General features: G+C 27.6%; 5 protein-coding genes and 2 long non-coding RNA genes across 12 annotated transcripts; 2 read left to right on the plus strand and 5 right to left on the minus strand.

Annotated features, from left to right (window-relative positions):
* The first annotated feature begins 2,993 nt into the window (after positions 1-2,993).
* On the plus strand, positions 2,994-48,362 carry LOC136981354 (peptidase inhibitor 15-like). Its single transcript, XM_067277679.1, has 10 exons — positions 2,994-3,083; positions 40,047-40,316; positions 43,198-43,425; positions 43,504-43,598; positions 44,708-44,802; positions 47,157-47,195; positions 47,393-47,485; positions 47,709-47,813; positions 47,928-48,050; positions 48,190-48,362. The coding sequence occupies exons 2-10, from the start codon at positions 40,098-40,100 to the stop codon at positions 48,273-48,275; spliced, it is 1,083 nt and encodes a 360-aa protein (XP_067133780.1). The 5' UTR covers positions 2,994-3,083; positions 40,047-40,097; the 3' UTR covers positions 48,276-48,362.
* Positions 13,864-21,321, minus strand: LOC136981351 (tubulin monoglutamylase TTLL4-like). 3 transcript variants are annotated; one of them, XM_067277672.1, is made up of 3 exons: positions 21,247-21,321; positions 15,984-16,054; positions 13,864-15,905 (listed from the first exon to the last, which is right to left on the minus strand). In XM_067277672.1, the coding sequence occupies exon 3, from the start codon at positions 15,880-15,882 to the stop codon at positions 14,212-14,214; it is 1,671 nt and encodes a 556-aa protein (XP_067133773.1). In that variant the 5' UTR covers positions 15,883-15,905; positions 15,984-16,054; positions 21,247-21,321; the 3' UTR covers positions 13,864-14,211. The 3 variants fall into 3 exon arrangements, with proteins under 3 accessions (XP_067133773.1, XP_067133772.1, XP_067133771.1); XM_067277671.1 differs by lacking the exon at positions 21,247-21,321 and adding an exon at positions 18,612-18,663; XM_067277670.1 differs by lacking the exon at positions 21,247-21,321 and having other exon boundaries at positions 13,865-15,905; positions 15,984-16,071.
* LOC136981333 (cysteine-rich venom protein-like) lies at positions 21,495-30,468 on the minus strand. Of its 2 annotated transcripts, none has more exons than XM_067277651.1 (9): positions 30,240-30,468; positions 28,199-28,292; positions 28,062-28,104; positions 24,066-24,163; positions 23,942-23,983; positions 22,524-22,616; positions 22,336-22,431; positions 21,802-21,921; positions 21,495-21,697 (listed from the first exon to the last, which is right to left on the minus strand). In XM_067277651.1, exons 1-9 carry the CDS (start codon positions 30,459-30,461, stop codon positions 21,552-21,554), a joined length of 954 nt encoding a protein of 317 aa, XP_067133752.1. In that variant the 5' UTR covers positions 30,462-30,468; the 3' UTR covers positions 21,495-21,551. The 2 variants fall into 2 exon arrangements, with proteins under 2 accessions (XP_067133752.1, XP_067133751.1); XM_067277650.1 differs by adding an exon at positions 27,883-27,977 and having other exon boundaries at positions 28,062-28,292.
* Positions 48,363-50,940: 2,578 nt separating the features above from the next.
* Positions 50,941-59,611, minus strand: LOC136981335 (cysteine-rich secretory protein 2-like). 2 transcript variants are annotated; one of them, XM_067277652.1, is made up of 9 exons: positions 59,358-59,611; positions 58,878-59,108; positions 58,687-58,787; positions 58,432-58,526; positions 52,593-52,631; positions 51,945-52,037; positions 51,761-51,856; positions 51,527-51,643; positions 50,941-51,044 (listed from the first exon to the last, which is right to left on the minus strand). In XM_067277652.1, exons 1-9 carry the CDS (start codon positions 59,574-59,576, stop codon positions 50,962-50,964), a joined length of 1,074 nt encoding a protein of 357 aa, XP_067133753.1. In that variant the 5' UTR covers positions 59,577-59,611; the 3' UTR covers positions 50,941-50,961. The 2 variants fall into 2 exon arrangements, with proteins under 2 accessions (XP_067133753.1, XP_067133754.1); XM_067277653.1 differs by lacking the exon at positions 51,761-51,856.
* A 10,615-nt stretch (positions 59,612-70,226) lies between these two features.
* On the minus strand, positions 70,227-224,808 carry MESR6 (misexpression suppressor of ras 6). 2 transcript variants are annotated; one of them, XM_067277660.1, is made up of 7 exons: positions 224,711-224,808; positions 190,703-190,848; positions 188,505-188,651; positions 152,286-152,889; positions 147,568-147,677; positions 80,118-80,324; positions 70,227-71,644 (listed from the first exon to the last, which is right to left on the minus strand). In XM_067277660.1, exons 1-7 carry the CDS (start codon positions 224,801-224,803, stop codon positions 71,482-71,484), a joined length of 1,470 nt encoding a protein of 489 aa, XP_067133761.1. In that variant the 5' UTR covers positions 224,804-224,808; the 3' UTR covers positions 70,227-71,481. The 2 variants fall into 2 exon arrangements, 1 of the variants encoding a protein (XP_067133761.1); XR_010881690.1 differs by lacking the exons at positions 80,118-80,324; positions 147,568-147,677; positions 152,286-152,889; ... (1 more) ...; positions 190,703-190,848; positions 224,711-224,808 and adding an exon at positions 76,598-76,742 and having other exon boundaries at positions 71,473-71,644.
* On the plus strand, positions 152,541-162,694 carry LOC136981343 (uncharacterized). The gene is made up of 2 exons (XR_010881691.1): positions 152,541-152,660; positions 162,100-162,694. It is a non-coding gene; the product is annotated as an uncharacterized lncRNA (long non-coding RNA).
* LOC136981358 (uncharacterized) lies at positions 208,940-209,188 on the minus strand. Its single transcript, XR_010881692.1, has 2 exons — positions 209,116-209,188; positions 208,940-209,047 (listed from the first exon to the last, which is right to left on the minus strand). It is a non-coding gene; the product is annotated as an uncharacterized lncRNA (long non-coding RNA).
* Positions 224,809-233,584: the final 8,776 nt, after the last annotated feature.

Genomic DNA, 233,584 nt, shown 5'->3' on the forward strand with positions numbered 1-233,584 from the left:
TCATAACTTTGGTTTTACAGATTTTATCTCAGCACGTTACATGACTCTAGAAATGACGTCAATTTTACTAAGAATTCCTTTTATTGTTTCTTATTATATTTATATAGTATCGTTTAATAAACTTTAAATGCTTAAAAACAATAAATTGTTAAACTATATTCGAAATTTTTTTATTTATTACGTCAAGAAATAGTTTTAGAAATGATAGAATTTACGTTCATGGTTATAGTTACACCCATGCATTTTTCTTCGTTTATACTAAATTAAATCAGTAGGATACAATACAGGGAAGGATTTACACATAAATTAAACAAGCTAAAACTGAGGGCCTCAATCTACGAGTCTACAACTCAGGGCTTCAAGCTTTCGAATTTATTATTTTGTGGAAGGAAAGGGCTCTTATATATATTATGGCTTAAGTCTACAATAAGTCTAAATTCGTTCCTTACGCAATGATTTTACGTTATAATATTTATTATCTGTAACAGTATCGTATACTTAGTCTTATAACTTAAATAATTGAATAAAAAACTGTAGAAATTAATCATTTTTAGCAAGTTATTGTGGCAGTTTTTTCAAGAACACATTTTTTTAATGTTTATAATTAGTGTATATTTTTTTAGATTCGTGACTTGTCAATCCTTTCTTTGATAAAATTTCTATGTTCAAGGATAAACAAGTCATGTAAATGGAATGATAATAAATATCTTATCAAACTTTAATAAGTTATATAAATAAAGTCTGTATATAAATTCTAACTTTCTTAGGATTATTTAATTGATTTGGATTATTCTGTTAATGCCTTTTAAAATATTTTAAAATGCATTTACTTAATAATATTTTTAAAGTTTTTAAGTAAAACGGTTAGTTTTTATCTTATAAATTTAATTTTAACAATAAAAGAAAACAAAGCTATATACATAATAATATTTTTATTAATTATTAATTATGAATAATACACTTTAGTGAGTTTCCTTTTTCTTATTTCCTTACAAATTGTATAACAAAAACATAAGTTAAAATAAAAGAAAATGTAATTATTTAACTTATTTTTAATAATAATTAAGTTAATTTTAATTGTGTAATTTTATTATACATTTACGAAAGCATTTTTGAAATTAAAATCGACAAAATAAATGGAATTAAATGTGTTATTTCCCTATTTGAAAGGAAGTAGAGGAAATAAAATGCTTTAAAGGAAGTTTTGTATAGAATCGTTATATAATAATACGTCAATTGTCATCTGCCACACCTTTTAAGATATAACCTTTCTAAAGTTCTTTCTAAAGTTCATTGAAGGGAATCATATAAAAGCTATGGTTTTTTTAATTTTAAATAAAGGGATAATCTATCTGTATTTAACTGAAATCAATATTAGGGAGGCCCCGGGCCCTCTGGGTCTTTCCCTCGTCACGCTTCCCATATCTATTTACGTTACTCTATTATTTAAATTTAAATAATATAAATGTTAACAAATATTTGTATTACTTCGTAGTCTGACTGTTTATATTTGACGAGAAAATTGATATTTTTGGATTGAGAACGAAAGTGAAAATGAAACAACATTGAATGTTAACAGGAAGTAAAAGTGCAGAGTCTAATCAAGTGAGAAATTTTAAAGGTTTTTTTTAAATAAAAGAGTGAAAATAAATAGAAATTATTTTAAATTCCGAGTATATATAGTCATAAATTAGAGATCCGTTGAACATATGCAATCAGCATGATACATACGCCTACAATGGTGACAAGTGTTTTAAAGAATGTGAAAATAGGTTAAATGAAACCGTTATTAGATGATTTTAAAACGTAACCTGATAGCATTGGCAACAAAGTTTCAGTTTCATAAATTATCATTAGATATTAAACCTAACTCAAAAAGTAGAAAGCAATTATAATATATTATTATATTCAGTAGACTTATGTATTTAAAAAAAAAGGATTATAATAGCCAATAAATAAATGGTGTGTTATAAAATACAACGAGAATGTAAAGAAAAAAATCCTAATTACGAAATATTTTACATGTTTGTATTGATTTATATTATTAAATTTGAATATTTGGTCCATTAGTGAATGGTTAAAACCACTGAACACTGATCGCCTCATCAATGGGCTACCACGTGGAATTTTTTGCATTTTCTTGAAGTATCATTATAGGGGCCAGTCCTGCCGAGAGGCATCCTTTCTTGGTAGATTGCTCATGTGTTGCGTTGCCCAACAACAATTTTGAATATTTTATTGTTTGATAGAAAATTGTGTTCGAAATTAAGTTTCTTTTTTAATAATATTACACATAATACTTGTAAAATGATGATGTCGGATTCATCAGGTCAAAACTCGGAGGTTCGTGTAACAGTAATTGGCAACGCAACTGCACTAAATAAAAGTTGTGGGTTCGAGTGCCACTCCGAATCGATCTTTTCTTCCAGAATATAATTAATTATATTCTAATTATTAAATTTAATACAACATGGCGACTTTTTCATTTTTTTATTCTTTCCTTCCTGTGGGTATTTAAAAGGGCCTTTGAAATCATATCCATTACGGATTCGGCCAGATCCACAACGGAAGCGGCCGGTTGGTGAAGAACGGTGCAGATCATCCGAGGCAGGCCATTTTCCGAAAAATTACTGGGGTTTTTGGACAGCCCGGATCCCAGATCCCCAGAGCAGTAGGTTAACACCTTAACATCCTTTGCAGTCAGATGGCAACTTAATCGCTTATCTTTAGTGCAAATTATTTTATATACTTAATTATCCAAGTTTTGGCCCAATGAATACGGTGTTATAATTTGATTAATTTATAATTTATGGCTTAGTTTTACTATAAAATTAAATATTTTATATATTTTATAAACCGGATTTAACCCTTGATTAATTACACAAGAAATTATAATTCGTTTAATTTCGTTAACATTAAGCTCGATACTTAAAGAAATACGAAACTATCAAGAATTTTTCTTAACACTATAAATACAGATGACGCTGACAGTAGTCATAGATATGGTTTCTAATTGTATATGGAAGACTGTAAGAAAAGTTAGGGATAATGTATTAATTTTTCTTTTATATTATTGAAGGTAAGTCGATACCCTTTCTTTTCTTTTGTTTTTTAATTGTGGATATGTCTATCATTAAATATGTTATATATATATATATATATTATTCTTTATACAACCATTAATAATATTTATTCATTTTGAGTTACATCACTCACATCACAGATAATCTCATATGCATTTAAATTTTTCTATTTTATTCTACGTTTGGATTTATCAAATAGTAAGTGATTTTTCCTATTTCGATTGAATGAGCGTGGCTATTTTTTTGTTATAATTATTTGTTAAAGTTATATACAGTCGAATCCATAAGTATTCAAAGGTGACTAACTTAGAAATTAAGAACATTTGAATAATTAATAAATCATATTTGCTACCATAAATGTTTTTAAAAACCATATTTTGAAGTTTGAACAAATAAATTTTAATTTTTGTATATATGTTTATGTGTATTATGTCAATAGAAAAAGACCTAGAGACTACCGAAGCTTATTCTGTAGCCGTCAAGAGGCTATAAGGTTAGTCTACAAAACCCTGATTATCCGAAGTAATGTGAACTGATACAACCGAAAACTCGGATAATACGGACCGCCATGCTCATTTCGGAATAAAAATTACAAATATAAATGGATTCGGTCAGTCCCCGTTGTGGGCCTGGCCGAATTCATAAATGAACTTCTTAGATCGCCCTGTGGGGCTATCTTAGTGCCCACAGGGCGGAGTTTAAAAACACATAAATGAGAAGTCTCATTGAAGGTAACAGAAAGAAATCATTTTGGAATACATGTTATTTTAAACTTTTATCTCGGATAATATGGACTCGAATAATGGTTAGTCGGGGCCCGAATAATCGGGATTTTGCTATATCTAAATTAAAAATTTTAAATCTTGTTAACATCAAGATAATGTTTAAACATTTAAACGAGTTAACCAGGAAATATTAAATTAATCCGACATTAAGATTCTTAAGTTAAATACTGAATTTAATTTTTTTAGACCAAACTAAGAAATGATATCGTTATTTTTTCATATATAAATACAATTCAACCTTTTAAGTGGAGATTTAAGTTACTATATGCTTATTTTTCTGTATCAATTTATAAAACAAATTACTGTGTTAAAAATATCCAGCAGCGAGTTGTGTAACTTTCCGACATTTAAAATTGTTTGTGGCGCCATCTGTTACGATATTTTATTTTGAAAAAAATTTTTATATTATTAATTAGTATAAAATGGCAAAAGCTTAATTTTCAGAATAAAGTCGAGTTTTATATATATAAAAAAAAAATTGTAAATGCTAATAACGAATAAAATCGTGATTAAGTCTTACCCCACTGAAGTACGACGCATGACTCTCTCTATCTCTCAACCCAATCAACCCAACTACCAAACTTTAATGGCATCAATCCCCCTAATATACAAGCCTCCCTGCAAAATTTCAGAAATTTTTGACAAAAGACACAGGAGTTATTAAGCTTCAAAGTGGGTGAACAAATCGTGCTCCCTACACACATACAAACACAAACATATCCATACATACATTTAAAAAAACTCTAACTTTTTTGTATTTCTCGATGTTTCAAGGTCCCCTGAGTCCAAAACCTGTGTATATTCGTAATTATGTTTTAATATATATTAATTGAACGTTTGTTTAACCTTATTACGTAAGGTTAAATAAACTTAAATCGATTTCAAATAACATCACTATTGCTTTATAGGAATTAATTTGTACAAGGGAGAGTCAAACGAAAACCTTAATTTGTAAATAAATTCTAGTTTATTGATTATAAATGTCATACTAATCTGCAGCGTAGTCTTTATATCCTGCAATTCATACCAACCCTTGGTTACAAAGTCCGCGGATTCCTCTCAAATAGAATTATTTTAGTTGCTTGTAAACCCATGAAATACCTTCTGCATCTCTTCATCTGATGTGAAAATTATGAAACTCAGCACCTATTTAGTTGTTCAAACAAGTGATAATCACTTCAGGTAGAATTTGTAAAACACATCATGTGCAATTTTCCATGAATGTAACTGTCAAATGTGAAATATGTAGTAGCAAAGTTGATTGATGGTGATATATGTAGATTCGCATTGTCTTGTTACAGAAGAACATCATTATGTTCTATTCAGCTATTGCATCCACCATAAAAAGACATGTTTTCCTGTGCGATGCGTTCAACTTCAGCAATTGACTGTGGCGTTACAACTCAGTGAGCCTTTTCCAGTTCCTGATCATCACCCATAGAAGTCGTGTCACCATGAAACTTTCTTCTACGCCACTTGTGCACTAGCTGAAGAAATGTGCATGCACTCCTATACTGAGCCTTTATTTTGCGATAAAGTTTTGCTGTTTTCACCCTTCACTACTACGAAATCTGATAACTAAATGATGCTCGTCTTTGGGACGTGATTCAAGTGCCATCTTAGGACTGCTACTGTGACATCACAGTTGTAGCCAGGTGCGTATTGATTCCTAGTACTCACTTCCCAGATACCTTTCAACAATGTTAAAATTTGAAAAAAATTACATAAGTTTTAGAATTTTTACACACATTTTAAGGTTTTCATTTGATTGATCTGTGTGTGGTATGTCAACTACTCGATATAGTTTGTGCTAACATAAATAATATTAATTTCTTCATATATAATTATTTAATGAGTAACTAAGGAAAAGTAAGTTTATTATTTTTGTAACGAATCAAGATATGTCAAAATTTAATAATTATTTAATGAAATAATAGGGATAGATTCCAGATTCGGGGAGAATTTATTTCTAGAAAATATTTAATTTATGTAATCAAAAACGTGCCATTAAGATCGATCTAATTATTGCTTATTACAAGTGGACCTGATTTAACGTTTTCTCCAGTGAATTTTATCAAAATACACTTTTAGCCTTGCCAAATGTGTATTGGATTGGATAAGGCAAAGCAACACAACGGTAATCTCCAAAGAGGGGGATGATTTCTAATGGAAACTGGCCTCTGTTTACATGTTAAACAGGAAGAAAACTCAGAAAACTCCACATTGCCAGCCTGCTCGTTGAGTGCGAATCCACGACTAACCACTGACGAGCCCTTGCCGTATGTAATTCAATACTTTAAAAACGATACGACAACGAATCGTTTAAACTGTTAATGAATATTTTAAAATGCAATTTCAGTAAAAATAAGTGTACGAAATGTGTTTTCTATATGAGTCGCGACATCGCGACGCCTATATGAACTTTTCTGTCTTTTGTTCTCTTATTTTTAACTTACGTAGTCTAAAGTAGAGAGAGAGAGAGACCAATTCGATACGTCTTCACTTTCTAATTATGCTAAATTTGCGAAAATAAAATGAAAATATCCACCAGAAAATAAATCAATATATCATTTTAATGTTAATATATTCTTTGGCAATATAATTTATTATAAATAAATTTCATATCGAGAAAACTTTTCTTCCATATTGAAAGCAATTATGAAACTTAAACAAAAAGTTAATAAATATGCATTTTTATTAGATTAATTTTAATTCTAAATAAAATATTTAAAAGAATTTATCTATAAATAACCTTTAGCCCTCTTAGCCCCCCCCTATAAATAACCTTTAGCCCACTTTTTTCATAACCATCGTTGCTTCGTCTAGACCCACAATAAGGGCGACCAAGCGGTGAGGGATGGAGCCCGAGGGTTACCCGCCACGAATCGTTCGTGAAAAATTTTTGGGATTATTGGACCGCTCGGATTCGATTCCGGGTCCAATAGAGCGGTAGCTTAGGCCTTAAGCCTTTGAAGAAACCTATTTTCCATGCCACAAATAGGCAAGGTGTAAGGGAGCATAAAGTGTCCACCAGTTCCGTTCCCTGAACACTGATAGTTCTGTCGTGGGTTCGCGCCTTGCCAAGATGGGTTGGCCACGTGGAGTTTTCCGGGTATTCCCCCACGTCTTTAACGCTTAAATATAAGCCAATCACCCTTAAAAATCCTCCCTCTAGGCAGATCGCCCAGGTGTTGCGTTGCCGTAATTAACACAACAAGTAAACAACGGGAGTATAAGCACAAGGCCCAGGAAAAATAGGGCCTCGAAATGGTGGTATCAAAATGTGATTAGTATTATATTTTTATTTTAAAATTTTGTTTCGTGGGAGTCCATTCCGTAACGTTTTTTGGGTAAAGTTAAAAATTAATCGACCATTTCTATCGTATTTATTTATTTATTTATTTCCAAAAACGAGGCTGAAAAATAAAATCTTGCACAGAGAACATGAAAACACCGCTATTTTCTATTTTAAAAAATGATTAATCGCAGCTGTAAAATTTTTAAAATAAAGTAATAACGCTCTAATATTCTTTAAAATCTTTCAAAAATGTCTTAAAATAATATCAATATAAAGAAAAGTGATGAACATTTCTCACTTACAGAAGTTTGTAAAGAGTATTTTTATTATAGCATATTTTTAAAGAATAATTGACAACTTTCACTTTAGTTTTATAATTTATAATATATAAAAATTGAATGTGTTTACTTCCCATGGAAATAAGTTACAACAGTAAGTGTAATATTCCAGCTTCTGTAACAGCCTGCCATAAGAGATGCTTAGAAGTTACTCAAACTTCTGTAAGAGATAGTTAATTGTCAAAGTCCTTTTTAATTTGTTGTGAAACCGCGTTGTATTATTCTAGAAGTGTTGAACACGAGATCGTGTTAGTAACAATCACATGGCTTTTTCCACCTTTATTTAGTCGACTAAATAAAAGTGGAAAAAGCCATGTGATTGTTACTAACACGATCTCGTGTTCAACACTTCTAAAGTTCTTTTTATTGTTTTAGGACATATTTGGAGAAGTTAGAAATATTTTTCTAAGTTTTTAATTTAATTCATTAAATCATTCATTCTATTCAATCGATAACTAAACTTTATTATTAATTTTATTTTTACTTGAAAAATAAATCAGATTTGTTTCGCATTTCGTTTCTAATTGCATTTTATTCTTTATGTTTTTTGACTCAGTGGACCTTGAAATGTTGAGAAATGGAAAAGAAATTCGGATTTTTTTTCTGTATGTATGGATGTTAGTGTGTTGGGGGCACGATTTTGTTCATCCTATTTGAAGCTTAATAACTCCTGTGCTTTTTGTCGGAAATTTATGAAATTTTGCAGGGATGTTTGTGTATTAGGGGGTATTAACGCTGTTGAATTTTGGTGATTAAAGGTCGAGGGGTGAGGAGATAAAAGGGGAACGTGTGTCATATCTCGAGTAGAATCAGACTTAATGACGATTTTATTCGTTATTAGCATTTACAATTTTATTACAAAACTCATCCCTACCCTTAAAATTAAATTTTTTGCTATTTTATAATAATACAAAATATAAAATCTTTTGAAATAAAATATCAAAAAAAATGGTGCCACATGTAGTTTTTTAACTTTCGCCGGGAAAGTTAAACGACACGTTACTGGATTTTTTAAGATATTATTTTAATTTGATTATTAATAATCAATTTTTTCTTTACTATAACGTGATTTTGTGATTTTTCTACGTAATTGTAACTGATGTCTATTGTATAATATATATAATTAATCTATAGAAATCATTGTTATTAAACAATAATTTCTGTGCAACCATAACTAATTTTCTCTCATAAATTATTATTTTTTTTAAACCCTTAACTTTATTTTGAATCTTAACATTAAAGGATAAATTAAATAATTGTAATTTTGAAAATACTTTTTAATTAAAATAATTAAATTTCTTCATCTCACAAAAGTTATTTTTTATATTTTGAAATTATTCAGATCAATTTAAAGAATTATAGATTCAACATAATTCCTGCTTCCTGTGAAAAAGTATACACTCTCCCTATATAACATTAGGTTCTATAAATGAAAATATTGAATTTAAAAATGTATACGATATACTCGTAAACTTAATTGTTTATTGTATAATCAAAATTCATTGTTTGAAATAAAGTTATTTTATAACTCTAACCAGTATAAATATAATTATTTAAATAAATTATGAAAAACAAAAACTCTAGCAACGAGTTACGTAACTTTCCCGGCAATATTTAAAGCTGCGTGTGGCGTCATCTGTTATGAGATGTTGTTTTAAAACTTTGTATATTATGGTGACAATCGAGTGGGTTTCCGACTTATTCGGCACCCTTATAATAATTAATACAGAGAGTAGGGATAGGTTTTATAAAAAATTGTAACTAGTAAAATCGTCATTAAGTCTGACCCTACTGGAGATACACTCGACCCCCATTATCACCCCACCTCATCGATCTTTAACCACCAAAATTTCAGAAATTTTCGACAAATGACACAACAGTTATTAAGCTTTGAAGTGGGTGAGCAAAATCATATCCCCTCACACACACACAACCATATACTGTATATATATATATATACAGAAATACCTCTAAATTGCTTTTGCATTTCTGAACGTTTTAAGATCCTCTGAATCCAAAAATGTAAAAATTTTGGGGGTCATTTTTTGACCTATTGCCATACTTTATGTAAAAAAAAATATCAATACGAAAAAGGGACTTCAAAATCCATATTAATCTAATTAATAACCAAAAGATCATTACCATTTCTTTGCGCCTAATTCTCGATATACAGGTACTCGAATTCGGTTCCGCACGATTGCACGAATGTGACGAAATTTCGTTTTATACGAGTTTAAGTAATTAATACAGGATTTAAAATATCCTTTATTTATTTTAAAATTAAATATTCTCATTTAAAAAATAATGTTTGTAGGACGTTGCACCGATTTTTAACTTACACGTCGAAAGACATGATCTTCATTTTGTAATATGTCATAACATTGGAAGCTGTTAGTTTTTAACTTGATATTGATAAAGGAAAAAAGAAAAAAAAAATTAAAAACTTCCACGAAAGAGAGAAAATAACAAGCGCAAACCTAAAAATGCGTTATACATTGAACTTTGATATCAGGAAATATATAAATAATTAAATATAAATAAAAACAAGCTTGGATAACAGATATTTTTTGAGAGAAGTCCATCAACCTCTTCGGTAAACTAATTAGGGAAAAAACAGGGATTGAAGAAGAAGTAAGGGACGTGACGGAAGATTTTCAATTAAAAAAAAAAAAACATTAAGAAGAAAATTGTTCCTTTGTCATGTGACACAATGAAGCTTCATTTTCGTTAATTTTATAAATGTTAATAAAAAAATAACGGGAACCTTAAATCTTTTACAATTTCCAGATAAATGCTAGTCTTTATCTATACAATTTTGATTTAATATATAACTAATTTACCGTGTAAATCGAGTTAGATGCGTATACGTTTCTCCAGAATCTTTTATTATTGTTTTGTTATATTTATACTGTATTTCTCCTTATATTTTTTTAAAATATTGATAGATAGATAGATATCTTTATTTGGCATAGAAGGCTTTCGCCTGTTACAGGGGCGTTTTGTTTAAACGCATATTTATACACATATAATAGCATCTCAATTTCTCCTTATATTAATTATTGTAATACCATCGTTTTATTATTAATTTAAAATATATTTTTAAATTAATAATATTTTTCTTGGATTTGATAATCATTACTTCCACTTCGAATAAGCTCGATACGTGTAATAAAACAATGCATTTTTATTCCCGAAATATAACTTTTTAAAGATAGTTTTCAATACCAAATGTGAATAATAGCATCATAACGGATGATGAATATAGTATAAAATTTATTATTTATGAGATGGATTTATTAATTAATGTTTTTTCAATTGAGTATTTTATCTTCTATTGCAGATTGTGACAATTGCTTTTGTGTATATCCTGTTAATTTTCGACGGATTGTAATAATTTATAAACTGACGAATGAAGTATTTTTCATCTATATTATAAATTACTCAGCCATGTTTATTTAAACATTACTAAACTTTGCGTTTATTACATTTTCCTTTTATTATACTTTCATTGTTTATAAAGGAAAAACTTCAAAATTTTAGTAATATTTACAATTTTATTTTAAGCAAATTTTTACAGTTTATAATATTTTAATATATTTACAATAAATAATAATAATTTTTTTACAATAGATGTTATAAATATCTGAAAATTAATTAATGTATTTAACTTGGACATTTTTATAAATAAAATATATTCATTAATAGATGAAATACATAGCTTTTGAATTTTTAATTAGCAAATAAAATATTTTAAAAAAAATTTATGGTTTAAAGAGATTTATAATTAAAATTATCAATTGAAATAATATATTTAGGCTTATTACAAAAAAGGTGTGTTATAGTTATATATTGTAAATCTTCATAATAAATTGTATCCTAAGAATAACACCGAAATAAATGTAGAGGTGTTTGTTATGTTTTAAAAAAGTAAACGTTTATTTTATTTTTAACAGAAGTTAATATTTAAGGCATAAATTTTAAAAAATGTTTTACTAAAAACTAATTTTTTTCCCAATATATTTTCCTACTTAAATTAAATCAATATTTATAAATGATATTGACCTTGAAGAAAGTCCTTTCCTAGTAAAAACTTCCAGTTTATTTATTAGACAGAATTTTTTCCTGCGTGAAACAAAATCATGCATTAACTATTGATCTCTACAGACAACTCCATTTTACTTCCGCCGAAGTCCACAAAGATAAAACAATAAACAATAGCGTGTTTGACATTCCTGGGTTACATACATTCGAAATGAGTAGATAAATTGCTTGCATAAAAACTACGTAAGTTCTTTTTTCAATTGTAATTTTTCTGGTGTATACAATTTTGATGGAATGCTAAAGCAAACTAAAACATATTATTACAATACAAAAAGAATTATTTGAGGTAAATAAAGCTAAATATACATATTAGTTTGTTTACTTTTAAGTAAATGAAACCTTTGTGAAGCAATACCAACTAAACAATCTCAGAAAAATACATATAATATTAATACAAAGAAGCAGAATGAAAAGAAATGAAAATATATATTTTTTAAATAAAATTATTATTAAAATATTCAATTATTATTTACAGTAGACTTGCACGGACTATAAAAGTTAGACCCACAAAAGCAGTTCAAAATTCGATTAAAATATATTTCTTAAATGCTTATAATGAATATGAAATAATAAATAATAATACAATTCATCGCATTTGTACACATCTGTCGAGTGTGTTACTAAGCATAACTTAAATTTAATTCTTTCTATCGTCAGTGAATGTGAACCTAATTATGTTAAAGCAGTTACAATCATAATTCATATCTTTAAAATGTGCTGTTGCTTATGCCCGTTCGTTTCTAACATTTATATTCGATATATATTGACTTACAAGTTAGTGGCGAGAGACTGATGAAGTGATATAAATAGAAAACTATGGATAAACAGTACGAAATGTACAAAGTCCTATTAAATACACAGGGTGTTGCTGGATGATTTAACTTGGTGATTTTTAACTTAGTTTTTAGTATATAAAATTTCCGAAAATATCTATCGTTTAATATTAGATTTTTAACGTTTAAATTGGCTTTGTCATATAGATAAAATGCCCTTTTTATCCCATTAGCATGGGTGACCACAGAGGGGGAAATGCGGCACTTGCCCTCCCTGGGATCGAGTAAAAATTCAATTATAATCGTTAAAGTGATTGATATATGTAACTTTACATCCTCGACCATGGGACTTGTACAGTACTTGTGAAAAAGAAAACCTCAAAAATTTATTGAGATAATTATTTGTCACCAAGCTTATCCACCTGAAAAATTTTCTGCGGATGTCTATGATCATTTATATAATAATAAAAAAACGGTTTGTATAATAATAGTATTAATGCATTATCTCTCTCGCTACTTTCTAAGCAGATCGTAAAATGTCTTCTTACGAAATTGCCTTTTGTTTTTTTACTTAGTTCTACATTATTTCAAGCTTTTTATAGCACTTGTCAAATAAAAATTGCGTTAGTTTGTCGATAGGCTATTACGCTATAGCAATAAAGATTATACAATAGCAATAGAGTGCAAACTTGCTAATAAAATTATATATAAGATACAATAGTAACGGATGCGAGCAAACAGCGATCATGAACGGATTACTGGATTGCGGAATAAACTTTTTAAACATACGCTTTTATGATCTGTATGATAAATATTAAATAAGAGTAATGCTTTTTAAACTTTTAACTTCACCATGTTATAATTTTTAAAGAAACTAACTAAAATATAAGTATAACTTTCTAATTGCAAAACAAGTAAATTGACTAAACAAAAAGTAAATTAAAAATGGTAATATAGCAGCCATTATAATTAATTATTATATCCTAAACCATAAGTGATTCAAAAAATTTTCAAGTTACTTCTGCAAAATTCTGTATATTATTAGGCTTAAAATAAAATTATTCTATCAATAAGCTTATTTTAGCAATGTTTTATTGGAGCAATTCTTTACAAAGGAATACCTATTTTACTAATAACTATTTGCTGTCACACAAGTAATTAGTTTTTATTAGTTAGGTAAATGATAACAGTAATCAATTTTTAAAATCTTATTACACGTATGTATAATATAATAATATTTTTTATATTATTTTTTGCATTTTTTACTTCAAATTTCATAATTATTTTTTATGCCTACTTCATCTTCTCCATTCAAAAAATCTCCCAATAATTCATTATTTACATATTAATACTGTAACTCCATAACAAATAGCTAATAAATAATAATCATACTTAAAAAATAATCAAATGATGTTTTAGATAAAATGAAAAAAAAGTAAAAAATCAATGTTAAATTGTTTTCATTTCTATAAATGCAGAGTTTAAAATATTTAGTTTTTTAATATAAACCTTACATAGGTTATGTAAGGACAAAAATATAATTACTCTTACTTTCTGATAATTTTGCCCACTAAACGCAAACGTATTCCCTATTACTTAATATAGTTTATTATTATTATTAAAATAGAAAACTAAATAACCAAACGAATTAATTAAAACACTATATTTTCTATTAAAATACAAACCTATATTAAATATAATAGGAAATATGTTCGTTTATTTTGACTTACTGAAGTTTATTGTCCTTATTTATTTCTCTTGAAGGGTGTGCAAATAATTTAGTAAAAATATAAGGAAACCCAAAACATTAAATAATTCATTTTATTTAATAATTTAAAGTTCTTTCTTATTTAAATCGTTGCATAAAGATAACAGTAATTTAATTCCCTCTTTTCTATTGTAAAAATATTTGTTTTCCCAGGCATCTAACAGCAGGTTATAATACTTAGATTTTTCGAAATATTTTAAATATTTTGACGAACCTTTCGAAGGAAATATTCGTATAAAATTACCGCAACGTGATAATTCGTCTTCACTTTGTATTAAAATCTTAATATCATCAACGGATAATCTATTTAAAATTGTTGATTGTGTCCAATAACCAAGTTCGTGTCGAGTTTGCTTTACTTTTTCTTCTTGTTTCAAATTGCTGGTATAGATATTATTATCAAAGCAACAGAATTTAGTATTCGTGATATTACATTTTGCCAAAAGTTCTTGTTGTTGCTTTACTGAAATTTCTAGACTTGGAATGTGTAGGCCTACGGTATTAAGAACATCTTTAATTAAAGAACATTTAATAAATTTATCTAATTCGGAATTAGAGTGAAGACTCGGAGATATATTTACTTCTAACAGCCAAGGTTTTAAGTTACGATCTAATAAAATATCAAATCCAAAGAGTTCATAACAGGAATATCTATTTTTCGTGTATGATCTTACCAGAGTACCTATAGGATCTTCACAACTTATCATAGTTTTAACGACTACATCCTTGATGCAGGACCATACTTTGTCAGTATCGATATTGTATTGTTGTAAGTATTTCCACAAGGATTTTAAAGTCCATTTATGGCCATTGCAGAGTTTTATGTTGTTATTTACGGTATAAGAAGAATTTTTACAATTAATACTATAATTTGTAAGATGCATAAATTTTTCACCTAAATGCTTCTTCGAATTTGAATACTTAACTGAAGCAAAGCGCACTAGCCCGTTGTTATAAATATATATTTTTAAAGGATAAAAACTAGTAACGAGAACGTAAATTCTCAAATCAAATTTCGTGCCATTCACTAAATATGGCTGGCTTAAATATCTTTGTACTATTACAGGTATATTTTTGGGTATATCTTCCCATCTGTTTATGACGGTTACTCCAGTACCTCTGGCAGAAGCGGGTGGTTTGACAATCCAATTGATTTCTTCTTCTTTCCATATCTCAACAAGGTTTTTCATGTCTTGAGGCAGTATATATGTTTCTGGCATAAAACAAAATTCTTCATCTCGAAATTTTTTATTCATCTTCATGATATTTGACCATAAACGATCTTTTCTACCAATATAAAAACTTCCGGGAAAATGGTTAACTTTTTGATATTCCTTTAATGTTTTAAATTCATTGCATTTCATGTATTTCCCCCAAGTCGAAGTCCAGTTCGACATATGACCAGTAATATTAAAACCAGATCTATTTACTATTTGCAAAACTAATCTTGGAGAAATTGTAGACATTTTCCAGTTGAGTAATTTTTGGATCTCATCTGACAAAATTTCTACTTTTATTCTCTCCGTAAGACATGAAAAATTAATTGTTGGGGGTATATTTGGAAATAAACTTGCTCTTAGTGGACTCAATGCATTCACTTCTTTAATAAGATCAATTTCGTGAAGTTTTTCAGTTATAGCTGAGTCCGTTGAACAACCATTTTCGGATTCGCCGCTCACACACATGGATAAAATTTGCTGGTTCAATATGCCATTATCATCCAACACGTACTCCATATTTAATTTTTACAGTAATATATCTAAAGAAAGATAATAAGGCCAAACAGTTTAATTTTATAGATCAAAACACATGTCTCTTTGAATTCTAGTTAAGTTACTATTAATTTTAATACCTCCGTATAAGATTTTTAAAATGTTGTTATCATTAGCCTACATCAAATGAGGATACCTGGAAATAAAGAAACTGTATTTTATCATAATATAATTTTTTAATTACAGGCTAAGTTTAAAAATAAAAGTAATAATAATAAGAGCTATATAAAAGAATTTTTATTTTTTAACATTTATATAGCCTAATTATTCTATTTTATTAAGATTTTATCACAAAAGGAGACATCAGGGCAAATGGCATACTACTTCCTGTTGTTGTAGTCCATCATTTCATATAATATACCCATTGTAGGTTTGAATAGGCCCAGAATAGAGATGGCCGGGTGGCGAGAGAAAGACCCAAATATATTTCCCTTCCCTCACTACCTATGAAAAAGTCATGAAAATTCGATGCCGATTATTAGGATTTTGAAAAACTTTTAAAAAAATCAATTTATTATTCACTTATATAATTAAAAAATATAAACATCCAACAACAATATCTAATGTGTATCATTAAAACAGTAGCATTTACTCTTAAACGTTTTTATTACGTATGAATACAGTATAATGTGTACAAAACACATCAAGAATAATATAAATTATTACACATTCTACGCACATTCGGTAATGTTAAATTAAAAAGAAAAATATTTATATATTAAAACATTTACTAACTTTTATAATATAGGCATATAGAATAACATAATATATTAGTGTAAGAAGGAACTGAACGGGTAAAAAATAAATGTTATATACAAGATATTAATTTAATTAATTTTTTAATTTACCCCAAATTATTAAGAAACTTTTCTGTTTCAAAATACTATATTTTCAGGATTTGTCAGAATTTTTAATAAATAAACACTGGTAATAAATTTAAAGTTATGATACCAGATGGCGCCACAACTTTAAGTTTAACGCTGTAGTCTGCTGCCATCTTATGATAATTACAAAATTTAAAATGTATTTACTTGATCAAACTTAACAAGTCTATTTTATAGGTAAAATTTACTTAAAACTATATTTAAAAAAAAAGAAGTAAACAGTATATAAATAAAATACGAATTTAAATTTTAAAAAATTAATTTTTGTTAAACGGGTCTCTATAAAATATAGTACAGTGGTATCTCGTATAACGTACGCCTCGAATAACGGACGCTGCGAACAACGGACTTACTGTTTGGCCGTTACGTGACTCGAGCAACGGACTGGCTGCGAACAACAGACTTTCCGGCATAATTGGTGACTGCTTCATGGGTGCGTTCTTTAATAGCGGTGAGGACGCACTCCCGTAGTAGCGGTGAGCAGCGCACTCCCCGCTACTACGGGAGTGCGCTGCTGTTTGTAGGCATTTAGGAACGACAGTGAAAGAAAGAAAGATGGCGGCGCCCGCATTATCGATAGTATCGTGATGGAGGAATCTATAATTCTAAACTATGAGCTTTAAAAAGCAAAAGAAGGGTCCCAATTGTAAAATTTAACCATAAAATGGATTATTTGTTGAAAGAGCATTCAAAATAGCCTCGAAAAAAAATTCGTAAAGACACATCGACGCGTGCTCGCTCGTTAACTCGCGCTTTCAGTTTCTAAATTCTCATTCATAAAACCACATAATGGACCCGGAAACGAAACTATCTGAGCCATGGAGGACGCCATGTTGTTTTCCACCGTAAACTACTGCTACAAGCGGCCGTTTTTGCCGTTCGACGGCGCGCACTCCCACCGGAATTTAGGAACGCGTTCCGCAGGAATTTTTAAACGGATGTCGTTCGCGCAGAGTTACGCGGAGGAATAAAAGAACGCACCCCCTGTTCATTTTTATATGATACAGTACGGTTATTTTATGCTGCGGAACGAATTAGATGTTTTAACATGTATTTCTATGGGAAAATGCGTTTCGTATAACGGACGTTTCACTTAACGGACGTGCACATGGAACGGATTAAGTACGTTATACGAAGTACCCCTGTAATTTCGAGATGATTGTAAGAAATTTTCGTTTATCTCTTCATAAATTTATTAGAAATGTCTTCAGTTTTTGCTCTGAATTTCATCAATGATAAGTGGAGTATCATTTATTATCAAATTATACTATATAGTGCATATAATTAATGTCAATATAATATAACTGCCTAATTATATAATTAATTTAATGCGTATAACTGTCAATATAACTTTAACCTAGCTATGAATAATATAGATATGGAGAGTTCGAATCCTTCGAACTTCCACGTAAGACAAACGGTAGTTATTGGGCACTCAAGGGAATTTTTATTTTAAATATACTAGGGCGTAGCAGAAAGATTAAATTAGGAAATATTATACTTACTGATGAATTCGTTTTCCCTCCTTTTTTATTGCCTATAGATTACCATTACTACTATTACTATTACTATCGATTATTAGACTACTAGCAGATAAGCCCGGCGTTGTTCGGGCAAAAAGTAACGATAACAAAGATTAACCCAACTCGATTATATTATAAGATTAAGGTCAAATTTATGAGAAATTTCGTTTTCACTATTCTATTTATCGAATATCTAATAGCAAAAATGATTAAAATCATTATTGAATTTTAACTGAATAAATCTTTAGTATTTAAAAAAATTTATTATAATGGAGAATTAACTTACTTGATGATAACCTTACCTGAATGAATTAATTTTAAATTCTAAAATTTATAATGTTCCAAATAAGTTTTTTATTTCGAATTTTTCGAATTTGGAACGAATTCAAATATTCGTTCAAATTCGTTTATTTTGGATTTATTGTTTTTGACTTACCCGAAAAGTGGAAATGATTAAAATATTTATTAATTGCCAAAATGTGTACTATTTGCGCCACTATTTATTTTCCTTCCTTATTATTTACACTTTATACTGACTAAAACTAATTCTCTCCTCCTCTTTCCTATGGGGTGAAATTTCTAAAAATCCCTTCTTAACGTGAGTTCCCGTGGTACACCCTACAAAAACGCAGTCAAAAATAAAAAAATCGCATCTAAAATAGCACAGTAGAAGCTGAGTTTTTTAAGATAAGCCTTAATCCTCTCCCTCTCCCCCGCGGGAGAAATTTCGAAAAATCCCTTCTTAGTGTACACTGTACAGTACATTCTCGTGACGTACCCTAACTGTGTACCAAATTTCAACTTTCAATTCCTAACCGTTTGGGCTCTGCGCTTATTATTATTATCAACCCATCTGGATTATATTATAAGATAGGGTTCCGTTTACCGTAAAGTCTAATAATCGATTCATAACATATAATTAAGTCTCGAGTTCAAATCCTAAGATTTAAACTTGTAGCTTAGTTATTAGTTAGTGTCATATTTATCTTTTATTTTTTTCTTGATGAACTATTGAACACTGGTAGTCGTGGGTTAATGCCTGACCAATGGGCTGGCCACGTAGAGTTTTCCATAGAATGTCCCTTGGCAAATCGCCCAAATCATATCTTGCATTACCTCATCTCATCATACCAAACCTTTTCTTGATAGAAAACTGTTACAAATGCAGGAATTAGTGTTGAAATTAATGCATTTTCACTAACTCAGTTAAATATAGATTCATGTTTTAGGTTTTTAGAAAGAATATATTTTCTATTTTCAATGAAGATAGAAAAACGTGGAGAATGAATCTCTTACTATCTATAGTATAGATTCAGACGCAACGTAAAGATGTTGATTAGTTTTGGCATAGATATTCGCTTTTAGACAAAATATAGTAGACAAAATGAGCTAAAAATAAACCATTCAGACGAAACACAGTGTAAATACAACTTGGATTACCGCCACATCACTAATATTTTATATCCAGATACATCACTTTGCTAATAATTTTTCATTTTAATTCTGAAATAACTGTTGTGCATGTATAATTATATAATAAAAATAATATGGTAATTTAAACGTATGTTTGTGAAATGCATACTTGTGCATAGACGGAGCATTATAATTGATTGTTAATAGAAGTAAATAGAAGCTGATTTTTAGATTTAAAAACAACAAAATTCCTTTGCTAGTATATTGTCCTTCTGTCGTTAAATCAATAATGTAACAGGAGGTTTTATAAAACAACTATTATTCATAATTATAATCAACCAATTAATTTTAAAAAGTAATATTTTAAAATCCTGATGTTTAAATATTTTATTTTAAAACTTAATTTTATTATTTATTATTTTAAAATGTAATTTACTTCCAAATATTGTTTAATGTTTGAACTCTATATTATGAAGATATTCATATAAGAATTTCACATTGGAAAATATACAGCAGATATTTTAAACTTTACTTTTATATCTAATTTACGTAGCATGAAGATAAATTTAAAACTTCCTTTAAAGTCTTCTACTTCAGAAGCGTGGGAAGATTATTCTTGCTGAAATAAACTTCCTGACCTATTCATCAACGCAAAGGATTTTAGGTAATTTCAGGTTATTTTCACACGTTAAAATGCCTTATGCTCAGGTTTTACAGTTCCAATTTCTCCCTTTTATATTTCAATTTAATGTATTTTTTTAAATTCAAATTTAACTATCAAAGTGCACACAAAATTATTCTCATAAGATTGCATAAAGACACATATAATTTATAAATAAAAATATAAATAGATAATAAAATGGAGTAAATATATTTCTAACAATTTCAATCTGAGAATTTTGTATGACATTTATGTATTTCATTGCCATGACCAGTTTTAGAACCATTTTCAATTTTTACTTCCCACGACAAGCAGAAGTACTAAATTTATCTTAAAATTTTATTTTTTATTAAAAAAAGGGGGAGGGAATTTGGCAATACTTCCAATCTCGATATATTCTAAATTATAACACTTGTAAATTAAACAGTAATTAATCAATTTTTCAAGATTTTATCTCGGATAATTTCTTGAAAATATCAGCTTTAAGCTCGTTCATCATTGTTAAAATAGTGTCGATTTTCATGTAACAGTTGACAATTTTGGCTCTTCGCCATACTTAACATTGGTTTGTTTAAGAAAAATTCACTTCCTTATCCTTGTTAATTGGATATTTTATTATTTTAAACTATGTTATATTAATGTAAGAAGAGAAATTTGCAGACTATTAATTAATATATTAGAAGTTTACAGAATGTATACATAATTACTTTTCCTGTAACACACGAAGGTAAGAAACCGAAACTTAAAAATATATATAGCAATTTGACAGTATATAAGCATAGAAAAGTAGTTAAATTTAGCAATGATTTACGAAATTAATAGACATTTTTTGGCACGTTTTACTTACCTTAATTCTTATTATTATCTGAAACAAGTAAGTTTTCTTAAGTTAGGAAAGCCGTGAAAACACACTAACCCACATTTGTAGGATGTGAAGATAAAAATATTCTTGTCCTCCAAAGCGACATCTGCGTTTAGAAAATTTTTGAAAAAGAAAAAAGACATAGTCAACATAGTCGAAAAACTGTCATACTTCCACGCAAACATCGATATAAAATCCTTTATTTTGTAATAAAATTACTACATTAATATTTTATAACTGGAATAAAGTTTATTTTTTTTTAATTTTCAAATCATATATTGAAGTTTTAATTATCTAAAAACTTTCATCATACTAGAACTAAATTTATAGATATTTAAATATTTATATTTTATAATGAGAAGGCAAATCACAAACATAAAGACACTAATGAGAACAATGACAGTAATGATAGTTGCAGGTAAAGGAACTGGTTTATCTATAATTATTTAAAAATTGAATTATTAGTAAATATAATAAAAAATATTTTTTTAGCTAAATAAAAAATATTTAATTATTTTTGAATTTTAAAGATAAACTTACCGCATATTGGTCCTGGACACAAAATATCACACGCACATGAGTTAACGTTTAAAATGAATCCATAGGAACAAATTTTTCCATTACAACATGTATTTGTTAGGTTTTTTTCATCTATAGCTTCTATTTTAAAATAAATAATTTAAATTAATATTTTCTAAATTTGATAATAATTTTAATTAAGAGTTTTTGTACTTATTTCATTTTTTAAAGTTTAAAAAATTTGATTCAATTCAACGAATTTATAATGCTAATTATACTAATTTATACAGTTAATTACGGAACCAAGTACTTATTTTTAGATAGTAAAATTTCTACTTAAATAATTTTAAAATTAAAATATATTTTATGAATTGATGCAGGTTACTGGTCATCATCATCTTTCAAACTATAAAATCTAAACAATTCTTAATTATGGATAACAAAGATTTGCATTTTAACAGATGGATAATTTTACTTTATAATGTTAATTATATTTAATTTAAAAGTTTTAAAAGTTTATTTAACTATATATTAATAAAAGAATGCTATACTTACTACATAATTTGCATGTTTTTCTACATGGATTATAATCTTTCTTATAAAGTGAGCACGTATAATCATGGCAGTTTTTATTTTTATCAGCACACGGAACTGTTATTCATTTCAAAATATTAATAAAATACATGCTTAAATTGATATATAATTCAAAAAGTTAATTTAAAAAATATAAAATAAAAGCTTACTCGAACAATCCAGCTCATCCCAACCATCTTTACATTCGCATTTGCAACTTTCTTTTTTAAATATTCCACAATTATGACATTTTAGATTACAAACTTAAAAGTAAATAAAACTTAAAAAATGAATTATTATTATATATATTACAATTTATTATTAATAATAACACTAAATAGAAATTTCATTTGTATTTAAGAAAGCAAGAGAAAGAGTAAATAGACATTAAGTTTTTAGAAAGTTTATATTGATGACTATAATAATACAGGGTCTTCCAGAATGAATACTACCATTTTTAATTACTTTAATTATGATAATTATTATCTGAGAAGGATGCGTTATACACCAATCGATAGAATAACTGTCTAATTTTTTTCTTTTATCTGCATTCAAATATCTTGTTATCTATTACCTTTAGGAAGCACCTTAAAAATGGTGACACCGCAATAGAGAGGGCATTTTGTGTTCTGCAGTTCGCCAAGTCAGAATCATTTATCATTGTGCAACATGAGTAATCAGCAGGAGCTGTAGAATTGTGGCTGCTGTGGAAAGAGTGACAATAGATATGCTGTAGCGAGTGTAGGAAGAATTTGAGTATCGGTTGGATATGTTCCATCTGACACGAGGTGCACCCATTAAAAAACTGTAATGGGCGAATATAATACTTGGACAGTTTTCCAATGTTTTAATGTAGGCCTACATGACAGTGTTCTTAGATAATAATTTAAAATGGTAGCATTCTGTTTTTGGAAGACTCTGTAAATTATCATTACTTAGAATGTACAATGCGGTCCTATTTATTAGAGTAATGCGTTTTTAGAAACTTTGCATAATTTAACACTAATCTTCTCAGAAAAATAAATATGAAGTAGAACGATGCTAATGCATATGTAAGTGGAAATCTATATAAATTTACAGTTACTATATAGTATTTTTTAAACGTGATAATCTAATTAATATCTTCAATTTTATTTTGTTATAATATCATAATCATAATTACAGTATAATTGTAAGCCGACGATTGTGAATGAACAGAAGATGCTGTCCCTATTCACACTAAACTTCTAACCCAAAGTTGTTGATTCGAGAACATAATTTTCACTAATAGCATTAACACTACTACTTAATAAACGTTTGATGACATTATGAGACCCTATTATGGGATATAAAAGAGATTTTAAATTATAATAATGAACATTATATAAATAGTTATTAGCAAAATCGAAATTTATGTTGCATCTAAACAGCGTAGTACATACGATACTGACAGAGAATAGTGAGAATTTCTGTTTACCAACTAAGGAGATGAAACCACGAATAAGACTATAAATACACTTGGTCTGCCGAATTTTTTGAATTTTTTTAAGATTCGCATTCTTTTAAATTTTATATAAAGTACATAATTATGTATATAGGTTTAGCTTACCGCATTCATCCAAATTATGTTTTTTACATTGTTCACGTGTCACTGAAAAATGTATAACGTGAACCTATTAATTTATATTTACAAGTGAATTATACTTACTAAGAATAATTGTAACAATACTCACCACACAATCCTTCTGAGCATAATCCTACATCACTGCTATGTGAACATTTCGAACAAGGTGCTCCTATTTTGTATGGATGTCGTCCAAGAACATTTCCTCTAAAAATGTAAGAAAAGGAAATATTAACTAGCTTATAATTAAACTTTATTTAATTTTAAGAATAAAAAACAACCAAGAATATTAAGAAAACGTGACATTTATTATCTAAATTAATTCAATATTTTTAATTTAAACTCTAGTTTAAATCCTAATTTTATAGAAGGTTGTCTTAAATATCTTATTCATCAAGTGCTGGCTTCTTATATTCCATTTAACAACAACTAAAATTTTCTTTTTTTTTAGTCGAACTGTAAACCAGTCACAAACCCGTAGCTTAAACAGTGATTCTTACATGAAATTAATAAAGAATCATTGTTCTAAGTTCGAGATTTGTAACTATTTCTGCAAACAAAAGAAAGGTTCTAACCTTTCTTTTGTTGTCAAATTGAATATTTAAATACGCTGTAATAACGAAACTTGTGAATTTTATAATGAAATATTGGTCAAATGAACCATTTCATATGCATTAATGCGCACTGAAGCCAGACAAATGCAAGGCAATTGCTCTTCGTCATGAATTTACCATTAAGAATATCGAGAAAATAAATATTCGTTTATTTTCTTACATATTGCAATTTTTACTTAATAAAAATATTTACACGTTCTTGAAGTAAAAAATATTGATTAGTAATATTTCATGTATCGGTAGTTTCATAAGGAAGGGAAAATTTTATCATGCTTTGAAATGAATAATTATTAATATTGAAAGCTAATTTACTATTTAAAATTTTCGAAGAGTTCGAGATTTTATATTTTATAGTAAAAATCGGTTAATTTATATTTATTTTCTATTCGAATATTTTATTAAAATGATTCATTACAAATGTATCAGACTACTTTAAAAAGGATCACACTAGAAGAAGCAAAGCTCTCTTCTAGTGTGATCTTTTTATGACTCTTTCTTACTCAAATAGATAAATATGTAAAAGATTTTTATCTGTTATAACATATGCTTATTATACGTATTTTGGTAATACTTAATAAGAATAATTGTGTAGACTAGGAATTTCCAATAAATCTGCAAGTCTTATTTGTTTCATTACAATTTGATTTCTTTGCTAGCTTCTAAATAAAATTGTTTTTCTTAAATAGAATTTACATATTCAAAGAAGATTTATAAGGAAGATGTATTAAGTTATATGAAGTCATAAATATTAGAAAAAATATTTCTATAAACTTTAGTAGTTTAGTAGTTAATATAAAGGTGACTTCAGTATGAAGTCACCTTTATATTAACTTTCGCCTATATTCTGTCTATACATTTAAGTATTCTTTTATCTACTTACATCAAGGAAGAACAACGATATTACATATTTAACGTTTTATATGCACTTTATAAATATTTATTTATTTCAGAAACTTTTTATAAAATATGAAATATATTTTTCGTAATGTAATTATATACACACAGACTATAACACATTGCAAAGCTTGTTAAACGATTACAAAAGGTGCGGAAAAGAGAAAATATAGAAGTGTATCAATAGTTTTTCATATATTTAAATGGAAAATATAAATATTGATTTAATAATTCTCAAATTTAGTCTTCAGTAAACAATAAAACGGTTGTTTTCACAAAGAAAACGATCAAATTTAAATTCAAACGTTTCCCCCTAAATATAGACCCAAATTGATAGATTTAAAATGGTGTTTGGTAGATTCAATTTAATATTTTAATATAAGATATCGATATATAATAAATTGTGTAACCAACAAATACACCAGTTCTGTGGAAAGTTTTAATTTTGTTCGTTACAAGCATGAATGTATTATAATGGAATTGGGCCATTATGCATCAGGAATGGGGTATGATGGTCCGAATGGGGTTATACGAGAAATAAATACAGTAAGCGTCAAAATCCTCGCAAAGTTCGTACTTACTATAGAAAAATAGCAAAAACTATTCGATATGCGAATGTAAAAGAAAAAGGAAATAAATCAGTTGTAAAATTATTGCAATATTCACATAATGGCAAAAAATTAAAATAATTTTTGCTTCTTAATTAAATATAAATTCTGCTCGTTGCATTGGGAGGGTTTTGACGCATAATTTGTTAATTTGTTATAATATCAACGTTAAACAATGTAATTTCGTGCATATTAGCGCAAATAAGCTGCTGCTTGATATGTGTCGTCATGAAGAAGCTCTCAGTGAGAAGAAACTCCGTATTGTGGACCTGTTGAGAAAAACAGTTCTTCAGCAGTTGAAGCTGGTGTTGGGCGTTCGAGTGTGTCCAGAATAAAAAAATAGTGAGCTACCATATCACGAAAATTTAAGATCTGACAGAAAGAAAACGTTTGATAACGAGTGGACGTTGCAATACATCATCACAAGTAGAGAGGAAATTAAAACAGGAATGGAAATGAATACTTCAACTATCCGCAGATACCAGAAACGTAATAATTTGAAAGCAAGAGTTAGGTCCAAGAAGCCTAAACTTACCAAATTACATAAACAGAAACGTCTTAATTTTGTCAAACGCTATAAAGACTGGACCTGAGAAGATTGGAAGAGGATTGTATGGTCAGATGAATCCAAAATGAATAGAGTTGGTTCAGATAGGCGAAAAAAACATCGATGAAGTTCATAACTGAGCGAGAAATACAAACAACATTGAAATTTGGTGATGGTAGTCTTGTGGTCTGGGCCTGTATTACGTATTTTGGGACAGAAATGCTATGATCTATACCTAATAGAATGGATAGCGGTATTTACACTGATATACTTTGAAATTATTTGTTACAATCTGTTAATTATTACACATTGATAGGAGCTCTTTCATTTATCGACAAGATAATGATCCAAAACATGCATCCGGGAGGGCAATGTCATGTCTTCGGGATCAAAATTAGTCTGCTTGAGTGGCCGCCTCAATCGTCAGATCTCAACTCGATTGAATACATCTGGTCCCTTCTTAAACGTCGCTTGTCTGACTATGCTGCTCCGTCTGAAAGTATTCACTAATTATAGGATGAGTGGAACAAAATAACATTGCATGATTGCAGGAATATTATTAATTCTATGCTTGGTAGCATTAAGAAGGTTTTAAAGGCCTGGAGTGGCTATATTGACTATTGAAGTGTACTTTTTTCACAAATATGATATAGATTTTTGTCTGAATCAAAATCCTCCCAATGGATATGGTTCTTTGTAGGTTACTATTATTAATAAAATAATTACGTTGTTGAGATAATTATATTATAATTATATATGTAAACATATAAATATGCAAATAAATATAAAATTTTTTGTACTAAATGTGCTTTGCAACATTTTCCAGTTCTTTAAAATAGTCTCTTGCGTTCTCTGGCAGTATTTTGACGCTTACTGTATAAATTTACTTTATATACAAATATATAACATTACTCTAAAAACTGAAAAATTACTGATTTTAAAGAGCCAACTCTTGCTAAGAAGCCAATTAAAGCTCTTTTAAAGCTCTTAGTGACAATTTTTTTATAATTATAGCTTTATATTCAGCATTTAGCTTAAAGTGCATTCCATTTTAAACTGTAACGCTAATCTGTCTTGGTTGGATCATAGAAAATATTACATTTAAAAAATTGAAAACTAGGGCTTAAAAAGTATTCAAAAATACATTTTTATGATTTTAAAAATAATTTTTTGTTTATAAAACTATTACAGTTATTATCTATTTAATTTATTTATTACGTTAAATAAAATTTTCAATATTAATTAAAGGCAACTAATATTTACGTAGGATGATAATTGCACGCAACATAATATCTGTACCGATGCTGACAGCCAATCTTTAATCCACATCCAAAAATTCTAGAATTTGCCCAAACCAGCTGTAAAGAATGTGGGCATAGTAAAATATTAAACAATTTTCAGTTGCACAATACAAATATACTTATAGTTTATTTTATACTCACTTGAAGGTAATGTCCACATTGTTTCCCAGATTGACAATAATTACTATAATAATCATAATATTGATATTCTTTAAACCAGAGATTCATGTGAACCAATGGCGAACGACTATAACCCTTATATAAGTTCTGTCCCATACCTCCTTCAAATTTTGGATCTTTAAGGTTTCCATGGTCCCAAATACATTTGTCAGCCCAATCTTGAGCGATTCTTGCTAAATCGTCATTCCATTCCTAAAAATAAATGAAAATAAAACTATTCTAAATTTAATTATTTTGATCCTAATGATAATTAATATGTTAACGGGGTGAGAAAAAAAATGTACGAAAATAAAGCCAACCACTCAAAAGAGTTAGTTATGGAGCATTATTTAGCGGAAGGCCATAGCAAATCAACTCTATATAACATTTTGAAGAAATATAAAATCTCTGGAACATGGAAAAGAAGGCCTGGAACTGGAAGAAAACCGGTTGTTACGAATGCTAAAAATCGAAAAGTATTACGAAAAATGTTTGGCAATAAAGATGCAGTTAGCCAGGTGGAGAAAACTAAAAGATTCGATTGTCATCGAACATACTTAGGCAAGACACTTAAGAAGATGGGCGTGAAGAAAAGGAAGAAAAAAGAGGGGCCCCAGAGTACACTGCTAAAAAAATTGCTGAAATTCAAACGCAATACAGATGGATCGTAAGAAATTTTGGAAACAAAACGACAAGAAGTACTTTTCTCTTTCCTGCATGCAAATGCCACAAAATGAAATTTATTATGAAAGCAACGAAAATCAAGACCTCCCGAAGTGAAGTACAAATTTAAGAAGAAATTTGAAGCGAAAGTCATGATGTATATTGTCATTTCACTAGCAGGTATTTCAAAGCCGATTTTAAGAATTGATCCCTTACAATTGATGCCAACATGTACCAAAACGAATGTGTAAAGAAAATTCTAATTCATTTTCTTAACAAGTATCATCAAAATGACGATTACATCTTTTAGCCTGACAAAGCTTCATCTCACTAGGCAAATTCAACCATTGAGTTTCTCAAAGCCAAAAACATTCCTTTTGTATCCAAAGAACATACATCCAAAGAACATAGAGCGTCGTTAATCGGAACGTCGGTAATCGAAATGGCCGGAAATCGGAACGATTTTCAGTCGGACTGTGTCGTGCTGAATCGAACGTTTTTGATACTAGATTTACTTCTAAAGTATAATTTTCATGTTTTTTATATTCTTCGATATATTTATTTTGTTTGTACAAAATGCAGAAATAATTTTTAACGATACGATAGCCTCGATTATTATTATAAAAATTTTCGTTAGGCTTAAAATCGACGAAAATTCAACACGAAGCGACACGCAACGGAGAAAAATTCAACACGAAGCGACACGCAACGGAGAAAAATTCAACACGAAGCGACACGCAACGGAGAAAAATTCAACACGAAGCGACACGCAACGGAGAAAAATTCAACACGAAGCGACACGCAACGGAGAAAAATTCAACACGAAGCGACACGCAACGGAGAAAAATTTGAACATCGGACAGGTTAATATATTTTTTCGTACAAAGTCGGAAATCGGAACAACCCCAGTCCCTAATTGACTCCAATTTTCGACGCTCTACTGTAATTCGTAAAATCTGCGACAATGACGATCAATTGAAGATTTCTTTGGATATTTGGCCTAAATAGCATTCGAGAAGACTGACGAGCAAAGTAACCCACACAACTGACCCGAATAATCAGACTTTCACTTTAAAAAATTCAGCAACCAGTTGCTTAACTTTCCTGGCGACATTTGGTGGCGCCATCTGTTATCATATTTTATTAAAACGACTTTTTATATTTTAAACTGTTATAAAATGGCAAAAAGCTTAATTTTGAAAGTAGCAATGGGTTTTATAAAAATTGTAAATGCTAATAATAAGTAAAATCGTTATGAAGTCTGACTCTACCGGAAATATATGACCGTGGAATTAATAGACACGATCATATGGCTATATGATCGTGTTCATTAATTCTACACTATTGTAAATAATGTATTTCTTTTAAAATGATATATAATATTTAATAGTTACTTCAAGTTTTTGATAAAATATTACGCTTTAAAAACAATCCAGATTTTTTGTCTCGCCCCGTTATAAGCATAGTAAAAAATAATTGCAGATAAACAAATTTTACCATGAACTGTATATCAGCAGCTGGAGGAGTTAAATTTTGTCTATATTTATTATGAAGAATAATAAATTGTTTTTTCTCGTAGTCGGTAAATCTATATTCTTCCGGAAATCGAATACGTGATATAGGTTTCCGTTCGCTATTCCATGTATTATTTCGGAAATTTAATCCCAAGGCAATAGTTAACACATATACAAGTCCAAAAATATTGAGTAGAAAAATCATATCTCTCCGCTTCGATTCTGTAAACAACTCCTGTATTAGAAACAATATTATAAACGGAAAATGGTTTCTTAAAAACTAATAGAAAATTAATGAATAATTTAATTATTATAATTGTTTTTCCGCTTTCAAAAATACAATGTACCGTACGAATGACTCAGTAAACGCTTTCAATGCAAAAATGAAACAGTAATACCTAATTAAAATCTTTAACTAGTTAATTGAGATGCTGATGGATTCATGATTAAAGGAAATCCGTAATTAGATTGAGTTCTCAGATTTTTCTGTTCTTTCAGACAAAAATCCTATTGTTCTGTAGGACCACCAGCAGCCGAGTGGATAAAACAGCTGGACGTTAATCGTGGGTTTGCGTTTCGACAATGGTTTGCCATGTGGAGTTTTCCGGGTTTCCTTTGCGTTGCTAACATCTAAATAGAGGCCAGTTTCCCTCAGAAAGTCCTAAAAACCTGGAAATCTCCACATTGCCAGCACATAGGAAACATTTTGAATACCCCACGTTGTGTTTTTGAAAGCCAAATTAAAGATTCGGAACACGATTTCAAAGCAACCATAGTTTTTTAATTCATTGGAAGGTATGAATGAGCTAAACATTAGAATAGAAATCTTAATTATCAATCTTATTTCTCTCTCTCAACGTTTAGTCGAGTACGACTCCGGTTATTCTATGGATCATTTTTCTCCACTTAGTCTTAATTTTATTTCGTGCAGCTTCTTTTAATTACGCCATTTTCTTGCCATTATCCTTTTTTGTGGCATTCAGCCAATGCGCTCTCGGTCTACGCTTCTGCCACTTACCACATCCAGCATGATATCCTTTTCCAGAGACACGAGTCTCATAACATGCCAAAATTAAGACAACCTTTACCTAATTATCCTGCTTTCCGAGAAGAATCTTGGCTTCAATTTAGCGATTAAGTTGAATTTGGTATAAAAAATTTATTTTGAAACTAAATTCAATAATTTTACATAATTAATAATCAGCTAGTAAAGTCATTCTAACATGTAACATGTTTATTCGATGCCATCAAAATCAATAAATTTTTGATTTTGAAAATATTTTTGAAGGATTCGATCGCAAATATATAATCTGAAATTAAATGCGGTTATTTAAATACACATTTAATCAATTCTTCTATTTATTAAGATAATAATCAGTAAGCCTTGTTTAACACATGATTAATTTGGCTTTCGGCCATGACAGTGTTGTGTTTAACCAGCCCTTCAGTTTTGAATGTTACTCGAACGGTTTCGTAGTGTAGTATTTTTAGTATTTGAAAGAAAAACAAATTGCATCTTCGTAAAGGTAAAAAAAAGATTGTGTTACTGCGATTAACACACATCGTAAAAGCTCAAAATCTGTTGAAGGCACTAACTGGTAAATGTATTTACATTGTAAAGAACAATTTTATAGTCAATTGCATCGTTGACATATTAAAGCAATGTTTAGATATAATTTAAGAGAAAAATTTATTAAAATTTTTGAAAGAACTAATGAAAATTTTATAGAAAAATCAATTTACACATTGTTAAAAATGTATGTTTATTTATTTGTACACAATATTTTAATATGTGCTTTTTTAACGTATTATATTTTTCTTATTAAAATTAGCATAAAATTAAGTAAAAGTGTAATAAACAATAATATATGAATAAAATTACGACTATATTCTATTTCTGCACAGAACTAATTTTAGGTTACAGGAACTTTGCTGATTTATTATTCGTTTGAATGTATTTTTTCATTCTCTGCTTCCTTGTTTACATTTCTATTTTCGTATGATTAACTAAAGAATGCTGTTCGAATTAGATCATGTGCTCAGTATCTACAGTTCATACTCAAAATCTATTAGAAATAATCACTTTAATTTAGTTTTTCACTTTAAAGAAAATTATATATATATATATATTATTCGTATGTTTGAAGTCAACAGTTTAAATTGCTCGTTACTATTTATAATTCAGAATAGCTATTTTTATATCGAAAGTTCAGACTTCCAATCGAAGTTAAACTGCATTTACTGTTTAGAATTTTGTATTTTGTTCTGGAATATTTTACTGGTATGGTCTTTTATAAATGTATCCGATTCAAAATTAAATAAATTTATGAAGAATCAAACCAGAAACAAAGCGTTACGGCTTTCTTTTTATGTTTTCTTATCACTCTGTCTCATTGAATCAAGTAAATCTTTTTTTTAAAGTTATTAATAACTTTGACAAGAGATGTCCTTTCCACGCATTTCGATAGAAAATAAATTTCTCCCTTACTGCTTTCAATAAGTCATTATTTTGAAGTTAAATATCTTTATTGTAAATTTAAACTGCAGAAATGGATTTATGCTAAAAATATTCCAAATTTCCTAAATTCTATTAAATTAATTTGGAATTATTTTTTATCAAATGATTTATGATTTTTCGGGTTTAGTTTTGGACATCGATGTTAGAAACAGTAAGAAGTAATAACGACTCCATACTGAATGACGTCAAACTTTTTCAAGGAGCCAAAAAATTCTTTACATCAAAACTCGGAAAGTTTTATTCCATCACCAACGAATTAAATTTGTATGTCTTTCACGTTCTAAAGAATATTCAATGTATAACAGAAAATTTTCTACTGTTATAAGTGCATATTGAAATGTAGACATTCGACAGCACAGGTTTTTGACCTCCTGTGCAGTGGAATAGCAACATGTCGAATAGAATTCTGGGGGGTTTTTGGTTGTCTTTCCGGGATATATAGGGCCCGTCCCTCATCATCCGGTCGCCACCATTGTGGGCCGTCAAATTTATCTTTATTTTAATATAAATAAATTTCAAAATAATGTTCACAACACACACTTTTATGAGAACGTAAAATTACATTATAAATATTTAATATAAAATAGTCTTAAACAAATTTTATATCTTAAAAAAAGTGGCAAAATATTTAATAATATAAAAATACATTTGATTATGTTTAAATATAAATATTAAGGAAATAAACTTACAAAATATAAGCCAAAAATCTTACATAATTTATATTTATCGATACATTTAAGAAAACTTTTTCGAACTTTCGAAATTTAACTTTTAGAATGTTTTTAAAGTTAAAATTATAACGTATACTTTTAAATACTTTAATTAATGCTTATTTTTATAATTTTAACCATTTTAAATTATTATTTGTATTTTTAAATTTGAATTTCAAAAAAAATTTTTTAAATTTTGAAATATAAGAAATCGAAAAAATCGTGTAATTTTTAACACTTTCTAAAGTCTGTCCTGTTGTATAATAAGGCACTTTTCAATCGTTACAAATTAAGAAATTTTTTTACAGCTTCTTATTAAATTGATTGTAAATATTATTTTAATAATACTTTGTGTTGTAAAATTATAGACAAAAGTCAAAATATTAAGTATGCGGAAAAAATTACAAAAACGTTTTGCTACAGAATTCTTAAAATATTTTATATCTTCTTATACATGATTATATTATAGAAGAAGCGTTTTAATCATCTCTTGGGCTAACAGTAGAAGCATTTTTAACCATTCTTTCTACATAGTAACATACTCCATTTACCATTTGGCATCTATAGCCAGTGCCATAGCTGCAAATTCTCCCTTTGTCCACGCATCTCCCTCTTACTCTCAATTGGTTATTACTTGGATCGCGAATCGTCTCAAACGTGGTTTGGCAATACGCAACCAAAGTCAAGCCGCTTTGCTGGATTTCGGGCTGAATTGGATGCGAAAATCCATCCATCCGACTACAGACTACAGGACCCGACAAGGATCTCTGCAAATAGTCTAACTGATTCAAATTCATTTTCAATGTCGAAGTATACGCCGTACAAAATGAGCCATCCTCAGAAGCAACCTTCATTCTCATACGAACAGCAAGATTGTCATTTTCTATTACTTCACCAAAAGCCTTATTAAAAACATCGACGATTCTATCAAAAATAAAAATTAATTCAAATATTTTAATTTATATTTAATTCAAAATACAGTAAATCTACTTACTTGTCTTTAGGGGAATTAAATAGGATATGCGAAGAATAAACCAATGAAAGGAAAACTAAAAATGCTAGAGAACTCATCTCTTTGCCTTCGAGTTTTGTCAAGTGAACTTGTTCTTGACAAGATTTGCATCTTTATATATTGTATAATCTGCCTCAAAAATTCTAATGGAAACTCGTCGATATTGAAAAATATACTTGAGAATTTTAGGACAATGCAAAATTTTTTCGATTATTACGATAATTTTTAAAAGAAATTATACTAGTGTAAATTTTTAATAATAAAAACCTACTCATATTTAATCAGACACGTGTTTTATTATCTCTAATATTTAATCAGGAAATACACTGGTAAAAACTATGAAATTTGTATACAATCTTTAATTCAGTCATCTTATCTCATATCAGATATTTGATTATTGAATATATTAATAATTATTTAATCGGTTAAGTGATTTGCCTGTCTTCCAGACTTATCAAACCGATCTTGTAAGCTAATGACAGCCTTATTTCATAGCATAAGTTTTTATTTTCGATATGCATTTCGGGTCCTTTTTTACTTGTACCTCTCTTCAGTCTTACATTATTTTTTCTACAGTGAAAATTATCATAATTACCATCGTATCTACAAACTAAATCAATAATACAACTTACAGCGCTGTTAAAATCACTAATATTATTGAGATTTAAAAAGTACTGTAACGCTAGATCAAACTTAAAATCGTATGTGGAATCATCTATTATGAGATTTTATTAAAATATAAGTTTTGTATTATTAATTGCTATAAAATGACAAAATGCATAATTTTGAGGGTACAGATATGTTTTGTAAAATAAAATATTCATTAAGTCCGATCCACTGGAGATATAACACATGACTACCTCTATCTCTCCACTTTCTGGACCTTTAACCATCAAAATTTAATAGCATCAGTGCCCCTAATATACAAGTTATCATGCCAAATTTCATTTCTGAATCGTTATCTCGTTCTGAGATATTAAATGAAATAGATGCTAACACATCTACACACAAACACACACTAACGCTCACAAGACATGTCCATGGAATTTTTTCCTTGTTTATTTTTTGAGTTTTTTTGAATTCAGATCTCAAAACGTAGAGATTTGGAAATGTGCGAAGGGTCAAATTTGACACAATTCTAGTACTTTCCCGTGTTTTACGTAATCGGGAAAGTAACACATGGGACACCCCACTCTTTTACTTTTTGGTGCATATACCAAGAATACTGTGAATGCTGAGGAAAATTTATTTTTTCTTTAAACTTTTAGTGCCCTTATATGAATAAAAATCCTTTCTATAAATTTTTTGTGGTTTTTTTTATTTCATTCATTTCATTAACAATGATGTCTCCATTAAATTAAATGTAGTAAATAGTATCAATTTGCAAGAAATTGGCTTGTATACTGGCATTAAAGATATGTAAGAATTAGGTTTGTTATGTAATAAATACACTTTTACACTTGTGAAATTTTAAAATATATTAACAAACCGTATAATAAATGTAATTATATTTATCTATCAAAATAATGTAATAAATACTTGGTTACAAACAAGTAAACATATTCAGCTCTTCAGATATAAAAAATAACATTATTAAAATAGTATACTTACATTAAATCTGCTTGCATTAATATACAGTATTATATATTGTAAGAATTGGGTTTATTATACATCTTTAATATCATTATACAGGTCAATTCTTTGCAAATTGATACTTTTATTACAATTAATTTAATGGAGATTAATACATTTTTATTTAATTAGTTACGTTGTTAATGAAATTAATTAAATAAAAAGGCAATATCGCTGTTCACTGATTTGATTTTCAAACTTATTTCAATATTATATTTAATAAATTAAATATCTGATATGAGATAAGATGACTGAATTAAAGATTGTATACAAATTTCATAGTTTTTACCAGTGTATTTCCTGATTAAATATTAGAGATAATAAAACACGTGTCTGATTAAATATGAGTAGGTTTTTATTATTAAAAATTTACACTAGTATAATTTCTTTTAAAAATTATCGTAATAATCGAAAAAATTTTGCATTGTCCTAAAATTCTCAAGTATATTTTTCAATATCGACGAGTTTCCATTAGAATTTTTGAGGCAGATTATACAATATATAAAGATGCAAATCTTGTCAAGAACAAGTTCACTTGACAAAACTCGAAGGCAAAGAGATGAGTTCTCTAGCATTTTTAGTTTTCCTTTCATTGGTTTATTCTTCGCATATCCTATTTAATTCCCCTAAAGACAAGTAAGTAGATTTACTGTATTTTGAATTAAATATAAATTAAAATATTTGAATTAATTTTTATTTTTGATAGAATCGTCGATGTTTTTAATAAGGCTTTTGGTGAAGTAATAGAAAATGACAATCTTGCTGTTCGTATGAGAATGAAGGTTGCTTCTGAGGATGGCTCATTTTGTACGGCGTATACTTCGACATTGAAAATGAATTTGAATCAGTTAGACTATTTGCAGAGATCCTTGTCGGGTCCTGTAGTCTGTAGTCGGATGGATGGATTTTCGCATCCAATTCAGCCCGAAATCCAGCAAAGCGGCTTGACTTTGGTTGCGTATTGCCAAACCACGTTTGAGACGATTCGCGATCCAAGTAATAACCAATTGAGAGTAAGAGGGAGATGCGTGGACAAAGGGAGAATTTGCAGCTATGGCACTGGCTATAGATGCCAAATGGTAAATGGAGTATGTTACTATGTAGAAAGAATGGTTAAAAATGCTTCTACTGTTAGCCCAAGAGATGATTAAAACGCTTCTTCTATAATATAATCATGTATAAGAAGATATAAATACATTTATGAAAAGTTTTTAAAATTAGCATTTTTTGTATGTTTTTAATTTTAATTTTAGATATTAATCAATAAAATTCAAATAAATTTTAAAAAATTTTGTTTTATTTAATTCGATTAATTTTTTGAAATATTTTATCGAAAATCGGAATGGCAACTTAAATTTAAAAAGAACTGTTTATTTTAAAACGCTCTGTCGTTTCTAGTTCGGGAAAGAAGCTATTTTGAGGTGATTACAGATAAGCTGGAATAAACGTTGAGAGAGTTTTACAATGTAGACATTACACAGTATTTCCTCACTTATGGTCGTTCCCAGGATGAAAATGGGGGCAATGTACAGTACATATGCAAAGGAAAATACTTTTATGTTCATTACGTGGCAGAAAGTAAAAACATAGGCCTATACAGAGCATTATATTGTATTAGAAAAATATAAGATATGCTTAAACGGTTCTAATCTGTTTGAAACTTCCGACATTTTTGCATGAAATTTAAGATTATAAAAACTTCATACGACATGTTGTTTGAATTTTCGAATGATTTAGCTAGTGGCGGAGCGGTACACATTCGATACCCAGCTCATTGGGTCCATTTTTAATCTGGGAAATACTATTGAAATCTTTGATAGAAACATAATTCATTCTGTCGTTGACATCTCGATACCGTTGCTCGTAGTATGAAATCAGAGAAACGAAAATGTAGTATTCCAAGATTACTGTTTTTTTTTTTTTTTTTTTTTTCTTCAGTAGTAATTTCTTCAAAATTTGAAAAAATGATGTAGACAGTAATATAAATAGTTTCTTCATGTAACTGTGGGCACTAAGAGGGACTATTTAGTAAGTCCATCATGGCTTCTGTCAGGCTCACAATGGAGCTCCCCGACATATCCGAATGAACTACCTTATGAAAAATTCCTGGGTGTTTCTTATCCCAACCGATCCCGGATCCCCAGAGCGGTAGGCGCTCACCCTAACCATCAGAATATCCGACTGTCCAATTATTATTATTATTGTATTTCCTTCAGAATAAATAACTGTTTTGGTTATAATACTTTCATCCATTTTTAGCAAAAACAAAAAGAAAACAACCTATCATCAAATATATTAAATCCTAAAATATAAATTAATAATAATTGTTCGTATCAATAAATAAATTTTTTAAAACGTTGAAAAGCTTTCTTTCAGGAAAAATAAATAACATTTTTTTAAAATAATTTTGAATCTTAGCTTCTTGCGCCATCTGGCGATATTTTTTGATAATTATTGTATTTTTTGTTACTGTTTAACTTACGTGTAATTGATTCTATTATTTAAAAACGAATAATATTAATAATAATGAAAATATAGTATAATATATATTAAAGCAATTTTATAAGACTCCAATTATTAGAAAATTTGCAGGTTTTTTGACAACATTGGACGCGTTTTGTTCGGTAAAATGGCTAATCAAATCGACATGCCCATTCCATTTGAAATATATTCTGTGATGGTTCGCTTATCCAACTGTATTTATTGGTAGAAAATGTTTACAAATAATATAGATTTTGCCCAGCCTTCTGCAATTTTAAATAAAGAAATAAATTATTATCGTATTTAAAGTCTATGTAAAATTTTTGAATAATTTATATTAAAATAATTAAAGATTTTTACAGTTATTTAATTCATAGTTAAGATTCTATAAGGGTTATTATTAGTTTTTCACGATAAAATTCTTCAATTATTTGATGTTATTGCGACATAAATGTTAATTATTTATTATCTTGTGAGACATAATTGCATTTTCGATAGAATTTTGAAAAATAATTTTTCAATAAATCAATTCAGATAGATCAATTTTTTATTTAAAAACACTAAAAATAAACGGTGTTAGTTTATAAGTTTTTTTCTATTTTTGCATATTTACATCTTTTTTCCAACTCGCCAGTTTCTTATAGAAAACGTAAAATATTAAATTCTACACTAATAAGCTATATACGTAATTATTTTTAATGTTTAAATATTTTAAAATTAATTACTACAACTACATTATTGAAATAAAATATCTATTACAATTAAAATTACTGAAGAACTAAATAATAAAATTACGTATATTTTACGTAATTGTGCAGATAAGCGGTATTATCTGCGATTAAATTAAACCTATTATATTATTTATTTATTTAAAAATATATTATTTTGTAAATGTAGAGGTATTTTTTCATAAATGACAAATTACCTTTTAGAATTTTAATTATTATAAAGTAATTATTTTAACTATTTCTACGCCTTTTATAACAATGGCAATTAATTGTTTTCGCAGAAAAAAATTAAAAATTAATATTAACAACTACAATTCATTCCTGAAATTCATATTTATTATTAAACATGCAGCATATACTCGTTTTGTTATGTCATAATAGCTCTCACCATACGAAAGTATAAAAGTACACTTACTTTAAAGTACTGCATTTTAACTTTATTTTATAATTTTAACGTTGAATATGGATAATTATAATACAGTTACAGTTAATAAATAAATTATTAACTACAATAAAATTAAATTTTAATTATATTACTAATACAAAAATATCAAATTCAAATGCATTGACATCATTAAAATTTTATGTATTTAAAAATCTTTAATAGAATTTATTGTTTGCAAACTTGTTTTAATCTTTTAGAATTCTTATCACTTATTTTTTTTAAAAAAAATATATATAAATTTTTGCATAAATTTATTATAAAAAGGATATCCTCAGGAAGTTGATTCAGAACTGCTGCGACCAACGGAGCTTAGTCATGACCTTGTCACTTGGTTGGTTGGAAATACTTTATATATTGTCCTACACATTAATTATATCCGCGAAAAATATCACTTGGATTAATTTCGAACGGAGAAGCAGATCACATGACCAATATGTATCCAGACTCACTGGAGTGGAGAAAAAATTATACGTTGATCTTCACAACATGTATAGAAGGAAAGTGTCTATTGCAGCATCTAACATGAAATACATGGTAAGCTTTTTTTATTATTATATTTTTTACAGTTGTTATTAATTGTTTCGTATTATTTAAATTAGCTGATTAGCCGAATAAAAATTATTTTAAAGTATTTTATTATAACAAATAATAAAATAATGACTAAATGTGCATGTAAATGATTCATAAATTATAAGAATGTTTATCTTTCTTCTCGAGTGTCATGTCGTGAGAATGTTGAAAAATAAGCACGTGAACAGTTATCGTTACTTATTCCAATGCATTTTCTCCATTTTCTCTTTTTAAATAGTGAATTTAAGCATATAAAAATGATTCATATTTTCGTTTATTGAAATGATTTATCAATCAGGATTTATTTGCGTCACTTTAATTACGATCTAAATGATTTTGAAATAATGTAAGTATGCACTTATGCAATAAAATATTATGAAATTTTATATTTAGTATAAAAGTATAAATTCAAACAAGATGAAACATTTTTTTTTTGTAGTGAAAAAAAGGATATTTAATTTATAGGTAGATAATCAACCATATTAAGTCAGATATGACTTGTAAGATATAATAATATTATAATCTTTTAGTGAAAATCGTACAGTTAAATCTGAATAGCTTTTAATAATAGATCCTAAAACAAATTTTTTAAGAAAAAAACTGGGATGTAGCCTAAGCGGATTTACATATTCATTTTTAAAAAATTTGCCGAGTAATTCTACTTGGTTAGTTAGAAAACAATAAGGAAATAAATTATTCAATTTGAGAAAATTTTTATGATTCTTCGTGTTGGAATTTGTGTAGAATATTGAAATATCAAAGCAAACAGTTGAAACCACAGTCAACAGAAAGAATAATTACAAAAGTCATCACTAAACAACTTTGGCTGCTAAGGCCGCGACTCCACTAGCCGTAAAAGGGCCGTAAAACCCCTCGCCGTAAAAACTTTTAATCACGTGACCATGATATTTTACGACCTGTCGGGCGTAAAATATCATGGTCACGTGTTTAAAAGTTTTTACGGCGAGGGGTTTTACGGCCCTTTTACGGCTAGTGGAGTCGCGGCCTAAGACATTTATTTGCTTACGCACTAACGTTTTCAGCCTGACAAAAATGTTTCAAAATAGAATACAAATAGAATTTAAGCAAATAAACATGTCTTTGCAGCCAAAGTCATGATTTTAGTAACTATCAAAACAAAATTTAAACTTTCAGCTTAATTGTTTACACATTTCAATAAGCAAATAAATTCTGTAAAACTTCTTTACTTTAAGGAATATTAACATGTAAAATCTAAAAAAAAATTTATTAAAAAAATTATTTATATATATAAAGTCTAATTTTCTTTATTTTAAATTTTACTATAGTTTACTTATATAAAAATAAATGAAACACAGTTCGAAAACAATATGTTTAAATGTTTGAATGCTCTGCTCACCATCATCAATTATAGAATTTTTTAAACATTATTGATGGTAGTTTATGAAACTCGGTTATAAAATAATATAAAAAACATTTGATTGATTGATCAATTGATGTGAGACATCATCATATCAAGTCTGTATGATATACTGATATGCCAGAAAGATAGAAACAACAGTGTAATAGCTTACTGCCTCACATTTCTGTTTGATAATTTCATTAACAGGTGTTAGAAGAGTTCACAAGACTTATGGAGATATAGCAATTTACGCTGCATCAATTGAAAACCGTGATTCATCAAAATTAGCTGGAGAAGGGTCTTTCTTTAGAATGGCTGTTTCAACATAATCCCAGTACTGTTCGTTGTACAGTACACTCACACGGAAGTATGAAACAGATAAAATCTGAATTCGTCTGACCTATAACAATCTTCAGTTGTCCAGTAGAAATGTTCTTTATCCGAAGATGTTAATAGGACACGAGTAGGTCAACAAATGCCAAATCTCAAAATGGTTATAGATCTTTGCACAGTGAGTTGACTGCAAATTGCACAGGTCACGAATGTACAGGCATTATTAAAACTTGCTGTGATCTGAGGTAATGTGCTGATAACAATCTGTGAAGCCCACGAAGATCTCAAACATCAACTTAGGGTTTTCATCTACAGATATGTATGCAACAATTTACCCGGATATCGTGTAGTGGCTGTAAAATATTGACACAGTTGTAAAGGAAAACCAAAATGCAGCAGATACTTCAGAGATAGATATAAAACAGATGAGCTATTCTATTATTTGTTCATGATTAAAGTTACTCAAATCATTTTCCTATTATCAAATTAGCATAAATAAATAGTTCAAATAGTTGCAGTGGTAGATGATGCTACTGCTTTTGAAAGATGTTCCTATTTTTCTGGTAGTCTTTTATTTTTATTTTTATTTTAAACTCTCCGCCCTGTGGGCACTAAGAGGACCTCTTTTAGTAGGCCCATTATGGGTTCGGCCAGGCCCACAATGGGGCGACCGGGTGGTGAGGGACGGGGCCCGACATATCCGAACGGACCATCCCCCGAAAAATTTCTGGGGATTATTCGACCCGTTCGGATTCGATCCCGGGTCCTCCAGAGCGGTAGGCTGCCATCAGGCCTGTCTTTTCTGGTAGTCTATCAGTGGTCAAGTGAATAAAAACACTGAACACTGGTAGTTGGTTGTGGGTTCGCGCCTCGCAAACGGGCCTGTCAGGTGAAGTTTTCCAGGTTTCTTTCATGTGCCTAACACCTAAATAAGGGCCAGTTTTCCATAGAAAGTCCTTTCAGGAGGTATCCCTCTTCGGCAGATCGCCGACGTTTCTCGTTGCCGTAAACAAATCAAATCTATTTTTTGGCGTGTCAGACGTGTATATTGAATTAAAACATTTTATAAAATATTGAATTATTAAAACCTTATTCGTATATTTAACATGTTATAATATATATTATTAATAGGAGTGGAATGAAGATTTAGCAGCAATCGCACAAGATTGGGCAAATCAATGTATATGGGATCATGGAAATTTAGAACACTCCAAGTTCGGCCGAATGGGACAGAACTTATACAAAGGTTATTCACGTGATCCACATCAGGCCATGAAACTTTGGTTTGACGAATACGTTTTCTATAATTTTCACGATACTTCTTGTAAACCAAATGAGCAATGCGGGCATTATACTCAGGTACAGATAATTATTTAAATATACAGCTTTTTAAAATCAATATTATGTGTATATATATTTAATATATGTTTTTTAAAGGTGGTTTGGGCAAATTCTCGGTTGGTTGGATGTGCATTAAAGATGAATTGTTGGTCTAACTACAAATTTTATATTGCATGCAATTACTATCCTCCGTAAGTAGTATCTATTCTTTATTATATAAAATATTTTACACAAGACTTCTTTATGTTTCCTATTCTGATTAAATTATTTCAAAATCAGATTTTTGTATTATTGCCCTCTACTCTATAGGCTTTAAGAAGGCCTTTTTTCATATCCATTGAGTTCGAATAGGCCCATAATAAAAGTGACCCATTAGTGACCGAGTGGCTAAAACACTGAACACTAGTTGGTCGCAGGTCACCTCATCAACAGGCTGACTGCGAGTTTTCCGCATTTTTCTTCACTAAATAGGGACAAATTTCCCATAAGAACGCTTCCCGGGAGGCGGTCCTCTTTGGCAGATCGCCCATTTGTTGCGTTGCCCTATTCCATCAACAAAACCCCAATGGGTGCGACTGAGTCGGGTGACGGATCCCGACATATCCGGAACGAATTGGCCCGTGAAAATTTCTTAAGTTATTTTGACCGCTGAGATTCAATTCGGGTCCTCGAAAGCATCAAGCTGACGCATTAGCTACCTCGGTCATTTGGCCGTCATTATGTTTTATTAGTACGAATGATGTGAAATAAATGCTTGGATACATTTCTTGGTATTTAAGAGCATTTCGAAGAAATATTTATTAAATTATAATACGATATTAAAATGAAATGCCGAAAGTAATAAAAGACTTAAGCTCCACTCCATATTCATTACTTTTACTCATAGAAACGATCTGAAATTTTGTGGTGTTCGTCTACCTACAATGAAATCAGATTTAAAATCCAATTTGGATTCTCATAATTTTTCATATAATTCAGATCTATGCATCATTCCCAAACTCTTATTTATTTTGATGGACAATATTATTGGTCAAATAAATTCACAATGGATAAAATTGTGTCAATGGTATGGCCTGTAATAGTTGCATAACCGAATATCTGTATAATGGACGCTGTTCTATGGTAGCAAAAAATTAAATCAAATTTTTCTACGTAAAACTGTAACAATTCAGAAAATAATCATCTGGATTCTGTTCTTTGTAAACATCTTTTAATATTACTAATAGATTTTAAGTATGAATTGTTGTATCAAAATATCATTTTTATATTAATGTATCGGACTATTACATTTACTTTATAGTGGAAACTTTAAAGGACAACAGCCATACAGAATAGGAAAGCCATGCAGCGAGTGTACAGAAAGTGATGGAGGATTATGTTCTAATAAATTATGCGGTAAGTATGCAGTCATTATGGAGTTAAGTTTACCACTGAGCTAGTCCTACAAAATAATACATTTTACAATGGTCAATGAGATATATCTGTATACAGTGACCACCTGTCTATTGTGACCATTGACCACTTTGGTCATGCCCCAAATTAAGAAATCATCTTGGGTAAAGTGACCATTAAGAAAAGCATTAAAAAAATATTTTAAAGAATGTAATTCAATTTGTAGCGATCACATTATAAATACAGTCAAACCTGTTTTTATGCGCTCTTTTTATGTGCGATTTTTATTTGTAGCGATTTTTTTAATGCGAATTTTTAATTTGTGCGGTATAGTTGGCGACTAGTCTCGTGCGATTCGTCATGTCTTAGGTTGACTTATTATAGCTAAATAAACTTATTATAGCATAAATGCACTTATTATAGTAATATTATTGCATGAATATGCGAAAAATAAAATAATTTACTTTTTAAGTCAACAAAACACCACCTGGACAAAAATATGTAAAACAGACGATAGACCAGACGATGCAGTCAAGTGCTGACATCTGTTGTCAATAAATTCTATTTCGTACGGTTTTGAGTTATTTTCTATGTGAGACTTTTTTTATGCGGTCCCTGTTGACCGCATTAAAAAAATATTTTTTAATTGTGTTGCGAAAACTATTATTTACAGCCATTCGTGAAGTTTCGTGAGATTTTTTTATGCGTTTTTTTTAATGCGGTCCCTATCCCCCGCATAAAAACAGGTTTGACTGTATTTTCAACCATTATACTTTGTAGATAAGGGGTTTAAACTAAATTTCATATAATCTTTTGAAATTTTATTTTAGAAGCTTGAATAAAAGAAATGGTAGCTTTAAAAAATTTAAAATAATCTGTATCATAAATTGAAAACACCACTAGCAACACGCCAGCACTGTGCAATTTTTAGCAGCAGCGTTGGAGGCAAATTTTAAAAATTTCCTGTTATGATAGAGGTCATGTCAGGTCACCATCGAGGTTTCCCTTTCAGAATGTTTCATATTTTGGCTTTGTCTAGTAAAATGAGCTAGCTTTGTGTGTTCTTTGCCAATTGTTAAGTTTCTTTGTGTGAATTTTTAATTCGAATTGTGAGATTTATTTTCTTTTTTCAATAACCCGCTCACTGATCCCCAAGTAATTTCAGATTGGCAAAGAAAGAATACAAAGAACTAAATCTTCAGTAGAAATTTCTTCACTTTTTAGAAAGTCACTGTAAGAGGTGAACAGCTGAGGAATTGAGTTAGTAAGACAACCGTAAATAACATCAAACAGAGGAAGCGTGAGTGTCTGGATAGGTTTCAAATTGAGTCTGAAGATATGAGCAGAAAGAAGACAGTGACTGGATTTGATGACATTAATTTCTTAACTCTGAGGTTGCTTACTAAAATGACGATATTAAACGAAAAGAAGAAAAAGACGAATTGATTGATTGTGATCGTGATGTGACCACTGAATCTGTTTATTCGGAAGATGTTTTTGGAAGTGTCCTAAAAGTCCTGAAAGAAAGTAGTGAAGATAAAGAAGAGAGTCCTTGCCTTCATCCCACAAGATGTTTATGATGTGCTGAAGAAAATAGCCTCTTGCTATGCGACTACTAGCTGTCCTGGGGTTCTTATGCCAATATTAAGCAAAAAAAATTGTAGCTGAAGAAATTTTTAAAAAACAAAATTCTGAAGCAATCCGAGATTGATGAATGTCTCACAAAATATTGAATTTGTTGCATTGTTTTTTCTTCTGTGAGTTTTTGTTTAGAATACTGTATAGAATTCAATTGTTTTGTTTCCGTTATATTTCATATAATGAAATCTTTTGCCTTTAATACAATATATAAACGCATTTGCTTCCTCAATTAGATTAAAATCTTAATATAATTAAATTTTACGTATTATATATTATATATACTCTGTTCAATTTAAGTTTGAATTGAATGCGAAATAGCTTTCTAGTGGGAAAAGATTTTTATATAAACGTATCATCAAGATATTTTATGAAATTCAAGTTTCTTAAATACATCTTATGAAATCATTAAGGTACTATATATTACTTCATTACATAGAAAGAATATTTAAATCTATACATTTTAAGTAAAATATTTGTTCATTTATTGAAACGTAATACAGCAAATTGGCTTCTATTTAATTGCCAAATAAAAATTACTTTGAAATTTTATAAGTTATAATGTTTATAAACTTTCTAAAATTTTCTATCCATTGTGCATGGCGTAAGGTGAGATTTGTTATTCGATATTTTAAATGCAATTAACGAAATGTATAATTAATAAATTATTGTAAATTAATAGAAAAACTAATTTACTTTTTGTTAAAAAAAATTTTTAGTGACAAGAAACCAATGTAAACAATACGATTTAAATTGTGGTAAGTCAGATTTGATGACTCAGTAAATTATATTTTCCTCGAAATCCTTTGAATACTTTAAAATATTTTTATATAGACTATAGTTAATCCGGGTTTATTTTTAATTAAGCATTTATCATATTTACAGTTTATCTTAGTAGTAAATGCTTTAGCATATTCTTTGTCAATATATAATTTTTAATTTATATTATTTTTAGAGTGCAATCTGAACTGTTATAATTGCGGGATATTGAATGAGGAAAAATGCAAATGTGAATGCAAAAGAGGATGGGATGGAATTGATTGTTCAAGTAAGCAAAATTTGTTCAAGATTTTCGTAAATTTGTATTCATATTAAAAAATAAAGTCTTGCTTGTTTCTTTTCACTACTTTTGGCCAACTCCGCTGCCAGTCAGCCTTTATATTAAAACAGTGATTTAATTTAATAGATAATTTTATATAATTTGGATATTTTATGAATATTTTTAATGTTTCTCCGTGTGTTAAAGAACTTTTTTTTATTATTAAAAATAGTTCCTTGTGCTGACGAAAGTCAAAACTGCAGACCTTGGGTATGCGATAGTCTTAATTTTAATAAGAATCAATACAATCCATGCAGAAAAACCTGTGGATCATGTGGTAGGATACGTTTAGTTACATTGAATTTTATAGAATATCTTAAAGTAGTTGCACATAAGCATTCATTTTTAATTTATAACTTAATATAAAAATTTTCTACTTACGTCATAACAGAAGTTGTTAATAAATCCAACTTGTTGGACACGTGTTGTGATGGACAAATGTGTCCAAAAGGATACGTTTTAAATCAATATCGTCCTTGTTCGTGTGATATTTTATGTCCAGGACCGATGTGCAGTAAGTTCATCTTTTACTAATGATTTATTTAATTCATTATTTTCTTTTTTTCTTTCTTTTTATGGAATTATTTCTCAGAGTTATAATATGTAATATCATTTTAGAATAAATAATAATTATTTTTATTTTAAATTTACAGATACAGCTACAACAAATCCATCCAAAGAAAATTTAATTGTAATTCTCACAGTAATCTTTATTCTCATGATCAGACATTTAATGTAAGAAACTCTGTTATTTAAATTATATAATTATTTATATAAATGTTAACTATGCTGTTAATTGTAATTAAAGAGAGAATTTTAATTTGAATGGATGTTTTCTAATAATTGCTAAATCAGTAAGTAATTATTTAATAGATTCTCTTCTTATAAATATTTTTATTCTTATATTATTGGAAAGATGTGGCCATTACTAGGCACAGTTCGTGTCCTGTCAGAATACGAACTAAGAATTAAAGTCGAAGTGCTAGCAAGTCAATAATATTGTTTTGGGGGACCATCTACGACGACCACTTGCCACTTGAAAGTAACGTTGCCACTGGCATAAAATAAATATATTTAAAAAATTGCGCGCTCTCGTGCTAGTGTGCTAGTGACCTTGGACATTAAAAAAAACGCATAAAAAAAATCTCACGAAACTTCACGAATGGCTGTAAATAATAGTTTTCGCAACACAATTAAAAAATATTTTTTTTTTAATGCGGTCAACAGGGACCGCATAAAAGAAGTCTCACATAGAAAATAACTCAAAACCGTACGAAATAGAATTTATTGACAACAGATGTCAGCACTTGACTGCATCGTCTGGTCTATCGTCTGTTTTACATATTTTTGTCCAGTTGGTGTTTTGTTGACTTAAAAAGTAAATTATTTCATTTTTCGCATATTCATGCAATAATATTACTATAATAAGTGCATTTATGCTATAATAAGTTTATTTAGCTATAATAAGTCAACGTAAGACATGACGAATCGCACGAGACTAGTCGCCAACTATACCGCACAAATTAAAAATTCGCATTAAAAAAATCGCACAAATAAAAATCGCACATAAAAAGAGCGCATAAAAACAGGTTTGACTGTATTTAAAAAATTGCGCGCTCTCGTGCTAGTGTGCTAGTGACCTTGGACATTGTCACTTTGATCCCACTGTCTCTCGAAAACGGAGTCATACACCCCTACTTTTTATTACATTTTTGGATTCCAATTACAATTAATGTAAAATGGCAAAGTTTTATCAAAATCGGCCGGTCAAATTTTGAGGAAGAACTCAATTTTATAGCCCACATAGAAGAGGCTTCGTTAATGCTCCGCATCAATAAATTATTTAAAAATTATCCATTTAATCTGTTATAAAGTCACATATTTTCAATAAATCTAAATGGAGAGAATTGCTCCTAGTGTCAAGCCAAGAATATATACTGTATACTAGGTAATATGTTATATTGCAATTGATTCAACTTCCATGTTGGAGCATCATTTGGAGCGTTGATAGAAAATCAACAAGTAATCTCTGTGAGTATTACTCTTTAATTCACATAGAATTGTCCGAGAATAACATTGTAAAAAACAGTGAGTGACTATTACGAAGTGCCTTTTTAATGTAGATTGTCACTGAGAGTTTGGATTTTTTTTTTCATAAATGAAAAAATTCAAAGTACAATCTTGAATTAAAAAGATAATTGCAATTGGTAAGCTGTTATTATAGTAGACTATTTAAAACTTCTCATGAATTATTTAACAGTTAAGCTAATTTTGTCTATTTTCTTATATAAAATTACTGTACGGATCATTAATCATTTGGAATATATATAAAAATTAAACACAATTACCGGAGGATGAAGTAATAAAATTTGAAAAGTCATAATCGCATAGTGTAAACGGGACGTACATTTTTATTTAAATACTGTTTTTATTTAATGCTTTTGGACAATTATCTTGTCTCGTAATTATTCGGCAATTAAAGAATTGATTGTAACTGCATGCCCTTTTTCCCTAAGGAGAAGTTCATTAATGCTAATTAATGCAATATGACGACAAAAATTATATCTCTTCAGAGATTGCAACATGTCGTGCTAAGAAAATAGACCTTCTTTTTTTGCCTGGAGAGCGAATCCTCTTAATTACAAGGTTAAAAGGAACTTAATAGACACGGAATAACACTAACGATGACAGCTTATTTTTTAGACTATACGATGTGCTTTATTATTATAATATGATAAAAACATGTTTTTAATTATAAACATGATGCATCCTCTTATCTGCTTAGTGTTTAACGAACTTCAAAGGCTTCGTTTAAACAAAAATGATATTACAGACAACTTTTACTAAATATTTATTTATTTATTTAAAAATAGTTCAATTTAAACAAAAATCTGAGGTTCAAATATGAATTTACCTAAGTTCTTTTGTTTTCTTATTCATGCTTCATTGTTTTATTTTTTGGCATTATTATTATTATTATATAAACTTGTTTTTCAAATTCAAAGCAGTGTACATTATCTATATACAAAAACTTTTAAATTTATTTAAAAGTATTTTTCTTATAATCCTTTATATTAATATATTCATAGATGGGTGCCCAGACGACACCGATTTTTCCTGTTTTTAATATTTGATTGTAGAATCAATCTTTGAATAGAGCAATTTTATTATCACGCCAATATAATATCACCAATTTATAGATCAATAAATAAATACATTTTAAAAAATAACCAAGGTTTAATCGGTTGTAGACCCTATTTTCACTGATACTGAAATATGTCCCCGGTTGGATTGTAATTGTTATGGTCAGTCTATCATAGAATCTTTGAATAAAAGATTGGAAAATTGAGGCACTTTATCTACATTGAACACGTTGATTGCAATTACTGAGTTTATTTACAATAAAAATGGTTTTTATCACAATTCTAAAAGAATTCAATAAGAATATATGTGATTAAAGTAATTCTAGAAATGAAATATATTTTTGAAGCGTTGTTCTTCTTTTCATCTGTAAATTGAAAAATATATTATCAATAAAATTCTCTTTTTACAATATAAAATTAAATTCATAAATATTTAAAATTTAATTCTTTTTAAAATGATAAATTAATAAATAATAAGTAATAATTAATTATATAAATCAAAGCTAAATGATTAATTTTCACTCCATACATTTTTTGTTCATTTAATTTTAAAATGTTTAAATTACTTCTTACAGTCCATCAATTTAAAAAAAAAAATATATATATATATATATAAATTAAAATTTCTAAATTAATTTGTTCAAATATAAAAGCTTTCTAGTTAAAAAAGAATAATCTCAATGATTACATTCATTATCAAATATGTAAATACTCTATCCTAATCAATGGGTTACAATTTTAACTGCTTGGAAGATCATTACCAAGGATTAATGTCTGGTTTTTCCACTATAGAAAAGAAGTTTTTACTAAAATTGATTCAGAAACTATAACAAATATATAAATTTACCACATTTTGGTCCTGGACATAAAATATTACAAGAACACGACTTATTTAAAACAGATCCATATGGACACATTTTTCCATCACAACATACATTTGATGACTTTACTTTATTCACCGAGTCTGTAATAATAATCAGATTAGTCATCAATATGCTTGAATATTGTTACTTTAATACATTCGATTTTTAGGTAGAAAATAAAAAATAAAAAGAAATAATTTATTAATGATAATATTTACTGCAAAAACCGCACGTCTTTCTACATGGATTTTTCTTTCCTTTCAACAAAGGACACATGTAATATCCACAATTCTCATCATAGTCCTGACATGGAACTATTTAATATTTTTAAAAAATTACTTTAGATTATTTACACATTTATTTTTAAATTTTATTCGAATTTATAAAACTGAAAAACTGTACTTGAACAATCAAGTCCGTCCCAACCATCTTTACACTGACACTTGCACTTGCGTTTATTCGGTGTGCCGCAGTTATGACAGGCCAAGTTACAATCTTCAAAAATAATTAAATCAATTAAAACAGTAAGAAACAAAAACGTATTTAAAATTGAATTTAAAAATATAACTATAATTCTAAAAAATTTTTAAAGTTAAAATACAGAAAACGAAAGTATCCTGTAGGACGTAAATTCTCTATGTTTCATTTTAATTAAAAAATGAGTTTAAAGTATTGTCCTCTCGTGTCTTCTTGACACAGAATTTTTTAGGTGTGCCCATAATGAATTCAGTCAAGCTCACAATGGGTTGACTCAGTGATGAGGGATAGAACAAGACAGATCCATGAAATTTTTGAACATAGACTTGAATCCGGATCTTTCATAATCTGCAGTGGCAAATCTCTTTACTGTTTTGGCCATCGCTTCGTTCTAAGAGTATTTTATATTCAATAGAAAGTATAATTATATCTAGACAATATCTAGACATAATTAATTATGTCTAGATATTATGCAATTCGGAAAATTATTCGGTAGAAAATGTAACTTAGTAGCGCGGTATGATTGTCAGAAATGTATAAATTATTATATAAAATACTCGAAGTTTTACTTACCACATTGCAAAGCGTATTGAACGCATTGAGCACTTTTAACTGGAAAAAAAACGAAGTGTACGTTTATTTTTTGCCGATAATTATTTACATTTTTAAGCATAAAATAAAATTTCTATAAGTGATATTCAAAAAGTTTTGGTAAAACAATACAGACGAGGATTTTTAAAGTATTAAATTATTTTAAAATTTATTAATATAAGCTATTATTCATTCACGGTTATAAATAATTATCTATAAACTTATTTTAATTATTTAATATCGAAATTGTTTTTGTTTGATGGCTACAAATAGTGTGAAATTGTTGTAATATAGGATAAACATAAATCTCATTTATTGACGCATGTGATATACAGTAACAAGAGATTCCCATCTTGAATGCCTAATCTCCAGTTATGTGAATAGCAATACGTATTGCTATTCACATAGACTCGACTTTATTCACATAACTCGAGTCTAGTAGGACCTTCGAGGAGTCAATCGAGCTATCTGAGAGTTGATAAATTACCAAGGATCGTTTTTTTTTCAATTAAAAATGTAATAAAATTAATAGTAGTATAGTGTAACAATAATAATTGTTATAAAGCTTTAAATTTTAGCAAAATAAAGCACGAAATTTTCAATTTTAATTGAGGCAGAGCGTTAGCGAAACCTCTTCTATGTGGATTACAGAGTTGCGTTCGTTCTCAAAATTGAGATTTTGATAAAACTTTGCCATTTTGCATTAATTGCGATGAGGAATTTAAAAACGTGGGGTCCATGACTTCGTTTTCGAGATAGTGAGGTCAAAGTTACAATGTCTATGCTCCTGACGCGATTGGATACGCGATTGGTAAATGGCGCCAAAACGAACAAAATACAACAACAAAGCAATCGATGCCGAGTGAATGTAAGAATCTCCTGTCTGTCTCCTGTCCGTACCCGGCAAATGCAAGGATCACCTCTCTGTGACCAACGAGTTTAAGGATTGTCTTCTCCTGTGGCTAGCAAGAATTTTCTTCTGATCGCACAAACACACACACAGTGTCTCTCTCTCACTTACACACACACATCTATAATACACACACACGCCCTTACATACATATAAACCAGTGGCGTGCCGTGACATTTGATGACAGGGAAGCTGTGTTTCTGTAAGAAGCCGACTTCCAGGGGCAATCAGTTAATTGCGCGTCAGTGGTCTAGGGCAGTGGTTCTTAACCTTTTTATACTCGCCGCCCACCAAATATTTCATAATTTTTTGTGACCCCCATTTTTTAATAATAATTTATATTTGATAATTTGATAATTTATCTATAATAAATTGATTTTTTTATTATTGCTTTATTTTTATATAATAAATGTAAATCATAACTTTATTATTTCATTATCTATTTAAATAACATTCAAACTTCACAATTAAACATGAAAACTCATTAATTTTTAACAGAAAATAAAATAAGAAACATGTCGATAAATCGATCCAATGTCGATGCTAAAACTAAACTAAAACTAAAACGCCCACTTGTGGTAAGGATTTTGCATAACTTTTGCAAAAGTATTTAAATTTTCAAAGCCTACTATTTTTCCTAATTATTTTTAAAATTCCAAGCATTAATAGTTTCTTAAAATTGCTTTGGAATAAAAGAAGTAAATACTGCGGTGTAAGTAGCATATTTACATTTATTTCTTCTGTACTAACAAAGTTGTATGTAAGAAGAAATACAAAATAAATAAATAAAGTTTCCTATTTAGTTTTTATCTTTCTTATTTCACTTTTCAATACGATATTCGGATTATACATCAATTTTCTTTTTATTATATTCTGAAGGAAATTTTGCATAATTTGGCGGCCCCCGGCAAACTTCTTATGGACCCCCAGGGGCCGCGGCCCCCCTGTTAAGAATCACTGGTCTAGGGTCCATTCGTATTCATTTGTTCGATAAGCCAGTAAAAACTGTAGACTTCTCTAAATGTATTTTTAATATCACAATTACATTCTGAATCGCTAGCCACGATATAAGGGCTAAAATTAAAAATAAATTATAAAAACTTACTCGGTAAAATAAAATGTGCGGTGGATATACATACCTGGTACAATGTATTGTTCGATTGTATTAATATACGTTTAAAGAAAATTATAATTAAAATATAGCTTTGTAAAGAAACGTACATAAAAATAACATAAAATATTCTTTACTTTTTAAATCTTAAAACAATCCACTTAGTCAAATATCTTGATACGAGTAGCTAATGGATGGAACTAGTGACGGTCCAGGTAGGTGTGTAGTGAGTGTGTGCGTGCCAAATCCCGAGGGTGCCGATACCGGTCAATGTCAAATGCCTCTTTTGTCGCATCACTAGTATATCTCAAAGGACGCCACAGGGCTGTTGTATATTTTAAACGTTTCTCACCGTAGCTGTAAAAATCTAACTATGTTAAACTTAATAGTCATTCGTTTTCTAACTAATTCGTTTTAATACCAGGTGTACACGGAAATCAGTTTCCCACTGTACTGAGCCAGTGATTGGTTCTGTTAAGCTTTTGTTGAAGTAAAATTCTGGCTCTTTCAACAGGGTTTTATTTATGTCCCCATTTTCTAATCTCTTAATTATTTAGTCACTTCTTAAGTAGAAATAAGTCGAAACCAGTTACTTTGTACCTGAATATCTGTAGTCTTGGGAAAATAGTGGAAAGACAAATTTTTATGACAACGGATATATAAATCGTAAATTTAAGGAAAATAAATTCTAGAGCTTTTTTGTACCTTGTGCGTTTCATTCATTAAATTTAGTTGTAAATGATGATGCCAAAGTAACAGTTAATTTTTAACACTGTACTAGAATTGTACACGTTTTTTCTGCATCCCCTTACAGATGGGACATACTAAATCGTAATATCACCGGTTTAACATCGAAATCCGTAAGTAATATAAGATGGGAGAGCGGAATAAACGCAGAATAAATATATCAAATATTTTAATGGAGTTTTTTTAAAACTCCTGTCAACTATACAGAACTATCATAAAAACGTGCCAGTAAACTCCTATCGGTTGGGTTGTTATAAATCTAGTCTAGGGTGGGCAACCCTTTTTATAACATGGGCCAGAATAAATTTTACGTTTTTTTCCGCGCCGTAGTAGTTAATTGACGCCTTCTTGTGACTCGTAATTTTTTTAGTCTGCAAATATGAAATAAATAAATAAAAAGTTAATTACTACATTTATTTTTTTTATCGTTTTCGAAAATTACAAAGAATTGGAAAAATAACTAATTAATAGTTATTTTTCCAATTTAATAATTTATTAAAGATCTCGCGGGCCGGATAGAAACTTTTTGCCAGCCATAGCTGGCCCGCGGGTTGCCCGCCGTTGATCTAGTCTGCTTATGATTCACATAATCGGGCGAGGGTGGCCGAATATCTAGCAGGCGGCTAACAGCCCACAACCGCTCTGGGATATAAAGTCGCGTACTCTTTACGCGTGTGTCGCTTCTACCAGCTAAACCGTGACGTTGGTGCTCTGTAAAGCGCATGCGCCAATGCCTATAATCTGGCTGCTTGGAAGTTGACAGGCAGGCGGCTAACAGCTCAGAACCGGTCCGGGTTATAAAGTTGGACTCCGTACGCGTGTGTCGCTTCTACCAGCTAAACCGGGTGAGGTTGGTGCTCTGTAAACCGCATGTGCTAATGCCTATATAATCTGGCTGATTAGAAACTGACCCGGTTTCGACATTCCTTCCGCCACCGAATTATTCGAATATACAATAGCAATCTTATCGTTTTTTTCACATGTAGTATAGAAATTTGTAAAAGATACATAATGCAGTTATAATAAAATATTCATTTTAATTAATTCAAAGTACGTTAAAATATGAAAATTTATATTTTATAAAATACAAGGGAAGGTCATTGGAAGGTGGAATCGGCGCTTCCATCGCTTCCAATGACGGCACGCCACTGATACAAACACATGTTAGAGCTCGAGTTAGACGGAGCGAAAGATAATTTATACAGGATGAGTTTTTTATCTTGAGACAATGAAATATCTTATAATTTCGGAAAAGGATTTAGACAAAAGTTGCAGGGTTTTGAAGGAGCAATCAATTGGTGACCTTGGAAGTGACCTTGACTTGACCTTCAATGTCATTTGAAGGTCAAGTCTGTTTTTTTCAATGGGAATACATATTTTTCACCCTGGCAATGGAAAGAGCGGGAAATTTCACAATCGGATATACCCTTTGACCTTAAGATCTAGGTCAAAGGTCAAGATTATTTTAAGATTAAAATTAAAAGCTTTTTCTAATAGGAAACCATATTTTTATTACTGGAATAAACAGGGAGGTAAAATTTGCATTTTTTCACGACCTTATTACTTTGACCTTTAAAAGCATTTACTACTTTTTATCACTACCCAGGAGTAACGACCTGGACGTAGTAGTTTCCTGCTCCCTTTGAGGTGCTTGTTTTCAGTGAGATATTTTTTCTTCTCACCGTTGCTTGAGATATTGGTTTTGGGGAAAAATTTTATAACAAATTTTCAAAATAATGCCCTTCCACTTTTATGCATTTGTTGAGCCACACTTGAAATGATCGCGCACTTGAGATGACCTTTAAAGGTCAAATTCGGGATACTCAAGGTCATGGCTGATTGTAAAATTTTCCGCTCTTTCCATTGCCAGGGTCAAAAATATGTATTCCCATTGAAAAAAACAGACTTGACCTTCAAAATGACCTTGAAGGTCGAGGTCAAGGTCACCAATTGATTGCCCCTTCAAAACCCTACAACTTTTGTCTGAATCTTTTTCCGAAATAATGAGATCCAATTAAGATATTTCATTGTCTCAAGATAAAAAAAAACACCCTGTATGTACAGGTACCGTACTACAGTAATATTTCGTATTTTCTATATTACAGATGCCTTCACACGACTTAATAGAGGTCAACAATCTTACATCAGGGGGAATTCATTTATCACAAAGAACTGTAATTGATGGTGATGGGGATACCCTAAGTTTGATTAATTATCAATATAATTAGTAGGAAAAGGAAATAAACGAAACTTTTTAATTACAAAAATGCAGTGTACAATTCTATCGCAATAAGACAAAGTCGCGCTGTTTATGTTTAATAATACATTGTTATTTTTATTAATTCTTATTTAATTTTTATATTACATCTTAACTTATAGTTTATTCTCATTTTTCAATAGTGTAGAAAGAAAATTCGAAATTTTGGACAAGGGTCGACAAGTAAATACATTGAGAACTTTTGACATAATTGAAGACATGAGTATTTGAATAAAGATGTTATATTACAATCATTCAAAACCTAATTGTCCTGCACGGATGAAAGTGTAATGCGTCTATCTCTCGATACCACCATTGAAGAGCTCAGAAATTTAACTACACATTATTTCGTGGATATATTTACACCGAAATAATTACATAATAAAACATCAATTCACTCAGAACTTCGATTTTGTAACAATGCCTTCATCCATTCATAGGGTTACAGATGTCCTGGTTTTCCAGGATTGCCCCGTATTTTTTCCAACTGACAACCAGCGACAAGAGGACTTTATTCTAAAAACCATTTCTGTGATTAAGTATTTTTTTCTTTTTCCACATTTTAAATGTATTTTTGTCGCTGGCAGAATAAAATATATATCTTTTGCAAGTATTGAAATTGGAACTCCAAGTATCTATCCATTCATGTCTTCAATTAATAAAACGTTGATTCCATAAATAGATCTACTTAAAAATGGATACAGAATTACATCAATTCTATTTGTAGATTGGGGTTTTTCTATTATTCCTTTAAACTAAAAAGTGCTGTTTTCAGAATAAATTTGCTCATACATACCACAGAGATTTTTGGAACATAATCCTCCATCACTTTTAAAACATTTAGAACAAGATGCACCTTCTTCGTACGGTCGATGTCCAATTGTATTACCCCTACATTCTCAATATATAGAGAAAAATAAATACATGTTTTTCTGATTTAGATGTTATACTACGTATATATTTTAACATTTATATTAATTTCATTAAATCGCCATTCATAGTTTGAAAATGTGGTATAAAAATTACCATGGAGAAAAGAATAAATACTCACGCGGGATAGTAATTGCATACAACATAATATTTTATTTCTTCATATTTCCAACAACCTATTTTCAATGCACATCCGACAAAACGTGTTTCGGCCCAAATGATCTAAAATATAATTAAGATTATATAAATGAAATTTTAAAATCTTAAATAAGACTAAAACTTCTTAAAAAGTTTATTTTATAATATTGATACCTGAGTATAACTTTGGCATTGGTTAGGTCTTCTGCAAAAATCTCGTTTAAAGTTATAAAGTTCGAAATTTTCGGTCCAATATTCCATGGAATCTTGCGGATTACGAGTAGAACCCTGATATAAATTCTGTCCCATTTTTTCTTTAAGGCTAGGATCTGCGAGATTCCCTTTAGTCCAAATGCATTTATCTGCCCAATCTTGTGCGATTCTTTCTAAATTATTGTCCCATTCCTAAAAATTAAATATAATTTTTGTTTTGATTCAATAACGTTTTACTTACCCGACTGCTATGTCTATAACATGGAAGAGTATTGGAATCGTGTCAAATTTGACTCTTTGGGTGTTTTACAAATCTCCACGTTTCGAGACCCGAATTCAAAAAACCAAAAAAAGAGAGAAAAAATCCGTGTGTTTCTTTTAATATCTCAGGATGAGATAATGATTAAAAAACGAATATGGCAAAGTATTCTTAGAACTTACAATGAATTGCATATTGGCAGCTGAAGGTGTTACATTTCTTCTGTACTTGTTATGAAGGTCAATAAATAAATATTTTTCCTGTTGGGTAAAACGAATAAGTTCGTTTTGCTGTCGAACTTGTGACATTTCTCTGAATTCACTGTTCATCGAAGAGTTATTTTGAGCGGATAGAAACGAAATAATACGTAGAACATGTAAAATATGAGGCTGCAATTTCATTGCGTTTACTTCAATCTGTAAGGCCCGTCACTAAAATGCTGAAAAGTGTAATAAATATATTTAATAGTTATTTGGAAAATTATAAAATAGTTTTTATTCAAGATTTTTAAAGTATAAAAAGTTTTTCCCAGTAAGATTGTGTGTATTTCAATCAATGTAAGCAGAAAAACAATAGCTGTCAATGATGATGTCGGACACAAGAACATTTTTAAATTAATGAATTAAGGAGTTTTAGAATATTATTACTTGTGAGAATTTGGTAGAATTTTTTTCCTCCTTCTAATTCTTTATTTACATTTTTAACTCATCAAATGTTATTCTTCTCGGTAATTTATGATAAAGTCCAGGTCAGAAACTCAGAAATTTTCACAGATGATCAAAACCGGATATGTCGGACTTCGTCCTTGGTCATTCTTTTATCAAGAAGTAATTGTTTTCTGCTAAAATGACGGCATTCTACTATAGAAATTTAAGGGCCAATTTCAGAAACCACGCTAGCCTAAACCATTGCTCAGTTTATTTGTTTGGTTAAATTATGACAACGCAACACCGAGTGAGCTGACTAGGGGAATGCCTTCCGGGAGGACTTTTTAAGGATAACTGGCCCCTATTCGGGTGTTACAGACGTGAAGAAAACCCGAAAAACTCCACGTGGTCAGCCCATCCGGGCGAGGCACGAACCCACGACCCAACTTCCAGTGTTCACAGAACGGAACCGCTTAGCCACTGGTGGGCCTGTAAACCATTGCTCAGAAACTAATCCTTACCTTCTAACAAACGATTGATTATCGTTCACTATTGTTCATTTCAAAAGTTCTGAATAGAAACAGAGCTAAATCACAGCATAAGTATAAACTTGTTTATATAATGACTAAAAAGCTTTAAATTTTCTACTAACAATGGCATAGTGGAACTTCATCAATTGACTCTTATGGCTACACGCATTATTCAGTCTCTATGTCTATCGCCTATCAGAATAATTGTAATCCAGCTATCAAAATAAGTTAAAACCTGTGTAAATCGGAATTGCACAGTTCCGAATTGGCAGGTTTCCGTTTTGAACAGGTTTCTTTTTTTATAAGATAGAAAATTGTTCCGTTCCAAAGAATTTTTCCTTTCTCGGGTTTCCATTTGGGACAGTTTTTACTCTATTGAATGTCATTTTAAACGTGGACTTTTTAATTTAACTTATCTAATATTGTAACTTATTAGATATATAAACGTATATATTTTATTGCTATGTTAACGTTCGTATATTCATTATTTCCATTAAAAAATATTTTATAATTATTCGATTTTAGAAAATTACATAAGACGTTCGTAATATTTTGAATTAAGAAAAATCTATATCTTATTATGGATGAGATTATGTTAATACTAAAATGACGAATAAGAATCTCTCCTTTTAAATTTGCTTATAAATATTAAGAATTGATCTAAATTAAAATTATAACACTAATATTGCAGAATATACACACCCATTAAGATATTCGTTTATATTATATACGATATAAAAAATAATGATATAAATAATTTTCTAAAAATTAATTAATTAACGCTTATCTGAATATATAACTAGTTTTGAAAATTTAATATATATATATATATATATGTAAAATATAATCTTACATATTTATGATTTGTTTCTTTGCTGTTGTCTGTATTTTAAATTTAAAAGTTCTAATTAGAATTTTTTTTAATTTTAAGATAATTCTTTTTTAAACCTTGAAAAATTAATTAAAAATTAGATATATTTCATTAGATGTATTTTAAAATGTCTAATTTTGTTTCATTTTTTAAATTAAATAAATTGAAATTGTTTTATACTGGAGATTTCTTCTCTGACGCCTTCCGTGTCCCAACCCGAAATTTCAAGCTGTACGTTTTTGTAATTTAAAGAATTCTTTGTAAATAATATTACTTTATATATTATCATATTTATGCTCGTTTGATCTATACAATAAAAATTTTAATTAAAAGTATAATCAATAATAATAGACCTACCAACGACCGAAGTAGATAAAACCACTAAACACCGGTGGTTGGTCGTGGGTTCGCGCCTCACCGACCATTTCATTTTTAACTCTTTTCACTCAGTGGACACTACGATTGCCTATTATCATATCCATCGTGGATTCGGCCAGACCTACAATGGACCTGTCAGAATCCACGCGAGTTGTATTGGAATTAGCCTCGACAAATCCGGAATGGATCGCCCATGGAAAATTCCTGGAGAGTGCCTGGATTCGATCCCGAGTCCCTCAGAGTGATATGCCCTAGCCTTAACTATCTTGGCCACCCAGCCGTCACAAATTAATAATAATAAAAATGCCACGTTTAGTGGAATTAACACTCAACGTGGAATGATAGTAGAACGCCTCATCTGCAAGCGTTCTGTACAAGATATCAAAGTCACATCACTCTTGACATTCTGAAATCATCAGTTGATAACGTCATATAAAAATGGAAGAGAGGTTGGGCAGAATCCTCCACGAAACATCTCAGAAAACTTCCAACTTAACAGAAAGAGTTTTGTGTAAAACTATGCTCACAAATCGTACATCGCCATTGTCTCAGGTCACTCAAACTCTGTATGAGAGTTCTAGAACAGACTGTCTACACAAATATCGTACAAAGAACTCTCCATGCTTTGAGTTACAACGGTCGTGTAGTTGTTCCTAAATCACTTTTTGAAATGCCATTGAGTCACGATTTAATCTCTGTTTGGAACTCTACAATAAGGGATTTATTCGTCACTGAGAATTTAGCAATAAGTTTGATTAAACAATGTTAACTGAAACTTCTCGTTTCGTATCGATTGTTTCGACTACGTTGAATTTCTTCCAATCTGACACATCAAAAGAATAGTTAGGAAATTACATGAATTATCAATTATTTCAAACTCATGTTGCAAGTAATCAATGCGATCGTTGCAGTATTTTGTTCAAAATGAATACATCCGTTGAGAATGATTGTAGTCCACGGTTGACTTGAACAAGTATTTATCTGATGTTTGTACAAACTTGTATATGTGTTAGGCTGTTTACCAGTTCATGAATGAGATCGGGAGATAAGATATTGGATCAGTGTGTCGAGTTGCAGATGCTACAAGAAAGAATTTAATCTTGCAACATGTTAACGTCTTCCTGACAGAACACATTTTGATGTGAAGATTGATAGATTGATCCACGACCAGTCTAACAAATGTTCATTTTGTTTTCCTCTTTGTAAACATGTTTGGGATAATTTAGAGAGCTTTGTTCCTAACTTCTTCAAAATCTACTAAGACTCAAAGTGATTTTTGAGGGACAATATTGCACTGTGTATATTTTTTAAACACTATTGTCAAAAGATCTATCGAAAACAAAGCATCAGTTGACGTACGTAATTTACTTGTTTTAGTGTTATTTTTACATGAATTATTCTTATAATTAATATTTTTCCATTGTATTCTTTTAAGCATTGTTTAACTTTTTAAAAATATTTATTTCGAAGATAAGTTGTTTTGACTTGTGAGTAAATGAGTCAGTTTTCTATATTGATAACAGATGGCGATACTATGTATTTAAATTTAAAAATTTAACTAAAAATAAAATGCAGCTGTAATATTTTAAATTAAAAAAATTAACTTATTTAATTAAAATATTTTTGTCAAATTAAATCTACCCTTTTAATATAACTCTTATATATAAATACCTAACTTTTTAAATTGTATGTTAATGATTAATATGATTATTATATGTCCTCCTTTTCCTGGACGCATCCTTTTGTACAGGAGAGATATATTTAAAAAGATAGAACATAAATTATTAAAAAATGAAATAACGAAATTATTTTACATGTTTAAATATAAACATAGCTTGACAAACGTATTTAATGCTTGGTTTTCATACATTTTCTGATGATAAAGATGTTTTGTGTAATTATGCTCAACTTTGTCTGCTTATATTCTAGTTAATTCCAAAAATTACTATATAAATATTAATAACAACCATTTGCAATTATTAAACTGAAATTTATATCTTATCTTGACTTTATTGCAATTTTCTAATGGTGAATAAAGGTAAAATTTATTTATTTATTTATATTTTTAGTGACGAAATTAAAATTTCAGTAGACAAATGCTTACTTTTTATGAATAATGGATATTCTGGTCTAGTATTATTCAGTGATTATGTTCATGAGTAACATTGTATACATATATATATATATACAGTATATTAATTTAAAATTTAAATTTTTGTTAAATACAAGAAGTGAATTATAATTTGAGGGACATTATTAAAGATTACGCGTTTTTAGTTGCTAAATTTTATAATACTATTTATTTTTTATATTATTATGTATATCATATCCCATACAGGGTGACTCATAAAACAAGAAACCATTGTAAACACTGAATTGTCATTGTAAAAATACACAAATTACAAGGCTTGATATGCTCGCAGGTTGCTGATTTTCTTGCAAAACTCGTAGTTAAATGACTTTTAGTTCATCCTGTATTATATAATGAATGTATAATAATAATTTTTAATCTCACTTATTATATAAAATAATGTGAAATGTAATTTGTCCATCATTAAAACTTCTGTACTTAAAATGTTCTGTAGGAAATTAGTCGAATAAAGAAATAAATATCAGAAAAATTCCACTCATATATTGAAATTCAAATAAATTTTAAATTAGTTTAGCAATTTTTCATTTCATGTCATGTAAAATGACTTTTTTAAAAATCAATTTATAAATTTTCTTCGCGCATTATAAATTTTGCACATGTTTAATTTGAATAATTTAACCAATTGCACGCAATTTAAATTATACATTTAAATACAATGATTTTACAATAACACGAATTTTAAAAATTTTTAATTAAATTATTAAATTTATTTATTTAATTGCAAATATTGTCAAATAAAAAAAATAAAGAAAACTTAATATAAGGTAGAATAGTTTCATATTTTTGATAACAGATGGCGACTGTGAATCAGAAAAATTTCCGCCAAACAGGATCACTACTTAAAAAATAAATAAATAAATAAATAAAATAAATCGAAACGACAAATATGGACAATGATTTATTCTCAAGACAGATCAAAGAATTACACATTTATACAGAAAATAACTTAGAATTTAATTAATGTCGTGTATTGTCTGTGTAACGAACAACGGTTAAAAAGCAGTAGTAGTTTTTTTTTTTCGTTCTTTTTTTGTTTCGTTATAAATTTCTATTAATTTCCCAACTTTAATTTGACAGCGAAGCAGGATTTACGCCCATCTGCTGTAACCGTTAATCTTCCATTGTCTTTGGGCGGTGTTCATAACAGATTTGGGCGTTAACATTTGTCGACACGCCCACTTTTGTGTAACGCGTGACGTCACAATAGGCTCGATCTAATAAAGCGTACGAGAGAATTATACTTTAAATTTTTATCTATTTTAGTAAATAAACACAGCAACAGATGGCGGTTTATTTACTATTTTTATTTTTATTTTTTTAATATTTTGTTTTGATAAATTACGCTTTGTAAAATTTTAGTCACATAAAATTTTATCAACGATTTTTATAAGGTAAGGAGGAAAAGTAATAGACACATTTTTCAATACAACAAAAACCGGGAATCTTGATTCTGTTGATAAGAGATTCTTAGAAGTATTTTTTAAGATAAGGTTAAACTCCAGTCGTGTTCTCCAGATTAGAATTTATTCAGATATATCAGCTGAAAGTTTATTTCTTTTTTAGATTTTTAAGTAGATAAATTTAAATTTTCCAATACAGATAATGTAAGAAAACATGTCAGAAATTTATCAGATTTACGTAAATTTTCTCGTAAAAACATTTTTTTTTATAAGCTCCTAGTTAAAAACAAAGATTGGCAATTAACGTTTTATAGCTTTATTCTAAATTAACAAGTTACTTTGTTATATATATATATATATAACAAAGTAACTTGTTGTAACAAAGTAAAAAAAAAAAAAAAAAAATATATATATATATATATATATATATATATATATATATATATATTTTTTTTGTGAAATTCGATTGTGTAGAATATTTTATCACTCGATATAGCGTTAATTTTTAATAGAAAAGCCGAAACTCGTTTCATCAATCGGATGATTCGTCTAATGTCGAAATAAATGAGTCGGGTGATAGATACAAAATTGATTCCTTGATAATTCGTAAGTAGAAAGCAAACAGAAAATTACGAAAACTTTGCACTTCATTACTCGTAATTTATACCAAGATATTGAGAATTTGTTAGAAATTGAAGAAGTTCTCAATATTATCTATAAAAATATAAAGGATTCCTTCAAATTTTTGCACAAATTCTTTACATCTTCGCATAAATTATAATTGATTAACATTAAAAATTGTTCACGTATTTATTCCTTCTGCTCTATTATTTTACAAGAAACATTATTTTTATAGAATAAATTCATGTTTTTTGAATATATGACACATTATTAACGAAAATTTTTCGATTTAATAATTAATTAAACTAAATATTCCGATTGATGAGTAGAAAGTTCATTATAAATCATATTTTCTTTTATTTTTTTCGTATAACTTATTCGTTTTTTCACCTAAATTATCATCATTGACAAAATTTATGAAAATTACAGAATAATAAAGATGAATAGCTTTGTCTAAGTTACTCTATAAAAGGAGAAAAAGTGACTATGTTAATTTAATAATCTCTACTTAGAAAATGTTTAGAATATTAAATCGGGTAAATTGAGTTTCCATCTTAACGGATAATTGATTTTATTATAAAATTTTTCTGTTATTTTCTCCATGAATATTTAACGAAATCTTGTTAATACAAGAACATCGTAAATTCATATTAATATGGAAACTAAATGGCATTTTGTTAACCCCAAACAAAATAAGTAAAATATATTCAAAAATTATAATATTAAAGATAATTAAAATGGTAATTAATCACCTTTTAGGTATAAAAAATAAATTAAAATTTACTTGAGAAATGCGAAATGAAAGGGGATGCATGTCGTAAATACAGTAATTTAAATCTGTGAATATAAACAAAATAAATCGTAATTCTTCCTTTATTATTATTATTATTATTATTATTATTATTTAAAGTAATCTAAATGTTACTTTAATATTTCAACTGTTTCATAGATAAAATTTGTAGTAATAACTTTCAAATCGGAAAACAATACTAAATTTTAAACGAAAATTCTTATTGTATACAATAATTTTTAATGTTATTATATTAAAATTGTTTAGTTGTTTCGTCATTTTATTGCTTTTTTGTCATTTATCATTTTGTCTTTTTTTTGTCTTTTTTTTAATAACCAATTGTTCTAACGAATTTTATTTTTATTTTTATCAGATATTTCATCGCATTCTTCTAGAAAATGATGAAGTATTTATTGAAAAATACTTTCTAATAAAGGTTTCATCATTGGATAAATTATTCAGAAAATTTCAAGGTTTTGTATCTTATATTTTCTCCCGTACGTAATGATTATTTAGACTTATGCTTGTAATTAATTTTCGGTAATACACAGCATTTTATAGATAAATATTTAGACTAAAATAAAAAGATTTTTAGGTATATGTCTAGCCAAATCATATAACTATTATTTATACTTAAAATTATATATTTTTTCAGAGATTTTTCTCGATTTATATCATTAGATTTGAAAAAAAAAAAGAAAAACGTATTCGACATTATTGGTTCTGTATGAATGGGAATTAGCATGAATAGAATTTGTAGAAATTTAAATATCTTCTTGCACAGTGGCGCGTTATCCTATGGGCAAAAAGGACAATTGTATGGGCTCCCTACTAACAGGGGGCCCAAACCAACCTTTTATAAAAATAAATTTCCCCAAAGAAAAATGTCTATAGTCAACACTACGCTGTACAGTACATATACATGGGGCCCTAATTCAAATTTGCCTGGTCCCCATAAAGCTATAAGGCGTCGCTGTTCTTGCAATATTTATTTTTAAGTTTTAATTGTTTTTGCCAAGAAACCTCTTTATATTTTATGTATTTATTTCTGTTTCTTGACAGAAAAGAATCAAAGCTACATTAGAATGGAAGCAAGAAGATATTTTAGGCTCTGTGATTTCTATTCATGCGAATCGCCATTTATATAAATTGAATGTCCTCCAGCTCTAGCATTGTAAATTTAGAAAAATTTGCGAAGAAATATCATTTTAAATGTTAATTATAGTTATATAAATGTTGATACGAAAAAATGTAATTATTTGATTTTTTTATTCGTAGTGGAAAGATTTCATAATAATTATATTAAGTTATGACACGAATATCCAGCAATTGCACTAGGGATGTCAAGTATTCCCAGGTATATTACTTGAATACAAAGTAATAAGAGATTAATGGCATTGCATTGCCATAAGTTGTGGGTATTGTGCAACGTGGTATGAATGTGACTATGGTTATTTTAGAAGCAGTTTTAATGTCCACCTGGCTGATGTTTCATTCATTCAATACATAAAATGGCGTTAAATCTACCAAGACTGACTACTGAAGATAAACGACTTTGGAACTTCATGAACAATTATTAGGTAATCTATCAACCGAACCTACGTTGGATGTTGCTCGCTGACAAAATGGAGGATTGAAACTATCGCATTTACTCTCCTTCTTACCCCGTAACAACTCTTACGAACTTTTTATTAATAACATTTCATAGATTCTGGTTTAATTTTTTTCTTCGTTATTCCGTAATATTTGTGACATAATTTTTAATATATTTACATTGTTTTAACGGCTATTCTAATAAATAAATTTTAGTGTGGTAAAGCATGAATAATGCTTTCTAAAGGCATATTTTAATTCTAAAACATTTATTTAAAAGCTCTACTTTTAAATTTCCATTCTTTATTAAGTTTTTTCGTTGTTAGTTACATATTTATTGAATAAATGAATTTATTATAAGAATAAAAACACCGAAATTATAGTATTTAAAGTTACTTCTTCACTACTTAAGCTCATATTTCCGACATAAATATCTTATTAGCATAAGTTATGCGGCATTTTAAATTTAGACTCACCTGAAAATTATAAATATGAACAATCTTCTTTATCGAGATCAAGATCTAAAAATAATTTAAGTGGAGTTTACTTTTTTACTTGTCTTCTTTACGAATGAAGAAAGACATTTAATCTATTGTAAGCCTATTTAAATGATAATTTCTAACAAAATCAGATTCTTTAAAAATATAAAAGAAAAAAATAATGAAAATAAACAGAACTTTTTTCTTCAGCTAATGAATGTTATTTATCTCTCTTCCTGTCAAATTTCCTGTAAGTTTATATATCATTAGCATTTAAATACGTTCATGAGGTAGAAAGTTTGGGTAAAAACTTTTCAGACATCAATTACTTTCTATTGATTTTTATAGGTTTAAATACGATTTAAATTATCGATTAACGTGCCCAAACCACGACAAATTTAATAGGCTATAAACGTACCAGCAGATATACTTTGTAAGGTCCTATAATTTGATATTGTGTAGTCTTGTATATCAAATTACTGTCTTTTTAAAAATCGATTTGGTGTAACGTGTAATAACGATTTAGCATTGGCAATTGCCGTATCGTAAAGAGAAACATCCTCAACTCTCATCTAGCCATAAAATTTATAGTTTTGAGAATACACCTGCTCAGATTTTTCCCGTTTCTTTCAAAATTTATTCACTGATTGCTCCAATCTTTCTCTTAGTGTCGCCCGTCCCCCAAGATTTACAGAGTGGTAATACTTCAACTATTGCTGAAACTGTCGCTCGGGGCTGATACCTTGGAAGACAGGTGTCGAAACACATATCAACAAATTGAGGGGTGAGTAGTTGTCAGTAAATCTGCTTGCAATTTGACGTGTAATTAACCGACAAAAGCTAGCTGTCTATACTACTTTAGTTAATTTTTAAAAGAATTGAATAAAGAAAGTACCATTACTCTCGCTAATTAATGATTAATAATGCAGATGATAAAAATAACATCCTCAAAAACGACAGAGAAAAAGAATATTAATCTCGTTAATGTTCAGTAGAATTTATCTTTTTTTTATATTCTTGTATGTCAATACTTTAAACTCTTTTTTATTTAAAACTAAATTGTAATTTATATTTCATTTATCGTTCCGATGTATGTCACGCTATGAATGGTCTACATGCCATGTAAGCATCGGAATATATTATTAAAAATAAACACGTTTGATGAGAAGAGAATTTATTTTTTTACTTATTTTCCGTGCACGTGTAATAACGCAAAAAAATACTCTTTAATTATTCGTGTAAAAGTGCACGGCATTTTATTCTACCAGCAAATAAATCTGCCCCTTCCTATGTAGATAGATCCATGCAAATTTGTGTACGATTTGAATTAAAATCTAGACTATAACAAAAATTTTCGAGCTTCTAGATTATAGATACATTGAATCAAACGAATATTTTTCGTCATTTTTTTTTATTTAATTGAAATTATAATAATAATTTTAAAAATTTAAAAATTGTCTCTACTAGTGCGTGAACTCGCTTGATAAATTATTTTTGGACGAAACTCGTAGCTTGATTATCAAAATATGATTCGAAGTCATTTATAAAAAGTGTAACATTTAAAAAAAATTAATGACACTCATCAATCAATTAAAAAAATAATTTTTACTTTGCATTTTGATGCGTGTTATCTAAAATTCCTTGATGAATTAATGCTTCCAGTTTTCTCATCTTAGTAAGAAGGCTCTTCAAACCTTAAGTATTTTTTTCAGCTCTTGTGAATTTACACGGAGGTGGAAAGCTATATAATTTGCTACTTTAAATAAAACATCCATCCCACAAGACTCCATAAAAGATTTATAATCTACTTCATTAATTCTCCATCTTTCAAATTATAACGAAGTATAGAAGTAGATATAAAAATTTTAACAAGTCGGAGAGTGGTGCGTATATTTATTTGGCTTGTCAAATTTTTTTTTCTTATGGGACACATACAAACCGTACGATAGAAATATCATAAGAGGAAACAGGAACAATCATGATATTAAACATTATCTGCCAAGCACGTTCGCATCAAAGCAACCGTCACTGCCAATGTCGGTGAATTATTAAACAATTATTCATTTTCTTAATGGATATTAGAACCAGTAGCCAAATGTGGGTGTGGTTGGCAGCACTCCACCCCAACGGGGGAACAACACTCCGAAATATATAATCGTTACAAGACATCAACAACTTCGATTATATTAAAAAAAAGAAGGTAAAATTTGTTTCGTAACACAAGCTCAAAAAATAATAACAATACGTTTGTTTTTACACAATACTTCATTAACGAAAGTATTGTTCTGAAGTGCTCGTTTGGAACATACAAATACGATTTTGTAAGAAAATAATAATAATAATAATAATAATTAAAAATATAACATCAAAAATCTATTTCGAATTAATACTTTGTAAAAATAGTCTATACATTTTTACAAAGACAGAAACATTAAATCCACGTTCTTCACTTTTGCATTAATTATTACAACTAAAAGAAAAAAAGGGGAGAACTCTTAACAGAAAATGATGATGATAGAGTATTGAAATCAACCACGCCTTTAGAATTAAACGACTTTTATTAGAAACTGAGAACAAATAGTTACTTTATAAATGAAAAACATAAAATTTTAAGAGGTAATTTAATAACGGTTACGCGGAAGCGATTTCGTACTAGAAATTAAATTTTATATGAAACAGAGAAGAATTAATTAGCCACACCTCGTGGCCATTAAAGCCAGAACAAACTAGATAAATAAAGTAGTGCTGTAGGAGCTTCCGAAACAGATGTTGTGTCGCATCACAGGTGATTGAATGGTTAAGGAGCCATCAATACAACCATCAATACAGAGTATCATTTTTGCTGTCAATGTTGTACTTCCTGGGAGACTCGACCATCTGCTGACTTATCTTCTAAACCGTAGTCGCATTTGACATCCAACTCTCCATATAAATCCTTCAACATGTCAAGCACCAATTCTTGAATCGTTTCGACTTGCTCGCTCGGGCAGTAATCGTCTTGACTAGATCTGCAATTAAATTTTTTATTATTTCCATTTTCTATTATTTAGATAATCTTCTATGTTAGATGTTCAATTATATGAAGAATAGAAGACTAAAGTTTTATTATCAAATTACACATTAATAAAAATGATACGAAGGATGCCTTTGTTTCGTTCCCACGTGTTTAGCGATCGTTATTTCGATAATTAATCCTCTATGGCGATATGAACAAACGTCACGTGAATCGTGACCTCATAGAATAACTTATAAGATTTAGGACCCTATATTATTTCGAATGTCCATTTAGTGGATTACACTATCTCTTCGGTGAGGCAGTTGATATCAGGTATGAAGCTCGTCCTTAACTCTCTATTAGTTTAGCGTTTATCGCCTTCTTATATTTTTATACTTAATTACGTACTGATATTTGATAAATGTTCTTATTATTTAAGTAATTGTCTCGATGTCGCTACGCATAAATGACAAACAGCAAAAAAAAAGCCAAAAACAAAAAAGTCACAAGTTATCCCTGAGAAAATCAATTGTTCAGAAGCATCGAGTAATTACAGTTAATTCTTATCATGAATTTGTGTTTAAAAATTCTAATGCTTGTTTATAGTAATATTTCATAAATTCATTCTAATAATTTGTAAGTATTGTTTTCCTCGCTTTCTACAGTGAATTCAGTCCGTTGATTTAAATTTTTACAAAACTTTTTTAAAATGTTTCGGCTTTGGCTAAATTCTAAATTAGTATTAACTTTGAGTATTTTAATAATTTAAATTTATAAATATTTATATGTTTTTAAAAGTAACCTCATTAAACTTGTATAGAATTAATAGTAACATTAAGCAGAGCATCGAAATATCATCAAACAATGAGAAAATATTTATAGGCTGACGTAGTATCTTTTATTCTTTAACACAGCCTAATCTATAATATATATATGATTAGGTTATACTTTTTATATGTATAACTGAATTTTTAAATTATAATTATCGTCTATTTTAAACTTTTGTACTTAAATTATGGAAATATTTTAATTTTTTCTCTCTGGAAATGCAAAAGAAATGAAAATATTTAAGTCATTCAATATGATCAATTACAATATTTGTAAAAATTTTTCATTTCTGTGATTAATCTTTCGTTGAAATTAATCTGTATTTCATAATATATTCTAATCTGAATATTTTCTTATAAAGAAATTAATTTTCACCCGAAGTAATAGTTTTTTCATACATTTTTGTTGCAGAACTGCAAATTACGTTAGGGGGGAAAACGCTGAAAGAATAAAAAAATGATTCATTAAGTAATATTTAAAACATGGAAACGAATTGTGATAACCTTACCAATGAATTATGATCAATTAGTATAAAATGCTTTTTATCGGGCATATGAATTTGAAAGTAACTGCAAAACACGCACTGTGACTAACGTCTAAAGATGGAGATGACAACTTGATAGAGCACTTTCTCCAACTAATATCGATCGTAAGGTTGTTGAATCCGGTGAGTCAATTAACAATGAGAAGAAATTATAACCCCTAACAGTATCGAATTCCGTAATAATTTAAAGTAGCTTTAAACAATGAGTATAACAGAATTACTCGGGCTTCCTCTGCCAGAATGATTAATTAGAAACTTGAAAAACGTTACTAATAAATAATGCATTCTTCTTCAGTTTTTAGAAATTAATTTATATATAAACAATAAAAATACTTGAAACTGTTAAAACTAGAAAGTTTTAACACTTCCAAGTGTTTCCAAGTTGACTTTATTTTATTTGTATAAGATTTTTTGGACTTGAAAGTGAGCCTCCATCGAAAACTTTTACCTTTACGCTAAACGTTTAAAAATTCAATAAAATAATAAACTTTTTTCTATTATAATTTTAAATTACCTCCTCACATTTCTTAATCTCAAAAAGAAAGGGGGTTAAAAAAATCTCGTGCTATCGAAGTTTGTAATTTTATACCGAATCGTTTCGAGTGTTTGTGGAAAGTCTGGTAACACATGGCAGGCTCTATCTTTATGAATGCATCTCTGCTACATATTTTCTGTGCGTGTTTATTGTTGTTATATGTCTCGTGTGTAATTGTATCAAACCAAAAACTGTTGCGTGTCCCTTTTCTCGACAGTAGTGATCGCGACATTAGTGCCTTACGCTACACTATTGGTTCGGCAGATTGGCCAATATTGTCTCTTGCTAGTTGTCTATTGTTTACTTTACTATTGGATTTATTTAGTTTTCAGGAATTTTTTTTCTTCTTTTACTGGAAATTTGACGCAAAGCGTGTGATTATCGTCGTGAGTATTCATCAAAATTTTTAATATTTAATATACGAAGCTAAACTAGCATATAATTTTATTCAGAAATTTAGTACTTTTTAAAAAGTTTTCTAATTTATGAAAATTACTTTAACGTCGATCATAATGTTTAACATAAAGTAAAATAGGAATTAAATTATTTATATATATTTGCCACTAGCTTAATAAAATTTACAATTGTACAAAACTTTTGGAACAATTGCCTATTGACACAAACAGTATGTTTGAAAGAATACAGTATGTAATATAACGTGAAACTAAATTCCAATGACCTCGTTAAGAAGAAGAAGAAGAAGAGTGTCATTCATCACTCCTGCATTTTAATAGCAGATAAAACAGCTATTTGACATTACCCTCACGCATTTCTTTGCTCACCGAAGCAATTTCCTATCCTGTAAGGCATGGTTGGTTAATTCTCTGTTCAACTGACTTCATCTTTAATCTACCCAACAATAATCAAGTTTAATAAAATAATTTGAAGATTTCTTAGACTGGAATTTTCTTTTAAATTCAAATTTCCCCCTCGATACAACGGAAAATTTTAGCTTAGTCGGGGGGAAAAGTCATAAGTTGAATTAACCTATATTATTATTCATTGGGCCTACTAGAATAATTGGATTTTATAACACAATCATTAACCTATAAACTTAATAGCGTGTTAATCAATATAATCGATTATAAATATACATTACAAATTCGGATAGTCTCTTACAGGAGATTTAGCTAATTAGATTAACTTAAACCATTTACTTTGGTTTAGTCAATGCGTAGAAACTATAAAGAAATAATTTTTATATAAATATTATGGACAAAAAGCTCAATAAAATCACAATACGATTTTTAAGACTTCATCAAACTTTATCTTATAAAACTTTCATAAAACAATTTATGATTTTGGTACTTTTCATTAAATCTTAACGTTAATTACATACTGTATATAACTAATTCTGTTCGACTATAATTAATCAATTAATGAAATTGATTTAACGATCAATAATTAAATTTAGCTCAATCTGATCGAGAAAAGATAACCTACTTTACAGAAAATTAGAGCAAGCGAGCTATCAACGTAAGCTTCTAAAAATCAGTTATTTTGCTACTTAAATACAAAGAAACAATACTAAATATTAAGTTTGTGTTGTAAAAAAAACCAAATATTTTTCATGGCAAGTTGACTAGGCAGTAGCAGTAGCATTTGTAAAGAGAGAAATAATAGAAAAGAAGCATTTTCATATTTTAGTATTCTGACGAGTCGGTTCTTTTTAATTAATATCAACTGGCTGGCCACATTACCGGGTTCTTGAGTGTTACCTATAATCTAAAAAACTAGATAAAGTAGATTCCCTGTTAAACATTGGCCCATTATTCCATAAAGCTATCATCCGGAGATAAAGATAAGGATGAAGAATCACTTAGGTCCACGACTTAAACCTTAGTAAGCATCATTCATAAGTCTTTTGAATTATTCTGACATAAATTTAATCCCGAAATGAAAGTCATATTTTCAATTTCCACTCGCATTTCTTTATTTAAATAAATATTTTGAAAGGGGGAAAATATATATTAAGCAATAAAACGAATGTAAACTTATCTTATCCGAAACACATTATAGAAGAATAGGTCAGGAATAGAAATAGCCTTTTCTATATAAATGAAATCGTGTTTAAGCATCGTATTTTATTATTGAATGTGCAAGCTGACAACTTTAATTGATTTTCTAATCATAGAACTTATTTTTTTGATATAAAAAAGTAGTATAAAACTAAATGCTAGACGTTAAGACCTGAAACCAATATCAGGTTAATCTTTAAGCATTGTTGTAAAGAAAACAAACATAAACGAGACTTAAATTATATCTATCAATAGAAATCTGCCGTAAAATTATAGTTTTATAGGCTTGCAACTCTTAAATAAAAGTATTAGTGTGTTAATTATATATTTCTGTTAATTTTCTCATAATTAAAATCACTTCCAGAATAGTATGGCCATACTATTAAAATCACTGCTTATTGATATAAATAATTTCAATCTGGCAATCGTTGGAAGCTTGGTCAATCCGTTATCTAGAAATCACTGAATTAGAACGAAGATTTAGATAGCAGACTCATTTCCTGTTACTAGATAGAAGAAATGAGAAAATAGGATGTTAATATAATTATAATTTAACTATATATGTAATTATTTAAGTATTAATTCCACGTTTCATCTTTAAAATACTGGATGTTAATATTACACCTTATCAGATTATAATGCTGTTGCAATGGAGAATCTTAGTAATTAAACTGAATGCAAATGAGATTTTCGGTTATAAGCAAGACGGAATTTTAATATTAAATTCGAATTTAATTTCGTGCGAATTGTTTCTTTTATATATATATATATTAATTATCAATTTGTATGTAAAATATGTAGCAGGAAACAAATATCGCGCGCATAAAACAAATGAATCTATTAATGATTTAAGCTGTAAATTAATGATTAAAATTTGAGTGTGTTGAATCTACAAACATTCATTATTCAATTTAAACAAATTATCTTTTAAAATATTTTTATCAACAATAAAAATCTAGATAATATAGAAACCACGCCCAAAGCTAAAGTCTCAGAGGCATTATACAACTTTCTATTTTAAAGCAATATATTAATACGTACCACAGTCGACTCCATCCGACTAAATTCAGCACTCATCTGCAAAATGACGCAGTTACCATTGACTATCTATTAACATAACTAATTACATTAGCGCAAGATGGCGGCACTTTGACGCAACATCATTGGTGTCGTCATTTTAAACGCCATCTAGGTGTCAGGCCATTTAAATGAAAACAAGGTTAAATGCCACCCGAGTTATATTATCTACGTCTTCATACAATTTTTTTTCTGTTTTTTTTTTAATTTATGAGTGGCAGATTCGCTTACAGTACATGAAAAATAGCCTTATAAATCAAACAATTTGTACACTATCATAAATCAAAACAATTATGTCATAGCTGATACCATTTCGATGCAATAATGTCAATCATATGTGACAAAAACATTCAACTAATGTAGAGATGTTAATTCGAAAAGGATTTGTATAAAGTAATCCTCATTCTTAAAAAAATCCTTAAATATTATAGGATCTTAAATCATCTTAAGCATTAAGGATAGATTACAAATTAAGGAAAAAAATTTCTTATCTCATCTTTAATATTTTTTTTTTTTGTTCTGGATTCCTTAAATTATTCGGTCTGTCAAGTTAATATAAAGGCAATTGTCTATCCTAAAAGAGCTTTTTTTTAAATAAATATTCTACCTAATTAACATACCTGAAGTAAAATATAAATTAGACATAAACTTGTCACTATATGTAAGATAAAAGTGAAATTTTTTGCCATATTAATAAGGAATTGCCACCTCAGAAAACGTGATAGCCCGAAGCTTAGTTGTAATTTATTCACAACAACAGACTTTCTAGCATAATAAAGCATAAAATTTTTTTAGTTTTTCTGCATTTATATTTACTGTAAGTCGCAACTTAGAATATAAATTTTGTCTGTAAAAAATATGGTTATTTATCAAAATTATTTTTAGGATATATAAGAAATTTCTATTAGAAAATACGAATAAAAATAAACTAGTAAATCATTTTTTTTGTTTTTCCATTTTAACAAATAGGAATATTTTCACTGTTAAATATCATAAAAATATTACGTTTAATATCAAGTTTTATGAGTCTGATAACTCAATATAACATTAATAAAATAGCCTGAAAGCAATTTTACTTAATATTAATGATCTCATTGTCAATTTTGTTTCGGAAAGTAAAAAATTACAGGTGTTAAATTACCTGTAATCAAAAAAGTTATGATAAACCTTTTCAAACCCTAATATTCGGTAGCTTTATACAGCATTATCTTTCTCAACAGCATATTTATCAAAATCTTGCTCCAGGCACTCGATCTATATTAAACAATATTTAAGTGAGACGGAATAATAACTTGGTCGAATCATTATTTAACTAAATTATGCACATCTTTTAGTCAAACAGCATCTTTTTACGGCAGACCCAAGCATTAAAACATGTTTTCTTTTGTTAAGTTTATGTATATACTCTATACTCACATGTACTTCTTTAATATAATGTTAATTCTCGGGTATTTAGTTTGGGCTTAAAATGGCATTTGAGTAAAATAGACTTATTTTCATTAAAATAAATTTAATTAATATAAATTTTTAATTATAATTATAATTAAAGTCTTCTACAGAAATATTTTAAAATAAGTTAGACAAAGTTAAACTACAGAATTAAATCGAAGATCTCGATTTATCACTTATTTTTTTAAGTCAATAGAACTAAGCATATATCTAATATATTACTAATCAATTCTAAAATTTATTTTTAAAATATTTGGAACTGTTTTAAAGTTTCTAATTTATTATAATTTTGTGGGACTAAATTAATAGTTAGCCTATGGCATAAAAAAAATAATAATAAGTTTTACGTTTAGATACAGCTTATCTAAAATTTGCCATTTTGTGCCTAGTAGCTTATCTAAACAATATGTAATTACTAAATTTTAATTTATTATCGAACCCACTTAATTTTCCAGTTGGAGAACAAAGCCATTTTATACTAATGAACTTAGGGGTAGTGCTTGACCTATCGATAGTAAGATCACTTTTTAGTCTGTATTAGACAGCAGGTGACAGATCTAGGAAGAGCAATCCAATGGATATTAATCACACCTGTCCATCTATCCCATAATTTGGTCTACTGATGACAAATGACTATTTCTCTCAGACCTTGACAATCTCATGCTGTGAATGCCCCTCGTTCACAAACCCTGGCGGAGTTGCTGAATAGGTTCTCATAAAAAAATATTCAATCTAATAAACAGAAACATAAGCTGCTCTCATAAATACATATATATACAGTATATATTATATTTAATTTACTCTTTATTTTGTTATAGACAATATCAATTTAAAAGGATTTTTGATTTGATAATAATAGGCTGGTCTATTCTAGTTTTCAGTTAATCTTCTTTAAAAAATATAAATTTCTTGTTTATCAAAATAAATATTTAATTTTAATGCTTTGTTTTAAATTTAAAATTTTTTTATTGTTAGTAACCTATGCAAAAGATATGATCTTCTAAATTCTACAATGCAATTTTGAGTCATAGAATTCCCAAATACAAAGGATAATTAATTTATTTAAGAAAATAATGATGAAGGAAGCTACAAAAGTGTTTCTTGAGTCAACTTACAATCAGAATTTTTTAATAGGAGAGGGAAATAAATATCTGTTCTTTGACTTTAGAGTTATATTTCAACAAGAGATGCCTGTATACCAGACTACCATATACAATATAGCTTCCTAGCGATTTACGACAGGCAACTACCACCTGTCACAACATACTGCAAAGTAGAAAGATGAAGTGCAGTTTAAATTCAAATCCTGACTTTATAATGAAGTTAAGATTTGAATCCTAATAGATTTATCAGCTAAAGGAAAAGAAATAAAACAGTCTTATTACACATTCACAGACGTAGACCCATTAAGTTTAGAAAGAAACGTTAGGCCTACGTTAAATATTAGAAAAACATTAAAAAAAGAAAAAAACAAGATTAAAATTTTTGTTAGTGAGGAAAAGTTAAGATTCATTCCGAATTTTTGATAATAATTAGGCCTATAAATAATGAGATTCAATCATATAATAACCAATCCGCAACTTACAAGACCAATTCCCAAATTGAAGTCCCGAATAGATTAAATCGTTTATTGTTTTATTATTATCTCCAAGATTTATGATGGGGAATACATATGAATATTCTATACACGATGCAAAGACCGCCTAACATGTTGAATTGACTACTGGCTTTCACGAGTATCATTAAAGTAGCCACGAACATGAAATTATCTTGTGAATTTGAATCATGTTTAGCATTAAAAATCTCGTATATTATCCGATATACAATTATTATCTTATAGTCTATACAATTAATCTTATTTGTCAATACGGGAGTAAAACTGTATATTTTAAAAAGCTAATTGCAATACATTTATTACAATTATGTTTTCAAAGTAATTATCAGAATTAATTCATTGTTTTTAGGTTAATCTTAAAATATGAAAGAAATTTGCTTAATAAAATAGTCTGGAAATAAAACAGGGAATATATCATACCTAGATATTGTTATTATGGCGGGTTTCGGTAATTGATACAAAATGTTGCCGGTTTTCCGCACCAGATGGCGAATGTCGTCAATGCTTGTGACGTAATGTGGGAGTGGCGATACATCACATGTACAGCCGGCATCATGGAGAAGATTGTAATCTATATTTATTTTTTCCTTTCTTATATCTTCGAGTAATTCCTTTAATTCTTCGGTTCTGTAAATCAAAATACTCAATCAGTCTAGTTTTTACGTAGGGATAATATAACGAAGGCTTTCACATTACTTATAAAGTTGAAAACTAAAATTAAATATATAAAATGTCGTTTTTCAATCAAAATTGATACAGAACTATCGTATTTTTCTAATTTATTTTATTCCGAATTTGTTTGTTAAAAGCTTTAAAAGATTTTAAAGAATTCCTCTGATTTTATAACATTTTAATAAACAAAAAAATTAACTTTATATGTTTTCTATAACAATACGATACTATATCACACTTGTTTTCTTTTAATTATTTAAAATTCGTTATAAAAACTGATCTTTAAATATATACTGATACGAAAATATTGTTTAATCATATTATTTTCCGTTATAAAATGTTATTTTGATGTATAAAATTCAAATTTAGTCAACAGTTCGTAATTGCAGACACAATTACTTCAATTATAAAATGATTTATCGCTATAAAAATTCATTCAGTAGAGTAGTTACATAGTTAGGAATAAATTTGGCAGGGGCTAACGAATAAACTTAAGTTATAATAGTCATATAAGTTCATATTTTTTGGTTGGAATCCCCTTAATTAATCCTCTTGGCTACCCCCAATAGAAAGGAGTACAATTCCTCCATAACGATTATATTAAAAGATTTGAAAATATATCAAATTATATTTGAAATTTTTCGAAAAAATATCCACTAGATTCAGGTAATCAAACTTATACTTTTATTGAATTAATATTAATACTTTAAGTCTTTTTAATAATTCAAAGTATCGTGATAATGCTGACATTTTGGGCGATTTTATTACAGAAAAATAAAACCATAACTCAATTTTTATTGAGCTTATTTAATTAGGAGAGAAACCAATTTTATTTGTAGCGTTATGCGTGATAATGGTCAATTATATAAATTAAAATTAAAATATTCATAACGGATATCGAAATAGATGTATATGTATATTCGCATAATAAGCATTTTGAAAATACAATAAATAATATAAAAACTACAGAATATCGTAAACGATAGCTGCTAACTTTATCATTCACTAAAATAATTTTACGTAATAAACTTTATATCACATTCCCAATGATAACAAAGGTTATTAACAAGGATTAACGATCCAAAATTAAAACATTTTAGTCCTATCGCCCTAGTCACGTAGGATGAAAAGACTATCACGTTTTACTTAAGGACTAAGCACTTTTAAGGACTACGAACGGAGACTTCAAGCATTTTACTGAAAATTTTTATCCTAAAACTTATAGTTTCATATATTTTGACATGTTTTTTTGAGAAACTGAATTCTCAGTTTCTCAAAAAATATAAATTATAACTCTTAAAAATAGGCCTTATATAATATGATATTGATTTTTAAGTAAATAATTACCTTTAGATAGGTTTATAAAATATAAATGCATATATTAAAACTAAACTTTTTAAATAAAGTTTAAAACTTAAATGTAACTTCAAGCAATAGAGCATAGTTTATCACTTTTTGATATAGAAAATATATCCAAAATACATAAAGAAAGCATTACAAAGTTAAAATATAGTAATAAATTAAATGTAAAATTAAACTAGTGCCTACATTTAATAACTGAGAATGAATTTATATAGCTTTATCAATATTGATTGTACTGAAAGTTGAAGTTTTTAATTAAAAGTCAGTTTTTTTTTTTTTTTTTTTTGGTGTGTGTAAAAGACAAAAAGAAATCTCACCCTAAGGGCTATTTATGAATCAGAATCACAGCTACATTTCGAAATAAATATAGCAAATGTAACGAATAAAGAATAATTTAATGCCTTTCTGGGCATTAAATTTCCTGTTTTTTTGTTTACAGAGATCAGTTGAACACAACTTTACCATGGGCTTAAATGCAGGTGATTCCTTTGGAAAGATTAATGGTGTGTCTATAAACAGCTTAAGATGTCAGAAAGAACAGTTTGTCATTCGACTACAAATGAACTCAGAAAATTAATTGGCTAATTTTCATGCGGTATAATCAATATATCATTCACAGAAATACTATTTCATGAAAGTGAAGAATATACGAAAATATTATTCAATGGTAAATATATATGTATAAAAATCACGAAATGAAATCAAATAGCCTTAAATAAATAGATATTTTCATATTCGAGTATATTTGTTGTAAATTTATAAGCTCCATTAATTAAAAAACGAATTTAATCAATGATAATTGAGCTTAAAAGTCATTAGTAAATTAAAAACTATAAAAAAAATTTATGTCATAATTAGATAATCCTATTGATCTAATGTTAAATAATTATCAGAACAGCAAGAATAATACTCAAAAGATGATTATAAATAAGATAAAAATTATTGAATAAAACTTTCTTTTTTTCATCGCTAATATTATTTTCATATCTCTTCCCTATCCTTTGATGATAACTTTATTAGCAATTAAAGATATAATTATTATTCGATGCAGTAAAATTTTAATATCGGCTACACTCGAGTTTAATTACAAATAACACTCCGTTATATTATTATAAGTAATGATAATGATAAGATCTTTACACTCAAATTAATTTAAAAGTATTAATCTTATTGGAGGTGAGAATAATAATAGTCTGAATCAGGAAACAACAGAAATTTTTTAGAGTTTTTTTTTATAAATCTTAAGAGGAGACGGTTTTTTTAAGACGATGGTCCTGAGACGGATTTTTTGCCCTCCTTCCTTTTTATTCGAAGGAATGTAGTTGAGGAGCTGGTGTGGGAAAGATGCAGTTGGATGTATTCTAGTCAGCAACATCCTGTGCCGAGGCGACTTCCCACTGACGTCGACACAATGAACGAACGGAAAGGGTTGTTAGACAATGAAGGTATCAAAGGGTTGGCAGGAGGATTGAACTACCAAAAAAAACTGTCTGGTTTCCACCAGTTAGGTCTGACGTACATGCAAATAAGACCGTGGGGTGCATGAAGTTCACAAAGAAACAGGCAGGAAAGGGTTGCTTCAGAAACATGGCTGTGGTGAATTCTTAGTCTAGAGATTCCCACGGTGCGATTGTTTGCTATTTAACTGTTTATTACAGTATATTATATATAAACACTAAATTATAACTGAGACGTCATTTAAATTTATGTATAACGTAATAATAATGTTTTTGACGTATGCAGAATAATAATAATAATAATATATATAAACGTTAATTAAACTATAAAAACTTTAAAAATTGTCTTATAAAACTTATTTTTATTTATTTTTAAAAATTAATTATAGTTCAGTGAATTCTTAAACAACTCGCCAAAACTAATGACGAAAAAGTTTGGTATTTGACGTTTCCTGTTTATAAGAGGAAAGAGGTAATAAATTCAATTTTTTTTTTTTTTTTCCTTTTTTTACAACCGTACATTGGTCTTTGTGTAACGCTTTAAGTCTCGAAGCGTAGGCCTTCTGCCCGAAGTGACACCTGACCCTTATTTGTTTGACAGATTCAAAATGATGGATGAGTGACAGAAAATAATTACAATAATTGTTATTTTGCTTCCTATGTGATAAATATTATGAATTTAAATCGTTAGATAGAGTTTGGTACCTGAATATTTTTTTCTATGGTAGGTCTTTGTAGTTTTTTATATAAGGCTACTCAAAAGAATAATATCCTTCTTTTCATTATTCTTAATTAAAAAAATATATATATACATTTATATGCAAATTTTTAAATAATTTTCTTAATTGTTAAGCATTTTCATTTTAAAATCGTACATAACAATACTAAGGAATTTTATATTACAGATATTTATACTGGGAATTAAAATTGAATTTTATATTATTTATCTTTAGATATATATTTACAGCACAGTATAATGTTAATTTAATTTAAAGTCAATTTTATCGAAAAATAATCTAATCAAATTATATCATTTCTCATCCATCACCAATAATCCACAATAGGAAAGACAGGTTATTCGAGATAAATGTATCGGCACTCGATAATCAAAAGAAAATAAAACATTAATTTAAAACATTTTAACTGTGGGTTTTAAAGACAAAACCCCCGATAAATGTTTTAAATGGCAGAAAACAAAATCACGCTTAATAAAAAAAAAAGTCAAAAAGGTAAATATTGACAGCTGACGTAGCAATGATTACCCTGCCCCTTGGGGTTTGGGAACTTAATCATTGGTCTGAGAAACATCGGTAATAACTATTACCAGGGAGTCGTACGTAGCCTGGGGTTCCCCATGGGGATCATTAGGGGAGACTACAGGTGAATTGAATGTGCTCTTCACCTGCTTTGCCCACCAACACATATCATGGAGGTCTGTCATAGTGATTAGATGCGTTTCCTGTCATAGATGGTCTTCTTATAATTCAGTAGTCCTCAGGTTAGATCCCAGAAAAGAAATATCCGGTGATTTTCTAGATGTGATCACTTAAAAATGATCACCGGGAAAGGGAGTGAAATGAAATTACATCATAATGGTTACCAATAAAAATACTTGTTTCGCTCAAAAAACCACACCAACGAAACTAGTTTTATCCGTAACGGAAATATTTTCAAGATGCTTAAGTATTTTCTTATTGATATATAAAATAAAATAATAATCAAAAAAGAAAACTTGTATGACAATTAAGCTTAATTGAAATCATTTTAAAAAAATCAATTATATATTTTTAAAGTTATTAATTCTGTAACTCAAATATTTAAAAACAAAATTTCATTTTTGCATTAAATTTAATAATTAAATAAATTATTTAATAAACATTAAACTTATTTTATAATATTTGTTAAAGTTGCACAATTATATACAATAATTATTTATTTATTTATTTATCGAGTTAACCACGTTGTAAAGTATTAATTTTCACTTCAAAGACTTTTATCATTTTTAATAAACATCTGTACGAACAAATTAATTTATAATAATAAATATAACAAATTTTATACTTCAAAAGGTCGAATTAAATAAGAAGAAAATTAAATTAGATGAAGTATAGAAAATTACAAAAATGTTTTTTAACTAGTCAGCATTGAATTTAATGCAAAAAATTACATAAAAGTTTGGAAATATTTAAAATTAAAACTCCATCAATTTTAATTGCAAAGTTTAGGATTGAATTAATAGTAAATATATTGAAATATTTTCTATAAAATATTTATACCAAATTACAGTACATAATCTTTATAAACGGCAAACAGAAGTCAAAATGTCAAAGATGATATTAAAATTCTTGCAGCAATGAATCTCATTGATTCAGCCCGGAGCGATGGATGATAATGGCTTCCTGTCAAAAATGGTTTCTTATCAGATACAGTAATCGTCATCCTATAAAGATTAAAAAAGTACAAATATACATCCCGATTTATATTATTTACACTGTTCATTTTGACAGACGGACAATCGGTAATTTTTTAAATAATTTGTTATTGCTAGGATATCATGAAAATATAATTGGATAGGAGCACAATAAAATGTAATAGGAGGTAGTTTAACTTTTTTTTTAACAAAGAATATAAGTGAATAAATAGAGGACCGCTGTTAATACGAGTTCTCTTTGACGTCAGAAAGGATTTTTCATAAATCAAATTAATTTTTTCGCACTTTTATTGCAGAATATATCCGTTATAAGTGTTATATCTAACGAGGAGAAGTTGAAATTTGCTTACGAGTATGAAAATTTAAAGAATTTCAATTATAATATTCATGAAACTTAGTTTGTTAACGGACTTTTTTGTTAATATGGAAACAAGTTTTTTCCCTCTTCAAAAAAGTTACGTTTGTTAAAATCAGGCTCTTTTCTAGGACAAAAACTGTTTTTTATGACAGGAAGGGCGGAGAAAGGAAGCTTTAACAGAGATATGCTAACTGTTCTATCTACACGACCTGAATGAATAAATATCTTATCCAATTAATGTTGTTAACACTATAGACAGATAGAACTTAATTGGACAATATAGCTAATGAACAAACAATAGACATATAAAAAGAAAGATTAATTCCTCGTTAGCTATTTTATGCATCTGTTAGGAGTGGTTCTTATCCAATTTCCAAATTATCTATATAACAATGAATGTCATACCTAGCCAGTTAGTGTAGCTAACCGTTAACTGCCTACTTACTATGCTAATTAGTTTCTTCCAGATTTAATTCGAAAACAATGAATAACTATAAAGCTTAAAACAATCTTGAACTGATAATAGATTATAAAAGTAAATAATATAATTATAATAAATGCTTAAAGAAAGAAAATTTTTTAAAAATCTGCATTAGAATAGACTTAGCAATGGAATTAGGATATGTGTTAACACTTCTAAATAAACACTTGTGCATAAGATATAATGTACTTTCATTCTGATAAAATACTAAAAGAAATGAAACTAATTAAATTATAATATATTTTTTTATTTTATAAAATTTCTAAAAAGAAATGGAAGAAAAAATTAGGTTATCTCGCGATATTATATAACCTAAAGATCAAAATGAAAAAAATAGGATATCTTCTCAATCTATAGTATATTTACAATGCTCCAGTATCCTATCTTCATCTTGTCCAACAGAACGAGTTATCTACAAGTTTCTTTGATTTGTTGAAGAAGTAAAGACAGGTTCAACCGTTCAAATAAGTTTAAAATCAAAGAAATAGAATAGGATGGAACCAAAAATTGTACCACATCCATATTATAACAATACAAATATAGCTGTAGTTTATGGAATAACTAAATGTTTATATTAAATTTCTTTATTTGCTTGTTAAAATAAGGAATTATATTTATTACTTGATAAATGGAACGAGATATAGTACAAAACTGGAAAATGTATGAACGAAACTAAATTAAAATGACTTAAGAAATGAAAATTTCATAAAAACTGAATGGTATTTCTGTTCAAAACTGTTTAAATTTATTAAAATACGTCAGTAAGAAGTTGCAAAACTATTGGTTACTTATTTACATCATTGTTCAAATACAACGCGTTACGAATAAATTAAATTCTCGTATGTTTACGAATCCAAAAGCAGAATGGACAGAACAGATCTTCGTTACTTATTTGCATATTATATTTTTTTATTTGTATTGTCAAGTTGTAAGTTTTCTTCGAAATAGATGATGATAAATTGCTGTTTTAATAACATATTTGAAAAACTCTTCAGTCAATTTCTTCGAGACAAATCGACTCGACAAATATCGCCTTATTCGTATTCGCTCCACCTTCCTCGTATCTTGAAAATTAATTTCGAAAAAGTAACAGTTTATGTTTAGTTTTAATCGATTTTTCTACATTTATTAAACATAAGCATATAAATCACAATCAGTAAAAAAAAATATTAACATATTGCTTTATTTTTCGAGTATTTTTAGGATTTGAAGCTCTTAAGATGGCTCATTGTAGATTTAATCTTATTTTTATGCAGTAGAAGAACAAGTTAACTATTTAATTAAGCTGTGTATAAACAAATTTATTGCTAGGGAAAAAAAGATGTCAAGACAACATTTCTTATTCTATGTACGAAATATTCTTAATTAGTTCTCATGTCAAAATCTTAGCTAAAGAAAATCATTATAAATTATCTGATAATGGAAGATAATCTTTACTCTCACCTAATCTATGGAAAGACTATAATCTAGAATAATCCCATATCTTAAAGAAAATCAGAGAAGAAAGATAATATAAATTACTAACAACAACTATAATTTATATCGTCAAAATTTGCTCTTTAATCGTAAGATACTTTAATATCAGATATAAGAATGATTGATTAAGAATATCTCAAACATTCTTAATTAATCTTAAATATGACATACGGGAGAATTTTAAAGTTTAATATCTATTCTTAAGTTATAATAATCGTTGAAACAAAGATTCTTATAACAAAATATCGTAATAATATAAATGCTATTATAGTCTTTAATCTTGAAAAACAAATTCAGTGATAATTTCAAAGTGAAATTTCATCATATCCACGGCAATTATTATAGAAATATTCAAATAATATAGACATTATCAAACCTAATTTCGGTATATCAATATTAAAATGTGTTTAATTACTTTGGTGATTACTTTATAAACAGTTTAATTCTCATCTTTATTAATTTTATTAATCCTAATTAATCAAGTTTTCTGCAGTATTAATATGGTTCTTGATCACTTAATACTGGTTTAAACAAGAGTAAATTACTCAAGATTTGAAGTATCTACATTGATTATATGAACAAAGTGCTTATAATTATAAATTCTAAAAAGTTTATACTGTAAATTATAAAATTTTCTTTTTTTAATTTATTATTTATCTTAACTTTTTTATTTTATAAAGAAAATTAGCTATTAAAGCATTCCATGTTTATTGTTTCGTATATAATAAAAACTTTGAGTTACTATAATTAACAATACCTCTTAAAATATTGTAAATATTGATTGACATTAGCCTTCTAATTTATTATTTTTAATAAGTTATATATGAAATTAAAGATAAAATTTAACTTGTATTTTTAACTAGACATTTTAATTAAATGCTTGATTTAGTTAACATGCAAATAGGTAAAGGATAAGCTTAGACAAATCGACTGTAAATTCATTAAAAACAGAAATGAAGATCATATTTTCTGAGGAGTAAGTTCGAATCCCAATTAGAGAGATACAACTTCAGTTCTTCAGACACTTCCATTAACTAAAAATTAAAAATGAACTTTCTAATAAGGATTAAATTAAAATTGGAAATAATTAACTTTAATAGCTAAGTATGTTCATTTAATAAAAGTATGTAATTAGAGACAAGATAAACATGTCTCCGACTGGTGTATTAGAACTTAGAACTCCAACATAAAATATTCAGCTATTACATAAAGAACATAAAGTTAGAATATTTTTGAAATCAAATAGTTTCTTTTTCCTAATATTTTTCAGGTATAGAAGCCCAAACTCGCATTAGTTTATCAGAAAACGAATGCAAGTTTATGCTTTTAATGTTGTGCTGTTGATTATGTCTTAATATAAATTATACATAAGATAATATATATATCGTTTTTTATATATTTTGAAATTATAATCTTGTGCTTTATAAACTTCATTATTATATAAATATTTTGTAATAATTTAATTATATCTATATTTTTATAATAAACTGATAGAGATTATTATGTTTATTGAGGTTATAATTTAAGTAAATCTGCATATTCACGACAAAAATAAAGAAGGAAAAAACTTTCTCATTAACTTCAGATGAATTTGGATATAAAAACTTACAGCATGTATTCACAATTCTATCAATATTATAAAAATTATATTCAATCTTCATTTTAATTCGACAAGAAACAATTGTTCAAAATTAAAATATTGATTTCTCACTTGATAATTTTACAATTCTTATTTTAAATTATAAATTAAAAGTTAATATATTTAAGAATTTATATCGCTATATTCATCATATATCAGATTTAATTATTTAGATATAGATCCAAGCTTATACTGTATAATTTGATAACTGATTTATATCTGGCATAGCCTTAATAATATGTAGTTTGTTTTAATAAACATTTTATTTAAATTTATTTTCTGTTATATACATTTAAATTATTTAGATATTTAAAAAATTATATTTTCCCCATTTATTTATATTGATCCAAATAATTAAGCATAAGCTGCAGAGTTGCAAGAGCCCGAATGCTCTTCCAAACTTTTTCAATTCAAAATATTAAAGCAATATACAAACTAATAATTAAAATATATTAACGTAAAAATAGGTAAATTCTATAAGTATATACAAGACATTTTCATACACAATTCTGAACTCAGTTTAAGAGTATCCAAGTTTATATCATCAAGAACAATTTCGCCATAAAGATTGCTTCAGGGATGAGGATTAGGAAATGAATTGATTTCATCCTTTGTTTTGTTATTCAATTTGAATAATAAACATACTGATTCGATTCGCCTGGAGTCTTAATAAGTCTATCATGTATTCATTAAATATCAAAAGATCAGCTCTATCTGATAAGTACTTCCATTGATAACGTTGTATTAATTTCACTCTATCAACTATATGTGTGGTCTGCATTGATCAAAGATTCTCTATGACATACAGTAGCCTACACTTAATATAACTTATAATCTATTCCACAATAAACGTCGGACAAATTTCAATTGTGATTCATGAATACGACTTTATAACTAAGTAACCTACTCAAGAATCATTCTCTTTCCTGTTAATAAAGGGAATTTCTAGTGTTTTTTCTTTTTTTTAAATACAAAAATAATTTTTAAATTTTTACACGTGTGTTTAATTACGATTAAATTTTAAAATTAATCGATATAATCGATTTTTATCATGTTTAAGAATTATAATTTTATATTAATTAAAAATGTATTTGACTATTTTATAAAATAGGGCTTTAAAATTTCAGTAGGAAGAAGTTTGATTAGTTCAATTTAATTGATGATTAGCGAGTTCCATTACACAGATTATTTAAAGCCGATTAATTGATTGGACAATGAATCGAGGTAACACTTAATCGATTACTTCCAGTTCACTGCTTTTTTTCACTTTAATTATTAATGAGTTTTCTAATAAGATATTAAAAAACAAAGTACAAGCGGGTAATAACTATATCAAAATAGCTTTTTTTTATATATCAAAATTACTTTAAAATTTATAATATCTTCTAAACTTAATAGTGCTAAACAATACAGACGTGCATAGCTTAAGATTTGATTATTAAGAGACATAAAAGAAAAAGTTCGTTTTAATAGCTTTAATTGGCAAATACTTAAAAACGCACATAAATAATTAATAAACCCTTACGAATATTAATCTAAAAGTCTGTATTTAAGGCACGTATATATTTATAATAATTAAGCTTAATTTTATGATGTGATTAATAAAAACAGAGATTTTTATTCACAATGTATCTTAACTTTTTCACATATAATTACATTAAAAAACTAGAAGAAAATGTTTATATAATAGCCTGATGAGGTGATCTCAATTGAAGTTTACAAGAACATATTCTAAAAAAGAAAAATCCCATTTTATTCACAAAACAATTTAGAAAATTTGTATAATTTTTTACAAGAATGCAGATTTATATTCCTTTCAAATGAAATTTGTATGGCAAACTCAATTTGAAATACAAACTCTGCCTTCACAAATTAAATTAGTTTTATAAATGGCGGTAAAAATCTTATCTAATAAAATATAAGGGTTGGTATATTTTTAATATTAAATATTACAACAGAGCATTTAAAGTGGCTGAATTTTTAGATTTGGTGAACACAAAAGAATTTTTGGACAACAGGTGCACATATGTTAGGGTGCCAAAAATGGACTCTATTTCTTCTGCTTATTGAGCCACCTGTTCTGTATACATTTGAGCCCCTGGGCCAAGTGTCTAGTTCAAGGACCTTAAACACTATAACTGCGCGAACGCAGGCCATTTTATAATTACTCTAAAATATAAACATATGCATTTATATATAAGATTTAATTTCACTTCATACTTTCCTAGCTTAATTCTTATATCAAATTACTAAACAACCAAGTTAAAAAAACGAAAAAGTTAAGACACGGCGGATTTATTCCTTATAAAACCTTTAAATTAAGTAAGATATTTATAAATTTTATAATTAATTATAAAAATACTTTTTTAAATTTCCAAATTCTACTATTTTCGGTTTTATTTACAAGTTTTTTATTTTTAAAAATAAAGTAAAATGCTTGCTTCTTTCGAGTACTTAAGCCGGCCAACGTATCAGTCGGTAATTAGTTAATTGTATATAAACAGTTACCGCTACAGCGTATAAACAATGCAATTAATAATAAGTTATGTAACGTTGTACAAAGTGACAAAAGTTTATGTAGTTCGGGCTACACCTCATAACAAATATAAAGAAGTATACAAAACAAGTTAGTCCAGCCAACCCCCCGATCACCTAGGGCAACAGATGACCTTTTCGGCGTCTTTTCCACTATATCCGTAGAAAGGTTACTTCTTCAGCCTCTTCATAACATGAACGCCATGTGACAGCTTTGACTTTACAAGAGACACACTCAGGTATTGACTATGTTAACTTCAGTCAAATATGCATTGCAAGAATATGATAATAAAGGAAAAACAGGATACAGGTAGGATGAGTTTAACGTATAATAATAATAATAATAATATATAAATAGCTTATATTAATTAGAAAATAAAAAGATAAATTTATAAATTAGCAAGCTTTTTAATTATACAAGATTATCTGATCCTCTTTGAGCACAATGGCTATTATAACGGGTTTATTAGCATGCTATTAATGCAAATAATATAATAAAAAAGCATTTATGTGAATTAATCCGGATAGCTGAACAAAGTGTGTATAATTTCTTGTGTAATTTCTAAATTAAATACGATATATTGCCATTTAATATGCAATTTTCATATTATATTAATATGACAACCGATTTAGATAAGATGCGTTAATCTCATTAGATGATGTTAATATTTTAATATCCTTTATATAAATAATATTAATTATTACATTAATAATATATTTGCCTTATAGATTATGTTATAACAATTGCTTAAATAAAATTATCTATAATGTTTTTACAGCATAACATTAATTTACGTTCACTGAAAAGTCCAGAATTTATATCAAGAATAGGTGTACAAATCAATACAATAAATGTCTTTTTAAGATTTATTGGAGGATAATTAATTACAAGCACCCATTCACGATTTCGAGTTATAAATTATCTATAAATTAGTTCAGAGAAAGTTTAACATTAATCCATCTGTGCTGTATCAAAACGGTTTTAAACAAACGAGTAGGAAATAATTTTTAAAACTGTACTTAAAAATGATAAAAAATCCAAACTAGAAATGCAATTTTAGCCTAACTTTTATTTTCAATTCTCCATATTTCAATCAAAAGGCCTCTTGGACCAGTTCTGAGGGGTTTTTATGAACAGCAAGACATATAATAGACAACCCGGGATGTTTCTAATGTACCTAAGTTCCGGGAAATTGTTGTTCGTTCCGTTATTGCACGTGGAACGGGGGAGGCAAAATAATTACACCAGATCCATCAACACCACCCACTCTGTATTGTACTTGTGACATTTATTTTTACTGCTCTTAATACATTTTTTTATATATTAATACTTTATTATAAGTTTTTTATATTCTGTTTCTATGTTGAAATTCAAAACACAATGGCTATTTTATATATATATATAATATATTTTTTTTTAATTTTAAAATTACATTAATATGATATCTGTAAAGGTAACTTTAAATTCTGCTTAATATATATATATATATATAATATAATACAAAACAAGTTAGTAAATATTATATAATATATATATATTTTAACGCTTTCACGTGCTTCAAATGCATTTTTTAAAGCTTGAATTACTTAATTTCAATTTAAAAAACCGCAATACTAAAACTGGAACTGTGGAAAAATTCGTAAATTTCCGATTTCCTGAAACTATTGAGTTATTTAATTACTTAATGTACACATAATTTCAATTTTTATATTTTAGAATATAAAAATCGAAGTACTTATTAAGTTATCTTTATGGAAGAGTTGTTTCTGTGGTTAAGTTACATCATATGGATCAATAAATAAATCTTATAGCATAAAGGATCTACTTACAGATTCTGATCTTGTAAAAGTCACAGGAAATGATATTTTTAGACGAAAAATATTTTCTTTTATCTTCAAACGAATTTTTCTGTCAGCGCTTAATAATAGCAATAGAACGATTGGAGCGTAACCAAGGTGAGCGAAATAAAGAAAATTTGTCATTCTTTAATAATAGGAATTTCCAACTAAATGACACTGCTAAATCACTTGAATTTTAAAATGTTTTTCTCTATAATTAAATAGGTGTTACATACTTTATATACTTATAATTTGAGGAGTGGCTTAATATTATGGATCGAAAAATATTAAATGGGAGGAGACTTGTAATATCATGCAGTTCGAGTGTGTGTTGCAAAAGAGAGCCCACGTTTTGAATATCAAAATTCTTTTGTTATAATTTAATTTTATAAAGGTTAAATAGACTAGTAACTTGTAGACCAACAGGTCTGGGGCCCACGTGTCCTTGAGAAAAGTATATGATGCATAATAACACCATTTATTCTTAAATTGCCACGAGTAAAATATTGCCTATGGATGTTCGGGTATATAAATCGGTTCGATATTTCAAATAAAATGATAGAAGTTTCATGCGCCCGAGGATTATGCCGCAAGACCCTATCTGTCCTCAAAAACGGTTGACAAAAATTATTTAACAACTGATTATCAATGAGGTACCGTACGGGAAAAATATTTGCAGATGGTTTTAATAATTGAGTCTTTTTTTTCACTTGAACCAGGTGTTCAAAATATTTCTTTCTTTAAAATTATATTTAACATCTGTCTTCCTTTATTATAAAAATTAAATCTAGAGATAAAAATTAATTGTTAAATCAAAAGGGGAAAAATATTATATATATATTATTGTGAAGATGAAAGTTAAGTTTATCTCATTGAAATCATTTTCAGTAGCTCTCATTATGGTTAACCAATGGATTTTTGAATGGAATTTTAATAAGTCTTCGACAAATTTTACGCTTTACAGCAGGTAATAAGTTATTTTATTTTCCGAATAATATAAAATACATTTAAATGAAAAATCAGGTGCATTTTATTGTTTAAAAAGTTCAAAATTAAGAGAAAATAATCAAAATTCCCCATATTTCCTTCTTATTTTCCTGTGTTAGGCAATTTTAATGCCGTTAAAGAACCGTACAGTTAAGAACTACTTGGAAAATCTTAAATGATGACCGTGTTTGGTTACAATGTATTGTACACAAGACTGTGCTACAAGATAACGATAATCAAACTTGTGTTAGAGCAAATAAATATATGTGAAATAATAAATCACATAATTCTTAATTGGTAAATTACAATAATTCTTTAAATTATTACAAATAATTATCTTATATACCTTTTAACGTAGGCTTTATATTAGACTTACTAATAATGATAAATATAAATGTGAAAAATCGGACGATCTGAAGTTTTTTCATTGGCATTATCATTAATTTTCTTATAAAGAAATTTTAAAAAAAGGATGAAACAATACAGCATTAATGACTAGAATAAAATCATCAATCGATGTCTGTATACTTCTAATTTAACAATAAACAAATGAAATTAGGAAATTAGTAACAACTATATTCATAGCTAAATATGTTTCATCTGTATTCTGTTAACAGGAAGAAAAAAAATATATTTTGAAATTAATTAGAGAGTAAAACAATAGAACAAAACCACACAATTAAGGAAATATACTATAAGGCTATACTTAAATAGAAAAAAAAACTGTTTTAAAAAGCACAATTTGGTGTTGACTATTGTTCATATCACGACTGGTTCTCGTAAATTTTAAGAGGCCAATTACCGAAAAGTTAGAATTAAAATATGATTAAATTCAATATTTATAACTTTAAAAGTTTTTTAAATCTTGAACTTGGTTATAAATCTAAGTTTGTATAAAATTACGTAGAATATCGAATTTTTTTCAGAAAGGGCGTGGTTTTCCGTTACTTCTTTGCTATTACCACGCTATTATAAGGTATCGAAAATCGAAATAAGAAAAATTTGGCAACATTTTAGATTTTCGCTTTCTAAAATTTCTTTTCGTGTAGATAATTTCTTAAATAAAAAAAAAATATAAATATATACAAGAAAATTAAGTCTTCGAAGAAAAACTATCAATAGTATATATACTGTACTGTACAGTTCATTTTATTTTCCAGTAAAATTTTATTAATATAATTTATTATATGAATTATTTTATACAAAGGTTCAGTTTAAGTTTTATCAAAACTTCTGTAAAAATTTGAACTCTGTCAATTATATTTTAGAGATAAATGGACGAAGCAATGCCACATTCGCAATAACGTTATTTTAAATCTATTTAAACCACGGTTCTATTTAAAATTTGTTTGAAAAAATTTTTGATATATTTTAAGACAAGCAATATACATAAATAAAAGACAAGATACTGCTTCAAGCAACGTTACTTAATCGAAATTTTTCCTTATTAAATTTTTTCTTGTTTCAAAAATTCCCTTTTTTTTAAAAAAAAAAGATATCGAGTTTCAGTTAGTTTAAATGTACAACGCATATGTGATATTTCTTTCTTTCTTTCTTTTTTTACATATTTGGACCTGTGAGGAGGGAATTTTCAGCTTCCTTCTCGTAGAAAGCTACTGTAAAAGGGTCGTCTTGCTTCTGCATTAAGCGCAAACAGGTTTTGAATTTTTATCTGTCCATTCAAAATTTCACCTTAATAACAATATATAACTTTTCTGAATTGCCGTATAATCAGAAAATTTATCATTCGTACTACTGAAGTCCGTCTACGTTCTTTATTTATCAATCCGAACTTGAGACTATGAATTTATTAGCGAAAAATCTTAAATCTAAAAACTCGTGGATCTACTTTAGAAATTTTTGAATTGTTCGAATTTATTCTAATATTCATTTGTCTTATTTTCAGTCAAATTACTCAATTTTAACGTTCAACAATAATTGCTTATCTTATAAAATTGATAAACACGAACAGTTTGAATATTTGAGATTTGATTAACATTGAAAAAATCCAATTTTTATAATTAAAATTGACAAAATCGATAACTTAAGAATTGAATTTCGATTAACTTTACAAATTTAACTTCTTGTTATAATATAAAGTTAGCTCATCCATAACTAATTTACAAATGATGAGAAATTAGAAACTAACTGCAATGATAACAAGAATTTTATTCCTAAACAAACATTGTAAAGTGAATTAATTCAGTAGCTAATGTTTTCGTTTATATGTAGACCTAAATAAATAAATATATTAAATATTTGTATGATCTTGTTTGAAATACTGACATTATCGTATCGTTATTTTTATGTATAATAGGAGTACCAAGCCTTCCACAGCTTATATTTTTTATTCTTTTCTCACATATTATCTCCTTCAATTTTTAATTATTTTATAATATATGGCATATCTTTATAATAAATGCATGTAATAGCATTTAATCAAAGTATTAGAGCAAAAATAATGAAGTAATTCTTTCACTAAAATGCATATTATCCAACGTTCGGTGATCAAATTCACAAATGACCATTCCTTAATACTAGACTTTACACGATAACTCTACACGGAAATTTTATAAAATTATTATTAAAATATTAGTGAAATTACTTTTAAATATACAGAAAAAAAAATCTTCTTAACTGTAAAAATTTTGGTAAATATCATCTATAAATAATGATATTTCTTATATTTAAAAAAAAAAATTAAAACTAAGATACGTAAATTTTTAACTCGAAGAATATTGAAATTTTTCGATGTATAGACTTATAAATTTTTAACATTTAAAGTAAATTTTAATTTAATTAAGTAAGAAGTAGCGACAAGATATTATCTTCATGCGTTTTTATTAAAGGAAGGGGGGAAGATTCAAAAAAGATATTGACGTAATTTGTCCTTTATATAACCTTTTTTTTAACGTAATTTTATCTGAAATTTAATCAGTAAGCTATTATAATTCTTGAAAACTTCAGCTTGTTTATAAAATAACAATGAACACCGCTAATTAAGATCTAATAATAAATATTGAAAAAAATAAATAACGGATACAATCGCTTAAATTTTAAATTTATAAAGAGAAATTAACTTAGAGAGCAACATCTCACGTGAAAAAATTAATTTGATTGTCAAACATCTAATGAATTTCATTTTATAAGCTAAAATGTAGCTGTATAAAATATTAAGTAAACTTACTTTTAAATTCAGGAAGAGTTTCCACTGATCTCTTATATAACTTAACGGTACACCGAACTCCCGATTATCCGTGCATCATCAAAATATCAGAATTACTGTAAAATGACAAAGTACCATAAGCAATATTCAGCTTTTCCTCCCTCCCTCAACTGTCAATTCTAAGGGGCGGAAGTCAAGTGAGTCATTAGCTCTGGAATATTATTTTGCAGTAGGCAAAGTTGGGTGTAGATTTGAAAAAAAAAAAAAAAATCTTACTAGTGCTAAAATTAAAATACAGTAATTTGTAAAAGAAAAATGTGAAATTTAAATTTCTCCACAACATTTTTGAGCACAGAAGAAATCTACATTTTATGTTTATTGACCGAATATACATTTCGGTTTTTTTTTTTTTTTTTTTTTTTTTTTTGTGGTTTAAGGCCCTTTACCACTCAAAGAGAGTATACATTTCGGTTTATGAAACTTGGGACTCATACATGCATCGCGTTATAACGGGGATGAGCCGTATATATATTGTAGTTCCTTTAAAACCTCTGAATATATTATATATAGGCTATATAGTTTAGGGGGATATTTTGGATTATCCGTGTTTTCCGGTTTTCCGTACGTTGATTATCACGGATAATCGAGAGTTCGGTATATTTCTTAATTTTTTAAAATGCTGCCATAAATACCTTCTACAGAATTTATCGAATTTATCACTGATTTAAAAAAAAAATAATGTTCGGATATGCATTGTTTCTATTAATTTGTGTTAGAAATTGGTAAAAAGTTATATTAAATTATTTCTCAATTTAAATTGTATGATAAATAAATAAATTATGAAAATTCTCTTTGAGCATATTATAGAGCAACGGTCGGCAACCGGTGGTCGTGGGCCATTGATGATCCACGAGAAAATTTGGGTGTTCCGTGAAGAAATTTGAACATTAATCAACTGAAGGTTATGCGAAGTATTACGAAAGAAATACAAAAGCTTAGTTGCTTTTTTTCACTCATTGGGACTTTTTATTCGAATCTTAAACCAAGTGACTGTTATCAATAAATAATGAACAATAAACAATATTGTGAGTGCGATCGTCGTCCTTCGTGGAAAAGCGCTAAGAATCCATAAACTTATTTCAAACAAGCAGCAAAGAACTTTAGGCTTGCATTAATTTGTTATAATTAAACACGCGAGTTTCATATTAATATAGCAAAATTGAACTTTTATGACCATTATTCTACAGATTTTGTTTTGTTTAAAAGATTCATGATAGTGGTCCGCGGGATTCAAAACTGTGAGTTTAGTGGTCCGTGAAGTCAGAAAGATTGCCGACCGCTGTTATAGAGAATTTGAAATAATGATTTTTAAATTTTAACGTTTTTATTTATAACGAAATTATTAACAAATTCTATAATAAAATGTAAAGTTCCATCGCCATTTTTAATTTTGAAAAATCATATTATTCGTTATTATCATTTCCAATTTTATAAATATATAAATAAAATTATGGAAGAATTTAAGCCCATATAAATGTTAACAAAATTCGTATGCTACAATGAAATTCTAGATCTTTTAATTAAAATATTTCTTAAATTAAAAATCTTACAAAGACGGTTAACTGTCGGAAAATTAGACAATCGGGTGTTCTGGAATTGATTTAAATTATACAATGTAGTAAAACCCCGATTATCCGAGGTATGGATAATCGGGTTTCTACTGTGGATAAAACAAACAGCCACAACCATTTTGAATTAAAAATTACGAATATAAAAGATTTATGTTATTGTAAAAGCCTTACTGTCCTTAAATTCTAATCTTATTGTTAATTGTCTACTTGGACTTTACTTATTAATAGGACTTTGTACTGGTGTTTAAAGATTGGCACAGTAATGAGAGTTAGTTCAAGAAAGAACAAAATGTCTTTATTATATCACCTGTAGTAATAATTTCTGTAACAGAAATTATTACTATTGATAAACATTAATAATTTATGTAACAGAAATTATTACTACAGGTGATATAATAAAGAAATTTTGTTCTTTCCTGAACTAACTCTCATTACTGTGCCAATCTTTAAACACCAGTATAAAGTCCTATTAATAAGTAAAGTCCAAGTAGACAATTAACAATAAGATTTATGTTATTCTTTCGAGCCACTTTTTATACCTTCGTGAATTTAATCAAATATAAGAATAATATGGTACACTGACCGAACTGACTGACTGAATAAAAGGCTGATACTGGATCGTTTTTAACTTTGTGAATTTTTTACCTATTTTACCTTTGTAAAAAAAGTTTATTCTTCAAAATAACCATATTAACTGTTACTTCTGGAGTAGTGTAAAGGATTAAAAGATAGACTCAAATATGTAAAAATTTTTTGTAAATAGTCTAAACTTCATAATATAAGAATAATATTTTTATATCATTTATTATAGAGTATTATGTACTGTACAGTACAGTACAATAGTTTTAAGAGTAAAAATGTGTGTTATAATTAGCCTACTTTTTAATATGAATTGATATGATTTGTCTTTGAAGTTGAGCAATAAAAGGTAACAGAAACAGATCATTTTATAATACTATAATTCATTTTAAAAAGAATAAGTTTAAAATGTTAAAACAGTAGTTTATTCACTTACACGTTCGTCTCGAATAATGCGGAACCTCGGTTAATCGGGCTTCTGCCGTACTTAAAGCAAATTTAACTTTACAGCTGGCCTTTTGAAGTGACAAAGTATCAAAGAAAACACTGGCTAAGTGATTTGGTATCACGCCCAAGACTGGACAATGGTTGTATAGCTCTATTATTAGCCTTGCAAACCAAAACTAATTTCCAATTGTTTTAGAAGAATAAAAGCTCGAACAACAAACAAAAGAAAAAGAAACTATCTAATAATTGTAATTTAAAGTGAAATATTTGTGAAAATCTATTTTTCGTTACAAAGCTCCATTCATTCATTGTTATAAATCTCGAAGACTTAATAATAATCTATGTAACTAAATACAATCATTAAAAAAATGAAAAACTTCGCAAGATTTTCACGATACTTTTATCCAACTTTGTATCAATTCTGTTAAAGCTCTATTCACCATCCGAATCGAATTCGTACAAATTCTTTCCTTGAGCGAATTTAGTTCGTATAAAGGAAAAAACTTAAGACAAAAACTCGGCGAAAAGATTCGAACGAGTCATAAAATTAGAAACACACTTGAAGTAAAGCGTGGTTTTGTTAATATTGGAAGTAAAAATACGTGTAACCGATGTAAATATAGACATTGCTCATATGAGAGACGAGCGTTATGATTTTTGAACCTTTTAGAATTCCATTTTAGGATATGGCTTTAGTATTAACATATAAAATCATTTACATCCTTAAAGGAATGTGATTTTAAGTTCTTGCAACATGGAAACACGACTAAAACATTCTTTACGCAATTACAAATTTTACTTAGTATTCAAGTGGGAATTGTTGTAATGTCACATTGTCGTTAAGACATGAACAACTAATGTTTATCGCATTTACCAATTTACTGATAAGATTTAAAAATATAATAGTTTCCTATACACAAGATTATAATTTATTATTATTAAATAAGACATTACAGCTTTTATTTTTGTGTAATTTTTATAATGATTATGCCCAGTACTGTACAGTACAAGTGCAAAGAATTTTTCAAAAAAACCTTAAAAAGGCTCTTTCGTTTAAGTAAAGCATAACTCTAATTCATTTTCTAGGAAATTTGCTTAATTGTATATTGAAATCACTTTTATGCCCATAGGCTAATGTTAATCATAATAAGCTAATTAAGATATTCCGTATTTTACATAATTATGCTGTTATTAGTATGAGAATTTTTTTAAGTAAAAAAGCGTTATCTAAACGACTTCCTGCGAGTGCACAAGACGATTGTAATCTAGTTGTAGGTTAGCAATATTCCTTTGTCTACAGTTGCGACATTCAAACTGGCGAATCCAATTGATTTGACACTGATTGAATGCGAAATTATGATGTGAATAGAACATTAAAATAATCTCTAACATAAAAAGCTGCCGACGTTGAGTCCATAATTTTGAATGACAATTTCAACTCGTTTTATTGGCTAATTAATAAAAATACAAATTTCAGAATTAAATTGTTTGTTATTAACTGGGAAAGTTCTGTGTATTTTCTACTAACTTGACAGCTTACAGAACATATGTGCATCCAAAAAATTCAAGATAAATTTTGACTCTAACTAGATGAAACTGTGCGCGTTGCTTGCGAATAACTTAATAGAACGAATAAAATTTTTGTTTATAATCATCTTGAAATTTCCTTTATAAGTTTCCTTATTTCCTTAAAATTCCTTCTATTAGAATAATTTACTTTGTAATTTATTTATGGCATAATATACAGGAACTTATATAATATTTTAATATAAAGAACAAGTACAGGTTCTCAATGATGATGCATTTCAATTTTACATTTTCCACAAATTTATATTATAGTAATTTATTGAATTTTCATCAACGAATGCTTACACATTTATCATGGAAACTCCTTCTTAGTATAAAGGCAAAAATATTCATCATTCTATCAAATCTAGTAGATGTATCATCTATACCTTAATTTTATTAATACGTATAAGCTGAAGAAATTCCTAAATTTATAACAGAGTTAAATACCGCTTTTCCTGCCTCAAATCATTATCTTACAGGATTAAAGAGGATTAATCGATAAATAATACAATAAAAAAAAAAAACAGTGGGGAAAGATCGACTACAAATAATCCAATCAACTTGGGAGGTTTAGAGCATGGGAATGAATGCAAAAATACATTTGAGAGCAAGAATTAACATAAGTAATTGTAAATGGCGTCAATACTCGGCGTCATTCCATAAATTACAAAAATTGCTTTATATTTTTTGTTTTCCGGCCATTTTGGTAACTTTAGTTGGGGATTATTTATTTAAATTTTCATCTATTTATAATATATTTATCAATTAATTTCGTATTATTTAGTTATATATTTATGCAAATTGTACTCATGTAATATCAAACTTGTAAATTTCTTCACCAAATTACAAAATATTCTTTATGATGTTAATTTTTGTAGTATTGAGGAATTAATGCGACATATAATTGATTAAAAATCAAACAAATGGCTACATAAATGGACTAAAAGTCGAGACGAAAGAAACTTTTATTATTTTTTATTGGTATAAATTATACAGAACTTAACATTTTATACTTGTAACTAAAACAATATACTTAATTACGAAACTCAACTCCTACTTTACACTATATTCTTCATTTTATCGATTTTTTCTTAAAGTAAATCTTGCAAAAATCATTATTATTATTATGTATAATGCGTGATTCCAGAATTCTAAATTGTTCTTATTAAAATAAATATTATCCCTGATCGGAATATTATCTAACATGATGACTACTGCATCTATATAGCGTGAAAATGATCGTAAAATACACATTATATAAAAGATTAAAAATGACTACAAGAGGTGTAAATTACAAATGAACATGTGCGTGAGATAAACTCATATCGGGTTTGTCTGCAGGTTATATTCTGATCACTTCCTTAATATGTCTATAACTCACGAAACAGGAAGAAAATAGCGCACCGCAGGTTAATATTTTTTAAATATAAATAATTTATAAACATTCATTAATTACAAGAACTAATTAAATATAAGATGCCTTAATAAAGTTTAATAAAAAAAAATTTAGAAAAGAACAAAAGAGAACCTAACAATAATCAACATCCAACCGTTATTTTCATAATCTAAATTGTAAAACGGCAATTTTATTCTTTAATTATTTTTAATTAATAATTAAAGAATAAAATTGAAATATAGGCCTATATTCTGAGTTAATGAAGAAAAAATGACTAACTAGCATAGAAATATAACTATTGAATGATTTATTGGACAAAATAATTGGTTCAAATAATATGTAGATAAAATTATATGTGTTAATTTTTTTTATTTATATAAACAGTAATTATGTTAATATAATTTTATATTTTATTTAATTTCCCTTTCGCAAGTAATAATAATTATAATTTATACAAACAATTAAAGAATTCAATGTATAATGGCGTATATTATAACAAGAATCTTAAAAAACAAATAATAAATCTAAAGCTATTGTAATAATTGACAGTATAAGACACAACAGAACTAAAGATAATAACTAATGAAGTGCAATAAGGAGATGGATAGCTATGAATAAGTTTATAAATTTTTAAATAAGTCTTTTATATTGCCTTAAATCCGCGACATTTTATATGAAAAATTATCAATAAGGGTAATTTTTCATATAAAACGTCGCGAAATATTATAGAATCGTAGATAAAATTTGTTTTCCGGATAAAATATTTTACAGATTTTCAAGCAAACAAAGCTTTTATATTAAATATTATTATAGGTTTTTTTAAAAAATAAACTCCTTATTTTAGTTTGTATTAAAGAAAATATGTATAAATTGTTTTAAATTTAATTACTTTATGATAAACATTTTAAAGTCAAAATTACCCTACTTTATATCATAGTTTATAAATTATTGAAATTTTACAATATATCATTGTTAGCCAAATATCTCATATAATTTACAGTGTTTTGTAACGCCCTGTAATTTATAAAATGTAAATTATAAAACGTAAATTATAAAACTAGTTAATAATTTTATTTCTGTTCGAAATAATTTATTGACTAGATTGAAAATAATTTATTTACAATAACTGGTACTGATTTTTTAAGGCAATAGTAAGAATATATAATTCAATCTGTTTAGTTAAATTAATATCTTGCTATTTAGCAATTGAAAGATATTAATTCAATTTAACAAATTCAATGAATTAATCAACGATTATTATTCTTTGCTCACTGAATGTTTAAAATAAATTATAGTAGATGGCATACGAATGACAAACACTTCTTTTTTCTTCAAGTTTATCTTGACATTAGAAGTGACTTAATGATTCATTTCTATTCTTCCAAGCCTTAACATTATTAAATAATTTGCATTACAGAATTTGACTTAAGATTCAGCGTGTGCTGGATTAAAAAATAAGTACAAAAATAAAGAAAAACAGAAAATAAAAAACATTTTAAAGTGTTTTTTTAATTCTTAATTAAACTTAAATACTTAATAAATCGAATTAAACATATTTTGTATTGAGGACAATTTTAAAATTATACATAACAATTACTCACATAAATCAGATAAGGTAATTTTAGTGTTAACTACTTACAAGCAACCACAAGAGAAGACTAACGTTAGAAGAGCATAAAGATCATGTTCTTCTAAATACCAGATTGGAGCTTGGATATCTCAGCCGGTTTCTCTGAGGATAATTATCCACATTCTCCAATTTAATAGCAGCAATTAAGAATAGATCGTCAGATATTTTACTGTCGACCACAACTCGAATGTTTTTAACAGTGTCATAAATATAATACTGATGAATAGCTAATACCCGTAAAACACACGCAAATATGTCGTTGACCCAGACATTTTTTTTATTTCTTAAGTGTTATTAAACCCTTAAGTACTAACATATCGCTTTCTATCATGATTCCAAGCATTTACATACTTCTTAAATGTAATCCGTAACATTTCTAGGCCTCATTCCCTTTTTTTCTGATTAATAATTTCTCTGAAACTTCCTATTCTTTTTCTTATAATTAGCTATTAGAACTAACTAAATATTAGAATTATACATAATTATTAGAATTAGTATCCGATTACAATTATGTAATATTATATAGTTAAAATGTAATTTAAATTTTTTCTTCCATTTCTAATATTATTATAAAAGACATATAATCATACGTGTATTAACCCTCCAAAATTTTAATACACAGTAAAATATAGAATTAAAACGTAAATTTTGCCTATTTCTCGTTATAGATTTAAATGCAATTTACTTATATAGACACGAATTTATTCATAAGTTAATAAACTTAAAAATTATTTTATAAGAAAAATCAGCAATTTTGAAATGATTTTAGTTAATTTTTCCTTCGTTGAAAAAGTATCAAAACAGATGAAAATTTATATGTGAAAATAAATAAATTTATCAATTTTCTATAAACAGTAATTTTACAACGTAAAATTTAATATTTAAATAAATACAATACAACGTTTGGTGCTTGACGAAGCGTGTTTAATGTTTCTCTTTTCAAATTAAATTCTATTTTTAATACCACCAATATGTTCGATTAAGTATGCTTTCTTCTCATTAATCACTACTTTCTACAATGTATTAAATTTTTATTTCCTACATTTAAAAATAGCCGTAATTTAGAAGTATAAAATATATTATTTTCGTTTTAAAAAAGTAATTAATATTTCAATATTTTTAAAATATCGAAATTCTTGCAATTTATGTGAAAGTATTAAAGTAAAATATTCTGTTTAACTCATCGAAGCCGGAGGCATCGCTTTTATTATCTCCGCCTACAATTACATTAGTGTTATAAGAGCCAATAAAAAGAAAGGTCGACGCCCACTATAATTCTACAAGAAATGTAATGGTTATTCTATGAGTGAGGGTGGAGTAATTTTTAAATCGATATCATCCACTTTCGTTGTGATCTATTAAATACGCGCTTGTATATCTTCAACTTTCTTTCAAAAAATTTTTCCTTTCATTGTAAAGCCAATCTGCACTCAAATCAGATTATTTATTAAATTTTAAAAAATAAAAAAAAATTAACGATTATCAAAAATTTTAATAACTAAATATAACATATTTGAAAATAAATAAATAAATAAATAAAAGCTGTATAATTTAAAATGTGAATATAGTATAAATTCATAATAAAAATTATATTGGTTTCCTTTTATTAATGTTAAATAATTAATTATTTTAATCATTTCTTCTATAACAAATATTTTTAATAAAATTAGACTTGTCAGAATACATTAAATTAAATTATCCAACAGAAAATAAACAGGTTTGTTTTTGTACTGGATGTATATTTTAGTATTAAAAAATAATGTAAATAATTATTATTATAAAAATGTCCACGAGAACCTTCCTTTATTTAAGGACTTGTTACATCAAGGAGGAGTGCACAAGAGGTAGAGGACAACAATCGTTTTTTCAGCTGTTTTTATAACACAGTTCTGTATGCTGCTGTATGCTACGCTAGTTATTAAGAATGTGTTTGAATAGTACGGGTAAGAGATAATTTGAGAAAGAATTGTAATCATTTTTTTAAAAGGTAATTTGTAAATATATATTTTTAAAATTTTTGTAACTTTCTACTGGAGAGGGACAGTAGTCCGCAATGTTTAATAATTAGCACAACATACAGAATTATGTTACAATAAATATCTGAAAAGCTGGTTGTTGTCTTCTAATCCTTGTGCGCTCTTTATCCTTGATGTAACAAGTCCTTAAATAAAGTAAAGTTCTCGTGGACATTTTTAGAATACTTTTACAATAAGGACAAGAAAAATTAATATAACAATATAAATAAAATTAATACAAAACAATTTAAAAATTTGAAATAATAAAAATTCAATTATAAATTCTACATTTTTGATTTTCTTAATAATAATAAATGATTAATTTAAACAGACCAGTGGTATTCAATCTATGGGTCGTGACCCCATTTGGGGTCGCGGAAAATTACCTTGGGGTCGCACTGTTAAAATGTTTGAATATCATTGAAATACACTGTTTCTAGATTTTATTTATTTACTATTGCTTCTATACATTAATGAAATTTAATTATTATTTAATATACCTTTTATATTTGACGTAATTTTCATATCTCAGTAATTATTTACTTCATATAAATATATTTAATATATCTGGATTAAAAAGTATTTTCAATAGTATCAGCATTCCATCATATTTATTCTAGCTAATTATGTAACGATATTAAAATTAAAATAGGCAATTCTAAATGAATTATTCTAAAGAAAAAAACAATATAATGTAGAATTATACGTAGGCCCTATATATTATATTTCCTTATAATTATTATTATTTAAAACTAAAGAAATTGTGAGAGTTAAAAATATATTAACGAATTTATTCAAAGTAAATTAATCATTATAACAAATGTAAAACAATTCCTTTAAATTGCTATTAAAATTTATGATCTGGTCTAAATCGAAATATTTAATTCCATTTTATAAATATAATTAATTAAATTCAATCAAACGTTAAAGTTTAGAATACAATATAGGCCTATAAACGCATATAAATAAAGACTAATGCCGCTGTGGAACTTAATACGGCAGAATATGGAAATAAAATTATATAATGCATAAATCTTTTAAGTATAAATAATATCTCCAACATAAACAGCCATTCTACAAAATACCATTTAACTTTGAATATTATACACATAGGAAATAAAATAAATTTATTGGTATTATTTTATGTATTTATCTTCAGCAACACTAAATAAAAAGCACCGCATATTTAATTTATATATAATATAAAATATTAAAAAATAAATTTTAAAGTAAAGCCCCTTATACTCGTAAATTTTTCTACTAAGTTTCAATTTACTTCATAATCTACGATTGTAAGCCACGCCACTATTGTATTCAATCAGATATATATATATATATATATATATAGGATTCTAGTATTATTCTACTATAATTTCAAAACTTTTATTCGCCATTAAATTCGATAGAACTACTTTATATATATATATATATATATATATATATATAGGATTCTAGTATTATTCTACTATAATTTCAAAACTTTTATTCGCCATTAAATTCGATAGAACTACTTTATATTTATCAACAGGAATAGTAAACTGGTTATTTGCTTGTTTCCTATACCTTAAACAAGATTCAACCATATGCATTTAAGCTAACAACTCTTTGATAAATGAACTTATTTATTCAGTTTACATGCACCTTGAAAACGTAATCTTGATACAGTGATCTGCATTCAAATAAATAAACTTTCTACGGTTACAAATGTATGCGTTTGGTCTCAGTATTAATCAGCTTTTATCTGTTGGCCCTAGTTGTTGACACGATAATATTTTTTAAGTACAGATCGTCTTGCGGTCAATTTAACATTCGATGTTAGGTTATATTTCATTGAAAAGAACTAAAAACAACTCATTTAGCATTCTGAAATAACTAAATTTAGTTTAAACAAAAATATTATTATAAAACATTATATTAAACCTAAATAATTCCGTGAAATATAAGAGATTTAAAAACGTTATCTCCATACATTTTATAATAATTTTATCTTATTTACTCTGAGTTATAAGTATAAGTCTTATATTAAACGTAATATATTGTTGTTTTTTTTCAAAATTGTTAAGCTATTCCTTTTTAATCTATTTATTAGCATTTGAAAAGATTTTATCATCATGTTATTTTCAAAGTTTTAACTTTTTTCGTAATTTTTTTACAGAAAATAAAGTTTCAAATTCACTCAAAAACATCGAAATTTATTAAAGAATAATCATTGATATAGAATAAAAAAACTGTTTCATTAATAAACAACTTTTCTTATTTATTACAAAGTCTAGGAATCCGAAATCGTATCAAGTCTCTGAAATATTTTTGTTAGTTGCTAAGAAAACTTGCTAATGAAAATTTATTAGAATTTCTTTATCTTAAACTATCGATTTATAAACGTATAATATTTTATGTAATTTCTTACATGCAGACCTCCTCATTATACTATTGCTCTTAAATATTTTTATTTAAGATTTTTGCAAATAGCTTAAAAGATTGAGAGATCAATAACATCATAATTTTTAAAGAATTTAAATTTCAAAAAATAAAAGAAACTTTAGAATATTCCATGATAAAATATGTTGTAAATAACTCGGTACATTTAAACTTCTTAAAAGTGAGAATCAACGAAACTCAAACTACAGGCTGAGAAACTGTTAACTTCCATTCGACTTTATATAAGATATTTTCAATTTTTAAGTCCATGTTTATTAATTAATTATGATATAAAATATTTTAAATTTTAATTACAAAAAAAATTAATTGAATTTTTAACATATTTCATTTTTAATGTTTTATTAATTATTAAATTCCAGGTTAGAAACAAGCCTTATCAACAAATAAAAAGTAAAGTATATGTATTAAAGACTAAGTATATGTATAATGATCAGAATTAAAAATAAAAGATAATTTTTTTAAAGTTAAAACAAGCATTAAAAATAGATATAAACCTACAAAATGTAAATTAATATATAAAGACGACATATATAATATTAAATAAAACATAAAGCTAGCATAAATCCAAATCTCGAAATGAATTACTCGGCATTAAAAAACTCTAACTTCTAAGTAGTAATTTTATACCTTATACGTTATATACGATACAACTTAAGTTGACAACGTAGTTTTAATTTTTATTTTTTGAGATAATCTGTGAAAAATATTTAAAAATGTGGAGGATTAAATAAATAAATATGAAGAAATATAAATATAAATTCGTGAGAATTAGCAAGTAAAAACTAAATGACAATATAAGAAACCGAAAAATTAACGAAAATACATAATTAATAATCTAGCTACAAATGAAACTAGGATGAAACCCAAGAGATTAAACAAGATATTTGTGATGGAAATGTAAAGCTTGAATAAATTTCGAAATGGCCTATAAAGCCACGTATATTCCTTTTACATAATTACAAGGGAAATATATAAGATACATAACATTTACCTTCTTTATGTTACCGATAGTGTTTCATATTATGACAAAACTAATAATTTTACAGATTTACTTAGTTATGACTTTACCTTTATACTATTAAATCTATATTGAATAAAGGTTTCAAGATAAAATTTTATTATTTCACTTCATTTTTTAATACATACATATATATTTTTTTAAATTTGAAGCATAAAGATAAACGAGTTATCCAGTTACTTTCATTAATCAGTTTTTTTAAGAATTTTAAAAAATTGATAAAGGATTTCTTCTTAAAAACTACACGTATAACTCGTAATAACGTATAACTCATTGAAAAATATATTTAAATTTCTTACATCTTTAGCATTCGAGATGTTAATATAACAATCAACGAAATGAATGGAAAATGTAAAAAAGTAAATTAAAATTATATAATTAAATCAACATACTGTTATTACAATTTAGATTAAATTACTGAATAATTGAATTTATTTCTTAAAAATAATTTCAAATATTCAATTAGATTATTTTATTATAACATTAGTAAGTAGTTATATGTTATATGTTATATATAATACACTGAATACAACAAGAGGACTTAGACCATATGTGTAAAAGTTGAAACAAAAATATACCTTATCCCACGATTTATGACTTTATGATTTATGATTACTTAGTTCTTATATCATCTTCAATCAGATAGAGTATAGAATAGCCTATTATTTATGATAATAATAACTTAAGAATTTCACTTTGTGACCTTCTGATCTACATGGTTTTGATTAATTATATCGTTTTGTGTTATAGGAACAGTACTTAAACCAAACGTCTCCGAATATGCCATTTTTTACTGTTATTTAAAGATTATAATAAATAGGTTTGGCTAAAACTATTAATTCTTGCCTATTTTCTATAAATAATCTTATAATTGGCTAAGAATAAATATTATAATTAAAGTTTTAAATAATTCGTGAATCATATTCGGCATTACACGGATATGGACCTAAATATTCATTGAATTATACATATACTAAGAGATATAACAGAATTTTATAATATTAAGAAAATGCTATAATAAGCTTAATTTTGTATAATAAATTATCAGTATTAAGTACATCTAATTAATATTTCATTCGCTTATTCTGGTGGTCGTTGATTTGCTTATCATTGATCCCTAGGGCGATATCACCTCACTTAAAAGGGCAATGATCGTTGTAATGGCAACAGTTCCCTTCACAACAAAATGAATCCTTAACATATTTAGAAAAACAACTAAATAAGGTAAAGTTTTTTGATGCAACATTCATAAATAGCCAAAAAAAAAAGAAGCTTAATTCATTAATTATGATCTTCCTCAAGTTATGAATAAGTTTCTACCAGATGCTTCAAAGAAATCTATAATTGATTTTTTGTTTATTTATAGCATCTTAATTTCATTTCAACTTTAAAAAATATAAATAAAATAATAATATTTTCAATCTATGTCGTCATTAAACCAGAACTGTTTACATCTTAAAAATTCTATTTAATTTAATTTAATTTTTATTTAGTTTATAATTACAAAGAGAGTATTCACACTTAGAATTTTAAATTGTTTAATTAATTTGAGTGTTTTTTTTTTCTTTAGGAATTTATTTTAAAAACTTTTGTAAAACTTACTTTATAAACTGGCGACGATAATTTACACGATGCTTTAGAAAATGTAAAAATATAAATTGAGTAAGACAATAAAAGCCTGACTTCTCTGAAACTGCTAAGAAACAATATCTTATTAAAAGTTCTTTCACTAACGTCATCGTAAAACAATTTGAATGAGAAATTAACTTGTAATATTTGAAACATGTGAAAAGTCTGATATTCTCGCATGATGTGCTACCTTACATTCGCAAGATTTAAATAAGTTTCTCGTATTAATTCTATAAAAAGACGATTAAAAATATAACATACGGGCCATTACTCTTATTATATCCTACTTATTACTATATTAACATAGAACTAAATATAGTTTTATAATCTATAAAGACCTATTAATAAAATTTTATTTACTATAAAAATTACGATCAAAGTTGTTTACTTTTAAAAAAAAAACCACTTAAAGTTTTGCGTGGTTAAAAAGTGGGATAATTGGGTTCCTAAACACGTATAAAGTATGTAGGTAGTTACCTATTAACAAGTATTGATAATTATTGATTTTTTTATTTTATTTCATACTTATTAATTTTCTAAAACACGTATGAAACTACCTTTATTGAAACTAATATTTAAGAAATTCAATTAACGACATGATTTATAATTCAAATCTCATTCGTTTAAACGTTTCATTATTACGGGGATGAGCAATTATCTAAAAATTAAATTTTATTTAAAGAAAAAAAAATTGAACTGAAGGTAAATAATAAATTATTTACATTTATTTACAGTTTTTTAATCAGAAGAATATCTATTAAAATGTATTTTAATTATTTTGAGTTGGTTTAACTTTAAATTTTTAAAGATTCCTTAAATAATAAGATTCAATATTTGCTGCATATTCGAATTTAAGCCATAATAGCTCCACTTCTGGATTTTCAGGATTGGAGGGGAGTTCTGGATTAGGATTAAAGGGAGTTTTAGGAAAAATAGATGATGATTAGAAGTAAAACTCGAAATTAAGACATATCCAGACTTTTAAGTTCGAAAACACTGAAAAACTACGTGTAAAATTCGAATATGATGTTGTTATAATAATTATCAGAAAAAAGTTGTTAATTTTAATTAATTTTTATCAAAAGATCATATTTTTTATGGAAAGAATTAAGAATTTTTAAAGAAACTAATTCCATAAAATATACAAATGATTACATTTTTAATAGTAATAAACTCAAATATTTATTTAAGATGACCCACACAAATCCTGCCGTTTACAATTTAACAGTGTTTAATAATTTAATCTAAGAAAATATATTTTAAAACAAAATTTAGCATGTTTTTAACATCCGCTTGATAATAAATGTAAAAATATTTTAAAATGATATTATAATTAACTCTTTAGACATTTTCGATTACAAAGTCGTGTCGTGAACAAATAAATAAATAAATTTTAGGGGAATCCCCAATCTAGGAAAATTTTTTTTTGAGTTTTTAATTAGCTTTTAATTATGTGATACGCTGATTTATTTATAATCAATTTTCTTAGGATAAGTTACTTACAGTGGGAATAAAGTTTAATAGGAATGTCACATACTCAATTTTCCTGCTTCTCGCGATAGGATTTTTTTTTTTCTAAATTATTCAAAAATTAATCATTAGTTTGAATGATTAATAAGGAGTTAGTGATAATAATTGCATTCTTGAGACTGTAGCATTAATGACATAATCTGGAACGAAAATGAGTTATCTTTAATTTTAACATTATTTATTACGTAAAGTGTTGTAACTTGTTTGGTTCGGGAATTAATGAAGAAAATCTGTAATATAATTTTTGATAAATCTTAAAACATGCATACGTTCAATAAATTAATGTTATTAATAAACTCTTGATGACAAAAAAAAAAAAAAAAAAAAAGATATAAGTTTCTAGTTTCAGGATTTAATGCCACTTCCAAACTTTCCAATGTGTTCGACTTTACGAAAGGAGTTTGGATATTTATCAGTAATTCACATCCCTTTAAAGCAGCAAAATTTATAGAAATCGGTTTGATATTTTTAAAATTGTATTTGAATAATACTAAAGTCAGATTTAAATAAAATATCTTCAAAATTATTCAAAATTCGAACTTAACGTTTCGAAGTTCTTAAATAAATTTATAATTTATATATTAATTAGTTTTCTTCTCTATAATTTTTAAATTCTTTATTACTTAATTTCAAGATTACAATCAAACTTAATATATTACAATTAAACTTAATATCCGGATAAGTCGCCTATTTGCAATGAAATTAGGAACATAATTGATGCACTTATACGAATACAACATTTATATAATAAAAGCAAAAAGTTAAATGTTACAAATTAGTATTAAAGTAAATTTTTTTCATATATTTTCAGAAAAGTAGGCATTCCTTGGGTTGGGTCTGACGTTTTTTATATAAGGAATTCCAAAGAAGCATTTACTCCCTTCACGTTACAACTTTAATTTTCAGTAACTAAATTATTATAAATAATATCACGTTGAATTAGAAAATGTTTTAAGAATTAAAAATTCATCGTGCTTTAATTTTCTCTCTTAAGCAGCCACTTGTTTTGCATTTACTCAATTGAGTTTCCATCTACTAGCTAATAATTTAAGAATAATTCTTACGAACTAATTAAAATTATTAATGTTAAAGATGTTTAAGAGTTTATACATTAATAATTTCAATAATTTTGTTAGAATTTAATTTCCTTTTTTGATTTTTTTCGTAACGTTTTAATATATAAGAATTGTTGAATTTTAAAACGGCTCTCAAATTATTTATATACGTTTTAAAATAATGAGAATCTAATGGGCCAAAAGTATATATCATATACTTTTATATAAAAATATATCAATATAAACTTTAGTTTTATTCGTGTTTATTTTCGTAATCATAAAAAAATACTTTTTTCCTTGTTTAACTACTATAAACAGAAAAGAAGTTTCGTAATTCAGGTGCCATATTCAAATTTATTTTGGATTTTTTTCATTAAGAATAGACTGATTCGTAGAATTAACGCGGTTAAATGGGATGAAAAAAGTCAAAATAATAAAGAATTACGATAATCCGAATTCGTCAAGGCAATAGAAAATTTAAAGAGCTTTAAAAGTCAGAGACACTTTCATAAAAGTTATATTTTATTTAATTTTTATGATACATTCAAATACGATCCCGGTAAAAACCGATTCAGATCTTTCTGTGCAATTTTCTCGAAATTTTATTTAAATAATCAAGCAAAATACGGCATTTAAATTTGTGTTTTCGCCTCTGTAATTATAAGAATAACTTTAATTTAGATATAAAAGAATACATAATCATAATAATAAAGTAATTTTGAATAATATCTCGTAAAGATAAAATGACCACATCGTAAAACTATTATAAATTTCTTTACACAGTATTAAATACTTGATTAGACAAAATAGTCATAAAAGTAACTTGAAATTACATATAACCGGGAAAATTTAAACTAGAAAAGACTAGTTTTATAAACAATGACGATATTTCGTAAAATAATATACAATATTCTTTCTTAAAATCACATTTATTTTATGTGACAGCTGTCACATAAAATAAATTTGCATCTATGTTATAGTTTCTTTTAAATTATTTTTATATATTGACAGAATGGATCTTCTTAGATTCTAAATTTAGATGAGTCAAGCAATAAAATTAGAATAAAGATATTCATGTTTTTCATTTTCAACCATTTTTTTTTAATACTCCATTTATATTTTTATCGTAAAAACATTTATCCGTAAAAAATGCTGACAGATCATACAAATAAATGGAACCATACTATTTATTGATGGCTCATATCTGTCTATATTACGGATAAAAGAGGTTTTAGGTTTTTAAATTTACGGTACAGAATAATTTTATTTATAAGATAAAAAAGCATAAGCTATTACTATTCTCTTTATCTTAAGAAATGTTTTAAATATTACTCATAGGCTTTATTTAAATAATACATTTATAACTTTTTAAAAATTATCCGAAACGTTTGTGTTTGGTTCATCAGTATGAATAGAAATAAAAAAGCGCTACTATATAACTCGAAACAATTAAATAGGTTTATCCTACTTTTTAAATGAATTTCTTACAATAAGAAGATTACTTTGCAACGTGATTCAGCTGTATACAAAGGAATGAAACTTATTAACAATCAACATAAATGCCTATTAAAATCTTTATCTGTAAACAATAAACGTATAGAAACGCTTATAACGAGACACAGATATATCGTCATTTATAATGAAGTGAAGCGTCTTTATAAAGTTTAGAATACGATATAAACTCTATAAACAATTATACAACAAAATATCTGTTGGACTGCCTAACTCAATTCATCTATTTACATTTTTTTCTGCAAAAATTGTGAATAAGAAACAAAGAATTTATCTCGTAGAAGATTGCAAATATATATATATTTAATTCAATAATTAAATTATTCTTAATTTAAATATAATATATAAAATTAGAAACACCAAAATAATACTATATTACCAAGCAATTTTGGAATATGTTAAAATTAAATCTTTATATTAAACTTATATATATATATATATTTTTTTTTTTTTTTTTTTTTGACGTCGGAAAATCGTGGTCTGGAGAATAATTATCATTAAAATAATAAGCTATATTTTTAGTTATATTTATCAATATAATACGCATTTTAAACACATTCAATTATCAAATACAACACTAAATGTTTATCTATGTTCTGTTTTCTTCCGTTGGTAGAATTGCAAAACTGAGTTAAATTTGATAAAGCAACTATGAGAATTTAATATTCTAGAATCTTTACTCTTAAGAATATTTTATGATAATTTTTATCCACATTGTTGAGTTAATGATAAAAATCTGTACTAATTCCTTAAAAGACTTTCCCTTCTTCTTCTGTATCAATATTCTTCATCAAAAACTCGTTGCAGAATAATCAAATTCGTCTTTAACTATATATATATATATATATTCAAAAATAGAATTTAACCTTGTCAGGATATGCAAAATTGAGCAGTAAGAAAAACCTTTTATTGTTCCGCGTATCTAAGGTAACATCAAACCTACCTTGATATATTTTTCTTCGTTCTATTCTTTCTTAAGTACCTCTAATTAATATCAAGAAAATAAATAATCGTGTCATCTTATAGATGTTTCGTTTGTCTTAGCAGAGGAAATCATACGCTGTGTCATAAAAAAAATAGTAGCATCATAAATTTAACGGTATCAAGTAAAACTTTGCCTAAATAACAAAAAGTCTAATTTATGTGATGGTCCAAGATATCGGCATTCTTTCTCTATGCAGAAATTTTTCCACAAGAATGAACATTGACTTCAATGTAATGAGAAATTTGACATAGAAAAGGTGTATTGTAATGTACTTTTTTCTTTTTTTCCCCTCAACTATGCACTTAAAGACAGTATTTTATGCATTTTTTTTTTATTCTAGAGAAAAAAATCTTGATAGTAGGTATGCGGGACTTATTTAATAGTTTCATTTTATATCTGTAATTTAAGTTTTTATATTTATCTTTTCTATTTGAACCTAGTAATTAAGCGAGAATTATTTTCCGGGTGACTATTAAAGTTATTACTCAAGAGTGTAAAAGAGGCGTATTGTTCGCAGACTGGTTTTAATAACATCGTTTTCTAACATTTTTAATTATAAACCAGTTATTAAGCGTATTATTTCGTATTATCTCGGTAGGAAACTTATTATAAAGTATGCTGTTGTGATAGAAAATAATCTAACGAATGTGAAGAAATATAAAGACGGATGATGGAACTTTTGAAATCTATTTTTTCAAGATCCTTTTCTAGATAAAAAGTCGGTAGGTTTAAATATCTATCACATACGTACGTTCTTTTTAAGAGAGTTTCATTAATTAAATTATAGATTACAACGTTAAGAACAATTTAAGCTTATATAATTAAATGTGGAAAAGAAACTAATTAAAAAAAACTTATTAAATTTTAGAAATAATTCAAATTAAATACCATAAAATTATTAATAAACGTCACGATAATTATAATAATCACATATGTTTATTATTTCGTATTTAACTCTTGTTTATCTAGCGAATTATTTAAATATCTTTAGAGGTTTGTGATTAAGTTATTATTAATTAAGTTAATCAAGTTTAATTTTCAGAATTCTAAGTAAAACAAGTTATTTTATATTTATTTTTTTTCTTACTCCATCCTTTAATTGTGTATTTTTAAAATAAAAATATTTACTTTAAATTGAACCTTTGTTAATAATTTTAAAAATACGATTTAAACCTCTTAATCGTGGACAATATTACATCTGATAGTATTATAAAACAAAAACGGCGATTGTATTAAAGAAATTAATGACTTTAAACGTCTTACTAGCGGTTTATTATTATAAGAAACAAGAATATTATTTATAAAAATTACATTTTAATTACGGAGCAATTTTTAAAAATCTTTTTTGAACTGTAATTATCGATATAATTATAATTAGAAATGCTATAAAATCGACTGTAAAGTAGAAAAATTTATGAACTGTTGGAGCTACTAAGTTTATTAATTTTTTTCTATCTCAAAGCACGTATTTAATAGACCTAGTTTTGATGTTCACAATAATAATTACGGTCTAATTCATGTTCAAACAAAGTTTAATAGAAAAGAATAAGATATTTCTCTATAATTAAAAATCATTAATCCAAAATGATTGTAATTTTACAGTTATTTCGTTGACGTGTGAGGAAAACGTGTTCAACCTTTAAATATTTTGGGCATGCTCAGTGCCGTTTGTCTTAGTTTGTGGCTAATACCCCAAAAATTAGCAGCACTTAGGCTTATATATCATAAAGGAGCACCTGCACGCTGGTAAGATGAGCCATTTTCAAGGACATTTACAACATATAGTATATAAAATTAATAGCTCTTTAATAATATAAAGTAGCCCTTTAGTATAATTATCATTGCTCTTATTCATATAATTAATTAGAATTAAAATATATTTATAATATTTATATTAATTAATAATTAATTTAATTATTAAAAAACATAATTAGTAACGAGCCTATACATTTTTGTAAAGTTAAACTTATTTTCTGAATATTTCTTTGAAAAATTAACGGTGCACAATGTTCGAAATTAGTGTTTTTTATATAATATGAACGGTTTACTTTTTAGATTTATTATTATTATTTAATAATTGAAAATATGCGTAATTTAAATATAAGTTAATTTTCTTTTAAATTTTTATTATTTATCCATATTTCACATCGCGGTTTAACAAGTAATAATATAAAATATATGATTTATTTTATCGATTTATACCATAAAATGTTTCATACAGCACCTCATTACAATAATGGATGTTCATTAAACTTTTTGCTCCGTTATAAATTTAAAATTCAAGTAAAAATTTAAAAATAATAATAATAATAATCCTAAAATAAGAGGATCTTTAGCGATTACATTTCGTTGTATATTTATTTTCCATTGCTTATTTAAACGTAGAGATTTAGCATTCGTCCACGTTAATAAATTTCTAAATAAGTAGAAGATTCAATATTAAATTATCAGAAATATTAGTTAATTAAATAATCCAAATATGTATAATTTTAATTAAAATTTAAAGAATTCATTCTTTAATTACTCTAATTTCTTTAATATTCTAATTAGATTATTAAATAATAAATGATAGTGAATTCGTAATCGAAGAACAAATAGGAGAAACAATTAATTTTGTATTTAAAGATTCAAATTTGTTAAGCTGTTCAATTTAAAAATGTTTTCAAATATAACCTCTATGATTTAAAACGAATCCTTTTAAATTAAGTCAGTTTTTAAATATTAAATAAGTTATAATTTAAGTTTAAGTCAGCTAGAAAAATTGTTATTAAATATAAACTTATCTAAATATTTATATTTTGATTGAAGTTAACTCAGAAATTATAAAAAAATAAATCAAAAAGTATAACTAAACCTCAAAGAAAAATATAATTATAGATTGATTAATAGTTTAAAATGCATGTATAGTAACTGTTATAACTGTAGACCTACGCAACATGAGCAAAATTTTTGCTGATTTAATACATTATGAGCTAAGATTAGAATTGAAAAATGTGTTTAATTTAGATTATAAAGCTTAGCCTAGTAATAAAATTATTAAAAATAAAAATAAATGTTAGTTGTAAATGTTTCTCTAAAATATCTGAATTTATACACAAAATTTTCCAGACATTCGCTTAATATTTAGCCTAATACAAAAACGCCGAATATAAAAAGAATAAACTAATAAATTAAATATTTTGACTCGTCATTAAAATTTAAAATAATAACGATACGTAAAAATATATTCGACTTTTATTTTTATAACTTTAAAACCGCGCGCATTACATTCAAACTAATCAAAAAAATAAATTTAAAGCATCCTACATTTATAAACTTGATTTAATTACTTAAATATAAATCACAGTTACAGGTAAAGATAATTATAAAAATTATTCTAATAAAAATAAATCAAATTTAGCAATTTATAAGAAAGTAAATCGTTGGTAAGCAATAAAAAAATCTAAAACTAAAAATATTAACGTAAACATGGCAGATATTTTATATTTTGAGTATGAATTATTTTACGTTTTCAATTAAAAAATAAACTTGAAAATTTCCAAATTTATAATTATTAATATACCAAAATTAATTTATAATTTCAAGAAATATATTTGCAACTTTAATGCGGATTAACTAGCAAAGTACACAGTCAAAACTGAAATTGAAGAAGGAATAAAAGTTATGAAGTGAAAGAAAAGTTAGTGGACAAAAATAATTTTAATATAGGCCTAATATAAGGTTTTATAGGCGATATAATACTTATAGACCAACAAATTTTTGTTTAAAATTAAATCTAATTAAAATTCACGTATAATATATATAATATAAATATCTTACTGCCCTATACAAGTTTTTTCTTTCGTTAAGTTAGAAGGTAATATTATGTGTAGGATTTTAATGGCTACTTCTTACGGAATGTAATTAAATCAAAGTAACAACTTTATAGAAAGTTTACTTTATTGAGTTTATATACTTAATAATATCTTACAATATTAATACTATACAGATAAAGTAGTAATTAGTCCTACGTGTGATTTTACTCACCATAACATTTAAGATTGATTTGCCATGTAAATTATGTTAATAAGTCATTTCCTTTGACGCTGATTCACAGATTTCATTTTTGAATGTTAAAATAATTATATATTATCGTCATTAAAAATGTTTATAATTTTTTACAAATGATCATTTTTTAAAATATAGATTGCTTTTTATAAATTTCGACTTTAAAGCAAAACACAAGCAATTTAGTTTAGAGTTGAAAGGACATAATTGAATTATCATTGCCGCTATCTTCGTGTTAGTTCTAAAAACTAATGTTAGCCATACTTAATTACGGGATTAAATCGTTGCTTTTGAACCACGGAGTGTAATTATAGCTAAAAATATAGGCCTCATTCACCGAAAAGAGAAAGCAATTACCTTCGATTGTAATAGCAGATCAAATAATTATAGTTAATAGAATAGTTTTAACACAGTTTTATTTTATTTAATTCAGTCGTTTGGTCTGTAATTAGATCAAAAGATTTATGACTGTTTTTTTAAAAATTAAGCCAAACTATTCTATAAAAATTCTTATAAACTTCGAAATTTTAGAAGTACTTTTTGTACTTTATAAAAATTCTCTGTATACAGAAATCTTTAATGTTGAATCCTTAAATTTACTGGTATTCTATCAGAAATATGCTTAAAATAATCCTTAAGAAATCAGTAGAATCCTTAAAATAAATTTACTGATAGATTTTTAAGGATTCTACCGATTTTTTTAAGGATTATTTTATTATTCAATATTAGTAAATTTTTATCACATTAATAGTAATTTATTATTATTATTATTATTATTATTTTGTTTGAAACGTCGCAACTGAAAGTATCTATCCATGATTTTAGTAAATTTTCTAATGACAATAATGCAATTTCATAATTAGTTTTACTTTAGCTATTAAAGAAATTAAATAACCGTGAGAAAATTAGAAGAAAAGATAAACATAATGTTTCTCGTTACACGTCAAATATTTTTAAAAATCGATAATTTGTAATATTTAATAATTATTTTCTAATTTATTAAAATTATTACTATGTTAGTTAATACTTTTAAAGTACTGTACATTTTCTTAAACGACACGTAAATCAAAATTTTAAATTATTTATAATATACAAAAATCTTATTTTAAAAAGTCTTTTTGAATCACAAGAAAAGATGAAAACTCAAAAAATTTCCAGAGAAACGCCTTGAATGAGAGCGCAATCAATTTTATATATTGGATTTATTATTATTATTATTATTATGAATCATCATATAGAAGTAATAGACATAAAAATTAAATTTTCCATAGATTCATTCTAATTATTTCTATTATATGATATGCAATAGCTGAGTTGTAATTTGGAAGTATTTTATTCTTGTTCTTTAGTAGATCGTACTTTCTTTTCTATAAAATAATTATTTCAATATTTTAAAATAAGTTATTTAAAACTTATATTAATTCAGCTTTATTTATTTATTTCTACTGTCATTTGTTACAACACATTCCTGTTAATATTACAAAACTTTATTTTTTAAGCTTGCAGTCGAACTTTATAATTTATCTACCCGTACATTAACCAGAAATATATGTAAAAGGTTTTTAACTTAAACAAAAATTAAAATTTTTGATTGAAAAATGAAATTTTAATAAACCTTAGAATATATTTACGTGGATAAACAGTGAAAATCTTTATGAGTAACGTTATTTATTAAGAAAATCTAACGTTTTCAGCTGTTCTTGCAGCATTCGGGACATACACAAGTAAAACGTTATACCTTATTCCGTTACAAGAAAAGTATTTTCTTAATAAATAAAAGTTTGACGTATTAAGGTTTTTACTGTTTATTATTATTGCCAACAACCGATCAGGAATAATTTCTTACATTTACGTCGTTATTCTGTTGATTATCTTAATGTAAATGCATTATTTTAGAAAATTCATAAAATAAAACGACGAACTATGAATAGAAAAAAGTGTCACACGAAATTTTTAAAATTTTAAACAGTAATTTTTCGGTAAAACCGCAGAAAAATATCAAGTAAACCATAGCTTAAACTTTTCACAATAGTGTTTTAAAAATCTTTAAAATGTTACTAAATATATTTATTCAAAGCATATAAGACTTTATAATATACTTGCTTTGAATTATCTCGGAACGATCAACGACTACATTATCCGAGATAGTCTCTCTCTCCAATTCCTATATTATCAAAAAATTCAGAATAATTTTGAAAAATTCGCAAAAAATAAAAATAAATTAATTAAAATTTACATTAAAAATAAATTACATTATGATTAAGTTTTCTGTACGGTATCTTTCATATAATTATAATTTATCTACAGTTCATATTAATAATTATATTAATCTATTTATTTATTAATTAAAAAATAAGAACATATAAGTAAAAAAAAATTAAATTAAAGCATAAAAATTTTAACGACTTCAACAGATTATTCAGTATTTCTCAAACTAAATGATCTGTTAAAAGTCTCTTAATCATTAGAAATTAGGAAATTTTGTATAAAATAAAACTTATATATAAAGAAAAGCCTATATTGATTAAAAATTCTCATTACCTTACTTTTTATAACAATTTTAATAACGTTAAAAAATTATAAAACGGTGTAAATTTCGGCAAAAAAACGTTTCCGTAATTTTAACAATATTAATTATATAAAACATAATTCTTACTTTTTATTCTTACAAATAAATATATCGAAGATGTAGAACCATAAACGATTAACTTTAGATTTTGCACTTTTTCAATAATAGAGCATTCCTATTAAATTCAACACCGTAAACAGATACGTAAAACTTTTAAGCGGTTGCATAAAATAGCAAATTTTAATTGGGACCACCGAAATTTTGCTATTTTTGGTTGGTTTCGCAATTAGCCGCTTACGGTTCTATCTAAGCCCATGAAATGAAACTCTTGAAGATTAACACTTTCGACAATAATTACCTTTAAAATCAGTTAAACCCTCATAATGAAAGTTTTGAAAACCGTCTTCCGTTTTATAAAGAATCTTTTAAAATCAGATTATATATTTTATAAGAATAAATTTATTAACTTCAATTATCATCCATTATTACTTCTCAATTAAATAAAGCTAATTAATTTATAAATAAAAATAAATACGCGATTATTCTACTTAATTTCTGTAGTAACCTGTATTTTTATTATAAAGTTTAAGATTCGGGCATAAATTTAAACATATCTAACTTAAATGTAGAATTAAATACGTTTCTTTTTCTAATTTTTTAGATTCTAACATTCTGAGAGTTCGTATTTATATGATTTCTCCTCTAAATTTTTACATTATTACAATATTGTAAGACTATTTAGAACGTAAACAGTTACTTATTGACAAATCCAATTTAGAATAAGGTATAATACAAGAATAAAAATAAATAGGGTTAGATGGAGAACACGTGTAATTACCGTATAAACTAAAAAGTAATGCCACGTGTTAATATATTGTGTTAGTTGAATGCCAAGCTTGCTGTGTGCTGTTTATGCCCAACTGGTGTAAAAATAAGTAAAATAATCAAATGTTTCCGTTTCTGACTTGCTGAATTGCTTATGTTAACTGTAACCTCGAAAATCTTATGTTAAGATTAGCGGACGACTTTTGTTTCTTCTATACTACAGAAGCTTGAATAATGAGTCTAATCGGTCAAAAATAACACAGTTAACTCTGGTAGAGGGCTCATCCGTATACTATTCCCCAATTAACCCACACCTTTACGATTGAGATGGTGAATTATTAGAAAAATTATATTTTGTCTTTTCGAATCTGTTTTTCGTAAAAACACTATTGTTTTGTTGCTTATTGTGTTGTTTGGTATGATAAAAAAAAACACCAGTTCGGTCAGTTTTTAAATAAAATTTATTTTCAAAATCACAACTTGTAGAACTTTTTCCCACCGTATAACCCTCATTTACCATACGGAGTAAATTAATTTCATTAATAGAAAGTGTGTTGAAGAACAATATTGGAAAAAATAGGGCCTAAAAATTGTTCGTGATATTATAGAAAATATGCTGCTGGAACTGATTTTCGTGTTGTATTAACTGATGAAATAAAATAATTAATTTTTGTATATTATGAATACAAAGAATAAGATCTAAGCTAACAGCATATGAATTTTTATCATATTTGTCTTTATAACATGCTGTATTATTTTATATTTAAGAAGAACCTTTTTTACTTATTTCCTAGATTAAAAACGAGTGTTAAATTCTGAATTTACTTCTAATTAACATCCAATTTTTTCCTAAAAATCTGCTTATAAAATATGGGGACGTTTGAAAATTCAAATTAATACAATAATTAGAGTTGTTCGTATAGTACTTTGAGAAAAGTTTTAATTTAAACGTCTCATTTAGGTAATCTTAATTTTATTTTTCTTAATAAATGTTTTTATATCTCATATCATTGTCTGAACGAAATCTAAAACACTCATTCTCTATTATTTAATTCAGTTTTCTTTTAAATTTTGTAATTTTAATTCTCTATTGAAATAAATTCTTAATGTTAAATTATACAAGAATATTGCAATTATTCTTCAAAATTCAAAAATTTATATTATAAACTGAAATGATTTCTTAGGAAAAAAAAATCGTTCAATGTGATCAAATAAATCTTTTGTAGTTTTAAAATTTAAGAATCAAAATCAGAAAGTTCTTACATTCGGATTTTGATAGGAGATACGAGAATACATGCGTAGGCTATATAAAATTTAAATTTACTTTATAAAGCATACCACGAATTTACTTCGGATTTATGAATTCACTAGTAATAAATTGAATTCAAAAATTCCCTTACATCTGGAACAATAAATGATATCAAAACTAAAGGAAAAACGATAGATATAATGTAATTCCAAATATTAAAACGCTATTGAATTTATAAAAATAGGCAGGTTTTCTTTGTGTAATTTTCTTGGAATTTTTGAATACTTTTTTGTTATATGTATGCAATTTTTTTAAATGTAAACTCTAACACTACTTTTTACTTTTAATGCGTATAAATTCTGCATTAAATTATCTCTACATTTGTTTAAAGGATCATATTTTTTCTGTCTGTATTATGAGTCGGAAATTATGTTTATAAAGTTTTTTGTAATCGAATATAACAATTTTAAAATTCATCCTTTAAATATTGCGCTAAATTTTAATGCAAATAACTAAATTCATTTATAATAATTTAACGAATAAAATTTATTTATTATAAATAATACTCTTTAATAAATATTTTATTAAACACAAATTAAACTTTCGAAATTTTGATAGAAACAACAGGCCATAAACAGTTTCTACCAAACATTTTAACACCTTTTCTACAGTTAGGTTTTGCTGTGTATTGTCATATTTTAATTATGTTGAATTCAACCGAACTCGTACATGTTCAACTATAACATATAGAAAATAAACTAAAATAAGTAAAGACAAAACTTTAAAATGTGGAATTCCAACGCAAATTTTAGTGATTTATTTTCTCAAATGTTTAACGCAGTTAATCAGTCATATATTATCAATGATAACGAATAACATTTTGGAAGCGTTGTGATATCTCATAAAGACACTTTTTATGAAGTGAACTAAATTTATTAAGAAAAATAAGTGTTTTTAATGCTACAACTTATCGGAAATTCCATTGCAGATTATCATAAATCACAGGAATACCAAATTTATATGACTTTAGTATTTATTAGTAATTTATAGACTTTAGTATTTGCTAGAAGTTAATAAAGCAAAATGAGTCTACATAAGGTGAATGCACAGTACTTGTACAGACAATCATATTATATAAATTCTCTTTACCTCTACGTCCTTGTACAGTACGTTTCGTGTATATACTGTCTACTTGGACCTTGTTTACTAATAGGACTTATTATACTGGTGAAGTTTCTGATTAGCAAAGAGAGGAGATATTAGTCAAAAGTCAAAACAATATATCTTTATTTTCACCTGTACACTGTTTTTGTGTGTTTCTGGACGTTGTAAACCTGCTAAAGAGGGGCTTTCAGGTCGGAAACACACAGAGTGTACTGTACAGATGAAAATAAAGATATTTTGTTTTGACTTTTAACATCACCTTATTTGCTAATCAGAAACTTCACCAGTATAATAAGTCCTATTAATAAACAAGGTCCAAGTAACAGTATATACACAGAAACTCATGTTATATAAAGTTTATAAGTACAGTAAAAATTGAAATCCAGAAGGAAGATCGAGTCTGTTAAACTCCGTAAGCCTTTTTTTTTTTTTGCATTTTTATAATTTATTTAATAAGCAGTAAATAGGATTTACAGAATTTTTAATTATTAATAGTTAAAAATGTAATAAAAATACGTTTTTAAAAATATATAAAATGAGTTAATTTTATTTTAGATTAAATATAAGTTTAAGTTAAATATTATATCTCTGAAAGGTTTAGACTCTGGTTCAGTAGATTATTGATAAATAGATGATAATAAATAGCAAATTATATTTCAAATTAGGCCTTGCAAATATATTAATAAATGCGAAGGCGATTCTTCCGATATATGCTATTAATATTAACTTTTTGAACTATACTTCTTTAGTTAACGTAATTAACAGGATGGTGATACGGGGATGATGCTAATAAACTTATCAGGGTTTCTCCATATATTCTTAAATGTAAGTGATTAGTTTGACACTTCAGTATATTTTTTTAACATGGGCACTCATGATAATGAGTGTTTATACTCAATTGTATTTGAACTCATCGGTATTCTGACACTTTAATATCGCTTAGTTTATAATAGTAACAAGCAATAATTTTATATCTTAAGTTTAGAGTTTGTTCGTGTTTATATAGTTTTGGCCAAGATAAAAAGATTTACATAGAACTTATGTAAATGTTTTTCAGAATATAAAATATATTTTTATACCATTTACGTAACATATCAAACCTTGTTATTCCGAAGTAATATTAATTAATGTATATTTAATTTTTTAGATTACTTATCAGTTAGAACATCATCAGAATTGCCGAATAATCTTATTATTTCTCATATTATTTAAGAAAAAAATGTTTATAAAGTGATATTAGACTTTGAAAACTAATAAAATTTTCATTAATATAACTTACTTAGCACATAATTCAACAAAAATAAACAATTCTATAAGGAAATTTAGCTGGAATAAAATAAGTATTCAAGATCTCAAATTCGGTATATTAGGATTAACTCAGCATATTAAATCTCTTTTTTCTGTATTTTGGCCTATGTTGTTCTTTATTAACTATTTTATAAAATAAATGAAACTGTGTGTTGTTTTATATCAAATAAGATAGTTAAATCCCTCAATTAATATTTCCTTAGTGTTTTACTTGTTTAACTCAAGGTTACGTATCGAAATTTACTTCTAAAATATCAAGATCAATTAAATTTGAAACCGATGGCAAACTGTTCCGATTTCTATATTTAACTGTACAAAATTAAACATTTAAAGATCGGATCGAGAAAAATGTATTAAATGATACAATTTCTCAAGTACTGTATAGGTATTAAATTCCAGAACAAATTTAGAAAATAACTAGGTTTTATAAGAAAATTTTTCATCAATTATATATCAAAACGTTCTACAACCAAAGAAGTTGAAATCAAACGTTACTGATACATTTCTATGACTTTTCAGAATTATATATTGATCAATCGATTTCCATGATTATAATCGATTGCTAGTCGATAGTAAACATTTCATTCTATTGCAATAAATTTTCTGAAAAGTCATTTTAAAAGTCAAACTTAAAGCCTAAGAAAATATCGCCACATTAGAATTCTCATTCAATTCAATATAAATAATTGTTAATCAGTACGGGCGATGAGTGGGAAAGTAGCCTATGTTATGTGTCTTTGGAGCCCGGGCCTATATAATCGCCCCAAGCCGGAATCTATATAGCCTAATAAATTTAAATTACGATGTCTGAAAAATCAATTTATAAAATTTCAAATGTGTAAAGAGGAAAATGTGATAAACCATGTCTGAAGGTATAGAGAGATCGAGAGGCCCTATTCCAACTGATTAAAAGGATCGTGAAAAGGATTCCGGAGAGAATTCAGGATTCCAAACTGATTAACAGGAACGTGGAGAGCGATCATGAGCCTTGGAATAGGTTCATGATCTCAACGATCCTGTTAATCCACGTTCTCCACGATCCTGTTAATCAGTTAAAGTAAAACAAATTTAGTCAATTTGCTATCAAAGCATATTCATATAACGTACAGTACATTACATATTGTTAAAATAGGTTTGTTTTTTTTTATTACGAATAATGAATAAAGACAGTTAGTTACAAATAGGCCCCCTACTTGTGTTCATATTTCAAAATGAAGAAATTTTGCATAAACATTATTTAAATACAATGAGTAAGTTGTTGTGCCATTTAACTAGCCTATTGCAAAACAGATTTTTTAAAATATATATTATTATTACTTTTATCAAAATATCATATGATTATAAATATTTTTACTTGGTTTCTTATTATTTTAATATAATTTTAAGAAAGAACATTTAACACGTTGTTTTCTGGTCGAGTTATGGTGTAGAATTGTTATATTTTCATACCAGTATTTAAAGAAACTTTAATAAAATATTCAACTTGAAAATATATAATCACGTGATAGTATATAAGCTTAGTTTTGTTCTTAAGAACAATAATATTGATGGGAAAAATCACTCACCACATAATTTCAAAAGTGATTGATGAACAGGTGTTGTACACTGATATTCCTATAATTCACATAATTCGTGATCTGTTTAGACACCTATCCTTCTTATATTTCTCAATAATAATACACTATTTTTCAGTTAAAGAATTTACAATGTATTAAACAGACATTCGAGATCTTTTTCAAGTAAAGTCATTGTAAAATTAAATAACAACTATCATTAATTTACGCCTCCTTTGAATTATTTTCAATACATGTATAGAGATTTCGGTAGATTTAACATTATCTTTTAATGTTTTAAAAATAAATTAAGAACATTAAAAACTTCTTTTGCCTAAATTAATGTAAATATATATGAACTATTTACATAAAAGACCGACATATTATTAAGGTAATATTATTTTTCTTAATGATTCGTGACTTCTGCAATAGACTTTAAGCCGAATACTAAACATAAACATGAGTATCTTCTATCTTAATTATATCTTTAAGAAAATGTATGTGAAAAAATTTAAAATATTAATAATTTATACATCAGAATATTTTTAACTACCGCTGAATCATTTAACGTTAAATTATATATATTAATCATTACTTTGAAAGAAAACAAGTTAAAAAATACCATTAAATATGCTATATTTTCAATCAGAAATACAACGAATATATAACTTAATATTTAAAAATAAACTTTATTAAATTAACGAATTTATTTAAATCATCGTATAAGTTCTTTTTTTAATAAGGGAAATGCCTGCGAATGAGTTTATATTCGAAATCTTAAAAAACCGTCTACTTCAATCGGTTATAATCTTAAAATTATAACATCATTACACTTAAGTCATCATCTATCTTGTCAGTTTAGCAATTAATTCATGTAAAGTTCGACTAAACGATGATGGGTAAATTAATGAGTAAATTTGTAATCGCCGAAAACATATTTAATACATTAGTATTCTTTCCAATGTAAACTTATGGAAAAAGAAAATCAATCTCTCGAATACTCTAGTTTGAATATTAAGTACTTTATTTAGCTTAGTTACTTATAAACTACTTTTAAATACTTAAACTTTTATATATTCGTAAAGAATAAATACTACGTTTGATATTAAAACTGAATAAAATATTTTTATAAGTTTTTTGTAGGGAGGAATAATTAATAGAATATTATGTATTCAAGAAGATTCGATAGAAACTTGTTTTGTTATAAATAACTATAAACATTTATATAATAGATATCAAAGTTTAATATATCGCGGGTTTTTGTTTCTTAAACAATAGACTAATTAATTTCTTTTTTCACAGAAATTTGGGGAAAACCCTACTTTCATACTATCTGAAGAATAACTTTCGCAATTTTAAGCTTTTTAAGGTTAAATATTGAGCTTTTTTTATGTTATAAGCAACCTGAAATTGTAATTATTGCGAAAGAGATTTTAAAGCATGTGTGAAAAATTATCTTAAAAAAGAATGAAGCGTTAAATGTTAAATCAAAGTCAAATTTACTTTCTTATATAACACGTTATATAAATTTCGTTTACAATTACAGACAAAAGCTGAAAATAAACCAAACAAAACATTTTATTATTTTTTATGGAAATTGTAAAGATTTTTATTTTTATATTTGCTATTTGTTAAAATATAAATGCATTATCTATAGTTTTGTTTCATACTGTAAATATAAATTTGATATTCCAAAAAAATAAGTGTATAGTAAACTATTTAATGCAAAAATAAAAGATGTTTAACTGGCCTTAACTATGCCACGAAAATTCAAAATGAAGAAATTTTTACATAAACATTATGTTCGTTAACATATCATTTATCTTGAAAATTAAAATTCGAATAAAACTCTAAATCAGGATTACTAAAATTTATAGTAGGCTATATCCACCCAATACGTAAAAAGCATAGCTCTATCAAGTTACCAAAAAAACAAAAAAAAAAATTCTAAAGTTCTTTAAGATGCATACTAGGATCGTTAAACTGAATATTCTGTATTTTTTTTTAAATCAGGTTGACTTAGATCGGTTTACAATCTCTATTTTCAGGTGCAGTTGATTAGGTATCTGATATCCGTAAAATATAGTCTTGAATGAAGTTGATTCTAATTAAGTTACTTAATCAAAACCTTTGCTCTTGACTCTCGTAACTCATTGATTTATGAATGTTTGATAGCTGCTAATTTCCCTAATTAAAATATCGTCAAAGGGCTATATAAATTTTCAATGTATATATATATATATATTAACTTTTCTTAAAGAATAAATTATGATAAGTTTCCAAGATATATTTAAGTTCACAGAAACTTTCAGTTGAAATTTCTATAAAGGCTATAATTAGTCGTTGTAAAAAATAAAAAATGGCTACGATTTTTATCTTATTTACTACATTTAAGTAAATCATTGGATTTACGCAAAGAATATAAAAATATTTTTATAATTTAATGGTATTTAAATAAGCATTCTCAGTTCATATTTTATAGAACGATACGTAAACAAAGATAGAATTTCAATCTATTAAATTTATAGTTAAAAAAAAATAAGCCTAATTCTATGATTTAATTTTTAATGTGTTTAAAATATTTAGCTCTTGAAAATAAAATGCTTTCAAAAGCTAGAATGTTTATTTATTATCATAACGTCTATATGAGATAGTTTGCTTAAATAAGTATGCAAATATTTTAAAATAAATTAAAAATTTCACATAAACTTATGAAAAGTTGAATTCGTTTTCTAAGATTTTTTTGCAATTAAAGTACAATTACTACAGTGTTGTATTAGTTAATAGCAATTTTTAAATAAACGTTTCGGAGGCCTACACACAGCATAGAATACCTATAAACTGTATAATGTTTGCCAATTTTTCTGGCTTCCATCATCAAATATAAGCTTCCCATATATTTTAATATCTAGAATATGCGCACATTGCTAAGATTACAATTTAAATTTTATGAGTTAAAAAGGATTTATTCATAAAAATCGAATTTAATTTGTATTTGGTGTCATTTATCACAAGTTAATCAGAGTTTAATCTTGTAATCAATATAGTATACGTAACTACTAAATTCGCACACATTAAAATATCACTTTTAGCAGAATTCTTGTATTATATTTACAGCAAATGCACGTAGAGCAAAATAATTGTTTTTCTTTTTAACAAATATCTGCAATTCTCGCTTATTTTTTCATTCTTAAATATATATTTCGTACATTTAGATGCAACTTTATAACATTTGTAAATCAAAGAGCCTTGCTATAAGTTTGTCTATCATAGAAAACAGATGAATCAGAAAATTTCTTTTGAATATAGTATAAAAAATAGGTAATATTTAACTTAATAGGAATACAATAAATTATTCTATTATTTACAAATATTATTGTACTATCAAAATACTAATACTTTTAATTAAACAAAAATTGCAGTAATTACTGAATTATATTATTCATTAGTAATTTACTTATTAATTTATCAAAACAATTATCATGACAATTTGCGTTTGAGTAGATATAGAAATTTATAAAATAAAAAAGTAATTTTAATAATAAGCTTAATTCTGAGTAACTTTAACTGTGAATATTTAATTTCGTTCCAAAATATTGAATAGTCTAATTTCAATGATAATATTTTGCGAATTAAAAGTAGTGTCAAGGAAGCAACTCCTTGCATCTTATCGATTAAATTTTAATTTTCTATATTTAATTTACAGAATATTAAAATTGTTAAAATAACAAAAATAATGTATATATATTAATATATTATATTAGTATATATACAATTACTAAACATTATTCAATATTTAATTTTTTTACGAACATACAAATGTTTTATTTTTCAGATAAAATGTGAAATATTAACAATTTCAGAACTGAATCCTAAAGAGATTGCGAGAATAAATATTCGTGCATTTAAATTAATTACAGCCTTACCTTTATGTACCCCAAATTCTAAACTTGATTCAAGAAGGAAAAAACTTGATGTTTCCTTCTTACTGACTACATGTCATTTCATAAGTGCAAAACAAACATGAATCCAAAGACAATCTTCTTAAAGAATAACGAACTTCATATTATCTTTAAATAACTTCTAACGTCGAGCAGTGAATTACTTTTAAAATGAAATATGTATACCAAAATTTATCTGTATACAGGATACATGCTGAATCTTATCCTTTATTTCAGATCAGAACTGGGTAATTTTAAAATATAAGGATAAGAATTATTCTGGTATTTTAATCCTATTTTACAAATAATTAAATATAAATCAGATGTATTTATTAGTTCGGATCAATTGGAAAATAAATTTGCTAGAATAAACTATGAGATTATGTTGACGTGTTGACTCTATTAATGAGATTTTATAAATTAACAAATGTATTATCTAATTTGAATTTATAAAGTCTGCCTACAGCTAAGGAGGAAAAAATAATTATGTTTATAAATTCGGAAGGCTGTTGTCGAAAAGATGTAATTTATTACAGATTCTCTAATGATTTTTGAATAACGATGCTGTTAAAATTTGATCCGAAAATGTTACTCTACATAAATACTTCACAATTTAAAATATTTATATAAATTTACTTTAAATTATAAATAAATGTAAGTTTATGTATGACAATTATTGCTTCTATTTGGGTTTTTATGACTGAAAACCAAGAGATTAAGCAAGCAATAATATCGAAATTTTTAATATCAATATTTCATATTTTTACAATTACTATTAAGTAGGCTCCTAATATAAATATTGAATCTACTATATCTAAAATTGATTAACTTATACCATTTTAATCTTTTATTTTGATAATGTTTTACAGAAACGATTTCCGAGAATCCAAATGTATATGTATGAGATTGGCATACGTATGGGGTCTAAACATATAAAAATGTTTTATTTTTTGTTTTAATTCATGAAACATAAAATTGAAGACAAAAATTGTTCAAAACAGGAGCCAACAAAAAGTCACTCTTTATCATCAATCAGCATGAATAATGGATGATCCGGACTTTCTATCTACAGGAAAGGCATTTTAATGTGAAACATGCACCAGCAGGCATTTTTGCCAAAGTCAGATAACAGGGAAATGGGGAGAACACAGCCTATCGCATACCACCACTTAATATTATTATCCACGAGTTTTCTCACGCAAACATGGAAAAATTGTTTTGACTATATTCATGCTTATTATTGGATGGATCTTTTATTTTTTTTATCTGATTAACCATTGATACCTAATGATTTATGATTCAGTCTAACTGCAATTATAAACGAAAGAAATATCTTCCGTGAGTAGAATTTATCCACTATTATGTTTAGTCTGTCACTTCTGCTGTGCGGATGTGGGAGTGGTAATGTTCTAAATAGCACTTGTCGTGTGCATACGCCCTAAGACTAGGGATTTTGTTAATGTGCTGAAATTTTTTTCTGTTTTTCTCAATGGAGTCACGTCACACGAATTTGGAAAGAATATTATTATTTATTATGAGAAATTGTTACTTTTATTTCCATGTGAAAGTGAGATAATATGGCAAATATCTTTTTTTAGTGTGGTTTAATCTCTACAACCAACAGTCTTTCAAATCAATTTACTTAACACATTTAAAACTCTTCGTGACAAGAACAATAAAAAATTTTTAAGTAATTCTACTTGGATTTAGCATTGCTTTTTCGTTGCCGATTTGAAAATAAAATAGTTTAGCTTATTAATCTTTATAAATTATTACACATTGTAATATGTATATATAGAAAGATGGATTAATATGCATTAAAATCCTTTATTAAACGTATGGTAATTTTAAAGATGAAGTTTCCATATTTGAATACGCAATATTCAGCAAAAGAATGATTCCTGTGTCATCTGATAAAGAGATGGTCATTTTATCAGGTGGATATCAAATGATAGGTTAATATATCAAAGTAAGACAGCATACAATTTCACATTCACACCGGTTGGCACAGAACAGAAGATGCGCAACCACGAAAGGTCACTCCGTTATGACTTTTAACCCTCTATCCATATATCATATCAGGAGGAAAAGGTTTACGTTTGCATGTGTGAGCACGGTACATGCGCCGAACTGTCAAACAAATCTTGGATAGGAGGTCCTCGTAGCTTCTGGAACAAAATTTTTTATGGCATGTAAAAAAAATTATAAATTACGAAGTTATAGGTCACTGATCTATATAGATTCTGCTTTCTTACGCCTCACAAGACAGTTAAAGAGGTATATCATAAACATAATAAATCTTTAGCCTTACAAGGGTGCAACCAATTTTAACGATCGGTGCAATAAATAAAACATGTTAGCCGCATTCAATTAAAAAAAAAGCCTCCAAGAAGGTGTCACGCACACCAATGAAATGAAAATTTTCGATTAAGAAGTTAAAAAAGTATATATATTTTTTTCTCTAGTATATAATTTTGTAGGTAGGTAAGGAATTAATTATATCATTAGTCGATATTTTGATTAATAGTAAGTTTATCGCATATCACATTTAAAGATACCCTAATATTAAGAAAACACGAAAACGTATTATAAATTGTGTTAAGGTATCTTTAAAAACCCCCTTAAATTACAGAAATCTAAATAGATAAGTCTATTTATAAATATACAATCGATTATTTGTCAGAATACATAATGATTAAATTATGTGTACGATGGAAAAGTTTTATTTGAATTTTTGTTCGTGTGACTTAAAAAAATAAATAAATAAAATATTTAAGAAAATCGAAACATAGAAAATCCCATTTGAATAATTTCAGATATTCATTAAATCAATTTTAACGGGAGAAGAGCAAGGAAAAAAAGCATACAGATCAATACAGCCATAGTTATTGTGGAAAGCCAGATGGCTACTGTCGATGGCACGCGAACATCCAGGTGGAGCAGATTGTCGCACGCGACGTCTCTCTTTGCCTTTCTTTTGTCATTTTGTGAGGAGAATTAGTGAAAAAGTCGTATTAAATTTTTTGCTCTTTATACCTTCGGGCCCAAGAGATCACAAAAAAGAAAATAATCCTGCAATATCCCTGAAAAATTTACTATTAATTTCATTGGGGCGACCTGAAAATTCGTTGAAAAATTCGATCTATAATTAATTAACATTAAATGTTGTTCCATTAATATTAATTTGTAAAATAGGTGAAGGGTTAGTTAAATAATTCCAAGCAATGAGAAAAGTTTTCAAATGAAATTAAGATCTTTTTTTTTAATTTAAAACTTGACTTTTTTTTGTATAAGTTAGTATAAATTACTTGTTTAATTCATTTTTAATTTTCAAAAATTATTTCTTTACTTTACGATAATTTCAATAAGTAAAAGTGAAAGAAATGTAATGTATAAGATTTTTTTTAGTTTGTAATTTTTATTATTATTTTTCGGCTTGAAGTATAAACGCGAATAATTATAAATATAAATAATTTCAAACCACATTTAAATTATTCTTTCTATTCGATCTGCTTTGCAGATTCAATATTAATGAATTTAATTTATTTAATAATAGTCTACTTTTTTTGTAAGTGATGTGAATTTTTTGTATGATATTTTTGAAGTTTATATTTACAATGACATTAAAATAATAAATTTATCTTTCATTTTAATTAGTAGTAATGAATAATTTAATTAAATAAAATTTTAATCTGGAAAAATTTAAAATTCTCTACCTATATTGAAACAGTTATATGTTAAGAATAGGTTTAAATTATATATGTGTCTGTTAAATTTTTCTAAATAATAAAATTAATAATTTATTCATTAGTAAATAAACGGACACTAGTTTATAACCGCAAGAAAGTATTTTAATTACATGCAAATTAGTTAATTGTATAGCCCATCTAAAAATTGATGTTATTCTAATTACGCTTTCGTTTTGTATATTATGTTTATTGACAATTGAGAAATAAACGGTGTAAAGTGTCAATAATGTAAATTATAACATTATTCATGCTTTTCATACAGAGTAATATCTTATCAAAGTATAATTATTGTTTTTATAGTAATAACAATAGTGACTCCTATAAAACATATAAATGTTTTTGTGTTATGTTTATACACTTTAAATTTTTGAAAATTAATTCGAATGTAACAGTAATTACAAAAATTATTTTATTTTTCGAGAAATTAAACAAATTACAATTAAAATTTTCCAGCATTATGTAAAGATTTTAACATGTATTTAAAATAAAAAAAGTTATTACTGTTAAAGGAACAGGAATCCACACTGTACAAATCCATGTAACAATTTTATGTTTTTAATTTTTGTAATCTTGGTTAATTATTTGCCTGCTGACCTTATGAATTATGCTTTAAAATAAAATAACACAACTTTATTAGGAATATCAATATCTTCTGTAAATCCGCCTAAAATATTTATGTTTGGTCATACCCACAATGACCCTGTATAAATTATTATTAATTATCATTGATAATATAATAGTGAGACAGTTTAGTTATCGGGTGCATATAAAAATAAGAATTCCCTTATACTCACATTATACTTATTCAATAATCTATACGAATATGCTCTGCTCGAGTCATCTAGTCACGGTGATGTCCCTTTGCGTCAAAATAGCTACGCCCCTAAGGGATAATGATATGAGAAGACGTAAAGTACATTTCACAACCGACTAAATTCTATAATATTGAAAGATTAATTGTTCCATCTCTCCTATTTTTTATATTCTATAGAGATTATCTGCCTACATATAATCGGGTGAGGTTATATATCCGACATCTTTAAGAAGATTAACAGATATTATTTTGTCGTTAGTCCGTTACTGCTGTGAAATTTATAGCTGTATTCATTTCAAATAATGTTGACTGTTACATCCCATCACAAATTGAAATAAATTATCATTCTTAATGGTTTATTTAATATAACGTATTTATTTTAAAAATATCTTTGTCTAATTATAAAATGATCGTTTAAAATGCTGATTTAAACAATATTTTTATAAAATAAAAAAGCATTTTAAGGCTAAAATAATATAAATTAATTACAAAATCATAAAAACTATTATTATAATAGATTTAATTTATTATTTTGGAGAGGGCATTAATCTCTAGTCCACTAGAACTTTTATTTATTTCAATGAATACAATCTGTAAATAAATAAATTTATATTTTAAAATTTACAGTAATATATTATAATTTTTACAGTATCTTAAAATTCCCTATTAAATGTTATGTATATACATTTATAAAATTATATTTACATAATTTATATAAAAAATTTCCTAGTTTCACGTATATTAAATATTTACATTACTTTCATTAATAATCAGATTTTAGGAAACTTCTATTCACAGAGCAGAAATATTAACCATTAATTTCTTGCAATGAATTTGAATAGTAAAACCATTAGAGACGACAAATAGAAGTAAATATCAGAACAATTCTCAAACTATTGGCAAAAATTATAAATTCATTTAGGTATTTTTGTTATCACGATATAACAAAAATTATAGATTGATAATAAACTGAATAAAATCAGATTTATTTCACACAATATAATTTTTATGACAAAGTTTAAAATATAGATTTGTTATAAGAACATAAAATATTTTGTAGTAATAATAATAATAGTAATAATATTTTAATTCTTCGGTTAAATATTAATATTTTTACTATTAATCAACGATTGTAAATCACGTATCTCGAAATGTTTGCTTTATTATTTGAAATTTATTTATTTATCCATTTATTACAACTAAACTGATACTAATAAACAACACAATTATTGTATTGTATTGTAAAGCAATAAACGATAAAATTACGAATAAAAATTGTATAATAATAAATTAAATATGGGAATGTTGATTATAAACGAATTTAAATTTAAATAGAAATCTTATAAATTAAAACTAAAAAAAAAAATAGTACAGTCGGTGAAGTTCTTAAACGATTACAATGGTGCAAAAAGCATGACAGATTATGACTACGTCGCTTTGGATTTGAAGACCGATCTAATCTGGCGGAAGTAAACCGCTAAAATATTTATATATTAAAATATTATAGCCTTGTTTTTTAAAAGAACACTTAAACTTTTACTTGCAAATTCAACAGATTCACTGTGTAGAAGATAAAAGAAATTATGAATAAAAGATAAACTTTATTCAAGACGGTAACTATTTTATAAAGTAGAAAATGAGCTGCTGATGACCAGAAAGCAGTGGTCAAGTAAAAATAAAAAACTGGCTTAAAGTAAAATATAAATAATAGAAGACGTGAGATGATAATGCTTTCATATATATAGCCTAATACCTTTCTAAATGGCATTATATGAAAGCAAATGCTAAAAGTTAATTTAAATCCAAAAACGACAAAAATTGTTAAGATATTCAATGCATAATAGAAGATTATTGTTATTAATATAATAACCGTATATCATACGCAAGAATATTTTTAACTGGTGAGCTGTCGGTTACCTTCCTTATAAAATTTCAAAAGATAGAAATTATTTCCTTAACATTTTTATTTAAACTTTCATATTCAAAAAAGAAAATTGCTGGAGATTACAGTCTTCCGCTGTCTTTCCAATTTCCTCTCGATAGGTAATTATCCAGTTACCTTCAGACTCAAAGCCCGTTCTTAAGTGTGAATTATGCCTTCTCATCTTATTTAGCACTTAGCATTTATGATTTATGTGGGAAGTTTAATCAGAGACTGATCTAAAGAATAATATCCCTCATAGATTTTCGTGATAAACTTAAAACAACTGAATTTGTTTGGTGGAAAGTAGCGATAGGATTGATATGCCTCTGGGGAAGCAAATGAAAGGATGGTAAGATAAGAACAATTATTTTTTTCCTTCACATCTATAAAAATGAGTGATTTATAAGACGCAAAATTGCAGCAGAAGAAGATAATAAGAAACCATTTGTGGATAGCAGTTGATAACTAATCGAAGGAAAAAGGTAGGTATTGCGATTATTTTCTTAAATAAAATCTAACGGGTCAAAATTTTAACTGAAAAATATTTTAAAATATAAAAAAATTTATTAAAGAATGATAAACGAATTGAGAGAAATGGATTATTCTCAAAGTCTTATACTTAGTAACTTACAATTAAAATTAATTTTAATACATATTAAATAATCCAATACAGAAAATATATAATGAATTTCTAAATAAATATCTCTTTTAGTTGCAGAATTTTAAAGTTTATTTATTATTTTTTTAAGACTAAGAATAGACAAATGTTGTTTCATTTATAAAACTAAGACTTAAGAATAAATTTAAACATCATCTCAGTAAGGCTAATATAATGTAACATTAAAATTATATATTCTGCTAATAATGAAATGATCTATTAAATATTTCATGATAGAAATTTTATTATAAGCTATATCTGAATTACGATGAGACTTTTTGATGAAACTTGGTAGCATCGAAGGCGTTCCATCAAATTTTACAAGCTACTAAATATAATTAAACAAACTTGATAGACCGGCTATTTAAGTAGAAAAGTTCAAGTTCAACTCTTAATGTATGAAAAATAAGGCAAGCAACTTGCTCCAACGAGGTTTATTTGATTTTATGCCAAATATTAACTGTTTAAAAAATACATGTAAACTATATTTAAACGATATCATTTCCAGAATCATAAATAATAACGTATCAACAGTTAAAATTTTTATTTTACTTTATTAAATGTATTAAATTCGTCGTTTTTATCGAAAATTAAGCTGTATAAAGTATATCAGTTTTCTGTATTCTCTACAATTTTCAGGTTAAAATTAGGATATTTGTATGTGTAACTTAACCTGACTCCCTCCTCCTTATAATGCTAAGATCAGTAAAGAATCAATAATAATAAATTCATTAAGGAAATTGATATTCTAAACAATTTTTAACATGTTTATGTTCTGATTATAGGCTATAGACTGTTCGAATTTTAAAAAATTTTAAATAAAAATATACGTATTCTTTTACTATTTTTTTTTCTTTTTAAATAAAGAAAGCAAAGTTCATAAACGAATTTACAAAATTAGATTAACACATTAAATATCTTTACAATAATCACATCATCATTTAAGGACTAAACACTAATTCTTTAAAGAGGCCCTTAGAATTTACTTGACTTTAATCGGGTATTAGCCTACTTTTACCTTTTTTTTTTTTTTATAGAATTACAAGATAATGCACTTTTCGAATTAACCTATTCCATTTTTCAAAACTGATCTTTTTTGGATGAATCAGTCAATTAAGCACTTTAGGCTATTTATTACGGCTTTGTTATTTTCTCAAAATTCTTTACATAAAACATACATATATGAATATTAACAACACTTTTCACTCCATGTCTAACGTGTTGCAACATGTAAATATATTTCACGATGATTTACTATTGAATAAATTTTAATATTAATACTTTAATTTATTTACTTCTACTCTATAACACTAAAACATTCTTTTTCGTAAACTGAATTTACTGTTGAATTCTTAGTAATTGCTTTCTACTTAATTAACAAACTTTTGAGAAATTTTGTTTTGTTTGTTCTATTCACATGGATCTGATTATGCCATCAGGAAGTTTAGAAGTCTTATATATTCTAATTTTGATATCATTTTATACATTTTTCTCTCCTACGAAAAATATAATTACTAAACAATAAAAATTATTTTAATAATTTATTCATTTAATGAATGAAAAATTGGAATTAAATGCTCAAGATTCATTGCAAAACAATAGCCGATAAAGATTTTCTCGTTAAGTGTGAAGCATAACTTAAGAAATATTCCTGTCAATGTACAATTTTCTATTATTATAAGACACTTTGCGGTTAAAAAGCCTAATAAACACCTCAAAATACCAATAAAAAACCTATTACGCAAGTTTTAATAATAGTGGAAAATGCTGATGTCCTTCTAAACGATGACCTCTCAATGGATAGACCTACCTTTGAAAGAAGTTATTTCTATTGTACAGTGGGAGTCGATAGCCCCGAGGAAAACAAACAATGTGGTGACAACTAGACCGGTAACAACTTTTTGGATAAGGTTATTATGGACTGAAAACCTGTCGTTTGAGAGAAAAATAACTTGACAACTTAACTTGCCTTTTGTATGATACTTCCGAACGTATTTTTATTGGTTTATTCGATACGTAATGCATTCGCTTTAAATTCGACTTATAACTCAAAATACTTAAAATTTATTATTATTGTTGTTATTAAATTAACAATATAAGTAAATTTACATTATTTTAAAGATTTTTAATGCGAGATTAAAAATCATTCTATGAAAATCTGTAAAATATTTTGTTTTCCTTGTTGTTTATAAAAATTACGTTGTAAAAATATTTTGTAATACAGTATGTCATTCTTTCTAAGCAATGTTCTTTTTCACAGGGAATACCCTACTCATAAATATACAATAGTTTCAAATTTAAATTTAAAATATAAGTTTTTCTTCTTCAAGCATTATTTTAAAAATATAATTTGAACACTTAAATTTTTTTTTTGTTTTAAATATATTGATACTTACAACGATTTAATACAATACCAAAATCAATTTTATTTACAAATATTTCTACTTTAGATTTTTCGTACTGTATCGCCTTCAGAAATTTATGTTTTGCTGATAATGTATTTTATTTCCCAATCAGTCTTTACACGTAATAAACAGAATATCAAATGACTTTTACATGATTTTCTCTACTTATTTAATATTACGTGTTAAGTTAATCTACGTGCAAAAACTTACCAAATATTTTCTTGTTTTTATTCTAAATTTATATAGCGATTTATATGATTTTAAATATAGTACTACCACTATTACTAGAATGGAATTTGTATAAATAATTTTCCGACCGATTTACAGTATATGTTTCATAAGATCTTTATAAAATTAAATATAAAACGAATTTTCATTAAAATTTTGTTTTGTTCATTGAAAAATTCATTTTTTCTTACTGATTTTGGAATATGATGAAATTGGGCAAACTCAAAACAACTTTGCATATGTAAGTATATAATTAAAAGTATTAAATTTATTTTAGATAATGTTAATTATATACTAGTTTATATAAGTATATTTTCAGTATCACACATTTTACTATTTTCAAATACAGTACATTATTAATATAATTTTTTATCTCTTCAGATATATTCCTGCCTCTTCTGCAGAATTGTTCTAAATTGTTTATAAAAGATTATTAAAGATTATTATTATTACTAATACCAGTAATGATTTTATTTAAAAAGTAATTTAATTCAATTCGAATTGCTGATAGCAGTGGGAAAACGTTTCATAAACTTGTTAGAAAATAAATAGTTTCAGGAATATTCCAAATCTATTGTTTATTACTATGTAATTTACATCCGAATTTCAGGCTTAGATAACTGTCACACGACTTAAACTATTTGAGAATTGTTTTCAAGGAACACAATAGATCTCATAATGAATACTTAGACCACTCGTTGATCGTAGGTTACTTACTTTCTTTTTTTTTATAATTACCTTAACATTCAGTAGCTTCCATCTTATATTTTAGCAATCATTTGTCTTCATTACATTGTCAAAAGAAAATCTTTTGATTGGGCTCCTATAAACACACCAATGAACAGATGTCAAATAAGTAAAAGAAATTCCTGTATAAAGGAATATCTAATACTCTTCTTTTGTTTCTTCATTACATTAAAAGACTTTGATCGGAGAATGGAGTAGTATATACAGAAGTATCACCATTTAAAAAAAGGGCAAATCGCTCAAGGCAATGCTAGAGAATGCATTTGTTGAAATTGATAAGTGTTCAATTTAACGATAAAATTGGTATTATAAAAGCTGGAAGGATAATAAGATTGTAAAGATCTTTTGGCTGGTTTAAATTGGAACGATTAGCACGTGGTGGGTAGAGTAATTCTTTAATCACTTGTCAAACCGTCAATTAAATATCATCCAGTTTGTTATCATCAGAACATCATAACATATCAAAACTGAGTGAAAAATAGCGTGTTTTATAAATAACGATAGAAATTATCACATTATTTACTTGCTCCGGGGTATTTTTAGTTATAAAAAATACAACCGAGAAAGGAAAAAATTGAAATTATTCCTTGATTATAATTAAGATTAGATTAATATTTATATTTTATCTAATGTTTGTCACTTACTAGACCGCTATTTTTACCTTATGTTCACGCAATAACCTCATACTTTATTTGGGTTTATCTTACTTTCCTCAAACAAAATAGTTTCAAGAGAATCTTTAGCTGCGGTTAAAATGTTTCTTACATTTACTGATATTTGCACGATAGAAGAAGAAAATAATGATAATAAAATTAGCTTGCTACATATTAAAAATTTAAACTTTCTGTCTAAAAAGTAGCTATTTATAAAGTTAATTTTTTTTCTTATATAAATTAACATAATTTAGGATTAGGTGATTTTTTTCAGAATAAAAAATACAGTTTTATATTAACCATTTTAAACTATATGAAGAATTATAAGTTGTAAACTGTAACTTTTAATATATTAAAATTATTTTCTTGTGTTTTTTTCAAGAAATATTAAAGAATTCCTTTAAAAATCTTTATTTTTTTCTTTTTAAATGGCAGTTTGGAATTCGTTAAATTGTGTTTTAGCTCTTTTCTACTGCTATACAGCTTTATTCTGATTGTTAAATGAATACTATAATCATTATAAATTTTATTAATAATAAAATAGAATCAAAGCTTTTGTAATAAGTCAAATTATTTAAAATATTTTAATTAATTTATATTAGTAATCATTTTATCTTTGGTAGTAATAAATTTCCAAATAATCGTAACCTCCAAAACATTTCGTAAAAAACATCAGTTTCAGTTAACCATTTAGTAATCAAAAAGGCTAAATTTGGGTTTCACACCAAGAATTACTAAAGTAGGTCTTTAGTATATCTTCAATTCTATAAAATTACTAAATTTAAAGTTAAACAATTAATAAATTTAACTTAAATATTTGTTTATTTAAAAAGAATGTGAACCTGTTTTATTTTTTAAACATTCTGTAACTTTGTTAACTCCCTTTTATTTATTCTAGAGCTTTTTAATTTACTTAAAGAAATATTTTTGAAAATAAGAGAAAAAACATAAATGGATTTATTTTTAAACTATTGTTTAAACAATAGTAAATTTGTCGGATTGAAAATCTAATAGAAGTTAAAAGACTAATGACCTTGACTCAAGATAATATAAAGGCTTAACATTAGATAATATTTTCCGTCCAAATGATATATTTTCATTCTGTCATTAATTATTCATTTATTGAGCTAATTAGAGGCCTCACATATTATCGCTAATTTAAAATTCTAATATAATAAGAAAGATGTAGGCTTGAAATATACAAAATTTTGATGGATAAAAAAATAATAAATTTCTTTAAAGTTTATTCTAATTCCTATATTTAAGATATTCAAACTGATTTAGTCAATATATTTTTACTTTTGCATATTTTAAATTACCGTGATCTATCATTCGGGACAACCAATCAATGGCAATAGATCGACTGACGTGATGGATACAACTTTCATTTGATATGATAAGTTCAAAATAACTTTCAATAGATTGTCAATTTGACTTATTTTTATAAATTGATAGTGAATCATTTCAGCATAGATTAGGCCCTATATTTAGGGCCGTACATTAAAATTTTTCAGGTAATTAACATATCCTATAATTTAATTTAATGCATTAAAAGCTTTTTCAGTTTTACATTATACTATATTATTATAAATTAATATAGATAGAAGTATATGCAAATATAAGCCTACTAATAAAATTTAAGAACTGTTTAAAAAACTTTAAAATCATTTATTGTAAAATTACATTATTCTTATATAAACTTAACCCATTTTATAGTGTGTATGTAATAAATTATATATAATTAAAAGCTATACGCACCATTTTATATGTTTTATGTATAAATATAATGTAAAATATAAAATTATTACATGAATGTAGCTTTTGATTTATTTATATTTGAAAGAGAGTTGCAAGTATGCATGCATAAAATGTAAAATTATTTTAAGATTTTATAAACTTTATTAATGAAATTCACAAATTTTCCAAAGGAATTCTTAAATTTGTTCAATTAAATTATAAATTTAAAAGACAACTTTTTCAGTTATGATTTGCATATTTAATAATTTTTTCTAGTAAATATAATTGTTTATCATGTTAATTCATGATTTAAAAAAACATTGAAAAAATAAGCATGTAATGTATTCTGAATATAATTTAAATTATTTTAAATTTCAATAGTCTATATATATTTTATATAAACACCATTACCATTGCAGAAATGATATTTGGAAATCGATATTATCTTAATCTTTAATTACCTGCTACTTTGGGGTAACTCGTTAATAGTTCCACCCTTATGAAGATGATTAAACATATTCTCTAATTCGTCCAATTGTTTTTTCCTTTCGATCGTAACTCTCTCTAATTCCTAAACAAACCAAGAAAGGAACAATAAATAATGTATAATATACCATAAAATTGTTCTGACCTTGTTAAGGCCTCATACTTAATTTCGCGATTGCGTGATTATGTCATTACGAAATATCATTAAAGTAAAGTAGGCTGCACATTTAATTGGCTGATCAGATAAATATAATATAGAGTTGTTAATAGAATAAAAATTAATATTTTTTAATATTTTTATAAGAATCAATGAAATGGGATATTTGCAGTCTTGTCCAATCGCTGTTTTCAGTAAGTCTAACTGCACCTGTACTTGACTCCCTCCTGGGGTCCTCATTTCCTGTCTCAGGGTTGGTGACCCCCATTGGATAATCACTTAAAATATTATTTATGCGCTTTTTTTTTATTGTTTTTAACAAACTTGAAACTATGAAATTAAAAATAAAAAAAACCTAAACAAGGATAGCCTATTTCCAAAATATCTTTGGCCTGTAAGACAATAAATAATAAATTTATTACCGAATGAGATTTAATCTATAAAACCGAATTTATATATACGTAAAATTATAAATTAATTTTTAACATTTTTATGGCACATGTTAAAAAATTCATATTAAACAAGTCCTAAAGGAGTAAGCATTTAGAATTGCTAATCAAGAACTTAATACCAATAACAAACTGAAAACAGACATAAATTATGTATAATAATTTTGAACAAAAAATATCCTTGTCTTATCATTATTGTACTGTAATATATATATAACTGGTTTGAAATTTTATTTATAAATAATTTAAATAAAATAAATAAAAAATCTTAAATCGTAAATTTAATATGAATTATATTTAATCTAATCCGTCTAAATAGAGAATTCAATAAATTAATTGATTTAATCATATTTATTAAATTTTAGAATGCTTTCTTATAATTGAAGAGATCGCAAGAAAATGCTATAAAATATTTTTATTTTTAATATAATTATAATTTATAATACAAAAACTTTAATATAATAGTATAATTTATGTGTATGTTTATTGATAACAGTAAGTTCATGATTAAAAGAACCGATCACTTTCCAGCCATTCGTTTGGAGAGTCATCTGATGTTACGTGAGAAATTCCATTAATATACCGTGTATCCATACACAAAGAGGCTGTGTAACTTGAATCGAAATAAAAATATATACATATATATTTTTCGGAGAAGCATACTTTTGTGTATTGAGATCTTCAGTTTAAATATATATTAGTTAAGTGTTTATATGTATAATTAAATTTACGCTTTGCCAAATTATGGGATTTTAATTCCAAAGTTTAAACTAAAAGAATTAAAAATCTAAATAAAAATACCATCATAAAATAATCTGAAAAATTACAAATGTATACGATAGAAAATTGGTAAAGGGGAAAAATACATTACTAGAATTCTAATTTATAAACTGTAAATGTTTAAACACATTTCAAATTACACTATTGAAACTTTATATTTTTATTCGTAAATTATAAAATTTCGATTGTATTGTTTAATCATTTATAGAAATATTAAATAAATAAATTTAGTATATAATTAAATCATAGTAATATTGAAAATACACTAAACCAATTTTGAATTCTAGTTTTGAAATTGAATATCTAGTGCTATTTTTAGATTATAAATTTTAATGTTCAAACATAATTAATTTATTAAATTAATTAATTAAAATTTAAATTACACAATGTAGAAGAAAGATACTTTAACGTTATTATATGTAATAATTATATTAAAATTCTGGAGGAATGTCAATAACATTGACTTTAGTTTTAGTTAATTCAAATAAGGTAACCATTTATTGTTAAAACTCTTTACAAAGAAAGTATTTTAGATAAATAAAATCATTTTATAATTTCATAAAGTAAGTATAATTGCTACAGGTTATTATAATTTTTATAATAACAATCCTAGATTTCTTTTGATATTTGTTATAATTGATTTTATTTTATTAATAAATATATTTATAAATATCATGAATAGAAATACAGTATTTAAATCGGGAGCAGTAATTTTAAGCAAATAATTAAATTTTTATTTGCCCCTAGAGAATCTTTCATTGGAAAATAAAGAATTTTTATTCATTGAAAACAATTAAACTTGAGTTGCTCTTCACATAAATCAATGTATCTGGATATACGTAAATTATTACAATTGATTTCTTTGGTCCTTTGACTTTTTCTTTTTAATTCGTATTTTTTTTGTTTTTTTTAGAAATTCAATCGTTCAAAATATTATTATTAAATATATACCTATATATTTTTATTGATAGATAGATAAGGGTCAAATTTTTATCTTGCCAAACACAAAGAAAGGAAATGAAAAATAATAGGGTTAAATATTATAACCTGAGAATAATAATGATAGACATTTAGAAAGTCTTGAGATATGCCTATAATTCTTTAATTTGACTTAATTATATTTTAATCTTTAATCATGCCAAATTAATCGTTTATATTAATTCAAGTGAGCCAGAAGGATTAACTGGAGCTAATTTAAATCATAATAGATCTAATAAGAGACGTTAAACTTAATCAGCCTGAAACAAGACTAGCAAATAGACTACATGATAAAATAAATTACAACTCTATCATCTAAAGTATAAGAATAGAGTCAAGCCTGAAGGCAAGAAGGGGACTAAATATAAGACCAAATCTGAACGTCTCTATAATCAAGTCAAGGTTGATAAGGGTTGTTTAATTTCGTATGCAGCAATTAAATACTTCTTACTTACTTTCGATCATACAACAACTTAATGTTAAGACATACTGAAAAATTCATTTTAAAATCTATCAATATTTTAAAATTGTTTTAAAATTCAAGTTAATTAAAATATTCTCGCAAAGCAAGAGTTAAATTTTAAATTATGCAAATGAATTATATCGTATCAGATTTATATGGCTTTTTCAGTTCTCTTTACCTTTTAAGATAGACCAACGACAATTCCAATTTTAGATATAAAAGGCTTAATTCAACATTTATAAAATTTTTTTAAGAATTTTGGTAAATATTTAAGTAAACGAAGATTGTATCAAAACTGTATACTCTAACTATTTCATTAATTTATTTTATCACAAATAATTATAATTAAGTGATGTAAGTAATTTTAAAAAATCCCAAAACAGCGAAATATAGAGTGAAGAATAACTTAGAATTATCCTACATGTTTAGAATATTATCATATAAGCTATATTTGAAGTTGATTTAAAAAGATGACTTTAAATTTAGACGAAGGAATTTTTAAAGTCATATAATGCAATCACTCATAAGTTATTTCAGAATGTTTTATATAAAACATAATAGTATACTAAATAAATCACCGAAAAACTATGCTTTACTATCTTATAGATTCAGATAATAAGTGATGATTATTTCGGTATAATAAAATTTTACAAGAAACAAAATGCAAAAATTTAATATTAAAGATTTATCATTTTGCAAATTGTTTAATCAATTATAAAGCCTTTAAAAAAGGACTTTATTAATAAATTTATTTTTAAATTAAAGATTTTCCGATGGGCATAAAATTTCATCTTTAAAAAACTGTATAATAATCAGACAGATTTTTAGTATAAATTGTAAATTTTATTTATTCGTTTTTAATTCTGAAATTTCAAAAAATATTTTAGAATTTTAAGTAAGAGAGATATAAATATCTTTATGAAAATAAACCCATGTGATGATATTTCTCTCTTTTTTTCCTATACACTTTGAAACTGGCAGTAAAAAATTAGAACCGTATGTAGGCTCCTTCGATATTTGAAGAAGTTGCCGTAAAATAAATTACGAATAAAATTTACATTTTAAATTATAAATAGTGAAAGAATAATTTTTCTGAACATTTTTATCTTAAAAAGAATTTTATAAAACTGTCCTTGAAGGAAAACAATTTCTATATGCACCCCGAAGAAAGATATATTCTTATCCTTATTACACTAGAAGGAAAAACTTGTTAAGTCAAACCTCGCCGATCTAAAGAACAGTAACACATACAAAGCACAGGAACCTCCCCGTGTCACACCATTGACACAAAAACCTTATTGGATATGTCCGTTCAATGCGTTTGTCACTGGTCGACGTTGCGTACAATCGGGAGGAGCCAGACTAAGCTAACAACCAATAAAATCCAGCAATCACACGTCAATCATAACGGTGCAGAAGTCAAAGTGGTTAGTATAGCGAGAAAGGCACTGTGGGACGCAGAGTACTTCTTCCTCTGTACAGACAAGCATCTGTTCTCCAAAAAAGGGTTTCGACTTAAGCTTATAGAAGCATAGCCTCAAGAAGGTGGATGTACATTCTTGAATTATGACCGGTAAAGGATTATTATGGTGGAACCGCTTCGTCTGCAAGGGTTGGTTTATCCCGAGCGAGGTATGGAGTTCTTACTGTGTGTACAGCTGGTAGGAACTTCATACCATGCTCGTGATAATTCTCAACACACCAACGATAAGGACTTCGTATTTTCAAGCGGTGAGCATTTCATCTTGTGTCAGCATGTTCTTAGTGTCTATTTTATGTATTAACTGTGTATATTCATTCAGTTGAGAAGTACGATAGGGTAATTTTTTTAAATCATATTCTAAGTTGCCGTAAAGCCGAACTTACCTCATTTTTAGTGTCGACATCAATATGAAAGGAATAGAGACGTTGCAATTTTTCAAAACAGTTTCTACCAAGTAACACCAAAAAAGGATTTCGAGTAGAGTAAAAATCCAAGTCTATATCTAAAATATAGGAAGATTCTTTTATATTTTCAACTTCTAATAGATTTAATTCATTCTTTAGTTGTGATGGAGAGCTGGTTTCAGTAAAGACGGAAAACTTGTTTGGCATTTTCACCTCTGTTAACTCGGAGGCAATTTTGGAGCCATCAATTTGTTTGACAGTCTTCGTAACACCCAATAGTGGTTCACAAGGTTGTGGCGAAACTTGCAATTTTTCAGAGACAAAATCGCCCGAGGCCTTCGAAGTTATCTTAACGTGAGTCTCTATTTGTTTCGATCTTATATCATTTCTATAATCTTCATTTAGGCAATCCTTATCCGTTCTAAGAGGATCTATTTTATATGCTTGATTATCCTTTTCTGTAACACATTCTTCATAATTTATCGTCTGAACAATTAAATTTATTTCATTCTTATCGTCTCTCAAATTTTCTGGCATTGAATACAATAATTCACTCACAAAATAAGGTTCTGGACATGTTAACCTGCAAAAAGAAATAATTTAAGAATTAGTACATTTTCCCAATTTTTCATAAATATATAGAATTTAACCCTTTTATTCTTATTCATTTTTAACTTGTTTTTGTTATAAATCCAGTATAATTACACTCATAAACTCAATTTTGATAGGCTTAATAGATAAACTAATTAAAATATCTAATATTAAACTTTAAAATGTCATTTACCAAGTATTGTAAGTAAATTATAGATCAGAAAAGTATTCAAATTTTATATAACAAAACTAGGCCTATAATAAATAACAGATCCACAGAATAATAAGTTAATTGTAATCCCATATTCATCTTGGATATTTTAAAAATATTCTTTGTGTTGTTAGTACATTACCTTTATTATAATAAAACATATAGAAAGGATTAATTCAATACACAAGCCTAAAATAGGATTACAGTTATTCAAAGTCAAAGAATATTGTATTTACTGATCTTAGGCTTAGGCCAACATTTAGTTTTCTCCTCGAAACAGAACATGTAATTTCCCATATTCCAAAGAAAACTATTACTGATTTTGAATGTTTCCTTTAATAAATTCTTCTAAAAATGTATGACAATTAATACAGTTCATATACTTACCTCAAAATTCAGTAATAGGCCTACAGGAATATAACGTAAACTCACCTTTAAGTACATATTTATGTTTCTATTTAAAATTAATTTTTTTAAATAAAATGTTCGTGTACAGGTATTAAGAAATGTACTGTGATATATGTTTTTTGGAAAATTTGTATTTTTTTGTAATTTTATTAATTTTTAAGATTACTAATAAACGTTTTGTTATATATTATAAAGTTGTAGTGTTGCATATCATTATTATTATTTTTTTATTTTTTTAAACAGCTTCTGGCGATGATCTTTTAACTACAAAAATTATATAAATTTATGTTAAATATTGGCGAAAATATAATATTAAATTCTAATTACTCTTAATTTTTTTTGGCTTTCTTATAAGAAAATTTACTTCGATTTTAAAAGTCTAGCTATGAATCAAAAGACAAAGAATTATTTTCAGTTTCATTTGCCTACATCACAAGTATAAAGTAATATAAATTAAAATTAAAAAATCTAATATTTAAATAGAAAAATCTAAAATTTTTAGCATTAATTCGCAACTCTTTACGATAGAATTTTTTAAAGTAATATTCCCATTAAAATGTCCCAAATTTATAATTATAAGTATATTCCCACAGGCGAATATGGCTTCTCTGTTGGATTTTAATCATTTATTTTGTAGGTCAAGAATCTATGTTATAAGTTATAGATATAAATATACTATAGCTTATAAGTTTATAAATAAGTTGGTATTTATTTATAAATTAATCATTTAAACTTCAGTTTCTTTTGTCTATATTTAGCCTAATATTTTACTATAATAAAAAAATAAAAAAAAAAAGAAAACAGAAAGTGAAAAATTTTGAATTTTTAGATATAGATTTTTATATAATTTTAGAATTAAATCTTAAGAAATCATAGAAAAGTTCTTTTCATGATGCCATAAAAAAATAATTTAAAAGTATAATTAAATAAAGATATTTCAAATAAAATGTCTTTCAAACGCTAAAAGTAAGTTCTTAAACTCTGACTCAACTTTTTTCAGAAACTCAGAAGTGAAACTAAAAAGGGTTAAGAAAATTGAGGGTAGGGATGGGGTTTTGAGGGGAGTTTCACCATTTCATTCCATCAGGTAACCCCCTGGCTTGTTTCTCACGCTCCAACCCTTCTCAGACGAGTTTTTTTCTTGGTCTACTGCTTTTCTTCTTCCAACTGCATCGCCCAGCAGATGGTAAGCAAAGGATTTGGTTTTTACCTGATACCTCATTAATCAAAGACTTATCCACCATCTTCTTTGTATGAGGGGGAAGGTTTTACTAGAAAGAGTTTATCTTTTTCTTTAAGGAACCGGTTGTTCGACTTTTTTCTATGCTATTACATATGGATACTTTGTAAATATAGTAGTATATCTACAGGTTCCGTTAAAATATTTAGTATAAATTGAAGAACTATAAGAATATAATGTCTCTTCTATATGCTAAAATACCAGTATTGAGTATAAATTTGTGCTTGAGACTTGAAACAAAGTTACAAACAACAAAACTTTCAAGATCAAAATCACAATAATTTCAAACGATTTTGTAATAGTATATTTAGACTCAAACTTTAAGTCAATCACGTTATCGAAATTTTTTTCTTTTTGTAGAATTTCCTAATCTTACTTTAAAAGTTAGACTTGTAGACAAATTGAAGCAATTATATCATGTAAACTTAGTCAATACTATTATTTTGTAAATTGAAAATTTTAAATTTGAATTAACCTAAAAAAATTTTAATTTAAATGTTAATTTAAAATTCATAAAATGTTTGATTCATTTAAAAAAATATAGATTTGACCAATCGTCGCCATCCTAAAAATAGAGAAATATTTAAATTTCTTCGAATTTAATAATTCATTTATTAAAATATTTTTCTAACTAAAGTACATGTAGAATAAATATTACATATTTTTCAGCCTATAGGCCAATCGTTTATTTTGGATCAATTCCAAATCATAATTTCAATATATGTATAAAAAAATACATATCATTCGTTACCAATGTACAGGTACATATTTTTTTTTATATACAAGCAAATACTTTTTCTTTGTTTTATAAAGAAAACCCGCACTTAAATTTTGCAATAAGTTAATAAAATTGTTTTTTTTATGTCGCTACTCAGAACTAATTTCTTTTCTATTTAGATCCATGGACCTATTTTCTAATATCATTCTTCTTACAGAATACTGATTTAATCTATTTTTGGCCTATATGACAGGATTAATTATCAATAGTTAGAATAAATTAATAAAATTTATAGACCTATATCTACTGATATTAATTCTAAATTATCTTAAAATATAACAGCTTATATACATAAGTGTCTATGTAGATAACTTTAGAAATGGCTTATTTCTATGAATAAAAATTTATTTTAATTGTAAATATATAGTAACATTCAAGTTAAAATCTTTCTGAATAAATAGATAACATATCAAATTTAATATCATTTTATTAAAAGTTACTTTTAATGAACAATACTTGAAAATTTAAATGTTTGTAATTAAAAAAATGAAAGTAAAAATCACTTTCTAGAAATCTGGATTATTAAAATTCCTAATTAAGTCTGTTTAACATATGATATTCTTTCAACAAATCATTACTATATCTATGTTTAGAAATAAATTTCTTATTCAAAAAACTTGATTTAAAAACAGTTTTGATTATTTCTTGAGAACATTTGAATTAAATAAAATTAATTAATTTCAAATAAAAAATAAAATTTATACGTAAAAATTACAGAAATGACCATAGAGAAGTTTTTAATTTCGTGTAATATCGAATTCTCCCATGTTTTATTGTAGTAGTAGGCCTGTATTCGTATAGGTGTATATCTGTTAAAGGTAGACATAAATTCTTATTTAGCCTCTACTTTTCTACATACTTAAACATCAAAGATGGTGCGATAAAAATTATTAAACGTTATCCTTGATTTTGGAGATCCTGTTAGCTTACGGATTATATTTACATTGCATCGCATTAAGAAGTTCTGTATCTTATTAATAGGATGACCAAATATGAAAGAAATGTCAAGAGTCGGCTATAAGAAACGGAACTCTTGTAACTAAATATGTTATAGTTTTTGTTTATTCTCATCCTACTACTACTTACTCATTTGATACTTGAGCAGGCTCTGTGTTTGAAGAAACAAAAATAGCTTTGACCTAAATATGACTAGCTCTTTGTCACTTCATAATTAAGTCTATTAATAATTGATATCTGGAGAATTCAATAATTTCATTTCGTTTGTATTTGGGTTTATATTTATTTTGAAATTCAACGTTGAGAAATATTAGTTGTGAAATTTACTTTTGCAACAGATTTAATAGCATTATACTTTTTGGCCAACTTTGAAAATTCATTATCATATAAAATTTCATAAAAATACATTACCTTTTTCAATGGGCTTGCATTTCAAGATGATGAAATTTGTATTCTCATATATATGTTTAAATATCGCTTTTAAGGCATATAAAACTACTATTTAAAGCTAATTTATTACCATATTAATGTAGTAAAAAATTATTTTCCGAAATATTTTGATAAATTTTTAGTGAAAAATTATTCAAAGAAAAAAAAACTTAATGTTTATCTATTCTTCACAAATTTTTAATGTTGTCAGTTGGAAAGCAATAAGACTGGATGTCGACTTTACTTGACAGGTGTTTATATCTTAAAACTCGATTCACATTGGCACGGATCTACAGTTCAAAGGTCAGGATGAGATAACCGAAACAGAAAGCCTATCTTCCAAGCATCTATATTATAAAGAGTTTTTTTTAATTAAAAATTGCAAACTCGGCTTACCCTTAATCTAGATTATGTAAATTAATTTAATTATGTTTATTGATATATGACTATCACTTATAAAGAAATAATATTAAAATTATATATAGATAGATCGGCATATATGGCTATACATATAGATCTTGCAACAGATAATGTCGAATCTTTGCATCTTCAAATAATTTCTGACAGAATATGTTTGTTTTTTATACATAAATAATATATAAAATAGTTTACATCATAACTTATAATTATTGTTTAGTGGTCTATATGTTGTATTTTCATTGGTTTAGACTTATTTAATAACGATGAAATTGTTTAATTAAAAGAAAAAATATAATGCCAAATATTTTTATATTAAATATATTTTATAAAAACTCCTATACTGTAGGCCAAAGATTCATTTAATTAGAGCCTAACACAAAACACAAATTGCAACATATAGCTTTTTGTTTTCTGGTGTAAATGTAGTTTTTCAGAAAGCTTGTATTGTGAGTATTCAAACTCTCATTGATAAAATTATTATTCATTTTTTGTACCTTCTTTTCAAGCAATTAAATAATAAATTTTGAAATCTTAACTGAAAAATCCTTCAGTTAAATAAAATTAAATCCTTCAATAAATAAAAACGGTAACAGTCCTATTTATTTCTTCAAACAAAATACATACAACTGAATCCACATTCTCAAAAGAATGTAATAAGCTAATGTAACTTTATACGACTTAATTCAGCATGATAAAATTAATGTAATATCCTATAAAATTTTTATTTTATTCAAATAATCATCATATTATGTACTCATTTTTATGAATCATGTAGCAAAAGTGTATAATAGTCTAGCTTAAGCTTGCTTTTAGATTAGGCTATATGTAACTTCAATTTTTACATAGTTACAAATATCAAGTAAACTCTTCAGAATCTAAAATTACATAAAAACAACAAGATTATTTATCTACGAAATTCTTTTTTTATGAAAGATATTTTGGTTTAGATAATTTAACTCATAACAGCTTTTGTGAAAAATGAATTATAATGAAAAATAAATAGCAGTGAAAATATCTTATAATTTGAGAGACAAATATAGTTTTGAGTAATATATTAACTTCGTTAATAGATTGCTTAAGACTATACTGTTTGCCTATTCCAATTTATAAGGCACTAATTCTAACATTTCTAATAAAATGATTAAATTTAAACTACATGCAAAAATTCTGTAATTTACAGAAAAACTATAGCTTAAGTATCTTAGTAAAAGCACTATAACTTCATAAATATAACTGTTTAGATTAAAATAATATCATGAAACATATATTATATCTTAAATACTATTCAAATGTTATTAAAGTCGAATTTATTATTAGACTCTTAACTTATACAATTTCAGATATTAAAATTATCTGAAATTGTAATATCTTAAAATTTCAGATAGGTTTATTTTAATTCTCGGCTCTCAATTGGCATTTGTAAGCATTTATAAAGTTTTAATGGCTATCAATATAGCAAAGTTCTCATAACACAAAGAGCTGTTATTTCTCACCATGTTGTACTTATAATCTATCGGTTTTTTTTTATATGGACAAATACTAAACAAATGTTGGAATACTTTTAGAAAATGATAGTGTCTGCATAAAAGCCTTCTCTTATGAAATAAGAAGATTATAGTCCATTTTGTTATTCTTAACTTTCATTTTATAAGGTATACAATCTTTCAATAGGTCATATTTAATTAATAACCTATGTGAGAGTAAGATTGTGGATCTATATTTTGGATATAGACTAAACTACATGATAAAATTTCAAAATATATCAAATTTTTTACATTGATAATTAAAGTTAAATATGTACAAAATTTTTTATTAATGATTACATTATAACAATCAATTATGGTTTGTGAATATAAATATGATTATTTATTTTTAATGTTTAACTTTTATTTCTAGATTTAATATTCTGCAAAGATTAAATGTATAGTTAATATAAATGATATGGAATGTGAAAGTATAGGCCTATTCTATTTTTATGTCTTTTAATGTATTTTAAATTTATTAAATAATAATAATATTTTAGACTGTTGTTAAATTTTTAGCTCACTGAAAAAATTTTAAAGATTTCATGGCATTAACTACATGGAAAAAATTTGACTATTCTTCTTAATACAGTAAATAAAACGAAAATATATAAAACAGATTAGACTAATATAGAAAAGGCTACGTTAGACAGTTAAACATTAAATTCAAATATCGGTGCTAAACTAACGTCCATTGAGCAGTCATCATAAGATTATACAGAAATAAATTTTCATATTCGTTACTTAAATTTAACTAATTAAAAATTGGATAAACCTAAAACAAATTTATGAATTACTTCGATCATAAAAATTATTTTCAATTTCCACCATTTTTCTTTATGTAGACTATTTTATAAAATTGACGAAATTCTCTTTTCTCAATCTTAAATTGTGATAAAGTAATGCCTAAAAAGTTCAAACACAATTTAAAGTTAATGAAGGTATCATTTGGAGATATGAAATTCAACTTTTATCATAAAATAATTTCCATTTTCCTTCTGCAAATCTATGCTATCTATGAAATATTATGAAATAATGCTAAGATATTTACAAAATTCTTATGACTACTACAAAACTAAATATCCTAATTTTATGATTAGTTAAAATGAATCTGAATAATATTTTATAGCGCAAACCAAAAAAACAAAAATCATTATAATATCATATGGCATAACTCAATTATAAATTGTGGGAATGATATCCTCAAGTAAATCTTGTCCTTGAGATTAATAAACCTTTTAATTCGTAGCTTGTTTAAAATGAACTATCATATGACAAACAGAATATTATTTTCAATATTCTATACATATAACACAATTAAAAATGATTTTTTTAAATATTTAAATAAAGATATCTGCATTTTAATAAATATAACATTGTTATTTTTGGGGGAAAAAAATCCGCTTCATCAAGCTTAATTTCAAAATTGTACTTTAATTGTAATTATTAAAGATACTTAAGACAATTCTAATAATTAGTATTATGAATTGAGAAGAACCATTGAACCCTTTCATTCAGACAAGGTCACATTAAGTTCTTATTGTGATAAATGAACAAGTAACTAATTTTAAAATTTGATTGTCCCACGATAACTTTAATATATTCTTTATTTATACTTTAAAATTTGATTTATAATACAATTTTAAGAAACAAAATGAGTGTGGAAGAGTTATGAAAGTTTAAAATGAGTGTTTTTGTTGGCAAGTCTACATCCTAAATTTCTTTTATGAAAAGAAATAAATTCTATTTTTGATCTATAATTTAAACAATAATAATAATAATAATCTTCAGATAAATTCCATAACAAGAGAAAGAAATTTCAAGATTGCATACTATATGATTTCGTATCATATATCAATATATGATATAACATTTACATTGATATGTCAATCTAATTTATATTAAGAAGATAATAAATTATCTTAGATATATATTTTTGTTTAAAAATAGGCCTCTATATATATGTGTGTGTGTGTTTTAAAGATAAAATAAAAGTCCATTCCTTTTTTCTGACTTTGAAAGAATGGGCTCTCATTGTTATTTATATGATTTTTGTGATATGCATTTCATTCCTCAGTCTATAAAATTATAATTATATAGTAATGTATGGCATTCATGAATCTTGCATAATGACAGAAATTTGAAGTTGTTGCTCTCTTTATGACTGATAGACTCGACTATAAATCAGAATAAAGTTCCATATTTTTACATATGTTTATTTAGTAAGTGGGTGGTATATTTAACAAGCAAGACTACAAGTTGTACGAATTTATTGAAATTAATATCAATATATAATTATAAATTATTTATTAAATTATTTTAATAAATATTTCTTGGACTAATTTAATTGTATAAGATTATAATATCATTACTCCTAAAATTATTTCGAATATTTTTAAGATATTTGAACATGAACTAGATCGACAGATAAATTGTAAAGTACTGTACGTTCATAAATAAATTAAAACAAAAAAGAAATTTTGATATTCAGCATTAATATTATAAATTAAAAGTTCAGAGTTTAAATTCTATTATTTGGGCTTACATTTCATAAATTAAAAATTGTGAAATGGCTTTTCCAGCCCTTAAAATTTCGGTAGATTTTTGAGATAGACTTTTACTATACATCGCCACTTCACAAATTTTGTACGTTAACTTATCGAATTATAGTAATTTAATAATTTGTTACTATAATTTGAATGCATCCTGTTTCGATAATTTTGTGTGTCGAATAATAAATGTAGAAACTACAAGTTTATTTCATTTGTTTATATTTTTTCAGTTTCAACAGTCGACTAGTACCAAAATCGACCAGATGAATTGCAAATATAATTTATAAATTTATAAATAGTACATAACACTTTAAATATAAACTTAATTAAAATATACAAGTTTGTAAATAAAACTTAACTGAATATTTTATATTTAAAGTTGTAGAAAATAATTTTTTCTAGAATTTAGATTTATAAAGACGACGAAAATTAAATATAATTTAATCATATTTTCAGACTCATTGATAGAAATTGCGACTATAATCATATTTCATTGCCACAAAATCAGGATTTATCATACAGCTTTTGAATTTCACAATTAGTTAAAACAATTACGATAAATATTCGTTGAACAATTTAGATCTTTGTTGAATATAAACTGAATCGTAGTTTCTTTCTTTCTTTCTTTTTTTTTAAAATTAAAAACAATGTATGCATTAGACTTATTCATATTTTTTTGTTTAGGATTTTAGCGGACTTTCCGTTGATCTCTCGGGGAAAAAAATGATGATAAAAATATTCATCAGATAACATCTAATACATATTTTCTGCAATAGAGCAGCTGAATCGTTCATAAATACAGGAGAAAGGGTTATACCATGAAAACCAGCTGTTATAAGAATCCCCTTCCTCTTCTCTCCGTCTGGAATAACAAAAAGCCCTTTTGTACTGTGGTGATGCAGACATTTAAAAAATTGAGGATTGACACTATTTGGGCGATTCCATTGTTATAGTCTAGACAGAAAGGGTTACAGTCCGCATACCACGTCGGAGCTATCCTGGTTTCCACCCGTATTGATCCAACGTTGATGACTACTGAGACATCTGCTTGTGTATATATTTTACCAATGGACTGAACGAAATCCAAATGGACGTCGCCGTCTTCTGATTCTGAAATTTCAAATCAAGCTCATCTTTGTACAACTGTGATATAATAATGTTTATCCAATAAATATTTCACAAATTAGTCTATTGTTATTAGATCCTGTTTGTGGCTCTCTTGATAACAGTTGTGTTCAGAGATATTGAATAATAAATATTACTTTAATTGATAATACAATGTATCAGTTTTTTATTTAATAGCATTAAAATTTCTTATCATACTTAGTAGAAGTTTTCATTTTTTCTCAAATATTATAATTAGATAGAAGTTATATAAAAAACTTCTCTAATAATTACAATTTAAACACGTATATTACAGAGGGAAAACGGTTGGGCCTCTTATTCATATTCATTAAAACACAACTCTTAACAGATGTACAGATCATATACGATACTTTAAATACATTAAAAGACTTGAGTAATATAAGAACTTAGTCCTTGTTTTTAAATATTTAAAAAAATTTCAATAATATTATAATTATCTTGGTTCAAATTGTTTCAAAAAGTTTTCATCCTTAAAATATCGAGTAATAGAACAAATAATAATAATAATAATATTTAATCCGTAAATTAAAATTGGTAAAAATTCAATAATAAAAATAAGCCGGATAATACTGTATATAATAAGCTTAATAAGCCAGATAATAACGTTTAAAATAATTAATAGAATTAAAGTCATAAATTAATTCTATAATTATTAAATCACTAGCAAATTAAAAGAAAATTTTCTTATAATTTCGGGCTATATTTTAAATGATTGCTGAAACGATCGACTTTAAGAAAGGCATGTGAAATGATCAAGTCCGGAATGATTCAACAAGAAAAAAAAAAATGGTATCATTTATAATAATAACAATTTAGGTGTAGGTATTAGTTTAAAATAAGAAATTGTGAACTCAAATGAATAGGAGAGTTAAAAAGATGAGCAAAATTAAAATGAAACTACTTGCAAAAAGTAAATATCACCCCAGGTTAAGGAAGCGAGTTTATCTTCGGAGGAACGAAATGATAGGTCCTCTGTTACAGACCATCATCTCTTTCTTGTACGTAAATGATAAGGCTTCATAAATGATATAAGTTAACGACTAATGTGAAGGATGTTGAAAGATCGTGCAAAAAACAAAGAAGTGAAAAAAGCTGGTGTCAGTTTCTTACACCGAAGGTGACAGATGTTCGTATTTAGCTGTACTGCAATTAGTTTGTTCGATTCAGTTAGCAAATTCTTTCATGTGTCAAAAGCTTAGCTACTGTTCTTCAAGGTTTTAAAACGAACAGTAACGAAAGCAGCATATGTAAAATTTTTAAAAAAGTGCTCGCTTGGCCTTGACATTAATGATTATATTTAATCTAGGTTTTAGGATTAAAAGTTACGATAAAAATTCTTATCGAAGATAAATCTCTCGAATAAATTTTGTAAGAAGTTTTAAAAAGTTGTATTTAAATAGGCCTACAACTTATTAAAAGATTTAAAAATAGAAAAAAAAATAGCAAACGGATCAACTTAATAAATTCTTAAACAAAAAAATTATAGGCTAATTTTGTTTAAATAACTTTATTTGTTGTATTAATTCCTCTTAAAAAGCTGTCATTTAAGTAAATAAAAAACCGTACGAATTGTTCTAAAAACATTCATTTTCTGGTAACAACCTCAACCTATACTTATATAAATAAGAAAAGAAAAAAAAAAGGCGGCTAAACCTAAAAACCAATAAAAAAAATAACCATACAATTATACGTTTTTCGACAAATAAGATAAATTATTTTTTTAAAAATTTAAAAATGAGATTTTTTAAACTGAAATATTCTATCCTCCTCTTTTTTTTATATCACAAAGAATCCTTTTTGGCGCGAAGTTCTTACTTATTAAGACTAGTCCAGCCTCAGGCTTAAATGGCTACCAAAAATGCATGGTTTTTTTTCTTGTATTTTTTCTTCCATTCTCTCTGACCTCTCCAGGTATGTGTATTCACCTTGAAGGGCCTCAGTGCAGGTGGGTAAAGTTACTCGGCACACCAGAGAAAGGGTGAGACACACTAGGACTTCACCCTGCCCCCTAGGCTAGTCTCAAGTACTGTGTACTAACCTTTTTTTTTTTTTTCTTTTTTTTGATTCTTTCAGACACCCGTTCATATAACCATTCTTTGAAGGTTTTTATTCAACCCAACTGCTTTAGAAAGTCGACGCGACAAATTTTTACATTAAAAATTTATGTAATTTAATATTTATTTATCAATTTAATGCATTACAATAATTAGCCTAAATGAGAATTCCATTCCAGTTAGTATTTTAATTTTTATTTAAATTTTTTTAAAATAAAACAACACATTTAAGAGTTAAAAGTCGGTTAAATTTTTATAATTAAAATTCAAATGCCTTATTAAACACTTTAAAGAGAATTTAAGAATTTAATTTAAGAAACAAAATAAAATAAAAAAACTGAAGATCTTACCTTTGTTTTATAATTCAGTTTGCCTCTAAAAATAAGATAGAGTTAAGATTTTTCTATTTATTTCACGTTTAAAAACACGAAACAGTAATTCGAATTTAATCACGAATAGCAGATTAACTTATTATTATATTTTTTAAAACCTTGCGTTTTATTTGATTAAAATAATGGCTATCCTTTCCGAAAATATAATTTAGATTCTTACTTGGAAAGTTTTAAACTTGGAATATATATATGTGCTTTTATATTCTCTCAGGGAATAGAAAAGTGCACAAGGAAAGAGGAAGGACATAAATACAGTAGGCTATATATTTCGTCTGTTCTTGGATATTAATAGTGAGTAAGGATCCGAATTAATAAACATTATACGAACTTTATGACAGAAATTCTTTACTGTTTCAAGGTTATAAGTAAGCCAAATACGTTTATTTTGAAGACGAAGGTCAAAAATATAATTTTTTTTTTCTGTTTTTATAATAATTCAATTTAAAAATAAATATATCCGTATAAATTATGATTAAAATTGTGTTTAATTATTTGCATAGATTAACATTAAACGATATATATATATTTAAAATATAACTTCTGTTGATAAAAATACTACATAAATTTTCTATCCAGTAGAAGAGTTTCCAGTTTAAGATTTCAATTATTTTAAACGATGAATAAGAAATGTTTTAAAAAAATGTATTTAGTAAATTTAATTAAAATGATTTTTCATTCACAAAAAATGAATAAATTCTTGAATGAAATTTTAAACTGCAAATTTCATAACACGATGATGGAAATTCTATATGTTCACACAGTATTCCCCTTCAGGGAACTTTTCGACTTATTTTTAATTCCCGACACATACCCAGTGCCTCAACTTTCGTCACGATTATGAACGAAACACAAATTAAAACAAACAAGGTAACACGTATCCCTTCGTTTTCTTCGGAGTAGAGATGATGGCAGTCGAGGCACGCACGCCACCTACGTGCTTTGCCAATGCTTGACCCTGAACATACTGCCAAGGTGACGACATGTACCCCCTCGAAATTTTTGATTCGAAACTGCATTACGTTAGTCATGCCAAAGAGTTACATAGTGCCACATCGTGTCACGTTGTTCTGCATCACGACTCTTGGACGTCCACCGCGTGAACCGGAAGCGCCGGGAGTTTTTCAGTTTCCTGTTTTCTCACGGCAGAGATGGCCCAAATGCTGTTCAGATAAACGTTTCACAAGAGGAGAAGGGGAAAAAAAGGAACTTGTTAGAGCAAGCGGTTTTAATGCGACCCAACACGCAACAGCCTCGGGTACTGAATTAAATTCAGTGTATCTAACCTCTCGAGGTGCTTAAGTCCTCAATTTTACTCCAGAAGTCACATCCATTGACCAATCACATATGAAGTTCATATATGACTACCATTAATCATGTCATTTAAATTACTACAATTTTAATAATTTTGCAGTTAATGAAAATAATTAAATATTTTATTGCAGCAATTTTTATTTTTTATATAAATGCCTTATCTGATCTTACGAATAGCTACTAAAAGTTTAAATTTATCAATAAAAAAACGTTTAGCAAATATAAATTTTTTAAAATGTTTCTATTATCATCACTCGTACTTAGAAATTTACATGACGTTACGATCATTGCGGAATTAATGAAATTACCATGTAGCATATTGAAACTGAAGGGAATTTTTAAGCTTTTATTCATTAATAAATCCAAGTATTTTCTCCTCGTGTGCGATACTTTTCCAATATATTCTGACTAAGTAGCTATGATTTTCATTAAAAATGCACTTATATATAAAATTATCTTATTAAAACTTGAAATATAGTTATTTTCAAATATTACAAAATATATATATATAGACTCAAACATTTTTTTACTATAACTCAAATTATTCTAACATACATGACTATGGGATAAGGCAAAGAGGAACAATTACGGAACATTAAAATTTTCTAAAATCTTCGCTATAGATTAATTATATTATTTCAGAAGTTATATATTATGATATAAATATAAAAATTGCCCAACCACAATTGTACACATCAGAGAGTTTTACTGTTAAGGAATATTTATAATGACTTCTTTGAAGCATAATTTCAAAGAAGTTGATAAACTATTAAGATCTTCAGTATTGTCTCAGTACATAAGAAACGATTCTATATAAAATTACAAATGACCTTACTTCTATGAAGTCGTTATAAATATTTTCGGTTAAAAATGTAAATTATTTTATTAAAAAATTTGAAAAATTCACAATTATAAGTTCGTTTCACAATCCACCTCCGTATTGGATATACATTGAAAAATTTCTTAAAAGAAATATTAATTTTTAGAAATACCAAAGAAATCACAGTTTATTTTAAATAGATTTTTTTTTTAAATTCAATAATTTTAATAACAACAGTTGAGATAAAAAATATTTAAATATTTTTGTTCTATTTTACTCCACAATCTCCTGCTGTCTTGCACATTTTTTTTTTATTCATGTGTGGGCGAGTGAGATATGAACAGACACTGTCAGGATGATATACAAGATTCACAACCAAATATATTACAAACATTTTAAATTCTACTTTTTTATCTTTATAGATATTGATATTTTTAAATTATATTTATAAATAGGTTATACCTAGAATAAATTCTGTAATATTAGTGATCAAATGTATTAATACGTATATTGAAATCTTGTTAAATCCTTTTTTTTTAAATAATTCACGGAGGTAAAAAAGCAAAAATAAAATATCTAATGCATGTAAAAAAGATTCAAATTAGCAAGAAATGTAAAAACGGTAACCTCCGATCAATTATTCCAACCGTTGATCATATTCATCAAGATTATAGTGCACGTGTTTTCTACACATAAAATGCAAAAATAACGTTAGAAATTGCTTCTACAGTAATTTATTTTTCCATAATATAAATCCGTATCGAATACATTTAAAAAATTGTACATGCCTATTTTGAACCAACATAAATTCAACACAAAAACTACCCTAAACAAACATTTAGACAGTTTATAATCCAGACGAATTTAATGCTAATTGTATATCTTCATATATTTTTATTAATACCAAAAAATTTTAATAAGAAACTGGATTGAACATGATGAACCCGTCATTCCTGTTTTAAATACGCAGATGTAATGCTACATATTCGAAAAGGGCGCAACAGTGTTTACTCGACTGGTATGCGTATGACACTGACCTAGAAATTTCTTACGATTATTTTTAAGGACCTTCCTATCCCTCAGGTATAAGGAAGAAAGAGTTGTGCGACCTTTAACGACAAAACAGATTAATTTGGTATTTGGCTAAGCTTTTTTCATGGCCTCTGCATAACCTAAACTTACTTTTATTTCACGAAATTAAAAAAGGAAAAAAAAAACACGCGCTGTGTAAGTGGAGGGAATGCGTATTGTGCATTAAAAATCACAATATTTCGTTCTCGTATAACTCTTTAATGTTCGGCATCATTGATATAAAATGAAGAAAACAGATGTTAGTTTATAGAAGAGTCGATTCTATGTTATCAGGGGAGATGCGACTTTACTTAACATAATGACGAGCTCAAGGACAACAACACATAAGCGTGGCATTTTCTTCACGTTCTATGCAATTTTCGTGATTTTATAGCGCAAATTCAGAGATTTAAAACATCCTAATAAGTCTTAAATGCGGTTATCTTTAAACATTTATATCAATTATTAACTTTAATATTATATATTTAAAGTATTCGAAGGAATTTTAACGAATATTCGAGGAAGAAATCGAATAAATAAAATTTCCCTTACATAAAGGATTAATTAAACCGTATCATCAAGGTTTAACGAAAAAAAAATAATGATAAAGCTAACAACATTTAACATATTTTTAAAAAAGGAAAGAATTTAGCATATAAAAGATATGACATGTTTTTTTATTTGAGAAAGTTTAAAAAATAGCATTTTAAATATCCAAAAACTAATTAGATTTTGAAAATAATAAAAGTTTCTAGTTTCAAACATCATTAATATATTTCTCGAATATTATGTTTTTTAATTAAAAAATAATAATTTAAGTAAATCAAAGATAATCAATTTCGATGTCATAGAATAAAATTACAAAAATTTCCAAAAATAAGTTAAAAGCCTAAAAAAGTAATGCCTTTCTTATAATATTTTGCGCTTGATAATCGCAAAGTGTGTATTAATAACAGACGAATCTAATAATTTAGAAAATAAAGCTATTATTAAGTATTTTTTTTTTAAATTTAAAAAAGATCATTTTTCGTTGTAAATTCTCATATATCAGATACGGACCTTATGGAATAACGAGGTATGAATAAACAAACAAATCTTAAACACGAAAATAAAGGGAGCGAAGTATTATTCCGATTCTGTTTTAAGATGCATCACAATTATTATTATAATGCAAGGTATAAATTTAAATAAAATTTAAATACATTACGTTAAATCTGAGATATATTTGTTGATAAAACTATACAAAATCCTCGGGAAAACGAAGATTTTTGTACGCTGTATGTGTTAAAGGTAGATGTTTTTGACTATATTTTAATTAAAATTTTATTATTATTATTATTATTATTATGGAACGAAAATTGTAATAGAAGCTTCGTAAATTCTGAATAATTTCAAATAATAAATTATTTATATTATAAAATACTAAAATCCAAACAATTCCGTAAATAGTTGAGGTTAACGTATCAAAATTTCAAACAAATTTTTTACTTTTTAAAAAAATTTTACTAATGATACACCAAGTTATTGTGTAACTAATCAATAATACTGATTGTACTGTATTGTTTTAATACCAGTATTAACAATATTTACCACACTTAATTTATATGCGAACAAGTATCACCATCCTTTTCATAATTATAAAATAATCACTCGATATGTGTTATATAAGAAATGATATTAATAAAAACTAATCAATAAATAAATAAATAGAGATTAAACATTCTATTTATAAAAAAGTACCGAGGGAACATTATAAAAAAATAAATAAAGCGTTATCGTTAGACATATTAAAATAGGATAGGCAACCAAAAAACCAAAGTTCTCACGACTTCTCTATCTTACCCCACAGACAGGGCCGGAACCATGGCTTTGGTGAAAGGGTTAGGAAAATCGCGACAGACAGACATAGGGGTCTTGCAGCTGCGCGAGGAGCGGTAACAAAGGGTTACAGCAGACATTATCTCATCGACCAGCAGGTGGGTGCAGTGTGTGGTGAGGGAAGTATAGCCTCTTTCTACCAAGCATCAGGACGAGTCTAGAAAAGAAAGAGTTGACTCTACCGTTCCGTCCTGAGGGGGAAAGGAGTTTTTCCCCATATTGTAATTAACCCTTTGGATATAGATCTAAATGATATTTGGGTATGTATAAGATTCTATTCTAACAATGTAATTCCGGTTATTAAAACTGAAAAAAAAATTCTATTACACGTAAACATATTTATTATTATAAATAATTCTTTCTATAGAGAATTATTTTAATATAAGGAAAATTTTGTTTTGATTTTTGTACAGTTTTCAAGTTAAAAAAATTCTTTTTTTTTTAACTCAATGGGAAACAGAATCATTAAACATTTAATTTAATTTTGTTTATTTATTTATGTTTTTGCGGTGGAGAATAAGATTTTATTTTTGTGATCAATAACGAAAAGGAATTAACTTTCTTATTTATTGATTTGTTTGTTTAATTTCAGTTAATGGCACTTCGGCACCATCATAATAATTTTTTGTGAGTAATCAAAATAAAAAAATCTTGCTTATTATTTATTTTACAATTCAACCGGAATAAAATCTTCCTTATTTTATAAAACCAGAATTTTAAAGAAATTAACTTCTTTTTTATTTGTGTCATGTTAAATTTATAATATAAAAGTTAATCTAAGATAGAAGGTAAACCCGACATAATTTATATAATTAAAATTATATGTTAAATTATGAAATCTTTTTTAGGGACATTTAAAATTTGTATTTAAATATTCAAAAGCTATTTGATTTGAAAATGCATTAATAAATCCCTACAGAAATCTTATTGAGTAGAAATAAATATCGAGTAAATTATAATATTTTACGCACAATTATTTGTATTTTTAATCAGTATATATTCTGTAATTAATTAATTTCAGATTATATGAATATGTATTCTGTATCATATTTAATGTTTCAAATAAAAATTTATTTTGAGTAGCAAGAATATAAATCGTTGAGAAATTTAATCTAATCTTTAAATACTTATGAATTATATTTATTTTAAAATTATTATCGATTCTATTTTATGAAAAATAATATGTTTTTTAAATTAAAACATGGGTCTACTTTACTGCATAATGAGATAAACGAGACCAACTATTGAAAAATATTATTGTATTTTATTCAAGTATTTTCTTTTAAGATGATTAAATTGTTGTGCCAATTTATTTTTGAAAAATTTAAATTGAATTTTCTACAATTTTTAGAATCAATATCATCAACTGTTTTCATCTTAAAAGACTACAATAAATCCAAGTTATTAATCCCGTAACTTCAGTTAATAAACATAAATGAATTCTAAAAAGATTTAGACAATATATTTCATTAAGACCTTTAAAGTTTCGGTTTTCTGTAATAATGCAATATATAATATCCTTTCATGAATGAAAAATCTTTTACTCTTCCTTACTTTTAAGAAAGGAGTTAATTTACAAGGTCAAAAATGACATTTAACACTCTTTCATGACTACGTCTTTGAAACTTCTTACTTTTAATAAAGAATGGGGTTTTTGTAGTAAAAAAAACCCCTGAATTTTTTATTTTGATTTCATTCTCTGATTAAAAAATTATTATTATTAATAATAATACGAATCAGCAATGTTCAGAACAAAGCGCAATTTGAATTTCCATTTTAAAATTTATCTTGAGATAAATATTTATAAAAATCAGGATTTATTATTATAATATTATAAACTAATATAAGACATTACAATAGATTAGATTTAAGATATCCATTTATAGATGTGTTTGCTTCTTGTATAAATTATTACAAAAATATTTTCAAAGGTTCTTATAGTAAATCTGTTGAAATTTATACAAAATTTAATTATTATTATTTAAATTAGAAAGAAAAATTATATAATTTAGCATAAGCTAGAAAATTTAAAACAGTTCAAATAATTCTGAATTTATAAACTACTAGAAAAAACTTTATACAAAATCTTTTCTGTTTAAATATATTATTATATTTTATATAGAATTTTCTTTATCTTATAATTTGTATCAACGGATTTGAATTTTAACGCTTAGAAAGCAGCTAACATTTTTCAAACGTGCATCGAACTGTCTTAATGTCTTCCTGAACGCATAAAATATCCAAAATAATAGTATAACATGCGCAATAGCGTGTTGTAACAACATCTAAATTCGAATAAGTTAATACAGACAAAAGGTTGTGTTTGATTTGTTATACTGTATTGCCTGTATGCTGTATAATGTAGCGACTCTGTAGCCTCCGAAAAAATAAAATAAAACAAAAGCATCTAGGTCAAATCTTCAATTATTATTATGATTTTCCTGAACGGAAATAAGTAAAACAATTACTTAAAAAATTGAGATTTACAAGTTCCTATAAAGAGTAAAAGTAAAGCTCAATTTCATAATTGATAGTTACTTTTGTAAACATACATTTAAAAGCTATAATAATAGAATAATATAAGAAAAATTATTAAAATTAATAACATAAATAAATAGAAATGTATTCAAACTATCGAAGTAGTAACCCGTAGAATTGAGGTAATACAAAACACAGGAGATTAAAGTGTAAATCTTAAATAACTACTACTAAATATCATTGATACAAAGATTTATCTATACATGAACTGAAAAAGTTTCAAGTACTCTATAAAATAATATTTATTTATTTACATTCTACATATTATATTTTAGTGTATAAACAGCGCTAATAAATATGGATTGGAGCTTGTGTATAAATGACTTAATTTGTAGAATATTTCTTATATTTATATAAAAATATCTCTTACATATGTCTGTCTGGAAAGTAACATTTATTTTCCTAAGTATATATCTGATAATATTGTATAATGAATTTCATTAACAGAAGAATGTGGTTTAAAAAATATAACATAATTAATATAGGAAAATTTAATAAATAAGTAAATAAAAACATTCTGGAAATAAATTATTGCTGTATTTTAAACATTTACAAAATAATATTAAAATGATGATTATATGAATAATAATTTTGAAAATAAAATACAATTTAGTTAAAAATTATAAAATGACACTTTTATTTTCAAACTTGTGATTGGATAAAATGAATCAAAATATCAATAGAAAGCGTACTTAAGTTATATTTTAAGTATAATAATAATATGAATATTTTATGTACAAAAAACGTTTATTATTATTATTAAAATTGTTTTTAGGTCCACATTACTCTAATCATTGTCATGTTCTTGTGTTGATGACTTGCTCCATTTAGAAAAACTAAATGGTTCAGTGTTATGGTTTCTTTGGTTTAAAAATTCCTCAATGTCGCAAACGAGTTTAAATATTATTATGAGAATGACAATACATTCTAATTATATAAAAGCTAAATAGATTTTTAAAATCAATTTATTAGTTTTATACAGCCGAAATCTTTTAGTTTAATTAAGAGCATGTAAGTTTGACTAATAAAAAGTTATCGTGTTTATAGATCAGCTTTATTACTAAAGCAATAAGAAGTATATAATTGTATTTTCATTTTACGAATAAATTTATTTAACTATGTGCCATTTCAATGCTAGAGTAAAGAGTATAACATATTTATAATCATTGCTTTAGTTTAGTAACAAAGCTGATGCATAAACATGATAACATTTTATTGGTTAAACTTACATGCTCCTAGTTAAACTAGAATATTTCGGCTTTATAAAACTAATAAATTGATTTTAAAAATATATTGATATTCACATAATGATATTTAAACTTGGTTACGACATAGGACTTATTACCATAAGAATATAAAAATCATTCTAATATAATAATGTGTACTTAATTTTTCATAAAACAAACGTTCATAAAATATTTTATTATTTACCCTTTTCAATTCCGAAAATAAAATTCTAAGATAGATTTCTGTCGATCTATTTATCTACAATGAATCGCAGCAACCATGCAAAATGTATAGCAAAGATTCTATCATTAGTAGGCTATATTAAGTACAATAAAAACAAATTCAAGTATACATAAAAGAATAAAAATCATAGAGTGCATCTATTCACAAGACACAAGTAACGAGAAGATACGCAACAGAAAGACATCGGACCAATCATAAACACTGATAAATTGACGCTTAGGTTCCTGTAAGTAAGCAGTTGCGCTATGAACAAGTTTTTGGCGTATAGCTGGACGGCTTTGACGTCAGCGGGTTAGTAAGAATCTTAGTAAAAATGCGCACTCGAAGATCTCCATTAAGTGCGCCCACTGTCAAAATTCTACCAGTTACAAATTGACGTATTATCAGCAGCACGAGGTGAGATAAAACTCCCGGTCACTCGCTCATTTTCAGGTGAATTTAGTTCACCATAGCTCTCGCCCGGCAAACTGTTGCTTCATTTTTACGTTTATTATGAAGCGTGACAACTTTTAACTTCTTTTCTGAGCAATAATTATGATTTTTCCTTTATAAAACTTTAGGTTTTTCTTTTTAAATTTAGCCAAGTTGATATAGTAAATCGCTAATATTTAGTTCTCATATTCCTTATTTCTACATTATTTATTACGGATAGATGAAAAGAAAAAAAGCATTTATTCAAAAAATTACGGCTTGTTCTGTATAAAACTTAAAGGAAGTAGTAACTTAAAGGAAATGGGTTTAAAAAATAAAAATAAAAACTATCAATAATCTGTTAATGTCACAGAGGCAACGTTTCGAAAGATAATTGAATTATTTTCTTATTTTAATAATATTTATTAAATATTCAGAGTAATATCAGTTCATAAAATTATCTATTTGTGTATAAGACTGCGGAAGCACGAATAGAACAAGACTTCAGAGTTGAGAAACAAAATTTTTAATGGTGACTAATAGAAAAATGGTTGAGCCTAAGTTGCATCATACAGCACATAAATTTCAAATTCATATTTAAAAAATCAATTCCTTTATGAATATAATTAAAATCAGCAACAACAATGAAAAAAACAAGATTTAAAAGAGAAAAAATTTATCAATTTGTAAAGATTCGATTAGTTTTTCCATGAAATTTGGCATGGTAACTAAAGCCAATGATTTACAGTACAGATCAAAATAATTTTTTAAAAATAATACTATAAATCATAAATTACAAACAATTTTATTAATATGAGATACCAATTATAGTGACAAGATAGTACAAGATTACTTTTGTAAATGCATCAAATAATGAATATATAAAGATGATGAATTAATAATAAGATATGTAAATCAGCTGTTATCAATTAAACCAAAAATCAATTACCTCAGAAAATAATTATCCTTATCTTTCTTTAAAAATCAATTATTTAAAATTGTTATTCTGCATATTACTTTATACATTTTACTATATAGGTAACAGTATATATTATTGGATTAAAATGGCAAAACATCTATGCAATGATTATTTCTTTTGCATTAATATAGTATTTAATCAACGGATTATGCACTTTATAATATAGGCCTAATTTATATATCAATAGTTAATTAATGAATTAAAGTAAAGGTGATCATATAAACAAAACTTTATATTTCACAAATTAGAAAACAACATATTAGAAATCAAGTGTATGCTATGTCACATAACTGTTATAATTCTTATATTCATATAAATTTTTTATTCTTATCCTATAAAACTATTTTTAGACACATAACAATAATAACTTTCAAGCCTTCTTCAATATGCTTAGAAAATTACTTTTAGACAATTAACTTATACAAAGATAGCATAAATTTAAATTTAATTAAACATTATAGCTGAGTGGTTCGTTATTTAATAAAGGCATACTTTAATTTTGATTATAAAAAAAAAATTCTAGGTGAAAGGAATTCTTAATATCTTTAAATTTTTAATAAAATTAGATCGGTCTTTAACTTAACAATTAACAAATACAAAGTTACAAAAATCATTTATCCACAATTCGTCATTTTAATTATTTTATATAAATTAAAGCATAATACAATGTACTTTTATCCTGTTTTATTGTAGAATTTAAATCATACATCTTCGTAAATGGAAGTAAACTTAGTTTTATACTTTAAACATTAACGCAATTTTGTAAATAAAAATTTAAAAAAAAATAAGTACTGATCAGTTATTTTATTTTAAAAAATTATCACGAAATATAAAAATTTTTAATCGTTTTTTAAAGGTTTTTACTTTAAAATATTCGAGCAATATTCAAACAGGATAATTTATATTCGTGAAAGGCATCAAATATCAAAATTTGGAGTTTAAATTAAGCCTATGTGAAATTCTCAGACATTAAAAATTAACAATTCAACGTGGAAAATTTTAGAAACGGGTATTAGTTGCAGAAACAATTTTTATAAACACAAAACTAAGAGTAAGAACATTTGCGTATTTGAATTTAAGCTAGAAACTATTACATTAAACAAGCTGCTTACCTGTTCTACTTGTTAACGAAACAAAAATAAAAAGAATTTGAACTGCGGCGGCTAATACTAAAAAGAAGCTTAATGACCAAATAACAGGCAAGGTAATATTTTAAAATAGCCTGAGATCACGTAAGGTAGGTGTTACACCACCTGTTGGATATATGTGACACGTTACATTGTTTACATCTGTTGAATGTGATCGAATCAACCTGAGTAAAAATATTTTCATAGTTCAACTTGTAATAAATTATTATGGTTTTATTATGTTAGAACGTGTTATGATACGAGATAGCAGCTTGCTTAGTGTAGAACTTATTTGTAATTTTTCTATTTATATCACCAAGACAGCTCTATTTTTTAATAATTATTTTCAAATATGCCTTAAGCTAAGTTATACTAACAGTGTGACATTTTTTTAAATATTCAGATGCTTCCTGGATCTTGGTTAGTGATTGATCCGAAAAGTATTTAATTTGACTTTCACAATTACTAAACTAAAGATTTATTATTCTTAGCCTTTAGGCATAAATATACGATCGTTTAATTTGTTTTCACAATACAATAAAGCGGACAAAAAATAAAAATAATAATAATAAAAAATTCTAGTGTGAAGAACCTCTTTCCTGGAATAACAAAAACTTTATTCTTATACGTGTCTATGAAGTTTCATAAATATGCTCAGGGCAAAACGATTTTTAACAGATAATCAAATGTCTAAAGGTAAACGTTTGATAAACAGATTTAACAGATATAAGGATAATATGTGAAAGAGTAATCTTAATTAAGATTGCATTTCCGGGAAATCTCTAAATCCGATAATACGATCAAATAAATCTGATATCAAAATTTAAAAATGAATTAAAATTCATTTAATTAACATTAAATTGTTAATTTCGAGGAAGTTTTTTTAAACATAATTATAAAAACTTGAATGTTTTTAATTTTAATATGTTAATTATATAGAAATAAAAATGATTCTCACCCTGTAAAAATAGCTTTCCCTCAAGACTGATTTCTATGTTCTACTTATAACCTTCAACTACTGTAATTTTTTTCTTTTTTTTTCGTGTCTTTTTAGTTATATATTTGATAGTCACGTGTTAAAGCGAGAATTTGGGTGCCACTTCCTCTCTCCCTTTTATTCCCACCCAAATTATAGCACCTTTACTTCACCACCTGCTGGTAATAAGTTTGAGGTATTTCGCACCTGCACACACCTGTACGTTAAACTTTAAATCCAATTAAACGAAAATGATAAAATTCTTTTAAAGTTACTAATTCAAAAGATGATTATTAATATGTTTCAAATTTTTTAATAATTACTAAGAAACTTTAAGCGTCAGAGCTACAAATAGTGAACAAGTTAGCATATTTTAAAAACAAAACTCTCTACGTTCACGTTATATTTAATTATAATCTAATTTAGAACAAATTATAAAAATTAAATTTTTAAAATTCGAATTAAGAAAAGAATTTTTATCATTTTTTAAAATGTTAAACTTCATAATAAAGCTAATATTTTAATTCTTAAGTGTATTACTTCTATAAAATAGCATAAAATATCACTATCCTCGACTATTTATAAAAGCAATCCAATAAAATTATATAAAAAAGAAAACATAATTCCAAAAGTAATATTGTAATGAGATGTAAGAATCTATAATAACTTATATGAGAATATTGGACCCGTACATTAAAATAACAGAACCTAAAAATATGATCATGATGCTTTTCGATCATATTAAAATAGGATCGATATACTTTCCAAGTTTAGATAATGGAATTCAATAAAATGATAAGAAAGTAATAAAGTATGAAAACTATTTTTGAGATTTAAGCTAAATTTTCAAGTCTGTGAACAAGAAAATTGCTTAAAAATGAAACAAAATAATAATACGATTCAGATTTTTGGCTCGGAATCCTACTGTTGCTTCATAAAATGATATATTATTGAGTCAGGATGAGCATTCCTTGTATGTTGAGCAATGCATAAATTTAAATTCTTTACACTTTTTATTGTTTTAAAATTTAAAAAATTTATATTATGTATAATAATATTTTATTCGAATACATAATTTAGACTTATTATTAACATTTAAACGGAAAATAATATTTGATGACATGTTGTGTAAACAGGAACCAGGAACCGAAGTTCGATGGCCTGAAATGTCATAACCTAGCACGTTGGCCTACCTGGCCATGTTCCTATATTCTTTTTTTTCTCTCTCTCTCTTGATTTTTGTTCTAAATTGCTCGATATTTCGAAAAAACCAGGAAAAAACTTTATAAGGTTTTTAAAAATATATAGACGAAAATTTTATTCATAACATGGGCCATATATATTAACATAATCAATAACTATTAATTTTAAAGATTTTACGTCATAATTTTGTCGCATGCACCAGGTGACGTACTTTTTAATGCCATCTAGTGGGGATAGGCAAAAATAAAATTAACCTTCAAGTATCATTGAATCTTAGCTTTTTTCTTAATTATATTTAATAAAATATTTGATTTAAATTCATTTTTAATATTTATTTTACTACATATCTATACGGTCGAAATTGTTATTATTTTATATATTTTGGTTTACGATCTTTATCTATTGATATGCCCTGTTGTATGTTGGTATAATTGCACTAACATATGTATCTTGTTTCTAGTTTAAAACTGTTACACTTTTTATGCAATAAAAATAATTTCCATTAATTAAAATTCCATGCTTAAATTAAGCGGCTTCTTTGTTTTACTAATAAGAAAATAAATTAATAAAGAAGCCGAAACGAGTTTCGAATTACATTTTACAGGTTACACAATAACATACATAAAAGAATTTTGTAAAAACAAAGCTAATCTGATGTATTATAAAAAGTTTTTTAAATTGTTTATATTAAAATATTATTATAATTACACTAGAGATACTCGCGTATAAGCCTTTACTTACATAGGCCTAAAATGTGAAGAAGAAATTACTAAATTTTTTAAATACATATAATAGAAAGCACTAATTTTTTAAATGTTTAAATATAATAATATATTACACGAATCAAGTATATTATTTTATTAAGATGAAAAATATAATTTTCCATAAATCAACATACAGAATCAAAAGGAAGATCTGGAGCTTTACCTTCTGATTCTGTGTATTGATATGATTAACTGCCTTTATGTAAATTAAATGAATACATGTATATAATAATATTAAACTGTGCCAAAACATGTCAAACAATCTCTGGAATATAAAGATTTAAATCTAATTAATGTATAAATAAGATAAAATAATCTTTTAAATACTTCTATAAGCTTATGCGAAGTGTAGAAAAATACGGACTAACTTTATTTTGTTTTAATTAATATCAGTTTTATTCTGTAACATAAGCTAAGATAACAATAACAAAATTTTTAATTCATTACAGATTAATAGATTTCTAATCACTTTTATTAACAAACGAAAACTATTATTTTATGTTAAGTGCCTAACTAAAACTAATTGCTACACCACGTAAAAATTAAGATGAATGGGTTATGGATATGTTAAAATTCTACGAATGAAATTTAAATATTGAATATTTAATTCCGAATATCTTACTATCTCTTAATTTGGGGTACTTTCATTCATATTAATAATTCAGGGTCGAGCTAGATCAATAAAGTAGATGTATAGGCCTACATGAATGAGATATGTGAATTTAGATACGATATTTGGCAAAAATATCCAACTCGCGTACAATTCGTAGATAAATATATAAATAAAACAAAAAATATATCGGCATTAATTAGTATAGATACTTGGCAAGCATTAACGTACTCTTAGCAATTGCATAGATATAATTAAATAAACGAATTATATATTTAATTACGCTTAAAAATGAATGTAGATTTAAAATCCTGGAAGCTAGAATGACGGCAAAAACAACATGATGTATAAAAGTCCCTGTACAGCTACTAAAGGAAACTGAAATATTTTTTATGCTAATGATTCAATGGTAATGACAGGGCGCCATCCTTATGTGACTGACTATTCGTAGTGAATGACGGATGGACACAAATTAAGTTTTCAGTTTTCTCCGTGATGTTTCTTAACCCTATCTTTCCTAAGGTCAGTTTGAGAGGTAAGGGAGATTGAAAACACTACAGAAAAATTGAAACATCTTTTTTTGTCAGAACTAAGTATAGACCGGATTATAAGATACTATATTGATTATAGGAAATTTATTCAAAAATAATTCTATTTAGAGATCGTGATCTAATCTATGAAAATTGTGGAAGAATCCTTAATAATGGGTTATTTATTAAAAGAACAGATTATGAAATATATTTAATCGTATATTTTAAGCAGTTTTTTTTTGTTTAAGCCCTTAGAAGTTATTAAAATTATTGATACTTTTTATTTGTTTAAAACCAATTATTAAATCCGTTATCGAAATTTAAGATTAAAAGCTTACAAGCGGTTCTAGATTCATAATTTTTGAGAAATGGACCAAGTAATTTTTTTATTATAATTTATGCTTTATTACAAACAGTAAAACTAGAAATGAAATTATTAAGTTGAGAAGTAATTTTAGCATATAGAAATTAATGTATAATTCTGGTTTGTAAAATTTATAAACTTATATAAATCAAATGATTTAACTTTAATTCTGTTATACGTTACTAGGCTCGAAATGAATACTGATAAAAGATTTAAATAATAATAATATTTAACGTAGATATAAATTTAAGAATTATAAAAAAAATGTTGCAATGTAGAGTAGAATGTGGCAATTCCAATTTTAATTTTATATACACCGTGATTTACGATATTTTAAGACAAAAATACCATCAAAATATATGTAAAGTCATATATAACTTTATTCTCTCTGCATATATATAAAAACACTTTCTGCACATAGATAAACGTGTAATTTATTTAACAAAGAAAAAATAAATGAATAAATAAAAGTGTAAACTTAAAATTTACAACTATAATTCGAAGAAACATTTTATTTAATATAATATAACATACATAGCCTATATAAAGATATAAAGAAATAATAAAACTAAAAAATAATACATACAGTATTTTTAAATTGATTTCTTTAAAATATTCCATATCTGCATTATTTATAGCCCTTTTAAATAAACTAGATGAAACCCGACATAATCATGTCGTTTTGTCAGTATTAAAACACTTAAAATTATGTAATTCTACATATATATATAACATTTACAATATAGAAATATTTACAATTAAACATAAAAACATAAAATAAAAAAATAAATTTTGAGTAAATATAACTCATGATTTTGTTATATTAACATTAGTTTATTTAATTTTTGTCTATTTTTATTTTAAAAATATAAATGTTAAATCTTCATTTATTCTTAATTTTAATATGGTCTGAGGTTTAGTCATCAATAGAAACTTTCAACACATTAATAATGGGAATTTACTGATTGAATCACTATTGAAAAATATAAAAAATATTTTTTTATAATTAAATCAAAGAAATAAAGGAATTGTTTTCGTAAGAAATAATTACAAAATTTCTTGCAATTTATCTAGTAAATAACTTACTGTTAAAAAACACAGTGTTTATTTGTGTTTTTAATGATAAAATTAAAAAATAAACAAGTAAATTTAACAATAATATTAAGAAAATTATGATAGATAATTTCAATGATTTTTACTGAATTAACAAATTTCAGTGTTAATTTTATTTCAATATAAAATTTTAAATCTTAAATACTTAAAAGTAATTTTTTTATTTTAATTTTATTTAAATACCTCTTATTTGCTTTAAAAAGCTGTACAACTTATATAAAAAAGACCTAATAAAATTGTTAAATAATTATTAAAGCATTTCATTGTAATCATTCTTCTCGAGTAAAAATAAATCTTAGAATTATCATGTTTTACTCAATATAACTTGGATACTATTTGAAGTATATAATTTTAAGTTCAATGAGTTCACTGAATACAATGTATTACATTACGTGTTTGAATACACGTATCTTTATATAAATTGCATTGTAGTGTAGTTCAATGTCATATTTATTATTACGCGGTCATGTAAAATGAATCACTTTATTTATTAGCATGTTTAATATATGAATCATTACGTTTCCAATGATTCACAAAACGTGTTTTTATTATATGATATCATCCAAATAGCAAACGTGCAGATATTAAGTATAGGCTTATATTTCTGTTTTGTGATCAAGTTACAGAGGGGGAAAAAGGAGACTTAAGTTAATTCGTAATAGTAAATTCACTTGACCAACCCGAGTCATATCATTTTCAAAAGTAAATGTTATAATAAAGAATGCTATTTGCTTTTACAAGACGTCTGCTCCTCTATTGCGTGACTAATGACAATATATGGTGAAAATGCAACTACAGTACAGCTATTAATAAATTCCGAAAAATTTCAACACACTAACTTTATACAGTACGCGACTTATAGGCCTATATAGTACTATGGAGAGGAATATAACTGAAAAATGCTAATTTACAAAGGTTTCTAAAGCAAAAATTTCACGTGACAAGAGCAGATAGAGTATATCAAAATCAAGTTATAATAATTTAATCTGAAATTAAAAAAATTTTTTTCTATAGTTTATAGTAGTATTCTATTTATAGTAAACATTTAAAATATATTAAATACTATAAACGTGTAGAATGTAAGTCTGCATAGTCTATACATTAAATATGAACTGTTCTCTATTATTTAAACGTAATGAAAATTTTCAAGTCACAATTCTTATCTGAGTGTTGATACAATTAAGTTTAATAATCTCATTAAAATATTTAAATCTTTCGAAGTTCGTTGACCCGATCAAGCGATTAATAAAGTAATCATGGATAAATGAAAGTTCAAAAAAAAGGATATAAACAAAATTATTTATTTTTTATTTTTTTAGTCTTTAGGCTACTAGAATGAAAAGATGTTTCATAATTTTGAATTTGATAGTACGATTTCAAACCATAACCCCGTAAAAAAACCTTCACATCATAATGACGTCACAGCAAGTCACTGGAACCGAATACCGACCAATGAAAGGAGAGTTTTAGATTGTCAGCAACTGTCAACCAGCGAGTCATCGGATCACGTGATTATTGGGCGTAACATTTTAGATTTGAAAAGGAATCGAAATAAGTAGAATACGTGTTAGGAATATAAATAGAGATAATGTTTTTAAATCGAAGTACAGTCTAATCTTTGATTTCTTTTTAAAGGTAATTTTAAGTTTATAGTATGATAACAGACGGGTATAAATAGCAAATTTTCAAGGGAAATAAATTCATTAAAAAGAGAGTACAACGACCCTGAGTATGTTGTGTTGTTATATGTGCGCGAGTTCAGGGTTGTTCATCTACCCTTAGGGTTTCGTCCTCTCTCGTTGCACCATCAGCATCGAGGTGTGTTGACCTTGAGTTGAAACGGAATGTCAACCGAACATTTATTCTCCACCTGAGTCAAATTAACGAAACAATTTCGTCGAGTTATAGTTGTTTCATACTTTCCTTCAACTGCTGACGAATTAAATGATCACAAAGAACAGGAAGTTAAATGACATGTGGTGATGACGTGTGACATGTCTCCAGCAATTGCCGTCACCTATGTGACCACAGCTTGTTAGGCATGGCCCATGGGTCACATGGGAATCCTTATATTTGTCAAGATCATGCTTACAATGATCTACAGTATCTATAAAGGGCGGGGACTGAAGAGATACTCATGATTCAGTTAATCAACAGTTAGATTTAATGGATAAACAGGTGGGGGTGTGCCAATTAACTAACTTTCTGTACCTCCCAAATTCTGGGGGTATGTCTAGTATCTTCATTATATGTGATTGATATATCCCTGTCACTCTATTGTTCTCATTTGTGATGCTATTCTATGCCTCCGGTGAATGATAGTTTTGCTTCAGTGAGTGTTTTGTGAGAACTTAAACCTGCATTTTCGAACTGCAATGATTCCGAACCATGTCTTTTGTGAAAAGATAAATAAAGAAGAAAAAAACAGATGATAGATAGAACTGAATGGTTTACTGAACATGTTGCCTTACCTTGATATAATTTCGTTTTTTCTCAGTAAGAATTCATATTAAAATGATTTACTATAATGTATGATTTATATTCGAACGAACAATGAAATTAAGCCATTACTAAGCGTTCTTTCACTCCAAGAACACGTAAACAGGATTCATATTATTAATGTGAAGTCAAATCAAATCAAAGCATTTTTCAAATGTAATTATCACGATATAAATTATATTCTAGATAGACCTAATGTGTCTAATCATTATACACTACTTAATCATTTACATTTAATAATATATATCAATTAACCGAGACGTTACATTAAAAATGAATTTCAATAATCGAATAACTTAATTTGAGCATTAGCACAGGCAGACATATCTGATTAGTTGAAATAATCATTAGCATGCGGATCGGCATTATAATTGTTCGATTGTCTCTTTTACATTAAAAACAAGATCTGCGCCATATATATACTGCTCTACAAGAGACACTTAATTATAAAACAATGGTTGAGAATAGAAATTCGGGTCATTATCTCAGTTAATTACCTACAACGGAAATAAGTCCTAATCGTTCTGGTTTGTTCTTTAACAACTCTTGTTATGAAAACTATTGGCTTCGGGGCTATTGTTATTTCATTAAGCCCTGCCATATCAAATCTCCGGATTATATAACTACCTTAAATGAAGGTAAATTGATGGTCAGCTTGCATCCGATTTCTTTTATCATATACACCTGGCAATAACTGCTTAACCTATTATTAGTCTTTAATGAAACACGAGCTTTGATTTCCAAATATCCATTAGTCGAACTCTGTTATCCACTAAAACTATTTTAAACTTTTTAATGATATTTCAAATCAAAGCATGAAGTAAGAGCTGATTTCTTCTATATTTTAATCATAGAAATTTATACTTATACTACAGAATGCCTCTATAGAAATTTTAAAACGCTTCCCACTTAAATTGTTAATTAAAATATTTTTATTTTTCTACAAAAAATAATTTTGCTATTTCTCATTGAATGCTAATCTTAAATTATTGCATTTCAAAAGTATTATGATAACATATTCATAGCCTAATAGGCTATATATATATTTCATAATTGAATGCCCTTCGAAAGCAACATAAAATGCAAATTTTATATTGCTTTCAGTTAAAATATAGATTATTTCTTAATAATACAATATTTTAATTTAAATATGGATTTAAAAATAGATTCTTTAATATGTTAACATTTCAATAAACTGTGCAATTCAATGCCCTTTTCAAAGGTGATTTATTAACATTAAAACAAAATGATTGATAATTTTTCGTGATTTTTTAAAAGCTCTTCTTATCAAAATTCTATATTTATATTTTATATAAGGTTTTAAAATTACAGTTTTTTCTTTCTTAATTTTTTTATAACGAAAAATATTTATTAAAAAATTTTAATATAAATTAAATGAAGACATTGAAAAATTTAAATTATGCATTATTTGATAAATTAAGAATTAAAAGAAATTTTATATTAACAATATATATATATAGACTCATTTAATAATCTGAAATTAAACAAACAGGATATTTTAAATATTATCTATAAAATTTTAAGCATTTACTTATTACTTTTGCAAAAACTTAGCCAGAGTATAACATACAGGTTTAAGTTTCTTCTTCTTTTTAAGGCTTACTTGAAAAAAAAATATATATATATAAATACGTCTATAAAACATTGATATGAATATAAACCCGTAGCACTAATAATAACAGACATTATTGCATTACATTTAGAATATTTAAAAATTTTTTATGCCTATTAATTATATATTTAACAATATTCATTATTGCTATTAACTCATAAGAAATTGTTGTCATTAAATGGAAGATATACAGGATCATATCTAATATTAATAATTATTTTAATATTATTTATGTCTTAAATTAAGTTTAATGGATGTTTTCTTATCATAAATAGAACATAAAATTTCATTACAGAATTGAAATATTTATTTGATAATAAAATTTTTAGTTCTCAAGTCTGATTTGTAAGTACTAATAATTCTACATTTCAGACAATCATCATTTGAAAAGTTAAAAAAAAAACGTTAACCCTTTAAGACAGAACAATACCGTATGTCTAATTATCAGAACCAACACTAAAACATACTAAAATGGGCGTAACCATTCTTCAGACACTTCTTAGCTACCTATAAAACAGTGGCTATGGGCAAAAAGGGCAATTGCCTGGGGTCCCACCAATGGGAGTCCATAAACCAACTCTTTATAAGAAAACATCCCACAAAAATTCCGCGAATAAAAACGTCTACAGTCAACACTGTACATGGGGCCCCCCTAATTCAAATTTGCCTGGGCGCCCACGAAACTGTAACGCGCCACTGCTATGAAATACTTAAAAAATTATTAAAAAATAAATAAATAAATAAAATTGATGCCGTCATGAATAAAATTTCGTTATTCAATGTTCAAACAACCAAACATGCGAATCAGTCTTCAGAACTACTAAGTACTGTACAAGTACGCCAACGACGAGTGTAGACTCTTCAATCGTTTTTAACAATATAAATGATGCAGAACGTCCCCTATGATCACATACTTTCTAAATTTCACGTTTATCAAAAAATGCTTCCGTTCAGAAAACTTCCATTATAAAAAAAAGAAAAAAAATTAAAAAAGGCAATCCTTTAACAGTAAAAACCACATTGCACATCCGTATAATTATCGGAACCAATAGTTGACTAAGAAGGTTCTAAAGAAAGGTCAAGGTGGCTAAGAAGCTTCTAAAGAAAGTTCAAAGTGACTAAGCAATCTCTAAAGGAAAGGTCAAGGCCAACTTAGTGTTTTTAAGTGTTTTTTAAAATTTAATATTGGTTTCGGTAAGTATGTAAATGTGCACTGTGGTTTTACCTTTAAAGGATTGTTTTCTTTCAATTTTTCAATTGAAACCAACCCGGATGGAGACTGTTTTTTTGGATTAATGTAAAATGTACTAAGACACTGATCACCAGGGGACGTTCCGCACCATTTACAAGTTAAGGACGGTCGAGAAGACTAAAAACATGAAGTTTTTTTTTCTTTTTTATCGTTGATATACTTGGTGGTTCCAGAAACTGATAACCGGACGTTTGAACATTCCATAATGAAAACTTCATCTATAACCAAAACATTTTTTTGAGAACATTTTTAAATATGGCTAAGAAGTCTCTAAAGAAAGGTCAACACACACTACCTTAGTGTTTTTTAAACTTGTTTTTAATGTTGGTTCTGATAAATATGTGAATGTGCAATGTGTATTTTTTTTGTTTTAAAGAATCATCTTTTTTAATTTTTTCAAATTAATAATTTTATTGCAAATAAGTTAGAAGGAAAGGAATTTATTTTTCTACTCATTTTAACAATTATTTTTTTTATAAATTATTTTTAAATTATGGATATTGTTCTTAATAATAAAAACATTCGAAATGCTGACTCATAGTTCGAAAATTACTTCATTATTCAAGTTGATGTAAAATAATTTATAGATTATTTTTGTTTTAAGGAGAAACTTAGATATAAATTCGGATTAATAAAAAATTATAAGCGTAAGCATAAAATGTATGTATTCACTTATTCCTTTTAAAAAATATATTAAAAAAGGCATTAATAACAATAAATATGCTACAATCTCCCTCAGGAATAACCAGAATTCGTGCTTCATTAGCAGGCAATGAAAAAAGATTTCTTCGGGACAAAGTCCTTATAAATAATGACTCCTGCAGTCTTTCTAATGAATGAGTTTTAAAAAATTCCCAGCAGGTGTCCATTCCTAAAAGACCTCCAAACGTGATCCACGTGGAACTACCAATAAATTGGCCATGTTTTCATAGATAGATTTGAACTCACCTAACTTCGTTATGTTGATTTGTCCCAATTTCGAATAAATATCGCCCGTCTTGAATCTGCTGTGCCCAAGGAGGTTTCATCCATATCAATGTATCAAAATGTCCAGCATAGAAGAGTGGAAGCAACCAATTTTCAATACTAACTGCACTGAAATAAATAAATAAATAAATCGTTAGTTCTTAAAAACCATTTCAAGTATTTAAATCATTTTATCAGTTAAATATTTAGAATCTGAAACATTTATACATTAATAATAGAGAATAATAAGTTTTAATCAGTCATCGTTTGATTTATTACCAATGTACAAATGATGTAGAAGATTTATTTCCCCTAAGTTTTCCTTTACAAATATGGTATAATTAATTCGAATGTAACGAAATTATTAATTACTTACTAATTACGAATAAAATTTGATTAATTTAAACCAAATGTATTCAGAAGGAAACATAACTAAGAATATTTTTTCATTTATATGGGATAAATTACTCAGATTTAAATTATATATAATTCAGCTTTACTTGAGAATTGTACAATGTATCTCAATAGAACATGAAATGTTCAACTTTTAGTACAATTATATTTATATCCGAATATGTAATATGATATATTTGAGTTAATTTTGTTCCAATCGGTGATTATTTTAAATTAATTAAAGCAAAATATAAAAATTAAACTAGCTACAGCCTAATAAATAAGAATTTTAAAAATATATAACGTTTAAATCAGTAAATTTGGTGCCATCTTATACCAAAACATAAACATATAGATGAAGATAAACCTTTAATTTATATAACAACATTGAAAAAAGATTCATGTGAACGTAATCTGTATTATCCTACATAGGTTAGGTCATTCAAAAAGATTTGAATGAAATTCTGTAGAGGTAAACAGTAGAGAAAAATCGATTTCTGATTATATCATACTGAAGATTAACATCAAGACAACTGAATCTTATAAAAATCCTTCGTTAAGATCTAAACCTATATTCTATATTCGGCTGATATAATCATAAAATCCTTTTTAATTTTGTTTCCATTACACATGCCAAGGTTACTCTATTCATTAACTTCGAAAAACAATGTAAATAATAGATAAAAATATTCTAAACGAATTACGATATTACATACGATCGTAAACAATAAAACTAAATGTTATTAATATTTAATTGCTAGACGAAGGAACTTTATTAACAAAATAAGAAGATGGAATTCGTTAGATTATTTTTCAGATATGTCCCGCTGTCTTAATTTAAAAAGCAGTGACATATATATGCAGTTAAAGAAACTAATTACATTCATAATTTCCATTTTTTTTCTTTACGAGCTGATGAAATAATTGAGTTATTAATAGAGATGGCTTGATACATAGTGATCATAGGATTACTATAATTAATATAGTTTTGGCATGCAACAGTCTAAACATAATCTTAAATAAAATTGTGAAAAACCTAATCATTATTCTCAATTATTGAAAACTTTTATTTTAAATACATTTTCTATAATATTAAATTTTTTATGGAGTTGTTTTCTAAAGCTCATCTTATTTATTTCAACGGACATTAACCGCTGATGTAGCCCGGAGGCATTTATTTTTTTGGAAGAAAGAAAGAAAATAATGATACTTTATTAAATTCTTATAATCATGCGAATCAGTTTTTCATCTGTTTTATATATAGGCTATTCATCTAAAGGAAGTTTTGATATATATTTAAACATATAATTTTTAATTCTTATCATGTCATAGAATAATAACGTTTCAAAAATTCAAATCTACTATATAAACAGATTAAGAAAGATTTATAACTGCCTCGATAAGAAGCATACTCAAATATTTAAGTTGCTTTAGATAAATTTCTTGAAGCAAAATAAACTTTAAATAAAATAAATAAAAATATATTGTAGTTAGATAACAAAAATTCCGACACTGAAACAAGGAGAATACCCGGATAAGGTCTATGACTCTTTTGCTATACAGGCCTATAGGCTACATTTTATGTTGCTGGTATCAGGAAGGTTGGCGTACTCTTATAATTTGAAAACATCAATTGAAAGATGTTGACGAATGACCAACGCCGAGTTTCGTATTAATATTGTAACATTGTATAAATGGAAATAAAAATAGACACATTTGTGATATGTGGAAAGTGCATAAGGCAATTCCAATAAATAACTTGAACATTAATCAGTGATGTCACTTACCTCATCACATAATTTTTATCACGTATCAAACTAGGATCGAATCCTTTGGGTAGCAATAAATCAGGATGAGAATCAAAATGGATAATGGCACCATTTTCAAAAGGTAGAGTCTTAGATCCAAGAGCGCGATAGATGTAATACAATACCTATTTTTTTAAAAATAAAATTGTAATTAAATTTATTATAATTTTCTTTAATCATTCAAACAAAATATACAATACATAATCTAACTTTATTTTATTTTTGTTATTTTACAGAGAAATCTGCGTATACTCCGTTGAACAAACAGGCAAAATAATTGAATATCCTGTAATTAATTATCATAGATACATCAAATGTTTTTAAGGACATTGTTTTCGTTTAAACCAATTATTATTCAATCGAGAAATGAATGTATCGAGCAGCTGCAATTCATTTTGTACAAAGGAGGTAAAACTTTGGTTTGTCAAAGGCAGGTGTGACCTTGTTTGGCCGGAAAGAAGTAATAATTTTGTCATTACCCTATTTAGCATTAACAAAAACCGTTTCTACCGGTAACGAACTGGACCATCAAGTACAGCAAATACGTCACCATGGCGACATCTATCGTCTGATATTTGAGTCATTTCTATCTAAAATTTTTTAAAATATTTTCCAATTTCTAACTTAAAAATTTTACAATCATTAAATAATAAAATGTCTGAATATCTATAACATCTATTCTAAAACACATATTATATAGATTAACAATAATATGTATATATTTTATTACCCTAAAAGTACACAAATAATTGTCAAAACATGTGAATAAGTAATGTCTAATTGATGTTATTGATATTTTCATTTTTATTAATTTAATTTAAAATATGTATTTATTGTAAAAGAAAATTAAGAATGCTTAGCGTTTAATCCAACAAAATAACAGCGACGCCATCTGGCGGAAGCATCTCAAATAAGAAAATTTTACATAATTTAGTTATAAAATTATACTTTAAAAAGATCTAAATTATCAAATTATTACATGTATAAATAACATTTGTTATAATTTATTCAATTTTAATTAAAGATTATTCAATTATATGTATATCATATAAAGCATATTTGATAAATGTTATTAACTACAGATCTCGGAGATGGAGAGGTTCGGGGCCACATACCCTGTTGGAACCTTCCAGTGTATTAATCAGCAAAACTGCGCTAAAAATATTGTATTATACTGTATTTTTTTTTTTTAAATAATAAAGCTTTTAAAATGGAACGAATAATTTGCAACAAATGTTTTACATGTCAGACCTAAGCCAAATGATCCTGCTAGCTCCTTCATAGCAGAGTTTAACTATAAATGTTATGCCTTTTAATGACAAAAAAATAAATAAATAAAATGTTTTGAAACGTAGGCTTATTTATATATACGAGTATATTCTAATAAAAGCGTAGACCAACATTTAAAATAGAATAAAAGTCTCTATAACAGTCAAGGCGCCCATTATTTTTTTTCTATATAACAATTTATTGATGCGCCACAATACTTTTCAACCAATGGATTGTAATTTTCAGGAAATAAGTATTTCAATTCTTGAGCCAATGTTTTAAAAGGGAATCATCAAATTAAAACTGAAAATCTCTACTGTCTATTAACACTTGAAAAATGTCCTCTATTGTAATGATTAAATATAGTCGAACTTCCAAGCAATGGCCACTCCCAATAATGGCTTTTTCCCCGTCAATGCCCGTTATTCAGAGGTTTGACTATATAACGATATTTCTAAGAAATATTATTTAAATATAATGATTCAATTAATTAACAAAATTTTCCTTGCAGGTTTTCCATCCTTTATTTTCAATTAAAAGTCTATGTTAAACATTTTTTGTTTTTTTTTTGATTTTATAAATTTTAATAAAATTAATAAATTGACAGAATCCTTATCATCAACATTTAATTTTTAAATTCGATAAAAATGCAATGTTTTGATAATTAATAATTAAGTTTCAAGACCATACGAATTTAAAGAAAAACACATGTTAAAATGAAACAGCCTCTGAAATCATTTAAATTTACCGCCATCAATTCTTTTGTCGCAATGTATTTAATTAATGTCTTCTGCATCCTCAAATCGCTTTTGTTTCGGCATAAATTCTTTTTTAGGAAATAAAAGAGATAGTTTAGTTATGTTAATCAATTCTTTGCCAAAAACTTCGTAATTGTGTCTTTATTGCGCATTGTTGCCTGCAAGATTTGTTTTCAGAATATGAAAACCTATTTTTAGTGAATTCTTGCTGTGAATCATTCGAAAAGTCAATTGATAATTAGATTTAAGCAATAAAAAAAAAAAAAAAAAAATGGTTTGAGAATTGCTAAAGTTCAAACGTTCACAGAAATCGTTGTCTTTAAGATCATGGCGAATTCTGACAAAGCTTTCAAAAATATGTAAACAGAAGAGAACGTCGTTCATATACCTGTTTTATCAGTTTCAGTCGAAATTTTGTTCAAATTACAAAGTTTGATGCTTAATTTTGCTTCATTGCTATGATGACGACGATTTGCATAATATAAAATCACTGATGTAATTATGTTCATACAATAAACAATATGTAAATAAACGCGGAAGCAGCCCAATTGATCTACTGTCGTGAGTACATGGAATAATGTTTCCAATGTTTTTTTTTTCTTTTCTTTACATGTTTCAATGAATTTAAATTTGAAACTTAATTATCAAATCTTTTAATTAAACTACAATAAAAATAAAATTATTTTACAAATTTTTTTCACATAGAACGCAATATATTCAGAACATGGCATAATGAATTATTTTGTGCCATTTTTGTCATAAGAATAAGCATTATGTTGCGCCATTTTCGTAATTAATAAAAATAAATTATAAATTTATTTAAACAGTTAAATGCATTGAACAAAGAAACTCTTCCATACTTAAGATTTCGGTAACAAAGAAATTTTATTACGAAAACGTTCTAAGTGATTAACAGGAAAAAATTAGCGCAACTTAATATTTAATTAAGTCATTAATTATTTTTTAAATTAACATCTAATTTTATTGTTTAATAACCTTGAAAAAACTTCTGATGAAACTTTTTCTTTGATGAATAATAGGATTCCTGTACTTCGTCCGGGATCAACCAGAAAAAAAAATTGATATTCAATGGAATGTCGATTATCAACTACACATTTTTTGTTTGTAGGTTAACAATCTCTGGGCTTTTTAATTTGTAATTACATAGAGTTTGCTTTGAAATGTTTAATGTTATCCTGTAATAAAATGTCACAGAGTAAATTACTTTACCTCTTTCAATTAGTTCGATATTTTAAATATTAAAATTGTCAAATAAATTCTGCACAAATTTTGTTACTTCAATGGTAAATGACAGGAGTTACTCGTAAGATATTAATAAATGTTGATCGTAACATTCGCGTCGAAATAGATAATTTTGCCTATTGATTTTATTAAATGGTATAAAACATCTATAAACTCACAAGCTACCTCACAATATATTCAGAATTTGTAAATTCAAAAGGCATTGCTCTTCTATAAGCAATAAATCAACTTATAAAAATCATCTTTCAGTTTTTTCTTGATTCAAAATTTCTTTAACACTTCATTTTTAAGTTTCTGATTTGTGGGCACTAAGATGGCTTTTTTCCCATACCTATTGTAAGTCAACCTGATCCAGACATATCAGGATAGGTCACCATGAAAAATTCCTGGAGATTTCTACTGCCCAGTTGATCCCGGATACCCAAAACAATAGGTTGACACCTTAACTACCTCGATTATTTGGCTGTCTTCTTCAACGCCTCTAATTCCATTCTCGGAATGCATATATAGAAAACTTTACACGAGAATTAAGTAGATAAAAAATCGTATCTTACGTATTTAAAAAAACACTTGCTTTCTAATGAACTAATTTTAATTCATTGCATTTAGATAAATGCCTTTCTTTTTTTATAAACACATTTTTTATTTCATTCTTCTTTAACAATTTAGATTAGTCAGAAGATAACTGGCACTCCCATCTATTAGTGTAAAATTCGCACAAAAAGCATACGCATCATAAATGACACACATTTCAAACAATTAACTTAAAAATCTAATAGCATTGTAAACTATAGAAGATATAAAAATAAATTGAAGTAGAAAATTAGATCTATTGAATCTTAGCATAAAAGGCTATATGGCCAATTCAAATAAGTTCATTAACTTGTTTGAATTGGCTTATGCATCCTCATAAGCATACACCTTTTTAACACAACGTTTTAGTGCTAAGAAGGTACTTACCTTTTTAGCACTAAAACAGTGTGTTAGGGGTGTAAAATTGGGTTTTTGTTAATATCTGTTGCTTTTGATTTTACAGCAATAAAGGTGATATACAAACTTAGATGAGAAAATTATCTATAAAAATGATCCTATCAATTTTTTTATATGAATGATAGTTTCCACTCAATCTGAAGTTGAAACTATAAATCACCACATTTGTACAGTTATTAAAGAAGTAAAGTACAGTTTTGGTAGAAATGATAGCATATATTTTATTAATACACACAAAAATTAATACATACTACTCTAATATTCATGAATGTGTTATCATTTTTTAACTTGTACCTTTATTTTAACATGTACTGTCCTATAATAAAGAAGAAAAAAAAATGTTCCATCATTCTTGTTTTTTGAACAGATTCATAATAGAAGGTCTGTTGAAGATAAGCCAGCTGGTTTTCTTCTGTCTTTTGGATTCCCTTGTCTCCATTAATGATTTTTCTCTATCATTCCTTTTGTTGGTGCAATATTTAGACAAGATTGTTAGCGACAGTTCCCACAAACTAATGAATAGTGCTGTCCTAACTTTCGGCAGACATACAGTGTTCCACAACCCTTCAAACAGTTACAAGAAATCATGTTCAGACGACAATCTGCTTCAACAAATTATTCTTCAGAATCCATCCCCATTCTTCAGGATCCAGTTCATTACCTAGTCATGTTTGAACTTCATAATACACCCGAAACAGGTGTTCTTCAGCTGTACTGGCAAATTCAGATTTACTGGTTTGTTCTTTCTGATAGATGTAGTGAAGGACAAATACCTATATTCGTTGATGAAATCGTTTAATGAACAGTCACATGTATATACCTAGGAAAAATCGTATTCCAGAAGAAATTAACTCACGAGAATTATCGCTTTTGTTGAAAACACGAACTGCATCTTGCAAATCCTGTCATTTTTGTAATACGGTACAGTAGTTTCAAAGCTGCTGATTTACCATTATGGAAAAAAACAGGCGTGCCACATCCAGAGAATGCATGTAAAAATAAAATGTGATCTCTGCAACTTTCGTGTTTGTCGAAGCTTCTTCAATAGTAAATTTTCTGCTTGACCTTTCCTTTTCCTGGTTTCAGGAAAAAAATAATTCATCAACAGGCAGGTGAGCTGTCAGAATCATTAACAAGTCAACATCTCCAATGACAACAGTTGTGTTTCTGCACACATTTTCAAGTGCAGTTTCAACAATCACCACCACCACGAACACCAACAACGCGAATATTTGATGTCATTAAAATTTTCATTAACTTTTTTCCATCGTGGTAGTGCCAATATTTAGCACATTGTGGCAGTTTATTTTCTTGAATCTATAAATATTGGGGTCATGTAAAAAAAAAGTTTGTGCTGCAGAAACTATCATTTGTATCAAAAAATAAGGACCATTTTTGTAGAGAAATTTGTTCTTTAAGTTTGTATATCACTGTAAAATCAATAGCAACAGAGATATTACTGAAAAACCAATTTTACACCCCTTGTAAGCACATTTTTAGCACTGTAAAATATTAAGCATACAGCAGAATGCTGGAAAGTTTTGACATTTTGTTTGGTATAACTAAATAAAGTGGTGTACAAAAATTCATCTTGCTTAAAATTTTTCTGCAGGAAAAAAAAAACCAAAAGTTACTGGACTATCTGTTCTCAGCTGTTATTCAAAATGAAAAAATAATAATAAACAGCAAATCATATACAAGTGAAGGCAAATGTAATTAGAACAAGATTGCAGCTGACAAGAGTGAACTGATGTTGATGTTAACTTATTCCATTTATTTAAATACACTGTATTAATAATAAAATTATTATTTATTATTGTATACATATGGTGCAGCTAGAGTACCTCAAAATATTTATATACATACAGTACACACAAATTCTCTGATCTTACAGTATTTAGAAATAAAAAAAAATATTACAATACCAGATAGTCTGTATTCTCTAATTATTTGATTAAACCTTAAAAATTATATCATGTTGCAAATAATATGTACTGCTACTTATTTCCTAAGTTATAATAAACTTTATTCAAAGTAAAATGACAGCATTCAGTGAAAAATTTCTATCAATTTTCATTTAAATGAATGCCCTTACAATACAATGTATTAGTCAAACAAAAATGTAGCTTCATTCATCTCCATAAAAAATGCTTCAAACATTATATCTTGATGTACAAACTTCGTCACTGCCATCTTGAAATTCTCTCTCACGTCAAAAAATCCATGTCTCTGATTAGTGTGAAAATGTTGAACTATATTGGAATGGTAGTGCAATTCGCAAGAGAAAAAAATTCACTGAAAAACAGTCATTTGTTGTTGCAATATTCACTCTTCATTTTGCTTTGTGTGAACTAATGTAAGATTAAGGTTTGAATCCATGACCTGTGTGGGAAAAAATGTTATGGTTTTATCCGGTAAAAGTTATGAAAATATAATTTTATCTTTAATCAATTTGAATAAAATGGAATGAATAATTACTGTGATCATAGTATTATTTACATTTCTCTCTTAATATCAACTTTTGGTGTAGCCTTCTGTACTGTACCTATTCATCCCAAAGCTTGTATATTAGTTTAGGACAGAGTTTGTCAAAGTATGGATCGTGAAATACTACCTTCTGCATAAATATTTGTAATATTTGTATTACTGAAATATTTTCTAAGAACTAGGAACAATAGATGCATTTGTTAAATACTGAAATTTTTTTTCCTATAATTGTTAATAATTTAGTTATAAAATTAAGATTATAGAATGTGTATATGAAATTGACTTTTCTATTTTGAATAACATCAAAATGGATATTTTATGTAAGGTCCATTTAAGTTGCAATGGTTTTGAAAATACTGTATTTCCTTGTTTATTCAAACTTTTAGATTTATTGTCATACATAATACATAGTTAATAATAATGAAAAACAGATGAATTTTGACACATGTAGACCAATAAATAATTTTTAAAGATTTTTTTTGTATATATACAAAATGAAAATGACAAAATTTCATAATCCAAAAAATATATTTAAAAAAAAAGTTCATTAAGTTCATAAAAAAAAAAAAAAAAACACTTGTAATATTTTCAAAGTAAAATTCTTTCAAAATTATTCATTCTGTCTGTTTCATTTATAATTGTCAGTCTTGCATTTTTTAAAAGTTAAATTTTATCAATAAAAACTGAAATTGAAGCAAGTTATTTGAACAAACTGAAATTGGCCTTAACTGCTCTTAATAGATATGTACGTTATCATCAGTAGCATACAATTTTATTTTGTTATATAATATAGTGACTCCTGTTTATAATAGAAAATTTTTAAAAAACCTAGTAAACATTTGGGTTGCAGAACCATTACAAACAAATATATTGGGTTGCATGAGCAAAAAGTCTGAGAAATGCTGGTTTGGATCTATTTTAAAAATGAATATCTAGGTTTACCTTTTTATATAAACTTTATTTCATATACAGGGTGAATCTCTAGATACCATCATCCAGGTGTATCTGAAAATTGTACACTATGTTTGCCTAGTGCCATAATTAACTTTTCATGTGCACTATGCAAGATTTTATTTTTGGCTCCCTCTTTTTTGGAAAAAAATGTAAAAAACAAATTTAAAAAATAGCCAAAAAAAAAATTAAATACCTTCTAAAACCGATAACCGGTGCGAACTATTTTTCGAAATGGCGAACGTTTTCACTGCCCCTCCTGGGCTCTTCCTCAGGCCAATTCTGGATTTGATAATCGAACAGCATAAATAAATGGAACGTGTTCCGTAATTTAAACGATCGAGTACGTTGGGCAACCGCGTGCCATTCCAAATATTTAAATTTCCTTTTATTCCGTTTGGGAAAACGATGAAAAAATATAGCCAATTATTTCTTTTGTAACTTTAACCAAAATGTTATGGAATTGGCTCTCATAACATGAAAATTTAAATTTTCAAATAAAATTATTATAATAATCATTTTTTAATCTCATTTAGGCCCCCTTGTCCCGGGCCTTGTGCTTATGCATCTTGTGCACCTGCCTAGTTATGGCAGTGTGTATGTTAGTAACATTGATGATGGCTGATACAAGGTGAAGGCTACAAGGGCTTAAGCCCTACCCATTGATACAAAATAAAACTAAAAAATTAGAATTTGTTTGAACTTCAATTGTTGTTTTTTAAAAATTTATGATCGTAAATCTGTTCTATTTGACCACTGCAATACAACTGTCTTGTATATGTTAATTAGTTAATAAAATGGACTTAAAAATTAAAAACATTTAAATTATTAATGAGTTAACCCTTTTTGTACTATTATCCATCATGGACAACTTACCTACAATGGGTAGGGTTGTCCAGAAGATAATAGTGGCTTGAGACCCTATAGCAAATTAAATTATTATTTTGAAGTAAAGAAGTAAACAAAGAAATATTGTACAGGGACGCCATTTTCTCGATGCCAGGGTAATTTGTTTCTTTTGCTTCCTGGGTATCCTTGGCAATGGGCAACCTAATGGTGGGATGACTGTTCAGGCTAGATCATCCATGAAAATTTCAAAGGATTTGAATTCATATCCTCAGACCAGCAGGATGCATTTTAATTGCTTCAAGCTTCCTTAGTAGTCCTTCAGTATGTATAGTACGTTGTTCTTAATTAAATATGAAACTAAATCAAAAGGTCACAGGCATAAAAACATAGAGATACTTATTAAACATGAAAAATATAGAGGAAAAGGTGACATCATATCAAATGATTTTCTAATTTTCTAATGCTTAGTGTTAGGTGATACATTCAGAATAAACATTTATAAATAATGAAAAATATGAATGAGTTTTTTAATTTGTTCTATAACAAAACCTAACAGTTTTATTTATAATTTATAGTTTTTTAATATTTAAAAAATATTATATGTATTTAAGATATACAAACACAAGTTTAAAACATGCTTCATTATAGATATTTTATTTTTTCTTTTTTAAATTCTTTCCACTCTGTCTACGGGCACTAAAGCAACTTTTTAATCATACCACCATGAATCCACAATGCAGGCAATTGGGTGGTAAGGGTGGAACCAAAATATCCATGATAGACCATGAGGTTGCTTGCCTGGATCCCCAGAGTATGATCTGGGACCACCTTCCTGGTCCTTCCACAGTTGTTTTAATTTTTAAAAAAAATTAATGTTTTGACATTTAGGTATTGAAATTTGGAATAATATTCTAATTTGCCTTTTGGTAAAAAACATGTCTGAATATTCTTACATATTCTTGGAAAAAATTGTCATTACTATTACAGTATTTAATAACATGATATTACAGATTAGCTTAATGTTCTAACAAGAAACAGTATATGTATTGTAAACAGCTATTTCATGAAATCATCTAGTCAACTATTAGTGTCTTTAGTTGATTAATGGTTTGCTAAAATTGGTTCTAAACTTGAAACAACAATTTGAGCAGCCAAAACTTTATATTGTAATAATCTTAATGAATATATATAAATTAATGAAAAGTATTTTCCCAAAATAAATTTAATAATTAAATTTATTTTGGGAAAATACTTTTGTACAACTCATATACAAAAGCATAATTTTAAAAATGCACTTTTGATGATGTTATGAAACTGATGAGGTTATTGACAACTAATAGTAAATTGAATGATTTTTGTTTTGGTTAAATACTTTATCTCAATCCTATAGAAGCTTGTTCTGTTAAAATTTGATTAGCTCTTAAATTTTATATTATTTGCATCAAGTACATTAACAATGAATTTTAGAAACTTATGTTCAATTTCATAAATTTCATTGTTTTTAAATTCATATACTGCATTAACATTTATTTGCCAAAATAATTTAATGGACTCTTCATTCAATGGCAATTAATAAAGTTTATTTACTGTAATGACATGACTAAATTAAGTTTGAACAAGCTTTTCAAAATATCCTAAAAAGATTAACATTTTAGCAAAAATAAATCATTGTTAAATGCTAAACTGATATTTCAGATATTGATTCCAAAAAAATTAGGTAGCAATTTCAGGAAACAATCTGTATGTATATTCTTGACAAAAAAATTGACACACCAAAAAAGAATTATCAAACTGGAACAAAATTTGGCACATTTATTGTACGTGTATAAAAAAAAAATGATTACAATTTCAGAACAGTTTGATGATTTATTCCAGAGAAAGAGCTGCACAAAGTGAGGAAGTCAACAAGATGCTGGCCCACCTCTTGCCCGAATACAAGCTGTTATCCAGCATAGCATTGATTCATAAAGTTGACAGATGATATTTTGAGGGATTTCTTGCCAAACAGTGTTTAATTGATTGGCTAAGATGTGGATATCCCAAAATGGTTCTAAGCATATCCCATCAAGCTCCAAATGTGCTCAATTGGAGAGTAATCTAGCTGGCCAAGAAAGGAAGACATTCACATGAGAGGCTTGCTGTGTTTGGCCAAGCATTGTCTTGTTGGAAAGTATGTCCTAGGTGCTGTGAAAGGAATGGAATCAGATCCCAAATGGTCTCAGAATGTTGACAACATTCTGAGACCATTTGGGATCTGATTCCAATTGGGACCATCATCCACCTGCCATCTGGGCCATTCTGATCTGAGGTGGTATTGAGAACAGTGGATACATTAGGCACAATATATAGTAGGCAGACTGGATACCCAGACAGACTACTAGAAGAGCCTAATCATGATAAAAGCACTGTTACAACAGAATCTTTGACTAACATCCAAGGACAGATAAAAACCTTTGATCAGAATCCTGTTTCTTTCATACAATTCACAGGCAACTAACAGAGCACATTCTGCCATTAGCACTCCAACACTGTTGGCTTCATATGCCAATGCTTACAATGGAAGCATGGCTGATAAAAATTGGTAGTAAATAGTTTTAGTAACAAATCCTGGTTCAATTTGGAAATGGATGACCACTATGGTAATGTGCAGGATCATTGATCAATTTTACCTTTACTGTTGACCAACCCCACTGTTAGCATGCTAGTCTGGGGAGCCATTCTTGTATGATGGTAACCCCTAGTAATGAGATGAGAGACATTGATGGTACAAGAGTACAATCAAAAATTCCTGCACTCTCTTTCATGTGTATGTCAGTGAGTATGTCTTTCATGGCAGAATTGCAAACAGCCATTTTCCAGCAAAATAAAGATCAATTGCACATAGCTAGGGTTTTCCAGGAATGTCAGTCATATTGCTACATTTCTTTAGATTTGTGAAACAGATGTAGATGGCCTAAGCTGGAATTCGATGTGAAGGGACTAGAACAGCAGTTGTAACATCTGTGAAAAAATCTGTTGCAGAATAACATACAGTGTCCATATGCCTCCATGCCCAACTGTATTGTGCATATATCCAGGGAAGAGATTCTACAAAGTATTAAAGATTCCTTTAAATTGTATCATTCTTTCATGGGAAATTGTCCCTTTGCTATGATATTGTAATCACTTTTAGACTCTCACCTAAACATCAAATTTCCAGCAAAACACAAATTCAACCTTCTTGGAAATTTAGCATTTAGTATATATATACTAAAAGCTATCGTTCCAGTTTACTATTGTGGTTTTTATGTACTCACTTATCATAATCATCACATTTATAATAATAAAGTTCCATTCAATCACAATGTTTTCTTTAAGCATATAAATTATTGTCAATGAGTTATTAAATGACTCATTGACTCATTAAATAAAGTTATAGTGAGTGAATAGTATATTTCAATCATTGTCAATTATTAATATTTTTTTTAATACAAAGTTGGTTCAGCATATAACCTTGAAAATACTGTGAAAAAGCAAACTTTTTATTTCAGTGGATGTGTACACCATGTGTTTCAGGCCACAAAAGTATAAAATAATGGCCTTGTTTGGATGTTTGCATAAAGAAACCATAACTTTTTCCTGGAAAGTGATGTAAAACTCTCTGATATTTATTGTCACATGCAAGTTTTATATGAGTATGTATTGTTATTTCTCCAGCAAATCGACAAATGGAACTGCAAATTCAAGAATAAGCAGAAATTATGGCCAGTTCTCCACAATCCAGCCAACTGAAAGATGTCACTGTATTATAAACGACTCAACTGGCCAGATAATATAATACAAATAACTCTTTATTAATTAATATAACTAAACACTTGTACATCCAGATGGTTCCCTTGAGCATACCTCGCTGTCCATTTTTGCTGCACCGCCTCTCTCAACCCGTGTTGCCACCTCGGCACATACACAATTACATTTAATGTTTATTTAAATCAACAACTTGATCCTTTAACATGTCCTAGAAATGAACTTTGATTAGGTTCTATTTCATTGATACTCACTTTAGCTTTACAGACCTTTGCGTAATGACCTATTTTTTTGCACTTATTACAGATTGCCTTACGTGCAGAATAATTTAGTTTAGTATGTTTCACGTTTTCCACACCAATAACAAAAATTTGAAGTTTTGTTTCCAGTAAATGAATTGCTGGTAGCTTCCGGCTTTGAAAATACATTCTTTTTACGTGCAGTTTTGTCTAATGCATATATGTTATTCCCGGAATTGTTCTTAAAAGCTTCTTGCTGCTTTTTCACTGTTTCAGCCAGTCTTGCAGTGTATATTGTTTTATCCAGAGTTAGTTCCATTTCTAGTTGCAAACGTTCTGAAACCTTTTTGTCTCTAATGCTGCAAACTATTCTGTCCCTAATCATTTCGTCTTGAAATGAAGCAGGGAAATCACATGTTTTAACCAGACTATATAAGGAAGTCACGAAATTCTCCAGTTTCTCCATCTTGAAACCAAGAATAGAATTTATATCTTTCATATATAACATTTTTAGTTGGGACAAAGTGTTTTTCAAATGCTGTCTTAACTTTCAAATAGTCATTTCTATCCTCTTCTGGGAGACTAAATGACGTCAAAATTTCCTCGGCTTTCTGTCCCATTAAATATACGAAAGAATTTACCTGGTCAGTTTCCTCTTTATTATGGAGTCCAGACGCTGTCCGAAATCATTTGAAATGCCCTATCCATGTTCTCCAATCTTCGGGACAAAAATTAAAAACTTCTGGTACTGGTATTTGATACATTTTCCTCTATGCTGCCACCATGTATTATAAACAACTCAACTGACCAGATAACATAATACGAATAACTCTTTATTAATATAACTAAACACTTGTACACATCCAGCTGGTTCCTTCGAGCGACTACCTCCCTGTCCGTTTTTGCCACACCACCTCTCTCAACCCTTTAAACCTGCGTTTCCACCTTGGCACCTACACAATTACATTTAATGTTTATTTAAATCATCAACATATATTACAGTCACATTGCAGGTGATTGCAGCCAAATTTGATGATTAAATTTGTTTAACAGAAATATCAAACCAATCTGATATATCCACCCCACACTATTCATAACATATTGCAATATGCAAACGTGTCTGCCAAGTGAAGATAAACATTTAGATAGAGTTAGATAGTCTAATAAATAGGATTTAACAATTTGAAGGGTTTATCACACCAAGACCAACAGAAAAGGAGGGACCAGAACTTTTACAAAAATATTAGTCTTTAATAATCACCTTCAAATTTAGGTAAGGGTGTATTTCGGGTACAAGGACCCCTCAAAATGTGAGAGAAAATAAGACATTTACTGGTCCAAAATAATGTGATATATCATATTATAATATTAAAAAATTTTATGCTCAATAGTTTTAGTTCTTTAGTATATGGGTTGTATTAAAAATTGTAAATACAGTGCACTGTATATATCAAAAATTCCTTTGTATTGGTTAACTATTAATGTTATAATTATATGTTGGTGCTATGTGTTTGTAAGCTGAGGGGTCCTTGTACCCAAAATACATCCTTACCTAAATTTGAAGGTGATTATTAAAGACTAACTTTTTTGTAAAAGTCCTGGTCCCTTTTTTCTGTTGGCCTTGGTGTGATAAGCCCTCCAAATTGTTAAATCCTATTTATTAGGCTAACTAACTATCTAAATTAAAGCTGTGGGCTAAAAGCGTCATTTATTATTATTGAAGATAAACAGTCGACACCAGAAATGAAAGAAAGATGGATCAATGATTATCTGGAACTGGGATGCTATGAGGATAGGGAGAACAACTTCCAACCCAAAATAAAAAGTGGTGCTAAAAGAATGGTGCTATTCTTCCTCACAAAACCAAAAAAATTCAAAATCAGCCCAACACAAAGATGATAACTCTTTTAGGATCACCAGGTTCCCATTATTGTGTATTACTTGCCACAGGTTGATCGTGAACAGTGATTCAAATATTCTAACAAAGTTGTACTTGAAGTTGATGATTAGAATAAATCATTGTAAACCATTCACACAGGACATTATAGTATAATGCAAGACTCCATGACATGTATCAACAAGATATGATCATATAGGAAATACAAAAGACTCAATCTCAAAAAGACACTCAATCTGGATCTTCTAATCAGCTAGCCAAACAAACACATCTGAGATGTAAAAAATTGTACCAAGTAAAAAAATTATGACAAAGTTTTTTCTTAATTTTTCTTTGGTAAAGATAAGCTTGGCACTTTAAAGAAAAATATGAAAAATATTAGTATAAGTAAAAATCTTATGAGCATCACTGAAATGTCAAGTTTTTCTTTACCGAAGAAAAACTCTTCAGAAAAAATTTGACTATCATCCAGTGTTAGTGTTGCCACCTGTCCGGTTTTTAATTCATTGTCCGGGTTAACTATTAATTTTGTCTGGGATTTCATAGAAATTGTGAAATTATGATGAAACAAAATACTAGCAAATATTTTTATAAATTTACTTTATTTTAACAGCGAGAGACTTCACTATCTCACCGAAACTTAATTCAGTAATTTCACCATCTTACGCCAAATGTCGCAACCTGTCAACCCCTTTTTTTTTGCTTCTCAGCTCTTTAAAGCTAAGTTATTTCATTTCTTAAGTTGCTCCTACACAAGTCCCTAACTGGTAGTTTAGAACTGGCATGCATGTTATTCTTTGCATGATAAAATAACATTGCGCATGCGTCAAACACTTCTGTTTGAACAAACCTGACCTGCTGTCCAGGTCAGCAGTTTTGAAAAGGTGAAAAAATAATACAATAATCACAAGTGGCATATCCAAAAATAATTAACAGTCCAATGTTGATATTAATTGCAAAAATAATACATAAAAGTAAGAATAATAAATAACACATACCAACATGAATAATATTAAGTTACAAAAGATACAATGTATCTGATATAATATATAATATAAATATGAGGCATGCACAATGTCATTTTACAGCCAAGAACTGAACAATGTGCATGCCAGTTTTAAACCAATTAGGTACTTGTGTTGGAACAAACCTAATATTTGCAAGTTAGAATTTTAAAAGTACATTTTGTCACTCTTAGCCTAGCAATAAGATGGGGATAAGTTTGGGAGGGGGTGTAAAGTTAGTCTTTAACTGTTTATAAAAATATTTGCAAGTATTTTATTTTAATTTATTTTGTTTCATCATAATTTCACAATTTCTATGAAAACCGAACAAATTAATAATTAATCTGGACCACGAATTTAAAAACAGGCCTGGTGGCAACACTACTGTCATCCATATTGTCATAACTTTTTACTTGGTGCAATTTTTTTTACATCTCAGATGTTTTGCTTGGATATCATTTGTTTTTTGGTTAATGATTGTGTTATTGCATCAAGACCTAAGTCAACAATATACAGTTCAATTGGTGGTGTTATAAAGTTTGAATTTGAATAAATTGAAGCTTTTAGTCAAATGTTATCCAGAATAACAAAAATCATTAGTTTCAACATAATTTTATCTTTACCAGCATAAAATTAAGCAATAAAGGGTATACTATAGATTACTCCCTATGGAATTTCGTGTGTTTGGGTATATATCTGAACTCGGGGACCGAGACGAGTTCAACGATACTCTACTTTTGGACCGGAGACGAAAAATAAAAAAGTTATCATACTTTTTTCCGGTGATCGCGCGATGATAGGGAGTCGCGTCGCTCTCCGCTAAGTCGGCCTCGCTATCGCGATCGGGAGTCCCGTCGCTTGCCGTTAAAATTGCCTTTAGTAGACGTTTCCCGCTTTTTTTACTTTGTTCAAGAACTACCGTGAATCGATCACTAGTTTAGCACATGGCAGCATGTGGTGGTGCCCATACGAGAGGTCAGTCGGACCGCCATAAGTAACATTAACCGAAATGGCGATCGCGCGATGATCGGAAGTCGCGTCACTCTCTCCGCTCTCGTATCGCGTGTTTAACGCACCGGGAGATGACCATAGTCCGACGTCACGGTTTGCAGACTTTACCGCAAGATGGCAATACTAGCAACTACGGTGCCGTCTGCTTGAGAGCATTAAAAAAGTATGGTAACATAAAAGTGTGATAACTTTTTTATTTTTCGTCTCTGGTCCAAAAGTAGGGTACCGTTGAACTCGTCTCGGTCCCAAGTTCAAATATATAATCAAAGTTCTGAAATTCCATAGGGAGTAATCTATAGTACACCCGCAATAAAAATAAAATAGCTCTACGGGGAATCCCTGTAAACTTTAACCTATTGACCTGGAAGTTTCATGAGCACCTCACTGATAATGAGAGAGGCTTAAGTTAAAAATTTCAGATTTCTAGACCCAGTAATTTATTCTCTAGGAGTGTCTGCAGTGCCAGATGAAGAAAGAGAAAATACAGCTTTTTGGAGGCAATTTCTGCACTGATCAATTACTTATATTTCAGCAACCTTATTGTGCAAAATTTCAGATTTTTCTATAAAGAAAACAATTAACTTCTGAATGAGATATTCAGAAATACTATAAGCATTTAATGGTGGAGAAATCTCAACCCCAAAAATCAGAAACTCTGATTCCTGTGTATATAATCAGTCAGTGACTTTTTCCACTTAGTGTAGAGTCACAGTCAGGGCTCTCAATCTTCATCTTTGAATACTTGGATATCTTTCTCCAAGTATCCAATGATGATGATTGAGTAATATAGAGATGAAGGGTTTTGTTAAAATGAAGAGATACAGAAAGTGGTGCATGAATGGATCTGTACTTGTTATTTTCTGCTGTAATTGACACATTGTTCAAAAGATAGTCCTCCTGACAGTCAGTGCAAATTCACAGTCAAAAAGATTCCACAGTTTGGTCATATTAGATGTGGTTATTATTTTAAAAAATTAAAAATTTATTTATTGAACTATTCTAATTTCCTGAATCAAAAAACTTAAAATTAAAAATAACTTATTGTCCAAAGTTTAATTTTTTTTATATTAAAAAATTTTGAAGTTAAGGTAAATATTTTTAAAGTCAAGAGAAGTGCTTATTTCTGGAAACCAAAGTAAATATTTCATTAGAAATGTTTTCATTCTTACATTTGAACATGACATATAAGCACTTCACTTAACTATTATAGTGCCAAGTTCTCATTCAAGTAAATTTTTTTTATTACCATAGCAAAATCTTTTGAAAATAAAATTTTTGAATTTGAAATTTAGTGTTTAATGAGTATATTTCATTAAAATGTAAACTTCAATTTAAATAAAAGTTTAATCATTTTAAAACTTCATTTTAATGAAAATTATTCATAGTAAAATTCAAAATGTTTAAATAAGAAATATGAATTTTGTTAGTCAATAATTTATGAAAAATTCCAATGTATATTTTTGGCTACTTCATTTATACAGTTGAACCTATATCAAATCTCACAAAAACTAGAAATTCAAGATATAGAGGTTCCTACACAGTAAACAGTAGCAGGTTTATTAATTCATATGCCTCTATGTACTTATTTTCTATTTGTTATGTTGTCCTTATTTTCGATTTTCTATATGTTCTATTTGTTATTTTGTCTACTAGGACTTAGCCTATTAATAGGATGTGCACTGGTGTTTTGGCTTTAGCAATCGAAGAAAACCTTATTCAGAGAAAACAATCTTTATTGATCACCTTGTATTATACCTGTACACACTTTCTTTGTTTCGGACCTTCTGGTCCCTCCTCAGCAGGTTTACAAAAACATGGTGCTAAAATAAATTTACAAAAATTAAAATAATATATAACAATTTTTTCCCGACAATAATATATGACTTACAATTTCCTTATTATCAATTACTTCAATATGTAAGTAAATACACAGAAGAATTCCTATCACTATGTTATAAAACCTGTATAAAGGTAAAAGCATTTATTAAATATAATGTTTTAAAATTCACAGTATACTGACAAATGATAAATATTCCTATTAATAGGCTAAGTCCTAGTACACAAAATATATAACAAATAGAAAATAAGGACATAGAGGCATATGAATTAATATGTAATAATTTTTAATAATATGTAGCTGAAATTCAGGTGAATTGGAAGATGCAACGGACAGAAAATTGAGGAGGAAATAGAAAAATTAAAAACTGAAATTTGGTACTCAAGGAGATGTAGTACAAGAGAAGATATTAAGTTGCCAACATTGAGTTTACAGAGACATGATATAGACAAAATAAACAATCTAATATCAAATTTAAAAAATATAAATTGAAGAAATCAATAAAGAAAAACAAAAAAGAAAATAGAGAAAGTAAAGGTTCTGGTAAGTTTTTCAAAAATAAATACAATAAATTAGTTTAAAAAAATAGGATATCCCTCATTAATAGAAAGAGAAAAATGGAGGGAAAAACTAATATTGAACATGTCAGATGTTGAATTACCAGTGCCAATAAGAACAACTTTGGAATTAGGAATAAACTTTAATGGGCCAACAATAATGAAAATAGAAGACTTTGTGGTATTTACAGAACACCTAGTATGGAAAATTCCAGAAGAAACAAAATAAGATCAGGTATGCAAAAAATAGTAAAAAATCAGAAATTAAATAAAAAAACATTAAATAAGGTTAGGTCTTACAAAAGACAGCTTAATAACATAAAAACATTTCTAGTAGATAATAATTTAGAATTGTTACAAGGTGACAAGACAAAACAAACAATAATTATGAAAACAGAAATGAAGAAAGAAGTAATAAAGGAATTAATACAAGACGGAAAATACCAGCAATTGAAAAAGGACACAATCAAAGATATGTCAAAGTTAATGGAAATGGAATTAGAGAAATTGAAGAATCAAAAATTAATAATGGAGGAAGGTCAAACTGTAAGATAACAGAACACCAAAATTCAACATTAGGGTGAAAATACATAAGGAACCAGTTAAGTACAGGCCTCTAATAGACATTAAAAATTATATATTTTATAATTTAGAAAAATTTCTAAAAATTAAATTAAATTCATTAGAAATATCAAAATATAGCCTTAAAAACATAGATAATCTGTTAAAGAGATTAAAAAATGAAACAAACGTACTACACCTTATAAGTATCCAGTAGGAAGTTTTTATTAGAATAAAAACGTTTTCGGCTGCGTTAATCAGCCTTCATCAGTTAATGAAAATCAAAAACGAACAAAATTCGAAATTACAAAAAACAACGTTCGAAATTTACAAAAACCGCGCTTGCGCATTGACAGGTTTAAGCCCCGTTTTCCGTATCAAAACGTGATGCTATTCGACAAGAGACTTCCAGGCCGATGATAGGCCGTCTGCATCCTGGTGGTTGATGCAAAGCGTAGATAATTGCGCCTTATGTATTTCCATTTTTTCCAAGTATTTGATAGCCTGCCTGGATCGAGTGGCTCTGACAATGGAGGCCTTATCCCAATGCACTGTTATATCTTGTTGCCTAGCAAAGGTCGCTAGGACCGTGCTGTCACTGCCACAGCTTATTGAGTATTTATGCTCTTTTATTCTTTGTTTGAGGTTACATAAAGTGGCGCCTACGTATACAATGTCGGTGTTAAAACAATGATCTTTTATCAGTATAGAATATACCCCTGTTAACTCACTGGAGCGATCCCTCCTTTTGTCGTTTCTCAGTAGACGGTAAATCGTTGGATTGCGTTTGTAAATTATGCGCAAGTTGTTCTCTCTGGCCACATTTTTGACAACCTTATTAAGAAAGGGCATACAGCTCAACACAACTGCCTTCCGTGAATTTCCATCCGCGCTGCCAACTGTTCTTCTGCAATTTAGTTATTAAGTGATCAACGACACTTCTTTGGTAACCATGCTGTGCAGCCACCTTTCGTATGTAGGCTAATTTCTTTAAAGTGTCTTGAATACTTGAGCAGTGGGTGTAAGCTCGCCGAATCCAGGAACAAAATGCCACCATCTTAAACTGTCCGGGGTCTATAGAGTTACTGGGGATGACGAGGAGGTGATATACTGGTTTCCGGTAGACACTCGTTCTTATCTCCCCTTCTTTGCAGACGATGGAAAGGTCCATGAAGTTAACAAGGAACTCACTCTGTTGATCCAATTCTACAGTTAGACCGTATGGGTTGTGGTTGATTATGTCTATGAAATGCTGGATGTTGCGATCATCAGCCCAGAGGATGAAAATGTCATCAACGTACCTGGTGTAAATTACCATGTCGTTGCGGAATAACGGTAAGATATCGTGCTCGAGATTGCATAGCACCATCTCACAGAGGACTGCGGACATGGGGCTCCCCATGGGGACGCCCCTTCCTTGTATATAAATTTTCTCATCAAACTCGAAGAAAGAAGAGTGGCAGACCAAATTCGCTAATTCCAAGATATGCATGTGATAGTTGTGGGAATTCACTATGTTGGCGAACAAAAAGTCTCTTAAAGTCTGCACAAAAGCATGGTGGAAGCTTGATGGATGGGTATAGGGACTTAAAGTCCATAACGGTCATGATTTCTCTGTCTGTCAACATAACATCCTCCAGTTTTTGCACCAGTTGCAAAGAGCTTTTTATGCTAAAGGGGTAAGCCTGTAGATTATTCTGTACGAACTTAACCAGCTTCTTTTCCAGGAGAAACATTGGTGCCTGACATTTTTCCACGACAGGACGAATTTACTGGCCCGCCTTGTGTGTCTTCCCAAAAGCAAAAATTTGTGGCGGCACCGGTGCACTTACAACATGATCCAAATGCAAAACGCGAGCCAAGGAGGATAAGGAGAACTTCTTAACTCTGTTCTGGAGGGTATCCAAAAATCTGTCCGGAGCCATAACGCAATCCGTTTCATTAATATATTCACGTAGCTTCTGGTTATAAGATTCCCGTTTACAGAGTACAAAGCCCTTGGTTTTATCAGCTTTCATTAGCACTATGTTATTCTCACTGAGCCAATTCCTGGAATCCCTGATATAGGTTCGTAAACGTTTGGAGTGTGCGTTCGTTCGTATCTCCCTTTCTGCCAAGAACCTTGTTTTCCAACGGATATAATCCTGTTTGGTTGGACATAAATCAGAGATAATTAGCTCAACATCTGGTATGATGGTGTCCGGTTGCAATCTTGGGTGCGGAGCGTACATAGGACCGTGCTGTAAAGCTTCTATCAGGCAGTGCGGAGGGGTGATATCATCCCATGTGGTGAGTGCGCAAGCTGCTTTAGTTCGAGGTTTAATGTGTTGGCACTTGAATAGCCATTTGAGTTTCTTCACGTATTTACATTTTAACCTCCTTTCAACATTAGACGTCAAACCGATCACCCTACTGTTGATCTCCCTTAATAAGTTCTGGTCTTCTAGGTAGAGTTCCTCCTCCAGACAAATGATTCTATGAAGTAACGAATAATAAGATCTAACGTTCTTAATCGCTTTGCTGAGGCATAGATGTTGTAGCTTTGGTAATAAGGAGTCACAGCCCAACAGAAGTCTGATGCAGAAAATTGACATCGGGAATACACCGTTAATACGGCACTGCTTAAGGAATTCAAACTTCATTCTTGCTCTAGAAAGTTTAATAACTAATCTTCTATAAAGTTTGGCTGGTGAAGCCATAATTCGAATAAAAGAGAAACATTTACTGGACTGTAAAACAAACGTACTACACCTTATAAGTATCCAGTAGGAAGTTTTTATTAGAATAAAAACTTCCTACTGGATACTTATAAGGTGTAGTACGTTTGTTTTACAGTCCAGTAAACGTTTCTCTTTTAAAAAATGAAAATTATTAATAGCAATAGGAAATAATGTCACTAGATATAAAAAACATGTATCCCAGTATAACCAAAAAAAGATATCAAAAATTCATTATTAAGAATAAATGTACCTAATTGGATAATTAAGTTATGCTTATTAATAATAGAAAATAATTAGTTCCGGTTTGAAGAAAATTATTACCCCAAACTGACGGAATACCAATGGGAACACGCATAGGCCAGAGATTAGCAGAAATTTTTATGATACAGATTGATAAAAAAATTAGAAATATACATGGAATAGAATTTTACAATAGGTATGTGAATGACTGTATTATTATATTTGACAGTAAAAATACAAATGAAGAGTTAATATTAGATCAAGCAAATCAACCAAATTAAAACAAATATCCAGTTTGAATTAGAAAAAGAAAAAGCTGTATTGCCAGTGATGTTCCTCAATTGCAATTTATGATATCAGAATGTAGTTGCTGAATTTTGAATTTGTAATTGACACTTCAATCCATAATTTGAGATAAATAATTTTCTCTCAAAACCTTCTATAAGATAAATTGAATTTAGCTGAAAATGCAGGGAGAAAATTAAATTTTGAGATAGAGGTTTTCAAGATAAACATGTTTGAGATAGACAGGTTTAACTGTATTTACTAGCATTATTCTGATGTTTCTGAAATAAAGAATCCTCTTTAACTTTCAAACAAATTATGTGTAATCAGAAAAAATTTATGTATAATGACTGGGTTCTAATACTTTCAGCATAACTTTAATAGTAAAGAAAGAAAACTGAAATAAACAATTATTATGTAAATTAATCTTTATTCATATATAATATCATACAAAATACATGTAATAGAGAATCTATACAATAATTAAATGTCTTTAATGAATATCTGTTAAAATTAATTAAGAACTATTCTAAAAAAATATAATACTAAAAGTTCCCCCATCAAGCATGACAGACTACTTTTTATGAGAAAGTAGAAATTGAAGAATTGAGAAAAGTAGAGATTAAGAAATTCAAGAGGTGTTGCTAATATTTCAACAAATTACGGCCCTTGACAAAGCCATTCTTATTTGATGTTACTCAAGTCAGACTTCACAGCCTTCAGGAGTCTCAGTTTTTTTTATTCTTTTAGATCTACAATTTACCTGACCAATTTCACTCTTACACTTTCTCCTAGGCATTTTTTTTTTTTTTTTGGACAAAATAGCAAGTCTCTTCAATTCCACATTAATAAAACAAAGATGAATTGTAAATGTACTGTACATTAGTTAGATGAGTGATAACACTTTCTAAATAATGGACTTATTAGATCGTTACTTCCAATGACTGGATAATAGAACATCATGTGGTCACTATGGAAACATTTTTAAAAAATGTGTTATAAAAGCAACACAATGTGGCTATCTTCTTTTAAAGTATAAATTTAATGAAGTAAGTTTAAAATATGCCATTTGCCAAAATATTTAAAAAATTGCAACAAGGGAAATTCTGCTGTCAAGCATGAACTAAATGAGATCTCTGATGTCACTGCCTGCAACCACCTATCCAAAATTGATAAAGTGTTTATTCTATAACTAATATTTCTGCAAAATAAGTAGCCTATACTTTCCATCAGAACATAAAATGAATATAACCAAAATTTCATCTGGATTGGACAAAAATTGCAGGAGTTAAAAGGAATTCACACACACTTGTGCACGTGTGTTTATATTTATATTACTAATATTCATATAATTTGTAATAACTTTAAAATTTAATTTACTCTAATTTAATAAGAGAGAGCCAAGTAAGTGAGGAATATAACATCTCTTATTACAAAATGGCATTGATCTGCAATTAATATCAGATTTTCTTTGATGACTGCTTTGTCTAATTATGGATCTATGCAACTATCTATTAAGTAAACACCAAAACTGATAAGTTCTTCAGTTATTCTTTTTATATATACTGATGTTAATGAACATGCATCAAAGTGGCCTTACATTTTTATTATATCAATGTCTTGCAAGTGTGCAAAGAAACTACCTTTTACATTGTATTAGCATTTTGAGATTTTATATCTGTTTGAAGAATTATATTTCAGTACAAAGTTTAAAGAATTACATTTAAAATAGTGATTGTATTATAGCATGTACTAATACTTTAAAGTTTATTGTTTCTGCACAGTTTTAATACTACATAATTCATGTAACAGACAAATTTCCGGATTGAATTGACTCATCGACAGAATGAATAGCTACTGCATGAAGATCAAAATAAAGGTAATAAGAAAGCATATATATGTGGGTAGGAAGAACAAAGTGGTCAACTTGGTGCAGGCACATTGACTAGAGTAAAGCAGGGACAAAAGATTCATTTACCCCAGAACAGAACAAACCTTGGGGTACAAAACACACCAGTGTTGACAATGACAACAGTTTTAGATCTATAACAGGCTAATATCCCTGTTAGCTATAACAGTTCATTCAATGCTTATAGGAGGAAAGCCATTTACAGAATGTTTTCTTATGAGTAATTTTAACCATACAGAATGGAATTATACTGTAATGAGAAAAATTTTGAAAAATCATTAATAAAAAGACAATAAATTGTATTCATTATAACCACCAAATAAATTATAGAATACTAAAAACTGAACCTGTTACCGGTGTAATTTGCGTGAAAAAATCTTCTTTCCTGGAGCAACTAAAATGGCGGGAAGCTATATCCATCTGTAAGGCTAACCACCGGACCACATGTATAAATCGGAAGGATGAGATTAATCTTTCTATAGCGTGGCAGGCCCTCATAAACAACGATCTATAAATACCAACATCAGCGCACGAATGCGCATGACCACCTTAATGTTCGTTATGCGAGTTCCATATTTTTGTTTAAACATCTGTGTTCTATTTTTAGATTCGGTTTTTTATTTAAATGTATACGTTCCTTTTTCGAAGTGTTTTGTCGGAATTTTTCTCTACCTGAAGAAGAGCTATTTTGAAAGCTCGAAAACGTTTGTGGAAAGATTTTTTCACGCAAATTACACCGGTAACAGGTTCAGTTTTTAGTATTTCATTCCCGGTGTCAGAATGAAGTGTAATTTTAAATTATAGAAATTGACTTAAAGGCATTTACAGTATACCAAATGTGAGAAACGTTTTTAACTGAAAAGCCAGATTTCATTTCACTGAGACATAAGCCCACATACTATATAGCAGGTTGCATACTTGTATACATACATAAAAAATATACATTAATTGTATTTAGTTTGTGTTTTTTAAATGAAGACATCTAACATTTTCGTAACTCAAAAACTGAAAAATTAAATTTGTTTCATTTTATAATCATCATCAGACCACACTATAAGCCACAAAAAAGGTACTGTACTGTACATGCAGCATGAAAGGCTATAGGTTTCTCACTTGTGATTTAAACATTAACTAATCTTAAAGCCACTGATTGAAGTTTTTGTTTATATGACCTTACAACCAATGACATAAAAATAGATAGATGCTAAAAAAAATCAAATTTATGATTTTAATTCTTGCTATGCTGATGATTTTACACCAGTTTTATCCATTCTGAAGATCTGGCCAATTTAACCAATCAGGCATCATAAGTTAAACAAATACAGGAGGGCACTGCTATAGCTATTCCGAGACCCCTTGCTTAAGTGGAAATTCATATAAAATAAAAGGTTCGACTTCTGTACTGGTGTGAGCAAATAATTCGCATTCAACCTTTTAAAAACCAGTAATAAAAATTTGAAAACAAACGTTTTCGACCGTTAACTCGGTCTTCATCAGGTTCTAACTATATAGTTAGAACCTGATGAAGACCGAGTTAACGGAAGACCGAGACCATGGTTAATGCTAACGATGGTGAGCGTACTTGTTTGATAACTTTGATCACTAATTAATTGGAATGAAGCCAAAGTTATCAAACAAGTACGCTCACCATCGTTAGCATTAACCACGGAAAAATTTGAAATATACAGATCAGGGACAACAGGTAGATGTTTGAATTATAAAGACGCAACGAATTTGCCAACTGCGTGGAAATACATGATTGACAAACACCCCATTTAATCGAGCTTACAACGTATCCTCATCCCGTATAGAATATAGATATATATTATGTCAACATACATCCCAGATCAATACGTTTATTTAATTAATTTTATTAATGTTTTTATTATTGTTTATATTTTATATTTTACATGGAATGTTCCAACGGTTTTTTAAAATTTTGAAATATCGTGCACATATACATTCGATCCTGCACGAGATAACATTCCAAAAGTAAAAATTGCTTGAAGATGACCTGTGGAACAGGTAGAAAACGTTTGCATTATTAAATTAATAATTTCTCAGAAGTATAAGGTGTCTGAGTAGTAAAAAAAAAAAAAAATATGTATATAAAAATAAAAAATTTACCTATTTTCTTTCTGATCTGCGTACAAAAACAATTTTTCGACAGGCATGTCCATTTACAAAAAAATTACATTTTTTTTCTTTCTATGTGGACGGCTTCAGATTTTCAAAAGAATAATTTTCAAACTTGAATTGGAATATTACTGCTACGTCATGACTACATAAGAATTATTATTTAAAAATAAAATAAAAGACTATCGTCTGTAGAATTAAAACACTTCTCACCTGTTACACGTTAACAGGTGAGAAGTGTTTAAATATTTTAAGCAGTATACACCATATTCCAATATAAAACCATAACTATTATGATAAATAAAACTATGTTCAGTGTTGTTGTTAGAGTTTAATCCACAAAATATGATGTGTCCAGCATCCGAAACGGTTTCACCTTCTACAAGACAATGTTTCCTGTCGGTTCCTTACCTGTTTCGGCAGCCATTTTGTGCACCCTCTGTCAGATTTGGCGCTTTCCAATTGATAAAAAAAATTAAATCATAATTTAAGTTACTAAAAGTTATCTTGAGAAAGTGTTGAAAAATCAACTTTTTTACGTACCACTTGTACGAAATGAACTCGTAGCTGCAAATATCAAAAATTTGGTCTGGAAATTTATTTCCTTTATGAACCTATATCTCAAAAACTTAATAGGTGATTTAAAAATTAAAAATAATTTTGAACATATATTTTGCTTATCTACCCATAGCTCGCGGGAGTGCACCTCATACTGAAACACAGTTTATAAACATAGTATGTATTTCACACCTCCCCCTCCCCACTTAGACTATGCCTATGACAACAAGTCAATCGTGACACATTTTTAAGATAAAAAGTAGATCTTATGTACACAAAAGTTGGCCACCTGTTCTATATGCCTTCTCTAAGATATGATCTGATAAGCTACTTCTTTATCAAAAGTACTTCCTTACTGTTAACAGTCCTAGTGGATGATTGATTGTCAGAAACAAATTTTGCCATATATATAGCACATTACATTTTATTGCACAGGTGTACTGCTATCACACATCATTTGCATAACACTTGCATGACGACACTTTGTTGATTTACATATGACAGTGAGTAGCTGATTTAAGCTACTCATTTTTCATATTGTTGGTTTTACACAAGTTTTTTTGTTGCTTTAATTTTTAAAATTAGTGTACATTGAAGAAAAGCAGCATTAGAAGGTCTAAGAGATACAACAATAAGAAAGTTGAAAAGATATTAAATGCAAATAATATGGCACTAATCATTAGAATATAAAAAATTACGATTGTGAAGCCCGAGCGATACTCGAGCTCATGTGTTTTTGATATCATAAAAATGTCAAATCAGGGGAACAAGCTTTTGATTCTGATGCTCGTAGAAATTGGAAGGATACTTTAAATCGGGAAATATTAAAGCTATTAATCGAGAGAAAAATGTTCTTTTTTTAACCTTAAAAGGAGATGCAGCGCTGATATTATGTATCAGACTTATAAGAATTCGAAACAATTGAATACGAGCAGAGGTTTCAAGTTGCGATTAAATTCCCTTGATCGGAATAAAACACAGTGTCGAATTTAAACCTTTGATAGCTCGAAATGGTCGGTCGTCTGCCTAGAGACAGGAAACTGACCAATCAGGAGCTGGAGATCCAGGGGAGAAAGATCTTATAAAAACCTGGATCTCAAGGGCAAAGCAGACTTTTCTCTGCCTCCCCTTGTGAAGACTTCTCCCAGCTTCTGTCCGTGTCAACCACTGTTCAGACTTTCCCCAGCTAACAACTATAATCAACTGTCCAGACTTTTCTCTGCCTCTACAAGTGGACACCATCCGATTGAACTTCGGGCTTTCACCATTCGTCACAACCTCCCACAGTCGAGCATCAACTGTCTGCCCCGGGGCCAACAACCGAACCATCAAGAGCCACCAGAAGACAAGACACGCAAGACACACTAGATTGTAAGACTTAGTGTAAATAAACAGGTTTGTTTGTCACTGCAGCTATTTGCCTCACTTTCCTTTACCCCACATACGATAAGTCCTGACATTTGGAAATCACAAATTCGGCAACCTCACACGATTGATTGTAAGTAGTATGGCAAAAGTTGGAAAAACTTAGAATGCTAATTATTATTATTTTTTTGTTGTTGTTCGTTGGATTTTAGTGCATAGATCTTATTAGACCAAATAGTTAATGTTAATAATACAAAGAAATATTGCAAATTTTCTTAACATTCTAGACAAAGATAACTGGAAAACTAATTAAACAGGTAAAGAAAATTAAGTGTATGGAAGGAATGCTTAATGGAAATGATAAATGCAAACTAGAGTTTAATCTAGAGGTGCTCTTGAAAAATTAAATTTCTAGTTTAATTTTTCAAGAGCACCATTTCCTATTACAGGAAAAGATGCTTTTAAAAAATTAAGATAAATCAATCATTAAAGTAATGGATTTAAGTCTAAGGAAAAGAGTAAGAATTTTATTTGGAATATCATATTAAGTTATATAGGGCAGAAAAACAGAAAATCCTTAAAAGCTTTGAAATATGGAGGAAAATGAAGAGAACAAGCTGAATTGAAACAATTACAAATGAAGTACTGTACAATAAACCCCCAATATAATGCGCATGTCGGGCAGGATACAGCACCTGCGTTATACCGAGTGGCGCAGTGTAACGTAGTTCACCTCTTTACTTTAGCAATAATGCCAAGCTTTTCTTTTGCACTGTAAGCTTTTCTTTTACTCATCATGCATACAATAATTAAACACTATTCAAAATACATGTAGAAACTCAATACATACACAATTACTCAATACGCAGTAACAATAAAATGCGCTACTCACTAACGCCACATGGACCTGTATAAACGTGTCTGAGCTTATTGCGTCATGAACATTGCCTGCACTATAACCAAGTGCATGGTATAGTGAGCAGTGCTGTAAAGAAGGTCCACTGTATTAAGAATGAATGGATAAATGAAATAAGACGTTTTCTAACATATAATGAGAAGAAATTTTGTTTGATAATTTTGAGAACAAAGAGAAGTTATCAAAACCTAAAGAAAAAGACCAAACAACATGCAAAGTTAAGAAATGGTATGGACTAATTTTGATTTGATTTCTTACAAACAAATTATCTTTAGATTTGCTTTTCAGAAAACAAGAACTTATTCACTTATTTTCAAACTGCATTCAATTTGCTTTGTAGGAGTATAATACAGAACAATTCAAATTTGAATACTTTTACTTCATCCATTAGAGAACATTTAGAACTTACAACCTTTTATGCATTTCAAAATTGCATTTTCTATATGATTATATTTATAAATATTGAATTCTCTTCTATTTTATATGCTTATTGAATAATTATAAACAAACTTAAAAAAAGTCAGTTCACTCAAATCTGATTGTTGACTTAACTGATCCAATCAAAAACATGATTGCATTCACCATGCAATGAACTAAACTGCAAATAAAAGTTACAGAAAATTTAGATATTTCTAGGAAAAAGAAATTGTGTTAAAATTTTTAAGATGTTTTAAAAGTCCAACTAACTATTATTAAATTTAATAAATATACAATAATTTTGATAATACAGACACTATAGAGCAGCGATTCTCAACCTTCTTAGCTCCGCGACCCCCAAATAGTAAATATAAATAAAATTAATATTTTGTGACCCCCCACCCAAAGGAATAACAACAGTAAGCCTGACTATTACTAACTGAATTTTGACTGTAATTATAAATGTGAACTTTTTTAATTATTATATAATCACATTGCACTAATTTTATACATTAAGAAAATACCAACAGTATAAAAAATTTAGTCACAGAAGCATTGAAAATATTAATCCATTTTGCCACGTCTTATCTCTGTGAAAAGGGTTTTTCATCTATGGTTGTGCTAAAAACTAAATACAGGAATCATCTTTTATTACTTGAAAACAATTTGCTTTTGTGTGTTTCTAATGTAGATCCACGTATGGAGAAAATTTTAAATGAAAAACAAATGCAACCATCACATTAATTTCTTTTCTTTACATGTGTACTTATTGTAAGTTAAATGTTTATAATAAATGATTTTTTCTCGAAAAATTATTTCATTATTGTTTTGCAACCCCCCTTTAATATCACTGCGATTCCCGTGGGGTCACGACCCCCAGGTTTAGAAACGCTGCTACAGTGGAACCTCGCTTAATGAGCATAATTCGTTCCAGAACCTTACTCGTAATGGGAAACACTCATTAAGCAAAACAATTTTTCCCATAGAAATTAATGTGAAATATGATAATGCATTCCATTCCAAAAAATACTCAAAAACCTTATTTACTTGCATATAAGACAAGGTTTTTATTCCTTTTTCACTGCTTCAAAAATCTAGGGTTGTCCTATATGCACAAGTGAAGGATCCTTTGCGTTTTTGTAATAATTTTTGTGAACCGTGTATAGTTCATGCTCAGAGTGCTACCAAGGTCAAGGTGAATGTTGCTTTTAAAGAGATGATCCAAAAATAGCTAGTCACTTAGCAATGACTATAAATGTAGTTATTTCATAATTGTTAAATTGATATTTTTAATGAATATTTGTACACTCTGAATCATTAAAACTAAACTTTTTCTAGTCATGTGCATTATAATCTTTTGGTTTTGCTACATGGGTATCAGGTGAGTGGAAAAGCAATCTTCAAAAGCTGATAGCAGTCATTCAGGAAATACTGAATTTTAAATTCACTCGACAGATCAGAGGATGATGCTTTGTGGAGTAAGAGTGAAAAAGAGGAGAACTGTAACAAAGCTTCGAAGGGCGAATCCGAGTAGACAAAACGTGATAGTGTCAAGAAAACATGGTTGTTTGCCTTAATACGTACATTTGATGATAATTTATTTGTGATTAAACAAAATAAAATTAGAATTGTATTAATAAATCTAATTTTCTTTATTTTGATCTTTTAAGTCACACCTCATCCTATATGAGAGATCATCTTATACGCGAGTAAATATGGTATTTTACGTATAACATTTATTCAAAGAAAATTATACAATATACATTGTTAAGGAGCGTGAATCATCATCATCTTTTCTACTAGCACGGAATGAACCAAGCTGGAATGCAAATTTGATTTGCGGGCGGGGGGTATCACAGATAATAGCATGATGGAGCATGCACACAATCCGGGACTTCCCCTCTCCTCGTCACGAGAAACTTCGCTCGTTAAGCAAGTCATTTTTTAAAAATTTGATTTGCTCATTATGCGAAACACTCATTATGCAAGGTGCTCATTAAGCGAGGTTCCACTGTATATATCTTTATTTAACTCATTTTCCTTTGAGTGATTACATGTTGACTATTTGGAATGTATTGGTTTCACTTGCTTAATATGCTTGTCATTGCTTCTGCTGACAGTACAAAGTCATCATTTCCACATCTGGAAAATCTTTTGGCGTATATTTGGTGAATCTTGCTCCATATTTGCTTCATAACTTTTCACAGACTTTCCATTATCTAGGCTTTACTCAGAAACAGCTGCTGTTTAAGATGGCCAAAACCAAACAAAGTCAATTAGAATTTACAGGTATATTTTCATTATTAATGAGCATAATGCTAAACTAGTCATGCACAGATTTCATGTACTCTTCTATTAATGAAGCAGTATGTGCAGATGCTTTGTTGCAATAAAAGTTTTGTAAATCACACTATGATAAAGCAGAGAAATGTTGACTTTGACATTTGATTTGAGATCAGTGTTATGTATACTTGGTATGGTGGTCTTTATATTCAGTGGCACTCTGAGGAGAGGAAGTGGTCTAGTCAAACACCCCAACCACCACTATCTTTTTTCAAAACTTTCCTATCTCAAATGAAACCTCAGTACTTATTCCAGCACACAATTCAATAAACACATACAGGTTTTATTTGGGATACTGACTGTTGTTCCAGCTTTGGAAGTTCCTATTTCCTTTCCTTCCATGCATTTGGCATGTTTTCTACCTTGAAATAACAGATACTTCTCTTTCCATTAGTATAGCTCAGACACATCAAAGTCTTGTCAACAGTAACCACATGCTCATTCTTCCATCCAGCTAACTAGTTTTTAAGTTTTTGTAATAGTTTTGTGGGCCTACTTGTGCTTTGACTCAGATTTATAAACTTCTATTTTCTTGTGGGTCAAACTTCAGATTTTTGGATAAAATAATTTGCACAGATTTAAGAGTCAAATGACATTTTTCATCAATTTTCTTTTGTAGCATTGAGTTTTTCCTCAATTTCTCAGGTTTTGTTTTGTTTTGTTTTGTTTTATTTGTTTACAGCAACATGACACATGAGCAATCTGCCGAAAGGAATGCTACCTGGGAGGGTTTTCTATAGAAAACTAGCCCCTATTTAAATGCTACTAATGTGAAGAAAACCCAGAAAACTCCACATGTCCAGCTTGCTGACAAGGTGCAGACCCCCTGACTAACAACCAATGTTCATTGGTTTCATCTACTCAGCCACTGTAGTTGTTCAAGACTTCCATTTCTTGATGATCTGAACAGTAAGAACCAGATATGGCTACACAGCTTTCCCCATTGACAGCAACCTGTCTTATAAAACTGACATGATTAATAACCATGCATGCTACTGACGGCAAAGTATTACCAACAACAGAGCATGCCGCCCGACCTGATCAGCATCTGCAGCTAGCTGAGTCTAGATGACTATCATAACATGTCAGGATCCCTGCCAGATGCCATGTGAGCACACTTCCAGTGGACAGTGTCCACTAAATGGCTGGAGTAGGACCAGATAGGGGTAGATGAATCGAAAACTAGGGCACATATGACCATAGGGGTAGTAGTCCTGAGTAGCAACTTAACTGAAGTATGGTCATTCCACGAGACCTGCAGTGTTTTTGGGGCAGGAACCCCCCAAATTATAGACCCTCTGTGAGAGGGAAAAACAAAATTTTGGTATATTACGTAGGTGTCACGTGACCGGGATGACAGATATAGTCCTCCCGATTTGATGGCGCGGCCCGATTTTGGGTGGCTATATCTCGTGAGGGGTCGCCCGTAGGGGTGTGGTTCATTAGACATTTTTTGATCGCACAGGGGGTCTATCGTTTGGGGGTTAAACCCCCCTTTCCCTCTCATAGAATGTTACCTGTAAAACTATGTTTCATGTACCATATTTCTGTTAAACTATTATTGGAAAAAAAATTTCAAATATCATGTCATTACAGTACAGAATTATAAAATAAACAGCTTAACTTCTACAATACTAACTTCGTTATGGTCTTCTACTATAAATACAGGCAAGGATTTCTTTAGTTTCTTTCGGAATCTTGCACCTTCTACCTTCGAACAACAAGCTTCCATCTTTTTTTTTATTACAATGTAGATTCTTACTAACGTTTTATCCTAAAATCGGTTTTCGTTTGCGAAATGAGGAAAGGCCATTTAATTTCAAGCGCTCCACGTGTTAAACTGAACCAGATCAGCCAATCAGAAAAGATTATATATAACTGTTGCCAATTTATTCAAAATTTTTAATATTGTTCATCCTGGAAAAATTTTCGCATCTTTTTGAAATAAAACAAAAATAAAAAAATAAATTTAACAAAATTACTAATAATAATATATTAGAGGTATAAACAAACATTCATTCATAAAATATATATATATATATTTTTCATTTTTGACTTTTCCGTTCTGTGGGAGTCGATAGTTATACTGGTCCTTACGCTATGCTCTAAAGTTTAGTTAATGTCTCAGGTTGCCGATAGTTGACGTTAGAGTCGCTCTTAGGCGAGATAAATTTTGTTTATCTATTTGGTTAGTAGGTAGTTTTCCCGTTTTCAAGCATTTTTGTAACTTTTTTCTACTGTTCTGTCAAAAAAATCTTATTCGTAATTAAATTTTTTAAATTTTATATTATGTGTAAAGAAACATCATGAAACCATGATATATCAAGTTATATCATGGTTTATAAAAAAATTTAATAAGATGATGATTTTAAATTACAGATGAGGATGTAGATAAATCGAAATGGTTATATTTTCGATTTAATTTATCTAGGTTTTAAATAGATATCTGTTTAAAACTGTTGAACTAATATCTCAAATACTATAGTAGAGATAACAAAGACTTATCACAATGCAACTGGTAACATTAAAATGATAGAAGATTGCATTCTGATGATAGAAGTGTCATTTTTATGTTACCAGTAGCAGTGTGATAAGTCTTTGTTATCTCTACTAAAGTATTTGAAATATTAGTTTCAACAATTTTCAAGGCAAGAAGCTTTTTTTATAATGTTTAAAACTGTTATATTGATACATATTGTGAATGAAAGTTTTGTACATAATGTTCTGTGTATAATACATCTGTTTACAGGTTGACAAATAAAATAGGTAAATGTAGGATGGCAAGAGTTCAGACAGTAGGCCATCAATAAATCTTCATTCATATTCTACTTTTGATAGTGCAGAATATTATATAAATTACCAAACTATGTAGAACCAATGTGAGTGTCATAAGAAATGTAATTTTTCATGTCAAACATACAAAACTATTTCATCCCAAATGCTATTTCTCACTATACCAAATCAAGTAAAATTGTATAGCACACTTTATGTAGTGTTAAAGTTAATAAATTATTTTAAAAATAATTTGTCTGTATCTGAATTAAATTTATAGCTATTTAAATGTATCAGAGGATAAGCTATGGCTTTCCTAATTATATTGTCATACATATGTAATAGAACAAAACAGTAAAATGAAAATTTATTTACTTATTTTACCATTACCTAGTTAGTAACTCAGTGATTCTCAACCTTTTTTCGTCACGGTACACTTTAAATACCGTATATCTTGGCAGATAAGACGACCTTCAGATAAGACGAGGTATACATTTTTGTCGAAGTTTTAAGCCGGATGCACACATGCGGCGCGGCAAGGAAAAGCGGCAGAATGACGTCACTTCTCGCCGCAGAGGTCTATTTCGTGGCACGAAAATTGGTCGAATTCTGTCTTTCGCGGCGGCCGCCGCCAAGACGCGTTTCTATCAGTCAATAACAATTCGTCTGGCAGTCACGTGAAAAAATTGAATCACGGGAGAACACGTAGTGTTTTAATGGCGGGTAGTTCAATACCGTACATTGTGAAAAATAGAAACAGAGGATATAAATGTGGCATTCAATACGGAAGCTTTCATTCGAATAATTGAAAGTTATCCTTTTTTATATGATAAAAGTGGAAAGGAGTTTAAAGATGTTTCCTTTAAACATACTTATAGTTTTAGCATATATCTGTCCTATAAGACGACCCCCAAACTATCAACGGCTTGTGAATTTAGTTTAGATCAGCGATCATTATCTGAATAATAATACTGTATAGCGTATACGGAATTATGTCCTATTTGTAATTTTTCAAATGAACAAATTTTATTTTCTTGCATCTGCCTTGCGATTGTTGCAAACATTTGCGTTGATTCGGCATTCGGGATAATGACTGACTATTCACAAAAACGTCGTATGGGCTATTCTATTTTGTGTGCATATCCTACTCTCTACTATTAAATAATTACAGTTTGTCCTTTTTTCTATAATAATTTTAATTTATATAGATTTCAATTTAATTTTTTTTTGTATCTGTCCTATAAGACGACCCCAGATTTTGGGGGCCTTTTTTATGATTTAACTATCGTCTTATCTGCGGAAATATACGGTAATTTAAAAATTTGGAGGCACACACGGTTACTTCGGTAAGTACTGCAGAACAACCGGTGACGTCATAATAGTGATTTTTAAACGCAGTTGGTTATTTAGGTCACATTTTCTAAACGCCTTGATAACTACCGGCAATTACCGATAACACCGGTTACAATTTCCAAATGCGCTCTAGGAAGGTAGAACCGATTAAACCACTTGTCTGACATCGCTTATGTATGGATATTCGCAGTGGCGGCAAACTTCAAAAATCTCGCGGCACTCTAAAGTTCCGCGGCATAGTGGTTAAGAATCACTGCTCTAACTCATCATCCTCTAATTATCTCTAAGTTATTATGTGCCTGTAAATATGTTGAATATGTTGTCTAAATAGTTAAAATTTCTTCCTTTTCCTCTAACAACCTATATTTGAAATCCAAGAACTAAACCTACTGACTTAATCCTTCCTCTCTAAAATAGTATTTATAAGCAGTCTTTTAAAAAAGACAAAAACGAGAAAATTTCATATATTAAAAGAATTTCGAATGTTTACAGCAGATTCTTCCTATGTTCCAGCCAAATTTACGACTATACGCGATCGAAGCGCTCGAAGTGGCAGAAATATTTATTACGCCAGTATACCGTAGTAGTACTAGAGCTATAAACAGTGCAAGAAGCAGTATATTTATCGACTCTGCTAATAGTAAGAAAGCTTTTTGTAGATTCTGTCAAGTCCAGTATAGCGATAACCGAGTTATTTTTTAAAACTCTTTCCGCTGTAGTGCCTAAGCACTATTATATCGTTATTTTTGTATATATATATATGTATACATTTGTATCGGGTTTTCTTTGTTTGTGTTTTTTTTTTAACGTTTCGTTTTGTACCCTATATCGGTTTTTGGATGGGTAAAAACCGATCTCCATTGCGGATTGGTTAGCAACGGACATGACGTCACGCGCAATGGCGGGGATTATAAAGGTTGGACTCCCGTCCACCACACATTTTGGTTTCTCCCTTCGGTCCCAACCAGTTGTGCGACAAAATTAGACTGTGGTGAAAGAACAAAGGAGAAGGAAGACTACACATGCGGACATTCAATTGAACAGTGAAAAAAATCCGGACCCATCGAGGAGAACATTTCTATGGTATAAAAAAATATCACGCCAGATATATAAAGGAGACTTCAAGGAACGTCCGAAGAATATTATTGTCGGTATGTGAATTGCTGTATCTTACTTTTTAAGTAATTTCTTCGATCCTTTGTCTTTAAAACCCAAAATTGTAATTACGTTATTTTTCATGTCATTTAGAATATATTAATTTTGTATTATGTGTTCATTATTAAACCTTATTGTAAAAAAATGTACAAAACTGTAAAGTCCTTGATTAATGTGCCTTTACCCGAACATTTCGTCCAATAGACTTAGGTCCATTGGGGACTGAACACCGCCCTGTGGGCAGTAAGAGGGCCTCATCTAGCAAGCCCATTATGGATTCGGCCAGACCCACAATCGGGCAGCTGGATAATAGTGGAGATAAGACGAATATATCCGAGTTAAGTGTCCACAAAAAATTTCAGTATTGCCCGACAGGCTTCGATTCTGAGCCTCCAGAGCGGTAGGCTGACATCTTAACTGTCACGGCCTTCTGGCTGCGACAGTTAAGGCGTCAGCCTATCTCTCTGGGGTTATCACTACAAAAGAGCACTCGTAATGATGGAAATTTAGACACATGGTAATTTTAATTGATGAGAACGCAATGACTTAACCACTTCTTTGTGAAAGGTCTTACAAAAAGTAGAGATACATGTGTAAATCTTGTTTCTGAATATGAACAGAGGAGCTCAGTTTGCTTTCTAAATAGGAAACAGAAAAGTCATTATGAACAAACTTAGTACTGACACTTTAGAGCTCTTGTAGACCATTTGTCGTACACAATAATAAAATAAAATCTATAACTTTAAGCGAGTACAATGAAATTCGCGTAAAAACACTGGAATTTTCAGTGCCCAAATGCGACCATTGTCATTGTTTTCATAAAACAGTTTCAAAAGAAATGCACGTTTTGTCAATGTGATGGCCGTCTAGGTGATAAGAATGGCGTTCAATTGTTTATCATTTTTATCATCTATGATGGCCATCACAAATGTCGAATTTCAACATTTGTGGCCACTTTTATAAACAGAATTTGGCTGAAACACGTGCTTATCAGTGGCGTGCCGTGACATTTGATGATAGGGAAGCTGTATTTCTGTAAGAAGCCGACTTACAGGGGCAATCAATTAATTGCGCGTCAGGGCCCGTTCGTCTTCGTTTGTTCGATAAGCCAGTAAAAACCGTACACTTCTTTAAATGTATTTTTAATAGATTATCTGACGTACTTAATAAATAACAGAGGTAATTATATCGAACTTTCTTATTAGATTCAATAAATTCCCTACGCCCTCTAAATGCCAATTCTCGCTTTGAGGAAAAACATATAACATCTATTAATTTAGATATATCTATTAATCGCAATTATCTCGTTATAATTTTCAATATTTATTTTATATTGTCTACCAATATTAAATTCTATTCTATTTTGATTTCCAAATTGCTTCAATTTTACGAAAGAATCGTCATTCGTCATAAATTTTATCGTCAAAATGTCGAAATTTTTTTGTCGACGTATTTATATTTAATTTAGGCATTGGTCTTTCTCTTTTAATAACGTTTTCTTTTTCATTATATGGTCTTGAGCCAAAACTTTTTTAAAATAAATTTTTGAATCATTAGCCACGATATAAGGGATAAAATTAAAATTATAAAAAAAAAACTTACATGGTAAAACAAAATGTGTGACGAATATACATGCCTAGCACAAAAAATTCTTCAATTGTACGAATATACTTTTAAAGAAATTTATAATTAAATATAACTTTGTGAAGAAACGTACATAAAAATAATCAAAATATTCTTTACTTTTTAAATCTTAAAACAATCCACTTAGTGAAATAGCTCCCTACGAGTGGCTAATGAATGGCGGTCCAGGTAGGTGTGTGCGGTGCCAAATCCCGAGGGTGCCAATACCGGTCAATGTCAAATGCCTCTTTTGTCGCATTACTAGTATATATCAAAGGACGCGACAGGGTTGTTGTAGATTTTAAACGTTTCTCACCATAGCTGTAAAAATCTAAATACGTTAAACTTAACAGATTGTCCGTCGTTCGTTTTCTAACTGATTCGTTTTAGGACCAAGTGTTTACGGAAAATTCCAAAATTTACAACTTTTCGGTCACTCTCGTCGAACTGGAAAAATTTCTGTCTTTACTACATATAATATTACGAAGAGAACAGACCCCACTGTACTCGGCAAGAGATTGGTTCGGTTAAACTTCTGTTTAAGTAAAATTTCGGCTCTTTCGTCGGGGTTTTATTTATGTTTCTAATTCCCTAATCGCTTAATTATCTAACTTTTTACTTAAGTAGAAATAAGTTGAAACCGGTTACTTTGTACTTGAATATCTGTAGTCTTGGGAAAGAAAATTTTTATGACAACCGATACATAAATCGTAAATTTAAGGAAAATAAATTCTAGAGCTTTTTTTGTACCATTGTACGTCTCATTCATTAAATTTGGTTGTAAATGATGCTGCCAAAGTAACAGTTAATTTTTTAACACTACTAGAATTGTACACGTTTTTTCTGCATCCCCTTACAGATGGGACGTACTAAATCGTAATATCACCGGTTTAACATTGAAATCCGTAAGTAATATAAGATGGAAGAGCGGAATAAACGCGGAATAAATATATCAAATATTTTAATCGATTTTTTTAAAACTGTCAACTATACAGAACTATCATAAAAACATACCAGTAAATTCCTATCGGTTGGGTTAAGTTATAAATCTAGTCTAGGGTGGGCAACCTTTTTTATAACGTGGGCCAGAATAAATTTTACGTTTTTTCCGCGGGCCGTAGTAGTTAATTGACGCCTTCTTGTGACTCTTAATTTTTTTAGTCTGCAAAAATGAAATAAATAAATAAAAAGTTAATTACTACATTTATTTCTCTTATCGTTTTCGAAAATTACAAAGAATTTAATAATCTATTAAAGATCTCGCGGGCCGGAAAGAAACTTTTCGCCAGCCGTAGCTGGCCCGCGGGCCGGGGTCGCCCGCCGTTGATCTAGTCTACTCGTGATTCGCATAATCGGGCGAGGGCGGCCGAATATCTAGCAGGCGGCGGCTAACAGTCCACAACCGGTCCGGGATATAAAATTAGAAGCTTTATGTGTGAAGCATCCACCAGCTAAACCGGGTGAGGTTGGTGCTCTGTAAAGCGCATGCGCCAATGCCTATAATGTGGCTGCTTGGAAGTTGACGGGCAGCGGCTAACAGCTCAGAACCGGTTTGGGATATAAAATTAGATGCTTTACATGTGTTGCTTCTACCAGCTAAACCGGGTGAGGTTGTTGCTCTGTAAACCGCATGTGCCAATGCCTATGTAATCTGGCTGATTGGAAACTGACCCGGTTTCGACATTCCTTCCGCCACCGAATTATTCGAATATACAATAGCAATCTTATCGTTTTTTTCACACGTAGTATAGAAATTTGTAAAAGATACATAATGCGGTTATAATAAAATATTAATTTTAATTAATGCAAAGTACGCTAAAATATGAAAATTTATATTTTATAAAATACAAGGGAAGGTTATTGGAAGGTGGAATCGGCGCTTCCATCGACGGCACGCCACTGGTGCTTATAGAAAAGTAACTGCTTTTTTATTGTTTGCAGCACCAAAAGTGCCATCGCGGTGAGTTTTGGTGCTAACTGTTTCCGCTTGTCCCGAAACGTCACCATGTTAGATTTGGTTGCAATTGAACTACTGCTAAATAACTCTCCGGACAGCATTGAATAGAGATACTTTAACAACGATCACTGGGTAAATAACTCGATCTTACGCAAATTTATTGTCATGGTGTTTTATGCCTGTGAGACAAACTTCGATTAGGATATGTTACCTCAACAACGTGAACTTAAAAAGTTTATATTGTATTTCAGATTTATGACATCGATGAAAACTATTAGAAGATATCACAGTCGTTACGAAAATTGCTGTTATAAAAGGAATTCTTGCAGGTCAATATAGTTTGCATAACGTTAAATAAAAAATTAATGTTTACGTTTCTTCTATTGTCATTTTTGACGAGTGATGATGATGAATGATCCAATTAACTGTAGGGCAACAGTTGAAAATTTACTTCGAGACGTCATTGTTAGTAGTGCCGTTTTTACTGTCATCGGAGTGGTAAGACAACACGGAATCGACAAGAAAACAAAATAGTGTTTTTTTCTTTCCAAAAGAAATTTTTGTTAAAAATTTTCTTTTCCTGCAGAAGTTGAGTGAGTTAACTAAGAAATAGAGAGGTCAAGCAAGACTAATTTTCGCTCTCTTGTTAGTAGAAATTCGATCCGTTCACAGTTCCGGATGGCAGGAAACAAATATTTTTGTTTTTTCTATTGTTAATTCTATTTCATTCATGTTTACACTCTGCGTATACTGAAGAAACTACCCGCAAAGTAGGACAAGTCTCTTCAAACAAGATTCAAAATATAATGTACTGGTACGTTTAATGGAAAGTACTTTTTTTTCGCATATGTAATAAGCACGCGATGTAAATAAATTATATCTCAGTAACGTATCGTTTTAATATATAAAGCAACGCAAAGGCTTTCAAATTAAAAGATTGATTCACTGCTGGACAGAAGAAAACCTTTTAATTAAACATTTAAAATATTCTAATACAATTTTTATCTTAAAATTAATATATAATTTTAAAAAATGTTCTTATAATTTTTCAAATATCGAAAGTTTGTGATTTAAAGATTTAGTTTAATTTTACAATTCCAGATGGAGGGACGTTCATTTTCATTTTGTTAAATTGTCAATCGATTTTAAATGAACGAATTCTTAATTTTAAATATGTCTTTATCATTTTCTTATTTTGTTAATATATATAATTTTTTTTATCACATTAATAATGACCCAAAACTTGATCATTAAAATTGCGAAATTAAGAATAGAAATATATACTGTATTTATAATATACATCACGTGTTTCATAACAATAATAATAATTACGATTGAAAATAATTATATAAACACAAAAATATAAGCGAAGTAAATGACATTTTAAAAAAACTTTAATTAAAAACATGTCATAAAATTTCGGATTTAGTAATAATTAAAATAAAAATAAAATTAAAAATTCATTTTTTATAATCTTATTCATTTATATAAAAATTTATTCGACCATCATCAATAAATTATAAAAAACGATAATTTATTTTAAAAATTAAAGAATTTAAATTCATTTTAAAATTATTTTAAAGGAATTTTATATTAATTTTACACTGCAAATTACAAACTTCAAAAAATAAGAATTAAAATCAAATTTAATTA

Source organism: Centruroides vittatus, unplaced genomic scaffold, assembly GCF_030686945.1.
Source record: "Centruroides vittatus isolate TY-2023 unplaced genomic scaffold, ASM3068694v2 contig_753, whole genome shotgun sequence".
NCBI classification, from domain to species: Eukaryota; Metazoa; Arthropoda; class Arachnida; order Scorpiones; family Buthidae; genus Centruroides; species Centruroides vittatus.

Excerpts from the sequence above, each read along its gene's own strand:
- LOC136981335 (XM_067277652.1), bottom strand. The coding sequence starts at position 59,576 with ATGAAATTGCAGCCTCATATTTTACATGTTCTACGTATTATTTCGTTT. Across the intron at positions 58,527-58,686 it reads GTATGCAATTACTATCCCGC|GGGTAATACAATTGGACATC; the intron begins GTGAGTATTTAT and ends TTGAGAATGTAG. Across the intron at positions 51,644-51,760 it reads AAAGACGTGCGGTTTTTGCA|ACTCGGTGAATAAAGTAAAG; the intron begins GTAAATATTATC and ends TTATTATTACAG.
- MESR6 (XM_067277660.1), bottom strand. The coding sequence starts at position 224,803 with ATGGAAGCTTGTTGTTCGAAGGTAGAAGGTGCAAGATTCCGAAAGAAA. Across the intron at positions 188,652-190,702 it reads GATAAAAATTATGTGATGAG|TGCAGTTAGTATTGAAAATT; the intron begins GTAAGTGACATC and ends TATTTATTTCAG. Across the intron at positions 80,325-147,567 it reads GAGTTACCCCAAAGTAGCAG|AACCGAAGAATTAAAGGAAT; the intron begins GTAATTAAAGAT and ends TTTGATTTACAG.
- LOC136981333 (XM_067277650.1), bottom strand. The coding sequence starts at position 30,461 with ATGATTTTTCTACTCAATATTTTTGGACTTGTATATGTGTTAACTATT. Across the intron at positions 23,984-24,065 it reads ATGCTCAGAAGGATTGTGTG|TGACACGTGAACAATGTAAA; the intron begins GTGAGTATTGTT and ends TACATTTTTCAG. Across the intron at positions 22,432-22,523 it reads GGATGAGCTGGATTGTTCGA|TTCCGTGTGCTGATAAAAAT; the intron begins GTAAGCTTTTAT and ends AATGAATAACAG.
- LOC136981351 (XM_067277672.1), bottom strand. The coding sequence starts at position 15,882 with ATGGAGTACGTGTTGGATGATAATGGCATATTGAACCAGCAAATTTTA.
- LOC136981354 (XM_067277679.1), top strand. The coding sequence starts at position 40,098 with ATGACCTTGTCACTTGGTTGGTTGGAAATACTTTATATATTGTCCTAC. Across the intron at positions 40,317-43,197 it reads CATCTAACATGAAATACATG|GAGTGGAATGAAGATTTAGC; the intron begins GTAAGCTTTTTT and ends TATTATTAATAG. Across the intron at positions 47,196-47,392 it reads ACAATACGATTTAAATTGTG|AGTGCAATCTGAACTGTTAT; the intron begins GTAAGTCAGATT and ends TATTATTTTTAG.